Below are 242980 nucleotides of genomic sequence, written 5' to 3'. Positions count from 1 at the left end.
TGATAAAATCATTTACTGCCTAAGTAAATAAAGTGGAAAACGATTATCCTCTTCTTCAAATATTTCCAACCATTCTCAGGGTTTGTTTTTAAACGAAACTTCATCGGTCGAAGATATTTCGTTTGAAACACAATTATAAACTCTCATTTATTAAAGTAATAAAGATCGATAGAAACGTGCCTTGAATCCACTGTGGCAAACTTTAATCTACACAAACAAAGAAACATATCTACCTTACCTGTCGAAATCGATAAATTGTAAATATCATTTTATAAACTACGATGAAAAATTTGCCAAGTTTTAAAAATATTAGAAGTTTATAGTAGCGAATAAATCAAACACAGACAAATCTATTTTAAATTTCCTGTGAAATATTAAAAGAAAAACGGATCAGTGCTTTTGGTATCGCTGTGCCGTCAAGCTTGAAATTATAGTGACTATTTTACTGGAAGCCTAAGAAAAGCTAAAATCCACAAGCGCGAAACAAGAATGGGTGCGAAAGTATGAATAGTTTTGCAGAAATTATGTATATGAAGTGTAGCTAATGTTTTTAGTAACTAATTAAAAATAATCGTTATGGAAGTTCGCAAGTTTTTATTTAAATCTGAATATGATACAATACTTAAAGCGAAAGACTAGATAGACCAATAAATTAATGATAGTCAAAATTTAGACGATTAGAAAACGATTCTTACATAGTTTAATTTTTAATTCTTCTGTGTTATCAAGGAAGTAGATAAATTCAATAAATCAGGTTTGTCGAAAGAATTAAGGCTTGTTTGTATTTTTTTAGGCTGATTAGATTCTACAGGGTGCGGCAGCATAACTTCCTTTTTTCAAAACTCAATAAAAACTATTGTATGCATCGGAAAATATTTATTTGTTTTTTATAATGTAGGTACATGTCTAAAGTTTTTATTTACATTGTTTTGAAGATCAAATCTGTTAGGTGACGTCCCCCATTCTCCATACATTGCGTAAACCGATTTCTGGCGTTTGTCATGACTCTTGTTAGCATAGCAGGTGTTATGTTGGCAATTTCTTCTTGGATGTTGGTCTTCAAATCTTGTAGGGTTCTTGGACGGTTCACATAAACACGGGATTTCAAAAAACCCCATAGAAAAAAATCACAAGGGGACAGATCGGGAGAGCGTGCCAGCCATTCCAAATCGCCTCTAATTGAGATAAGGCGCTCTGGAAAGTGTTCCCTCAAAACAGCCACCGATGCTCTTGAAGTGTGTGCTGTTGTACCGTCTTGTTGGAACCAAGTGTCCCCCAAATCCAAATTTTCTAGCCGTGGGAAAAAAAAATTCTGTAGCATGTTTACATACCGGTCCGAATTCACTGTCACTGTAACCTCATTTTCCTCAAAAAACCAGGGACCAATAATTCCAGCTGAGGAAATTGCACACGACACTGTGACTTTGGGTGAATGCAAAGGCTTTTGATGCAATTCTCGAGGGTTGGTGTCAGCCCAGTAGCGCATGTTTTGTTTATTAACCGACCCATACAAATGAAAATGGGCTTCATCGCTAAAAAAAACAATAGCACCCTCGGGAACGACATCAAGAAAAAGCTCACGCGCGTTCGTCCGAGAATTGAAGTCACGTTCTGAAAGTTCCTGCACTATCGCCATCTTATAGGGATGAAAATGAAGATCATCACGAAGAATTCTTCTCACAGAACGATCGGATAGTCGAAGGGCAGATGCGTGTTTGCGCGCAGAACGCCGTGGCGATCGCAACATTGACGTTCTCACTGCTTCAATGTTCTCAGGTGATGTAACGGGCCGAGGGACTCCAGTTCTTCCTTTTGTCGCACTTGCAGTTTGTCTGAATGTAGTGACCCATGTAACAATTGATTTGCGGTCTGGGACGGGAGCCAACGGGGCTAAATTAAAGCGATTCCGAAATGCACGCTGTGTTGCAATAACCGAACATCCGCTTGAAAAGTAAACCTCAACGGCAAAGGCACGCTCCTCACTATTCCAACGCATGATGGCGACTGAACCGTGTCGGGACAAAACTTTACAGTATCCCCTCTTGAACGAGACCACTAGCACTCCGCTATGACATCAACTAACTGAGTGGCGCGCATTTTAAAAAAGGAAGTTATGCTGCCGCACCCTGTATATGAACGATTTTAAATCGGATAAAATTTGAATTTAGTTTATTATCTGGTGCAAGTGAGCTTGACTTTCTTCACGAAAAGGACTAAAAGTACCGATGGAGGGAACAAGTGGTTTTCGAAATATCGGTATTTGCAAAATAAATATATCTACACCAACGAAAAAGAAAAAACATGTTTTTTATTATTTCAACTAAAAAACATGGTTAAACTTTCAAAATATGAGTGTTTAATTGATGAGTAAAATATTGATGTACAGTCAAAATTGGCTTGATCGCATCCAGATTAGGTATTTGATAAAATAAAATGGCGAAACCGATCACGATGAGCCGACCCCACTTGTGAACGGGACAAAGGCTGAAGAAAAAGAAAGGTTATAATGACAAATCACTTATTACGACCAATCTTCCAAGTTCCAGCCAAGAACTATACAATTGTCTCGGAGGTCATATCGGATATAACGATATCGCTTATTACGAAATACCGACTTTAACGCAGCATCATTTGAATGAATTCCAAAAGAATACAGGATATAACGACTTATCAAATCGATCCCATTAAGCATTAAGATGAAGCTAGATTAAAAATTAATAACATCAAATCCAGTGCACATCCCGATATTGAGGAAGCGTTGCTCAGGAGGTGTAAAACCCGAGACATTGCCAAGAGAAAGCAAAACGTTTTTGCGTACGTCACGAAATCGTTTCCGGAAAATGCATTGCGGAACTTGCTAATGTTTCATCAATTACACTGGGAGACTGCGAATAATTTGGGTAAAGCTCGGAGAAAATTATTTAGATTACCAAATTTATAACATTGACTAGGCAGGGGCATTTGTCAAGATTAAACTTGACAAAACTCTCAAGTTTAGAGGAGGAAAGTATACCGGTGGGTAAATGAGCAGGTAAAGGATAACAGTTTGGGTTGGAGCAAGTATGACGGACGCAAAAAAGAACCAGATAGTTATTGGAAAATATAAGAATGTCCAATGCTTGAAAACAGTAGGTCACTTCCGGTACAATATGAGAGTAATTTAAGCACTTGGAAGATATCTATTCTTTCTGAAAAATATATTCGAAACTGGGATCGAACGCTAGAAAAAATAAGGGAAAAAAATAACTGTTAGTCGATTATTGTCCAGCACATCCTGCTATAAGTGGTTTGAAAGCCTTTCAACTGGAATTTTTGTCACCAAATATAATGACATCGTTAAAACCGAACTATAGGAATCGAAAAAATCAAAAATTGACTGACGGTTTCGTCCAGGGCAGAGGCAACTCATCAGACGCTGCCTCATCTCTGCCCTGGGAGCAGCGTGACCGAAAGTGTCAACAGGTGGAAAGACGCCCCCTTTTATCATCGCAAAAATACGTCCGGATAGCTGAGTGGTTAGAGGCTGTCGTACGGAAGGCCGCGGTTCAAATCTCGCTGGTGGCAGTGGGATTTGTATCGTGATTTCACGTCGGACACCAGTCGACTCAGCTGTGAGTGAGTACCTGAGTCAAATCAGGGTAATAATCTCGGTCGAGCGCAATGCTGACCACATTGCCTCTTAGTGTACCGTTACGGTCTTGAATGAAGTGCTCTAACACACTTCAAGGCCCTGATCCAACATGGATTGTTGCGCCAATTATTATTATTATTATTATTAAAAACACGACAAGGTTGCGAATTATATTGGACTTAAAACGCCAGTCGGCAAGCCGGACGCTTACGTTGACGGCGAAGTGCACACCTCTGAAATTTTGACCGACAAGGAAATCATAAATGAAGATGTTTAGAGTGACGATGGTAACAACTGGATCAACCGACAGCGAATCAACTGAGTAAATGTGTCAAATTTCTAAGTCACATACAAATGAAATTTTTATATATTTACGATCTTTTTCTAATTATTACGAAATTAAATGATTTGACTCTTAAATTTGGAAATGCCAGTTAAAACGACGTACTGGATATAACGACCAAAACTCCGGGTCCCTTCAGCGTCGCTATAGCCCGTTTTGACTGTATTTAATTAAAGTTTCGAAAAACTAACGGTGCCCCGTCTTAATGCCAAATATAAAGTTTTAATGTTTTGTTAATTCGAACCAAATATTTGTTCTCTTTGACAATCTGAAAAGATGTGTATGGAAGGCTGGAGCACACTGAAAAACAAAAGTTGGCTTTACCCATAGCACCCCATCTGAGACTTTTTCAGCTATTAATTTTTTTTCCTGTTACCTTAGGTACTAATCTATGTAAGAAATATGCCAATCATTATTTATTGCATCATATGTGACCGTGAAAAGAAACCCTATAATTAATGAAAAAACTTTATTTCTCCAATTAATGAACTTGCAGTCATAAGGGATGTTCTTTCGATTAGCGGGCCAAACCAATAACAATGGCATTTTGTGTAACGGTACTTTGTAACAACAAAAATCTAGAAACGTGCGCATTTTTTGGCGATTATGGGTTATAAGGTTATGAAATAACGGTACAAAATTTTTGAGGAAAAATCAAGTTTCCTTGCATGTAACTTCATAACGGCAAAGTTCTGTGAGCTCAAATTCAGCATGCATATGCAGCTTAAACTTACCTATCGTTTGACACCACTCTCGGAAGAATATAGTATTGCAGAAGGACTTAAAGGACATTTTTCCGATTTTTTACATTTACCGACATTCTTAAAAGTTTGTTAGTTCATTGCACTAAGGCAGGATTAACAAAATGTTTGCTATGATTCACAATTTTGTGGGTGTTAACGTTGAATGGTCTCGAGGCTGATCCTGCTGTTTTTATCTGGCCCCGCATATTGCGAGCTCAGGCTGCGGCTTACTAATTTAGCGTGTATGTTGAGGCGTGTCATGAGGTGTGAGTGGGGTCTAAGAAGGAGAGCTTCTAGATCCATTTATGTGGGGCTCTTCCTTGCGTGTTCTACGTATGGGTCCCCTATGTTGAATGACTTGGCGCTGACGTTGAAGGGCAGGCAGCTGCTCTACGCTTGTCAACGAGTGGCTTTGTCTGCGTGTCTTCCTGTATGTCGTACGGTCTCGACCGACGCCATGCAGGTATTGTTGGGTGTTCCTCCTCTTGATCTGGAGGTAGTCCGGCGTGCCACGGCCTACAGGATCAGGAGGGGCGTACCTTTGCTGCATACTGATTTAGTAGCTATTGATCAGGTGGAGGGATTAGGGCGGTCAAAAAGTTGTTAGACGAGAGTGTAACATCTAAGTGGCAGATGGGATGAATGTGGGAAAGGTCGGGTCACGTATAAGTACGTTAGGAATGTGTCTGCCAGAGGAAGTTCCGTCGTGGACTTTGGGCTTGAGATGGGCTTCCTCCTGACTGGGCTTGAATGAGTTTCTCTTCAAGCGCAACCTTGCCTCCAGTCAGGGCTGTGTTTTGTGTGGGGTTGACTCGGAGGACTGGTTACATGTTCTCTGTGTCAGCCACCAGTTTTGTGTGTTTGGTGTTAGTGTTGTCTTGTGATGTCCTTTGTGTTGTGTTGTACGGAGAGCGGTAGTTAGCTGGTTAAAGGTTCCGTTGCGGTTCTTCGCCTCGGGCTGATTCCAGTTAACCCGTTGGGGAGTTCCGTCCCCACGTACTCGAGAAGGGCGATCAGACCCGAGTCTGCAAGGAACTCATCTGAAGTGGCTCTGCTACGAAGCCTCACCGGAGGGTATCTGGTACCATGGGAACCTGAGAGCATATGCTCCAGGAGAAATCCTGGAGGATGTGCTCTCGGCCCGGTTATTTGCGGTTGGCCCCCTAGTGGGTGTTTCATGGTAGTTGTGGTTATGCCTATATCGCGGGCAGAGCTCCTCGGAGTTCAAGCGTGCAGTTGCGCTGTACAACTCGGGTGCCGTACCCCTTAGTTGCGGCAGAGGTGTTAGATAGGCCTCGCATCCCCTGGTATGAATGCTGAGCCTGCACTCAGTATAAACCAGGACCGCTGTGCTTGCATGGCGGGGCTCTGATTGTAGTCCCAAAATCAATCCGTGTCCGAAGAGGACCGTGAGATTAAGCCTTCACGGCAGGTACTCACGTTAAGCCCCCAGGACTTTCGTGGCCCCGCATATTAGTCAGGGTCAGTCTTATCTATTTCATCGGGATACCGAATTCTCTCATGGCCGTGTACACTTTTACTTTGGCTATGCTTTCATAGGTGGCTTTCGCCGATGAAAAGATGGTGGCACCTGATGTCTATATTCCAACAGTTTTTCCATTGCTTGCCGCACAAAGAAAATCTAATCTGTTGCTCATTTGCCTGGAGTGAAGCCTCTTTGGTATGGAGCAATAATGTTCTGAGCGTATGGGGCTATCTGGCCTAACAAGATAACGGAGAATATTTTATAGATGGTACTCAGCAACGTGATACCTCTATAATTGCTGCTGTGCATGATGCCTTCCTTTTTATATATGGGACAAATAATGCCTCATTGCCAGTCGTCAGGCATTGATTAGCTGTCCCACACCTTGAGTTGATGAATTTATTGGTGTGGTTGGTCCCCTCCATATTTAACCAATTCGGTTGTAATTCCATCGGCTCCTGGCGACTTATGGTTTTTAAGCCACTGGATTGCACGAACTGCTTCTTTTATGCTTGGAGGTGGCAGCATTTGTCCGTCGTCTTCAGTTGGCGAGACCCTCTAATTCGCCGATATTTTGGTTGTTGAGCAATTCATCAAAATACTCAACCCATCGCTCCAATATGCCCCATTCTGTCGGAAATCAGGTTTCCCTCTTTTTCTCGGAAGGATGAGCATCGAGGTGTGTAAGGCTTCATCCTGCTGACTTGTTGGTAAAACTTCCGCGCCTGTTGTGGTTGCACTCTGTACTTTTCGAGTTTACAGACCTGTTGGTTCTCCCAGGCTTCCTTTTTCTGCCTGTGAAGTACATTCATCGTCGAACCAACCGTTCCGGCTTTTCTTGCGGCTGGGGTCAAGTACGTTTGTGGCCGTATCAATGATAACGCTCTTCAGATGGTTGTGAAGATCATTTGTTGATGCTTCAGCTCCAGGACATCTATTAGCTGCTGTTGAGGAATTCCTCTACCAAATAGTTATTGCCTAACACCATCAAGTCCTCAATAGTACACTGTCCTCCGTATTTGAAATGATACAGTAACACGGTGGCTCGCAACCGCACATTTGATACACGATATGTTGATAAGAACTCAACAGGAAAAATTGAAAGAATATTGTTTTTCTGACAATCCATCGTCCTCGCTGGAGCGTAGATTGGCATTTATTTCGGCTTTTTTTCTACATATAAGGATATAATTATATAGTTAATATGAATTGAATTAGTTTTTGCTTTAACCACCCCAGGAAAGCGTCTGCCCTCTCATTTCCCCCCATTATGTGTCAAGCGGCAAGGGATGAACGTTTAGGTTGGGGTGGGCCGCCGCAGGGCCACCATTTGTGGACCACTTTCCGCGCAAACCAGGTACTTTCAACAACCATTCCGTATGATACTACTAACTGAATAATCCACAGTCACGTTACTATTGGTATTCTTATGTTTATTTTTCGAATTTCTTTATATCACCAAACTGGAATTTTTCCGACGAATAAAGAGCGCTAGACCCGTTTTTGATGTCTAAAATTTGGAAATGCAGTTATTTCAACACCAAGATCAAGTTAAGACTGCTCTGTATTAGTGTTCTTTCTGCGTTGCTATGTGGAAGTTCCATATGGAAAGTGAACCCAACTGTTACTTAAAAGCTCCAAGCCTTCGTCAACACTTGCCTGTGTTGCATCATCAGAGAATGCTGGCTTGACACTATCTCAAACGAACAACTTGGTTGGCGCACAGGTCTGGCACCAGTACACACGAGCGAAAGTGGATAGATCACAGGCCGAGGGCGGTCATTCCATTGCGGGCCACGCCATGCAGTGAAATTCACTCTTCCAAGATAGCCGACGAGTGGGTCTCCCTAAGTGTACTTGTCGCAGAACAGTAAAAAAAAAGAGGAGTGCGAACGTCTCGGAAGTCATGGGAGGCGGGGCTGAAGGGCATTTGAAGTAACCGCGAACCATGATGCGTAAGTGTGGAATGATGGAAGGAGTTCGTATTAAGTAATGGTTAGACATCCCTTCCTAGACACGAGCGGACGCTACACTCCTAGCAAGTTAAAGGAAATAATTTGAAAAAGCGTTTGTAAGAAAAGTAAACTTTATTCCTAAACATATCAGACAAACTAACTTAACTGTAGATTCTAACCCGCTAAAGGGTTGGCGTGTATTGTTACGCTGATTATTTTCTTGTCCACTAATGGTCTGTAGTTTTTCGGGTTGACTGGCAATTTTTCTAGCTCATCTAACACATCAAATCCGTCGATTACTCTACAAAATTATAAAATTAACTTGAAAGTTTCAGCTCTACTCCTCGAAATCAGTTTACCTTCCAAATATTGTATATTTCAAATCTAGATGTGGTTGGGCTGCGTAAGTGAAGAAAAACTGGCTACCATTCATATTTGGTCCGCTATTAGCCATTGAGACGATACCACGGTCAGAATGCTGCAAAATAGAAAGTTTTTGGTGCAAATGGAATACCATCAATAGAGTTATCAAATGATTCTTCGCCGTTGCTTACTTTCAGGCTTTCTTTGAACTCATCCTCGAACTTGCCGCCCCAAATCGATTCTCCGCCCTTGCCGGTGTTCGACGGGTCGCCGGTTTGCACAATGAATCCTTTAATGTTGCGGATGAACACGCAACCATTGTAATAATCGCTAGCGCATAATGCCAAAAAGTTTTCGCACGCCTTGGGGCAGTCTTCGCAGAAAAGTTCTATTTTGATATCACCGAAATCTGTGTGGAGCGTAACTGACTGGGAATATTGAATGAATGATTAGTAAACGGACAAGTGAATGAATGAAAAATAAATTTATCGTTGATGGCGTACCATTGCGCTAATAACAATCTAAAATCAAGAACGCATGTGAAATTATTTGTTAGCTCTATTCGACTATAACAAACAGACGGGAATCCACGAAAGTGTCAGGTTAAACACAGAATTGTTTACGTTTTCCTACTTCGCCTATTCACCACGGCTGATCATTTTTCACCACCAATGGTTATACTCATTTTCTTCTAAATAATTCCGGAAGATACCTTGATTTAAAATGATTGTTGTTTTATTTTGGGATTGGAGGGTTGTGAATTTGAATAACAGAAATTCTAGCGATATGATTTTTTTTCACAAATTCCAAAAAGTGATATTAGTACCAGAAACATTGCCATCTGGGTATGAACGTTTTCAATTGTTGTTGTCCCTCGAAATCGTAACTGTCAAAAGCATGGTGTCATGGATATTCTGAAGGCGACCAAGTACAAGTGCAGGTTTGTTTGTCGTTTAATTATGGAGTTTTCCTGCTTATGCCTTAATTTTCAGTGTCAGTTCTGTACTGAACAAAGATGTCAAGCAGTTCGGCAAGTCATTTATGTTCGATGGCGAGGAAGACACATCGTGGAGCAGCGACCAGGTAAACAAAACTGACACAAGTCGAGTCTCATTGCTGTGGGGCTTGGATGGAAACTCATAAAAGCATTTTATTTTATAGGGTCAGCCCCAGTGGATAACGATACAGTTTGAAGAGCCTCAAACTATTGAGCGGTTCCGATTCCAGTTCCAAGGAGGGTTTGCCGGGAACGAAGGAGGCGTCACGATACATGGTGCGGACGGTGCCTGTTTGTACGACAAAGCCTTCTATCCGGAGGACATCAATGCGGTCCAGATGTTCCCTTTGGATGGCAGAGTTGAGGGTGCGACGAAAGTGAAGTTCACATTCAAGTCCAGCACAGATTTCTTTGGACGAATAATAGTTTATAAGTTGGAGTTGAGCTGAATAAATGTTTGTCGTTGTCTAGACTGGTCTTTGCAATTCATTTTTCTGCTAGCAGGCTGGGCGGGTTTCTTTCTGGGCACAATCACTTTAATGTTCTCGCCTAAGTTGCTTTTCATATTCCGAAATACACCGGCGAGTTGGTCGTTTTACTATTAAAGCAATTTTATCTACTGTGATGCCTAGATGGCGCTACTTTCACCGGATATAGAATTCACGGCGAATATGCAACTTGCCCGACTGACAGCTGCCGTCTCTTCCTTTCGAAACGTGGGAAACGTCAACTTTGGTTGGTGATTTTCATTCCGCTGAAATTTTCTCACATTTTTCTTATTTCTAATAAACGTAAGTGAACAATTTTCGTGCGTAAAGTGCAAAGACTCTCTTTAGCAATGAATGCTGTATGAATTTTGCATTAATGGACACTTTGTTGTGTTTACAGATGCCGCGTGAAATCAAAGAGGTTAAGGACTTCTTGATCAAAGCCCGCAGGAAGGACGCCCGCGCCGTCAAGATCAAGAAGAACCCAAATAACACCAAGTTCAAGATCCGTTGCTCCCGATTCCTATACACATTGGTGGTGTTCGACAAGGAGAAGGCCGAGAAATTGAAGCAATCTCTGCCACCAGGTCTGCAAGTGAAAGAAGTCAAGTAGAAGGTTCCAATGGGGCGGGCGAACGACGTGTGACGCATGATGTCTGCGCTGTGCACGGGCGGATGTGTTTTCCATTATAACTTGTTTTCTATGGCTGCCAAGCATTTCTAAATAAATGTGAAAGCTGGAGAAAATGTGTTTTTGTGAATTGTATTGTTTGTGCGAATGGAGTTTGGCGTCCATGGCTTGAAATGCGGTTTTTGTTACGTGGATGATGTCAGGAAGCCAAAACTCATGGAATTCAAGATGAGCACGAAACTATGTCGCCTTTTGGTGCAGTTTTTACTCAATTATACGGGGAATGTTGACTAAGGCAGAATTTTGCATCCCAGGATAGCTTTGTTTTTGGGGCTTGGCTGAGCTAGAATTCAGATTGCTTGTATTGCGGCATCCAATGGGACGAAAAAGTCGCATCAATTCGTTCTGCGGTTAATCGCTCTTCAGTACTCGGTGGCTTTGTGGGTTATTTTTAAAGACAACTTGCTCGGTAACAAAAGTTGTGAAAGTTTAAATTTCTGAGAAGTTCCTCGCTTCCGACAGAAGGGATTCCATTGGCCGGCAATCAAAACCTAATCAGGTCCAACCCATGGCGATTAGCAATAGGTTTAGGTGCTTCTTCTGAAATTACGACAAAAGATGTGTCGATGTCAGCATCGAAAAAGACCATCGCTTGACGGTCGTATGCTCCCATACTAGCAGAGCGTCTGGCCCCAAATTCAATACGTCTCCATGATGCGGCTGTCGCTTAGTAGTGGGAGAATTTCATTGTGAAGCTACAAGCGACACAAATTTGGGAACAACCCATCCGAGAATATCGACGAGCATTGGGCAGTTATCAAAAGAATTTTAATTTTGGTGCGGGTGAAGTTTCCGGCCACCTCCTCAAAGGACGCCACAAAGCTTGACCGACTACGGAAATAAAGGTGGATTGATGGACGGTGGTGCCGCACACTGGAGACCTGGTACCGGTTCAAGAAGCGGTGTTTAGCCTACGACGCTAGAAAAATAATTTCGCCGTCGCATGGGTTAGGTAAGGTAGCTACGGCAACTAGTATGTATTTCGGAACATCATGGAGGGGCGAGCGGGAGGACTACAGACTCTTTGTCGGTGTTGTGAAGGAGAAATTCTTCATTCCTACGGGGATGGGGTTGAACCTTTGTGTGTGGCAATCAGACCGTAGAAGCCCATTGTACTTGACTTCTCCGTCTAAGGAAATATCCCAGATATGTATGCTACCAGCTGCAACTGAATCACATCACAACTAAAGATGTTATGTAGGATGCGTCCATAGGCAGGGAACATAGAAAATCTACTTTTTCTTCACCGTACCGTTTGTACCGTTCACAAGCGGGGTCGGCTCATCGTGATCGGTTTCGCCATTTTGTTTTATCAAAAGCCTCATCTGCATGCAATCGCGAGGCTTTCAAATCCCCAACTATCGCACCAAGCCACCGTTGTTTCGGGCAGCTTCAACTTCAATGTCTAGACCAATCTTGGCGTGTGGATTCTTGTTAGCGCGAATTACGTGACTATTTCACTGAAGACGCCTCTCTTTCAATTTTTCCACGATTGATGCAACCCCATATCGACCGCGGATATCCTTAGTTCGGATGTTATCAAAACGCGTCCCGTTACCAGTCCAACGCAACATCTTTGTCTCCATTACTGCAAGACGCCGTTTATTGTTTTTTTTGTAGTCAGCCAACACTCAAAACCTTATGGAGCGACAGGGTGGACGACATTGCGGGGCACATAGAAAATACTTCATGGATTCCACTTCTCACTAGGTCTCTCCCTTGGACACTCCTTACACTACTACATTAAAAGTGTCCAAACATGAATATGAGAGCTATGGATTTTAACTCTCTAAGTGGTAAGAAGTCACAGACTTTGAATCAAGTCGCGGATTTTGGAGGCCTTACTAGATACAAATCCTCCTATGGAGAAATCCGTAGAAGGCATCCTTTCCGACTCATTGTAAAGTTTGCATTTAGTGCCCAAAATGGGAGGACCGCAACTTGGAGAAACTGGAAATCCGACTACGGCCGGTATGTCCGCGGTACTAAAGCCCAAATCTACCCATAAACCGAAGAGGAAGGCTCGTTGAAAGCCAATAAGAAGGGAGGACTACAGGCTGAATCCTGCCTGTCAGAACCTTTCCCTTCATCCTTACCGGAAAGAGCGTAAAAAAAGCGAAGCTGGTGACGTGGACGCTACTGGTTTATCGCCGGTTTCTGGAAATTCATCCGAGCGATCCGAACACTGTGAACTTGGGAAGGCTCCAAGCCGGCGGCGGAAAAAGCCACCGTAAAGGAAGATGAAGCACCTTGGAAATGAGGACATTGGGGTGGCTGCACCACTGGGTACGGCAATGTCCAGAAAAATCGGACGCAAGGAAGCCGAATTTTCGGGGGAAGGAGGAGATAAACTGGTAACTCCGGTGAGACCAGACCAGACGTCCCTGTCAGCGATAATGCACGCAAGAAGCATAAGACCAATACATCTGTAGTGGGCAACGCTTTTTTTGCGCTCCGCATCAGGGAAATAACATACATACGCGCGTCCCGCGGGAATTAGGACCGGTTTTCCGGGAGGTGATCAAATCAACGAGAGATCTCAAAAAATCGGGTCCTTACCATAGGATACGAAGGCGGAAAGAAAGAGGACGTATGCGTAATCTGCTGCCTCATTTCTGATCGCTGTCATGGGAGTTTCCTCCAAGAATGGTAAAATTTCAAGGAGGCAATCTACCATCATCTGGGAATGTCTGGAAAAAAAATACTTGATTCTGGAACGAAGCCAATATTTAACAATTAAGGTTTCTCCATTTGGACTGCCTAAAAATAGCTGCAGAAGGTAATCCCGGCTTTGGGTTCTGGCAGTCGTCCTTAATTCACTATTGTGAACACTGAGTTGTGCAGGACAGAAAAAATCGGATGTTGGTTGCCTGGCCCTTGAAGGAAGGCAGGGTGAATAAAACCCGGCCATAGACTTCGAAACGCTTGCTGAACCAACACCAACAGCTGTATTACCAAACCCAATCTCCACGTCGTGACCGTTGGGAGCTCTTTCTTAACGAAAAGCCGCAGACCGAGAAGGATGAAGGCGAGTCTTCCGCGCCTAAAAACGGAACAAATTGTATCATCTGATCCTCCAGGTTGGGGGACGACCCTATACGGAAAATAACCTGTTACGAAACCACAAAAGGAGCCTCGAACTGGATTGACTATACAACGACGAACCCGATAACGACAATGGAATAAGGATTTGCGCATTTTCTCATGGAACGTGCACTCCCTGTACAGAGATGGAGCTGTCAAGTAGTTAGCCGATACACCAACTCAATATATGGCTGATGTAACAGCGTTGCAGGAGACGCGTTGGACAGGGATCGGTTTCCTGGAGAAGAGTCGTTATATCATATATTATAGCGGTCATCCAGTAAACAATGTGCTCGGAGTAGGTTTCTTAGTCAGCTAAAAAATGAAACTCGCTGTTATTGGCTTTGAAAACATAAGCGAACGGCTATGGACTTGCGAGGCAAGTTTAGAAATATAAGCCTCATTAACGTTCACGCCCCGACAGAGGAGACTGTAAAGTCGGAGAAGGATACCTTCTACGAGGCAGTAGAACGAACCCTCGAAGCCTGCCCCAGATATGATATCAAAATCATACTTGGGGGATTTTAACAGTTAAGTAGGGATTTAACAGTTAAGTAGGGAGCCCATATTCAGGGGGCTGTGCAGAGTCCTTAAAAGGAATGAGTCGGTCAAGTTGGACTCTCTTAGAAAATCTCATGGTGCTTTCACGAACTCTAGACTGAGATCAGTACAGACCCTCCTGGAAGTACAATATCCGCGGAAAACTAGGGAGAGAATTGGCGGTTTCTGCAATCCTTTCAATACGTAAGTGTAAGGTTGGCAAACTGAAGAGCGATTGAGGGGTAGGCACACCGTAATCTGCAGTGATAGATTGGCGGCATTGAGGGTGTTGTGTCGTCCTTTGATCACCGCGAAAATCGTTTAGCAATGCAGAAACTGTTTGAACTCTATCTCTAGATTCAATACGGTGGAACTACACTGCAATACGTTAAGGACTCCGGGATATTCTGTTAGATGGGGGTGTCGAGTACAATGGCCCACCATGGCCTGAGTACTCAGAAGCTATCGCTGCTCCCCACCAAGTTGAGCCGCCATCCATGTTAAGATTCCTTCGGAGGACAGGCTATGTAGGGTGCATGGGCGATAGAAAAATTCCCAGGCGTCTACTCAAGGGCAACGTGGAAAGAAAACGACCACCAATAAAACCTTGAAACAGATGGGTGGATTCAATGGACAGCACGAGTTACACGCTGCAGGGTTTCCGTAATTGGCGGGCGCGATTTCTAAACCGAGAAAAATGAAGACGAAGACTTCGGGATGCTAAGCATCGACATCGGACTCTAGTGCCACAGAAACACGGAATGCATTTGGAACATTCTATGAAGGAGGAGCATTCTGGCGAAGCAAAAAGCTAGTATCGAGATAACATATGACGGCGCATTGAGGTAAAATCGGGGTGTGCGGCAGCATTGTATTTGCCACCGATACTATTCCCTCTTCCTTCATGTTGCCTTGGTCGTAAATTTTTCCTCGAACGACTAGACCATGCTATGACATACGTTTGCTCTCTCACCGAGCCATAGACTTCCCGCTAAGGCAAAAATTGAAAGTCGAGATTAAAAACGAAATTCCATTTATTTCACCTTTCACTAAATCCATCATTATTTTTTTTCCTAAACTTGCTTTGGACAAATATCCTTGGTACATCAATCCCCTCCTTCGCGTTTATGGTCCTCCTATGGGCATATGAGTTAACCAACGTTTCGAATCCTTCTTCCAGAAAAATGTGTTCGATTTCCTCAGTAGAAAAGTAGTAACTCCTCGTCCCGTCCTGTCTCATGTAGAAGTTCTCTGCTATTTTGTGACCCGGTTTGAATCGGATTTGAGCCATGTCGTATAGTCCGTAGTCTCGAAACAGGACTACTCCTCCTGGCTTGAGCACTTTGTGAAGGTTTCCGATTACTTGTTTGAATTTTTCTGGATGAATGGCGGACAGAACGAAAATCATTGTGACAATGTCGACACTTCCGGCGGGGATATTTTGCAACAGGGACTCGCCATCGGTGATGTCGCATTGAAAAGCTTTCACTCGAGTTGGGTCATACAATTCATGGTTCCTGACGAACTCCACCGCCCGCGCGGAAAAGTCGCAGGCATAGTAAAAGTAGTTGTTTCGCTTCTCCTCGATTAGCGGGAAGATGAAATTGCCTACGCCACAGCCGACTTCCAACATGACTTTGGGTTCCTCTGAGGGATCCGACAGTAGCTCCTCGAATTCTCGCGTTGTCCATCGCCGATCCTTGAAGAATCGAGTCTCGTTCCGCTTGTAGAATAGATCCCAATGCTTCTGAGCTTGCAGTTCTAGTTGGCGCGCTTTAAACTCGGGAACCAAACGGCTGTTTTGTGCTTGTAGCTTTGCTTCTTCCTCCTCGGAGAGTTGCTTTCGGTTGCAAGCGGAGATTTCTGCGGAATCCTCACTTCCGTCAGTCGAGTCCATGCCGCTGTTGTTTACTTTTGCAAGAAGGGATGGTTCGAAGCAGATGTACTAGAAGATGTCAAAACTAATCAGCTGCTCTTGCTACTTCTACTTAATGTTAGATGTCTCTCGTGTTGGGGGAAGCACAATATAGAGAAAACGGGGAAAATCGTTCAGTTGCCCAAGAGGATTTCGGTAATTGCGGTTAAGGAACGGAATCACATTAGGGTGTTTTCAGAATCTATTTTTTTAAGGTTTTGTGTAAATACAACCTTATTAAAATCGGTTTACTGTCTGGCTGTCCGTCACACGCATTTTCGGAGACGGCTATAGCGATTGACACCAAATTTGGTACAAAGGTGGGAACTGTGAACGTTCACACATACAGTGAGTTACATCCTTTTATGTTCAATTTAAGGGGTGGTCCTCATACATGCAAAAGGCGGGTGTAAAATTTTTCTTCATCAAATATAGTCATGTGCGGTATCAAATTAAAACTCTCGGTTAGTACTTTTCGAAGCTGATCTTAGTTTTGAGATTTATTGGAAAGGTGGGGAGTGTAGGGGGCTGAAAGTGATCATTTCTTTAAGCGGGCCATTCTCAGAAACTACCAAACCCAAAAATCTGAAAAAAATCACGAGGCTGCCACTATATGGTGCCTGGGCTCCGAAATACCTTCCATACTGATATCTCTTCAAATAAAGTTAATAATAGTATATTACTATATTTTTTTGTAATTGGCTGGAAACCCCCCTTCAATTCATCCTAGCACCACGAAATTCTGCAATGATGTGGGCTTTGGTGGAACTCGCACTATTACTAACAAAGTTATAATACGTCAAAGTTGTTGCTTCTTTGAAAATTGAAGACTACGAATGTCAATACCACCCGAAAGTGGATACTCTTACATAATATATGGACACTAGATGACCCGGCAAACGTTGTTTTGCCATATAAATTATTTCTAGGTAATTTCTAGTGTAGACAAAAAATAACTAACTTATTGAAAGTGTGTAAGGATGTGGTATATGCGTGAAATAGGCATGGGGCGCTGTGAACGATGAGGCAATATAAAAATAACAACGCCAAACATTATTATTTTTAAGTTATTATAATTTGCCTTCCTTAAAATTATATATTAATTACGCCAGTAACACTAACAAACAATATCAATCAATCTCTTAATGCTATAGCGTGAACAATATTTTTTGTTAGTCCATCTTTAGCTAACACAAACAAACTGGATGGTTTACCCACTCAAGAGCATGCCTCGTATACCTGTCCGTGTGAAAAACATGGTGTGCTCAAATCTAAGCCACAAAAAGACATCGTTTGGCTTTGGGATTGCAGTCATTGCAAATGTCAATCTAATCGGAAACTGAATACGTTTGAATTGAATTGGCACATCTGTAGGTATAATAGGAATCCGTGGTATTAAATTGCTTCTTCTGCAAGCCACTCATGATTTATGTACTGTGTGTGTACATCGGGAAATATTTGTTCAATGAGAGTATCTTGCGAATCAACGATTGGGCAGAAATCGGTCGGTAATTTTACGCATCCAGTTTCATCTATAATAACTTTTCCATCACCGACATCTAAGAATTATTTTGAGAATGTTTGAGCGGATAGATCTTGAAGCATTTGAATGCGCATATTTACTTTCAGCTGCACTTTTTCAACATTACGCCACAATGGAGATGATTTTAAGCAAGCGTTGATCTCATTAGCGTATGTTGAACGTGGAATGACGGGAAGTGTTTGTACGTGTTGAGTACTTTTGAGGTTATGTAAATCACTTGATTAACTAATCGTGCAAAGTAAAGAAAGTAATAATTTTATTACACTTGATGCATAAACAATAATGATGGCCGAAAACTGCGTAGGGAGTGAGAGAAGTCTTATTGTATGAGAGAAACAGGAGACCCCCCCAGTAAAAATGATTAAATTACTAAAAAATAGGGGTTGGTGATAGAAGGGTAAAAATTTAGGGTTGTATGTATTTTTTAATGCCACATTATAGAAAAATAAAAATAAAAAATTTTGTCCAAAAATTAAAAGAAAAAAAATGTTACGGGTTGACAATCCTTATCACTTAGGGGAATGAAAAATAGATAGTAGCCGATTCTCAGACCAACTGAATATGCAGATAAAATTTCAAAAGAATCGGTCAAGCCGTTTCGGAGGAGTATGGTAACTAACATTGTGACATGAGAATTTTATCTATAAGATATTACGTGCTACGTACTAAGAAATACACAAAACCTTTCGTACCTGAAGCGTCCCGCTTCCGGTTTCCCGACTTGTTATTGCATAGATCAAGAATTAAGCTTTCCCAGAATAAGTTGCAAAAATTTAAGAGTGAAATTCTTGTTCCTTTAGAATATATGAGCGTAGAAGTGAGCGATTATTGGGTACAGGCTCAGGTTCGAGTGCCTCGGAGGTTATCTCGTATATCTATGTAAACAGCGCCATCAGTTCTTTCTAGAAGTGCATTGGTATTTGTTTTAAATGTACAGTAGAACCTTGATTATCCGAACTAATTGGGACCGATACTAGTTTGGATAATCGAAATGTAGGTTTTTTTGGGACAAGATCAACCAAAAACAATACTTTTTTACATTAAAACAGTACATTAAAATTTGACAAACATATTAACGTCGAAATATCAAACATATGAGACAAGTCAAATACTTTTTTAATATTATCTTTTTATAAAATTCATCATCAACGGCGCAACAACCGGTATCCGGTCTAGGCCTGCCTTAATAAGGAACTCCAGACATCCCTAAAAGCTGTCTGGCGTCCTGACCTACGCCATTGTTCCATCTTAGGCAGGGTCTGCCTCTTCTTCTTCTTCTACCATAGATATTGCCTCATCCATACGGATTAAGTGATCCGCCCACCGTAACCTATTGAGCCGGATTTTATCCACAACCGGACGGTCATGGTATCGCTCATAGATTTCGTCATTGTGTAGGCTACGGAATCGTCCATCCTCATGTGGGAGGCCAAAAATTCTTCGGAGGATTCTTCTCTCGAACGCGGCCAAGAGTTCGCAATTCCTCTTGCTAAGAACCCAAGTCTCCGGGGAATACATGAGGACTGGCAAGATCAATGTGTTGTACAGTAAGAGCTTTGACTCTATGGTGAGACGTTTCGAGCGGAACAGCTTCTTATAGATAGTACTCAGCAACGTGATACCTCTATAATTGCTGCACTGTGTGATATCTCCCTTCTTATGTATGAGACAGATAATACCTCGTTGCCAATCGTCAGGCATTGATTCGCTGTCCCATAGCTTGAGCACAAGTTGATGAACCACTTGGTGTAATTGGTTGCCTCCATATTTAACTAATTCGGCGGTAATTCTATCGGCTTCAGGCGACTTATGATTTTCAAGCCGATTAATTGCATGGACTGTTTCTCCTATACTTGGGGGTGGCAGTATTTGTCCGTCGTCTTCAGTTGGCGAGACCTCCAACTCGCCGATGTTCTGGTTGTTCAGTAACTCATCAAAGTATTCAACCCATCGCTCCAATATGCCCATTCTGTCGGAAATCAGATTTCCCTCTTTGTCTCGGGAGGATGAGCATCGTAGTGTATAAGGCTTCATCCTGCTGACTTGTTGGTAAAATTTCCGCACCTGGTGCGGTTGCTCCCTGTATTTTTCGAGTTCACAGACTTGTTGGTTCTCCCAGGCTTCCTTTTTCCGTCTGTGAAGTCGCTTCTCCGCTCGCCGGAGTTCGTGGTAAGTCTCTTCGCGTGCCCGCGTTCATTGAGAATGCAACATTACTCGGTATGCAGCATTCTTCCGTTCCGTTGCTAGCTTACATTGATCGTCAAACCAGCGGTCCCGACTTTTTTTGCGGCTGGGGCCAAGTATCTTTGTGGCCGTATCAATGATAACGTTCTTCAGGTGGTTGTGAAGATCATTTGTTGATGCTTCATCTCCAGGACCTATGTTGACTGCGATTATTGCGGCATCGATTTCCCTCTTATAGGTGTCGTGGAGGGCTATGTTGTGGATGGCTTCAGTATTCACTCTCCTGATTGTCAGAGGGGATTGTAGGTGGTGTCGTAATTCGAGCTCGGAGCACCATGCCAACGAGATAGTGGTCCGAGTCTTGTAATGCTGTTACATCAGCCCTATATTGGGACAGGGTATCGGCTAGCTGCTCAGCAGCACTTGGTCTGTACAGGGAGCGCACGTTCCATGAGAAAATGCGCGAATCGTTAATCCATTATCGTTGCCGGGTTCGTCGTTGTAAGATCCATCCTATCCGAGGCTCCTTTCGTGGCTTCGTAACATCTGGCTGGAACCCAACCCCCAACCTGGAGGACCAGTTGGTACATTTTGTCTCGTTTTTAAGCGCGGGAGACTCGCCTTCATCCTTCTTCGTCTGCAGTTTTTTATAAAGAAAGAACTCCCAGCGATCACCACGTGGAGGTGGAGATAGGGTTTGGTAGTAGAGCTGTTGGTGTTGGTTCAGCAGGCGTTTCCCAGGTTTTATGCTCCATCGTGGGACCTATACTACCCTTTGACCGTAATTTTTTATAAAATTGTCCATCTTTAATTAACAAACGGCTGGAATGTCTTTTCGAGCGGCTAAATCTCGCAGCCGTTTGAGAAGGAAGTTACGTTCTTGTTTCTCGAACCATTTGAGATCCGTCTGCGTTTTATTGATGAAATATGGTGTGCGTGGTTTAACCAAGGCATGGCATCGTCTTTATCGTAGTTCGTGAAACTTGGAATATTGCCGAATAAGTCAACGAATTTGTCGAGATCGTTTTTCTTTGAGTTTTTCTTCTTCAACACTTCCGGGTCTTCAGGAAGGGTCCACAATTTTCTCCAAGCATTTCGTAGATTGTTTTTAGTCAAAGAATCCCAAGCATCGGCATCATATAGCAGCAGTGCTTCCGTTTTAGTTTTTCGATGACTCCCTGGTCCATAGCTTGGATGGTAACTTCTAGCGGGAGATACATTACTTGATAGTCCAGATCGAGCGAATTGAGAGCTTCGGCGGATTATTTAAGAGAAGCAGCACTTTACCAGTTGTGTTATGATCCTGTCGCCACTTTTTTATGGTTTTTATAAAATCGCTTCTACACCATTCGACGAATCATTTTGCGATCCAAACACTCTTTTGCGCCTTATAGGTCACAGGTAAGTTAAGATGTTTTTGAAACATCGTAGTTTCTTGGATTTTCCGATAATAAGCAATGGCAATCTATGAGTTCTAGCGGCGTTAGCAAACGTCATAGCTGTCCTCCTTTCTTTGGACAACTTGGAACTCCGTATGGCGATTCGTGGCGAGATTTAAGTCTCTTCTTTGGCAGTGATTTCCAGTTAAGACCGAAGTAAGCCTTTCTTCTTCCAAAAATGACTGAAATGTCTTCTTGAATTATTCAGCTGCACTTGAATTCGCTGATAGTGTTTCACCTTGAATTTGTAGTCACGTATTCCATGTCGCAACTTGAATTTGTGAAGCTAACCAGCGCTCGCTTTGAAATTTTCTGATCCACCGGGTTTTTATTGAACTCGAGTTTCTATATACGCGATATAAGAAATAGGTGCATACCTACATACTATTATACATTAAAATTACGCGCGAAATCTCTGTAACAACGTTCGATCAAACAAAATACGCTCGATACCTACCTATGCATAGCGGCAGCAAGCGACAAATCCTTGTGGTTGTTCGGATAATCGAGCGTCCGGGAAAACTAAGTCAGCGGTCGGATAATCGAGTTCCGAATAATTGCGGTTCTACTGCACTTTGTTTGTAATTAAGAGTAATATCCGAAAACCTATTTTTCAAATAATTTTTTTTTCTAACGCGTTTTTTTTCAAAATGGCCTTTTCACACTTTGCGGGAATTTTAACTCAAAAACAATAAACCCATCATTAAGAAATTTCCTATAAAAAAAGCCTTTTTTTGCAACAACTGCAATACTTGCATTCTTAGAAAATAATTTGGTAATAAAATTGATAGACCAGTAACTTACCCCCTTCATCAGTACAAAGCTACAAAGTTAGTAATGTAAAATGATTTTTGGCTTCCAAATAGCAATTTGAGCCACTACAGGTCCCGCAATTTGGGAATTCTAGTTACGGTCTTCAGTGTCTCTAAAAAATTCTTAAAAGTAGTTCCAAGTATGGCTAATATAGGGGGTCAAGCAGTGCACTGCAGGATAGACTGATGCGGAATATAGCTCCCTGAGGCCAATTTATCTCTCTTTGAGGGTGAGCTGTTTCTCCTCTAGGGAGACGTGTGGCTTTTCAGGGGTCAAGCCTCTCGTCTACTAAGACAGTTAGTGAGTGGTGATAGCCACACTCTGTACGAGGTGACCCTACTATTAACAAAACGCTACCGATCTAGACTGGGGAGTCGAAAAAACACCTCCCATGCTCCAGGGTGTCATGCGAACTGCGCCCATTGGATAGTTTGCAGTCGGGGGTAACTGACTGTATTCGAACGGAGCCTCACTGATATTTGGTCGCCTCAGTGAGTAAGTTCCTTACCGTGCTATGGGGGGCTATGACACGGCGTACCCCTTAACCCCCATACTCGTGGGAATCAAATGAGTACCCGTATTCAAATAAACAAAAACTACAGCCAAGCAAGCGGGTCTCCGTACGGCACACAAATTGGTTAACCAGGCGGAGCCACATCTCCGACATACTGAGAGCTAGGTGATTACACCAAAGAAGAGAGAAGTTGGGACGTCAAACAGTGGATCCAAGGTCAACATAGTTATATTTCGAGGACAACAACTAACAAACACCACTGCTAAAAAAGCAGGGACATGCAAAAGAGGGCCTTAAGAAGGCTCAGGTTAGACCTAAGCCATCTATATCGTAGTCAAGAGAGTGGGGAGCAGCGAAGATTAGCCCGCATGAAGGGAATGCTCCCAAAAAATCCAAACCTGACCCCAAGAGGAGAGAAAACCCGGGTACGTCAGGGATGAAGACAGGAATCAAGAAGCCCGCCATTAGCTATGCTAGTGCGGTCAAGGGCATCCCACTGGCCATACTGCTAAAAATGTTTTCTGACAAATACTCACTCGTGAGGAACCGTTTTCGCCAGCAAGATGTGCAAGGGATGGGCTGCGAAACTTGTGTTGCAAGGGATGGACTGCGAATCTTGTGTTCACCGGGATACGCTTTCAACTAGGTCATATACGGGTGGACTGCGTGGTGGAAGACACTGCAGAGTGGCTTAGGATCATAGTTCTAAAATTGTTAGGCTTGGAAGGAGCAGAACTGTCAACATGTGCTGGGGATGATAAACCAGGAGCACACATGGTGATAGTTTTTCTCCTGAAAGTCGGAACAATAGAGACGGAAGGTCTCATGGACCTCCCAATCGCTCAGAATGGGGATCTCCATACGCGATTATGGAGAGCCTTCAGAACCAAGGTGGAGGGCAAAGGTAGATTCCTCACGATCGGGGTAGATGACCAATCCCTGCGAGCAATCAAACGTGGGAGTTGGTATATCAACTATCGATTTGGCAACATACCTATGCATGTGCACAGGGGAAAAGCCGAGGAAAGCTACCTCGGAGGAGATACCGGGTGAAAAGCATACCGAGGTCCCCGATGAACTCTGGGAAGCCATGGAGAGAGGCCATCAGTTTTTGGATATCGAAGGAACATTCGACAACATATTGCACACAGAGATACAAGACGGAGTGGGAAACACTCTAGCTTTCTGGATGGGCAAAATGCAAAAGAGTAGGCAAATAGAAGTATCGATAGATACTAGATAATACAAATTCTATTGTCATGAATACTACTTAAGGTTGCCCACAGGGCGGGATACCATAGACTTATGTGGAGAATGGTAGTGGGCGAACTCCTGGACGTGTTAATAAATACTGGAATGCAGGGCCAGGGTTGCGCGGACGACCTTGTTTTAATTTGTAGGGGCAACTATGAGGATACCATATATGATAGAATCCAAACTGGATTAAGAGTTAAGTATCTGATGCAGGAAGGCGGGGCAGTGTGTCAATCCAGCCAACACCACCATAGTACCACTCACTAGGAGACGTAAGCTTGACCACCTGAGAGCCACAAGGTTAAATGACATGGAGGTGAAACAAGAAACAGAGGTCAAATATTTGAGAATTACGCTAGACCAAAATTGCTTTGGAAGACACATGTCGGAACTACTTGTCGGAAAGCTACAAGAGCTTATGACTGCAGGTCTACAGCAACAAAACAAGTCGGGAAACCGGAAGCTCGACGCTTCAGGTACGAAAGGTTTTGTGTATTTCTTAGTACGTAGCACGTAATATATGCATATGTCCACTTTCGGGTGATATTGACATTGATAGTCTTCAATTTTCAAAGAAGCAACAACTTCGACGTATTATAAATTTGTTAGTAATAGTACGATTTCCATCAAACTTGGTATGATCATGCTCTACATTATAGCCTACATCACTGCATAATTTCGTGGCGCTAGGATGAATTTAAGGGGGGTTTGCAGCCAATTTCAAAAAATTATAGTAATATAGTATTATTAACTTTTTTTGAACAGGTATCGGTATGAAAGGTATTTCGGAGCCAAGGCACCATATAGTGGCAGCCTCCTGATTTTTTTTCAGATTTTTCGGTTTGGTAGTTTCTGAGAATGGCCCCCTTAAAGAAATGATCACTTTCAACCCCCCGCACTCCCCAAGTTTCCAAGAAATGTCAAACCTAAGACCGGCTTCAAAAAGTACTAATCGAGACCTTTAATTTGATACCCCACATGACTATATTTGATGAAAAAAAATTTTACACCCCCCTTTTGCATGTATGGGGACCCCCCCTTAAATTCAACGTAAAAGGATGTAACTCACTGTATGTGTGAGCGTTCACAGTTCCCACCTTCCTACCAAATTTGGTGTCAATCGCTATAACCGTCTCTGAGAAAAATGCGTGTGACGGACAGACAGACAGACAGACAGACAGACAGACGGACAGACAGACCTGTGGGGATATTTCCAGTGGCATGGAAGCGGCAGAAGTTGGTACTTCTGCCTAAACCAGGTAAACCTCTAGGTGAACCATCGTCATATCGACCCATATGTCTCCTGGACACGGTGGGGAAAATGCTAGAGCGGGTAATCTACAATAGATTACTCCCGGTTGTTGAGAGCCAAGGCGGCCTTTCGGATCGGCAGTATGGGTTCCGTAAAGCCAGATCAACCATTGATGCCATCAAATTGGTTACTGGCTTGGCCGAAGATGCAATTCACGGAAAGGGTAGTACCAGCAAATATTGCGTGATAGTAACCCTGGATGTGAAAAATCCATTCAATTCGGCCAATTGGAATCTAATACGGAAATCTTTAGCGAAGGTTGGTATTCCCGCCTATCTCGCTGCTATCGTCGATAGTTATTTAACTGAAAGGAGGCTCTGGTATGACACCGATGACGGACCCCAGGAGTACGTTGTTTCCGCGGGTGTCCCGCAGGGCTCCGTATTGGGCCCACTACTGTGGAACATCATGTACAACGATGTATTTAATCTTCCCCTTCCGGGGGAAGCCACAGTGGTGGGTTACGCTGACGACATAGCGCTGGTTGTTGTCGCAAAGCATCTCGAAGATGCTGAGTTATACTCAAGTGAGGCAATCGGTGCTGTTAAAAGTTGGCTAAAGAGCTCTGGTCTGACACTTGCGGAGGAAAAAACTGAAGCGGTCCTCATCACTAAGCGCCGGAAGAGAGATTACGCCTGTATTAGAATCGGGAATCATATCGTCACTTCCAAGCCGACCATCAAATACTTGGCAGTGGTGATAGACAGGAAGCTTAGCTATAAGCAACATGTGCGGTATGTTTGCGACAAATCATCCACTGCAAGTATGGCCCTGGCAAGGATGATGCCGAACATTGGAGGGCCACGGCATACCTCTAGGTTGCTTATAGCCAGGGTGGTGACCTCGATCATCCTCTATGCAACCCCAGTTTGGAGGGAGGCGTTGTGGATGTCAGCGAACGCTACCAAACTGAGTTCAGTCTATAGGAGGACAGCCCTGAGGGTATGCTCTGCCTTTAGGACTGTCTCAGATGATGCAGCATTCGTCATCTCTGGAATGATGCCGATTGACATCTTGGCAGATGAGATGGCGAACATATACAATGCAAAGCCAACCTCTTCTTCATCGCGGAAGAGGAAGACTGAAAGGGAGAGATCCATAAATAGATGGCAAGAGCGGTGGGAACGCTCGGGAAAGGGCCGGTGGACGCACAGGCTCATTCCTGCCATCAAGGAGTGGTTGGAGAGACGACACGGTGAGATTAATTATAATCTCACCCAGTTTCTCACGGGGCACGGAGGATATCTCCAATACCTTCACAGGTTTAAATTGGAGACCTCACCCGATTGTCCAAATTGCAATGGAGTCCCAGAGGACCCAGAGCATGTATTCTTCCACTGTCCGAGATTTGTGGAAGAAAGGAGAAATCTAGAGGAGACTCTAGGGGAGGTGCTGGTACCAGAAAATCTGGTGCCGAAAATGCTAGCACATCAAGAGAATTGGGATGCGGTAAACTCCATGATCGCATCTATCCAAAATAAACTGCGAAAAGCAGAGGAGAGGAGAAAAACGCGGTCACGTGCGCCGCGTATAGAAGAAAGGTGACAAAGCTAGAGTGAGCTGACTCCGCCCCGTGATGTAATACCTTATGGTGGTTCCGCGGGGCAGGGAGGGAGTCGGGGGTGGTTTTGGTGGGTAAAAGTCCTACACGCTGGTGTGTCCAGACCAGTGTCTTTTTGAAGGTTTCCACCTCCTCAACAAAAAAAAAAAAAAAAAAAAAGACAGACCTGTGCGGAGTTGCCAAATCTCCCATCAGGCGCGTCCCTTCGTGCGGATAAGGGAATGCTCGGCGGATGCGTAGGAATATGCACATATATGCATTTGGAGGTGTGCGTGTATGGGCATGCTTATGCGCAGGCCGGGTAGGTGGGAAGTAAACGCCCGCCCGTGGATAAAAATTGGCTATGGGAAGGATACCCAGAAATAAAACCAAACATGGAGGAACAGAAGGAGAATAAAGTTACGGTGCAGGGCTTCGGAAACCCAGTACCGGCGGCTTTTGGGAGTGGGCAAGCAGGCTCCCGGCCGTCGATATCCCTCGACTGCAGTGCCTCGGTGGTGGATTACTTGGCTACCGTTGCATCAAATACTACAAGTAGCCTGGAGAAAGAGGCATTTAAAAGGAGTACATCACTCCCGAGAACGCCTGTTCAAAACCCAAGAAAAGATGGGGCACAAACTGGTCAGGTATTAGCCCATAGCGGGGTAACTACACCTGGTCGAAATATGTCGCAGGACTTAATGGTTGATCCATTTAAGAGAAGCTCGACGATAGCGCGATCTCCTCCGAAATCAACCTTGATGAAGGAAGGAAATCTGGGAAGCATTCGGAAGGCTAATAAGTACGTAAGCGCCCAATGTGAAAACCAAGCGGAGGAGCTATGTCAGAGTCCGGAAGAATCATCGTTTGCCCTACTCGGAGGTAAAATAGTAGAGTTGTCTGAATTTATTAAGGACAAACACAACGTGCACCAGGCCATCAAAAACATGGTGCGTACCATTCGGGTACTATACAATGGTGCCAAGGAAGAAAAAAACGCCTCGAAGAAATCAAGCGTCACCCAGGCAACACAAGTGACACCCCCTCAACATCCAAAGGGCGGTAAACTTGAAAAAAGGAGTAGAGAGTGCGCGAACGATTCTTTCGGATGCTCACAGGACGCGAAAAGGCAAAAAGGCCTCTCACCGGCAAAAGGCAAGGGAAACAAAGTTACCAACATCGTGGAAACTGCGGCGCCGGCTCCAATTGACCCAAGAGAGGCAAAGCCTCAAAAAGGGACCAAGGAAGCATGGACAAGACGCAGAAAAGAAGATTACGGCCCGAATTAATCATCATCTCCAAAAAAGGGGATATGACTTACGCCGATATCCTTAGGAAGGTCAAATCCGATCCTGAGCTGATGGACCTTGGAGAAAACGTCAGCCGAATCAGACGCTCCCAGAAAGGAGACTTGATGCTGGAGCTGAAGAAGTCTCCGGGCAAAACGGTAGAAAATTTCCTCGGCAAGGTGGAGAAGTCCTTAGGAGAAGAAGCTCAAGTACGGGCCAGAAAGCAGGAGCTTGTCATCGAATGCAAGGACATTGACGAAATCACGACCAAGGAGGATATCCGTGACGCCCTAGAAAAGCAGTTCGGACCACTTGGCTTGCAAGATTCCGCAATCAGGGGACTGAGGAAGGCATACGGAGGCACGCAAACGGCAACTATAAGCTTACCAACTGAAGCAGCGTTTAAACTGCTGGCGACTGGGAAAGTAAAAATAGGTTGGGTCGTTTGCCGACTCAGGGAGCAGGTATCCCTTAAGCGCTGCTTTAGATGCCTGGAATTCGGCCACATAGCGGCGAAATGCACCGGTGACTGTGACAGGTCAAAATGTTGCAGAAAATGTGGGGGAGAAGGCCATATGTTCAGGGAATGCAAGGCTGAGCCTGAATGCATGCTCTGCAAGGAAAAAAAGGGCGTCGACTGTCGGCACGTTGCAGGCAGCAGCAGATGCCCAGTGTTTAGGCGAGCCTTGAATGCAGTAAAAAAATGAGGTTGATACAAATCAACCTCAACCACTGCGAGGCAGCGCAAGACCTTCTCTCGCAGACCATCTATGAGAAGGGAATCGAAGCTGCCATAATCAGCGAGCCCTATCGCAACAATAAGAGCGGTGCCTGGACTGCAGATGAAACTGGTAAGGCGGCAATATGGGCGTGTGGAAATCAGGCCATTCAAGAAGTGATGGAGTTTCCAGAAGTTGGATTCGTCAGGGCAAAAATAGCTGGTATCTATAGTTATAGTTGCTATGCTCCACCAAGCGCGACGATAACAGAATTCGAAGGAATGCTAGGTATGCTAGTCTCGGATGCAAGAAGTCGAAACCCCAAGATCATAGCTGGTGATTTCAACGCGTGGGCCGTGGATTGGGGCAGTCGCACTACGAACACCAGGGGCCGTATCCTGCTCGAGGCTTTCGCGGAGCTAGATTTGGTGCTTGCCAACACGGGAAACGTTTCCACTTTTCGTGGGACAGGGTCGGGCTCAATAGTCGATCTGACATATGTGAGTACCACATTGGCGAGGAGAATGACATGGTTTGTCAGTGAGCATTATACTCACAGCGACCACCAGGCGATTTTCCTCCAGATCGAATATGGGCCATGCGTCGATACGTGTTCCCGTGAGGCTGGAAACTGGGGCTGGTCCGTGAAGGGGCTTGAGGAGGATGCATTCATAGAGATGCTATTGGGAGGCCAAAGTCCCGGTGGTGCGGCTACGGAAAAGGTAGAGCAAATGATGGGACGCATAACAAGAGCATGCGACGCTGCTATGCCGAGGCGACGAGTTCTCGCAAAAAGGCGCTCAAACTATTGGTGGAATGAAGAGATCGCGGTGCTACGGAATGCATGTTTTCGTGCTAGAAGGATCTGCCAACGAGCTAGAGCAAGACCAGACTTCGACGAGAAACGGCTAGCATATGTGAACCTTCGAGGTAGGCTTAAGCAGGCTATACGGACCAGCAAGCGAGAATGCTTCAAGGAGCTTTGCACAGAGGCAGACCAAAGCCCCTGGGGAACAGCGTACAGGATAGTTATGAAGAAGATGAGAGGGCGAACACCACAATTGACCTGTCCGCATCTTCTGCTCGATATCGTGACGGCGCTCTTCCCCCCGGATAAAGGGGAGCGCAAACAACACAAGCGAGCACTCGACGTCTACACCATACCTGCGGTAATTGAGGAGGAACTTATGCAAATTTGCCGGAGAATTGGTGATAACAAAGCACCCGGTCTGGATGCTGTTCCCAATAGAGCCCTTAAACTCGCTGTTAAGACCAGACCCGACTGGTTTATCAGCGTGTTTGAGACATGCATGATAGAAGGAATTTTCCCCGATCGGTGGAAGAGGCAAAAACTAGTTTTGCTCCCGAAGCCGAATAAACACCCAGGACACCCTTCATCATACCGACCGATTTGCCTTATCGACACGGCAGGAAAGATGCTCGAAAGGGTCATCTACAACAGACTGCCACCCTATCATCGAATACAAGGATGGACTATCGGAGCGACAATTTGGATTTCGTCAAGCCCACTCAACCATCGACGCCGTATACGTTGTTTTGAAGCTGGCTCGAGACGCAATGTCGTCTAAAAAATGCTGTGCCGTAGTGACATTGGACATCAAAAATGCGTTCAATTCCGCAAGCTGGGAGTGGATAAAAAGTTCACTGGCTAACACGGGTGTCCCTAGTTACTTGACTAAGCTCCTCAACAGTTACCTTTCGGAGAGGACACTTTGGTACGACACGGATGAGGGATCCAAGCAGTACACCGTCATCGCAGGAGTACCACAGGGCTCAGTGTTGGGTCCTCTCCTGTGGAACGTCATGCACAATGGGGTCCTTGTCCTTCCCGTGCCAAAGGAGGCCACGATAATCGGTTTCGCAGATGATCTAGCTGTGGTTGTCGTCGCGAAAGATCCTGAAGACGTCGAAATGTACGCTAACGAAACCATTAGCGCCATAAAAGCGTGGCTGGAGATGGTTCAGCTTGACCTTGCGGAACAAAAGACGGAGGCGGTCTTGATTACCAATCGTAGGAAGAGAAATACGATTAATATTCGCGTTGGTGGTCACGTCATCACTTCGAAGCCGGTTATCAAATACCTGGGGGTGATGATTGACGCTAAGATCAATTTCAGGGGACATCTGGACTATGCCTGTGAGAAAGCGGCAAATATGATACCAGCGTATCATTAGCGCGGATGATGCCTAACATTGGAGGTCCAAGGTATAGTCGCAGATTACTTGTGGCCGGAGTGGTTCGCTCCACACTATTATACGCGGCACCAGTTTGGGAGGAAGCATTAGCGTGTGAGAGTAATCGTAGGAGAGTAAATATGATTTACCGCTTAGTGGCGCTAAGGGTGTGCAGCGCCTTCAGAACAATATCAGGCGAGGCAGCGTGTGTTATTGCGGGAATGATCCCGATAGACATTCTGGCAAATGAGACACGCTGCCTGTACGAGACAAGGAAAATGAATCCTCTTGAAAAGGATGTAGAACGCCGAAAGGCGGCAAGGCGAGAGTCGCTGGAAAAGTGGCAGAAACGGTGGGATGACTCGCAGAGGGGTCGCTGGACCCACACTTTGATTCCCCGTATTGAAGAGTGGATCCAGCGACGACACGGTGAGATTAACTACCATCTGACGCAATTCCTGTCAGGACATGGCGGTTACAGGAAGTACCTGCACCAATTCAGGCTGGATGATTCTCTCTTGTGTCCTGAATGTGGTTGCACACCTGAGGACCCGGAGCATGTTATGTTCCACTGTCCACGATTTCTCTCAGAAAGGAGGAGTCTGGAAGACTCCCTGAAAACCACTTTAAGCCCGCAGAACATCGTCGGGGAAATGTTGAAATCGGAGGAAAACTGGTGTGCGGTGAACACCGCCATCAAACGAATACAAGAGGAACTGGCAAGAGCGGAGCGCGCAAGGAGGACGCGAAGAACGGAAGGCGTGGTCGCGTAAAGCACAGTCCACCCCGCGAAGTAATGCTTTGCGGCAGTCCCGCGGGGAAGGAAAAAGGAGAAAGTGGGGGTGGTTTTAGTGGGTGAGAATCCCACACGCTGCTGCAACCTGGCGCGGCAGTGTCTTTCTAAGATTTCCACCTCCATCCATAAAAAAAAAAAAAAAGACGGACAGACAGACAGACAGACAGACGGTAAACCGATTTTAATAAGGTTTTGTGTTTCCACAAAACCTTAAAAATGGGATTGCAGCCCGAAGATACTACTTTGGACATACACTGCAATAGTATGGCCAATGATTACCTATAGGGCGGTAACTGGGCAGAAAGAACTGAACTCAGCACACAAGTCAAGGAGTTATACAAAATCCAAAGACTGGCTTTCGTGTGTATCATTGGGGCAATGAGGACATGCCCAAAGGCCCCTGGAGGTCCTTCTGGGATTAACCCTTCTCCATCTGCACATACAGATGTAGGCAAGGAGGGTAATCTTCAGAATGGGAGTATCAGTAAGGCGGGGAGCTGCCTATATCGAAGGAACATTGATATTGTTTCCAGGCGGTACCTGGAATTATTGATACCAAGGGATAACGTGACAACGAGGTTTCACTTCGATAAGAAGTTTGAAACAGGTTGTAGTAAGAAGGCAAACTGGGAGAGCGTGGCTGTTACATATCCCTTAAACCAACAACTGATTACTTGGCACACGGACGGATCCCTGATAGCAGAGGGAGCGGGTGCCGTGGTAATTGGTCCAAGGAAAACGTACTTGGAGTAAATGGGTAATCATACTAGCAAATTTCAGGCGGAAATATACGCCATAGACGGATGTGCTTCCTTTAATTTCCAAGGGAACTACAGGGAACAGAACATTGCTGTTCTGACTGACAGTGAAGCAGCAATCAAGGCACTTAGGTCCAACCAAGTGAACTTTTAACTGGTATGGGAATGCCTTGAGAGACTGAATACGCTCGACTCGTTCAACAAGGTCTGGATACCCTATGTTCCAGGCTATGTTGTTGCGCTGGAATGCAATGAGGCAGCGGACGAACTAACCAAGAAGGGAGAAGGGACGCCTTTACACGGGCCAGAATCCTTCTGTGGAATCGAAAACGGGTTCATGGCTATGCCATTAGAAAATGAAGAGGAGCGGTTGGGGGAACTATACTGGGCAGGCCAACTAGGAATGAAGCAGTCCAGGGTGCTTATTGGGGGATACGAACCTAAGCGCACAAAGGATTTCACGTCAAGGATGAGAGATTTTTTTTTTCATTTCTGCAGGTAAAGAAGCGCCTTCCTTACGGTTAGTATCGAATTACACCGTTTTTTAGTGAAGTAAACTACACATAGCATACTTTCGTTTCCTGATGAGGATCTCTTTATTTCTAATGGTAATTCCAAAAGTCCAAAGAACTAGGTGGAGAGTTAAATCCTCCATCCAGCGTATCAAGCCACCGTTGTTTCGGCCTGTCTTTTGGACGTTTACCACCGACTTGGATGTTCAGACCAATGTTGGAAGTGAATTCTCATTCTCGAATTGCGCGAGCATATCATTGAAGACGCCTCTCTTGCAATTTTTTCACGATCGGTGCATCGTCACAACGATCGCGGATATCCTTATTTCGGATGTGAACAAAACCTATCATCCCACTAGTCCAACGCAACATCTTCGTCTCCATTACCGTAAGACGTTGTTCATTGTCTTTTATAGTTGGCCAATACTCAGAACCATAGAGGGCGACAGGGCGGATGACGTAAATTTTAGATGTATAACTTAAAAAAACCTCTAATAAAGATGCATATCTTTTACACAGCCGAAACGTATGTAATTTAAATTTATTTACAAAACGTTATCAGAGAAGATTCATTGTGGGCAGTCATTGAACCTACAAGGTAAGAAAACCTTGCATTTCGTTAGTCAAATTTGCGGAGGTTCACCTTCGAACGGAACGTAAACAATCTTGGTTATTTCATCAGAGCTTCTGATACAGAGTTTTACGACTTTGACTTCCATTCATCGCGGATATTCCGTTTATCAAGTACTAAAAATATGGCAATGTAAGCGCGATTGCCGTTTTGGAGCGAATCAATGGCCGTTTTTGTTCCGATGTTTGACACGTTTTTCCATTCTATCTTGACCAGTGGCACTTTTTTTTGAGAATTGGCGCTTATCAATCGCACACTCATGTCGGTCAGTGCATTTTCAAAAATAAGGTTCAGTTGGTTCAAGTGGAAAAGTTCGAAGCTACGCACTGATGCGAATGTCCTCTGATAACACGAGGAAAGCAGATATGGAATGCAATAAATCTAACAGATATTATAAGCGCCCACATGCTGACTTTTCGTAGTTAAAATTTAATGGGCTCCTTTGTGTGTGTGTTTTCGACCCTTTTTCATCAGAATTTGGTAGGAGCAAATCAGTAGATTGGACTCCTTTTAGTACTGAATTGGAAGACACTAATGATAGTTGTGATTAATTAAGAATATCTGCAGGTATTAAACAGATACAAATATGGGGTAGGTCGTTTTCAGAGTTTCAAGACTCCAGACATCATTTACTTCCCATTCAATATCCATTAGTGGGTTCCATTCACTCGTTCGCATGGTGCATCTTCCGCGTCAACGCTGCTTTTATGAATCAAACGCTAATCAATAATTCTGCTGGCATCGATTCTGATAATGGTGTTTACGTGTGAAGTCGAGGTCCATCAAGTTCCGATCGGGGCTCTGGCGAATCGGGAGTGTGTAGTTAGTGAGCTTACTAACGACTGTTATTAGTAGAGTTTATGCGAACCACATAAAATATAGTCATGTATGCCCGATTTAGACTTCCGGCAACTTGAGAGAGGACGCGAACTGCAAAGTGCAGCCAGGCCAGCATTGAGTCAAGGTGATTGTCAGCAATGCGGTGATCGATCGACAACTGATTATCAACAACAATTGAATATTTACTAGTCAATTACGGAGCACAATAGTAAGCAATTGTGGCCGGGACGGGTTGCGTGCACTGGAACTGCTGAAATGGAAGCTGTCACGGCGGAACAGGTTTCGAGCGCAATTGAAGCGATATGCACGCGAGCACATTCCTATAGCCAAGATGAATCCATAAGATTGCGGATTTTCGATAGGTTACGAGCAAGTGCAATGGTCGGTCGAACAAGGCTGGCTGTTGGTAATGGATTAGAAAGATAACTGCTAGTAATTGGCGGTCTCAGATGTCCTTCGCAGGCATTAATACGATCAGTTTCAATGTCCAGCAAATTATTACTTTCGGACAAATTACCGCAAAATACATACACATTTGCTTGCTACCCATTTTAGTAGAGATCGATTAGCAAGCTTGAATTCAGCTCAATCAGATGCTCATACTAATCGCGAATTAAACTAGCCTTCCAGTTACAGGACATTGCTACAAAACCGACCACCTGTTACCTTTCCCTAAAATTCTAAAACTCATTTGTATCTTAAGAATTTGTCAATTTGTAAGTGACCGGTCAAAAAGGAATATTGATCTTGCACATAAACTTGCTCAGGTCACAGATTATTGGATGCAGGCCTAACGTTTTGCTTCTGGTTGAGGCGAGTGAAAATGAACTTTGTATGGAGGATTAGCGCGGGATCGGTGAATGGATAGACAGCTGATCAGCTGGACCGGCGATGGGAGGTAAATGTCATAAGCAGAGTTGGATAGTCGGCGAGAACAATTTCATGGGCTGGTATTAGAGAAGGAAATGGCAAGGATCAAGGCTTGAAGTGATTCTGCCCGGCTGCTCCTTGGTTTCCTGTTTAAGGGAATTGCATCAAGATTTTGAAGTGGAAGTTGCTCTTGATGGCTGGCTGTACAAAAACTTGAAGGAACGACCAGGCAAAAAGCAAGAAAGTGAAAGTGATCCTTTTTGTTATCGTAGACTGCACCACTTGATCCAGATTTTGCAAATTTGTGAAATAATTTCGTGGGGAGTTTCCAGCCAATGTAAATGACTCGGAACAAAAGTTTGAGTAGAGATTCTGGAAAAGTGCAGCAATGCATCCGAAAAGTGCTAAGTCAGGAAGAGCGTTTTTACCTTTCATAGGGATTTTTCATTTTGTGTCTGGAAGGGAGTCAGATGTTGTTGGTAGGAAAGTTGTGAACCCTCGCAGTTGAAGACAGATACGAATCCGATAAAAGAGTCTGAGGATGACAAGGCAGGGAAAGAACCTCATAGGCCGCGCCTCATCATATATCTGAGGCAAGGCGAACATCGATTGATGATGTGTGAAACAAAAACTTATTAAAATCAGTTTACTGTCTGTCTGCCACACCCATTTTTCTCGAAAACAGTTATAGTAATTGACACCAAATTTGGTGGAAAGGTGGGAACTGTGCACGCTCCTGCATACAGTGAGTTACATCAATCTACGTCGAATTTAAGGGGGGTCCCCATACATGCAAAGGGGAGGTGTAAATTTTTCTTTAACCATATTTAGTCATGCGGGTTATCAAATGAAAGGTATCGGTTAGTACTTTTCGAAGCTGGTCTTAGTTTTGACCGGGGGGGGGGGACTCGTTTATAAACTTGCCAACCGGAAAATCGGGGTACTGCGGAAGCCCTGAATACCTGAATGCCAATCAGATGAACCGCTTTCTACGGGATTCCCTAAACATTCCCTAAACATCCCGGACTTGCCAACTTTTCATAAAGAAAGAGCTTGAAGGACCAGTTCTCACTATAAATATAAGAAGATATCTATACAGAAATATTTCAAGCGGTGGTCAGCCATCGGCCAGACCTGTTGCTCGAGATATTTGACGCAGGTAGTGAGGCTCACGCTGATCAGCAAATGGAAAGGAGAGCTTGAGTTGCCGTATGCATATCGATCACTCTATACTCGTATGCTAAACACGGCCGAGAAAGTGGTGGAAAAACTCATCAGAAGTAGACTCGCTGAAACGATATATGCTGCTAGTGACTTTTCCCCAAGGCAGTTCGGTTTTAGAGCAGGAACATCCTCGGCGGATGCTGTTATCGACATCGTGGACACGGTTCATTAAGCTGAGTCACACAGCGGCCGATCTCGACGGGTGGGGCTCCTCGTAACGCTTGATGTCAAAAATGTCTTCAATTCCATAAAGTAGACAAATATGGTAGGCATACTAGAAAATTCATTTCTATGTGCAGAGATATCTCTCTCGGATATTGCAGGATTATCTGGGAGATCGCTCCTTGCTCTATGAGACACTAGAGGACCATTGGAGGATGGAGATCATGTCGGAGGTAGCACAGGGTCCATTCTAGGGCGGGATCTCTGGAGCGCTTGCTACGATAGTCTGTTAAGACTCGATGAGGTAAAGGTGTCGCACTTGGTTGGTTATGCAATGATTTTTCGGGTCTTGATGCCCGACGTCCCGTTGGACAGACATAAAGCAAATTTGGCGTATTAATGCGACGCAGCAGAAAAAGCTGCAGTTTGCGTTTTTGCCTTAACTCGGGTAATGATGAATGTTGGAAAACCTACATCTACCAGGGGACGTCTTCTGTTGTCTGTTCTGCTGTTCAGTGAGGAGGTATGGGGTATGTCCTTGTGCTCAAGTGCAGAAGCGAAGAGCTTTGGGGGTGGCGTCTGTATATCGTACAGTCTCAGAACTGGATGTGATGGTGATCGCGGAAATGATCCCAGTTGCTCTCCTTTTTAAGGAACGTATAGCCATTTCCAAGCGAAAGGGAGAAAACTCACGCGAGGTGGTTGTTCTTTAAGAACAGCAAAATGAGTCAAGAGGCAGATGGACTCTGATATTCATCGGCAATTTAGATCTGTGACTTAACGGAAGGCACGGGAAGATTGATTATTTTTTTACTCAATTTGTAACTAGGTATGCAAGTTTTCAGTGTTACCTACACAGGATTGGGAAGACATGATCCTCTGACTGTGTTTTCTGCGATGGATGGTGGTCGACGCCTTCACACCTCTTTGTCTTGTAGAAGGTGTCATCTGCAACTTTTTACAGAGAGAGGCTGGGGACCTCTGTGTCAATTCATTTCAAGCTAGCTCGCTTATGACGGGGAGTTGTTTAGTTGCGACCGAAGAATGAGGTTGATGATGGACATTCACGGTCAGTTTTTGTCCCTAACTTCTGTGATTGCTCTATACTCATGGTTAACATCAGTCAATCCGGATGGTCATTCAGGCCATCTCCTACTTAACTAGCCACTATACAAGATAGATTTTTAGGCACATACGTACATGTAAATAATATTGTTTACTTTTTCGATTTTCCCTTAGCGTTGGAATCTGATTGATTGGCGTTTTTTCACTGCCTGGACCATGATCTTGGCTTTGTTCCCATTGATTCTTAAACCAATATTTCTAGTGTTTAACTTTAGGTCCGAAAATTGTCCTTCTAGCATTATCGTCACCAACGGCGCTAGTAATGGTGTTCAGTTCGATATTACTAGCAGCTGGCTGGCATGCAGCACCGGTCCAATTATGTAGATTCCCTACTATTAGTAATAACTTTATAGTGAATGTCAAATTGTCTGAGGGTCGTTATTGGAGCCGGAACAGTTTTACAAAGTGGTGGTGATGCGATGATCTTGTCAGTCCTCATGTATTCCTCGGAAACTTGGGTTCTTAGCAAGAAAAATTGCGAACTCTTGGCCGCGTTCGAGACAAGAATCCTCCGAAGAATTTTTGGCCCCCTACATGAGGATGGACGATTCCGTAGCCTACAAAATGACGAAATCTATTTGCGATATCATGACCGTCCGGTTGTGGATAAAATCCGGTTTAATAGGTTACGGTGGGCGGGGCACTTAATCCGTATGGATGAGGATGATCCCACCCGGAAAGTCTATAAGGGCAATATCTATGGTAGAAAAAGAAGACGAGGTAGACCCTGCCTAAGATGGAGCGATGGCGTAGGTCCGGACGTCAGACAGCTTTTAGGGATATCAAATTGGTGGACCTCGGCGCAAAACCGGGATGTGTGGAGGTCCTTATTAAGGCAGGCCTAGACTGGGTACCGGTTGTTGCCCCATTGATGATGATGATGATGATGATGATGGCGGTGCGAGTCTTTACTGTCTGTTTTATATGTTCTGAGATTCAGCAAGGTTGAAAAAAGATCCACATTTGTTTGAGGATCTCTTCTATCATTGTGTATTCCGATTTTTCTTTTGCGGTTTCGTGACAGACATTTTTCGTGCATAAAGGATCAGTTAGCTCATTCTTTCCTAATTTTAGAAGCAGGAGGCCCGGTGGAGATAGGATTTGGTAGCAAAACTGCTGGTAGCTATTGGGGAATATCATCAGCGTTTTAGTCCCTTGAACGTCATGGTCCCTTTGTCTCTGATATTTCCGAGCTATTAAATGTACGTTGCTGGTGAAGCCTCCAATTTGAGAGGGAAGTTCTCGGTAATATAGTTCTAGATTTTCTTTGGCATGTTAGGAGTAAAATGGGGGTCATATTTTTTTATTACGCTCGCCGAGATTATTACCCTAATTTGACCCGTTCGCAACTGAGTCGATTGGTATCTGCTGTCAAGCCACGATACAAATCCCACTGCCACCGGCGAGATTTGAACCGCGAGCTTCTGTACTGTAGCCTAGATCTCTAGCCACTGAGTAAAGTAAGTTGGTAGTAGTTTTATCGACAACCGTCGTGCTGCATGGGAGAGCCTTTTCTCTTCTGCTGGTATCAGCACGTGCTTGACTGAATACGGTCTTTTCATTTATGTTCAACGAATTGAATGAAGTTGAGGGAGAAACCGAAAAAATACCAATATTGCATTTTTGGTGAGCTACTGTGCATTGCTCTCTCGCCGTATGATACTCTTGAGTAGTGTACGAGTCGGCTATGCGCAAGGTCATAGGGGAGGAATGCGAGCCAGTAAAAAGTTCTGTCCACCTGCAAAAACTACCTAACGAAAAAAGTTAGCTGCAAAGCAATCTAATTCAATTCGGACTCATAGAAATCTCTGACACCGAAGGAATCATTTGCTTTGTTCTCCTTTCTTTCGACAGCCTTGGCAATGCGCTGAATTTACCTATATTTCTCTAATACAGGGTGCGGCAGCATAATTTCCTTTTTTAAAATGCGCGCCACTCAGTTAGTTGGTGTCATAGCGGAGCGCTAGTGGTCTCGTTCAAGAGGGGATATTGCAAAGTTTTGTCCCGACACGGTTCAGTCGCCATCATGCGTTGGAATGGTGAGGAGCGTGCCTTTGCCGTTGAGGTTTACTTTTCAAGCGGATGTTCGGTTATTGCAACACAGCGTGCATTTCGGAATCGCTTTAATTTGGTCCCGTTAGTTCCCGTCCTAGACCAATTGTTACATGGGTCATTACATTCAGACAAACTGCAAGTGCGACAAATGGAAGAACTGGAGTCCCTCTGCCCGTTAGATCACCTGAGAACATTGAAGCAGTGAGAGCGTCAATGTTGCGATCGCCACGGCGCTCTGCGCGCAAACATGCATCTGCCCTTGGACTATCCGATCGTTCTGTGAGAAGAATTCTTCGTGATGATCTTCATTTTCATCCCTATAAGATGGCGATAGTGCAGGAACTTTCAGAACGTCACATCAATTCTCGGATGAACGCGGGTGAACTTCTTCTTGATGTCGTTCCCGAGGGTGCTATTGTTTTTTTTAGCGATGAAGCCCATTTTCATTTGTGTGGGTGAACCGTCCAAGAACCCTACAAGATTTGAAGACCAACATTCAAGAAGAAATTGCCACCTGCTATGCTAACAAGAGTCATGACAAACGCCAGAAATCGGTTTATGCAATGTATGAAGAATGAGAAGGAAGTTATGCTGCCGCACCCTGTACCTAAGCCTAGGAAAGGTGACTAGACAAATCCAAAGAACTTCTGGCAAATTAGCTTAATATAATTTTCGCTGAAACGTCTAGAGGGACTGATTGAGTGCCACATTCACGGGAAGGCGCTAAGTTCACACCCACTAAATGTAAACCAACAGGCTTGTCAGCGTGGAAAGTCCTCTGAGTCTGCTCTTTATTCTTTAGTTTCAAAGACAGAGGAGGCATGTCTGAAAGACGAGTACGCGAGGGGGAGGGGAGGGGGGTGTTCGTGGATATTGAAGGGGCGTTTGATTGTGGATCTACGCTAACGCAGCGATTTCTATGTGCTGAGGTGGGTGTTGATCGCTACCTAAGAATCGAAGCGATGAAAGGCTGCCCTCAAGGATTTGTGCTATCGCCATTTCTACGGAGTATGTTGATCGACTCAATACTGTAAGAACTGCGAAATCCGCCAATACGCGCTCGCGGAAACTAAATGGTCTTTGCCTTTCAGGGATGAGGAGCACAATCCTTCAACTCTCCGTAGAAGTGAAATATCTGGGAGTTATTCTAGACAAGAAACTTCTTTAGAACAAATTTGTAGAGATAAAGATGAAACGAGCTCTCACAGCTTATGGCCTATGTAGGTGGACCTTTGCCTCGACATGGGAACTTAGGTTTCAGGTAGTAATGTAATCATTTGGCTGATGTTCGCTTAAGCAACCGAAGTGTGGTGGGTTAAGGTGAAACCAAGGAGGTTTTACTGTAAACTTGCCACACTTGGTGTTCAGAGGTGGCGGTGAGGAAGACGGGGCGGCAACTCTGTCGGCCAAACCAAAACCAAGTGGCCGAGGAGAACCTCCATAGTGGTGGCACCGGGAGACATGGTACTCACTTTGGTTTGCCGGCCGTGATGCAGTCGGCGAATGCTCCAAAAGCCTAATCAGGGCGATCAGACCCAAGTCTGCACAGGGACTCATCTAAAGTGGTAATTGGCCACGAAACCTTACCAGGGGTATACTGGTATCATGGGAACCGAGATAGCTCCTGGACTCTCTTCTACTTCGGGTGAACTCCCGTTGTATGTGAGTACAGCTCGGTTATTTGCGGTTGTCCCCCTAGTGGGAGCTTCATGGTGGTTGTGGTTGTGGTTGTGCTCAAGCGAGAAGAGACCTTCGGGCCTCGGCGTGGGTTGCGTTTCAACATGGGTGCCGTACTTCTTAGTTCCGTAGAGATTTAGGTATGTCTTGCATCCACCAGTATAAATGCTAAGCCATGCACTTGGTATAGACTGGTACCATTGTTGCTTGTCTCAGCGGGGCTCTGATTGTGGTCACAAAATCAATCCGTGCCTTAAGAAGACCGTGGGATTAAGTTGCAAGACAGGTGCTCACGTTAAACCCTCAAGGACTTAACTGTAAACTTGTCACATTGCAAAGAACTGTGTGTCTGGGTATCATCGGTGAATGCATTTGCAACCCTTAGATTTGTTTATTCAGAGCGCTGCAATGAAAGCAGTTCATAAACTAATTCGATTCGATCTATGGGAAAACAACAGACGTAGGGGTACAGAGCATTGGAAGAGTTATTGGGGGAAAAAATCCAGTTCTCGCAATGTCTTCTGATTCCGGGATCCCCATACATCTGTTTGGTAGAAGATATGAAGTTATCTTGAAACGAAGAGAAGATTGGGACGAATCAGAAAAATTGTGTGTCAGGATATACTGACGTCTTTTACACCAATGGCTCAAAAACAGAACAGGGTTCTGAAGCAGAAGTCCACCTTTCGAATAAAACGAGAAGTGCGCTTTTCCCTTGGGACAATATACAACGGCCTTTCAGGCTGAAGTGTATGCGATCCTAAGTTGAAGGGCAGTCGTATCGCAATTTGTAGCGATAGTCAAGCTGCATTGGAGTGTAGAAATCGATTGAACTCTGTTTCTAGATTTAATACGGTGGAACTTTTCTGGGTACCTGGTAATTATGGTTTGGAGGGAAATGAAATCTCGGATGTTTTAGCAAAAAAGAGTTTAATTTTCCCCATATCCCCACCGGAACCAGCAATTGGAGAATCAGTAACATTTGGCTAATGCTTTTCCTGTCAGAACTAAACGGACATTCAGCAAAGCTTCATCTGTCGGAAAGCAGGAAGACTTGCAGAAGTATTGTGGGCATTCTGACTGGAACTAATTCACTAGCTGGGCAAATGTTCAGAATAGGAATTCTCCAAGATGATACGTGTCCATTCTGTAATGAGGGAGCGGCATTCACAGAGCATTTTCTATGTGAGTGCCCCGCCAATGGGCGCATCAGACATCAGATTTTTTGTGCTGATGTGCTACCACTGCAGGGGTACTAATGGAAATCCTGCGATACTTAAACGAATTCGAGATATTTCGTTAGACGGGGGAATTGAGTACAATAGCCACTAGAGTCTGAGTGCCTCTCCCACACCTCAAACGCACATACTTTAGTTTTGTGGACAACCGCCAGTTGGGTTGCTTGAGTGAGGGTTTTCTCTTCTGCTGGTATCAGCACGTGCTTGAATGAATAAGGTCTCTTATTTTATGGTCAGCGAATAAGGCTATTGTATTTGATCAGAAGGTCTATTATCCTTGTAAGAACGCCAGTGTTCCTCTGTGCTTTTGTACTGTTTATAATGAAGTTCAGGGAGAGTCCGAAACAATACCAATATTGCAATTTGGTGAACTGCTATGCATTGCTGTCTCGGTGTATGACACTTTTGGGGAGTGACAAGTAGGCTATGCTCAAGGTCATAGGGGAGGAATGCCAGCCGGGGATGAAAAACCTGCCCACCTGTAAAAACTAACTGCAAAGTAATCTAATTCTATTAAAGTCTCCGGGCACCGAGAAACCTCTCTTACCGAAAGAATCATTGCTTTCTTCTTCTTCCTGTCAGCATCTTTGGAATGCGCCGACTTTACCAACGTCTCTCTAATACATATATTCCTATTCATATGAACACAATTGAGTTCTACTTCCACTAAACGCCATGTCCAAGAAAACTCAATAATTTTTTGAAATTATCTTTATTTATATCTAACCTAGTTGCGCTTACTACAACTTTGTTTTCAGTAAATATGTAAACAAGATAACAATTTTACAGTAGAAAGTGTCTCCATTCCACTCTAATCTACGACATTACTTGATATCTAATTCCGTACTCTAATGTATATTGAATGTGATTGCTTACCATCAACATGTTTTCTACGATTTTACTCAATTCCATGGTCTTCGTCTTCCTCCTCTTGAAGTCGCAGGATGTCTGCTTTGTTCATAAAATAATAGCTTGGCTGTCGTCCTTTTAAGTCTTTTACTATTCGCTTGGCACCTTTTCTTATTAAAATTCGACTGATTTTCTCTACAGAATTTATTCCCATTGCATAGTGTAGTGCAGTCCGTTCGAGCTAGGAAAAAGGATATTTTTGTTAGGCTATGTATCCTGATCATGTGTCGACTTAAATACATTGTCACCAATTTTCAAAGAGTTCCGGCAAAGATCAGTGAGGTAGTCAACCAATGCTTCGTTTTCTTTAAGGACGGCAATGTGTAGGGCAGTTCGTCCTGTCAATTACGGAAAAAGTAAAATTTTAAATCAATTTGTGATAAAATGAATGAGTTTCAAAAAGGTTTTTTAAGGATCGACTACATTTATTTGTGTCTTACCATAATAATTTTTGGTCCGTATCAGCCTAGCAGGGTCTGATACTGAGACAAGTTCTTTCACTCGTTGCATGTTATTTAAACGAATCTGTTGATGGAATTCCTCTCTGGTTTCCTGCGGGATATTCCAAATGAAATCTAAACAGCTTTAGGAAAAGCGAGAGTGCATACCTCGAATTGTTGAACTGTCTCCAAGAAATCGGCCAAATTATCGTGACCGCGTGCTCGACTGAAATCTACTATGTTCGTACCATGGTCATCTGTGATATCTAAGATGTGGTCGTATCCTTCGGAAACCATGTTTTCAAAGGCACTTATGTCTCCTGGATAGAATGAAACTGTTTAGTGCTAGGGGGTGCGGTTCGGATATTAAAGTTAAGAGTCAAAATTCAGATGTTCTTTCTAGAATACTTTGACATTGAAAACTTCAAGTGATAGAATAGGACGGACGAGTAGATTACCATACATAATATAGTGGTTTTAAAGAAGTCTTTACTCTATAACGCTTTTTACAAGAAATAGGTGCAAAGTCTAAAGGTATAAATGATAGAAAGAGCTACCTCTCTTTTATAGTTACTTGGTTTCCATTCCTTTGTGGAGTATAGGGTATTCGCGCAGTCTCTTCCCCCTTTATTGTTCTTTTTCCCCGATTTTATTTTCAATAAAACTGTGCTTTAATTTTATTATCTTCATACTAAATGTGACAAGTTTACAGCAGCGCAACGCAAAGACGAACACAAACATCCCGAACTCATCATCATCATCAACGGCGCAACAACCGGTATCCGGTTTAGGCCTGCCTTAATAAGGAACTCCAGACATCGCGGTTTTGCGCCGAGGTCCACCAATTCGATATCCCTAAAAGCTTTCTGGCGTCCTGACCTACGCCATAGCTCCATCTTAGGCAGGGTCTGCCTCGTCTTCTTTTCCTACCATAGATATTGTCCTTATAGACTTTTCGGGTGGGATCATCCTCATCCATACGGATTAAGTGACCCGCCCACCGTAACCTATTCAGCCGGATTTTATCCACAACCGGACGGTCATGGTATCGCTCATAGATTTCGTCATTGTGCAGGCTACGGAATCGTCCATCCTCATGTAGGGGGCCAAAAATTCTTCAGAGGATTCTTCTCTCGAACGCGGCCAAGAGTTCGCAATTTTTTTTGCTAAGAACCCAAGTTTCCGAGGAATACATGAGAACTGGCAAGATCATAGTCTTGTACAGTAAGAGCTTTGACCCTATGGTGAGACGTTTCGAGGGGAACAGTCTTTGTAATCTGAAATAGGCTCTGTTGGCTGACAACAACCGTGCGCTGATTTCATCATCGTAGCTGTTATCGGTTGTGATTTTCGACCCTAGACAGGAGAAATTGTCAACGGTCTCAAAGTTGTATTCTCCTATCCTTATTCTTCTTTGTGTTTGACCAGTGCGGTTTGATGTTGTTGGTTGATTCGTCTTCGGTGCTGACGTTGCCACCATATATTTTGTCTCGCCTTCATTGATGTGCAGCCCAAGATCTCGCGCCAATATCCGCCTGCTCGGTCTGGATGAAGGCAGTTTGTACGTCTCGGGTGGTTCTTCCCATGATGTCGATATCGTCAGCATTGGCCAGTAGTTGGGTGAACTTGAAGAGGATCGTATCTCTTGCATTTACCTCAGCATCAGCATCATCCCGGACTAATGAGATCAAAATGCTGGTGCTCAGCCAACCAAACCATTGCACCGCCAAAATAGATGGAAATTGTCCTGAACAAGGTTGGCTAGTTCAGTGAGGAGGATGTTTGTTCTGAGATGTTGAAGTTTAATTATCAAATGATTTACCAATTTCTAACTTACTTTATGCTAAGTTTGAATTTTTGACTGTAACAGTAACCTATCTTTCACGGAACTCCTGGGCGTATTTACTAAAAAAGATGACTGAGATAGTTGCCGCTTGCGTCCAAATGCTTCGATAGTCGCGGCGGTCATCAGGGAACGTCTTCAACATGAGGTCATCATGGAATCTGGTCACCAAAAGTCGATGGGAGCAGACACACAGTTTCAGTACCGCCGGATCACTCTTTTTCATTCTCTTCCGTAAAGATCCAGGACGAATTCCAATAATCGCGTTTAGACTTCTCGGAAATGGATCCTTCGCATAGACCAGGCATTCCTAGGCTTTGTACATCCACAGCAACTCCGAGAATTCTATTTCAAACCAATGACCAAAAACAGCCATTTGTGTATTGTGCTGTAGTTGCGGCACGGTCAGAGGATTCGTGTTATTGGTTTTATTGACTGAAGAAACCTAGAATGGAAAATTCATCTCGAACATCCACGCGACTCATTAAGGAGAACATTGCTAGGATGATTCAAATCAACAATAGCGACACCAGCAAATGGATGAGGAATAAACGGATAGGGTTTGCCGGAGCTATGCAATCTCCAGTGAGGCATTTGTAGTTGAAAATCTGGACAACTTCAGGCAGAAACTTCCTGTAGTATGCAGTCGGTTGAGACGGTATGACAGAAGTTAGTTCGGACGTGTTCAGAATGCAACGTAGGCAAGGTACCACCGGAGCCTTTTCAGATCACTCAAGGAATTTCAACAGAGCGTCCAGACAGTCAAGATTTTGGTAACGTTAGCAAATCAGCGCATTCTAAGTGAATTACCGCCGAAAGCGCCCGTCATAGCAATATGCATAAATTTAGGGGAAGTCACCGAAGAGGAAGTTCGACGTGTTATAAACAGCTCGACTCGAACTAAAGGGGCCTGGTCTGGAGGGGGCGCATACTGCATGGTCAGTTGGCACATTGTATAAACTAGATCGTTAGTCGCACTAAGGAATTTTCATACTCCTTCACTGTGAGGATTACGTTATCCTTAAAAAGGACACGTTGCAGGACCCCACAGGCACAAGACCGATGACCTGCTTACTAACGTTTTATAAATTCATAATGTCCATTATTAGTGGAAGAGGAACAGGAGCAAACAGGGACAAGTACGGAGGGGAAAAGGTCGTTGATAAAAAATAAAGACAACAAAGGATCCAGAATAGATCCCTGCGGGACGCCAGAGGAGGGGAGGAAGGAGCCGGATCAATCGAGATTCCAAAAAGGTTTTGGAAAAGCTAAAAAGCTTACGTTCCTCCTCCGACTTTACCTTAATCTAGCCCTCCTTAATACTTTTAAACTCCCTTGTCAGAAACATCGTTGAATATTGCTGTAAAGTGTGGTCTCCCTTCCGCAACCGTGACTGCCGCGCTGTTCAACGTAAATTCACGCGGACCCTCCTTTTCAAAAAGAGCCTTACCCGTGTGGACTATCCGTCACGGTTCCGCACCGTGAATCTGCCTGCCCAGCAGTAACGTCACTCTTTCAGTGTGGTATCCTTTCCGCAACTGTGACTGCCGCACTGTACAGCGTAAATTCACGTGGACCCTCCTTTTCAAAAAGAGCCTTACCCGTGTGGACTATCTGTCACGGTTCCGCACCGTGAATCTGCCTGCCCAGCAGTAACGTCGCTCTTCCTTGATATGCGTACCTTTTCCAAACTGTGTAATTGCCTGATGGAAAGCTCTGCAAAATCTGATACTATTTTCCACATAGCCTCTCGTAGTACACGTAGAGAGGCCATTTCTTTCTTTCGCGGAGTTCGTCATTTACTTTTACTTCCCGATGTTGAGAATATGCTGGTTCTGCAATGTCCTACAGCTTTTACGTTTTTAACGTAAATTAAACCACTTAACTGGTCCTCCTTTTGAGGACAATATGTAACAAGGAATTTGCTTTCTGTGTATTGTCTTTGATTAAATAAATCAAGAAAATAAATCCTGCGGAATGACCAGGGATACCCAGCGGATCAAAATGTCACAAGAATCAGGAGAAAGCAGAAAGGCAGAATTTTCCTGGAGTGCTAGAACACAAGGGACCAAAGGACTTTGGTGTCAGGTAGGAAAGAAGGTCATAGCGGCATAAGTGAGACATGAAACTACTGTGCTGTACAGTTTGATGAAATGACCAAGAAGAAGGACATATGGAGGGAAATGGTATGGAAAGGCATGCATGGCATGATGCTTAACATCGGGGAAACTAAATCACTCAAGATGTCACTGGTAGTGCGGGTGTTACATTCATTTTTCTATGTGCAGCACCGCAGTACCATTTTGGATTAACAGTCTTAATAGAAAGGTGGAGGGGAACTATCGGCAGCATATCGTTTTCGTGCGCCAAGAGTTGTTAGGAGAGTTCGAATAGCTCAAATTAAACAAAATTCGAGGGTGAGAGGGCGATACTCATTGATATTTTGATTGAGGAGATGTGGTGGTTGGACGATGTACGGGGGACCGTAATATTGAACGATGCGTAATCAGGGTTGGTAAAAACTGCTGCTCTGATGATCGCGCAAAGGAAAGTGGCCACGCATTATCCCAAACAACCAGCTTTGGAATGATATGCAGCCATGGAGATATTCATCACCATTTGATATAGCTTTTGTTCGGTAATGGTGGATTGCCCCGGTATGAAGAACCGGAAAATGCTAGTGGGATGGAACAACAGAGCCTATTTCAGCTTACAAAGACTATTCCGCTCGAAACGTCTCACCATAGGGTCAAAGCTCTCTCCATGATCTTGCCAGTCCTCATGTATTCCTCGGAAACTTGGGTTCTTAGCAAGAAAAATTGCGAACTCTTGGCCGCTTTCGAGAGAAGAATCCTCCGAAGAATTTTTGGCCCCCTACATGAGGATGGACGATTCCGTAGCCTACACAATGACGAAATCTATGAGCGATACCATGAACGCCCGGTTGTGGATAAAAGCTGGCTCAATAGGTTACGGTGGGCAGGTCACTTAATCCGTATGGATGAGGATGATCCCTCCCGGAAAGTCTATAAGGGCAATATCAATGGTAGAAAAAGAAGACGAGGCAGACCCTGCCTAAGATGGAACGATGACGTAGGTCAGGACGCCAGTTATCTTTTAGGGATATCGAATTGGTGGACCTCGGCGCAAAACCGGGATGTCTGGAGTTCCTTATTAAGGCAGGCCTAGATCGGATACCGGTTGTCGCGCCGTTGATGATGACGATGATGGAACAACTTGAGTTACTCTTAAGGATACCATTACGAATGGAAGTGGTCATTTCACAAATGCTCGGATCCAAAGATGCATGAAATGCAATAAAGTATACCACATAAGCTGTATCCAGGAGGAACTTGGAAGGATAAAGCTCTCAGCGGCAGAAAGAATAATCCTTATCGTATCAGTAGGACAATGGGACCATCACCGATAATGTTTACCGATAATTTCGTGGGGTACAGTGGGTGAAGAGAGATCGTTTTATTGGGTTAAAGTCCTAAATTGTGATTTTCGTTCATGGCGTTTTGTTTTATACGAAACCTTAAAAACTAGGCTTTGGGGATTAAGGCACCCTGAATCCAGCTCAGTTTCTACAACAGTAAGGTTCTGATGTCGTCGATGGTATTCCTGCTATTGAGTCTTATTGAACCTTCATTACAAGAACATTCTAAAAAAATTCAAGGCTTACCTTTAGCTGCAAGGCTGAGGACATAGTGATCAATTTGTTTGGCATTTGCAGGTTGGTTCGCCTGAAGTGAGACGTCACGAGCTGTTCGGTATAATTCATCACGGTAAGTGATATTCACTTCAGATTCCTCAATAAGGGTGAGCAAAGCGTTGCGGCTGTGGGGTCGAGCGCATGCAAAGTGCAGCATGCTCTGACCATGCTCATCACGATCATCAGTAGTTGACGAGGCATCATCTAGCTCAGGACTTGATGTGGTCTCTTCCACTGGACCATTGCTTTGGTTATAGGTGTTCGGTGCAACTGAATTATTCGAGTATCCTGAAGTAGGTTGTCCTAGGAGCCCACTTACACTATGCGACGTTCCCTGGCGGGATTGTTGTACTGGTACCGGTTGGGCGTTGTTTTTGGCGAAATTATGGAGAAAGTTCGCCAAGTAGAGAATCGGTTCGGTTGGACGTTTCTCGGCAATTTCAGTGAGCCCTTTGATAAGTGGATCGCCGAGTGCTGCGGTGAGCTCGTATTGGAAGTTATATGCATTAGGGTCAGTTGATTCGCACTTACCTTCGGCTAAGTATCGTCCTTGTTCTGTTCGAAAAATTGGTATTTCTAGTTGATTCAAATTTGTGTTGGTCTTATCTGAAAAATGTTTGAAGAAAATTTGATATGGTTGGCATCAATAGTAATGAATGATTTCTTATATTTATGTTTCTGGGAGGAACAAAAGAAAAGAAAAAGGACGAATGTAAAATGCAGCTGTAATATTTTTATGACGCGATTATGCACTTTACAGATGCATCTTTTCGAAACTATCGATTTTGGCCCAAGCTTTCTGAAGCTAACTAGATTTTAGGAACTTCACATTAATGCCATTGGGTAAGGTGATCTATGTACGTCTGGTCATTTAACCCAACCATATGATATCAAATTCCCTTTGAGGGGTTAGTTCCCACAGCAAATGAATGCACGAGGGTTGCGAGTGGGCGATTGCCTCAGAGAACAGAGATTGAGATGCACATTCTAAATGAAACAACGCATGTTCCGAATGATTCCAATTGAAAATTTAATCTACAAAAATAATATCATGTAACAAAATATATGCATAAAGGGGATGGAATTACACCAATTATCGTCTGACTGAGCTCCACCGACATCAGGCCATGACAAAATCTCAGTTCGCAATTATTAATGATGGCTATAATCTGAAACGTGTGTTATTAGGTCATGTATTCATCGGTTTTAGTTTAGTGAAAAAACTGTGAACAGAATACTTTGGAAGTTAGGTTGATTTAGCAGGGTTAAACCTATAAAGTTGTTATCTGCTCTGAGATAGTGCGCAATATCAATTTTAAACGAGAAAGAATGGAAAATAGGCGGCTAATTCCGGTTGATGGTAAGTACAAATGTTGGTACGCAGTTGCTCGCTTAGCAATTTCGTTACGGATTCCCAGCTATATTGCATAATTGATTCTACGATTTATTGTGGACTGGCTTGTTATCATGGAATAGTAGACAATATTGACAGCTTCACCCGGAATATAGCGCAACATTCCTTACTTTATTTTATTGTTAGATCTTTCCCACTGATTCGTACTTTGTCTTCTGGAATTGTAAATAATCCAAACGCTCCTAAAAATTATTGGAATTATTGGGAGGTCAGTTAGGAGTTCATCAGTGTCCAAGGGTGGAGGTCAGACAAAATTTCTTCTTCTGAAGATTTGTCCTAATAGATCCTGTTTAGCCTCCAATGCCAGCTTAAAGATTTTTTCAAACTGACACTAAATCCTGGCAACTTGTTTTTTCTGCTCTTTCCTCTTGCTCTTGCTCAGCCACTGTATTAGACCGCTATCCGCATTTTGCTCCTTTTTGAGAGAGAACAAATTTATTCTAACAATATTTTTTAATTAATTAATATCTTGTGTGGCGATCATAGAAACTTCACATAAATGCTATGCTCCAAATATCTTTTATGTGATATTTCAAGTCCCTTTTGCCCATTACCACCTTTTTGCGGAAATCGTTTTCGACGTGTGTCTACAAGTGTTCTATTAGATTTAAATCCGGGCTCCGTCCTGAGTGAGCATGAGTCCTTTTGACATTATAGAGGACTCATTCCTGAACGACCCTGGTTGTGTGTTTTGGATCAATGTAGTGATCTAATATTACATTAGATGACAAGCCCAATATAGCAACCATAGCTGATATGTACTAGCTTGGTATATTAAAGTCATCTATTTTAGTGGCGTTTTTTTGGTTTATACCCAGTAATTCTGTTTCTTTAGACGCCATAGCACCCAACATCTTTATGGTGCAACCGCTGTGTTTAACTGTTGGCTTAATATTACAAACTTCTAAGGTAGTAACCACCTTTCTTCACACTAACTGCAGGCCATCCAAACCAACAATTTTGAGTTTAGACTCGTCATAACACATAACGGCCCTTCCGTTTTATTAACGGCCTCTTGAGTATATACCTCGTTTAAACTTAGTAAACCACTTCTCAACTGTTGATTTTTCTGGTGCGAAGTCCGGATAATGTTTATCAAGCCAAGCCTTGGCTTCAACAGTATTTTTTTTCGTCAAAAAGCAATGTTTTATTAACATACAAAATTTCTTTTTAGCCGTTTTACTTCAAACTCACAAAAGGTGCCTAACTCAAAATGCTCAATGACACTAATTAATAGTCTGACAGCTGTCAAATTTGTATACGTGTCATATGGATTTCACACTAGTACTGTCATCTGTGTGTTAAGACTACAAACCCAACTGTTAATCCTTCTGTATGAAGAAAATTATGAACGGTTTTAGGAAGATCTGTGATAATACTTTTGTGCCAGAATTCTTTGCAATAGATACTGTAGTTGTCTTGGAGTTGTTTCTCATGTTTCGCTAAATCTATGGTTTTGTTTGCTCCGACTAGATTTTCACAGTTCGATCACCATCTGTTTTGCAAGAAACGGAGCCACTTTCTTTAAAGATTTTTATTGCGTAATGAATAGTACACGTTGTCTCCATTACCAAAAGGCGCTGCTCATTGTTTTTTACAGTCGGCCAGTGCTTAGAACCATAGAAAGCGACAGGTAAATTTTAGATTTGAGACGTTCGTTTATACGTCGATCACAAAGAACACCAGTTGCGCTAATGCGTGAAGCAATTTCACAACACAGTTCTCTATTGGCTGATAGCATTGAACTGAGACGTTGAATGTCCCGTGTGACGGTGTCTATAACAAGAACAAAACAGAGTGGTGAGAAGGCGCTTTCTTGATCAAAACCAACCATAAAGGGTTATTGTTTTTTCTTTCATAACGTACGGTTTTCGACATATTAGACGTTAAAGTGTACTACAGTAACTGCCCAATTTTTGAATTGGTTGGCTGTAGTAAAGCTAAAGGAAACAAGGGTCCTGGTTTAAAAATAGTTAGAGAGTTGGACTTAAATTTAAAGAAAACATCAACGTGGCATTTGGGTGCGTATATTTCATCATTGAGGAGCGGTCTGCTGAAAAAGTACCTCATTTTGACAATTTGCGATACGACTCAAGCTGTTTTTGTAAAATTTGAAACAATCTTTTTGAAAGCACGTTGAGGAGTGCCATGGTTCACAGGCAAGAATATATTGGAAAGAAAGGATGCTTTTGTAAAGATACAATTTTTCTTGAGAAACATTGCATGTAATGGTTGTACTTGTAGTTACTTTAAGTTATAGAAAAGACTTAGTTTTATCTAAAGTAAAACCATTTTAAAAACGGTTTACTCTTTGGCTCTTTCTAACGGGCAATTAAAACCTATTGAGGTATTGGCCGGGCTTCCCACACTCTCTGAGAGACATGATCTCATGTTTTCTTTCCAACAACTCCTTGATCAGTGAAACGAAAAAGATTGTTTTTTTGTTTTTAATTTGTAGTTATCGATATTTCGGGAGCCAGTTGTTCCCTTCCTCAGTGCTTAACCCTGAAAAGTTGAAAGTTTCGAAAGAGGAGTTCCAGTTCATGATAATAAAGGTTACTGCCAACCTTCCAAAAGTCCCTGGGAAAGTCCCATACTCTTCGTGCCAAAGAAAGAAGGTTCCTGACGCCCGTGCGGAGATTACCGACGCCTCAACGCTGCTACCACTGCGGACATCGAGGATGTCACCATGAACCTTGTTGTCAAACGTGTGTTTTCCAAAATTGATTTCTTGAAGGCCTTCCATCAAATACCCGTCGCCGAAAGCGATATCCCCAAAACAGCGGTCACTACACCTTTCGGTCTCTTTCAGTTTACGGCGATGACTTTCGGTCTCCGTAACGTCGCGTAAACCTTTCAACGTTTTATGGCGAGGACTGGACTGCTGCTTTTGCTATATGGACGACTTATTGGTTGCATCAGAGTCGAACCAAGACCATATGGAGCACTTGCGCCTGATTTTCGACCATCTCAAGACGTTTGGCATCGTTATCAAGGTTTTCCAAATGCATTTTCCGTGTGAACGAGCTGGAGTATTTCGGGTATGTTATTAGCGAAAAGATTCCTCGCCACCTACATCTTTGGTAGATGCAATCTGAAAATTCAAGAAATCGGCCACCATCAGGGAGCTCCCACGATTCCTGGGGATCATTAACTTTTACCGACGTTTCGTCCGCAACGCCGTTACGCTGCAAGAATCGTTCAACAATTACTGCGTAAGGACCAAGAAGCGAGGCACGACCGCCATCGCCGATGATGCCTTCGAAGGATGCAGAAACGGCCTAGCCGACGACGTGCATTTCTAGACCAACGCCCTCTTGAGGCGCAGCCCTGGGGCAACAACAAAATAAACAGTAGGTTCCGTTAGCTTTTTATCAAAAGAAACTCTCCGCTCCGGAAATGAAATACAGCGCGTACGACCGCGACCTGTTTGCCATTACCACAGCGTCTGTCACTTCCGTCACTATCTAGAAGGTTCCGAGTTCTTTGTATTAATAGACCATAAGTCGCTGATATACGCGTTTGCTCCGTCAAATAACAAAGCTTCGCTCAGCTACATATCTTAGTTTACAACGGATTTTCGTTTTATTCCTGGCTCAAGCAACGAAGTAGCATCGTATCGACACTATCGCAATGCCTGCTTTCATCAGCGAAGATGAGCTGTCCCATGAGCAACCCCTGGTCACGAAGCTACCCTCCCGGAGAACCTACTTCGTGCCAACATCACATCCCTGGAACAGATACGCAAACGCTGCAGTTCAGACAAGGAGATTGTCTGCGATGTGTCTCTTGGATGTTTGCGCCCCTACGTCCCGGCATGGTTATTAATAAATAAATAAAATATTCGAAATGTGGACTGGAATGAAAAGGAACGTCCACCAAATGGTTTCCGGTAGCTGATGAGCGTTTTGAACCCGTCCATCTAAACATCGTAGGTCCCTTGACTGTTTCACAAGGTTTCAGATGTTGCTTGAATGTAATCGACCGATTCTCCTGGTGGTCTGAGGCGACTCCAATGGCTGACCACACTGCAGAATCCGTGGCAAAGGCCTTCTACAACAACTGGGTTGCTACCGAACGCCTCGTATGATTACAACGGAAAAGGGTACTGAATTCAAGTCGGTCTTGTTCAAGTCGCTAGCCAACTTCATCGGATACTCTAGGACCAGGACGTTGCCTTATCACCCCGCGTCAAACGAAATTATCGAACATTTGCATCGCATATTTAAGGCCGCAATTGTATGCCTCGAGCAAAACCCTGCTTGGCTGGACATAGTGCCCACAGTTCTATTGGGACTTCGTACTAGCTGCAAGGAGGGACGCTTTGTGCGCGGAGATGCTCTACGGAACTACCCTGTTGCTCCCAGGAGAATTCCTCGTTCCCAGCAATGCACAAACGGGCCCGACGAGTTCCTTACCAATCTGGCCAACGTTATGCGTGAAGTCCGCCCAGTACCGACAACTCAATGAAATCGACAGAGAACCTTCGTGAATAAAAAAGTACATTCACTCATATCTTTCTGCATGTGGATGCCGCGCGGAACCCTTTTTCGCCGCCCTACTCTGGACTACATCAAGCCATTTAGCGTCTGTCGGACATCCTTTATGAAGTCGACGTGAGCGGACACCGATGGAACGTGTCTATTGCGAGACTCAAGCCAGCGTTCGCGGAAGCGAAAGCCGACCTGCAACCGTCATTGGAGAATGTTTTCCAAGCAGTCCTTGGATGTCCACCTTACTTTACCTTGGGATGATCTACTCGAACTACGTCAACGAGTCGCGTGATACCATCGGCGCAGCGTATTGCCTATGCAAGCACGCGTGCTTCAGTAATGACGGCTAGGCAACATAGCCCTTTAAATTCCCCCCACGTCGGCACAAGGACGTATCCGTCAAGTAGGAAACACGTCTAGTTTAACAAGAACAGCAGTAATCGTTCACCGTGACACCCAATATTGAAATGTCACTCGGGAGGGAATACTGTGCTGACCGGACGTTGCCGCGCTCACCATCAAGGGCACGAGATCGTTGGCAGTGTTGCACGTAACGATCAGTGGAACTGAGGCAGCCATCCGGTTAACACCTAACCTACAATTCGTTAAACTTGTTAAATGCTTTTCCCTTAAATAAAACCGTTGTTGTTATTTTTCCAAGTGTTGAGTTTTCATCATTGGCGTATGTCATACCTAAGGACTCGAGAGCACAGTACTATAGCCTTTTCTACAAGTGAGTTAGCTTTCCTCACAATGGATCATTTCAATTCAAACATCAGCTCCTCTATATATGGATTTTTCGAACCTGTTTCCGCCTGGGTATTTCAAGTCGGGTACAGTTTTGATTTTTTTATTATTACGACTTTGATTCGTGCTTGCATTTAAGGTCCTTGCTTTCCATCTTCCATACTTTGACTCTCGGTTCTCGAAATGGTCAAAATTTTTTGTTCCTTTGAGGTATTCGTTCGGCCCCTAAAGAACCTATGGCAGTGCGGTTAGGCATTGGTGTTGCTGGTGGTATTTTTGGGGCAGGAGGTTTTGACTTTTACCTGAGACTTATTTCTACCTTCTGTGACCTATTGTAAAGGACGCCAATGGTTCCCACCATATACTTTACAGACATTGTGGTCTAAATTACGCGTATTCTTAATAAACTCGGGCAATTACTTCCTTGGGAAGAATGATTATTGGGGTTATTGGGGTTATGATCTCTACCAGTCTAGGTTGGATTATCCTTTTTTAACCTTTTTAATTTTTCCCGGAGTTCTCTTTTGACGTCCAAGGAACATAAGAGTCCATCCTTCCTTACAAAGTCGGAAGGCTCCTGGACGTAATCTTCTAGTGAAACCTAGGAGCTGCTGGTTCAAACGCACTTTCCCGCTAGCTAGGAGGACTGTGAATCAGAACCTTGCTTGGAGGGTTTGCGGCCATCCCTGCTGTGTGAGACTATCAGATCGGTAATTACCGAGGATAAGATCGGCTGGACTATAAACAGCTTCTCCGCATATAAATCTCCAGGAACAGGTGGCATAATGCCATTTATGCTACAGAAGCAGCAGGAAAGGGTTGAGCCATAGCTTGCTGCATCTCTTTAGGATACGTACCACAGTCCTGAAGACGCGCACGAGTGGTTTTCATACCGAAAGCCGGCAGGCTCGGTCATGAGTTCGCGAAGGACTTTCGACCAATCAGCCTGACCTGTTTCGTGCTGAAGATCCTAAAGCGCGGCGTGGACATCCACTTAAGGACGATTATGAAGACAACGCCTTTCTCTAAGTCCTAGCATGCCTACCTCAAAGGAAAATCCAAAGAAACCGCCCTCTACGAGGTAATTGGCACGGTTGAGCGGTCGTTGCAGTTCAAGCAGTATACCCTAGCTACCTTCTTGGATACAGAGGGAGCTTTCAACAACATTAGTAACAACGTCATCGAAGAAAACTTGACCAGTATTGGATTGGAGGGATATCTTACGCATTGGATTATATCCATGCTAAGTACCAGGATAAACCAGTCGCATCTGGGAGGCAACCACTTGAGAGGCACGCTCCAGGGTGGCGTCATCTCTCCGGTGCTCTAGTTAATAGTAATGAACGAAATTTTTCGAACCTTGGACAGTAGCGGGGTGAATGTGGTGGCGTTTGTCGACGACTTGGTGATATTAGTGTCAGGCATGTTTCCGTCCATTATGAGCGACATCATGGAAGGATCGTTGTGCCTATGGGCCGCAAGATGTGGACTTGGCATAAACCCAACCAAAACAGAACTGATGCTATTCAGCACTAGGACAAGGATATCTGAATGCCACCTAACACGGCTGAATGAACAAAGATTGGTTCTTTCCTCTAATGTAAAGTATTTGAGTGTAATCCTTGACCCAAAGCTAAATTGGAGATTGAACATACAACTGAGAGTTAAGAAGGCCTGTTCAGCCTTCTATGCCTGCAAGGGAACCTTTGCAAAGACATGGGGTCTCCGGTCGAGGATGGTTCTCTGGATGTACAACGTTGTAGTGCGTCCGATCCTAACGTACTGCTCTATTGTATGGAGGCAGACTTTCAGCAAAAAATACAATAGGATGAAGCTTAGTAGGATTCAAAAAACCGCGTGTGCAGGTGCTACTGGGGCTTTGCGGTGCTGCCCAGTAGATGCTCTCAATGTACTCTTGCATCTCCTCTCCTTAGACCTCCACATTAAATACGTTGCAGCGTCCAGTGCCATCAGATTACGTGAGTCCGGATGCTGGGGAGTGGAGTCCTATGGCCACAGTAACTTCCTAGATGAAGTACTTCGGGAAATTTGGGCATTTCCCACGGATTATGTCACACGCAAGTTGAACTTCACGAGAAACTTTGCTGTGGACTTTCCAACCAGGGCAAAATGGAAGACCGGCGGCGTGTTGCAAGTGATGACTCGGTATTCTTTACCGATGGATCAAAGATGGCCTGTGGAGTCGGCACGGTTGGCATGGTCGGCCCTTCGGTGAATACAGTCGGTGTTTTGCTGGCAGCTGTCAGGGGTGGATTCTACTTGCACTACCTAGCAGCTACGGGCCTTAGATGGCGAAGGCTTACGAGGGGTGCCAAGTCAAGGAGAATTTGGCCCGCTTGTAACATAGCCCGATCACGAGAGCTCCTGTGACAGACGCGTGCAAATGCATTCAAGATTACGGCGGTCTACATGGGGAACTGGCCCATAGGGGACCATGCCGCCAAGCTCGGTATACCCTACAATTCGCATTGCCGAAGCTGCGGAGAAGGAAGGGAAACCCTCATGCACTTTCTTTGTGATTCCCCAGCTCTAGCTAGAGTCAGGCTGCGGACACTGGGTAAACCATTCTTTGGGGACCTCCGTGAGATTTCTAGTTGAAGGGTGGGAGAGCTGCTTTCCTTCGTGAATGCTACGGACTGGCTCTGAAGATCCGAACCGGCTAAACTCTGCCTCTCTGCTCTCATAACAGCAGTCACGGTCTTAGGAGTTTGTGGCATCAAAACGGCGCACTATGGCGCTAATTGGGCTCCTTGGAACGCCCACCTATCTACCTACCCTTCTATCACACAGTTTTTTTCTTCAAAAAAGATCTTTGTAAGTTTTGTTAGATTGCCCCATAGAAGTGATTTGCTTCATTAGTGAAAATAAGGCGGGGAGGAGTCAATTCAACACATTTGGTGGGAACAACCTTTTAAAATTAATTCGAGACACTCTTCTGCGTTATATTCATAAAAATATTATTGCTGCGAAAAAAAAAAAGATTGTCTACTGGTACACATAGCAAACCAGGTATTAAATAGTAAATTAAAGTATTTTATTCTTAAACATTATTCGCATATGTTCTACGATATGTTGGAGTAGTATTCGTCTTGTTTCTGAGCGAAATTCAGTTTATTGGAAGTGCAAACAGATAAGATTTTCTAAAAAGCAAAATAAAATAAATTTTACGGATTTGCGTTAGATACACTTTTGTGGCTAAGTTGGAGAATACATACACATACAATTTTAAAGATACAAGACCACGCTTTTGATAGTATCATATATTTTCCAACTATGAAATAATAAGATACAAATTTATAATTAGTCGTTATAATTGAGGAGAGAGTGAAACTACTAACCCAATATTTGATGCAATGTCGTCGGGGGAGTAAAGTTGGTTTTGTGATGATTTTTATTTACACAGGTGACGCGATTTGGCTGACTTTATACAATAATATGTAGATGAGTACTAGATGTGTGTTAGAGAAGAAAGGAGCAATATTCCCTTACTGTGTTAATATATTTACAAAGTGAGTTTTGTGGCGAGAATTGAGTTCGATCCTGATTCCATCTTAGCTGTCTACGAGGCTGTTCTTCTTGCGCCTAAATATTTTCACAAGCATTGCTGCTATTTGCTTTGAGTTTGTCAAAGCCATGTCCTTTTCCAGTTGCAGGATATTGGTGACGGCCGTACAATAATCTTGAAACAGTCGCCACTCTGTCACGCCAAGACTTTGCATATTTACTACACGGACTATGCCATCTTTCTGATTCGGGATAATGTTCAAACCACGGACAACACATAGGTGCCGGAGATTATCAAGTTCCTTCACAAGATTCGGGAGATCCATAGTCAGGGAAATTTTAAGAGCAGTCCCTAGATAAGACGGCCTCGAGGAAAGATAGCCTAGCAAGTAGCTTTCTCGGAAATGTAATTTGCTTTCGAGATACATCATAGCTCGTCCAACTTTAGAGTATGCGTAGCCAACGTCTGCTGGTGCATCTGATGGGGTGCTGACAATTATCCGTAAGTGCTCTTGAACGTTGATCCAGGCAGCTAGGTCACCAGCACTGCTGAGGAAAACTCCTCGTCCATAGGGCCAGTATTGTCCATTTATGGCGAGAGACTCAGCCTCTTGTTTTGGGTCTGAAGTATCCAGAAGTGCAATAAGAAGTTTGGAAGTAGCAAGGACAGTTCGGATTTCCGAAGGATTCTCGAGGACTTCGTTCATGGTGTAGTAAGTACCGGGTTCTTCTTCACTGATGGCATCTGCAAAATCCGAACTTAGTATCTTTTCGAGGATTACACGTTCCGCTTGTTCGATTTGTCCGATATTCAAGTTCAGTGGTAGTTCAAAATCATCGAGGTTCCTGGAGCATTCAACGAACCCGTCCACTATATACTTTCGTGATTCGTCAACGCTGAGTCGTATACTACTATCAATCTTTCCGTCTATAACAGGAAAGTAAAATATTCCTGGATGTGGTTTGAAGTCTTGGCTTTGTGGCATGCAATGTATATCCTTTATAAGTGGCACGAGAAATTCTTGGAATACGACGTAGACATCAAAATCAGGAGCAACCACACCTGCATTTAGATCCTCGTCTATTCTCCTTTCTTTACTTGATTTTTTCATGGCCGGCCAGATTACATCGAATAAATTATGATCCAGTCTAGTTTGTCGATGTTTGATTTTATCAAAGATGCTGCGTTTCAGGAATCGTGCTAGATACGTGGTTACGGTTAAGCGAAGTGATGAAGCACTACTTGGCGTGGCTGATCCCAGTGGATCCGCCTGACGGTTTGGCTCGTGAAGAAGACGGAAGCAACGTTCAAGTGTTGACAGGACATCTGCATCATCCACAGGTCGTCGAGCACTGTGCAAGTCGTCCGGTACTAAAGTTTTTTTTTGAGGAACGCAGGATAATTTGCAGTAAGAACATGATAATAGAAAAAAGTGCGGATGTTGATTCAGATTGGAACTAAGAAATGTGCAAGTACATTATGATACAAAGTATATTGGAGAAGTTGATCTCTTCGAAGATTATCTGAAGTGAAGTTAGACTGGATTAGCTATTTTGAACTATTATAGATTTATGTGGTGTTTGTTTGTGTTTTTGAAGGTTCATTGTACATACGGGTGAACAGTTTGAAAATATCTAATCAAGGCAACTGTTTTTGAAAGATAGATTTGAACAATTATTTTCTTTTATTGTCACTATATACAATGTACATTTTTGTCTAGTGCATACAAATAAAATGGAAATAAACAAAACAAGAAGCCGTATTTTGTTGCAACAACAATCTAAATGTAGCTGCACCGAAGTATTCGTCAACACCTACTTATTCACTAATACGCTGATTGGCAACGAGACGAGACAAAAGTTTTTCGATTTTCAAACTTCCGTCATTTTAAAAAATTGATTGAGATTGGTCAATTCGTCCTTTGGGTTAAACTGACAATAGATGTGGCCTATCGGGTTCTCTCCCTGCTTCGGCATCCATAAGTCTAAGTACAGAGAAAATACCCGCCTTGAGAGTCAAGAGGAGATTTGGCTTTCAGTTTTTAAGGACACGTTGTAAGACAACATATTATTAAAGCCACTTCAACGCCTGTCTGTCTTCCTGTCTAACTGTATAGTTCTCCGTCGTATGAAAGATGCAATTCATTTGTTTGAAAGGTAGTGAAACTACCACAATCGAACCCAATGTATTATCCTATTTCTTTCAGACAAACCGAACATCCTTGATCGTGGTCGGAACTTGATCTCAGGGGCAATGAAAATCGTTTCTGATTTACAGCCGGGTCGAGAGCAGACGACATCTTATCCTTATGGCGCATAAAAAGGTCGGTATTCCCAATGGAAAAGAAGACGCCGCAGATCCTACCTCAGATGGAACGATGGCGTAGGCCACGACGGCAGATAGATTTTCAGGTTTTTTCTTTCTTAACCCTATCATATCCGATGAGGTTCTTCGTCTTGTGGATGCAATGACCAGTCACCGTAACATGCGGATGCAGACTTTTCCTCCAAACAGAAGGCAATTCATTTCGGCCATCAATACGCTCAATCGGAGTAAAGCCGGTCTCCCTGCTGAGTTATTTATCGATGCACCTGCAGTTACTGCAGTTCTGCTGCTTCTACTCGTACAGAAATCTTGGGAATCCGAAGCCTTTCTCGGAGAGTGAAAGAAGGGGATGATAGTTAAAAATGGCACCCGTTTTCAGTCTGACAATTGGAGTAGTATCAGTGTGCACCCTACCGTTGCAAATATAATAGCTAAAATGATCCTGGAAAGCATCAAAGAATTTCTCGAAAGCTTGATTGACAGAGAGCAGGATGGCTTCCGCTTGGGGTCCTACTGCATTGACCTCATCATTAACTTACGGATCATTTTCGAACAGTGCGCGCTGTTTAGATCTTCCCTGCACCTGCTCTTTGTCGATTATGAGAAAGCTCTTGATAGCGTGAACAAGGATTATATTTGGAGTGTTCTACGCAGCAAGGGTATTCCGGAGAAAGTTATATCAATTATCAGAGTGACATACTCGTATATGATGGTACAAGATATAACGTGCTGCATCGAGGTAAAAACTGGGTGGATTTTAAGGCCCAAAGCGAAATCTGCCAAGGTTGTATGCTGTGGCAACGAACTGGGTGTTGTCCGAAGGATTAACAGCACTACATCCGCTTTCGCTGCCTTGTCTAAAATCTGGCAATGTAGTTATCTCAACACCAAAGTTGAGTTGAGACTGTTGTAATGAACTAAAGGAGTAGAGATGGTGAAACGACCATCCTGAGTGGCAGAGGATGACCTAGAGGGAAAAGCTATCCGAAAAACCTAAAAAGTTGGCGAAATTGACCGCGAAGGTCTGCCCGCTAATACTGAGGCTCCATCGGAGCTCAGATTCGGGAATGTGGGGGGTCCTTTGAGTGCTACGATATCCTCAACATAGAAATTCACGCAAGCCTAACGAGTTAAACTAAAACGTGAGCTAAAACCTGAAAAATGAAAATAAAAAAAAATCAATACAAAAAAAGAAGGGTCGATCGTGCGCGTGGAGCGGTAATTCTCCGGACCCGAGTGCCGCGATCAAGGCGAGGGGGGGGGGGGATTCAAGGGGAGATCCACGACGGATCACAGTCTGGATCCTCGTTTCTTCTGCCTCAAATGTTTATTGATGCGCGGTCTCTGAGGTTCCCTCACTTTTTTGACTTCCTCAGGCCATTAATCTGGAGGATGCCCCTAAAATGTGGGAGCTTTGCGTGGCTAAGAAGGAGGAGAGACTTCATGATACTTCATGATGCAGAAGTAAATTTTCATGCAAAAAAGATAAATGGGTAAATAACAAAATAAAATCAATCCGTAAACTATCCAAGGAGAATTCAAGAAAAGCAATAAAATAATACGTAAATAAATATAATAAAAAAAATGCTAATAAAAAATGAAAAAATGATAAATGAAATGTATGAATAAATAAAAACAAAATAATAAATAAAAATAGATAAGAAAAATTAAAAAAAAAAACCTAATGGCGACCAATGGAGGCGCTCAAGCTTAGGTCTTCTCAGTTCTTGAGATACACTCGGTGTTCCATTTGTGTTTATAATCAGATTAACGGAATAAATAATTCTCCAACAGCCAAAAATGATCTTCCCTCCCATCAGCTGTCTCGCGATCAGCCGGTCCCGCTAAACCTGGTCTTGAAATTCTATAGTTCGTATTGCCAGCATCATACATTACAACGGTGACGGATGCGGCAGGTCATTCCCCTTTGTCACGATCAATTTTCCCAAATGCATTCAATAATGCGGTGATATTTAAGATAGTTGCACAATTGGAATGCATTATTTGATCAAATTAATCTCCAAAAGGGCGAATGAAATCCTGCTCCCGTCCCGAAGCGGCGGCCACTTCACTGTTCTGTGCTAGTGTCCTTCATATATATCAAATGGGAAGTCAACTCGACTCTTACTCAATAGTTCCAGGCTTTCCAGAACACCTGTTTGCTTCGTATCGTCATAGTACGCTGGCCTGATACATTCATATGCATCGTAATTGGAGGCAGTGGATGGGCCACATATTAAGGAGGTGCAAAAATAGCATTGCTGGCTACACTATGCAGTAGAATCCACTCTCTCAAGATGGTCGACGGGCTGTCGTAGGCGTTTCAAGGAATCGTGGGGGAACTGAAGTGCATTTTAGGTAAACGTGTTATATCTTAAGGGGAAAGTGGCAGCCATATAATCAGTATAATCATCATCAACGGCGCAACAACCAGTATCCGGTCTAGGCCTGCCTTAATAAGGAACTCCAGACATCCCGGTTTTGCGCCGAGGTCCACCAATTCGATATCCCTAAAAGCTGTCTGGCGTCCTGGCCCACGCCATCGCTCCAGCTTAGGCAGGGTCTGTCTCGTCTTCTTTTTTTTCAGTCATAAGTCAGTATAAGCTCTTCTAAAATTTTCTACAGAAGAGAGATGCGAACCTTCGAGAAGATGTTCAGCAGAAGAGGGGATGAACTATTACCATAGGGTTTATATTACCAAAGAAAAATTTTAAAAAAAGTGATTGACAGTTTCGTTCACGACAGAGGCAACTCATTAGACGCCGCTTTACCTTCGCCCTGGAAGCTTCTTTTGAACTAAATACCAAAAAAAATCAAATCAAATATAAAAAAAAATCAAAATCAAACCAGGACTGATGGTTTTGTGTGGGGTAGAGACCTAGTTTTGGTTTAAATATATAAGGCGGCTTTCACTTGGATATAATTCGCATTCATGTCATGTAGCCACTTTCGGTCACGCTGCTCCCAGGGCAGGGGCGAGGCAGCGACTGGTGACTTGCTTTTTGGCCTGTACGAAACCGTACGTCACGTTATACTACAGTATATACACGAATGGATACCACCTAGGCAGGGAGAAAATATTAAGGCTTAATTTTCGGTTGAAAGTGGTTTTCTTTCTTTTCGTGTTATGCGTAATTGCGCGCTTGATTTGATGCCCGGCTTATAGTTAGCTTCTTATTACATTCCATCGCACATATGAAAAGCAATGCTAGACCATGAAAATATGCGGAACGTATGTACTCAGGCGAGCATGTCAATCAGCCTACTAGGTGGTCTCGTATCTCCAAGAAGGGTATATTGTAGCCATACCTTCATTAGCTTAAAAAATCGAACCTTGGGTTCCGAGATATACCTAAAGTGTGTAGCTTTTTGATGTGTTAGAAGCCAAAAGGTCAAGGCCCTTGCCCACGTTTCCTCGCTACCAGTTTCAGTGGCATGCATGTGCCTGTCAGTGGAGATTTATGTATGTACTAAGAGAAGGAGGAGTGGGGGGGGGGGATTGAACAATCAATGTCGTCAATTTTCTTGAAGAGGGGGCATAGTGGTTGCCTGCGGGTCGGATAGTCGTTAAAACACCCCAAGCTTTCATGTTCATTACACACATCATTCAATAATTCTCCTTGAAAATTTTCTAATTGTTGAAATAAAGATCTTCCAGCTATATTTGTTATAATATACATACATTCATGCACTATCAATTCACTCAGTTCAAATTCTTATCAAAGATAGCTTCTATCTTAAGAGTTCCACAAAGCATAAGATATTGATGGCAATTGACATGAGGATGACTAGCAGAACGCACTGTGAAAAAATCACTAAACACTTGCTCAATCTATCACTGTAATGTAATGTAAAAGCGAAATTAAACAAATATTAATCAGTTCTGCTTGTGAGCAAACAAAAATCTTGAAAACACTTCAAAAACACAAACCTTAACAGAGTTTGAGTTGGGAACTATGCGTTGGTTATCGATTGATTTATACTTGAATATTTCTCATATTTTTTTTTGTACTCTTTATCGAGATCTCAGATATATTGCATATAAAATTTATTATTTTCACAATAACATAAAAGTGTGAATAACATCTCCAACATATCGCAAAACTAAAAACACTACCTTGATCGCTCAACATCTCGTCCTCCAAGTTCTCATCGGCTCCGAATGCTTTCAATAGCTTCTGATAACTGAAAACTTTCATCGATTCCTGCCTGTTGTCCTTGTAGTACTCAGCGCTCTCTCCCATCTGAAAGAATGGAATTAAATATTAATAATAAAATTACACTAACACGTCATGGTCATAACAGAGTGGGTCGCTGATGGTGTCCGCTTTCCCTCCTGCCATCACGCGATATGTTATTATTATTTTCAACTATTTTCTATGTCGCCTTAGATAGGATGTGTGTATTATTTATTGTCAATAACAAGGACTTGTAAGAATAACTAGGTAAGGAGAACAGGGAGCCACGTTCTTAACCTACTTTGTCCAGTGACTTCGGATTTGAGCCCAGATTGACTAGGAGATTGTAGAAATGTCCGTTGTCGTTGATGGTTGCCGCGTAATGAAGAGCAGTTCGTCCGTTGTCATCTACAGCACTCGTTGTTTCTGGGAATCTACCTCCTAAATATCGAATTATTCCTGAAAAATAATGATTGACATGATTAATAAAACATTGCTTTATAGGAAGTCAGATGAAAGGTTTTATGAAACCGGAACAAAACACATTATTCATTTTTTTGTGGCTAATATTCGGGTCCTTTTTACAAAAAAAATGCCCTTGGGGGTATGCCTAATTGAATGAGTTTCCTATTTATAATATTTTGTACGAATAACTTATACTTCTGGATGTCTATGAAAATGAGGAAAAGTCCATTCATCTTTGTGACCGAGTCTTTTAAATGGAGGTTTTTATGACAGGTTCGGAACATAATCAAATCAATGAAATCTATTGAACCTATAGTAAAAATCACTGTATTAACTTAGTCATGACATTTTGGTTCCACTTTTGCTTATAAAATTCCTTCCTTCAAAAAGTCACCAAATATATTCTGTTACTCTGTCTTTCGTTGTGACAGAGACTGCCTGGCGTATGGCAAGACAACTGGCGGAGGTGCCCTAATAGCTGTTAAGTCCCATCTCCGTGCCGAAATCATCTTTTTCTCCTTCTCCTCCTCCTACGATTCTGTTACCATACGTATTCTTCCGCCAAACGTATGTCCCTTTATCACATCGTGTGTATATTTTCCCTGCCTAAGCCCGCCTTCTCTGTACGAGGATTTCTTTGATAGATTATCAGAGGTCCTAATCGTTTTGTTTCCCTCATTTCCTTTCATCCTTTGTGGCGAATTTAATCTTCATATACTCTCCTGGCCCATTACTCCTGGCCTTCCCTCCCTCTCTAATAACTCGACCCAACCCTCCCTTCCTCTATCCACTTTCATGTACACCTGTGGCCAGTTTAACCTTTCTAGAAACCACTTAGATCGCACTCTTGACCTTGTCCTCTCTAATCTTTCTGTACGTTATCTTTCCCAATCACTTCATGCTCCGTCATACGTTGCCCCTGACGCCCATCATCCTGCTCTCGAGTTCGATGTTCAGATATCCCGACTCCACTCTCCTGTCGCTCGCAAGCCTACCAAGTTCAACTTTCGTAAGGCGAACTTCGAAGTTCTGAACTCAGCCCTGGCGTCGATCAACTGGGTCCCCCTCCTCTCTCCATTTAAGTGTGGCCAAGCACTCAACACTTTCCATTTTATCTGATCTTCTTACTTGTTACGTTCCCGCCTCTCCTAAGTGCTTACTCTCTTACCCCGTCTGGGTCACCACTGAAATTCACAAAAAACTACGTCAAAAACAGACTGCGAGAAAGAAGTTCCTGTCTTCTAGAAACGTTGCTGACTTAGCTTTTTTCAAATCCCTTTGTTCCTCGGTTAAATCCTTAATATGTAAGTCCAGAAACGAATATTTGTCCAGCGTGGAAGACCACTGAAGCGCGGAAACCTGAACCCTTTCTGGTCCTACATTCGCAACTCCCGCTGCCCTGCCCAGTTATCCCCTCCGTCCATTAAATTCTCTGGCTTCTCAGCTAACTCCCCCCAACTATCTTGTGATTTACTCTGCCGCTTCTTTTCGTCAGTCTATGTTCTCCCTCCCCTTCCGATAGTGGATGTAGCCTGCCCCGCATCGCCTACCATTCCCCTTCTTACCCCTATCCTTGTCGAATACCTCATTGGCAAACTTGATGCCAATGTCGGACCTGGCTACGATGGTCTTCCAAACCTCTTTTTGCTCAAAACTGGTAAGTCCATCTCCCTTCCCCTATCTCTTATTTTCAACAAAAGTCTCGAAAAGAATAATTTTTCCAGCTTGTGGAAAGAGGCTCTCATTATCCCCATTCACAAAAGTGGCGATCGTTCGCTTGCCGAGAATTACCGTCCCATTTCCCTCCTCTCCTCCTGTTCCAAAATCCTGAAAAGATATGTCAGCGACTGGTTGTCCGCCCACTTTGGCCAACACATAGTGAAAGAACAACACGGCTTCGTTAAACGTAGGTCCACTGCCTCCAACCTGCTTGACTTTACTAACTTTGTCGCCAAATGTCTAAATTCACGGCAAGAAGTGCATACCATTTACACTGACTTCGCGAAAGCCTTCGACACTGTAAATCACAAGATACTTCTATCCAAACTCTCGTCCCTAAACGTTCCCATACCACTTGTTTTATGGCTTGCCTCTTACCTTTCCAACCGATCCTGCCGCGTCTCTTTTGACAGCTGTACTTCCCGCTCCTTCTCCCCCTCTTATGGCGTCCCACAGGGGTCTATTCTGGTCCTTTGCTATTTTTATTTTTTATTAACGACCTTCCTCCCCTCCTTACTTGTCCCTGTTTGCTCTATGCAGACGACCTTAAGCTGTTTTCCGCTCTATCGTCGCCTATGGACTGTGCTTCCCATCAGTCTAACCTGGACACTCTGGTTCGTTGGTGCTCGATTAATGTTGATAGACCAGTAGCTTACTCCAAACTACAATTTTGTTTTATTATGTACATATATATTTCGGGAGCAACTTACTCCCTTCATCAGTACAAAGCAGGAGGTAGCTTTGATTGACTACGTCCTCTTTGAGAAAAGGGTGGTATCCTTTGTTTGACATGTAAAAACCTTCTTTGAATTGAGTGACAAGTTTGATGAAGAATATGAACACGCGATGGCAGAGAGGAAAGAGTGTATCTACTATATGTAGCAATGGATACCATTAATTAAGGTCTAAAAGGGTTGCACGGGTCAAAGCAACGGAACTGCAGCAGTGACGAAGTCTTATTCATTCAGCACCATGAATTCAATGAGGAAGGGAGGGGAGATGACCGTCGCCTCTACGAGGAGCCTAATTACTGCTGCGGTTTCAAAAACCCAAAATTCCTAACACAGGGACTGCTGCGGGAAGGACAATTGGAGCAGAATCTAGTCGACACAGGCCTTCAGAGCCAGACAATAGTGGAACCACGGATGAAACCCCCGATGACTTTACTGTAAAGTTTCAAATGGTAATAACTAAAGTAACGTTACAAACATCAAATCTAAATGGGTTGAATTTTCTTGAGATTTTTTTAACTCAGCAAAAACTTAGAAGCGAATCATTACACCAAACTTTGACAAAACAGAAGAACTATAAATGAATTGTAGTCGCAGAAAGCATCGAGCATCCACAAGATTCCCCCACACTTTCAAAAACGAGAGAAATATCTGTGTTGTCAACGTTTCAAAAAATGATTCAAAAAATTGTAACCTCTATAACATTCAGAACTAAACAATCTACTATGAACTGTGAACTCTGGGTACCAGGCGACCTCCAGTTTCAGCTAGCCTTGTCTCGGCAGAAAGGGGCTCTGTCAAGATCGACTTATTTTCCCCGGTAAAACAAAGGCCATGACAGCCAACTACGAAGGAGTTAAAAATCCTGAAAAAAAAACAACAGTGGCAGCCCTGAGCTCTTCGATGGAGAACCTGAGTATAGACTCAGATTCTTCACTTATTGAAGTGGGAACCAGCCCTAATGAGACCCAATCCTTAATGGGCCAGCAGGAGCAGCACTCCTGACCTCGGGCTTCAATTGGCGACACCTGGTGAAGCTAAAGCCTTACCAATGCGTAAGCATCTGTCTTCCGGCAGCAAACAACCTCCGGGGAAACAGCCTTCGGGGCAACACAATGTCTCCGGGTAAAACACTTCGGGCAAACCGTCTCCGGGCAAGCCCCCTCCGGGCAGATCGTCTTCAGGTTAACCGCCTTCGGGCAAAACACAACCCGTCAAGGGAAGGGAAAGCATCGTCTGTGGCGTCTGCGGCTAAGGGCAAACAAAAGTGGCAGCGGTCTTCTGTTGATCCCAATTCTTTGGCTCAAATGGCTGCAAAGAAGGCTCGGCCAGTCTTCATTTGCAGCCAAGACTATCGAAGCCGATGAATGGGTCTTATATGACGGCTCCAATCCATCCGGTTACAATATAGAGCAGTGCGAGTAGCTTTGGAGGAAACTCCTTCTAGCTGTAAGGACTGCATCTTCACAAGGGATTATATTATGGGTTGAGTCGGTAGGTGTATACCATAAAATGCTACGGATAAACTTTGCTGACGAAAGCACGAACGAGAGACCCAGACAGGATTGCTGCTTTTTCAACGAAGCGATGTGTAATGATGCTTGTTCCATGACAACCTGTAGTCCAGAATAACCTTATCACCTCTACCTGGATTCTATTAAGCCGCAAAGGAGGGAGAAGAGCCGATAGGCAAGATGTCGAAATTAATTTAACGCGGCTGTGAATTGGGTAAGTTGAACTATTGATACCAGGAACCGTATTTTTTCCGCAGAGTTAGACTTGGTATTTGGAAATACCGGTCAGTACCACATTGGTGAGGAGAATAGTTTGCTTCGTTAGTGAACACTATACTCATCGTGACCATTAGGCAAATTTCCTTCAGATCGAAAATGGACAATGCTTCGAGGTACGTTCGTGAGGAGCTGAAAATCATGGTTACACCATGAAAACCTTTGAAGGGAATGCGTTTACAGAAATGTTATTATGAGGTCATGGTGAGGCTACAGAAAAAATGGCACAGATAATGGGATGTATAATATATGTATGCGATGTTGCCATGCTCAGGCGGCATATCCGAAGAAATCGCGGAGTTGTGGCCAACATGCTTCTGTGGCGACCCTGACGGCTTCAACGAGGTTGCGGAGGCTATTAAGGCTTTATTTTGCAGCCCCACCAGAAGCCTATAATGACACAGGAAGGCTGATGTCCGCCAAAATGAATCGCTACAAAAACGTTAGGTGCAATCCAAGACGCTGCGGAAATGATGCACGGCCAGGTCTTGCGGCTCCCTGCTGATCCTGTACTGGATACCAGATCAGGGTTAACTAACCCTACCATGCTGCGTCTGCTCAGGGAGCCGGTTTTGAAACTGCGCCCAACTCCACCTTCCTGAGATACGAGGACGGAGGTTGACACCCCCGAAGACCTCGAGACATGCGCGTTGGTCATCACTACCGTGGATGCTTCTCGGAAGGTACTGCAAGCACCATATGAGAACCCTTTTAAAGTTCTGGAGCGCCGGGAACACTCTTACAAGCGCGATATTCAGGGCGGACCTAAAAGGGTCTCCTTGTCGAGACTGAAACTATGCCCCGAACCAGGGGACGCTCCAATAAAGCGTTCGGGAAGCATCAGGTTCGCCCGGTAATACCATTGGCCGAATCGCGTCCTGGGTTCCTTCGTTGAACACGCATGGTTTCAACTGGGTGCGAATCGATGTGGCCGCGGAGCGGAAACGCGACCAAGGCACTGCAAGATATGTCAACCACCTAGAGGAAGACGAGAATTCAGAGAGAAACAGGAAGTATACGCGAACCTTCGAGGTATGCTTAAGAAGGCTACACTCACCAGCAAGCGAGAGTGCTTTAAGGAACTTTGCGCGGAGGCAGACTTGGGGAATAGCGTAGAGCGTTATTATGAAGAAGATGAGGGGGTGAGCACCACAACTGATCCGCATCTCCTTCTCGATATACGACCGCGGATTTTTTCCGACATAAAGGGCAGCGCAAAAAGTCTAAACAAGCGTTGGACGTCTTGACCATGCCTGCGGTGACTGATGAGGAACTTGCAGAGAATTGATGATAATAAAATTCCCGCATTTAAGACCACACGCAACTGGTTTGTATATTTGAGGCATGCCCCGCTTGGTGGATGAGGCAACAACTTTTGCTATCGAAGCTCGATAAGTAAGTGGGACAGCCATCATCACACCGCCCGATTTGCCTTATAGACATGTTCCGAAAGATGCTCGGAAGGGTCGTCTACAATAGACTTCTCCCTACCATAGAATATAGGGATACCCTATTTTGGTTTTCGTCAAATTCGCTCAATGATCGACGCCGTAGACGTGGTTTTGAATCTGGTTCGGGACGCGATGTCCTTCAATAAAACGAGTGGTTCTAGTTACATCTGATGTACACTGTAGTTCTTGTCTTTCTCGTTTCAAAGGGGACCATGATAAGCCGTATTTGTCATTGCAAAATGATTTGAAAATGCAAAACCATCAGCACTATAAAAGTATGGCTGGAGATGGTTGAGCTGGTTCAGTATTTTAGTGGCCACATCATCATTTCAACGCCGAATATCAAACACTCGGGGGTGATCGTTGATGGGAAGATGAATTTGAAGGGACACCTGGAATATGCCTGTGATAAAGCGGGAAATACCTACGAATCTTTAGTACGAATGATACCCAACATTGGAGGTCCAAAATACAGTCACAGATTCTTTGCCGCGGGAGTGGTCCGGTCTACCCTATTAAATGCACCGGTCTGGGGGGAAGCATTAGGGTGTGAGGGCAATCGGAGGAGGGTCAACGTGATTTACAGATCAGTGCCCTTAAGGGTATGCAGATCAGTGCCCTTAAGGGTAATGGGACGATAGACATTATGGTAAGTGAGATACTTTGCCTTTACGAGAAAGGGATAGTGAATTCATCTGGAAAGGATACAGAATACCGAAGAGCAGCAAGGCTCGAGTACTTGTCAGTGCACGATGGTTATAGGAAGTATCTGTATTGATTCAGGTTGGATGATTCTCCTTTTGCCCTGAATGTCCACGATTTTGCTCAGAGGGGAGGGGCTTTCAAGATTCTCTGAAAATCAGCATAAACCCTCAGAACATAGTCGGGGAAATGCTGAAGTCAGGGGCGAACTGGTGCACAGGGTAGTCCGTAATTAAACAAAATTAGGTGAAAATTGGGAAAGCGAAATGCTCAAGGAGAGCGCGAAGAGCGGAAAGCTTGGTCGCTTAAGGCGCAGTCGTCGTCCGAAGGAAAAGTGGAAGGGGACTGTGGTTTTAGTCGGTGAAAATTCCATACACTGCTGCAACCTGATGTGGGAGTGTCCTCCAGCCATAAAAAAAACAGACAGAAAGATAGGGGATTGCACCCATGACTTCAGAATGGGGTACTACTACATCATCACATCAAAAACCAGTAATTAAATACCCTTGAGTCATGATAGATACTAGGATGAGCTTCAAGCAGCATTTGCAGCATGCTTGCTTTAAGGCGTCCAAAGTCTTTCTTTGATCGACACGAAAGCGTCAAAAGGGAGAAATCGTTGAACAGATGGCAACAACGATGAGAATGGGCGGAAAAGAGTAGATGGACCAGCGTCAAGGTGTGGATGCGGAGCAATTTGTCGCACAACATGGAGGATACAGTAATACCCTTGTAGGTTGAAACTAGACAATAATTCGGAGGAAAGTCTGATTGTGGAAATGCTCACGTTCCAGGAAGCCTGGAATGCAGTTAACCAAATTGTGTGGCGGAATCGAGGAAGAGGTAAGTGCCATGTCCACTACATGGCGAAATACATTGCGGTAGGGGGAGCATATCTGAACAGTTCTCCAGAAACAGCTACAACGAGAAAGTGTCCAGGAGTCAGACGTAAAAACGCAGGCAGAGAGCAATCATCACTATGTCCGCGGTATAAGCAAGCAAGGTACTCACAGACGGTGAGGTTCGCATCATATGAGTAGTTCAAATAAATACCAAACAAGTCGGGGGCTTCAGGTATGAAAGGTTTTGTTTGTTTCTTGTGTGAGTATATTTGAGTGTAGAACTATCCCATCTGTACGTAGCCCGTTAAGAATATGCATTTAGCGTATCAGATTTAGTACTTCGGGTTGCAAATTTACACGGTAAGGCAACTTTGAGCTACTGTAACTTTGTTACTAATAGTATGATTTTGATCAAACTTGGAGATATGCTTCATATTATGTTTTATACTACTACCAACTTTCATAACTCTGAGATAAACTTAAGTGGGGTTTTACTCAATTTTCCCAAAAATACGGTAATATACTATTATTAATTTAATTTGAAAAGATATCGATATGGAGAGTATTTTGAGGCCTGGGCACCGTATAGAGGCAGCTTCATGATTTTTTTCAGATTTTTCGGTTGGGTAGTTTCTGAAACTGGCTCCGTTAAAGAAATCATCACTTTCTACCCCTCCCACTCCCCGCCTTTTTAACAAATCTCAAAACTAAGGCTTCAAAAAGTAGTAATCGAGACCTTTCATTTGATACCTCACATGACTATATTTGGTGAAAAGAAATTGTACATCCCCCTTTTACATGTATGGGGACCCCTCTAAATCTCAACGTACGAGGATATTACTCACTGCATGGGGGTCCACAGTTCCCACATTCTCACCAAATTTCGTGTCAATCGGTATAGCCGTTTCTGAGAAAAGTGCCTGTGATACACAGACAGACAGACCTACCAAGGACACCAGTAACAAAACCGAAGAAGGATGAATTGAAAGCAGATCGTTGGACAACAAAAGCTGCAACAACATCGACCGTACATATTCAAGAGGAGCAGCAACAGGAGGTACTCCAGAACCAGGAAAAGGACCCATTCAGAAGAAGTTCGTCAACTTTGAGATCTCCGCCAATGCCAAACATCAAAAAAGATAAAACGGAGGGAAGGTCAATGAATGCCAAATGCGAAGGACTATTTAAAAGTAGTAATCTGGTTAGGAATCATCATGGAGGGCAGAGCCCTGAAGCAGAGGAATTACCCTTCACACAGCTTGGTGCAAAAATAGTGGAGCTGTCTGAGTTCATCAAGGAGCATCAAGCACAACGTCCCCCAAGCCATAAAAAATATGGTGAGAGCAATTAGAGTATTCTACAACAAATCGCAGCAGGAGGAACAAAATTCCAAGGGCAATTCGAAATCTGCTGCCTCAATGGTGTCACAAGCGACCCAAGTGACACCTAATCGTATTGCAATCGGCCTGCCACCAAACAAGAGAGTGCGGGAAGAAGATGTGGATTCTCTGGGAAGTCAGCAGGCGCCTAAGAGGAAAAAAGCCATATAAATAGTTCCGAAAAACGGAACTACAGGCACCGAAGAGAGAAAGCAGGTCCCCCAAGTGCGAGCTCCGGCAATCGACTCGACAAAATCCAAGGGGAATGAAAAAGGTGGTTTGACCAAGGTAGTTAGGAAAAAGGCGAAGAAAAAGGCAAAAGTGAGAATTCGCCCAGAAGCGATTGTAATCTCCAGCAATGGAAGTTTGTCTTACGCGGAGATATTGAAAAAGGTCAAAGCTGACCCCGACCTAAAAGATCTAGGCGGAAATGTCAGCAAGGTTCGAAGGACCCAAAAGGGTGACCTCATGTTTGAACTCAAAAAAACCAGCTTGGTGAAAACTGATGGCTTCCGAGCTCAGGTTAAGAACTCACTTGGGGAGAATGTCACAGTACGGACCCAAAAACATGAGGTCTATATTCAGTGCAAGGATCTCGATGAAGTGACATCCACAGGAGAAATTTGCACTGCCCTGATGGAGCAGTTCAAGTTGGAGGAACTTGCCGAAGAGTCAGCTACAGAATCGACCAAGGGCAAAAAGAGCACGCCTATAAGGAAGCCCGCAAAACCCTCAAGCTCGCCATCCAACGGAGCAAGAGGGAATGCTTTAAGGAGCTCTGTTTAGAAGCGGACGTAAACCCGTGGGGGAGCGCCTATAGAATCGTGATGGGGCGATTCAGAGGCAGATCATCCCGGCAGATCACGTGCCCTTCATTCTTGTTAAAAATTATCCAGGGGTTATTCCCTCAGCAAGAGGAGGGCATAGACAGCTTCCAGAGACCTCTGAACGACACGGCAATACCGCCAGTCACCAGTGACGAGCTGCTGGAGATCTGCACTAGGATAGGAGATAACAAAGCTCCGAGTCTGGATGGCGTGCCGAATAAGGCCCTTAAGCTTGCCGTGAAATCCAGACCGGGCATGTTCGCTGAGTTGTTCGAAGCGTGCATGTCCGAGGGGATATTTCCTGCATCATGGAAACGACAGAAGTTGGTGCTACTGCCTAAGGCTGGCAAACCTCCAGGTGAGCCAACCTCCTACAGACCTATTTGTCTTTTGGACACTGTGGGCAAAATGCTAGAGCGAGTAATCTATAATAGATTACTCCCGGTTGTTGAGAGCCAGGGTGGTCTCTCAGATCGGCAGTATGGGTTCCGTAAAGCCAGATCAACCATTGATGCCATCAAAATGGTTACTGGCTTGGCCGAAGATGCAATCCACGGAAGGGGCAGTACTAGCAAATATTGCATAGTAGTGACCCTGGATGTGAGAAATGCATTCAATTCGGCCAATTGGAACCTAATACGGGAATTTCTGGCGAAGATTGATATTCCCGCTTATCTTGCAGCTATTGTCAACAGCTATTTACAAGAACGGAGGCTTTGGTATGACACCGATGACGGACCCCAGGAGTACGTTTTCTCCGTGGGTGTCCCACAGGGCTCTGTACTGCGCCCACTGCTGTGGAACATCATGTACAACGATGTTCTTAATCTTCCCCTTCCGGAGGAAGCTACGGTGGTGGGCTACGCCGATGATATAGCGCTAGTTGTTGTCGCAAAGCATCTCGAAGATGCTGAGTTATACTCATGCGAAGCGATCAGTGCTGTTAAAGGTTGGCTAGAGGGTTCTGGTCTGACACTTGCGGAGGAGAGAACGGAAGCGGTTCTTATCACCAAGCGCCGAAAAAGAAATTTTGCCGTATTTAAGTTGGGAATCATAACAGCACTTGAAGCCATCCTAAATTTACCCCCCATCCACTTGGAGGTGAAACGGAAAGCAGCAAACGACGCATATAGGCTCGATACCATTGGGGCGTGGAAAGGCGGCCAATCCAACGGGCATGCGTCTATATGGAAATTCCTTGAAAAACATCCGGTAGCCCTGATGCCGACCGATCATATGGTTTCCAGATTCGTCTTTGAAAAGACATACACTGTCGTAATCACCGAAAGAGAAGAATGGTCGACAAGTGGCCATGAGTCTTTTCAGATTCCAGACCTAATAATCTTCACCGACGGGTCAGTCACGGAGGATGGATCGGGTGCAGGCGTGTTCTCGGAGAATCCGATTACAGAACTGGCCCGACCCCTCGGAAAAATGACGACCATATTCCAGGCGGAGATATATGCCATTTCATTGGCAGCAGAAGAATGTCTGCGACAAAAATGGAGGGGTTGCACCATTCGAATCTGTTCCGACAGTCGGGCGGAATTATCAGCACTAGATGGCAACAACATATCAAGCCAGTTGGTGTGGAGTTGTCGTCAGGTGCTGCTGAAACTTGGCCGACTGAACGAAACATTCCTAATGTGGGTGCCGGGGCACTCTAACATCGCCGGTAATGAGGGGGCTGATAGACTGGCTCGCCGAGGGTCTGGATCCACAATGGTGGGCCCAGAACCAGCTCTTGGAATCCGACCATCTACTGTCAAGTCTACTCTGAAAGGTGAAATTGCAAGGATTCACGCAACCGAGTGGAGAAATTTGGACTCTTGCCGGCAAGCGAAAATCCTTGTAAAGGAGCCTAGGGCCACTAGAGCGGCATTTTTGTTGTCCCTTAAGCAGTGGGACATGAAAACCCTAGTAGGGCTTTTGACGGGACACTGCCCCTTAAACTACCATATGGAAAAGATTGGGGTAGTGGTTTCGGCTGTGTGCAGCCAATGTGAGGAGGAGAAGGAAACTGCCCTGCACTTTTTATGCAGCTGCCCGGCATCCTCAGATCTCAGACGAAGACACCTTGGCAAGGTTTTCTTCAATGAAGAATCTTCACACTCTCTGCCTCTTGAGAATGTTCTCAGATTCGCTAAAGCCTGCGAACACCGTAGGCAGGAAGCCATTGAATAGGCAACTTACGGGGATAGTACAATGGGCCCAATAATGGCCTGAGTGCTCGGAGCTGCGGCTCCCCCCATTTAACTAAACTAACTAACTAAGCCTGCGATCGAATACTTGGGAGTGATGATAGATGGGAAGCTTAGCTATAAACCACACGTGCAGTATGTCTATGACAAAGCATCCACTGTGAGTGTGGCCCTGACAAGAATGATGCCGAACGTGGAAGGGCCACGGCATGCTTCCAAGTTGCTTATAGCTACGGTAGTGAGTTCGATCCTGCTCTATGCAGCTCCAGTTTGGGGAAAGGCATTGCAGGTTACATTTAACGGTAACAAACTGAGTGTCCGGATAGCTGAGTGGTTAGAGCGCAAGGCTGTCGTACGGAAGGTCGCGGTTCAAATCTCGCTGGTGGCAGTGGAATTTGTATCGTGATTTGACGTCGGATACCAGTCGACTCAGCTGTGAATGAGTACCTGAGTCAAATCAGGGTAATAATCTCGGGCGAGCGCAATGCTGACCACATTGCCTCCTAGTGTACCGTTACGGTCTTGAATGAAGTGCTCTAACACAATTCAAGGCCCTGATCCAACACGGATTGTTGCGCCAACGATTATTATTATTATTATTAAACTGAGTTCAGTCTACAGAAGAACAGCCCTGAGGGTATGCTCTGCCTTCAGGACTGTCTCAGATGATGCAGCATTCGTCATCTCTGGAATGATGCCGATTGACAGCTTGGCAGATGAGATGGGGAACATATATAATGCAAGGCCAATCTCTTCCTCATCGCGGACGAAGAAGACTGAAAGGGAGAGATCCATAAATAGATGGCAAGAGCGGTGGGAACGCTCGAGAAAGGGCCGGTGGACACAAAGGCTCATTGCTGCCATCAAGGAGTGATTGGAGAAACGGCACGGTGAGATTAATTATAATCTTACTCAGTTTCTCACGGGGCATGGAGGATATCGCCAGTACCTGTTCAGGTTTAAACTAGATTCTTCACCCGACTGTCCAAACTGCGATGAAGTCCCAGAGGACCCAGAGCATGTATTCTTCCACTGTTCAAGGTTTGTGGAAGAAAGGAAGAACCTAGACGAGACTCTGGGAGAGGTGCTCGTACCAGACAATCTGGTGTGAAGAATGCTAACATGTCAGAAAGACTGGGATGCGATCAACTCCATGGTGGTATCTGTCCAGAGCAAACTGCGAAAGGCGGAGGAGACCAGAAAAGCGCGGTTACGTACGCCGCGTAAAGACGAAAGGGGACCAAGCTAAAATGAGCTGACTCCGCCTCGTGATGTAATACCGTACGGTGGTTCCACGGGGCTTGGAGGGAGTGGGGGGTGGTTTTAGTGGGTAAGAATCCCACACGCTGGCGTTTCCAGGCCAGTGTCTTTTAAAGATTTCCAACTCCTCAAAAAAAAAAAAATGAAGTAGCAAATCATCTGCTGAAAGGTTGCAAAAGGAGCCCCCTATGGAAGTCGGGCAATCAAAAAAGAAATGAAGGATTTTATTCAAGGACTTCTCTCATTTAAACCTCATTCTAGCCTCGCCTAGCTTATTTGTCGGAAAGATAGACGCGACCGAATAAGCCGTCGGATGGCCCATTGTTCTCCAAATGTATATGCCTTTCACATACAACAGGCAGGGCTCTTGGCTGTACTGAATAATTGACAACAGTGGTAGCTTGTCAAATCAGCTGTTCAGGAAGACTTGGTTAGCCGTTGAAATAGTTAAAATGGTTATATAATGCAGGAAAAGGGACTTTAGATGAATTGAAGCCCTGCGCAATGGCGACCCTCGTTACCAAAAGTGCATTTAACTCAGTGAAGCGAGAACATATAATCGAAGCGTATATCGTAGCTTAAAAGTGAAACTATTCCCCAAGTATCCTTATGGAATACCTATGTACTTCCATCTTCGAAAACTGTACAACATACAATACACTTGGTATTTTTCGGTTGCAAATGCCTAATCGGTCAGTTATTGCAGATGAAGCTGCAGTGGTTAGTCATCCCCATGAATCATCAGCTAAAAGGAAGATGGTACCTATAAGGTAGTAAACGAAGCAAACATATACTAATTTATGCCCCTGTTTGGTGGGCATATCAGGAGCTCGCAACCATCTTTAAAATATCTCAGGGTAGCGATTCGTCTCAAAATTAAATTTCCAACCCCATTTGAAGGATGTTGGGCATAAAGCATCTGCGATTAGTTCAACAGTAGCAAAGGTGAAGTCAGACCCGGAATTGAAGGATTTGGGGGATAGTGTGAGCCGTATCAGGCGAACACAGAGAGGGGATCTGATGCTGGAGTTAAGTAGATCCGCCGACAAGTCGGCCGATAACTTCTGCGGGAAGGTGGAAAGTGTACTAGGAGAGGAAGCTGAGGTAAGAGCTCGGAAACAGGAGATAGTGGTTGAATGCAAGGACCTAGATGAGGTCACCTCAAGAGAGGACATCTGTGCTGCGCTAAAGCAACAGTTCAACCTTAGCGATATAGACCAGAGTGCCATAAAAAGGTTGAAGAAGGCATATGGTGGCACACAGACCGCTATTATTAGTTTGCCGGCGGAATCAGCACTAGCCAGCATGATAGGTCGAGGAGTTGCAGGAAGTGTGGGAAAGAGGGCCACCTCATTAAAGATTGCACCGGAGATCCACGGTGTATGCTATGTAGTGGGAAAGAGGGCGTGGACGACCGGCATGTTGCGGGAAGCAGCAGATGTCCGGTATATAGGAGGGAGCTGAACCGCACAGGCAAATGAGATTGATACAAATCAATCTCAATCACTGTGAGGCAGCTCAGGACCTGTTCTCGCAAACCATTGGAGAGTCGAATGTCGATGTCGCGGTTATTTGCGAGCCGTACAGAAACCACGGCGGTGCGACTTGGGCGGTGGATGCGTCACAGCTGCTACGCTCCTCCTAGTGCAACCCTAGCACAATATGAGGAGATGTTAGACAGTCTGGTGTTGGACGCTAGAGACCGCAGCCCTAAAATCATTGCGGGCAATTTCAACGCGTGAGCCCTGGAGTGGGAAAGCCGATCGACGAACACCAGAGGTCAAATTCTGTTGGAGTCATTTGCGGAGCTGGACATCGTGCTGGCCAACGTTGGATGCGTGCCCACCTTTCGAGGAAGAGGGTCGGGTTCGATCGTTGACCTGACATTTGTTAGCACTTCACTGGTGAGGCAGATGGCTTGGCAAGTGAGTGAGCACTACACCTACAGTAACTATCAGGCCATCTTCCTCCGCATTGGGAACCGGGGAACCAGTCAACGACGCCCTGGAGGTGGAAAGGCTAAGGCGGTTAGCTGGTCTATCGGAGCTTTCGACGAGGAAACATTCCTGGCCGCATTGGAGGGAGCCCATGATCCGGATGGAACAGCGGTGGAAAGGGTCACACAGCTGTCTCAGCGTGTAACCGAAGCATGCGACGCTACTATGCCACGACGACGTGTGCACCACGGCAAGAGGTCAAACTACTGGTGGAACACAGAGATCGCTGCCTTGAAATCTTCTTGTCTCCGAGCGAGGAGACTTTCCCACAGGACAAGGGGAAGACCGAGCATCAGGAGCGTGAGGAGGAATACAGGGATCTGCGAAGCAACCTTAAGAAGCAAGCGGGAATGCTACCAGAAGCTCTGCATGGAGGCTAATACGAATCCGTGGGGTACAGCCTACCAAGTTGTAATGAAGAAGATCCGCGGGCAAAAATCACCTCAAGTGACATGCCCACGGCTCTTGTTCCAAATAATTACAACTCTTTTCCCGCAGCAGGAGCAGGACGAAAGACAACCCCAACTGGCAGCTCAGTAGGACGTCTTCTCGATCCCTGATGTTACCGAAGAGGAACTTTGGGAAATCTGCAGACGTATTGGGGACAGCAAGGCTCCGGGATTGGACGGAATTCCGAACAGGGCTCTGAAGGTGGCGGTCAAGGCCAGACCAAGGTGGTTCGCAAGCACATTCGAATCGTGCGTGGCGGAAGGTGTGTTTCCCGCCCAGTGGAAGAGGCAGAAGCTGGTCTTGCTACCGAAGCCCCGAAAACCACCCGGCGTGCCCTCTTCGTATCGCCCTATTTGTCTCTTAGACGCCATGGGGAAGATGTTGGAGAAGGTGATATACAACAGGCTGCTCCCGTTCATCAAGCTTGCGGGTGATCTTTCGGAGCGGCAATATGGGTTTCGGCGAGCCCGTTCTACGGTCGATGCAGTAGCAAAGGTCGTGGAATTGGCTCGAAATGCAATGGTCATGGGGAAATGCTGTGCTCTGGTGACGCTGGACGTCAAAAATGCTTTTAACTCAGCCAACTGGGGCTGGATTAAGGGCGCTTTGGCCAAAATGGGTGTTCCTAGCTACTTGGCTCGGCTCATCGAGAGCTACTTTTCGGACAGACTTCTCTGGTACGAGACGGACAACCGGCCGAAGGAGTACATTGTGACAGCAGGTGTGCCTGCTGTGAGACGGAATTAACATCCTGTTCTACAGTTAACAACGATGAGTAGGATCGCATGGATAATACAGTTTAGTGGTTTAACTCACCTGCATGTCCAAATACTGTGGCCACATGTAATGGTGTCGCCCCGTCCGGTGAAATTTCATCTTTGGCTATAGCGAATTTCCGCCTGTCCAAAGCAGCCTGTAGGTCTCGTATATTTCCATTCCTAGCGGCCTGGTGAACTCTTCTTATTTTATTCTGTTTGGAACAGCAAACACATGAAACGATTAGTATTCTCCTTTATTATAAAACTTTGCACAAACCATATAAGACGGCACGTTGTCTAAAAACGCTTGAATTTCAGGCTGTGTCGAACGTGTTCCTAGCAGTTTCTTGCCTTCCCCATTCAGGACTAATGCCGCAAGTTGCTCCATGTCACCTGAATCAATAACGGATTGAATTCGGTCGCCCTGAAATGCATTGATTTAAAGAAAATGTGCTTCAACATATCCTGTGGAAAATATGAACTAATTATTAAATTTTGACGGTGATTTTTACTATTTATCTCATTATGATTATTTATCTTTGGAGTTTTATTAAAAGTAAGAAGGGGTAGACCCTTTCATTGTTAAAATACTTTGATTTATGCAAGAGGCTTATAAGGACTCGTTAAATTCAAACGAGAAATTATCACTAGTATTACTCTACAATGAATTGCTTTTACTTCATTTGCAAAATATCCTCCGCTTTGTGACTGAACCTGATTATCATCGGCTTCACCCTGCACAACCCCCTCATATTCGAGAGCAGGAGACACTGGTGTTGCACTTTTCTGTCCATTTGATTTGATGGCATTATGATTCTCATCAATGCTTCCATTGCTTCTGATGACTTCCTATAAGTAATTAACATTTTAGAATACATCATGGGCATGTTAGCAGGAGTAAGGTTTTCTGCTTCAACAGAAAGATGACAAAATGCAAAAAGGACACACAGTGGAAAACTTGATATCTTGCTTCGGACATGTGGTGTAAAACAGTAAAAATGCAAAATATGGACACGATTGCAAGAGTGAGTTATAATTGAATTATTTGATATTATTTTATATTGAATTATCTAAATCGAAATAAAAGTATTTTTTACACAAATAATTTTCAGGGTAGAATGTGAACTCATTTAATTGACATTATTCCGTAGAACAACCAAGATATGTCTGTGCGTATTCGAAAGGAAAAATGAAGGGAGTTAATGGTATATGGAAAATAATGTAACATTGATTTGGGGTTAGGATCTTGGCGAGAATCACCTACGGAAATGGGCAGTGCGTAGGTCATTTATCGTGATTTTGTTGATGTCAAAATTCGAAGTGGAAAAGAGTCAATGATAAATTAGAGAGATAACGCTGTGCAACTCAATCGACATGAATTATTTTTATCGTAAGTTAAATGAGCTAAGGGTTGAATTGAGTGACAAGCTATGAGCATAACAAATATCTGGAACTCCGATACCGAGCTAAATCCCGAGAAGTTCAGCATGGTGTACGCCGTGACAATAGAGAATTTGTTATTACTCTGGTCAAGGAAGCGTAAGGCGCCGCAGAACGCAATGATCTTAAAAGTGCATACTGCATCGCGAAAAAGCTTGCATATGCTCGCAATTCGTCAATTGTTCTGTGAAAAACGTCAACGGTCGGCTTCTCATGCACGCTTCACCACTGTTCTTAACCGTATCACATCCGAAGAGGTTTCTCCTCTTGTGGCTGAAATGACTAGTCACCATGACATGGGGTTACAGACTGTTTCTCTAAGCAGAATCGCGATCATTTTGGTCATCAATGCACACAACTGGAGTAAAGCCCCTGGGCTTGATGGTTTCCTCGCAGAGTTAATTGTCGATGCATTTGCAATTACTGCAGGTCTGTTACCTAAATTACCTAAATTTTCGCAATCCAAGACTTTTCCCAGAGAGTGGGAGGAAGGGATGATCGTTAAAATTCCAAAGAATGTCCCCGATTTTGAGTGTGACAATTAAAGGGGTATCTGCGTACTCCCTGCCGTCGGAAAGATAAGGGCTAAGATAATCTTGGAACGAATCTCGAAAGCTTGCTCGACCATCATTTTGGACCAGTGGAGAATTTCGAAGTCGAACATGGAGGGTTGCATCTTGTCACAGATATTATTCCGTCATGTTATCGTTGACGTTCTGTATTCTGCCTTGTCCGGAGGACGTGAAGGAATTCAATGGACGATGACATCTTTTCTCGAATACCTCGACTACGCTGATGACATTTGTTTGCTCTGTTATCAGGTCATGAATCTTGGCCAAATGGCTTTGGATATGGAAAGAGAAGCAGGTAGAGGTGGATTGAAGATAAACACCAAACAAAACCAAGGCTTTCAGACTGACGGGTTATCCCACTCTCCCTGTCTGCGTTAATAGGCGGAACATCGAAGGCGTTGATTAATTTGTATATCTAGGAAACGTGGTTTCTGCGGACGGTGGCCCCAAATTGAATGTTGCTGTGCATTAACAGCACTAAATCCGCTTTCGTGGTCCTGTTTACAATCTGGAAATTCAGTCACCATGGTCAAGTTGAGACTGTTCTGTGCTAGTGTTCTTCCTGTGTTACTACATGGTAGGTGAACTCCACTATTACTCAAAAGCTCCAAGGTTTCGTGAACACCTGTCTGCGTCATATAATCGGAGTACGCTGTCCTGGCACAATCTCAAACGAAGAACTTGGTCGACGCACAGGTCGGGCACTCATACAACCGACAACAGGTGGTGGCGGATGTAGTAGTTGATAGGTCGCACATTAAGGAAGGACAACCATTGCGTTGCTGGTTACTCCATGTAGTGGAATTAACTCTCCCAAGAAAGCCCACTATTGGGTCGCCCCAAGACTCTTAGCACAGAGCAGTAGAGGGGGAGTCTTTATGACGAAAATAGGGAGGGAATGGTTTTTCCGGGCCGGTAATTTCTTCTTGGTTTCTTGGGGTCCGCAATAGAGACATTGACAAATTTAGATTTTTTTGATAGTCCATTCTGAGGAGGATAGTAGGCTTTGAGAAAGTGCTGCTATATCTTTGCTTTGCAAAAATAAGGTGTAACAATAATTATGAAGAGTGTTAGGGATGGCTTACGAAGGGCATTGCAATATAATTGTGAACTAAGAAGGGTTCATGTGATCGGCGCAATTCTTGAAGCAGGTAGTAGGTGCTTGTAGAAAGGAATTAAGTGCTAAATTTGTGGCCTTTCGACAGAAGACTAGGTACTAAATTCGTTTACTGTTATTCAAATGACCCTTGGCAGCCGCTGATATTCCCCTCATATAAAGAAAAATATCATTCAGCAACTGACAAGGTTCCATATGAAAGCATCTCTTTCGCTGGGGGTTTAATAGGGGCTTTGCTTGCCAAACTTTAGGGTTCAGACATTTTAACTTCTCATTATTTCCCTATGTATTATTTTCTGGGTTTGGCATGACCGCTGTCATGGAGATATCCAATGTGTTGTAACCAGCCCTTTGCTCTGCATTCCACAGTAAAGTTGCTCTCGAGAAACTTGAAGACGAAGATGTTACGTTGGATGAGTGGCGAGACACGTCAGTATCACATCTGAAATGAGGACATCTACGGTCGATGTGGGATTGCACTCATTAATGGTATGGACCCTTGGTAGAGAAAAAACATACTTTAGAATAGATAACTCACTTATAAGGAGGCCCTGACTTGTGTGTTTATGGAGTTATAGTAGTTATAATTTACTTGACCTAAGAATAAACATATTGGAAATCCGAAACTCGGCGCTTCAGGTATGAACAGTTTTGTTTATTTTTTAGGTAAAAATATTTGGGTGCATGATGGTTCCATTTATATATAACCCGTAGTGTATACACTTCGAATCTACCCGATTTTCAATTCGATGTAGTAGTTATCTTTTAGGAAGTAGTAATTTGATCCAAAGGAGGCAAATTTGACCTACTATAACTTTATCAATAATGATAGGATTCCCACCAAACTTTCCAGAATGTTGCTTCATATTAAAACCTATATTACTAAAAAATTTCTCAGATCTCTCCTTTTGAAAAATGTCAAAACTAATACCTACTTCGGAAAGTACTAATTTAGACTTCTCATGTGATATACCTCATGGCTATATTCAGTGGGAAATTGGTATGCGTAAAAATTTACATTCCCCTTTTAGGTATCTGGGGAACTCCCTTAAGTTCAACGTGTAGCAATGTGATTCACCGCATAGCTAGAGGTTCACAGTTCCAACCTTTGGACCGAATTTCGTGTCAATAGGTATAATCGTGACTGAGAAAAGTGGGTGTGACAGACAGACAGACATGCAGTGAACCGCTTTTAATATTTTCCTTAAAAATCGCGCGTTGCTTCGTTAATTGTGGGAAATTTGTTTACTGAAAGTGAGATCCATGCCGATATTGTTCGAAAGAGTACCAAGCTTTATAGACTTCCATCTATAACAACGGTGACCGTCAACAATTTGTCGCGCGAGTCGAAAAGGCATACAGACCACCTCCGTAACTAGACAAACACTTTTGTTGCGAATAGCAAAGGTAGAACAAACTGGAATCGCTTTTCTTTCACTTTCGCAATGCACAAAGACACGTCCGGACCTCGATAAAGCACTTTAAGTTGCCATATATTGGGGGATTGGGAGAGGTAACATCCTTTTAAGATAAAAAAGGCGAAAAATTTGGGAAACACAGTACGGATGGTATCAGTAAACCATTAGGATTCCAGTGAATCACCAAGAGAAGCTTCGTCACCAAAAAAAGTAGAACTGGTTAAAATACTCGCGAGGTCTCGATTCTATTTCGACCACGCTTCAGATTCTGCCAAATTGATAGAATTTGACAATCAAAAGCCCCAAAAATGGATAAAAGCGAGCGAAGAAGAAGAAGAAACAGCACAAAAAGAAGGTTCGCCAAAAAATAATAATTAGGAGGTATATTCAACGCCGACATCCTTTAAAATCTAAAAATATAAATGGACCTAATTTGACTGTCTTGGGTGATGGTGTAAGCCACAGATATGTTGAACACAGAGAGGGGATTTGAACGCTAAATTGGTTATTGTAGGTAAGGTAAAGTAAGTTGGTTGATTGCAGTTCTGAGGACTTGTATCGCCAAAGTATTGTTTTAGACTCTTCGTTTCTGATCATTTACTGGCAAACTGCAACATAGAACATGACATGTCAAAACAATGCAAGAGGGCCACTTCATTAAGGATTGTTTCGGAGATCTATAACCAATTGATAAAAGTAAATGACATAAATTGGGAGGCAGTTAAGGACCTACTTCTATAGTTGTGAAGTGGCGCTAACATCGAGATTACAGTGGCATTATTTGAGTTTGGAATACTTTTGCTTTGCCTATTGGGATACTTTCGGCTTCACCGATGTGGTCCTAGTAAAAATCTCTACGGCGTTGAACATCGTATTAGCTAATGTTCGGTACTTACCCACCTTACGAGGTTCATGAGAGCGTTTGAGATGATTTCCTACTGGCGTAAAGGAAAGGGAAATATGTCTCATCGTGTAACTCAAGCAGGTGACGCTACAATGCAGCAAGTTGGCTATTAAGACCAGGTGCTATTGAATCATAACATTTTAACTATACATGGTGGAGGGATTGTTTTCTACCCATTATACTACGGTGACGAGATGTTCGAGAGAATGATATACAAAAGCCCGCTGTTCCCCTCATCGAACTGGCGGTGGTCTATTAGAGTTACAGTATAGGTTTAGGTGAGCCCATTTTACGGTCAATGATCGTGGCACCACTCAAGAGACGATGAGTATTGGCGAGTACCTCAGAGTGGTGTCATTAGGCGTTAGAAATGCTTTCAATGTGGCCGGTTGGCTTTAGATTAGCGACACTTTGGTTATACTGTGCCTCTGGATATTTAACTCGGTTAATTCCTCTTTACCCTTTGCCATTTTAATAGTGGGGTTGGCGTTCTGGTGCGGGTCGGATGACGGACAATAGAGGTTTCGCAAGGTATTAAGACATTTATTGTGGAGGATTATCTACCGTGGAATAGTGGGCTTTCTCGTGTTGGACAATTAGAGACACCTGGGATAATAATCGATGATAATTTTAGCTTCAAGGGACAAGATTAACCGCTTATCACAGGGTTGACGAAATCTACTCTTCAATACATGCCTTATACTGTACGATTTTGCCCGCTGTTCGACGGGGCAACCAGACCAATATACCAGCTAATTGAGTTGACAGTGTGCAGGGCTTTCAAATAGGTTGAAGTAGTTTACGCCATTGGAGGAATGATGTCTACTTAATTTGTAGCTAATGAGGCGCAATATCTCTAGTGACTGCGAATTAGCTAAAGGCCACTGGGTACAAAGTTAAGGTGGAAAAGGGTCGTCAGTCTCATGCAATTATAATATTTGATGTATTGGGAAACGGGTCGCGTAGGAACATGGGAGGACATGGGGATTCGCGCCGGGACTTGAGTTTGTTAGGGCGGTCGGAAAGGAAACTTCAATAAAAAGGGGGATGATAAGTAGGGGGAGGGCCCCAATATTTTCCACTCTGATCATGGTTTTTCTGCACAATATTCACCCGGGCATGAATTTTCTCTCCACGGCTCTGACAACAGGAAATATTTGCCTCACTTTAAATTGGAGGAGTTTTCTGACTCCCTTGAAACTGGACCACATTATATTCCATTATCCCACGTTTATGGAGGAGCAAACTAGGCTGAGCGTCACTTTGAAAGTAATTGTCTGACTCTACAGTTTTATCATGGATAGATTGAAATTAGAGGCGAATCGGAAGTTCTAGGAACTACACCGTTCTTGAAAGTGCTATGGGCGTGTGGCATGAATGTGCTCGCATAGATCAGATTCCACCTCACGAAGTAATACTTTATGGTTGCTTTGAGTTGGTAAAAGTTGTTGGGTTTTATCTGGGAGAATTGAGCAGTTTGCTGAAAAGAAACCCTCTATGTGTTAAAAAGTTATTCAGTTCGGTTGGTTTTCGGTTGTGACCGCCAACAAACTGAACTGAATGGAGCCGTATATGTGTGATTCGACCCTAAGCCAAATATCCACGGCTCCAGGCTCATACTTTATATTTTCCAGGACCACCTCAGTGTGGTGTATCAAGAGTTGTTAGAATTGAGCGGAGCAATAAGAAGTGATCGGTATCGAATGATAAACGTCCGCACTACACTTGGTCCAGCTTCCAAATATGGGTAAGCCCCTTTTCCTCTCCGGCTATATTTTTCAGACATTTCTATTTCTGATTATCAATTGTTCCGATTAGGTACACGGTTTGCTTATGGGAAAATAAAAAAATGAATCGATTGATGGATCATTTCAATAGAATTATTTTTGATATACCGCAATCGTGTGCCTCGTAGTGCACCGGATAATTGCGTCCCCCAATCGATCCAATCAAACAAAAGCCGGCTAGTTTTTTGACCAGGGGCTCTCCCGCCGATCAGGGGTTCTCCCGCTCTGTCCAAGCTTTGGCCTAAAGTCAGGTAATGTTTTGAACTGCATAGAAGAAGCATTTAATATCTGCTAACCGTTTTGGTCAGAGGTATGGCAGCATCTGATGAGTTGCCTCTGCCTTAGTACGAAACCGTAAAGTAGTCTTCGCTTATTTTGGAAACCCTCGTTACTTTTTAGAGGAATTCTATTTTTGCCCTGGACGTTATCGGATCTTCAGTCATCGTTTTTTATAAGTTTGGGTGATTACCTGTGGGAGTGGGAGAAGTTCCTGTACTCAGACTACTATAATAGTTAGTCTTTTGTAGTATTCTATCCGTTTTGGATAATCATAAACTTCGTGACTGAAAACAGGAGGGCAAGATGATCAAGCTAACCCCTGAGCAATTTCGGTCATTGTATTGCGAAGCCTCACCTTCCTGTTTAAAGTAACTGTGGTACTGTATGCTAGACCTCAAGGATACATTATTTGGGTGATACTGTCAAACTTAAAGGTGTTGGACACAAGAACTTCGATCAGTGAGTTTTTTAAGCAAATGGCTTTAATATAGAGTTGTTGCTTTTGCTGTTGTTCGGTTAACGTGTGTATTTCCTGCTGAAGGCGAATTCTGGTTTATCAGCATCTTCGTCACATTGACGAGTCCTGAGAGGAAAACTTTGCATAAGATGGCTTTAGCTTTGATAAGGGTTCGAGCGTTAGGTGGATCTTTATAACAGGAGATAAGAAATCAATGGCTACACTTCGAGAGAGCTCAAGGCGGAAATTTTGAAAATTTTTTAGGCTATTCTTATGAGAAAATTTGGGGGAAACGGCAAAAATAATTATCATTTTCATTCGGATTAATACTCTACAGAATGGAATAAATTCTCCCCTTCTTGTGCATTACTAACTGGAACAAATCATTTGAACTACATAAATTAAACACAATCTACTTCTCATCAGTGTGATAGGAGCTTTATATGACTGGTATACAGTTCAGTGAACTAAATTCTTAAGAAATGGCTAAAGGACTCATTCATATTGATCCAGGTTTCCTTGGTGATTACTTTTGGAGGTTAGATGTCAAATTGCTGTGGGATTGAATACGGGGTGCTCTGTGGATAGACAGGTTCCAAAACCTCACTTGCCTTTGGTTAAAGGTTCCCTTCTGTTGCTATTTTACCAATGACTCGTGGGGTTGTAAAACGGGAAGTGATTTGAGAGGCACGAGCATTGCGAATCTTCAAGCCAGAAAAAGTGTAGAGGTGATTGTATAATAGTTGGTTGCCGCGTTAATTTCAAACACAGCATAGACTATTGGTATGCTCTCTTAGTCTTCTCTGAAGTTTGGACGAGAAATCCCATCAAAGATACCTAGAATATCTGTTTAGTCACATCTGCATATTAGCTTTCTTTACTTGAAGTGCTTTCTTTCAAATCTCTTTCAGAGCAAAACTACCTAAAGAAATTTATTACGCTGGATTTGCTGACCTTAGTTAGGGCTTGCGGGGCCTGGCTGTAGTCGTCCATTTAGCGACGTTGTCTAGGGTTTATCAGGTTGGTTCTAGATAGTTTCCTTTAATAATTGCCCAACTGGCCAGATTATATTAGCATTAACAGGGTTGACGTTGTCTATGATTTGCTAGATTGAGGATATATTGTTTTTTTCCAGATATGGTCAGGATAGAAAATTCAATTCAAGTTTTCATAGTTATCAATTTTGACGGTCCCATGGGGGAGTTTATTAAGCATTCGTTTCTCGACTTTGTTGTTCTGGGGTCGTTTCTCGTGGGTCACGGATGTATTCGTTATTATGACTTACACAACATTACGCATGATGAGGAAGAAATTGAAATGAAGCCTCATTCAAAATGAAATATTAAAAAAAATCCTTTTTTCCTTTTTTCATATCTTGCATTAAAGTTGGTGTCACTTAGTTTCTGAGTTGCCTAGGCTCACGGTGAGCAACATTAAAAAGCTAACCAGGGGCTAGTTAGATATAAACTTGGCGAATGTAGCTAGGATCACTCTAGCTAATGTAGGTAAAAACAGCATCCTTAAAATCCTAAGCTCTTAAGTATGAATCCAATACTAATTTGAGTAGGATGGGTAAACGGTAACATAGTTCGCAGAGTAAAGGTATGGGTTGGTATCCACGATGGGGCATAGAGACTGGGAAAATTCAACAGTTTTGCTATCAAATCCGATCTCCATTTGCAAATAGTTATGCTGGGAGTTCTTTCTTTACGAAAAACTGTAGACGGAGAATGGAGGCGCGGTTTTGAAACATAGGCCTTGGTGACATTCACGTCCTTGCAGAAGAGACTGCAAACCCGGAAAAGGATCATTTGGGATATTCAGAAATGGATCAAGCGAACCCAAAGGCGAAGTAGATTTCGACCTAACCCAGTTGTTGAGCGTACACTGAGATTATCTAGCATATCTCTATTGATTTGGAAATGACGATTATTACCGAAAGTGCCCGAATATTGCAGAGGACACACTTCGATTCTTATCCCATCCATATTGGGGCGGGTCAAGCATTTTGATAAATTGCTGAAGAACTAGAATATCGGTGATTTGGAGGTCGGCTCAATTGAAGATAAAGGGCAAGGAAGGATGGAAAAAAGGATTGATGTGGTCCGTTCGGCTTAAGACATAAAATTCGGCACGGCCGGCGAAATTTCAACTCAGCTGGTTAAATGTGGAAGCAAACAGTTACACCAAGGGGCTCATCAACTTATTCTCAAGTTTTGAAACAGCGAATGAATATCTGATGACTGGCAACGGAGCATTATCTGCACCATGCAGAAAACAGGAGATATCAGATAATGTAGCTATTATAGAGGTATAACGTTCCTGATAGATAGTATCTTTAAGAAATTCCCTTTTATCTTTTTAGGTCGGATAGCCTCAAAAGCGCAGAACATAATTGACTACGAGATTTTTGGGGTTCCTTCTTAAGGCAGGTTGAGATCGGACACAAAAACTGTTTCCGCTCGAAACGTCTCACCATACGATCAAAGGTTTTACTGTACAAGACAATGATCTTGCCAGTCCTCATGTATTCTTTGGAAACTTGGGTTCTTAACAAGAAAAATTGTGAACTCTTGGCCACGTTCGAGAGAAGAATCCTCCGAAGAATTTTTGGCCCTCTACATGAGGATGGACGATTCCGTAGCTTACATAACGACGAAATCTATGAGCGATACCATGACCGTGGATAAAATCCGGCTCAATAGGTTACCGTGGGCGGGTCACTTAACCCGTATGGATGAGGATGATCCCACCCGGAAAGTCTATAAGAGCAATATCTATGGTAGAAAAAGAAGACGAGGCAGACCCTGCCTAAGATGGAGCGATGTCGTAGGTCAGGACGCGAGGCAGCTTTTAAGGATATCGAATTGGTGGACCTCGGCTCAAAACCGGGATGTCTGGAGTTCGTTATTAAGGCATGCCTAAACCGGATACCGGTTGTTACGCCGTTGATGATGATGATTCTTTTTTGTGGTTATTAATTTTGACAGTTCCATGGGGGGTTTCCTTAAGTATCGTTTATCAACGCCGTGTCGAATCCCGGGGGTCGCGGACGTATTCGTCATTATGACACAGACGTCATCAAGCATGATGATGAAGTGAAGCCTCATTGAAAATGAAATGTGAAGAAAATTCTATGACTTTGACATTTTCCATATCTCGCATTAAAGTTGGTGTCATTTAGTTTCTGAGTTGGCGGATCCATTTAACGCTTGCTTGAAGTTGTATACCTAGGCAAACGCTGATCAAAGCATTAACAAGCTAACCAGCAATTAGTTCGATATTTTTGAGTAGACCTAAGATATAAACTTGAAGCTGTAGCTAGGGCCAGTCTAGTTAACTCAGGGTTGGGAAAGGTACACTGGGCTTTAAACTTTGTTATGTTCTTATGGGGATATTAACAACACCCTTCAAATTCAAGCTTTTAGGCATGAATCTAATACTAATTTGAATAGGATGGGCAAACGGTAATATAGGTCCCAAGGTAAAAGTGTGGGTTGGTATCCACGACGGAGCATAGAGATTGGGAAACAACAACAGTTTTGCATATTTGTACATAGTTATCGCTGGCAGTTCTTTCTTTATGAAAAACTGCAGACAGATGATGAACGCGCATCTCACACGCCTAAAAACGGAACAAACAATTACAACTGGGCTGATAACCCTATGAAGCCAAGAAGGGAACCTCTGACAGGACTGACAACACAACCATGGATTCGCGGATTTTTTCATAGGAAGTGCACTTTCTATAACGAATAGTAACTGCTAAGCAGTTGCCTCGATTCGAGACTATGTCATTCAGTTGTAACAGATGCCCTGGGCAGGACCCAGTTTCTTTTAGAAGAGCAATTATATCGTATATAATATCGGCTATCCAGTAAGCTATGTCCTTAGAGTATGTTGTTTTCTTAGTCAAAAAATGAAATCTACTTTTAATAGCTCCGAAACCTTACGCGAAACATGAGCCTTGTTAACGTTCATCCCCTTACAGAGGAGACTGCAAAGCCGGAAAAGGATACCTTCCGCATGGCAGTAGAAAGAACGCTGGAAGTCATACTTGAAGATTTCAGCAACCAAATAGTGAGACCTAGTAGGTGAAGTATCGCAATTATCGGTAAGGCTGAAAACATATTTGGCCCTAATGGCAACAAGACGGAATAACTATTCTTGTTCAATAATAATTGTATAGTAAAGCAGCAACAGAACGGAAGGATTCTCTAACTATCCAGAATGCTGATCTGCTGTTCGCACAGCATAACACGGTAGTATTTATTACTAAACGACGAAAGTGCACGTCTGCGACCATCAAAGTTGGAACACAAACAATACATTCCAAGTCTGCGCTCAAGGCAGAGGTAAAACTTCAAATCACATGTGGAGTGTGCGCTACCAAGGCATATAATATCGAAGCACTAATAGTGGGGATGCTACCAAATATAAGTGGCCCAAGGCCGAGCCGTTGACTCCCTATTTCGAAAGTGGTCAGTTCGTTCTTACTATATGCAGCGTGAGTATGGGCAGATGCCTTGGAAAATGCAATAAGAAGAGAAAGATTGGGGCTGCGTATTGCATAAGTGCACTCCGAACATATTGTTCTTCCAGAACAATATCCGATAAATCAGCATGCGTGATCGGAGGAATGATGCCGATTGATATTCCGGCGAGAGAAGGACAACGAGTTTACTATCGAGCTTATCTTACCAGAGAATTTTCTGCCCGTCGGCGGCAGTTCGTACGAATTGGAACTATCGAGGAATGGTTGAAGGAGTGGGATGAGTTGGAAAAAGGCCGCTGGACCCACAGAATCATATGGGGTATGCCGAAATGAATCGTGCGACCTCATGACGAAGTAAGTTTCGACCTAACCCAGTTGTTGAGCGTACACGGAGCTTATCGAGCATATCTCTATCGATTTGGGCATGACGGTTCACCATATTACCGAAAATATGCGAATATTGCAAAGGACGAATCTCGATGCTTATCCCATCCATATTGGGGCGAGTCGAGTATTTTGATAGGTTGCTGAAGAACCGATTTGGAGGTCCTTTCATTTGAAAACAAGGGACAAACGCTGCCGACACCACAGATATTCTCTTCTATCTTTTTAGGCCGGATAGCCTCAAAAGCCCAAAAAATAATTGACCGGGGGGTGTTTTTGAGTTCCGTCTAAGATAGGCTGAGATCGGACACCGTTTATTGCGCTGTTGATGATGATGGTGATGAAAATTAATACTGCTAGTAAAGGGACAAGTGCTGCAAAATTGAGAACTTTTTGAACCCCTTTGCTCAAGCTTTCGAATCATTATTATATACGATTTCCTATCAACTTTAGCCCATAACCTTCAACTTAAAGTCCTACATTTCACTTTACTGTGAGTGACATCACCATAACTATTTATATGACATCGAGTTGAAAATTATCAAACGAATAAATGGTATAATAGCTAGTGTATTTATTTTTGACGCAAAAACCGATATTTCGGGAACTATTTGTCTTGCCTCATTCCTGGATGTCCAGTCAATATCGATATTTCTGGAACCCCTGAGAAAGGGGACAAGTGATTCCTGAGGTATCGGTTTTTGCAAGGAAAAGGGTGGCACTAATGAATTGAAATGATGTAGGTATTTAGCACTGTGGAAGAGGATAAGTGGTTCCCGAACTAACGGCAAATGCAATAAGGATATATGCTCCAGTGAACCACTGAGAAAGGGGACAAGTAACTCCTGAGGTATCTATTTTTGTAAGAAAATGAGTTGCACTAATGAATTGAAATTATGTAGGTACCTAGTACTCAGGAAGAAGATAAGTGGTTCCCGAACTTTCGCACATACAATAAGGATAGATACTCTAGTGAAAGGAAATGGCGGTGGTTGTTTTATTTATTTATTTAACCGCAGAAGCACCGTGAGTAGGGGTTTATGAGAAGCAGATGAACAAATCTAATAGATTGAACAAATATCCTGAAGCGATAATTCGGACTATAGGATTGGAAGCATCTACAGCTCAAATCGTTAGTCGCCTGTAGTACTTTATTTTGGTTTATACACGTCAAGCCCAAAAATTGATGTTCTTAGCTGACATTCAAAGTTAGGAGTCGGATTTTTTTTTAGGATTTGGTTTTCAGTACCTGTATCAAAAGGGGTAAAAAAATCGGAAGGAGACGGATACCATTAAAATAAGAATTAACACATAATTTTCTATGGTAAATAAAAGGAAAAATTATTGGTTAATTTACAATTTCAACACTTTATTAAACAATCAACATTCCTTTTAGAAAAGTTACTTTGAATTTTCCACATTTTCAACATATTTACGTTTCGGTATCTCTTCCTTTTGCACAACTTTCTAATGCTTTCTATATTCTATACGGGTGTGTGTGAAAACGATGTACAGTTAGAAGGAAAAATCACAAAATACAAAAAGCTGTTATTGATTTGTAATAGGAAAGATTGCACATGAAGGTATATAGTTACTACAAGTAGATTTTCATGATTAAATGTGTATGCAGCAAACGGACACAATTTATAAGGTTCCGTAGTGTACCTGATCGTCGTCGTCTTCGTCGTATTTCTGTCCATCATTATTTTCAATATCAGCGTTTTTGTGGCTGGGAGTCTTGACTCTTGGCGCTTCATTTTGATCAGTTTCTTGCTGCTTGTGAATCTCCTCGTTTTTGTCGATACCATTTGTTAGATTTCCGTTTGAAGTAGTTGATTTAGCCGATATGGGCTTAGTAGGGCTTCCCTCGTTTGAAGTGGTTGATTTAGCCGATATAGGCTTAGTAGGGCTTCCCTCGTTTGAAGTGGTTGATTTTGCTGATTCTGTTTTCCTGATATTTTCCTCGTTTAGAATGTTAGATTTTGTTGATTCAGTTTGGCTAACATTTTCCTCTTTTGATGTGTTTGACTTTGCTGATTCTGTTTTCCTTGTGTTTTTCTCGTTCTCGGAAGCAACCTTTACGTCGACGTCTTCATCAGGATTAGCTTCATCTGGATTTGTTGCGGTTTCCTGGTCTTCCACTTCAGATAGTTTATTTTCATTGTCGCTTCCTTCGGGGACTTTATCATCATCGGCTTTGGGGTTATCAGTTTCGTTGCCATTAGTTGCTTTAAGTTCGTCGTCCTTATTGTTATCGCCGCTTTCCCTAGTTTCTTCAGTATTATTTTCAGTCTTTTCATTTTCGTCAGTTACATTTCCATTGCAGCTAGGTCCTTTTTCAGGACTGCCTTCATCACATTTTTCTTGGGGTGTAGCTTCACGGCTTTCTTGACCGGCCACAGGCACCTTTTTAGGAGTCCCTTCCTTCTCTTCTTCTGCGGGCATAGTTTCATGGTTCTCTTCAGTGAATCCAGCTTGACAGTCCTCCTTTTCTTCCTTCTTACTATCAATCGCTTCCGATGTCACCTCTGGCGAGTCCTCGCTCGTTCCTGATGTTGACTTAGGAGGATCGTCCTCAGTATGGCTGGACGTAGTATCCTTTTGATCATTTGTGGTTTGGTTGTCGTTTGCACCTTGATCATCCTGATTTGCATTTAAATTGTCATCATCATTATTCTGAAAAGTAAACAATTGTCGACTAATTCTTTTCTAGTTCCACATTTATTTCGATATCGAGAGAACATCAACATTTCCTGAATAAAGTAGAAATTAATTAGAAGCTGTCATTTCGGTTCGCTCGACTCATTCCAAATTCAAATTCACTTCAAAAACGCTTTGTTTGCTGTCTGTGCAAGATATATAATGTTTACAATTTTTCATATCAAATATAGAGCAGAAATATAGAAATTGATAAAACTGGTGGAAGTAGTATCAAAAGCTCTAGCCGACAATAGCTTACTTTATTTAATCTTGATTGCAGCAAGGGTGCAGCTTGAGGTGAGGCTAAGAAAATTCACAACTCATGCAAGGTGCTTGGTTTGACACAAAGTGGTGCAATAGTAAAACTTTACCATTCTTTGCGTAAAGTTCTCTGGGTTACCTGGTCGTTGCCATTCACTTCAGGTTCATCATTAGCTTTCCTGTCCGTATCATCGTCGAAATTGTCGTCCTTTGGGATAGGAGATGGAGTGTTTCTTGGGGTTACCTCGGGGCTACCATTTGTATCATCGACGTCAAGATCTTCAGTATCTTCATGATTTGCTTCTTTTTCACTTAGTTGTTTTTCGTAGATCTTCTCATCTTCAATTGCGTCCATGACGGCCTGCTCTTCTATGGTAAGCTTACTATTTCTAAATGTATTGAAATATTATATAGTTTGGAATGATTCAAAAGTCATTGTTCGAAAGGTTACGATAGTAGTATTAGTTGTGTAGTTAGGAAACTTTTGAAACTATAGTGTCCTACTGTCTACGTATGTAAATGTGTATATCAATCAAATAGTGGACCCGGGGTCTAACCCTAGCAGGATAACAGCATCCCTCCGCTCTACATTCCATTTCTGGATATAGAGAAGATATTTGACCGTGTGCTCTCTATGGTTCTGAGTGTTGGCCGACCATAAAAGACAATGAACGGCGTCTTGCGGTAATGGAGACGAAGATGCTACGTTGGGCTAGTGGCGTCACACGTTTAGATCACATCCGAAATGAGGATATCCGCGATCGTTATGGGGTTGCACCGATCGTGGAAAAGTTGCGAGAGAGGCGTCTTCGATGGTATGGTCACGCAATTCGTGCAAACGAGAATTCACTTGCAAAGATTGGTCTGAACATCGAAGTCGATGGAAAACGACCAAAAGGCAGACCTAAGCAATGGTGGCTTGATACGCTGGACGGGGATTCGAAAGCCTCGAGATTGCACCCAGATCAGGCATTCGATAGAGCCAAATGGCGAAGCCGATCACGACGAGCCGACCCCGCTTGTGAACGGGACAAAGGCTGAAGAAAAAGAAGAAGTGCTACACAAGCTGATCTCGTATGCTTTGCGGCAAAACCTAGTACCAGGTGAAGTCATGCGCTGGGTTAAATTATTCTACTGTGATCCGAAGAGTACATTGGGGGCATTCTGATAATAAGTACTTGGCCTCACCTCACCAGTAAATGTCAGTAACAGTTTTGTAATGATAAGAGTGGTTATAGGAGGATCAGGTCGATCATCCTAAGTGGCCGACAACGATTTAGAGGGCAGAGCTATCCCAAAAATCTAAACAAATTGGCTAAGTTGACCATGAAGGTCCGCCCGCAAAGATTGAAGCTCGATCAAAGCGCTCAAAGGACCCCCCCCCCCCCCACATTCCCGAGCCTGGCTAGCACAGAGGCGTGCAAGAACGTGTCGATCGAGCACTTTGATGGAGCTTGAATCTTTGTGGGCGGACCTTCACGGTCAACATAGCCAATTTGTTTAGATTTTTGGGATAGCTCTGCCCTCTAGGTCATTGACGGCCACTTAGGATGATCGACCTGATCCTCCTATAACCACTTTTATCATTACAAATATAAAATGGGTCAAATCCGGGTAGGTCATAGTTAAGTTATCGGACCGCTTCAACACGGTAACTTTCGGAGTTACTGTGGAAGACGTTGTCGCAACGCCTGCGCAGTCACATGCGTCCAATGCAGGAACGCCCTGATGACTGGGGCTGGGCTCTGGAACTCGACAGTGCGGACATACGGGCTTACGAGTGTTCGGGCGCCCGCAATCGAAACAAAAGACTTTGGGATCCTCCCAACAGTCAGCAAACAAATGTCCAATTTGCCGACAATTCCAGCAAACCAAGTCCAAATCACGATCCTGAATCTCAGACTGATGATTACCTGAGATGTTCTTTATGTTAACACCCTCTTCAGATTCAGCAGAATAGCTGTGTAATTGGTGAGAGAGCCTGCTTGAGAGACACTCCTCTAAAATTTCGCTCTGCTGCACTAACTTACGCAGCTTGCGAACCGTACTAGCCGGAACATAGAGAAGTTGCCTCTGAACGTCGGGTCTCAACCCACGACGTAGAAACTCTACCAACTTGTCTTCCGTTAAGGAATTTTCTAGCCTATTGGCTAGCGAACGCACAGTTTTTTAGTAACTGTCGAAATCTTCGGATGGACCTTGCATGCGCTCCCTCATCAGTTCAAGGATATCCCAGTCATCTAGAGAATCCTTAAACTCCTGGCGAATAGCCTCACGAAAAGAGATCCACTCGATTCGTCCGATAGACTGGTGATAGTCCCAGTACCAATCTGCTGCTCTGTCTTTGAGAAGGGTGTGTACATAAGTACACAGCAAGCCGAAATCCCCCTGTAAGGTTGTGTTGGTTAAAGCCTCCACGCGGAAGAGGAATTGGTTGATGGGCAAAGTTTTCGATGTGCCATCAAAAACCAAGTTCCAGGATGCCAAAATTGAATAAACACGATCCGCTGATTTTGTATTAAGCGGTCGTGCCTGGTATCCATCGTCCTCGTCAGAGTCGTAAAAATTGTACATATAGTCGAGTCCGGATCTGTCGTCATGTCGGTGAAAGTTCTCGGATCCGGACCTGTTGTCAAGTCCGTAAAAATTCACGTTACGTCAATGATCAGGTGTGTAAAAATTGCCTTTATTATGTCCATTGTCACGTCTGTCCTCAAAATGTACTGCACGAGTGTTCGGGTCCGAGTCTCGAAGCGCAACAAATTGCTCTCGAATCAATCCTTCAACTCGTGAAGCGTCCGTCGCCCTAGCATCCCGCGCAGAAGGATCAACCCAACCCACAGGATCTCTCCTCGCCGCCTCATGCCACCGTCAGTCGTCACGGCGTGTTGGCAGGTCAAGCTCAGCAGAGCTCCATTGACCTGGAGGTAGCGTAGAAGGGAGACGATAAAGGTCGCGAGACCCGTGATCTCGTCGATGTGACATATCGTTAATAAAATTAAAAGAAAAAATAAAATAAAATTGGAAACGACCAAAAGGAAGTCCAAGAAAAAAAAGAAAAAGAAGCGAAATTATTATGTGCAAAATATAACGCTTAAGGCGAAAAGAAAAAAAAAAAAAACGAAGCAGAAAAAGAAGTTAAAAAGAAAGAAAAGTTAAAATAGTCGAATCAATCGAAAAGAAATAGAAAAGAAAAAAAACAAGGAAAAAGAAAGAAAATAATGAAAAAGAAGAAGGAAAAACGAATTGCGAGGATTCCTCTCTCTCTAAATTGTCAACTCCTGTAATTAACTCCCGCAAAACTCTCGGATGACCAAAAAGCCATCCCAACCCCATAAATTTTTTCCATCTGTGTGCAGAAAACTTCCACACACAGTGTTTTTTTCATGAAGAGACAACAAACGAGTTGCTCCCCGTCGCAGAATATTAAAAAAAAAAAAACAAGCAAAAAGGTATCGCGAGAATTCAATCTTCCTCGTCTGAAGTCAGAGAACAAAGTGAAGATGAATCATATTGAGGACGGAACGGCACAGCATATAGCCGACTACCTCCGTATTCCATCAAGGACTCATCTCACCCGTCACTTCATCCCTACGAAGAAGAAAGAATATTTAATTTTTTCAAATGCTGAAACGAAGAGATAGATGTTTCACATAAAGGTAGGGAAGGACACTCCTCAGAAGCTCGGACGGCAATACCTTTCAGCTTATAGCCGCAAAGGCCCGTAGATCCAGAGGCTTCTGGAAGGCAATCACCTACGAGACGTTAAGTCTCAAGACAAACACAACAAATGACTAGCTCTTATGGTATTCTACCAAGGATAGGACAGGAAACTCTACGTTACGAGGCGGAAAAGGAAATTGAGGCTTAGGAACACTTGTTTCCGGGGAAAAAGGCATGAAACCTAAAACTAGAAATCTGGAGCCTAGCCGGGAACAATGTTGAGAATCTATTGATTCTCTACCCGACACCACCAAACGAAGTTGTGAGCCGGAATAGGCTATCTTCCACTTAATTCAGAACACCTGCAAATAAGAAATTATGCCTGAATCTAGGAAATGTTGGGCCCCACGTTGGGCGCCATTTGTAATGATCGACCTGATCCTCCTATATCCACTCTTATCATTACAGTTTGTTGATCTTTCTTCAGATTTTTCGGATGGGTAGTTTCTGAGAAGGGGTCCGTGAAAGAAATGATCACTTTCGGCCCCCCGCACTCCCCATCTTTCCAATAGATGTCAAACCTAATACCGGCTTCGAAAAGTACTAACCGAAACCTGTCATTTGATACCCCACATGACTATAATTGGGGAAAAAAATGTACATCCCTTTTCACATATATGGGGACCCCCCTTAAATTCAACGTACAATGATGTATCTCGCTGTACGTGAGAGCGTTCACAGTTCCCACCTTTTCACCAAATTCGGTATCAATCGCTATAACCGTTTTAGAGAAAAGTGCGAGTGACAGACAGACGTGTCGTCCCATTTTTTTGCTGAACAATATGGGAAAGTTGCTGGAACGCATTATATGCAACAGGGTTCTCCCAATCGTAGACGAAGCAAGAGGCCTGTCCACACAACAATATAATTCTCGCGCTGGCCTATCAACAGTCATAAGGTGGCAGGGTGGTACCAAAAAATACTGTGCCATCAGTGAGGAATGCTTTCAACTCAGCGCAATGGAAGCATATAATAAGATCCTTAAATCAGCTGAATATTTCCTCGTATATTCAGCTAATCATCAGGAATTATTCCGTGGATAGAAAGCTCCTCTATGCCTAGGACGTAGACCCAGTTGAATATTTGATAACCGGCCGAGTGCCTCAAGGATCAGTGCTGGGACTACTGCTCTGGAAGGTGATGTATGACCATGTGCTGCTCATGAAACTCGCGTAACAAGCTACGCTTGTTTGCTATGCAGATAACATCGCAATTGGTGTTGTAGACAAACACCTGGAGGATGTTATCTCGGCATGTGAGACATCAGTTAGGCTGATCAAGGATTGGTTGATATTACGTAAATTAGACTTGGTGGAATACAAAACTGAGGCTGTTCTGGTCAGCAACAGTAAATTGGAAGAAATTCTACGGTTTCTTGTGGGACAACAAGTGATAGAGTGCTGGATCATCAATTGACCTTGAGGGAACATTTGAGCTATGCGGGCGAGAAAGCAACGAAAATGGTAGCTCCGTTAATTGGCATGATGCCCAATATTGGAGGACCGAAACCACCGAGGAGCTACATTGTACGCAGGTACAGTTTGATCAAAAGTCAGGCGTATAGGAGAAAATTGTCTTCAGTGTATCGTTTGAAGGCGTTAAAAGTTGCTAGCGTATTCCGAACACCTCAGACGAAGCCGTAGTCGCGGATGAGGAGGGGTGTTTTAGCTTTTGATGCTTTCCATCTCTGTAAAAACAAAAGAAGGACTGACAAACAGACGGACGGACAGACAGTAAAGTGATTTTTTTCGTTTTACACAAAACCTTGAAAATGGAGAAAGAGCAATATCGGTCGATGATTCGATTCTTCTTTTCGAAGGGAATGGAACTGTCCTATCTGCCGGTGGACATCGTTTTCTAGGATCCACAAGGTGTGATCTGCATCGACTACCTGGGGAAGGGCAAAACGGTCACTGGTGGGTTCGCCGAATTATTTGGCCCCATTTGGCGAAGAAAAAATGCCCTTCCACCATGACAACGCACTGACTTACACTTCCTCCGTCGCCACGGCCAAACTGCTCATGTTGAGCTACGAATTGCTACCTTATCCACCATATTTTACAGATTTGGCTCCCGGTGACTTTTTTTTTGTTTCGAAACTTAAAGAAGTCACTCGCCTGGCAGAAGTTTGAGTCAAATGAGGAGGTCACCGCCACCACGAAGGTTTAGTTAGTTATTTTAGGATAATAGGGGAGCCACACCTCAGAGCAGTTGTACTATCCCCGTAAATCTCCTATTCTCTTCCCGTCTACGATATTCGCAGACCTTAGGGAATCTGAGAACATTCCCCAGCGGCAGAGAGTATGCAGATTCTTCATGGAAGAAGACCTTACCAAGATGTCTTCGTCTGAGACCTGAGGAGGCCGACAACTGCATATGAAGTGCAGGGCTGTCTCGTTCTCCTCGTCACATTGGTTGCATATACCCGAAAGGACCATCCCGATTTACTAAGGTTTTCATATCCCACTTCCCGAGGGTGACGAAAATGCCGCTCTAGCGGACTCAGGTTCTTTTACAAAGATTTCCAACTGCCGGGAAAAGTTCAGATTTCTTCGCCCGGCTGAATTCTTTCAATTTCATCCTTCAGAGTAGAGTTGACAGTGAATGGTCGAATGTCAAAAACTGTTTCTGGTTCCATCATCGTGAGTTCAAACTCTTGGCGTGCCAGTCTGTCAGCCTCCTCATTACCAGCGATGTTTGAGTATCCTGGCACCGACATCAAGAATGTTTCGTTCAGTTGGCTAAGTTTCAGCAGCACCTGATGATAACTCCACACCAATTGGCTTGATATGTCGTTGGTGTTTAGTGCTGCCTGACTGCGTGAAAAGATTCGAATGGTGCGACTCCTCCATTTTTGCCGTAGTCATTTTTCTGCTCCCAATGAAATGGCTTTTAGTTCAGCGTCGGAGAGGATACCCAACGCCCTACACGTGGGTCTATGCAAATAATATTATCCTAGTATCTCACAAGCTGATCTTTAAAGCTGATCTTTAGTCACTTTTAATAATCACCTCATGGCACACGGTCTCAGACTGAATTTAAAAAAATAGAAGTTTTGACAACCGACCCCAAAAAACCGACATTATCATTGTCAGTATCCTGGATCAAATTGAACACGAGATGATATCGATATCGACAAGATATGTATTTTCAGGTTTAGATTTCATATAGAGGCATCTGATTTCTCCCGATTATCGAGTTGGATAATTTCTGAGAATGAGTCCCGTCTCACTTAACACCCCATACCTCTACTTTGCAACCAGTGTTAAATCTAAGACCTGTTTCGTGAAGTGCTAATCGAGGTCCTCCATTTGATACCTCAGACGACTTTATTTGGCCAAAAAGATCTGACACCTCTTCATCACTCATATCGGATCTTTCATCGAATTCCACTCAAAAATCAGGAGCAAAGAAAGGCTTCCCCAGGGGGTAATCTATCCTCAATTTCGAGAATTATGTGGCAGTGACCCACTGCTATGCGAATCACAAAATCTGTCAATATACGCCCGAGCTTATGCGGATGACATGAACCATGTCATGATTGATGTGTAGAAATATACAACGTTGCTTGACAGATGGTGCGTCAGGCATCAGCAAATCCAAATAAAACAAAGATGGTATTATTTACAAAAAGGAGCAAACTGAATTGTCTCTGCCATCCAAGGATGAGAGTGGAAAACCTCCAGTTTTTCAAAGAAGTGAGACACCTGGGAGTTACTTCAGAAACCGGTGCTATGAGCATAACATCCAGAACAACTTTAAATGTACGATCAAACAGCTGCAGGCCGCTTATAGGAGGTGATTCGCAAAAGTAAAAGGAATTGCTTAAAGCAGTTAGGCGACGGTACCGATATAAACTTTTGGGATGGGCCTTACAGGGTGGTAATGAGAAGGCTGCCAAGCTCACCCCAGGTGACCTATTCGCGCCTTTTGAAAGAAACTGCTGCCACTTTGCTTCTACACTACGAAAATAACGTAAGGCAAACGGTAGTCCAGGTCAACAAGTACGTGATATATCCAGTTACCGAGGAGGAATTGCACCTGTTTTGGATAGCACCCTTAACAGAGCGGTTGCAGCTGGCAGGGAAGGTTAAGCTCGACCTCTTCTTCAACACCTTTGAGGCGTGCCTAAAAGAAGGAATCTTCCCTGCTTAGTGGAAAAAGTAAAAGTTGGTCTTGTTTCCCAAACCCAATAAGCCACCTAGAGATCGAGCATATCATCCCATCTGCCTGCTGGTTACAATGGGGAAGAGAATGGAGAGAGAGCTATCTACAACAGACCCTTACCCATCATCGAAAGTGGCAATTCCCTGTCGCAGCGCTAGTATGGGTTTCGACGTGTCCACTCTGTGCGGTTGCGGTTGTGCCGTGTTGGCACTGGATATACTAAACGCATTCAGTTGGCTGACATAGGTGCTTCTGGATATTTGTAGAGTCTGGTCGGGGATCAACTCTCTGGTATGGGACGGATGAGGGTACCATGGAGTACATCTTAACAGTGAACAGGGCTTTGGAATAGGGTTTAACTTTCAAATTTGAATAATATATGTATAATGAAGGCCAGGCATATCGCAATTTGCCTTTGTATCTAGTTCTTTAAGTGCTTTCTGGTACTTTGATTTGATTCTTTGACATCTGTTTGGCAAAAGATATATAGGAAGTCCAAAGCAGAGAGGAAACTGGGATATGCTCCTTGCTTAAAAACAGAGGGGCGGGGGTCCAGTTTTCGGACAGAAAGGACAGCGAAGCCCATGGTGTTTTACGTAGGCACCTGTCGTGAGACTTAATCCTACGGTCCTCTTAAGGCACGGATTGATTTTGTGACCACAATCAGAGCCCGCTGAGACAAGCAACAACGGTACCAGTCAATACCAAGTGCATGGCTTAGCATTCATACTGGTGGATACAAGAATTACCTAAATCTCTACCGAACTATGGAGTACGGCACCCGTGTTGATACGCAACACCACGTCGAGGCCCGAAGGTCTCTTCTCGTTTGAGCATAACTACAACCACCATGAAATTCCCACTAGGGGGCCAACCGCAAATAACCGAGCTGGCCTCACATACAACAGGAGTTCACCCGAAGTGTGAGTCTAGGGGCTTTCTCGGTTCCCATGGTACCAGTATACCCCTGGTAAGGTTTCGTGACCAATTTGCCACTTCAGATGAGTCCCCGTGCAGACTCGGGTTTGATCGCCCTGATTAGGCCTTCGGAGCATTCACCTACTGAATTACGGCCAGCAAACCAAAATGATTACAGCGTCTCCCGGTGCCACCACTATGGAGGTTCTCCTCGGCCACTTGGTTTTGGTTTGGCCGATAGGGTTGCCGCCTCATCTTCTTCGCCGCCACCTCTTAGCACCTGACAGAAAGGACAGGTGAGACAAAATACAAGGTTTTCTTTTCAGGCTGACGCGATTGGCCAACTATTGAAGGGTGGGCACATCGCTATCTGTATGATAGCCAAGTAGTCCTGATTGTGTTGACCAATCGTTTCTTCATCTCAGGAATCTGGAACTCGTTTGAGCTCGATATCTAGATTCAATACGGTAGAAGCACTCTGGGTACCTGGTCACTGTGATGTGAAGGGAAGTGAAGTCGCTGATGTTTTAGTAAAAGAGCTCTTAGTTTTTCCCATTCCCGGATCGAAACCAACAATTGGAGTATCAGTAGCATTGGTCAATATTGCCATCAAAAACTGGGAACAACTTTCCTATAAGGGTAGGAGGCAGAGCATAAAAGTAGACACAAACAACTCTTCTGATTTCCGTAAAAAGAAAAGGAAATGTGTCATTCTGCACGGGACTGCTTATGATTTGCTAAATCGGAAGAAAAAGAAAGGATTTCTGTTACTTCTACCTATGAGTAATGTCGAAATTAGGATCACAAGATTAACCTTATTAGGGGATATTGATACAGGAAAGTGGGTATTTCCATTTTCCGATAGGCTCGCCTCCCTGAAGAAGGGGGCAATGATGGAGGGGAGTTTATCTCAGAGACGGTTTTTGTGGCTTAATTGTCAACGTGATTTAATTCCCACAGTTCTTATCACCAATAATGTTGTAGTGGATGACCTGAAAGGTTGCCGAAACAACAACCATCTCAGTCTCGCCTTCAAAATACGCTGGCTCCCAATGTTTTAGGTTTAAATCCAGGGATATTTTGGAAAAGGCAATGGTAATGCAAGAATCGAGTTGTTGAAAGATAGCCATTGCTAAATGACAATTCATGATACTTCATTTCGGGTATCATTTCAGGGAGCCTCATATTGTTGGTTATTGCAGGCGATACCACGCAATGGAATTCATTGTGCGAGAAGGACCCAGAACAGTTGAAGAAGGATGCGATCTCCACGGAAAGTATTGGGGGAAGTGCTGTGTAATTCAAAGGACCGTGACCGTTGGCGTGTAGATGCAGTAAATATGCCATGATGGAGGTTTATCGGAGATATATAATCGCATACCGGTTAACTCACTAAATGAAGCACCCGGGTTTGAAGTCCTTCAGGGAATTCATGGTTTGCCAAATATTGGCATAGTGGGTTGCCAAAGTACGGTAACAAACATTGGTCTTCGCTAGCTAATTACTACGTTTTGAATGATTGCCAAGTATTTTCATGAATTTTATTGATGACTATGATAGTATCACATAATAGATAAATACCATAGGTTGAGGGAAGGGTGGGAGGAGTCCCTAGATAAATTGAAAAATCGGTTATGCTGTTCCCAGGACAGGGGAGAGATAGTGTGTGGTGGGTTGCCTCTCCCTTAGGCGAAGTCTTCAGTCTTCCTTTTTAAAAAGCTTGGATACACAGCCCAAAAAGAGGAGCCTGTAGACCAAAAAAATGAGGCAGTCTCTTACGAGTTGGTTCTTGGGGGAACCGTTGGTTGTCTTTTTCTCAAATCCTATTATTTTAATCATAAAGTTAAAAGAATAATCACAGATTCGTCCCTTATGTGCTTGTCCTTTTGTGCTGGGTTGGGATGACAGGCGAGATGTGCAAAGCCATCTGGCAGGCCATCCCATCTCATGTCCAGTGTTTGTTTGAGTGTTGTTTTCGGGAGGGCTATTTCCCTGCATTCTGGAAGACTGCCAGGGTAGTTGTGCTCCTGAAGTCGCCAGAGAAGGATAAGAGTAATCCTCGGTCGTATAGGGCGATATCTCTTCTCCCGGCCCTTGGCAAGGTCCTGGAGAGGATTATGGTCCAGCGATTGGCGGTGAAATCATCCCATTTGGCGTCTGACAGGCAGTATGGCTTCCGTACTGGGAGGTCCACCGACGGCGCCTTAATGCATGTTAGGAACTTTGTTGTCCGTTGTCCTCGCAAATACGTCCTTGGAATATTTGTTGATTTCAAAGGCGCATTTGACTACCTAAGTTGGTCCTCTGTGTTGTCCAAAATTCGTGAGTGTGACTGCCGGGAATTGGCTCTGTGGAAGAGCTACTTCCACGGTAGAAAGGCATTCGTCCAAGGTGTCAATGAGCGTGTGTGGGTGAATGTTGAGCGCGGCTGCCCGCAGGGATCTATCGTAGGTCCATTTATATGGAATCTGATGATGGACGAACTGTTGGGTGAGCTTTCTTCCGTGGCTGAATGTGTTGCCTACGCAGATGATCTTCTCATTCTTGTTGAGGGGAGCACTCGCCGTGAACTCGAGCAGCAGGCTGCCGAATACATGCGCATCGTTAACGCGTGGTCCACTAAAGTCGGTGTCGCGATCTCAACGGAGAAGACCGTCGGGATGATGCTTAAAGGCATCCTACGTCGTCCGTCTTGCGTAAAGTTGATCGGAGGATCCTTAAAGATCCGGCAGAAAGTGACCTACTTGGGAGTCACGATCGCGGAACGCATGTCTTTGCGCGAGCTCAGGCTACGCTTAACTAAATTGGTGTGTATGATGAGACGAGTGTGAGTGGGGTCTAAGCAGGAGAGCTGCTAGATCCATTTATGTGACGCTCTTCCTTGCGTGTTCCACGTATGGGTCCCCTATGTTGTATGACTTGGCACTGACGGTGAAGGGCAGGCAGTTGCTCTACGCTTGTCAGCGAGTGGCTTTGTCAGCATGTTTTCCTGTATGTCGTACCGTCTCGACTGACGCCATGCAGGTCTTGTTGGGTGTTCCTCCTCTTGATCTGGAGGCAGTCCGGCGTGCCACGGCCTACAGGATCAGGAGGGGCGTACCTTTGCTGCAAACAGATTTAGTAGCTGGTGATCAGGTGGAGGGGTTAGGACCGCTCGCGGTCAAGAAGTTGTTAGACGAGAGTGTAACATCTAAGTGGCAGCTTAGATGGAACGAATGTGGGAAAGGTTGGGCCACGTATAAATACGTAAGGAATGTGTCTGCCAGAGGAAGTTCCGTTGTGGACTTCGGGCTTGAGATGGGCTTCCTCCTGACTGGGCATGGTAGCTTGAATGAGTTCCTCTTCAAGCGCAACCTTGCCTCCAGTCAGGGCTGTGTTTTGTGTGGGGCTGACTCGGAGGACTGGTTACATGTTCTCTGTGTCTGTCCAGCGTACAGTGACATCCGCAATCTAGACGACATGGGCGTTGGCGTATTGAACGGTATCTACGATGTTAGCCAGTGCCTTGCTAGCAGTGGGACGCTTAAACGCGCTAATGCATTCGCGAGTGCTGCATTCCGACGAAGGAGGGAGCTCCTCGACGCTGCTTCGCTTGCAGTTGATGGGCAAATGGCCTAGTGGCCGTGGTAGTCAGCCACCAGTTTTGTGTGTTTGGTGTTAGTGTTGTCTTGTCATGTCCTTTGTGTTGTGTTGTACGCAGAGCGGTAGTTAGCTGGTTAAAGGTTCTGTTGCGGTTCTCCGCCTCGGGCTGATTCCAGTTAATCCGTTGGGGAGTTCCATCCCTACGTACTCGAGGAGGGCGATCAGACCCGAGTCTGCAAGGAACTCATCTGAAGTGGGTCTGCCACGAAGCCTCACCGGAGGTTATCTGATACCATGGGAACCGGGATGGCCCTCTGAGAGCATATGCTCCAGGAGAAATCCTGGAGGACATGCTCTCGGCCCGGTTATTTGCGGTTGGCCCCCTAGTGGGAGTTTCATGGTGGTTGTGGTTATGCTTACATAGCGGGCAGAGCTCCTCGGAGCTCAAGCGTGGAGTTGCGCTGTACAACTCGGGTGCCGTAACCCTTAGTTGCGGCAGAGGTATTAGATAGGCCTCGCATCCACTGGTATGAATGCTGAGCCTGCACTCAGTATAAACCAGGACCGCTGTGCTTGCATGGCGGGGCTCTGATTGTAGTCCCAAAATCAATCCGCGTCCGAAGAGGACCGTGGGATTAAGCCTTCACGGCAGGTACTCACGTTAAACCCCCAGGCCTTTCGTGTCCTTTTGTGCCTCTATACTACTAAAGCAAGACTACTTTGCCCTATGGAAATTGTTAGTGGGTTTCTAGGCATTTATGTGTTTTTAAAGTGTTGTTTGAGTAACAAATGAAGGATAACTGCGAAAACTTGTATGTATAATACAATATGTACATGTCGAATCTACTGTCAGTCTTTAGATACTACTACCTCACTTTAAGTTTACTGAAATTACCCATTTTCAATGTCGTCTACTTCTGGGGTATCCTCAGTAGTGTTAACTTTCGATCGACTTGTGAGCAAATTGATGCTTGGTTCGTTTTCCTCTTCTTTGTTATTGTTGTCATTTTCCGTTGATAAATCTGTCTGGGAGCTCTACAACATTGTCGTGCTTCTTTTAAGAAGTGTTGTTTCAACTAGGAAAGTTATTACTTACAGTCAGTTTTCCCACCTCATCAACTAATGCCGACCAGTCTGGGTGGTTTTCTTGTGGGACACGTGGAGCTTCCGGAACAATTGTGAGTAATGAACGGTCTATATCATGAGGTTTATGTTTATAGTAGGCTGCATTTTTCATTCGCTTTGGAAAAAAGGAAGACCACGATAAATGTAATGGAATCGAAGAACCAATGGCATATCAATGGAAGCAAGAAGTGTTACATTTTTGTAGTCATTAATGACGTTTACAGGATTTAAATTGACAGTCAAATATGTTCAGTGTCATGGCAAAGGCTGGTAGATGCAGCCTTCGTTGAAGAATCTAGGAAGCCTTCCCTCCTTGGGCTTACTACATTTAGTTAATCAAATTGAATTTCTATAACGTTCTTACTTCCATTATATCTGTGCGGCCTTATCAATATCAAACTTACATAATCCAGAGCTTCTTCATCGGCCCCGGCCTGCACAAGTAAATTATAACATCTGGTATTATTCTTTGCGCTGGCGGCCCAATGTAATGGAGTTTTTCCGGTAGCATCAATATCAGTGGCACCTCCAGGCCAAACTTTGAGCAAATATTCAACAATTCTTGTGTGCGCTAGACCAGCGGCCTTATGCATCACTGTCAGTCCATTGGAGTCTTTTGTAGTTATCAAACTGGGCGGGACGGGTGGTTCCGTTTTCGATTTCAATACATCTAAATTATTATCTACAACAGCTTGGTGAACGTCCTTGATAGTATTCTGATTTCGAAAGGAATATTTAATGATTTTATGGTCTATAAGGATGTACACTTTTGAGCTTTTCAGTACTTTGAATAATTAATTTAATAATGTCATCTTACTGAAATTATTACTTAGAAAATGCCAATATTTTGAGGACAAATTGTTCTCTTCCTGAGTGAACAAGCTTACCTGCTTATTGCCCACCTTGCCCTTTAGTTACCTATATCCGAATTACTTAGGTATTGATATAGTCAACTGTCAGATTATGAGGCTTTCCCAAGGATCTAATTTTTGGAATTCATTAACCTCCTTATATGGTTGTCTTCCATCCCTTGGTGAGGTATATCGCGTCAACCACATCTACGTGTCATTGCTTGCGGTTACTGAAATGCGCTTCAGCTCCCCACATGACATCCTGATTCTCTTTTGTTCTGCGCCAAGTGTTGTTAGGACGACCCACTCGTCGGCCATCTTGGGAAAGCGAATTCCACAGCATGGCATAGCCCGCTACGGAATTGTCGCATCTCCTTAATGTGGGACCTATCCACTGCCACTTCCGTCCTCCTACATCGCATCCGAGTGCCAAGCCTATGTACCGGCCAAGTTGTTCTTAGGAGATAGTGTCAGGCCAGCGTACTCCGATGATGCAACGTAGACAGGTATTGACGAAAGCTTAGAGCTTTTGAGTAACTGTGGAGTTCTCTTTCCATGTGCTACTTCCATATAGCAACACAGAAAGAACACTGACACAGAACAATCATTAATTAGCATTTCATGATTTTATACAGGGGAGCGAAAGTGGATCTAGCGATGATAATGGGTTGGGCAACATCTAGTTCGGTGCCGCCTGGCGGGCTCCGCTTTGGACCTTAAAATCCTTTGAGATTTTACCTCGGTGCAGCACGTGACATTTTGCGCCATCCGGAATGACCTTTTACGTAGAGCACTCCGGAAACACTCCCTGTTCACGCTATCGGAAGCATTCTTGATATCGATGAGGAGCAGGTGCAGCGAAGATCTAAATTCCGCACACTGTTTCAAAATGATCCTTAGGGTGTTGATGTGGTCGATGCAGGAGGATCTGGAGTGGAATGCAGCCTGCTTTTGGACGATCAAGCTTTCGAGAAATTCTTTAATGGGTTCCAGTATTATTTTAGCCCAATCCCAATATTTCCGAATGAGCAGAAGCAGCAGATCTGCAGTAACTGCAGTTGCACCGATAAATAATTCTGCGAGGAGACTGTGAAGCCCAGCGGCTTTACTTCCTTTGAGTGCATTGATGGCGGAAATGATTTCTCTTCTGCTTGGAGGAACAGTCAGTATCCGTATGTCACGGTGACTGACCATTTCATCTACAAGAGAAGGAACCTCACCGAATGTAATACGATTAAGGACCCTGATGTAGTGTTCTTTCCACCTCTTCAGTTGTTTATCATCGTGGATGGGAGGTCGACCGCTAATGTTCTTCACAGGACCATCAAAAGATTTGTGACCACATGCAAGCTCTTTCGTGATGTGGTATACACTTTTGAAATCATTGCCATTTGCGGCATCTTCCGCTTCCCTGACCAGCGTAACAGCAAATTCTTTTTTGTACGGCGTACACTATGATAAACTTCACGGGATTTCGCTCGGCATCGGAATTCGAGCGCCATCACTCGCAGCGGTCAACTCCTTCCGTGCATTGATCCGCCTCCACGACACCGCAGTCAACCAGATTTTATAATACCCTTTCGAGACGTAGCCGACAACCTGTGCAGCGCCCGAGAAAAGAGTATTTCTGATGGCGGGCCAATGTTCATCGATATTCTGAGGAGGGTTACTAAGTAGATATGCCGTTGAATCAGCAAGATAGTTTTCGCAGTGTCGGTCGATGTTGGCCTTAGGGGGTCGCAGCTCACCAACCCTTGCGAGAAGTGGTGGACGCAACACTCAAGCGAATCAGATGGTGATCCCTTTCGAGGTCGATGTCAGTGCCTCTTTTGTTACGCGCATCCAATGGCGAGGCGGTGGAAGATGTAGAAATGTACGCAACTCCTATTAACTATTACCATTACGGTCGCCAAAATTCTGCTTCCCCATCACATGTTCGAGCAAAGTGTTGTCAGACCCAACCTTGGTATTCAGATCACCCATCGCGATCACAATGTTACCTTTAGGAAGCTTCCCCTAAACCGCGTTTAATTGCTCATAGAAAGAGCATCCTTCTCCACTACATAGGAAGTCTTCGTTGGTGCGTAGCATTGTACAATTGTGACTCCTTAACCAGAATCGAAATCTAGTCTGTGAGAAACCGGCTTCCGGGTCAAGAGAGCGTGCCTTGCGGTAGCCGTCGAAAGCAACCGGGCACAGCATTCGCGTTTGCTAACATTGGGCTTTCTAGAGTACAGAAGCACATTGCCGCAAGAAGGAGATGAGTACCTTCCAGGGTCTCACCATCTTACTTCGCTTAGGCCCAAAATGTCTAGTTTATATGAAGAAATTCCCACACATTCCAGAAACCAATCATAGTCCGTTTTCAATAGCCAAGTAGAGTTTCAAAATGTGCAGATTACTAGCACACAAATTTCTATCCCTCTCAGTCGCCTCTTACGACAAGCAGAGAAGGCGTGTTTTTTTAAGCCCCAACTCACAGGGTTACATGGTTACCCTTAAATTATACATAATGATTTTCTCTATAAGTAAACAAGTGTTTCTTTTATTGGTATGCTGGGGAACAGAACCTTTGGCCAAAGTTGAAAATATTTTCTTTCAGGTTTGAAGGGTACTAAGTCCGCATCCACTTGATGTCAGATGCGTGCCTTGGGAGCAGTGTGACCGAAGTACTTCGCTCTTAGGGCAGAGATAAGGCATTGTCTGTCGAGTTGCCTCTGCCCTGGTAAGAAACCGTAAAGCCGTCCTCGCTTACAATTTTTTGAAGTTCGGGGGCGAAGCACTAAACGAGAGTAGTCCGTGGACCAAAACAAGAGGGAGCAAGTCGCCCCCCATTTGGTCCGATCCGACATCACGTAGATGCGGACTTAGGACCCCTCAATCAGCAGTAAAATCAGTCATCGTGATAATGAATCGAAACAGAATATCGCAACCGATATTCAAAGTTGAGTTGAATCCAGACGTTCGTCAATTGGGACAAAGAGAAGTTCACCCAATACTATGTGCAGGAGAATGACAGTGGAAGAACTGCCAGAAATTTGGCCACCCCATACTGTACACTTTCTAGTGTGTACGTAATCTGCGGGGAATTCCATAAAATAGTTCTATTCATCAAAAATAAAACAGACGATACAGCCAGAAAATGCAGTAACTGTGGACAAAATCATACTGCCAATTATAGAGGGTGTGAAGGTTATAAAGCTCCGAAGTAAAACACGCCTTTAAAGGGTGGGAGCAACAGCAAATGAACTCTGTGGATAAACACAAACTCTGGCTAGTTCTGTTAACTTATCAGCCTTTTCGCCCTGGAGTGCGATTTGTTGATGAAGTGAAATACCAAGACCAAAGCGGGTCAGCGATTTTGATTAAATGCCAGCTCCAGCACTATCCACTGGAAGTAACTCAATCAAGCCACCTCGCTATCCCTGCAGAAGTGGTCAGAGCAACTTGTCACATTGCCCTCCGCGACATAAAATAACGCGAGAGGAGTTTATTCAGTTCTTTAATATTTTTGGGAGCAAATTCATTGGCGCTGCAAATTTCAACGCAAAGCGTATTCACTGGGGGTTCAAGGTTAGTTTCTCCTAAAGGTAAAAAGAGAGAGAGCTTCAGACCTAATTAACTTTGGGGTATCAAAACGAATCGCACGGTAATGTACAAAGGCGCAACCAATTTACAAGCTTTCGTCAGACCACTCTCCCGTAATTATTACTGTGCAAAATATGCCAAAGTACAATAAATCTCAACCAACCAACAATAGTGTTTCGCTGGACGTTTGATTAAGGAGTAAATCTGACATCGATGAAGTCCTTGATTGTTTCAACAAAATTTTACTGGAAGCCGCCTCTATAGCAAGACCAAATACTTCAAAGAGAGCCGCATTCAAAGAAGAAAATGTTAAACCTTTTGCGCAATAAAAGAAGCGCGAAGAGAATGGAATACATAGGTCTCCCCATGCAAGAAGCGGACTCAATGAAACCACAAACAGCTTAAATCGGTCCTTACGGAGAACCAGGACTCTTATATTCAAGGATTCCAGGGCGGGCTGTTTGCTTATGAATTCATTGACTATTCATTATGGAAAACTGCTAAAAAATCAATAGGCCGACTTCAGAGAGTGTCAACTAAGAATTACCGCAGGAAATTGGGCTAAAAGTAATGATGACAAAGTCAAAGCATTCGTAGCCCACTTGGAAGAAGTATTTCAACCAACCCATCTAGAAATGCCATTTGGATTTCGCAGTTGTCCAGTTAGCACCACGATAAGCGACCTGTAAACTTCCCTGGAAGATGATTATTAAAGAAAAAGTCAACCCTAGAAAGGCTCCAGGGTATGATTTAGATACTTCTCTTATGCTAACAAGGCAAACTGGGAGAGCATGGCTGCGAAATACGGCTTAAACCAGCAACTGGTTACTTGGTACACTGACGAATCCCTCACAGCAGAGGGAGCGGATGCCGGTGTCACTGGTCCAAGGAAAATGTACTTTGAGCCAATGGGCAGGTACACTAGCATATTCCAGGCGGAAATATACGCTATAGACAAATGTGCCTCCTTTAATCTGCAAAGGAATTACAGGGGGCAGAACATAGCTATTCTCACTGATAGCCAAGCAGCCATCAAGGCACTTAGGTCCAACCAGATGAACTCTGAACTGGTATGGGAATGCCTTCAGAGACTGAATACACTCGGCTCGTCCAACAAGGTCTGGATACTTTGGGTTCCAGGCCATGCTGGGTTGGAAGGCAATGAGGCAGCGGATGAACTAGCCAAGAAGGGAGCAGGGATGCCTTTACACGGGCCAGAACCCTTCTGTGGAATCGGAAACGGTTTCATGACTATGAATCTAAGAAACGAAGAGAAACGGTTGAGGGAACTATATTGGACGGGCCTACCAGGGATGGAGCAGTCCAGGGTGCTTATTGGAGGATATGAATCCATGCGTATAAAGGATTGCTTAAACCTCACCAAAAAGAACTTCCGAATCATAGTGGGAATTCTAACTGGTCATTGTCGGCTGAACTATCACCTAGGGAAGCTAGGGATATTTACGGACACCGCCTGCAGGTTTTGTGAGGAGGAGGACGAAACCTCTATACACGTCCTGGGACAGTGTCCGGTACTTGTGCAAAGTAGGTCGAGACATCTGGGAGAACACTTAATACAAGATTCAAAGCTGAAAGATCTGGAAATAGTGAACATACTAAAGTTCCTAACGGTTACAGGCCTGCTTGAGATACTATGATCAATAGGTACACTATAACTAGTAAAAGGGGCACAATAGTTCTTCAAGGACGCGGTGTGACTTTCCCTTAACAGAATAATAATAATATGCTGAAACAGTTGCCAGTAAAAAACCACAGACCAGTTCCGTAGAAGTCCAACTGTCGGGGGTTGATAAATTCGTCGAAGGCAATTTTGACAGCCTCTTCGCTCCTTAATTGTTTTTCCGCCCAAAAAATGAGCCAAAAGCTTAAAAAAGTGGTAGTCGGTTGGCGAAAGGTCCAGTAAATATGGTGAATGAGGCAGAGTCTTATACTGCAATTCGTTTAACTTTTGAACCGTTGTCCTGGATACATGGGGTCGTGCATTGTCGTGAAGGAGTAGCACACCATCTCTATTGACCAATCTCGGCCATTGAATACTCAACTTTTAGTGCATTCCCTCGAGTTGGGCACAGTATTTCTGTGCATTTATCGTTTCTCCAGATGCCAAAAATGAATAGTGGATAACTCCAGCTATAGACCACCAAACAGTCACCATTACCTTCTCCAGATGGAGGCTCGGTTTCTGCATATGTTTCGGTGGCTCATCAGCATCTGGCCATTGTCGTCGATTGTCGTATAACATCCAATTTTCATCACATGTCACTATTCTGTGCAAAAAGGGATCGCTCCTGTTGCGGGAGAGTAAAGAACTGCAAATTTTCATTCGAAGCGCCATGTTTTGCTCTGTAAGGGCATGCGGAACCCATTTGTCGAGCTTTTTCATCTTTCCAAGTTGGTGCAAGTGCCGGGAAACTGTTGAATAGTGTACGCCCAGTTTCTCTGCAATGTCTGCACAGATGGACGTGTGTCGGATTCGACTAGCAAACGCAGCTCGTCGTTGTCAGTCGATGGACCTGGATGTCCACGTGGCTCACTTTGAAGGTTTACGTCGCCTGACCGTGTGTATCAGCTCCAAATGCGCTGTTAATGCTCCTGGCCGCCTCCGCTGCTTTATGACCGAGTTTGAACTCATACAGAAAAGGGATACGTTTCTGGCTCTTTTCGGTCCTTTTTTCCTTTTCATTCACTGTTACCGCAACGATGGTCAAAACTAAAATGACTCCTTGATTAAATGTAGGAGCATTTATACTTCATTATCCGACACCAACAGCCCCAACTGGTGGTGGTTTGATTCAGCAAAATCGCAACTAACTTCACTTGATTGCCAGATCGGCCATTTCATATGCAACAACCTAATAGAATTCAATCATCGGCGTACAGCGTTCATTTCGTTTGAGGCTTAATATTGCCCGCGCAGTCGTTTTCCCTATCGAAATTGAATTGTTTCGTGGGTGAATGCATTCGAGACTACTGGAAATCACAAGTGTGCACTAGAGCACCGTCACTACCCCAGAAAACATTGAGAGAGTCCGGGCGACCATTAAACAGTCTCCTGGCGTTCAACGCGGAGTCTGTTAAACATTCTTCTTTAAGGAGTTCCATTCATCGAATATTTTAAGGACATCTTTATATGCGTCCTTTCAAAATGATAGTCGCCCATGAATTATTTCGTTTTATTTTCGGACGAGGCGTATTTCCATCTCGACGGATGTGTTAATAAAAAAAAAACATGCACTATTGAAGTGTAACAAACCCCAGAAGCCTCTACACTCCAGAAAGGTTGCAGTACGGTGTGCCCTTTCAAGAAATGTTATCATCGGGGCTTATTTTTCTGAAGAAGATAACCGAGCCTTTCCAGCCATTTTAGCTCGTTACATAACCATGACATGGGATTTTCTCTTGCCTGACTTGGATTAAGAAGACGAGGCAGACCCTGCCTAAGATGGAGCGATGGCGTAGGTCAGGACGCCAGACAACTTTTAGGGATATCGAATTAGTGGACCTCGGTGCAAAACCGGGATGTCTGGAGTTCCTTATTAAGGCAGACCTAGACCGGATACCGGTTGTTGATGATGATGATGACTTGGATGAATTTGAACTGGATAACATTTGCTTTCAACAGGATGGGGCTACAAGCCACACAGCAAGGATTATCAAGGATTTTTTGAGAGCAAGGTTCTCCGCACGTCTGATTTCTTTAGGAGGGAGATTTGAACTGGCCAGCGAGATGTTTTCTTGTGCGATACCTCAAATCCAAAGTTTACAACGATCGTCCTAGGATCCAGGAAGTCCAGAGTACATGGAAACTTAAAAAAAAAGCTGCTTCAGTGTGTACGAGGGGACGGAGCAAATTTGAGTGATATACTATTTGAAATTTGTTATAAAATAAGGGGAACATAGAAAATATAAAAAATGTTCAGTAGTTTGTGATTTATTAAATTTCGTAATCTATCTGTCTGTGGCGCACCAAACTGTATGGAAGAGTACTTTTTTGTCTAACTCGATTTTTGCTGGAGACGCTACGTGCTGATAAGTTTGAATACTTTTTGTCTGACACGCTACGAACTGGACACTCTTTGTGCCGGTTAAAATGAATAGAGCGTGCTGATAAGTATGAACTCTTTCGTCCAATGCGAATCCGATTAATCAAATACATTGAAAAAATATATGCAGTTATCAACTAGTACGAGGATCTACATATTTGTAGTTTAAGACTTTGGTGTAATCGGATCAAATAAGTCACTGTGAAGCAATTGGAGCGGTGGGTTTTCTTGGTGTTTGTATTGCTTCTGTGTCACTGCACTCCGTGCTCGGTTATGTTGACTTCAATTCCATTCCTTCGACCTGCCCTAGAAATTTCCAAGCGGTTCCGTGATTCAAGTGTCCTAGCCATTCGAGCCGAAGGTTAAGGTCTTTGTCAGTTAACCAAGCTTTAGTCAGGCTAAATTTTTTCCGTAAACTCAAGGAGTGTAAAACTGACGTTCCATCCATTGTTTAGCCATGTTTCCGTACGAACGCTTTCCTGTTTTTAAAAGTAATCTCGAATTTTCAGATTGGTGCCCTTGGATGCTTTTGGGTACAACTGCGCCATCGATCTGGATACCAGCAATTACATGAAGAATATAAAAACGCTCGAAAGAAACTACATGTGGCCATCATGAAAAGTAAAAGCGAACACTGTGTAAAGAAGCTGACATGAACCCCTGGGGTGGTGCCTATAAAACCGTAATATCGAAACTTAAAGGCAAACGCTCCCCACCGATCTCTTCCCCTACTCTGCTTGAGGAAATAGTAACGGGTCTTTTCCCACAGAATGTGAGTACCGCTAACCTTCCCACTGTCGAGATAGACACCGCGGAAATTCCCATGGTAAGCGAAAAGGAGGTCCTCGAAGCTACGGATAAAATTGTTGGAAATAAATCACCTGGCTTGGATAGCATCCCCAATAAAGCTCTGAAGGTAGCAGCCAAAATAGCTCCAAATATGTTTGCCGAGGCGTTCATCACATGCCATAAAGAGGGAGCATTTCCTACACAATGGAAGAAGCAGAAATTAATTCTAGTCCCCAAGCCAAACAAACCTTTGGGTGCAGCTTCGTCCTACAGGCCGATATGCCTTCTAAATAATACTGGCAAACTATTCGAACGAGTAATCTATAACAGATTAATTCGAATTGCCGAAAAGGATGGCGGTCTCTCCGAAAATCAGTTCGGTTTTCGAAAGGGGAGGTCCACAACGGATGCACTTGTCCTAGTAGCTAACACAGCTAAGACCGCACTTGACGAGGGCAAATGTTGTGCAGTGATTACACTTGATGTGAAGAATGCCTTCAATTTCGCTAGATGGAGTAAGATACTTGAGCCCTTAATTAACTTAGGCGTGGCGAAGTACCTGGTGCGTATCGTTGCCGACTTCCTAATCGATAGGATTCTGTGCTGCGAATCAGATGAAGGAATGAAATCCTACCAAACGACACGCGGAGTTCCATAAGGGTCTGTCCTAGGGCCACTCTTGTGGATTATTATGTATAACGGGGTCCTGACCCTAGACCTTCCTACTGGTGTGGCCTCCATTGGTTTCGTGGACGATATTGGTGTGACGGTTGTTGCACGCCTTCTCGAGGAAGTCGAGCTCTATGCAAATGAAGCAGTTTATGAAATTAAATCCTGGTTAGAGAATGCTGGTCTGCAGCTCGCAGTGCATAAGACGGAAGTGGTACTTATTATCAAGCGGAGAAAGTACACTTCAATGAAGATCAAAGTTGGAACGCAAACAATTTATTCCAAGCCTGCACTTAAGTACTTAGGTGTAATGATTGACCAGAGGTTGAATTTCAGATTGCATGTGGAGGGTGTAGCAACCAAGGCATATAACATCGGAGCGCTGGTTGCGAGAATGCTACCAAATATAGGTGGCCCAAGGCCGACCCGTCGACTCCTTATTTCAAGGGTGGTCAGTTCCATCCTACTGTATGCAGCCCTAGTATGGGCAGATGCACTGGAAAATATAATAAATAAGAAAAAGATTGGAGCTGCGTATCGCATAAGTGTACTCCGAACATGTTGCGCTTACAGAACAATTTTCAATGAAGAAATACAACGACTTTACGATCGAACGTACCTCACCGGAGAATTTCCTGCCCGTCGGCGACAGTTCGCACGAGCTGAAACTGTCGCGGAATGGCAAGAGAAGTGGGACGAGTCAGAAAAAGGCCGTTGGACTCACAAAAGCATATGGGATATCCGGAAATGGATCGAGCGACCTCACGGCAAAGTAGGTTTCGACCTAACTCAATTCTTGAGCGGACACGGAGGCTATGGAGCATATCTGTATCGATTTGGGCGTGATGAGTCGCCATATTGCCCACAGTGTGCAAACATTCCAGAGGACGCAGAACACGTCTTTTTTCACTGCCCCAGATTCGAAACCCAAAGGGCTACATTAGAACCTACAACCGGGGAGCACTTTACACCCGGAAAATATCATGGAGCTTATGGTGAAAGCCAAGGGGATATGGACCGAAGTTGAAAAAATGATTACAGCCATCGGAAAGAAGCTTAGGCAGGAGGAAGTCATCCGAAAGAATGAACGCGAGAGGAACACGAATGTTGACATGAGCGCAGAATAAATTCTGATCCAGTCCCGCGACGTAATACCAAATGGGAGTCCCGCGGGGAGAGTGGAAGGAGAAGGAGGTGGTTTTAGTGGGTAAGAGTCCCACATAACCGTGTGGTAGGAGCCTGCGGTAACTTTTGAAGCTTTCCATCTTCCATCGGGGGGAAAAAAAAGACAGACAGACAGACAGACAGACATTAAACCGATTTTAATAAGGTTTTGTTTTACAAAGATGAACCCTAAGACTTCATAGGTTTATTGTCACCCCCATTTTTTTTATATTATTACTTTTAGTTAACAATTAGGAAAGTAAATATATTCAGATATAAACCTGTGATTTAAATGCAAAATTAATATACGAAGGTCAAAAAATTAATTTTCTTTTTCAAAAGAAAAGAAAACCAATTTAAATTCAAAGTACTGAAAAGCTCATTTTCGATTTTTATCACTACTATACCTACCAAAACATAAGGCACCGTCTCCAGAAACTTCCTCACTCTTGGATTTGTGCTGGTTTCTGTACGTAATCGATTTCCCTGTCCAGCCCAGAGAACTCGTGTCAATTTACCCACGTCCTTGTCATGAATCCAAATTCTGATGCTTGAAGGCTTCACAACAAACGCTGCATTTTCAAATTCAAACGCTTAGAGGTTACTTCGGTGTGTAAATGTAGGAAGGATATAGGCATAGTAGGGAAACAAGTGGGGTGGGTTACATCTAACAATACGACCAACTACTTTTGTGTGTCTAAGAAATAGGCAATCGATTAGGTAATCGTCATTTTGTCTTTCGTGTCACGAAGGTAACTTCCAGGATGTGGGTGAAAGCAATTTAATTTCAATCAATTTTAATTTGGTTTCTATTATTGGTATGCATATTCCAAGGAGAATCGATTGGGATTACAAATGGATGGTGTAATTTTAAAAACCTATAAATTTGTCTATTTTTTTCTAGGTAGGAACGAAAGTACCCTCTTCAAGGAAGTGGTACGATTCTCGCTGAAAGTGGAACAAACTTTCGTTTGAAGTTATTCAATTCATATTTAATCACCCGTGCTACATTCATTTCAGAAATAAGGTGCACACTTTCTAAAAATGCTGGTGTTATTTTTACAGGTGATTTATATAGAAAAAGACTTGAACTTCTGAAATCTCACCTTCCTTGCTATCATCACGCCCACTAGTTTTTGATGAGTTGCTGTTACCGTTCATTGGTAAAACTGAAATAGAAAAATATTAAGGTTGAATGGATATTATGATAACTTTAGCCTTTTGAAAAGATTTAATTTGTGATCATGTACACAATTGACTGGCACACACTGAGTTTTTTGGGGTTGTTATGTTGAAATGGTCTACCGAAGGGGAGTATAGCTTAGCTGACGCTCTCTTACGGAGGACCAAATCCTCGAGTTATGCTTTGAAATTGAAATTGGTATTTAATTCACATCACTTAAATGAACTTTTTTTCAAAAACCTAAAGATGACTCCTTCAGTTATTTAATCCAAACATTTCCCAATCCAACTTTATTAAGGGGGTCACCCCGGGTGTCGGATTCGTGGAATCGAATTTTTTTTTTTTGACATGAATTATATCTAGATATTGTGTAAAATATATGGGTAAAGTGATTTTTTGATATTCAGAGTAATTTGGAAGTAATAGTGTTGAACACGTGATAAGTGATATGCCAGATTTATGTCGATCCTTGTAATAAAGCTTGTATTTGTCGGCCCGAATGATGTTCGAATGACTTTGCTAAAAGGACAAGAATTGAAGCCAAGGCTATACATGTGTTTCTTGAAGAAACCTAAGGTTTATGGATTAGGTATAGCAGATTTACAGCCAGTTAAGATTTTATGGTTAAAAGTCGAATTCTACTTTTTAAATGAGTTTTTCTCGAAACCGCATGTTGAAAATCGGCTGCCACCATAGCCTAAAATCTATCCAACGAAATTCTCTGAAATTTTCACGACTTATTCAGAACATATTTCTACGGTTCACAAACTAGGATAATTGCAATTGATTCAGTAGTTTTTTTTTTATTCATTAAAGAAACCGTGAAAAAACACCAAAATTCACAAAAAAAAGTTTAACACGCCACCAAAAATTTAGCTTTTAATATTTTTAAATAATCCTAGTTTGCGGACTGTAGTTAAGTTTCTACATTAAAATGCCTTTTACTTTTTTTAAGATGATCACAGCGCCTTCTAGCGTGGCAGCAGGAAAACACCTTTTTTTGGCGATGGGTGTATACATTGTTCTGTATTTCAATAACAAACTATGCGATCGGGCTACGAAAATTACTATGTGCGCTCAAGATATTAATTAATCTATGATGAAAAATTCGTATTTGTATCTTTATCCAGTTCTTCACAAAAAATTTCTAAAAAAAGCCAAAAAAAACGGTCTTCACACGGGATGACCCCCTTAAAACCGTCTCTTATCGAATGACACCATAGACAGCTCAGTTCGTCCATACACTGAAGCGATTCAGTCAGTATGTAACCAACTTGGGCAAAAACGTACTTTCAATAATGGGGAATATTACCTCCTTTCCGGACGAGAATATTTAAAAATAGATATTCTGCACATTACTCCTCCCTGAAGTACGACAAACAACATTTGCGGAAAACAACATTTTTATTTCCCTATTCTAAAGCTAAAAGCTAAATTAAACTAAACGTATGAACTACCTTAACAGTTTGACTTAATATAAGATATAAACTAACAACTAAGATATAAACATTAGAAAAGTACTCTAAGGAAAAATTGACAAATTATTTTGGAGCAAAAGTTGAAAAAAACTTCCACTCATAGAATTTTAGATAGGGGGGGAGGGGGGGGGGGGGACTTGGATGTGGGTTGGGATGGGGTGCATGCGGGAGAGGTTTGGGAAAAGGAAATATTACACGGCTTAGTGCCCTCGTGATTTGTGGGAGGTGCGATAGGCGGGAATTTATAGTGACCCCAAGGTAGGTGATTGGGATAGGGATTGGGGCGTTGTGAATTTTGAGGGATAGTGTTGATATGTCACTCCCTATTTTCCGCGTCATCCCTATTTTACCGCTGAATACGATAGTTTTGTATTTCTGTGGGTTTAGGAAGAGTTTTCAACGGGCGAAGTACTGGTAATGCTCGTCCAAATAGGAATTTAGGCGGGCTTCACCGGCCGGGATGTTGTTGGTGGAGGTATAAAGGATGAGGTCATCCGCGTATTGGAGGATTCGGGTTGGGTTTGGGTAGGTCTGCGGTGAACAGGGGAAAGAGGCTAGCGGAGAGGACTGATCCTTGATGGTTGCCAGCCGGACTTGGGTAAGGAGAGGAAAGGTACTGTTGGAGTTGAACTTGGAATTTCGGCCCGTCATGAAAGCGAAGAATTAACTTGCAGGGGTGCGGATGGAAATGGAGGACTTCGGAAAGCTTATAAACGAGTCCATGTTGCCATACGGAGTCGAAAACCATCCTTATGTCAAGGACACAGGCTATGGCCGGCGGTTTCCGGTTGAGGCCCCGGAGAACGTCCGTTTTGGGCACGGGGAGGGCATGTTCAATCGAGTATTTGAGTCGATTGGCGAAGTGAAATTTGGGGAGTGTGTGATAGGAGTCATAGTGCTCGCCAATGAGTGCGATTATGGTCCTCTCGAAGATCTTGACGGAGGATGATAAGATCGAGATAGGCCTGTAGTTATCGGAAGTTTTGGTTCTCTTTTGGGATGGAAGCTATCCAAGCACTCTTCGAATCTGTTGGGAAGTGGGCATTTGCTAGGCAGTGGTTGATGATAAAGGATATCATAGGAGCAATGCGAGGAGCGCATTCCTTAGGACGTCAAGTCCAATCGATTTTCTATTTTTGGAGGAGGCGATGGGCGCCATGGCGTTCCCAAAACGTGATCTAGGATGATCATGGTTACTGATGCCAGGGACTGTTTCGAAGAAGGGAAAGGTGATTGGGTTGGGAATAATATGATAGTTAAGCAACTGCTAATCAGGAAGTGGTCAAGGGAAAAATTGTAGTAGCCATTGTTGAAGGTTGGAAGAGCTAGGTTGAAATGGGCTAGGTGGATTATGGGATGGGTGGTTGTGAGGAAATAGTGGAGTTGTTCCCCGTCCTGGTTCGACCGTGCATCGAAACAGGACGAATGTCTGTCGTTGAGATCTCTATCGATAATTAAGAACCACTGCTTTCGGGAGGGCGGGGTTAAGAGGCGCAGAGGGACTTGACATCAATGAAGTCGTGTCTGCCGAGGGAGTGGTTGGGGCAGTAGACGGAGGTGACGAAAACCGAGGTTGATTGGGATTAAAAGGTAATGAGGGGGGCTTCAATTGATTTGAAGGTATCGGGAGGTGAGTGAATTCTCTGGAGATGAGGATGACCGTTCCACTGCAGGCGTTGGGGTCTTGAGGGTTGGTTTATGCTCGCTCACTCCCGAAAAGTTTGAAATTGCGAAAGGACGGTGTGTTCAATCTAGTTTCACATATGAGAACTATGTAGGGTTTGCGCTCGCCAGGAAATAACTCAAACTCGTGTCTGTGAGCTCGGCCGATGATGGAGTTGATGTTCGACTCGATTATTTCAATGTTCATTAATGGATGTCAAGATACCGATCATTGTGTTGTACATCTGCAGGAATTCTTGAGATTTCCTAGCGAACTCAACGAAGTCAGGATTGGAGATGGTAGTGGGGTGGGCTATACGAGTCGGTGTTTGGGGGGAGGTTCCGCTTCGTGCGGCATTTGCGAAGAACACAGGTGGACGAGTGTCCTATGCGCTGGCAATTTTTACATTGTAGTACCTGTTTATCTCTGATTTGTTCGAAGCGAAGCGGATTTTTAGACTTACCTCCTGTTTGTTCCTTGGTGTTGCACTGAAGGTGGTAGGGATTGATTTCCTCGTCTCCTCTGGTGATAATTGGAGGGCGCGGGAAATGTTTTGTTTGAAGTTTTTAAATATTTCAGGGTTCTCGACGAAAACAAGTGGAGGGATTTTTCGAGTTACCTCCTGTTTGTTTCTTGGCGTTGCACAGCTGGTGGTAGCGGTTGATTGCCTCGTCTCCTCGGGTGATGATTGCTTGTCCGCGTTGGTGGGGCTTAGTTTCTTGGCTTCGGTGTGGGTGGAGAAGGCTTCGGGCTGGGACCCCGTTGGGAGCGCAAGTGGAAACTTATCCACGCGCGTAGTCAAGTCTAGCTACTCTCTTTTCTTGTTGCTGGCATCGGGTTGGCATCGTGGCCTCTAGCGACACGATCACGAAAGTCAGCTCATTGATGCATTCATCTTGATGCCTGTTGTTTTCGAAGGCTTCCTCGAGTTTCCTCATTAGTCCCTTGTCTTCTTTTCGGAGGCCGACCGACTCGCAAATCGTGTCTACCGATGGCGTACTCCTTGCCATCCACTGACTGCGAGTCAGACTCGCAGTGACTGGATGGCTTCGTTTCAGACGCGGTATCGCCGCCGTGTCCGGGCTGTCAAGCTAAAGTTTAACGGTTGGGCTGTCTGACGCTTTTTTCGCTTCACCTTCGTAAAGCCGTCAGGCTGTAGAGCACTCATTCTGCTCTTATTTGCAAAAACAAATTACACTTCTCTATAAAAATGTCTTCCTTTGTTTCATCACTTTTAAAATACTCTTGCTTTTAAAAGAAATATTCGTACCAGAAATTCCACCAAACTGTCACTGACTAAAAAAAGTATTGAGCTGTGATAACATGTCCTACTGGCTGTGATGACACGGTCAAACTGATACTTAAATTGGCAAGAAAATTCTCACCCTATATACCACTCGTCTCAACAACTGCTTGACTAATATAGAACTAACTCCAAATACTACTAGGAAAATCAACCCTTGACTTGGCAAAAGTACCAGTCGCAATGATATTCTGCAAAAACTTCTCGCCCCAGAAACAGCAAAGGTTCTTCACAACTAGTTTCGCAAAAACCTACCGAAATTACCAGATCAATTATTACCTTTAAATCATTAACATCATACTTCCAAAAAACCAGCCAAATCTGACTATGCCAGTACTCGCTTCTCCCAACCGCTTGGCTCGATTTGACTATTCATTTTGTCAAGTCGCAGTGGTGGATTATGAATGACAAAATTCCGATCACTACCCTAAAGAAATACTCTGGATATGTTAGTCCTTTCCTGCCCTCTATTAATAGCCATTGTTTGTTGGACGACCTAGAAATGGGCACAAACCACACCCACGCCTAGAAAACAAATATCCTCTCCTTCTTGGTAGATATAGGCCTATTCCGGACCATTAAATCAATTATTGATAATGACTCTGATAGAAATAATTCCATTCCAAACTTTTATTTTGCCAACCGAAAAGGTCCTTCGGGTGAATACACTTTTTTATCCGATTTGAGTTTAAAGTTCAGCAACATTTATCCTCGCCATACGATAGTCCTGCTGGGATCCCACAAGACATCTTCCTCAGACGTTCGCCTTTAGTGCAAAGAGAGTGGGAGTGACTTTGGAAATGACTTATAAAACTAAGAACCTGTCCCTAAGCACCAAACCTCATTTTCAAAAACAATGTGGAATTCAATATGATATTAAGTGATATAAACTCTACTTTGGGGTGACTACAATCCATTATTCAATTTAAAAACCCACTCAGCAGTTAATTATGCTTTTGATTATTCGGATTCGAATTCATCTTCTGCTGATGATCACATTTGATAAACAAATTTACCCGCTCCATTTTGTAGGAGACCCCTCCCCTCTTAATTTCCACGTTGAATGATTTGACTCGCTCATGCGTTGACATTCACAGTTGCCACCTCCTCACGAAATTTGGTGTTATTCGTTACAACCATTTCTAAGAAAAGTACGTTTGGCAGACAGACAAATAGACAGTAAACCGATTTTAATAAGGTTTTGTTTTACACAAAATCTTAAAAAAGATGATGACACGAAGTGCTTTTCCAACCAAATCCCTATGATTCCGCATCATCTATGAGGATTGAAACTGATGAGGATAACTTCCTCCGTATGAACCAATTTCCGTCACTCCTCCTTTGCGGTTTCAAAATTGCGCACACTCAAAGTAAAGCCAGATTAGGTACAGTTACTCTCATCCTTGATTCAGTGAATTTTTACAAACAGTCAAAGTCAGTTATCAACTTTTCAGTCCAGCTGGAGAGACCACAAATTTTGGTGGTCTGCCGACCTGAAGCTGTTGTTGAAATCAAAACAAGCCGCATCCAGACTCAATAGTCGCCTTCGTTGTTTTCACATGAGCTATGAACAGATGGAGCCAAGGAACGAAACCCTAAAGACTGCATGTTGAATAACGCATGGTTTCAATTAATGAGCTTCCCTTTCGCAGTGGTAACAGTCAGAAAGAATGTTGGCATCCTAAAGAAAAATCCCCACACACTTAAGAATCAGTATAGCTCGCGTGATTCAACGGAGCTTTAGATAAGGGCAAGGCGCAGTCGGCAACAGTGACAGACAACACAATATACACCACATTCAACGAACTTTAGGAACCTTTAAATTTTTGGTTCCAGGTTAAACCTCCGAAAGGAACTACAAGCAAAGTAGTACTTTTGCTCGAATAGAAACCTAATTAATTCAAATATCTTTCAACTCATTTTATCTCAGAAATCCTTTTGCTAGACTGGTCAATGTCATGGTGAAAGGTTGACTTTGGTTTCTAGACAACTGTTTTCACCACTTCGGGTATCAACCACCTGCTACTCTTCATCCTTGCAGCTAAAAGGAAAAAATAGAGATCGTTTAGTATGCCAACGGTCTTCTTATCGTGGCATCCAGAGACTTAAGGGATAAGGCTGACCATACAATGGCAGGCCAATGCGTTTTCAGATAAGTGTGACAGACTGAAACTGCCGCTGAATCTAGGAAAGTCCAATACCATAACTTTCGTCAGGAAACGAACAAACTTTTTTCTACTAAATGTCAAAGTGTGAGAACATTGGGAAACAATCACTATTTTGGGTAGGTTAATAATATAATGGTTGACAACGAAAAACCATATAGAGTACTTTCCGTACAGGTTGGAAATGCGGCAAAAATATTGAATTTCGCGTCTGGGCACAGGTAGGGCCTGCACACAGAAGCAATTATTATGCCTTATTCTTGATGTTAGTGGCTTCGAAATACCTTGAAAAAAAAATTGAATCATTCCCTGCAGACCTCACCAGATTCATCTGTCTTCACCTCCAATTTACCTCCCCATGTGTCTTTCCATATTACTCTTTATGCAGATTGGCCTCGTAATCTACAAGGCCAACAACTCCTTTACCTTCTTCCTCATCACAGGTGACTGATGATCACATCAGCAATGGTCTAACTGCAATCTTTAGGAAATTTCTTCGTATCCTAGACAGAAAGTCGAAAAGCCATGGTGCGGACGTCATTGGATTCTACCATCTTTAATATCCAAATCATTGACATCCTCGAGGTACTGCAGCAGGAATGCGGGGTATGATCTAACCACATCCACAGGTACCAAAAGATCTCTCGGCAAAGGGCAGGCAACATCTAGTACTCTTAGTATCAAAAATATCTGAAAATATAATGTTGAAGTAGCCCTTCAAAAGTAAGATAATTTGAAGACGTCAGGAGTTGATAAAATTGAGAAGTTTGGGCTGAAGCGATTCAGCAGCAAATTAATTTAACCAAACAATTTCTTGTGCAAACGAATTTTCTCCATTTTTCGTCACGTTTACTAAAAGCGAAACACAACGGCTGCAAGGTTTTATAACCACTGTGCTTCCATGTTCCTTTTGGTTCATTCGACGTATACTTTGGATAGCACCTGAAGGAAGGAGGGATCAAGGTAATGGTTACTCCTTGGTTTCAAATTCATCAGGAGACCCACTCGTGGGCACAATTAAAACATCTGTTCCATCGGCCTGACATGTGATTGGAGGAAAAAGTGGATGAGGGTTTAATCACCCCCCCATACCTAGGGGAGTGAATATAAATAAAACAATTGTGGGTTTCGTCTCCCTTTAAAACTAAGCACTGATTAAGGCGACACGTCATCAGCATTAACAGCGCATCAACCGGTATTCGGTCTAGACCTGCCTTAAAAAGGAACTCCAGACTCCCTGGTTTTGCGCCGAGGTCCACCAATTGGGTATCCTTAAAAGTTGTCTGGCGGCCTGGCGTACGTCATCGCTCCATCTCAGGCAGGAGCTTTTCGGGCTGCATCATCCTCATCCATACGGATTAAGTGACCCGCCCATCGTAACCTATTGAGCCGAATTTTATCAATGACCAGACGGTTATGGTATCGCTTATAGATTTAGTCGTTATGTAGGCTACGGAATCGTCCATCCTCATGTAGGGGCCAAAAATCCCTCGGAGGATTCTTCTCTCGAACGCGGCCAAGAGTTCACAACTTTTATTGCTAAGAACCCAAATCTCCGAGGAATACATGAGGAGTGGCAAGATCATCGTCTCGTACAGTAAGAGCTTTGACCCTATGGTAAAACGTTTCGAGCGGAACAGTTGGTTGGTTGCCAACGATCGTGCGCGGATTTCATCGGCATAGCTGTTATCGGTTTTGATTTTCAACCCTAGATAGGAGAAACTATCAACGGCCTCAAAGTTGTAGTCTCCTAACTTTATCTTCCCGTTTGACCAGTGCGATTTGGTGTTGTTGGTTGGTTGGTTTTTGGTGCTGACGTTGCCACCATATATTCGTTTTGCTTTCATTGATGTGCAGCCCGAGATCTCGTGCCGCCCGCTTGATCTGGACGAAGGCAGTTTGTACGTTTCGGGTCGTTCTTCCTATGATATTGCCGATGTCGACATCGTCAGCATAGGCCAGTAGTTGAGTGGACTTAAAGAGGATCACCCCTCTCGCATTTACCTCAGCATCACGGATCACTTTCTCGAAGGCCAGGTTAAAGAGGACGCATGATAGGGCATCCCCTTGTCTTAGACCGCTGTTGATGTTGAATGGTCTCGGGAGTGATCCTGCTGCTTTTATCTGGCCTCGCACATTGGTCAGGGTCAGCCTAGTCAATCTTATCAATTTCGTGGGGATACCGAATTCTCTCATGGTATGTATGTACAGTTTTATCTTGGCTGTGCTATCATAGGCGGCTTTAAAGTCGATGAAAAGATCGTGCAATTGTTGTCCATATTCCAACAGTTTTTCCATCGCTTGCCGCAGAGAGAAAATCTGATATGTTGCTGATTTGCCTGGAGTGAAGCCTCTCTGGTATGGGCCAATGATGTTCTGGGTGTATGGGGCTATCCGGCCAAGCAAGATAGCGGAAAATATCTTATAGATGCTACTCAGCAATGTGATATTGTTGGACTGCGTGATATCTCCCCTTTTATGTATGAGACAGATAATGCCCCGTTGTCAATCGTCCCACACCTTGAGTATAAGTTGATGGGCCTCTTGGTGTAATTGGTCGCCTCCATATTTAACCAATTCGGCTGTAATTCTATCGGTTCCTGGCGACTTATGATTTTTAAGCCAATGAATTACACGGTTATTGTTGTTGAGCAGTTCATCAAAGTACTCAACCCGTCGGTCCAATATGCCCATCTTGTCGGAAATCAGATTTCTCTCTTTGTCTCAACAGGATAAGCATTGCTGACTTGTTGGTAAAACTTCCGCGCCTAGAGTGGTTGCTCTCAGTACTCTTCCAGTTCACAAACCTATTGGTTCTTCCAGGCTTTCTTTTTCCGTCTGTGAAGTCGTTTCTCCGCTCGATGGAGTTCGTGATAACTCCCTGTGCATGACCGCATTCTTTGAGAATGCTACATTACTCGGTATGCAGCATTCTTCCGTTTCGTTGCTAGCTTACATTCATGGGGCCAAGTATGTTTGTGGCCGTATCAATGATAATGCTCTTCAGGTGGTTGTGAAGAGCATTTGTTGATGCTTCATTTCCAGAATCTCTGTTGACTGCAGTTACTGAGGGCTGTGCTGTGGATGGCTTCAGTGTTAACATTCACCTGATTGTCAGAGTGGATTTTAGGTGGTGCAAAAATACCACCCAGTACTCCGAGCTAGAATAACAATTCGAGCTCGGAGTACTATGAAAAGGAGATGGTGATGTGAGTCTGTATTGGCCCTTTATATGTTCTGACATTTGTCAAGGCTGAGAAGGGGCGGCGTTCGATCAACACCTGGTCAAGTTGGTTGAAAGTGGTCCCGTCTGGAGAGGCCCACGTTTGTTTGTGGACCGCTTTCCGGCCAAACTAGGTACTTTCACCAACAAGCCAGAGAGTTATACAAACTCCAAACTGCGTGTGTATCAGTAGCGCAATGAGAACATGCCCGACGGTATCCCTGGAGGTCCCTCTGGGATTGACTTTTCTTCATTCGCACATACAGATGCAGGCAAGGAGGGCAATTTTCAGGGTGGGGGGGGGGGGGTATCAGTGAGTCGGGGAGCTAGGAGATCGACATTTTTTCTAAGCAGTACCTAGAATTATTGGTACCAAAGGACAACATGATAACAAGGTTTCACTCTTCACTTTGATAAGAAGTTTGAAACACGTTGGAGTAACGAGGCAAACTGGGAGAGCGTGGCTGTGGAATACGGCTTAAACCAGCAACTGATTACTTGGTACACGTATGGATTTTTCACAGCTGAGGGAACGGGTGTCGGGGGCATTGGTCCAAGGAAAATGTAGTTGGAGCCAATGAATAAGTACACTAGCTTATTCCAGGCGGAAATATACGTCATAGACAGATGTGTCTCCTTTAATCTCTAAAAGAACTACAGTGGGCAGAACATTGCTATTCTGACCAAGCAGGCATCAAGGCACTTAGGTCCAACGAGGTGAACTCTAAACTGGTATGGAAATGCCTTGAGAGACTGGATACGCTCGTTCCCGCTCGTTCAATAAGGTTTGTATTCTCTGTGTTCCAGGCCATGTTGGGTAGGAAGGCAATGGGGCAGTGGACGAATTAGCCAAGAAGGGAGCAGGGATGCCTTCACACGGATCAGGACCCTTCTGTGGAATCTGAATCGGGTTCATGGCTATGACATTAAAAAATTGGAAGGAATGGTTGAGGGAGTTACACCAATTTCATAGATTGGGTTTTGTTTGCATCATTGGTGTTATGAGGACATGACCAATGGCGTCCCATTAGCTCCTTCTGAGATTGACTTGCCTTACTGTTGCAGGCGAGTAGGGCAATTTTTAGTATGTCCCGAAGTATCATTGAGTTGGAAAGCTGCCTAAACCGAACGAAAACTTTCCGAATTACTGATATTGAGGGATAAAGTAAATAAAGTTTCATTTCGAAATTTAAGGTTCGATGGAGCAACAGAGAGGTCCGAGTGGAAGAACAGCGATCTACTGCTTTAATTAGCATCTGATTATCTGGTATTCTGACGGGTTCTTCACGCAGAGGGAGCGGTATGCGCAAGAGTTCATTGATCCAAGGAAAAACCACTTTACATTGCGATCCTAAATGATAGCCCAGCAGCTGTCAAAGCACTCAGGTGCAACCAGTGTAATTCTAGGCTGGTATGGGAATGCTTTAATAAGTTAAATACATTTTGCTCCGCAACAAGGTAGGATACTCTGAGTTGAGGGGGGCAGGGGGATGATATTGGGTTAGAAAGCAATCAGGCAGCTGATGAGTTGGTCAAGAAGGGAGCAGAAATGCCGTTCTATGGACCAGGACCTCTTTATGGAATCGGAAGGGGTTTATGGTCATGATATTAGGGAAAGATGAGGAATAGTTGCAGGAATTGTACTGGGCGAAGTTGCATGGAATCGAACAGTCCACAGTGTTCATAGAAAAATATGAATTGTTCATTATTATTATTATCCTTTCTTCAGTTGAACAGCTAACTTTGTAAAGAGTTCCGACAAGGTTTTAATCTGCGTTTGAGTTAAGGACAACATCGTTACCCTTAATTGCACTATTGTCCGCTCGATTGTTGAATTTTGAACTCATTCATGTGTAAAAGGTTTGACAAAAATAGTAGTTATGACCAATTCATGCCATCAAGGTATCTTCATGGTATTTGTGGAAGTTTATACAAGTCTATTTCGAGCTCGACCTATAAAAAGGTAAGAGGAAATTTAGATTCAATCAAGTTTGAGTTGACCAGAGTTCATTCAGAATAATCGAACAAAAGCGGGTGGTGGCACGTGTTCGGCATCCCTCAATCGCCTACACTATGCACGATTCAGTGAACTATTGCCTTCGAACTTTTCAACGGAAATTAACATGAGATGGTAACTAAAAATGCCGCCCTAACAACAATTGTTTGACTTAACTACCTCCTAATGACCATCATTCATCCCCATCCAAGCAATCTTTAACGTCATTCGTGGAGGAAAAATATTGAATCACATTATGCATGTCTATATGGGTATGTAAGAGAATGTATGCAGGACTTGTTGGATTGCAGGCGTTTTTCTATGGAAATTATGTATATATATATGTACTCATAAATTTCAAATAATACTGAAATATATATGTAAGCGGTCAATGGAGAAACTTTCTTTAGGGGTTTTTTTTTGAGCCACGAAACGTTCGAAAGTTTTTGAATTAATAATGTTGTGTGGGGGGAGGGGGGGGGGATAATCTAATAAATTTCCTTATAAACTGCATACATATATGCATATGTTTTTACGCTCATGTGGTCAACATCTACATATATGTGGCTTGGCCCGGGGTTCAAATTATGCGAAAAATTCGGGCTCGGGGTGAAAATTATATGAGGCTGGGTTAAAAATTATGCTGGGCCCTATATTATCCTTTTCTTTATTGAAATTTGTACTGCGGGTCCCTGATAAAAGTCTGGGCCCGGAGGGATCCCCCTTTCCACCCCCCCCCCCCCCCCCCCCTTCTCCGACCTGTGTGGGTATACTCGTACATAAAGAAATGCGGTATCAAATTTATCAAGATTCAACACAATGCACTCAATTTATATTTCTTTCTCAACCCGAGGCTGAAGCCGCATATGCCGGGAAATATTATATTTACAAAAATCACTCCAACTCACACCAAACTTTCATTTTTCATGCAGAAAGTTTTTTGTATGAAAACGAACACTTCTAACTCCTAGAAAGCATTTAACACTGAAGAGAACTCGCTTATTATGGAAAATTATATGAAGTAACGAAGCACCCCCGAGTTTGTCATGACTGAGGTGCATATAACGTAGAAGGTGTGATAAATAATAATTGCGAATTCATAAATAAACACGCAAGCAGAAGCGGTGCTAACTTTTTCTTTATGGAAGAATTCTGCTAATAGTAAAAATCAATAACGGTCTCAAGGTCCTTAGTCCTTGTTGTAAGCTCATAAATCACTAATTAGGATATGAACGCGGAGCAGGACATAGTCACACCGATAAATGGCTTTAGAAAACCGAAGATACACAACTAAACATAAATACTTACATTTGCAGCCTTATGCCGGTACAAGACTCCTTTTAAGCTTCTCTGCAGGATAACGAAATCTATAAAGTGTCCCAATCCAGAATAATTGAATACTGCTCCGAACTGAACGAGAACCAGATGCCGAATACTTTCGAAATTTTACTGACTACTTGTCACCGGGAAAAATGGAGATTCCCTAACCAGTTTCAATGGAATGGTCAATTAATGAATGTTTCAGTGAGTAAGCGGGAAGCATACGTTGGTAATTCTAGCGAATGGTTTGAGCCTTCGATTAAGCTAGTCCGAAGGAAGTATGATGGAAGCTATTAGTGACCTATGGGTATTGAAAGTAAATCGATTTTGTGAATGTACAGTTGACAAACCTTCCAGGTAGATAAACTGTGTGGACACTATGCCAACAATTGAAATATACAAATTAACTGCTATCCAAAGGACACGTCCGAGTTGTGGGGAAAGAAGCGAAGAACTGAATTTATGTATGCTTTCGTGGCACGCAATAGGGTCACCTAAATCGTGTGAGAACACCTACATGCTGCAACAACAGTCCATTAATAATATTTCTTTAATAAATTCGGAAAAAAGAAAAATGAGAATTGGAAAGCAGTAAAATGTTGGTCTGCGATGATGAGGCATTTAGATGGGTGGCCAAGGTGACGTGTCCTTGAGGTTATTTGCCTGTGTCACTAATGTTATTCATAGATTTCGATTTTACTGAGTCAAGTTGGAATTAATAATCTGTTGAACAACCTCTTTCTCGTTCAAATTGTGTGTTCAACAACGTGGTAAGGACTTCTGGTGAAATTATGAGAAACGTAAAAATAGGTTTACATCACCGTTTCTATGTTGATAGCATTTTGGAAATTTCCATATGCACTTGTCCTTTAGGGGCTGGATTAGGAAATCGAGTTTGCTGAGATGCGGCCCTTTTCTTGCTGGAATAGCGAGGCTAATTTTGAGGTAACACCTTATTATTCTATCAGCGGCCAAAGGATGGAAGGTAGACAGTCGCATGGGCTTGTGGCCCTCTTTTTGGCATGAGCTACAGATTGATCTCCTCCCACCAACTTCAATAACAGTAAGTGCAATGTTCGTGAGACTAGTCTCACTAAAAATGAAATAAAAAAATGACAATAATAAAGAACTGCGTCAATATTCCATGCATCCAAATGAGCAAATAGCGCAGGAGTCATATATTTTAAGTATGTCATTATCTAGTATGACAGTTTTATGATAATTGAAAATCATTTTCCATTGGAAGAACAACTTGGACTTGCTGTGATATCTCTAATAATGGGAAGTTTAATACGATACTCTTTGGCTTTAATGCTAATGGAGAAATTACTTGCCTGAAGGAATTTGATTTTGGAAATACGCAATAACGCTGTTGTTTGAGTAAATGCATGAATGCACTTGTAGTTGCCACCTTCTCCTGTTCTGTGCCATATAACTCTAGGACAACTCACTCGCTGGCCAAGTTGAGATAGTGAGTTTCATTGCATGCCCCTTTTCAATGTGTGACTTATTCACTGGTACTTTTGACTTCTCACCAACTCCTCCATTCTATTAATATAGCATGCTGGTCCTAAGCCCAGGTAAAGGAGAAAGGTTTGAGGCAACGTACTTTGTACTATCTTCAGTAAAACAAAAATGAAGTGTCGAAATCAGAGAAAGAGATAAATAAAGAATAGTTGGATTTCTTCCACTATGCTAAATCCTACCTGATCTCTCTTGGTGACAGATCCCACGACAGGCCGACCAAGAATATGCATCCAATGTCGTTAGAAATAACATGTTCAGATCGCGTAATAAGCCTCGGAAAAATGCCAGGGTATTCTCTTCAGCCGACGCGGCAGGGCGGGCTCCGGTTCTGTCGAGAAATGGGCAAACGTTCTCGATGCATAGACGGCGTCAGGACGTAAGTAAGTAAGTCGAACAAAACAAATACGTGCCTGCACGCTAAATGTTGGCATCCTAACTGGAAAGACCGAGGAACTGACAAGAGCCCTTCGGAAAAGGCGGATTGATATCTGCGCTTTACAAGAAAGCCGATGGTCTGGTGCCACAAGCCGCGATAAAGAACGCGTTAAAAATGGCTATAAACTTCTCTATTTTGGGCCCACACACTCAATACGCTGTTAGCATTGCCATCTCAGAGGGTTTCCGTGATGTCATTAAAGAAGTCGAACGATTTGATGATCGACTGATGAAGCTCACCATTATATCAGCTGATCGCACTATTCACTTCTTCACCGCATACGCACCACAGACAGGTCGACCTGATGCCGAGAAAGATGCCTTCTGGCAACTCCTCGATGAAAAGACTTGTCACGTGCCTGCTGACGACTATATTATTATTGCCGGCGACCTTAATGGTCATGTGGGTGAAAACGCAGACGGTAACAGGTGCCATGGGGGAAAGGGGTTCGGAGCGCGCAATGAGGGTGGCGAGCGTATAATCGATTTTGCGGACACCGATGACTTTGTACTTATGAATACATGGTTCATCAAACGATTGTCTAATCTTCCCACATTTTATAGTGGGAACAATAAAACGTAAATCGAGTATATTCTCATAAGATGTCAACATTTTACCACCACCACTGATTGCAAAGCCGTTCCTTATGAAACCATCGCACCTGAACATCGACCGTCGATTCGCAGGACATCAATCATCATCATCATCAACGGCACAACAACCGGTATCTGGTCTAGGCGTGCATTGATAAGGAATTTCGGACTTCTCGGTTTTGCGCCGAGGTTCACCAATTAGATATCCCTAAAAGCTTTCTGGCGTCCTGGCGTACACCATCGTTCCATCTCAGGCAGGGTCTGCCTCGTCTTCTTTTTCTACCATAGATATTGCCCTTATAGACTTTTCGGGCTTTTCCCCATCCATACGGATTAAGTGACCCTCCCTCCGCAACCTATTGAGACGGATTTTATCCACAACCTGATGTTCATGGTATCGCGCATAGATTTCATCATTATGTAGGCTACAGAATCGTTCAATTTCATGTCGGGGGCCAACAGTTTGCAATTTGCCTTGCTAAGAACTTAAGTCTTCGAGGCATAAATGAGGACTGGCAAGCTGTTTTCGGTTGTGATTTTCGACCCTAGATAGGAGAAATTATCAACGATTTCAAAGTTTACGCATTTACTGGATCACTTTTCCAGTGCCAGGTTAAAGAGGATGCATGATAGGGTATTCCCTTGTTTTAGGTCGTTGTTGATGTGGAATGGTCTCGAGAGTGATCCTTGTGCTTTTATCTGGTAAGCTGCTTTTATCTGGTCAGGGTCAACCTAGTTAGTCTCATAAATTTCGTCGGGATACCGTATTCTCTCATGGCCGTGTACAGTTTTACCCTGGCTATGCTGTCATAGGTGGTTTACTGCATAGAAAATAATAAAACGTTATCGTATCTGACATCTGAAAAAAAAAACGGTCTACATCCTACCAACGTTCTGAAGCAGAGAGTATAAACTAAAAAAAGAACTAGGTATTGTTCCTTATACTATAAATATTTTTATTTTCCTTCCGCATACAATTGTTTCGGAGACCACGTGCCTCCTTCATCAGTGCTAGTACTTAATTAGTAAGAGAACCGAGCCCTGACATGGAGGACCTCCATGCAGCTTCGAGCAAAAATAGTTGAGCTGCCCGAGTTCACCAAAGTGAAGCACAACCTATACTAAACTATTAAAAGCATGGTGAGAGCTATTAGGGAAGAGGAAAGAGCACCCAAGCAAAAGCTGGAACCGGCCGTTCAAACAGTGTCACAAATGGCCGAAGTGACAACTAACCGTAGTACCACCGACCTGCCACCAAATAAAAAATTGCGGGAAGGCGATGGTGACCTCTGGGGAACCAGCAGGCGCTTAAGGGGAAGAAGAGTGCGCTAGTAGTTCTGAAGAACGAAGCTAAAAGTAAAGAAAGGAGGAAGCTTGAGCTCAGAGGCAATTGTTATATCTATTTCAGTTTAAGGAACTGGGTGAAGAATCCATTGTGAGTCTGGCGGAAGCCTATGGCAGTACTCAAACGGCGACAGTGCGACTACCTGTGGAGGCAGCGCAGAAACTATTAGCGGCAGGAAAAGTTCGAATCGGATAGATTGTCTGCCGTATGAGAGAATAAATTTCATTAAAGAAGTGCTTTAAGTGCCTCATGGTTGGGTCGATCCGATCGATGCAGAAGGTTCGGGGATAAAGGCCATATTGTCAAGGAATGCAGTAAGGACTCAAATGCCTATTGTGTGAAGAAAATAAGGGACGGGATAACCGGCATAATGCCTGAAATAGTAAATGCCCCCAATTCTAGAAGACTTTGACTGCAATGAAAAAAAGAAGTTCATTCGAATAAACCTCAATCATTGCAGGAGGATAAGGAGGCAGCCACACGGTAGACAATTAACATACCGAACGCCGAGAGGAAGATCAGGCCGCAAAGGCGCTCGATGAAGAGACCTTCAATGATTTTTTAATGGTGGGACGACACTCTTTTCCTTGTGGCTACTACTAGTCGTCGAATTTCTTCTCGAATGCCAGCTTTTTCGTCTTCCGATTTGCACTTTATATAATGATGACATCATACATGCCATAGAGCGTGAAATGCTAAGCTTTGACCTTCTATAACTTTGTTAATAATATTCCTTTTCCGTCAAACTTGTATTATTATTTATAATGGTACCAAATTTTGTAGTTCTAAGGTAAGAGGAATTTTCGGGCAAATTTCTAAAATATGGTAATATGCTATTATTAACTTTATTTGAGCATGTATCGGAATGGGATGTATTTTGTGGCCTAGATTTTGTGTGTGTCTACAATTGTGAATTTTACAGATTTTTCTGTTACATAAGTTCTCAGAACGAGATCTGTTCTACTTTTCGGAGCACATATTTTTAGCCCTTACTCCCCTACGTTTCTTTCGATATCAAAAGTAAGATCAATTTCCAAAAGTACTAATCGGTCCTATTCATTTGATACCCCACATGGCCATATTCTGTGAAAAAATTACACCCCCTTTCTCATGGAGACACCCCCCCCCCCCTTGTTATATGTAAAGGTATTCCCAGAATACATATTCTCACCAAATTTCGTAACAACAGCTTTAGTCGTTTCAACACTGATCGGAAAAGGGGATCTGGTTCAATTGTAGGTCTGACTTTTGTTAGCCCTGCGTTGGCCCGGGATATTTCTAAAGCATGTGACGCGTCTACTAGAAGACCCAATTATTGGTGGAATAGTGAACTTGCCAGCCGATTTGCCATCCAGCCCGACGAACGGTTTTAAGAGTAATAGGTAAGATCGATCAAAGGCGAACAGAGCATTCCTATAGGGAAGCTCATAAGAACCACAAGCTCGCCATCCAGCGGAATAAGAGGGAACGTTTTACGAAGCTTTGTTTGGAAGCGGACATAAATCAGTGGGGTAGTGCCTATAAAATCGTGACAGAACGATTCAGAGGCCGTTCATCTCCGCAGATCACGTGCCCTGTGCTCTTGTTGAAAATAATCCACGGGTCCATCAAGAGGGGGGTACTAACACCTTCCAGCGCGCCGTGAGTGTGACGCTGATTCCACCAGTCACCAGGGACGAGCTGCTGAAAATCTGCAGGGGGCGGGGGGTCTGGACGCATACCGAATAAGGTTCTCAAACTTGCCGTCAAATGTAGACTAGATATGTTCGTGGAACTGCTCCAAATGTGCATGTCCGAGGGTATCTTTCCTGCACCATGGAAGCGGCAGAAGCTGGTGCTGCTGCCTAAGGCTGGCAAACCTCCAGGGGAACCGTCCTCCTATAGACCCAGTTGGTCTTCTAAATACGTAGATACAAACACATAATTATAAGCCAATAAAGGAAACTATCTTCGAAGTCAATTTTTTACTTAAATTTTTATATTTTATGGAAACTTTTGGACAAAGTTTTGGTCTATGGGTAATAGGTGCATTTACCGTAGTTTTTATTTGTATATCTTTGCACTTATTAAGGAACTAGTTATACAGTGGTCTAGTATATGTACTATCATCGTGCAAACCGATTGGCAACCTAGCATTTGTCTTTCTTTGCCAAATTTCGAAATCTGAAGATTACCTTGTGTTCAACCTACATTTTCAAAATGTTTGATTTAGCTAAAGAAAACAAAGAATCTGATTATGATTGGGATCTTTGACAGAAAGAAAACCTTCCACCATAAGGACTTTGTACTCTCCATGCCGACGAAAGAGATATCGAGGTAACTAGGATGATGCTGTAAACTTTGAACTTTACATAGAATTTCACCTTGGAGAAAACAAACACAAACTACCGTGCTTTATCATCATAAAAATAATGTATCTAAAATGCTATTGGGACTCTAAACTACAGATAGATTTTTCTTTTCACTTGCATAGTTAAATATTGAAAACTGTAATTACACACCAACGCATGAAACTTACCTTTGGGAGGTGACGAATGGTAATACAATCCGTGGAACTTTCTCCGTCGTTTCGGTGGCATTGCAATTTGTTGGAAAGCACAATAATTACTGCCGCACGTCAGTCAAAATTGTTCTGCACATAATAACACATTGAAAAGGAATTTCCATATTTACACTTGTTTACACTTTTTCCAGCCGGTCGGGCGAGCGTTATCCTTGGAGGTGACGTTTATTTACTCCCGGTGATTTCTCAACCAAATGCACAGGACAGGAAAATACCTAATTTTCGTTTATTGGATCAATTAAACTGCGTGCAAGGGCAGGGGGTTGGTGTCCAGTCCACCTATTGAAAGGCGGTCTGCAGTATTAGTCATAGTCCTGTCAATTTTCTACGTAGCTCAGGGTTTCTCGTGAAAATTTAATAATGATTGCATTGCATGACTGACCCAGTGGGCAACATCTTTGTGCTGCGAAGAAAAAATAAATAACTTCGGATACCTCCATATACCCAATTACCCTACATTTGTACATATGTATACACGAGTATGTAGGAATTGTAGGAAAAGGCTTCAATTCTCCGAAGGAACCTATAGAAGACTTGCCTATCATCGATTGTTGTTTCCTGAATTATCATTGAGGTGAATCTATCTACAAAGCCTGCCAGCTCCGGATAAAAAAATTGAAAAATATCGTTAATGGACGTTGGTATTGTGGTAATTACTAAGCCTGTAGAAAAGGACGTTCCTAGAAATGGGTGACTATGTATAGTGGGATGATGAGCAAGTTCTTTGCTTCTTGAGCTCATTCAGAATGGAGATATAAAAATGAAAATGAGCAAGAAAATATGAAGGAGAATGAACTCGTTGAACCCACACTTCCAACTGCCATGTCGAAAGTATCTACGTAATACCTTCTTTTGCCTGACGACAATAATTTCATTAAGAAATTGTATATTGTATCGTGTGTAGTCTTTATCTGAAACCGTTTCTTGTTCCAATCTATCATCTGAATTTTTAATTACAACCTTCTAGCGTTTACTAGCTTTTTCAAGACCTAGTTCAAGGCGCATTTTCTTAACATCTGTACATTTATACGTTGAACAGTTGCATTCAGCTGTGACTAATGAAATTCTTCTCAGGAATGCTTTTCATGCCACTTTATGGATTTAGTTCGAATAACTTTGCTATAAAGATCGCTTCATAAAGCTTGGTTCAAACTAGCAAACTAACATCGCTTAATAGTTCAAGGTATAAGATATGTTAAGGGCTAAGTTGTGCATGTGACGTGAGCTTGATTGATATTTGGGCAACTCGCACAGAAAATTCCCGTCAACGATCCGCATTTTATTGTCTATTTAATATTCAAACAATTGAGCTCCCCACCTGATGAACATGAATTAATTAATTATCATAATTCACATGCGATAATTAGTGTCGCTTTCTTCTGCGTTTTAAGATTGCCTAAAATAAAACCTTGGGTAGGTAGGTAGCTTGACCACGACTAGGTCACTGGAACTCAGGTCCGGGCACAGGAAAGCGTGCAAACTCTTCCTGGCAAGAACACATGCTCTAGGTCTATCCTGATCAGCGTCTTCTGTGCCGTGAATAAACTAAAATATTTGCTTTGAAGCTCTTTGATGGTTCGGTCGTTTCCGACCCAGGGCTCTTGTATTAATGCGATGTCGATGTCTTCCTCTAAGAGGAAGACAAGCAGATTAGCCGAGGCGCACTTCGAGTGCTGCAAATTTATTTGCGTTACCCTCAGCATGATCTGCTTGCCTGGGGGGTTCGTCAGTCTCCGTTGGACCGTCGATCGTCATCTCCTCCAACAGCTCGTTGGCGGCGTCGATTGGGTCTAGGTCGTCGTCCGGTTTTGCAGAGAGGAACACTTTTACCTTTGCATTCCTGACTCCGAACCACACTTTATAGTCGGCCTTTTTCAGTGCATCCAGGCACTCCTCGTTTATATGGAATAGTACAGGCTGGCTGTTTGTCTGAGGTTCCTCCTCCTTGATAACAACCCACTCGTCCATGGGAATCCCGGCCTTGTGAAGGCGCAGGAATTGGACGAGCTTGTCCTTATCCATGCAGATCTTCGGCAACCAGATGCGAGCGACCGGTCTCCTGGGAATCACGTCGTAAGGGATGATTTTGAGTTTAACGCCCTCCCAGGCGTCGCTGATCTTAGCGACACACGAACCGAGTAATTCCTTACAGAACTGGTCCATGCAAGCTATTACGTGGAACCTATGAACCACGTGAGATGAATCAAAGTGCGGTATGAGTCCCGGGTGGTTACATCCGGTGTCCAGGAGATGCTCATAGACCATGCCCGACAGCCTGGTCTCAACACTGGTCCACACCTCCAGCGCTAGTTTGCCGCTAGCAGAAGCGCCATCCGCTAGCACCACACGTAAGTGGCTCCTGGCCACGTCGCTGAAGGGCTTCGCAGTACGTGGCCCGTCGGCTGACGGTTGCTGTGCAACTTTCTTCGGATGTTGCTTAGCGTCTGCGCTCTTGCCCACTCTGCTCCGCTTCTTATCTTTCTCGACCTCGTCTTAAGATCGATTGCGTTTTAGAGCGATGGGCTTTGTCTTCTGCTCGTCAGCCAGGCGTTTGCTATTGTATCCATCAGCAATCGCCTGGTATTTAGCGAGGTCTTTTTCATCCCGCTCGTCGACAGTACCGGCCTCCTTATTCTTAGCAATCTTGCTGAGAATATGCATGGTCTTCTGGTACTGGCTCTTGAGCGGGACACCCGTGGACCTTCACTTCTTAGCCGGTTTCCGGCGGGCGACATTCTTGGCGGTTTTCGCTTTCGAAGGATCCCCGGACGCTGAGGGCTTTGGGTTAGGAGTACTATGTCTGGCAGTCCCTACACCCAGCTTGATGGCAGTAGTTTCCAGGTTGAAAGCCACTAGTCCGTCTGCCGCCTCGCTCCAGGAGGTCCCTGCGGTTGATTTCAGCACAACGGCGCTACTAAAGACTAAGCTCCCCATTGGCCATGCAACCCTCGGCGTATGCTGTTCCACCTTGGCTTGGGGTCTTATTAGCACCTTCTCCGGTGCAGGGAGGACGATTCCCGGGCTGTTGCTTCAGTCCGTCCCCTCGCCAGATCTACTTGCCCCTAACACATGACCAGCAGACAAGCAGATCCTCGTCAGTTGGATGAGCCTACTTCCAGCCCGGGCCTACACACTCTTGGCCCGCCCGAAGACGGTTTCCAGCGTGTGAGGACTTGTCGAATTATGCAACTTTAACCTGAAGCATAATCAGACCAGGTCGCCGGGAAAGGGTTGAGTTTACTGACTCGAAATTCGGTTAGGCTGTGTGGTTTAGAAAACCGTTTAGATGCATTGAAAAGGAGCTCCCTTGTTATTTCCGAACCAACTCGACTCACCTCTCCCAATTGGTAGCTGGCGGCAGGGACGACGACCTGGCATGGCATTGACTTATGATTTACCAAACGGTTCGGAACAGGTTGCACATGTGCTGACAGCTGTGGCGTTCTGTTAACCTGGTACACAGGAGTTACATCTCGTGGAAGCGGCTTTCAGGTTAACGTTGCTGCCATCGCGATAATAACCTTGGCAGGGTGCAAGTACGTTCAAAACTATGAAACCATTAAGATGGTTGTGCAGGCTCAGTTAAGGTGAACTCCTGACTAGCGCCTAATCCATGCTCTGAACACAAATTCCCATGAGGGTTAGTGTCAACCTACTCCCTGCTTGCATAGACAAGCACAGGGATCATTTAAGGCGACTGCATTTTCTAGCGGAGATAGTGGCTTGTAGCCTGGGCCCAAATTAAAATGACAAAATCAACAATAGCAACAACAAACATGACCGCATAATCGGCAATAACCGACATTTTTAGAAGGAGCTGCAATACACGGCGCTCACCGCTTCTGAGGGCGAAAAGGTGTATCTCACTAAGCATAGGATGAGATTACTGCTTTCTCCTCCTCCTGAGGATAATAAGTAATTGGAGTAATTTGGAGTTGCCCTTTAAATAAATAAATAAATCCCTTTGCAACAAGCGCAAAGTTACGAAGGTCCCAACGGTGAAGGCGACTGGAAGTGAAAAAGGGAGTGACACCATAGAGGTTAAGAGTCTTAGCGATAAAAAGGAGAGACGCTATTGAATTCAGAAAAGGGACCACGAGAAAAGATGGAAAACTCCGGGCTGCGTGGCACCTCTTTGTTGGAAAAAAAGGGGCATGAACTCTCCAAGCAGGCGGAAATGAAAATCATCTCACCAGGGAGGATGCACCTAATCCAAAAGACAACAGTACAGAAAGAAGGACTACTCAAGAAGTGCGGGGTGGTCCATCGTCCAGTGAAACATTTCCATGGAGAGATGGAAGAACTGCTGGACCTATTTCACACCAGCGAGACTCCTGAATAACAGTCGAAGAGGAGCAGAGGAAAAAGCACATAACTAGTGCAGCCTTTACTTGCACAAAGCGTAATGCTCTCAGCCCGCCAACGGTGGAACAAAAAATCGACAAAAGGAGGCGAGGGGAAAACACTGGAGATCTGTCGACGAGAGCGCAGCAGGAAGAAATACGCGAAGTGGCAACCAAGCGGACCAAGCAGCGTCGAAAACAGGAGAAAATTCAGTAAAAGCAACCTAAGTTGAATAACGACAGCAGTTGGTCCATTATAGCAAAGTCGAAATTGCCGATGAAGGCAACATCAGCGTCAAAGAGAAAGAGGAGGGGCAAACCACCTTCAGGTACCATTCTATTAAGCCGGACGAAAGGAGATCTTTTGTGGAGGTTCTTCTAGAAGTCCGCAAGAACGTTAAACCAAAAGACGCTGCAGTAGATATTAAATCTATCCGGTGGACTCGAACTGGCGATATACTTGTAGAGCTCGGGTAGAAGACCGAAATGAAGAGTACGTTCTGCGAGACAATCCAGAGCATTCTAAGCACGAAGACCGTGGTTCGAAGCTTAGAACTCATATGCACCCTTGAAATATGGGATCCATCACTAATATGGAAGAGATGAAGGAGGCGATAAAAAGGGATTACCCAGATGTGGGCAACCTTAAATTGGGATTTACGTCTGTCAACACCAGAGGATAAAATCTGGTCATTGTCACTGTCTCTGAGAAGACAGCGAGTCGACTTTTCCATTGCGGAAAAATAAAGATGGGGTGGATTATTTGCAGAATAAAGCGAAGGGCAGTTCCACCCCGCTGCTTTTAGCGCTGGGCATACGGACATATAGCGGGGGCTTGCAAGGGGGAGGACAGAAGCACTTTGTGCTATAAATAGGGCGAAGCCGGGCCCAAAGTGAAGACTTATGATTTGCAAGGACCGCGGTTAGAAAAAAGAAGGTGTGGCTCATGCTCTCGGTTATGGACATTGCCAGGTCCTCATGGAAGAGTTACAGAAAGCGAAAAGTCAAACACCATGATCCATATCCTGCAAGTAAACGTGCATAGGAGTGCAACTGCTCAGGACCTGATGGGCCAGAGGGCGCAAGAAAGAAGAGTTGACTTGTTGCTTCTCAGAGAACAGTACCGAGATAGCAGCTCATCATCATGATACGCCGATATATCTGGCACTGCTGCGATCTGGGTGAGAGAGACGGTTAACTTTCGAGTGCGGGTTCATGGTCGAGAGGATGCCTTCGTTTGTGTTCGTTGTGCAGAAGTGACGTTTTTCAGCGTTTACCTCGCACCGAACGAATCTATATAAGTTTTTCGGAATAAGCTCGCCGCCTTGGAAGATGAGATTAGAAATACAGGGGAGACTGTAGCGCCAGAGCCCTTGAATGGGGCATGCTTCAACCAGATTCACGAGGCACACAGATTTCGGAGATGGCTGCCAAGACAGGACTCATTGTCCTAAATACCGGTAGCACTCCGACATTCTGACGTCTTGGTTGCGAGGGCACTACCCCTGACGTAACTCCTGGTACGGAGTCTTTAGTGTCAGCGGCCCTGCGATAGAAGGAACTGGAAGATTTCTCGGCTAGTGATCATCAGCACATTTCCTTTGAAGTGACAAACGGCTCTTTGCAATGTTTTGCCGCCCGAAAAACACCTAACGGTTGGAACATCGGGAAGATCGACGTGGCCAAATTTGTCGATGCTCTCTCAAGAGGGAGAAACAAGACCCAGGCGCATACGGAAGAACTGCAACTGAATCGTTAGTTGATTCGATAATGAACCTTATTACCGCAGCTTGTAATACATCGGCTCCCAAGAGGAAATTGCATCCCGGGAAATTACTCGTGTACTGGTGGAGAAATTTCTTCAAACTTCGGAAGATTGTTCAACGCGCAAGAGGTCAAGACGAGGTGACGATTAGAACCGCAGAGTATAAGAGTGTGAAAAAGGAAGGCACGTTGCTGGGAGGATCTATTCAACGACGTGGTATGAGCTAGTTTCCAAAGAACTCGGTGTCTATCAGTCGCCCTGCTCTACGGAAGCAGCGCAAATAGAGGGAATTGCGCGGGCTCTTTTTCTTGTCCACTCCATACGAATTGACGCTGCCGATGAAGAAGTGAGTACTGCAGAATGTGTCCTCTTCACTGCAAAGGAACTAGAGGAGGCGGTCCCATTCATGAAGGACAGAAAAGCACCAGGACCAGAGAACGTGCCCAGCGAAGTGTTGAAACTCGCAAGCTAGACAGCGGGAGTTTTTCCTTCCCATTCGAAGGTTGCGAGACTTGTGTTGATAAACAAGGGCAAAGGGGACTCAGGGGCGCCATCAGCGTGCGGTCCACTTAGTATGTTAGACATAGCGGGGAAGCTGCTTGAGAAACTCATCAAGTCACGACTGGCTGATGCAATATGTGCTGCGGGAGACTACTCACTAACACAATATGGTTTGAGAGCGGGACAATTCCCAATTGATGCTATTGAGGAGGTGATCCAAGCAGTAAAACTGGCTGAGGTATACAGTCGTCACTGTCGGCGAGTGGTGCTCCCTGTGACCCTCGACGTAAGAAACGCCTTTAATTCGATGAGGTGGTGCCATGTGTTTGAGGCCCTGGAAAATTGTTTCCATACTCTAGGCTACTTATTGCCGATGTTGAGGGACTATTTACGGGACTATGCTCCACCCTAGGAAACCCGGGAAGCACAGCGTCGAATGAAGGTAACATCGGGGCGGCTCAGGGATCCATCCTTGGTCCGGACCTTTGGAACGCCTTATATGATAACCTTCCACGACTCGAGATGCCTGATGAATCGCAACTGGTTCGATACGTGGACGACAATGCGCAGTGGTTACCGCACGCACGGTTGTGCTATCTCAGCGCACACTGGGAATGGTGATGCGGCGAGTAAGCAGATGCATAGATGAGCATGGATTCTTCCTAGCTCTGGAGAAAACTGAAGTCGTTGTGCTGACCAAGGGGATGGTTTCACAGTCTTCCCTATTCAGGTTGGTGAAAGCATGGTTTTGTCGAAGCCGGCGGTAAAATACCTGATTTACACGAAGATGAGTTTCCTCGAGCAGATTCGCAACACCGTGGACAAGGTTGCGTCTAGAATGTTTGCGATTGAGGCTAATGTCCAACGTCGTATGTCCTTTATGCAGCAGGCGTCGCTTGCTCATGAGTGCGATTCAGTCCGTCTTCCTTTATGGTTCCAAAATATGGGCTGAATCTCTCAGTAAATAAATGTTCCGGGGGTGCCTAGGGCAAGTACAAATACGAGGGGCTCTACAAGTTGCGTCCGTTAATTGTACTGTCTTGGAGGCAGCTATAATGGTAATAGCGGGAGGTATTCTGATCGCTCTCTATGTTACCTAACCGAGGCTTATATACCTCAGAAAAGACGAGGAAATAAATAAACCGCGCATGGTAGCAATCTTGGAAAACAGAATCGAGAGGTAGAAGGATTGCGCATCTTATAAAAGACTTGCGGCCATGGTTCAATTGAAAGCACGGTAAGATTGACTATTACCTAACCCAGCTTCTGAGCAGACACGGGTATTTTCAATCTTATCAGGAAATCACGGTCTCTCGATTGTATTTATTGCAAGGACGTGATGGATGAAGCCTGCCATACTTTTTTCTTCTGCAGAAGGTGGGAGCATCATCACCTTTTGATGGAAGGGTGTCTTGGGTTCCCCGATACTATAGTTGAGACCATGCTGTCGAGCGAAGATACGTGGAGCCGAGTGACACGTTACACTCAAGGTATTTTTAAGGAGAAAAAGAGGGAGATGGATAGGAAAGATGCCAGGGTAGATGAAGGTTTCTGAATCCGCGGGGTTTTGCTCCTATTCTGAATAGGCCTGGTCTAAGGTAATGTGTCAAATGGTACTTTGCCTGAGGCACGAGTCCGGCACTTTGTGCGTAAATGCATTTCGCCACCCAACTTAGATTGACAAACGAAACAAGTAGTTCTTGAAATATGTATGTAAAAATAAAATAAACTTTACTAGCAACGGGGACTGAACTTTTGATTGAGTTTTTTTAGTTTTTCTTTGGAAGTATCGAAAGTACACATTAGCGCCGGAGCTAACCATTCAGAAGATTGCACAGCAGTGAGTCGAAACCTAAGGGATACTTTCTGGCAAATTCTTTTTGTTGGGGCGTCTAAGGATAACTGTCTAAACGATGTCGTTTGGGCTCTATGATCCATCCCAAACCATACGACGGGTGAAGCATTCTGCGTTCCTAACTATTCATATGCACAGGCAGAGATGTTCAGCCGATATTTGTTGCTCGAAAAGGAGTGGTGTTGACTGCATGAGGCGCATTGCCTTTGAATGTGTGGAGCTGCAATTCCATGATGAACGAGGTTCAAGATTTGGATTGGATCTTCGGGGTTGCGCGCACAGAAATCGTCAATAATCGGAATAAATGGATTGACTGTCCGAGTGAAGTGCTGGAATGTGTGGAAGTTCTAGAAAAGTTCCATTAGTCACTTTTTGCAACCTCTCTTTGCAGCTCAAAACTGAGATGCATCAAGAGCCATCCCCAAACCAAACGTTGTGGTAAATTAGGACCAGATTTGCCTTTGGTATTACTTATAACATAGCCCGATTACGAGAGCTCCTGTGCCAGACGCGTGCAAATGCATTCAAGATTACGGCGGTCTGCACGGGGCATTGGCCCATAGGGGACCATGCCGCTAGGCTCGGCTTACCCTACAACTCGCATTGCTGAAGCTGCGGAGAAGGAAGGGAAACCCTCATGCACTTTCTCTGCGATTGCCCAGCTCTGGCTCGAGTCAGGCTGCGGGCACTGGGTAAACTATTCTTTGGGGACCTCAGCGAGATTTCTAGCTGCAGGGTGGGAGAGCTGCTTTCCTTCGTAAATGCTACGGGCTGGCTCTGAAGATCCGAGCTGGCTGGACTCTGCTTCCCTGTTCCTATAACAACAGTCACGGTCTTAGGAGTTTGTGGCATCAAAACGGCGCAATAAAGTGCTAATTGGGCTCCTCGGAGCGTCACTGATACCTACCTACCCCCATTACTCAAAAACAACTTTCATAACCTCCCCTAGGAAAGGCTTATAGCAGCATTCATTCTCCTTAATTGGCAGGCGTTCAACATTTTCCCGGCTCGACAATTCCCAGTTCCATTCTACTCACATTTGCCATGAGTTTTAATTGCACCGCTTTCAATGAAACTGCAATTCCAGAACATTAAATCCTTTTAGCTGAAGGAATGCACGAAACTCATCAAACTGTGTTAAACTCCTGTTAAAAGATTCCCCACAATGTTGAAGTTCCTTTCCTTTGGAAAATGTCAAGTCGTATGAATATTTAAAGGATTGTTTGAAGGTCAAATCGTGCTTTACTCGAATCGAGGCATGTGTAAGGACTTTAAAATATTTAGAGCTTGGGAATTCAATTCCATAAAACATCTGCCATCGATGAATGCTTGGATGTGGTCGTAAATGTAATATCGATTCCTAAAAGGACATCAAACTGAAAATAATGACATGAGAACTGGAGACTAGTAATTTTTGAAATGCGATTTACATTTGGATATCTCCAGGGCATGAGTGGGGGGGGGGTTTTAAATCAATACTTGTTATAATGGTGATTACATTTTAATCGAAATCGAGTGAGCCTGCTATACAAGGTGTGAACCTACGAATCCTTACTAGAATTGTGGGGATGTCTGCCCATGTGTATGCTCCACTCAAGTGACCCTGATATTTTTTTGTAGAATCTAATTATAAAAAACATCACATGATATCAATTTACGTTTTTCAACGTCCGATTGACACTCGAAGACTAGTTTTGTCCGACAAAGACAAACTAGGTCGACTATTTAGGCAAAGAAAACTAACTATGTCGAAGGCTTCAAAAGAGGAAAGACAAGTTGAAACCGGCTTAATGACCTAGAGATGCTTTGGTATCTTAGCGAGTAAATGGGGTTAAACCAAGCTGGGGTTGGGATTAAGAAATCCGGTCCTGGGCTGGCATTCTATATTCACTACTTCACTCGTTATGCTAAATGCTAATGAGAGGTGAGAGGCGCCCTTCATCATCATCATCAACGGCGCAACAACCGGTATCCGGTCTAGGCCTGCCTTAATAAGGAACTCCAGATATCCCGGTTTTGCGCCGAGGTCCACCAATTCGATATCCCTAAAAGCTGTCTGGCGTCCTGACGTACGCCATCGCTCCATCTTAGGCAGGGTCTGCCTCGTCTTCTTTTTCTACCATAGATATTGCCCTTATAGACTTTCCAGGTGGGATCATCCTCATCCATACGGATTAAGTGACCCGCCCACCGTAACCTATTGAGCCGGATTTTATCCACAACCGGACAACCGGATCATAGATTTCGTCATTGTGTAGGCTACGGAATCGTCCAACCTCATGTAGGGGGCCAAAAATTCTTCGGAGGATTCTTCTCTCGAACGTGGCCAAGAGTTCGCAATTTTTCTTGCCAAGAACCCAAGTTTCCGAGGAATACATGAGGACTGGTAAGATCATAGTCTTGTACAGTAAGAGCTTTGACCCTATGGTGAGACGTTACGAGCGGAATAGTCTTTGTAAGCTGAAATAGGCTCTGTTGGCTGACAACAACCGTGTGCGGATTTCATCATCGTAGTTGTTATCGGTTGTGATTTTCGACCCTAGATTGAAGAAATTATCAACGGTCTCAAAGTTGTATTCTCCTATCCTTATTCTTCCCGTTTGACCAGTGCGGTTTGATGTTGTTGGCTAGTTGGTTTTCGATGGTGACGTTGCCACCATATACTTTATCTTGCCTTCATTGATATGCAGTCCAAGATCTCGCGCCGCCTGCTCGATCTGGATGAAGGCAGTTTGTACCTCTCGAGTGGTTCTTCCCAAGATGTCGATATCGTCAGCATAGGCCAGCAGTTGGACTTAAAGAGGATCGTACCTCATATATTTACCTCAGCATCCCGGATCACTTTCTCAAGGGCCAGGTTAAAGAGGACGCATGATAGGGCATCCCCTTGTAGTAGACCGTTGTTGATGTCGAATGGTCTTGAGAGTGATCCTGCTGCTTTTATCTGGCATGGACCAATGATGTTCTGGGCGTATGGGGCTATTCGGCCGAGCAAGATAGCGGAGAATATCTTATAGATGGTACTCAGAAATGTGATACCTCTACAATTGCTGCACTGTGTGATATCTCCTTTCTTATGTATGAGACAGATAATGCCTCGTTGCCAATCGTCAGGCATTGATTCGCTGTCTCATACCTTGAGCACAAGTTTATGAACCACTTGGTGTAACTGGTCGCCTCCATATTTAACCAATTCGGCTGTAATTCCATCGGCCCCAGGCGACCTATGATTTTTTAGCCAGCCAAAGAGTTGGATCGTTAGAAGACCGCTGCTGCTTTAGTTTGTGAGTTAGCCACAGATGCATCAGACGATCCTTTCTCTTAAACTTTGGGACAACCTGGGGGATGTGTTGTGCCCGAAGGCGGTTTGTCTGGAGGTGATGCTAACCCGTAGGTAAAACTTTTTCCCCAGCAGGTAGCGTTAAGGACTCATCGATAAGCTCAGGGTTGCGCCTTCGCTCATGGTTGGATCATCCTGATCGAAGTGCTGTTATTTTCTTTTGTATTTTTGCTTTTTAATTTTTTCGTAGTTTTTTATTTCACGGGGGCAGAGCCCTTTTGCCGAGACAAGGCTAGTTGAAACTGGAGGCCGCATGGTACCCAGAGTTCACCGCTTACTGCCACATCTTAACACCTGCGACCATTTAGCCCTTGGCACGGTAGTTATATCTTGGCTTGGGGTTTTAATTACCGCTTAGCTTCACGTGTCACCTCTGGTTTCCCGGAGGATCCTCTTTACTGACCTCCACGACAAGGTTGGTAATCGACGAGGAGGTTAATTTGGGTAATGAACCCACTTTCTTCATCGTGGTCAGGCAACAGGTCATCGACATCGCGGTGGCATCCCCTGACATTGCGGCTCTTGTCGAAGAGTGGAGAGTATCAAATGATATCACGCTCTCGGATCACAGGCGCATTCATTCCGCCTGAACCGGAAGAGTAGACTCTGCAATGCAAATTAGTCTCACTGCAATGAGTGAAATGGGAATTTGACTCTTTTCATAAATATAAATCTGCGGGCCCGGGTGGCATTATTAATGCTCTAGTAATAGAGGGAATGGGGACCTACACATTCAGAATAAATACGGTGCATACCTAGCACAAACTTATATTCCAACGAGCTGGGGTGATGTGGAGGTAGTATTTATTCCCACACCAGGGAAACCCCATTTACACACAAAAAGCTTCCGACCGATCCTGCAGGTTGTTCTGATGCTGTAGGACTGCGATAGGTAAGACTTAGTGACTTTCAACGCAACCGATTCTTTGGATGTGTACATCCTATGAAACCCATTTTGATGTATTCATGTATCGTCTGGTGGCAAAAACTGAACTTAACTAACAGCAGTGTGCCGCTAACGTGGATTCAGAGAGTCGATTGCCTAAGTATTACTGGAGCAATGAGTACTATGACTGCGGCACTTGAAGCTACCCTAAATCTATCCCCCATTCATTTGGAGGTGAAACGGAAAGAAGCCAACGACGCATATAGACTCGACGCCATTGGAGTGTGGAAAGGCACCAAACATACGGCCATGTGTCCATCTGCAAATTTCTGGACGAAAATCCCTCGTTCTCATGCCGGCCGATCTTATGACTTCCAGATTCATCTTCGAAAAGCCATACACTGTCGTAATACCCAAAAGAGAAGAATGGTCGATAAATGGTCGTGAGTCTTTTCAGATTCCAGACTTAATAATCTTCACCGATAAGTCAATCACGGAAGAAGGATCGGGCGCAGGGATGTTCTCGAGTAATCCAATTATGGAACTTACCTGACTCCTCGGACCATATTCCAGGCGGAGATACATGCCATTTCATTGTCAGGGAAAAATGTCTGCGACAAAAATGGAGGGTGCGCACTATACGAATCTGGTTTGGCAGTCAGGCAGTATTATCAGCACTAAACAGCAATAACATAGGCTGTTGGTGTGAAGTTTTCGTCAGGTGCTGCGGAAACTTGACCGACTGAATGAAAGGTTCTTGATGTGGGTGCCAGGGCACTCAGACATAAAATGTAACTGGTAATAAGGATGCTCACAGTCTGGATCCACAATGATGGAGCCAGAACCAGCTTTCTTTAGGAAAAAAGTTATTGTATCGATACTACTGCCTGGAATTTGAAATTGTCACATCAATTCCCTCGATATGCCTTCCTTCAACGGAATCTCGTCGAGGTGCCTACACTCCACAGTTACCTAGTAGTTGCATGCCCAAGCTAAAAAGAAAACCATTGGTTGCCAGCGACAATTAATCCCCTGTTGGAGGGCTGTTGCAATCGCGAAGTCAGATGTATCGCAGAAAACGGCCAAAGGTACCTCCGATTTTGGATGTGCAAGCAGAGTCGCCTGTTCCAGTGCAGTTTTTCAAGCTTCAAAAGCTGCGGTAGATTCGCTGGTCCAATTGGTTGATGAATTTCCTTTAATTTTGCCGTGAAGAATCTCGTTGAGTGGTGCCTGTATTCCTGCTCCACTGAGTATGAACCTTGTGTAAAAATTTAACATACCCAAGAATTCTAAGCTGCTTCATGTGGTCGCAATATGATTGGATCGCTTTGGCTTTGATTGGCACGGAACGTATCCCTCTCTTTTGAGACAAGGTATTTTAAGAAACTGACCTGGCCATGAGAAATCCCGTCGAACGCCGAGGTTAAGTGTGAGGTTAGCAATTTCGTATGTGACAACTGGTGTTCCGTTGGCAGCCGAAAGCTCGAACCAGCCCTTTCTACATAGTCTTTGGTATTTTGAGCGCGGATAAACGAATATATCAGCACCAGCGTCTATTAGGAACCATGTTCTCGTATTTTTGTCGAATATGATGAAGCCGCATGAAGACGATGAAACGGGGCCGTTTACCTTTAATGGCTCCCGATGTCACCTCCGCGACACCTATAAGAGGGAAATGGATGCCGTAATAACCGCAGTCAATAGAGGACCTGGAGATGAAGCATCAACTAATGATCTTCACAACCACCTGAAGAACGTTATCATGGATACGGCCACAAATATACTTGGCCCCAGCCGCAAAAGGAGTCGGAACGGCTGGTTTGACGATGAATGTAAGCTAGCAACGGAACGGAAGAATGCCGCATACCGAGTAATGTTGCATTCTCAAAGAACGCGGGCACGCGCAGAAACTTATTACGAACTCCGTCGAGCGGAGAAGCGACTTCACAGACGGAAAAAGGAAGCCTGGGAGAACCAACAAGTCTGTGAACTAGAAAAGTACAGGGAGCAACCGCACCAGGCGCGGAAGTTTTACCAACAAGTCAGCAGGATGAAGCCTTATACACCTCGATGCTCATCCTGCCGAGACAAAGAGGGAAATCTGATTTCCGACAGAATGGGGATATTAGAGCGATGGGTTGAGTACTTTGATGAGCTACTGAACAACCAGAACATCGGCGAGTTGGAGGTCCCGCCAACTGAAGACGACGGACAAATACTGCCACCACCAAGTTTAGGAGAAACAGTCCGTGCAATTCATCGGCTAAAAAATCATAAGTCGCCAGGAGCCGATGGAATTACAGCCGAATTGGTTAAATATGGAGGCGACCAGTTACACCAAGTGGTTCATCAACTTGTGCTCAAGGTATGGGACAGCGAATCAATGCCTGACGATTGGCAGCGAGGCATAATCTGTCTCATACATAAAAAGGGAGATATCACACAGTGCAGAAATTATAGAGGTATCACGTTGCTGAGTACCATCTATAAGATATTCTCCACTATCTTGCTAGGCCGGATAGCCCCATACGCCCAGAACATCATTGGCCCATACCAAAGAGGCTTCACTCCAGGCAAATCAGCAACAGATCAGATTTTCTCTCTGCGGCAGGCGATGGAAAAACTGTTGGAATATGGACAACAGTTGCACCATCTGTTCATCCACTTTAAAGCCGCCTATGATAGCATAGCCAGGGTAAAACTGTACACGGCCATGAGGGAATTCGGTATCCCGACGAAATTAATAAGACTGACTAGGCTGACCCTGACCAATGTGCGAGGCCAGATAAAAGCAGCAGGATCACTCTCAAGACCATTCGACATCAACAACGGTCTACGACAAGGGGATGTGCTATCATGCGTCCTCTTTAACCTGGCCCTCGAGAAGGTGATCCGTGATGCTGAAGTGAATGCAAGAGGTACGATCCTCTTCAAGTCCACCCAACTACTGGCCTATGCTGACGATATCGACATCATGGGAAGAACCACCCGAGACGTTCAAACTGCCTTCATCCAGATCGAGCAGGCGGCGCGAGATCTTGGGCTGCACATCAATGAAGGCAAGACAAAATACATGGTGGCAACGTCAGCACCGAAGACGAATCAACCAACAACATCAAACCGCACTGGTCAAACACAAACACGAACAAGAATAAGGATAGGGGAATACAACTTTGAGACCGTTGACAATTTCTCCTATCTAGGGTCGAAAATCACAACCGATAACAGCTACGATGATGAAATCCGCGCACGGTTGTTGTCAGCCAACAGAGCCTACTTCAGCTTACAAAGACTGTTCCGCTCGAAACGTCTCACCATAGGGTCAAAGCTCTTACTGTACAAGACTATGATCTTGCCAGTCCTCATGTATTCCTCGGAAACTTGGGTTCTTAGCAAGAAAAATTGCGAACTCTTGGCCGCGTTCGAGAGAAGAATCCTCCGAAGAATTTTTGGCCCCCTACATGAGGATGGACGATTCCGTAGCCTACACAATGACGAAATCTATGAGCGATACCATGACCGTCCGGTTGTGGATAAAATCCGGCTCAATAGGTTACGGTGGGCGGGTCACTTAATCCGTATGGATGAAGATGATCCCACCCGGAAAGTCTATAAGGGCAATATCTATGGTAGGAAAAGAAGACGAGGCAGACCCTGCCTAAGATGGAGCGATGGCGTGGGGCAGGACGCCAGACAGCTTTTAGGGATATCGAATTGGTGGACCTCGGCGCAAAACCGGGATGTCTGGAGTTCCTTATTAAGGCAGGCCTAGACCGGATACCGGTTGTTGCGCCGTTGATGATGATGATGATGATGTAATTTCCCAAGGTCTAGTTACACCGTTTCCCACATTTGGTGGCCTCGGCATTAAATCTTCTGTGATACCAGCATATACCTTGGAAATGACGACTTTTACATCCGGAAGAATTCGCCCATAAAGCTTGCCTGCGCGATTTAAAACCAAACCTCAAGGTTGTGGGGATTGAAGTCCTGAAAACTTAGCACCTAGTTTATCGCAGTCACAGTGATACTCTTTTCTGGAGGCGTATTGGATGTTTTCGTAGTTCTCGTTGTCACTGTTTTTACATTTACCTGGAACCCGGCGATTTTCCTTTTTTAAACTTGAGGTCACCACTTTGGGAATTGCCAGGTGAAGTTCATAACAAAAATTTAGTGAAAGCTGTGTTTATATATTTGATTGTTTGAGGCTAATTTTGACACCGAGTCCAATCTATCCAATAATGACCGCAATAATGCATTATGTTCGAAAAGCAGCTCGTGGCTCATCCCATTTCCTTAACCAACCTGAGATAGAGTCCAGTGTTGTTAGCTGCCGTCGAAAGACGTCATACTCTTCGTCAAATCTTCAGTCTCCTCATTATCAACTTAGCTAACTTAACTGATTTATCTAACACATCTATCTGTAAAACTAACCAGCAACTACAAAGGAGTAGTAACTAATTGACTACTGATAGTACCAGCTGATCTCACCTACTCCCATCTGGATTCTGCTTGGCTTCTCATTCCTCATGTGCTTCCTAAGGCGTAATTCCAGCCTATATTAAGTCAGGTCGTTATTACAGTCCTCTACAGGACGTACTTCTGCATAAGAAAAGTGAAAACATCGTAAAAATCAGCCCTTCAACACGGTTAACGCTACGAAAGTTCACTTTAAGAGAAAATAACTGCGTGCTACATGCCCACTTGGATATCTCCAATGTCAATTTTTACCACCATCGCAATATCCTTCTTAATTTGCCTAATTAGAACCCATTTATCGAATTAATTATTATCGTCTCCTGTTGCAATCCTCGATTCAATATTCGTAGAATAGATACTCGACCTTCCGCTCCTCAGTGCTTAGGTTATTTGCCTTCTTTCATTACAAGGAGTAATCTATTATGATTATGTATAATTATCATATTTCCATGTTTTGAATAAATAAATTATTTTCTGAAAGGACAATTGATGAAACAATGAATAAAACAAGTAATTTGATCAAAGACTCACTGATGTGAGCATTTTTTGTGCAATTTAGGTTTTTTGGAATGAGCCGGGATTCGAAATGTCTTGTGGCTGCACACCGGAGACATGAACCACGCACTGCATTGCCGGCAGTACGTCGCAATGAACGCACCCTCCCCCAAGGCACTGAAACACCAACCGACACGGCTGATGACCTAGCACCCGCTTTAATTATGTACTCATCGGTCTCGACAGAGAGACCATCGGGCTAGTCACACTCTTTTGCAAGATTGCTTCTACGCCCGACTGCAGGAAGAGCTCATACGCCGGCTATCAGTAAGTGAGGAGGCGAAGCTGGATCACTTGCCAAACGAGCTGACGCGGGGCGACCGTATTTTCAACCAGCTGCTTCGAGAATTGGGACAGCTGGGTGGGGATACGGTCGGTTGAGAGCTGTTTAAATCTAGTTGCAGAGACTTGCAGAGAGCCCCGCGCTATCTTGTCTTGCGCGGACTCGAGGTCGCTGTCGGTGCTATCCACCACGGCCGATAAAATCCACAAAGTGTAAGCGCGCCCCGTGGTCGTGAATGTATCTACAAACACGAAAACAGAAACCGACGACGTAAAGAAAACGGTGACTTCACTTGCACACGCGCGGTCGAGGTCTATTTTCCGAAATGGGCGTTCGGGTAGTCGCACCCTGGGGCCATCAGCGGGCCCGACAAATTGCTGGTACCATCGTAAATTTGGAAATCAAGCAGCTTACATAAATGTACCACTAGATGCAATTTCAACGCAAAAAACGAGGCTCGCTGGGTACCTTGGCATCACTACCCAAAGTGCAGTACCACGCCGCCTTACGATTTCCGACCCTCTGAGCAGACGTTGCATTCTGGTCGACACGGGTGCGAAGGTTTTCCTCAATTCCCGTTCAAACAAGCTAATACCGCAACACTTGCAACTGGTTGCCGCAAATTCCTCTTCCATCTGCATTTACAGCTACAAGCAGGTGGACGTGAGTCTCAGATTGCACCGAACGTTTTCGTGCCGATTCATTTTGGCGAATATTAGCACCCTCATTTTATGCGCAGACTTCTTGTGTCACTGTGAGTTGCTGGTGGACCTGCAAAATAGAGCCTTGATAGACCCCGCAACCTCCTTGAAGTTGTCAGGAAAAATGTCCCCGTATTCAAACGACACTCTTTCCATTGTTTTCGAGGACATTGCCGACCATAACATTCGCGCATTCATCCGAAAATTTCACAACAGCACTACTGAAAGTAGTTTCTCCCAGCCGGTTAAGCACTATGTCCAGTACCATATCAACACTACTAGCTCCCCGATTTTCTTAAAGATGTGTCTCCTATCACCAAGGAAGCTAGCTGTTGCAAAGAAATAGTTTGATGATCTTATAAAACCCTCCAATGGCTGTTGGTCATCTCCATATGGTCGCTAAGCCAATCGACGAAAGAAGGCCTTGCGGAGATTACAGGCGTCTGAACGCTCACACATTTCCCGACTGATATCCGAAACCGATGCGCATATTACTTGATAAACTGCCGTATTTTCCTGATCTTAGATCTGGTCAAGGCGTATCACCAAATCCTTATAGCTCACGAAGCCATACTGCAAACGGCAATTTACGCAACTTTCGGACTCTTCGAGTTCGTCAGAATGATATGACATATTCATCAACTCGAAACTTAAACTTCTATTTCGTCTACATGGATGATGTTTTGGCCGGCTCTTTTTCCGAACCTGAGCATTTAGGCTCGAGTGCATTTTTTATCGTCTCCTCCGGGCTCGTTTTAAATCTTCAAAATTACAAATACCTACCAACCAGGGTGAAATTTCTCGCCCACATAATCACCTCTGAAGAAATTCAATCAGACTCAGACAAGGTTCAAGTGATCAAACAGTTTCCCCTAATGACCACGATGAAGGACCTGCGCAGGTTTTGGGACATGTTAAACTTCTATCGTAGTTTCCTGCCCAAAGCCGCTCACCATCACGCGATTCCTTAAGCTTATTTGTCTCGGCCCAAAACAAAAAACTCGCGCGAGTTTGCGTGGTCTACTGAGGCCGTCCAGGGGTTTGAAACCGACAAACAACAGCTTGTTGATGCTACACGTCTGGCATTCCTTTGGCCGTATTCGTCGATGCCTCAGACACAGCGGTAGGCCCCGTTCATCACCAACGGGTAAAGCAAACCTGGCAACCCTTGAGCTTCTTTTCTAAGCAAATAAACCCAGCTCAACGCAAGTACATCGCCTACAATCTTGAGCTACTCACCGTGTACCTCTCCATTAAATACTTCCATTTCTCCTTTGAGGGCAGGTTGTTCTTCAAAGAGTTTCCCATCTTCGGCCCAAACTCTTACTTCTGGGCTAGACAGTGCATCGCGTGCCAGAAGTGGAAGATTATAAGATCAGCAAGCACGTAAAAAAGGAAGTAAGCGTATTCCCTCAGTCGATCAAACATTTTCATCCACCTTGACATCATTGACCCTTTGCGAGACGCACGGTTGTAAATATTGCCCCAAAATCATCGCTAGGTTTACGCGGTGGCCTGAAACAATAACTCTGACTGATATTACTCCCTAATCATTTGCTGAGGCCTTATGTCGAGAATGAATCCCGAACTTTGGTGTACCAGCTGTAATCATCGCCGGGAAATGCGATTTGAGTCTACCCTTTCCTCGGAGCTAGGTAAGCTCCTGGCTTTCAAACGACACAAGACCATTGCATGTCATCCGCAGTCCAATGGGATACTGAAACGTTAGCACCGGAGGTTGGAGGCCGCCTTAATAGCTCGCGACGATCCATCGTAGTCGTAGTCCGCGCCTCTCGTTCTTCTCGCCCTTCGCACAGCTCCTTCCTGCTAATCGATATTGTCAGGCGAGTTACTCAGTACATATAACTCCTAAATCTACTACTGATCGCAAAAAGATCGATCTGATTTCTCATACGGTATTGGTCAGTTGAAGCCCTACTGTCCTTATGGCAGGGTCTGTGCCACCAATGACGAGTTACAGTTACAGAAATTCATGTGCCTCCCCCATTACCGTTATGGTCGCCAGCAAAGTGTTGTCAAAACCCACCTTGGCGTTCAGATCCCCCATCACGATCACAATGTCATCTTTAGTAACCCTCCCCTAAACTACGTTTAATTGCTCAGACAAAAAATCAACCAATATTATTCGCAGTCATGTCGTGCTTGCTAATTAATATAAAGGAACAACCACCAACTTGCAACCCCTGACAGTCTCCCAGCTTCCAAGGCAGAGGTAAACTAGTATCTTATGATTTACCTCCGCTATGGACACAACCATTAGTCACTACTACTTCTCAATTTAGCTCTTTTGTAAATTCTTCCTGGAGGTAGTCGCTTTGGCGCTTTTTGGTGATACTAGCGGAGATTCATTCCTCGGCGGACTTTTTCGTTTGCTATTTTTCAAATTTCTTAGTTGCTGTGATACCTATCCGTCTTATTATTTTAGGAAGACTTCTCCGGGTATATAACTACACGGTGGCCAAATAGTGTCACTGATCATTGAAAAATAAACATAGACAACAGCCCTGTAGGAGCATTCTTCCTGGAAGCTGTCAAAAGTATTTTAAAATCAATAGAACGGATACCGCTATAGTCGACAAAGTAATGAAGTAACCTGCGTAAGAGTATTTCCCACAAAAACCAGTTTGCTTCTCACCGACCAAAATTTTCTAGATACTTCTCCTTGGGTTCGAAAAAAGCTCCAAACACAACAGGTTTGCCGAACTATTCCACCGTATTGAGGTCCTAACGCATTGTGCTGGTTTATCTGTTAAAATCAAATCGAATTCAATATCTCAAGCAACAATTTTTCCACGTCTCAAAAATGTAAGCTGAGTCAAAGTCGAAGTCCTTTTTCTTTTTCCAGGTCCTGTCAGTTGAAGTAGAAGTCCGTCCCTTCATGGCACTCTGCTCTCCACTCCGCCCCCAGATGAAACCAAGAGGTTTCAGCGACCGAATCTGGAATTGTGTTCCCCATCATTCCTTGAAGCGAACGCGCCGTTGTTTTGGGGTGCACACGGGCTTCAGCCTGGACAGGGAGACCGTTTTTTGGTGTCCACCGATCTCGAGCTGGAAGAAATGTTCTCCGCGCTCGAGAACGCGGTACGGGTGTTCATAAGGAGGCTGCAGCGACTTCCGGACGGCATCCGTCCTGACCAGGGCATGCCTCCACGCGTCCAGCTCCTTGGGCGCACAGACAGGTGCGGACGAGTGTTGGATGGGAGGAGTGACCTTGATGCGTCGGAGACTGTCTCTCAGCAGACGCACCAACTCCGATTCTCGTGTTCGGGCACTTCTCCAAAAGTTCAGCCAGATTACTACCGAGTGTAGTCTCTCCAAACCAGTGAAGCACAATGTGCAGCACCACATTAACACTACTGGTTCCCCGATCTTCTCGAAGGTGCGTCCTCTATCATCCCAGAAACTGGCTATTGCACGGAAAGAGTTAGAACAACTCGTTCAACAGGGTATCTGCAGGCCCTCAAACAGCTGTCGGTCTTCCACACTCCATATGGTCCCCCCTGGATTACAGAAGGCTAAATGCACAGACTGTTCCTGACCGATATCCAATTCCACTCATCCACGACTTTGCGCATCACCTCGCGAATTGCCGCATCTTTTCGACCTTACACTTAACCAAGGCTTATCATCGAATCCCTGTAGCTCCAGAAGACTACCAAAGACAGCAATATGCACACCCTTTGGACTCTTCAAGTTCACCCGGATGACTTTCGAATTGTGCAATGAGGCGCAAATCTTTCATAGGTTCATCCACTCGGTCCTGCGAAACCTCGACTTCTGTTTCGTTTATTTGGATGCTGTTTTGTTCGCTTCTTCCTCAGAGTCTGAGCACTTAGCCCATCTCGAGTGCATTTTTCAACGTCTCCTTGAGGCCGGGTTAATCCTAAACGTTGAGAAATGCAAGTTCCTTCAAACACAGGTGAGATTCCTCGGCTAATCCATTTGCCCTGAAGGAATACAGCCCAACTCAGACAGGGTGCAGCCAATTACAAGCTTCCCGCGTCCGAAAACTGTAAAGGATTTGCGGAGGTTCTTGGGCATACTAAACTTCTATCATCGTTTCCTGCCCAAGGCAGCCCAACACCAGTCCGTATTGAACGCGTACTTAGCTGGCTCCAAAACTAAGGACACACGAGAGATCGTGTGGTCTGAAGAGGCTGTCCGCGTGTTCAATAAATCCCGAAGCAACTAGCTGATGCTACACTCTTGGCATTTCCTTCGCAAGATGCACCTCTAGCCGTTTTTGTTGATGCCTTTGACACCGCAGTAGGTGCCGCTTTTCACCAAAAGGTGAATCACGTCTGGTAGCCGTTGAGCTTCTTTTCCAGGCAGTTGAACCCCGCTCAACGGAACTACAGTACCTACGATCATGAACTGCTCGCCGCGTACTTGAGCATCAAATACTTCTGCTTCTCCATTGAAGGCAGGCCGCTCACCGTGTTCATGGACCATAAGCCTTTCGCATTTGCTTTGAAACAAAATCCCGACAAAGCATCCCTTCGTCAGCTTCGACGTCTGAGCTTTATAAGCCAGTTTACGCCAGACATCTAGCACGTGTCCGGCAAGGATAACTTAGATGCTGACGCTTTGTCTCGTGTCTCCAAAGTTAACATCCCCGTCTCACTCAACTTCTCGGCTATTGCCAAGGCGCAGGAGGATGACGCAGTAATCCAACCCCAAATACAAATTTCGGGAATTGTCCACCTTCGGCTTGAACTTCTCTCTCTGCTGCGAAGACTCAGAAAAGGGACCTCGGCCATACATTCCGGCCACCTTTCGCAAGGAAGTGTTCCACGCGGTTCACGACTTAGCGCATCTAGGCATCAGGTCAACAAATCGGTTAGTCACCGATAAATACATCTGGCCCTCCATGAATAAGGACGTCAATTCCTGGGCCAAAATTGTAAAGTTCCCAGGCATGTAAGGAAAGAAGTGGGCTCATTCCCCCGCACCACCAAGCGGTTCCACACAGTACACCTCGACATAGTAGAACCTTTGCGAGACTTGCATGGTTAGAAGTATTGCCTCACAATCATCGACAGATTTACGCGGTGGCCTGAGGCAATACCTCTGAAAGACATTACGGCGCATTCATGTGCTGAAGCCCTCTGTCGAGAGTGGATACCTCGCTTTGGCGTCCCTGCAGTGATCATCACTGACCAGGGAATGCAATTTGAGTCCACCCTTTTCTCGGAGTTAGGCAAACTCCTGGGGTTTAAACGCCAGCAGACTGCTGGATACCACCCGCAATCCAATGGGATGCTAGAGCGGACACTGAAAGCCGCTATTATGGCACCCGACGATCCGTCCTGGACCCAATTCTTGCCTCTCCTCCTACTCGGCCTACGTACAACTCGCCGAAAGAAATTTGCTGCCAGCCCCGCGGAGCTGGTATATGGGGAGAACCCGAGACTCCCAAGTGATCCGGTCTTCGACAAGAGAACTTTTTCACGTCTTAAAAATGTAAGCTGAGTCGAAGTCGAAGTCCTTTTTCTTTTTCCAGTTCCTGTCAGTTGAAGCAGAAGTCCAGCCATTATGTTTTTATATCTCACATCACTGCCGTCCCTTCATGGCACTCTGCTCTTCACTCCTGTGGCGGGGTCTAAACTGAGTGGAGAGCGCCGGTGGCGTCATCTATAAATTATAAAATAAATTTCGAATGCCGTGAATCCTGCCGCGCCACAATGCCACGACCATCTTTCACATTCGCATGCTGGAAGGAGGTGCTGTTAGAGGTCACGCTGGTATTGTGATCGTCTATTAAGAAGTTCTATACACAATTCCTCTTTTACGTTAGCATCGGATGTCTTCGAGGGTGCGAAGAACTATTTTATTGAAACACTACTCAATCTAGCCATGCTATTAACATGGTATGCTGGTCCCAAGCCCAGGTAAAGGAGGAGGGTTTGAGGCAACGTACCCTGTACTATCCTCAGTAAAACAAAAATAAAATGCTGAGATCAGGGAAAGAGATAAATAGAGTATAGTTGGAGTTATTCTACTATGCTAAATCCTACCTGATCTCTCTTGGTGACAGGCCCCGCGACAGGTCGACCAAGAAAATGCATAGAATGTCGTTACAAACATGATGATCGGATTAAGTCACAGGCCTCGGAGAAATGCTAGGGCGTCCACCTCAGTCGACGCGGCAGGACGGGCTCCGGTCCTTTCGAGAAATGGGCAAGGGTTCTTGACGCATGGACGGCGTCAGGACGTAAGCAAGTTAGTCCGCACACAACGAACAAAACAAATACGTGTCTGCACGCTAAATGTTGGTACCCTAACTGGAAAGACCGAGGAACTCGCAAGAGCCCTTCGGAAAAGGTGCATTGACATCTGCGCTCTGCAAGAAACCCGATGGTCTGGTTCCAAAAGCTGCGACATTGAACGCGAACGCGGTAAAAATGGCTACAAACTTCTCTATTTTGGTAACCCATACACTCAATATGGTGTTGGCATTGCCATCTCAGAGGGTTTCCGTGATACCATTAAAGAAGTCGAACGATTTGATGATCGGCTGATGAAGCTCACCATTATATCAGCTGATCGCACTATTCACTTCTTCACCGCGTATGCACCACAAACAGGCCGACCTGATGCCGAGAAAGATGCCTTCTGGCAACTTCTCGATGAAAAGACTTGTCACGTGCCTGCTGACGATTACATAATCATTGCCGGCGACCTTAATGGTCATGTGGGTGAAAAGGCAGACGGTAACAGGTGCCATGGGGGAAAGGGGTTCGGAGCGCGCAACGAAGGTGGCGAGCGTATAATCGATTTTGCGGACACCCATGACCTTGTACTTATGAATACATGGTTCATCAAACGATTGTCTCATCTTCCCACATTTTATAGTGGGAACAATAAAACGCAAATCGACTATATTCTCATAAGACGTCAACATTTTACCACTGTCACTGATTGCAAAGTCGTTCCCTATGAGACCATCGCACCTCAACATCGGCCGTTGATTGCTGTCCTGCGAATTAAGCCACCGATAAAACGGCGTGAGGAACGCACTGGCCCGCCGCGCATTAAATGGTGGCGATTTGGTGAGAAGAACGAAGAAATGGTCTCACTCATACGATTGCCAACCATTACGAATGTGGAAGAATCATGGAACCAAATGAAAGACACGATCCACAAAGCGGCCTCTGCAACCCTCGGGGTCACCAAGCCGGGTAAGCGGTACATCAACCGAGATACTTGGCTTTGGAATGATGATGTTGAAATGAAGGTCCGTGAAAAGAAACGCCTCTACCACAAATTTCTCGACGATAAAACGCCTGCTAATTGGCAAATTTATAAGAATGCCAACCGGGAAGCAAAGAAAGCGGTCGCTGTCACCCGAGCGAACCATTTCAAAAATCTTTACGATAAACTGGACACTCGGGATGGCGAGAGAGATCTGTACCGACTTGCTAAAAGCCGTGATGAACGCACACAGGATATCGAACACTTCTGTTGTGTTAATGACAAGAACGGTACTTTGCTTACTGATCGTCGAGCCGCGACGGATAGATGGCGAGAATACTTCGAGCAGATTTCAACTGAAGAATTTGCTCATCCTCCACTTCCACAATCATTGCCGACATTTGGAGCAGTTCCACCAGTCAGCGCAACTGAAGTCGAGGAGGCAATAAAACAAATGAAATCGGGGAAAGCAACAGGACCTGACGACATCGCATCTGAGCTCTGGAAAGCGAAGAGCTGGGACCCAACACCGGGGCTGAGTGAATTCTTTAACCGGGTTATTCAGGAAGGAAGAACACCATCTGACTGGCAAGAAAGTACCACTGTTCCAATATGGAAAAAGAAAGGTAGTCCAGCAGAATGTTCAAATTATCGTCCGATCCGGTTACTTTCCCATACCATGAAGATTTTTGAACGCATTCTTGACAACCGTATTCGCGAAATCGTTGAAATAACCGTGAATCAAGCCGGATTTGTCAAGAACTGCGGAACTACTGACGCAATACACGCTGCGCGGTTACTCATGGAGAAACACCGTGAGAAGCATCGCCCTCTTTACATTGCCTTTCTGGATCTAGAGAAAGCGTTTGACCGTGTACCACACGAACTCATCTGGTATGCTTTACGACAACACTTCGTGCCAGAAGAACTCGTGCGCTGGGTTCAATTGCTCTACCACGATCCGAAAAGTAAAGTTCGAAGTATGGCGGGTGTATCAAAACCGCTTCGTGTCTCTGTTGGAGTTCATCAAGGAAGTGCCCTCTCACCACTCCTCTTTGTCCTTGTTATGGACACCGTCACACGGGATATCCAACGTCCAGCGCCCTACACACTGCTTTATGCAGATGATGTTTTCCTAGCATCTGATAGCAAAAATGATCTGGAGCAACTTGTTCAAAAATGGAATGATCGCCTCATGCAACACGGTCTCAGATTGAATTTAAACAAAACTGAATTTTTGACGACCGATCCTCATGAAACAGGCACAATCACTGTCAGCGGCAGTGATCTGCCCAGATCTGAGCGATTTAAATACCTCGGGTCAACGCTATCAGCCAATGGAGAGCTGCGTTATGAAATTGCTTCACGCATTAACGCAACCTGGATGAAGTGGCGTTCCACAACTGGTGTCCTTTGTGATCGACGTATCAACGAACGTCTCAAATCTAAAATTTACCGCAATGTTGTCCGTCCAGTCGCTCTCTATGGTTCTGAGTGTTGGCCGACCATAAAAGACAATGAACGGCGTCTCGCGGTAATGGAGACGAAGATGCTACGTTGGACTAGTGGCGTCACACGTTTAGATCACATCCGAAATGAGGATATCCGCGATCGTTATGGGGTTGCACCGATCGTGGAAAAGTTGCGAGAGAGGCGTCTTCGATGGTATGGTCACGCAATTCGTGCAAACGAGAATTCACTTGCAAAGATTGGTCTGAACATCGAAGTCGATGGTAAACGACCAAAAGGCAGACCTAAGCAACGGTGGCTTGATACGCTGGATGGGGATTTGAAAACCTCGAGATTGCACCCAGATCAGGCATTCGATAGAGCCAAATGGCGAAACCGATCACGACGAGCCGACCCCGCTTGTGAACGGGACAAAGGCTGAAGAAAAAGAAGACTACTCAATCTAGGTCGACAAATTGTTTTCCGGATCATAAGGGTGCCTCTCGCTACGATGATGAAATCCGCGCACGGTTGTTGTCAGCCAACAGAGCCTACTTCAGCTTACAAAGACTGTTCCGCTCGAAACGTCTCACCATAGGGTCAAAGCTCTTACTGTACAAGACTATGATCTTGCCAGTCCTCATGTATTCCTCGGAAACTTGGGTTCTTGGCAAGAAAAATTACGAACTCTTGGCCGCGTTCGAGAGAAGAATCCTCCGAAGAATTGTTGGCCCCCTACATGAGGATGGACGATTCCGAAGCCTACATAACGACGAAGTCTATGAGCGATACCATGACCGTCCGGTTGTGGATAAAATCCGGCTCAATAGGTTACGGTGGGCGGGTCACTTGATCCGTATGGATGAGGATGATCCCACCCGGAAAGTGAATAAGGGCAATATCTATGGTAGAAAACGAAGACGAGGCAGACCCTGCCTAAGATGGAGCGATGGCGTAGGCCAGGACGCCAGAAATTTTTTAGGGATATCGAATTGTTGGACCTCGGCGCAAAACCGGGATGTCTGGAGTTCCTTATAAAGGTAGGCCTAGACCGGATACCGGTTGTTGCACCGTTGATGATGATGATTTTTTTAAGTCAACTAGCTTCCTTCCTTAGAGACAGTACACAATTACCTCCCCTTTGAAGTGCGCAATCATTATAATTAGAGGAACTATAAAATGTGATAGGTGATGGACATTTGGCAACTAAATTTTTGTTCCGGTGTTTATCATCAGCGAAGGAATCAATATATTTAACGTATTTTATGTAAGTGTTCATATGTACATGAATGGGCCATTAAAACGCGACAATCTTGCATGACTTGGCTCATTTACGCTATTTCCTTCACACGTAAGGAGTATATGGCGAATATGTATAGCTCTAAGTGGGCGTCTGGGTCATTTCCACAAGCGACTTCATTGCAAAAACATTTCAGAGATTTTTCGCCGGACATTCAACTTACAAGGCAGACATGAATGCAATGCAACGACGCTAAGGGCCCTGAATTGCAATGTAAGAATATGCAAATTGGGATCAATCACCTTTCACCCATGCACCGTCGCAGGATCTGAAGTTCACCACCAAGTTCCAAGAAGTTTTAACACTTTATCACCATCGAATCATCACTATTAGTTTCTACTTAAGCAACCGCGAATTATTCGAAAATTTTGCCGAAAGCACAAAAACTTATGACGCTACCACATATATTGGTTATCGCGGCAGGAATCGCCCATATTGAAACGTGTTCAATATTTCACGTCTAACTACTCACAGGACTTCTCTCGAACTGTATTTGAAACGATACTCTGGTGCATAGAAGGACTCATTGTATCTATTTGCTGCCTAACAGATAGTAGATAGTAGGGTAGGGGGTGCAGGGTACAAAGCTAGAAGTACGGATGGCGTGTACAGTGCCACGCAGGCTTGGTTTTATTACAAGGATCTTTCTAGGATATTTTTCAATAAATACAATTAACTGGAGCACAATAAAAATTAATTTAGACTTAATACGAATGTGTGGAGTTGGAGTTTGGTGATTTTGGAGCTGTTTTTTTTTGGGGTGAATGTCAGGCTCCATTGGTTGGTGTGGTACCTACCTGTGTTTACTTCTTGTCTATTATTGTGTCATCAGCTCACTATATTTTACGTTTATTCTTGTTTGGTTAGAAGAATCCTCATGAACGATAGTTTGCAGCGTTTCCTACAGGTGTGAGAATACAATATTTTAGCGGAGGGGGTTGAAGTTTAAGTGGAGATTGGAAAAGCAACTACAGAGAGTCAAAAACGGGTTAATTTGTCTCTTTGGAGGAATTTTGTTTATTTACCATTTATTTATTATTATTTATTTACTCAGCCACTTACCTACTCCTACCTGGAAAACAATTCACTATGCAGACGTTCAACAATTTGATTCCTTCCAATTAGTGAGCCTTCCCGCACCACTCGCGATTCACTATCAATATTTTATCGAGAAAGTATCACAAGGATATTTCCATTATATTCCTATTTAATATTTTTCTTTCTGCACAACCATCGCTAAAGTGTTCACGCAAATGTTTTCAGTAAGTACTTTCACACCTGCACAGGTATTGTACGGTAGGTCGGTGGGGGCGGTGAGCAGGTCCGGGGCTGAAAAAAAGCGTAATAGGATTCGTGCTAGAGGTGGAGGAGTTTGGCTTTGTCTTTTTTCATCAACCTGTAATAAACAATTGAGTGTGTTGATAGAAAATGGGACTCTGAAACTAGCCAAGGTTGTGCCTTTTAAACAAATTAGGTAATATGTATGATCGGAGTGTCTTCACGTGCTCAGGTCGAATAAGGCTCAAATAAATTATTATTTTGGGAGTCAGATAGTGTATATGTATATATATGGGACCCGGGACATCTTATGAGGTATTTGGTGAACGTTGAGAAAAGGATAAGTCTACGATATGTTTGTGAGGCTGTGATCAGATGTATATCGCATTTGATTGTTATTAACTAAGTTTACCTTAAAACTTTGATGTTAATGAAAATTTGGATGAGCTATTTCTTTTTCTTTTTCTTTTTTTTTTGGGGGGGTAGGGTAGGTGAATGCACTCACGCACACAATGTTGGACTCCCGATATTCGGTACGTCGTCTTACTACCAACTAAACACCTCCCCATCGTCAGAGAGCTAGCGGGTGCCAGGCTACTTACACATTACTTTGGGCTAGTCCTCGAACTCTCCCGCCTTACGGAACCTTAAAATCAGGGAATTCCTTTCCCCAACGGGTGGGAAGAGGAGGAAGGGAACTGTCAGTTCAAGGAACTCCCTGCCATCCGGCTCCTCCACCGGTCGAGTTCTATCTTCTTAGCAACGAAAAGGGTCCGAACGTAATGGGCAATACGGTTCCACCTGTCAGCAGTCCTCAGCATCTCTTCGACAATGTTGTCTGGAGAGAGATCCCCTGTGTTTAAATAGAGCTGCTGACGAACCCCATCCCACCTTCCACAAGAAAAAAAGATGTGGTGGGCGTCGTCCATAACTCCATTGCGAAACATACAATCCGGAGAACGTGCCTTTCCAATCTTGTGCAGGTAAGACTGAAAACTTCCATGCTCACTTAAAAATTGGGTAAGGAAATAGTCAGTCTCACTAACTCCCGCAACTCCCGCTGCCCTGCCCAGTTATCCCTCCGTCCATTAAATTCTCTGGCTTGTCAGCTAACTCCCCCAAATTATCTTGTGATTTACTCTGCCGCTACTTTTCGTCAGTCTATGTTCCTCCCCCTTCCTCCGAATCCCTGCCGATACTAGATTCTTACCCCTCTCCTTGTCGAATACCTCATTGGCGAACTTGATGCCAATGTCGGACCTGGCTACGATGGTCTTCCAAACCTCTTTTTGCTCAAAACTGGTAAGTCCATCTCCCTTCCCCTATCTCTTATTTTCAACAAAAGTCTTGAAGAGAATCATTTTCCCAGCTTATGGAAAGAGGCTCTCATTATCCCCATTCACAAAAGTGGCGATCGTTCGCTTGCTGAGAATTACCGTCCCATTTCCCTCCTCTCCTCCTGTTCCAAAATTCTGGAAAGATATGTCAGCGACTGGTTGTCCGCCCACTTTAGCCAACACATAGTGAAAGAACAACACGGCTTCGTTAAACGTAGGTCCACTGCCTCCAACCTGCTTGACTTTACCAACTTTGTCGCCAAATGTCTAAATTCACGGCAAGAAGTGCATACCATTTACACTGACTTCGCGAAAGCCTTCGACACTGTAAATCACAAGATACTTCTATCCAAACTCTCGTCCCTAAACGTTCCCATACCACTTGTTTTATGGCTAGCCTCTCACCTTTCCAACTGATCCTGCCGCGTCTCTTTTGACGGCTGTACTTCCCGCTCCTTCTCCCTCTCTTCTGCTATTTTTATTTTTTATTAACGACCTTCCTTCCCTCCTTACTTGTCCCTGTTTGCTCTATGCAGACGACCTTAAGCTGTTTTCTGCTATATCGTCGCCTATGGACTGTGTTTCCCTTCAGAATAACCTGGATACTCTGGTGCGTTGGTGCTCGACTAATGGTTTAGCGCTAAACATCAGAAAGTGTCACTCTATGTGCTACTTCCTAAAATCCGCACCAACTTCTTTCTCCTACTCGCTTGACGGACATTCCTTATCCTGCTTAAATTCCCCTCAAGACCTCGGAGTCACTTTCGACAATAAGTTCCGCTTTGACACCCATTGCCTTGATGTCATCAATAGAACAGCAAAATTGTCAGGCTTTATTCTTCGCTCCTCCTCTGATTTTGACTCCATCCAACCCTCCTTAGCTCTCTTCAATTTCCTCGTAAGGAATATCGTCGAGTATTGCTCCGTGATCTGGTCACCCTCCCGTAGTTGTGATTGTCTTGCCCTTGAAAATGTGCAAAGTAAATTCACCCGTTCCTTCTTCTTTAAGAAAAGCTTCCCTCGTGTGGATTACCCCTCCTGCCTCCGCTTTCTAAACCTTCCCTTCCTACAACAGCGTAGATCCTATCTGGATCTATGCACATTCTTTAAACTTTCCTCGGGTCTGATGGACTGCTCCGTCGCTGACGAAATCACCTGCCGTCCTGCGTCTTATAACACACGTAACGCAGATATTTTCAATGTGCCCTTCGCGGAGCTCGAAGTCTATTTTCATTCCCCGATTCCCAGGCTTTGCCGAAATTATAATGCAAAACAGCTGGGTCCTTTTAACTTTCCTACTTTAAGTAGTTTTAAACGTAGGATAAGTTTTTTGCTTTCTCCTCCTCCTCCTGAGGACCATAATTAATTGGAATTCTCTCTGTTTGTTGTCCGTTAATTAAATAAATAAATAAATAAATAAAATACATGGTGGGCGGTATGAAGGCGGCAATTCGGATGGATCAGTGCAAGCCTCGCGACCTTCCAACGAGCAGGGAAAATGCCCTCTTTCAGGCAAGCGTTGAATGCGCCGAGCAGTAGGTCTGGCCGGTGTTGGAATACCAGTTTGTATACCTCTGCTGGAATATCATTGGGTCCTGGCGCCTTCTTGTTTTTCACAGAGAGGACTGCCTGTTCCAACTCTTTTATAGAGAAAAGTGGACAGTCCTCTGCGCTCTCCGCGGCGACGTCATCATCCCATACGGGGTGCGCAGGGAAGAGTGCCCTTACAATGTGGTCTATCTGCTCGGCCTTAAGTGAACAGGGTTTCCGCAGAGCCCCGATTTTTCGGGTTACCAGTTTGTAACCGAGTCCCCATGGATCCCCATTCAACTCGTCGACCAGATCTTGCCAGCAACGAGCTTTGCTCTTGTTTATTGCGCTGCGGAGTCTCCTTTTGGCTGATTTGTACTCCATCATTATGGTACATGCCTCCTCCCGGTCGCCTAGACGTTGTGTTAAGCGGCGGAGCCTGTGACACTCCTTCCGGAGCTCTGCGATTTCCACTGTCCACCAATACATGGAAGGTTTACCGCGCCTCGATGTCTTCCTGGGCATGGAGGCTCCGCAGACCATCGTTATCAAGTTCATAACTGAATTTACGACAGTGTCAGCTGCGGCGCCACAGCCCCCAGGAATGCCCTCCAGCGTGGCGTCACCTGTTCCCAGAGTTTCGACAAACTTCCCGGTGTTCATTTTCGCGACGTTCCGTGGACAGAAAAATCGTCGGAGTGGCGCACACTGAGAGTTTGTGTTCACCACTTTGAAAGCAATGTATTGGTGCTCACTTGCCGAGAAGTCTTCCAGAACTCGCCACCCATCCACGAGCGACGCCAGTGATTCCGATGCGAAGGTTACGTCTGGAATGCTTCCCTCGCAGCCCGGGCGCCGGAACGTTGGGGTAAATCCGGTGTTTAGAACTACCAGTCCTGTTCTCGCCGCCATTTCCAGAATTCGTTTCCTTCCGGAATCTGTGTGAGGCATGCCCCATTCAAGTGCTCTAGCATTGAAGTCACCCCCGACCAGGATCCGCCCATCCGTGCCTAAGATAGCGTCCTCCAAAGCATCAAGCCCCCGACGAAAGTCCGGCATCGTCTCATTAAAAAAGGTTATCCCTGAACACCGAATCCAGACAAAGCCGTCCCTCGGCCTTGAGCAATAACCCTAAGGAGAGTGCCGTCCCGAATCCAGATTGCAGCGGTACCTGATATGTCAGGGTGCCATGAAACTGAGTTCTTGTTTTGGTACTGCTCACTGATGAGTACTAAATTAGCTTTGGTCTCGACAGCGAACTGTGCTAGCAACTCGTGAGCGATTGCACTCCGGTGCATATTGATTTGCAGGATGCGAATCATGTTGACCGTGTCTTAGCTCTTTCCATGAACTATTTCTTAGGCTGCAAGATTCTGCACTTTGTTTTAGCCTGATTAACGCTGTGATGCGCCGGTTTGATGCCACAAACTCCTTAGACCGTGCTTCTGTTATGAGAGCAGGGAGGCAGAGTCTAGTCGACTCGGATCTTCAGAGATAGCCCGTAGCATTCACGAACGAAAGCAGCTCTCCCACCCTGCAGCTAGAAATTTCTCTGAGGTGCTCAAAGAATGGTTTACTCAGTGTACGTAGCTTGACTAGCTAATTAGAGCTGGGGAATCGCAGAGAAAGTGCATGAGTGTTTCCCTTCCTTCTCCGCAGCTTCAGCAATGCGAATTGTTGGGTATACCGAACCTGGCGGCATGGTCTCCTATAGGCCAGTGCCCCGTTCAGACCGCCGTAATCTTGAATTCAGTTGCACGTGTCTGGCACAGGACCTCTCGGGCGGTAAGCGGGCCAGCCCGCTCATTCCCCTCTATGTTCCTATGCCTGGGAACCCAGAGGAGTGTGAAAGGGTGAGGATGAAAATTGTAGTTTACTTTCCTCGTAACCGCCCTTCCATTCGTAGTCTGCTGACGTAAAATGTTTGTCTATATAACAATTACTCTTTAAATCTTAGTTTTGTTTAGGGCATTTGAATCCCCTACATTGAAATCAGCACGTTACCGTGGCATTGACATACGGTTTAAATCAGCAGCTAATTACCTGGTACACTGACCCCTTATGGCAAAGGGAGCAGGCACCGGCGCTATTGTTGCAAGGAGAAATTCCTTTGAACCATTAGGAAAGCATACCAGCATTCACGCGGAAATATACGCCATAGACAGATGTGCCTCCTTCAACCTCGATAGAATCTAAGGGGCGCAGAACATTGCTCCCGACTTGCTTGTATCTGTTGTACCTTAAATTCTTCGCAGTTGCTAATAATATTAAACTTCGAGTGTAAAGCGTATGAGGTTGACTATTGTCAATACAGGGCGTTCCATCAAACGATTTATTTAAATCGCTTTCTAAAAAATAGAGGGCAATAGAATGTTTAACTATGTGACACGGAGTTGTCATGCACTCGTCGCTCCTTACATCTTCTTCTTTTCCTTTAGCCATTGTGATCTGGATGTAATCGTGAGGCTTTTCAAACTCCATCTAGCGTATCAACCCACCATTGTTTCGGTAGGCCTTTTGGTCGCTTACCATCCACTTCGATGTTCAGACCAATCTTGGCAAGTGAATTCTCGTTAGCGCGAATTACGTGACCATGTCATCGAAGACGCCTCTCTCGCAGTTTTTCCACGATCTGTTCAACTCAATCGCAGATATCCTCATTTCGGATGTGATCAAAACGTGTCACGCTATTAGTCCAACGCAACATCTTCGTCTGCATTACCGCAAGACGACGTTCATTGTCTTTTATAGTCGGCCAACACTCAGAACCATAGAGAGGGACAGGATGGACGACATTGTCGTAAATTTTAGACTTCAGACGTTCGTTGATACGTCGATGACAAAGAACACCAGCTGTGGAATGCCACTTCATCCAGGTTGCGTTAATGCGTGAAGCAATTTAATTACACAGTTCTCGATTGGTTGATAGCATTGACCTGAGATATTTAAATCACTCAGTTCTGGGCAGGTCACTACCGCTAACAATACTGAACGATTTAAATATCTCCGGTCAATGCAATCAGCCAATGTAGAACTGTGTTATGCTCCTCAAATGGGGAAACACAAAACCTTTTATACCTGAAGCGTCAAGCTTCCGGTTTCCCGACTTCTTTGATTATAAGGGCGGCGCCGGTGTTGTTGTCGTCCTGGATGATACTATATCCGATGAAGTTCACGTTATGCCTGCTTTTAAGATGAGTCTCCGAAACGCAGTAAATGTCTGCTTTCAGCGAGTCAACCAACACCAGGGCAGTGACACGTTGGGCGTGCGATACAAGGGACGCGGAAAGTAACGATGTTTAACTCCATTGAGTAAGGATGAGTTTGATGGCGGTGAATTGCTGTTGCTCGTTTGTGGTGGCTGAAGCAAGAACTCCAACCAATTCACGGAACACAGCTGGTTGGTTTGGGAGAGACGGTATTGTTGGAAGTAAAAGTGCAGGAGCCACTCACGGTAGCGAGTTTTTCATGGCTTGGGCGTAAGAGACGCCTGGTTCGGCCAAACTTTGAGACAGTTGTGCTACTGCCTGTTTAGTCGGTTGTGTCTCGTTAGTTTTGCGGGCTTTGGCAGACTCTTTCTGGGTCAACATATTTTTGTATGCGTGCAACCGATTTTGCCGCTGTTGTGGCATTGCGGCACCTCTTTTGTGGGACGTGGGCAGTCGCCACGCGGGTGTTTTTTCGTGCATCTGACGAACCGGTGTATAATTGTACAATATGGAGCTACCTCCTCAAAATTCTGACAGTTAAAACCCTGTATTTGTTCCAACGGCCTGATATTTTCTAGTGTAACCTTCTGGTGCAGTATGTACTTCACCTTGAAAGCATCTTTGAGTACTTGAAAGGGCTCGAAGGTCGCTATGAATAGTCCCGGTTGTAACTTAAATGGGCGCGTAGGATTCTCCTTCTCGAGAACTTTATCCTGTTTGGTCAGGAAGTTGGCCACTGATCTAATCTTTAATTCTGGATGCTCTGCTTTGAGCTCCGCAAGGATTTCCGCAGCATCGGCTTCTCGATGAGGTCCTCGAATGATGAGGGATTGCGCTCTCAGGGATTGAGGGGTGCTGGTTGTGGCGCTGAAGTCTTGCTCTTTGATAAAAGCGAAGATTTTACCGTGAACTTCGATGAATTCAGCGAAAATGAGGGACTTATCCGCCTTCATATTTTTTAAGGTTGATTTTATCCCTTTTGACTTAAAGGACTTAAGAATTGGCAGACGTTTAGGAAGCATCCGGTAAATACCAGTATTTTGGTTTTTTGGGCTTCTGGGCGGGGGTTGAGTTCACAGTAGTCTGCGGAGTGCTTATAGGAATCTTCACATTTTTGGCACTAACCTTAATTTTTTTCGGCTTTCGCCTTGTCACGAAATTAAACTAATCCTCGTCTTCCGATGTTGTCGCTTCGTTGTTTCTGCTCAGCGAAAGCAGTTCCATATTCCACGATGTCGTTTATTTCGATCGGTTGTCCCATTTGCCCCGTTTGCTGTTGTAGCTGCTGCTGGTTTTCCCTTTTATGCTGCTTTTCCTTTTCGCTCTAAGTTCTGCTCGGGGTTCAGCAATCTCCTCCCTCAAGATGGTAATAATTTCAACCAAGTCTGTTCGAGTCTCGTCTCCGGGGCTCGGGACCCCTCTTCGTCAGAGGAGGCCCCGGTCTTCTCCTCTTGGCAGACATCTCCTTGGTTTTCTTCTGCTGTTGCTTCCTGAAATTTTGTTGTCCTGGGGATGTGATTTCCACCTGTGGAGAATAAAGAAAATATAAAAATATATGTTATCCGTCCGACTAACGTCGGTTGGTAAAATTAATCTTGAAAATTTTTTTTGATTTTCTTATCCGTCGCGGCAGACTCCCGACCGAAGTCGGTTCTAATGGCTCCAAAAACTGAAGGTCCTTCTTCTCATTGGTTGGTTCTGAAATTTCAGCTCTGCTCTTGACCGCCGTCCCGACGGAACGCTGTCCAAAAAAGAAACGCCTGTTTAGACCCGATTTTTATTAACTTCGAAGGCGGAGCTATTGCTAAAATGTACATGAAAGTGGCAATTAATGATAGGATGTGTTTATCCATATGAGCTTGTCGGTTGTATTCTTGGTACTTCTGCTCCTTTATATAATTTTGCCATTTGCCAGAACTTATTTTCTCTGAGTTTCGCAGCGGGGTGAGCCTTATATTTCAAAATTACTGGAAACTTCGTCGTGATCCGCAGGCGAAGAGTAGAACTATTGCCAAAGTTGAAGTATCCCATTCCTAGTATCAGATGTAATGGGGTGTGTCGTTTATGTCCTTAACTTTTGATAATGCGGCCCAATAGCCAATAGGGAACTCATCAACTTGACGACGCTCCTTATTAAACAAGTCGGAATACCGGAAGCTCGCGCTTCGGGTATAAAGGTTTTGTGTTCATCTTATGTAAGAGACGCACATTTCTCTGTCCGTATATAGCTGCAAATCCAACAGAATCCTTCATATTTTTCCAAACTACGAGACATACGTACATATTAGAGCCATAGATATCACGCTCACCCTAAACAAACAAACTGCCTATTACCTGCTGTACACATATATGCACGTATCTAAATTTATCGTACCCATATTTCCGATTTACGTCTTATATCTATCTGAATTAGGCACTAGCCGCAAAGTTCATTAGCACGCATATATTATATACCTACATATACACATGTCTGGTTGACAAATAACTAAAAAACTAAAACAAAATAATTGTCTGCGACCCAATTCATAAGACTTCATTTCGTTGTGGAATTGACGAATTGATATGTGATGATGACGTCATGCGGGTTGTAGAGTGCACGAAATTCACAAAAAATTGTAAAGTTTCACCCCCAATAACTTTGTTAATAATAGTAGGATTTTCTTCAAACTTGACCAAACTGTGCATTATATTCTTCGTTACACTCATGCCAAATTTTGTATTTCTGGGATGAACATAAGGGGGGGTGCCGGGTAAATTTCTAAAATGTGGAAATATACTATTATTAACTTTATTTGTGCAGATATCGGAACCGGATATATTTTGAGGCCTAGATTTCGTAGAGATGCACCACTGTGATTTTTTCCAGATTTTTCGGTTGGATAGGTTCTGAGAACGAGACCTGTTACACTTTTTGTGGGTCATATTTTCAACCCTTACTCCCCTATGTTTCATCTAATATCAAATATTGAACCAGATTCGAAAAGTACTAGTTGAGACCTTTCATTTGATACCCTACTTGGCTACATTCTGTGAAAAAAAAATTTGCACCCTCCATTCACATGTACGGAGAGCCCCCCTTAAACTTAACGTAAGATGGCGCCACTTACTGCATGTAAAGGGATCACCAGATTACATACTCTCACCAATTTTCGTGACAATCGGTTTAGCCGTTTCCGAATAAATCGGGTGTGACAGACAGACAGACAGACAGACAGACAGACAGACAGACAGACAGACAGACGGACAGACGGACAGACAGACACCGTCACCATTCTAATAAGGTTTTGTTTCACACAAAACCTTAAAAAAAGTCTTGCTGGTAGTTAAAAAACGGAGGGAAAGTAGGCGGAGGTAAGCGGGTGATCTTTTTATATTTCTATGGCAAAGGAATAAAACGTGGTGAGTATGGGAATCCTTTTGCGGCTTGCGATGGAAGTTAAAAGCTCAGATGACCAGACAGACCAATATTTTCTTAGAACTGGAAACTAGATAATATTCGCTATGTTATCCATTTTCTGGATTATTCTGGGAGGTCCCTTGTTCTGGGAAGCCAAGGAACCCTTGTCAAAACATTAGGAATCACGAGTAAAATTATGTCACATGTCATGAAGGCTAAGGCCACTTTTAGCAGATAGGCTGTTAGGAAGTGCAAGATTATACACTTTTCTCAAGGATCTCGGTTTGAAGTTTATTAAATTTAACAACCCCATCTTTTTTTAGCTCCTTCTTGTCATAATGAGAGTTATTCTGGGCGTTTTCATGAATCCATTTGACTTTCTAAGAAAAGCTAGTTCCTTCAATTTGGGGCTACGATCATGTAATGGAGTTTCCAGCTTCCGGTTTCAGGATGTGTGTGTGTGTGTTTGAAATGATGGAGAGGCAAAGCCTCTGAGCACTCAGACCTTAGTGGTCCATTGTACTTGATTCCCCCGTCTAACGGAATATCCCGGATTCGTTTATGTATCACAGGATTTCCGTTAGTGGATGTGATCCGTTGCAGTTGGAGCACATCAGCACCAAAAATCTGATGTCTGATGCATCCGTAAGCGGGGCATTCACATAGAAAATGTTCTGTGGAGTCCGCTTCCTCATTACAGGATGGACACGTATCATCTTGGATAATTCCTATTCTGAACATATGCTCAGCTAGTGAATTATGACCAGTCAGAATGCCCACAATATTTCTGCAAGTCTTCCCCTTGATTGATCCAATGCCACAGATTCTGTTAAATCGAACACATGGCTCTTGAACCAAAAATATATAAGGACAGTCCTGGAACTTTGCTTTGCCGTCAGTAGATATGAAGAAGCTTTGGCATGCTGTAGGTTGATTTGACTAACTTTTATGTTTGTAGTCATAAGTGCAGTCTAATATGAAAACCGCCGCTAACTGAAAAGTCTGCTGCGTTCAATGGGGATCTCACCGGGGCTACCAGATTTTCCTAATCTTCCACCGAAAGTTCCGATTTCTGGCATCCGATTTCTCTGGATATCGCCAGAGTTGGTAGTCCATGTCCTCATTCGCAAGAAACTTCGCCTTCTTTAGCAGTGCCTTCCGTTGTCGTTGGCTAGAAGCTCTCCCAGGTTCACGGAGTCCGGGCTGCATGGATCTATTTTCACATACTGACGTTAGACCAGTTGCGTTCACATTACCAGCTTTCCTTTCTTCCGTTTTTCCGGGTACAAGCGGAGGAGAATGTTCTGACAAGTAAGCCTGTAGTCCCTTCTCCTTTGCGGCTGAAGTTTCCTTCTGCCGAGCCTTCTTCCCTTGTATTTTGGAAGAGGTAACAGTGTCACCGATCGACCGGCCGTAGTTAGATTTCCAGTTGCTCTCATTAATGGAGTTGCTGTCTATCCTTTCTGGCTGACCGCGTCGTAGACACCGGGTGTAGGTTTTCCACTGAAGTGGAGAGCCTGCCTCCCACAGATTTCTCCATGGGGGGAACATGAATTAGATGAGGCCTCCAAAATCCGTGCCTCGGCCATGACTCAGAGTCGTGAGTGGATTCGAAGTCTGTGACTTCTTACCACTTGGAGAGTTACAATCCTTTGTTCCCATCTTCATGTGTTTTTGGACACTCTTAGTGTAGTAGTAAACTACTACGAGCGTGTGAAGTGGATGTGATTAGTGGAAGCGAAATCAAGTAAATCAATAACCAAATTGTGTAAGGTACGCGTCACATACTCTTGAATATCCAAAAATAACTGGTCTAATTTGGTATACACACTGAGTTTCTAATGAAAGAGGTAAACATTGCGATCTCCAAATTGATTTTATTGGACCACCTTAACATTGTTTCCTGTAAATAATCCAACTAATCTGACGCAAGGAATTCGAAAAAGCTTCATACCACCTTAGCATACAATGGTTTGATTTTAACCTATTAACTATCTTTTCTCGTCATGAATAATTCATCAGCTATTGTGGTCCACGCTAGAGTTCGAATCCCTCATAGTTTCCCGAGAGATACCCATTTGACCACGATGCCATGGCATATGATTTCAAGTGGATCTATTTATGACCGGGTTTTGTTCGGGGTTTTCGATGTATCTACCCGTATCTAACTTATATTTTACTGATACATAGATATAAGTTAAGCTTTTCGTGATGTCTTAATCTAACATTTGACGTCCAATTACTGCATGCTTGTGGTTGATCTGTGTGCACTTTGTGTGTTTGTAAACACGTTGAACATTTTGACTATCGTATCCAAATTATAACCTATAACCATTAATCTTGAAGTCTTTGTGGCTTCGGATACAGTTTGTCAAAGAAATATCTGAACATTGCTCTGTATAGGACAGGCAGTTTGAGTTCTGAAAGATTTTTCGAACGCGTTTCACCGTCAGATTTTTTTTGTACCTTTTCTGCTTGCTTATTCGATAGAGTATAATTTTGAGGATCATTGGATTATATCCTATGGTCTCATCCCATTGTTTATACCAGCTCTGTCAGTTTCTGTCATTCTACCAGTGATAGATCCCTTGTCGACTGTCGTCAAACCGCGTTAGGTATACCAGTTTCATAACGTGGTTCCTGAATGCGTATGGCGTATTGGCGACAGAGCCAAGATATCGATAGGTATCATCCCATCTATTAAACCTGTTACGTCGCCGGATGTCGTTCGGCAAGCGCAGCATATCTGAAGGACACTAATTCTACTATGGTTGCCCATACAGGTGTTGCATAAAATAACACGGAAGTAACTACCTTGGAAATGAGTGGCGGTTTTGTTTAGGGAGCCCTATATTCGGTAACATTCTAGCGATCAACGAGCTGATGTTAAACACCTTTGTAGCTGCAGATGTTCCTTAAACCTTTAACTGAAAATCACCCCGAGATTTCCGAGAGCATATATATATTCTTCCTGATTCGCAACAAAGCCACCTTTCTATCAAAAACTCGAGAACAACACGAATAAGATACAACGCGGTAACCAGCATGAAAAGCGCCTCAATGATTTCTTTTCAATTCGAGTTACAGGCCTTTTTTATGTCGAGGGTTACTATGCACAACATGGGTGGGATTTAGCCAGATGCCTCATCAAATCGACCGAAAAATCACTAATTTTGCTTTTCGAAATCCAAATTGCCTCCATAATAGACAGCCTTCCCTTTTCGCGACTGGAAGTAATCTGGTATTTAAGAGGCATATTGGCCTATACGACGACATACGACATCCAACGAGTGGCGTCATTTTGATGGAGGCTGTCCAGATACCCGAAGGAGGGGGAGGTGTAACTCTTTTCCATAGACTATGTGGCGCATCAAATGAAAGGGTTGGAATAATACTTTTAGAAACTGATTTTATTTCTGACACTGGGTGAAACATGGGGAGTAAGGGCTCAACATGTTGACTCTGCTAACTGTAACAAGTCTTGCTCTCAGAACCTAACCAACCGAAAAATCTGCAAAAAATCATAATGATCCATTTACGTGATTTTGATATTTGATCGATTGATTTTTTTTTTTGTTATTTATTATTATTTTTGAAATTTACCCAATTCAGCATCATTAGAAGCAAAAACGTAATGCACAATTTTGGAAAGTTTGATGGAAATCGAACTATAATTAGCGAAATTATGCAGATCAAAATTTTGTATTCGACGAGAATTTATCGCACTACAAGACGCGTATAAAGTCATTATCATATAAATATTGTTTCATATTGTTATAAATATTGTTTCATATTGTTAACAAGTTTATTTGTTATGCAATTCTGGTCGCGATTTATTGTGGTTGGATGAAGAAGGGAGCTCCTCGCTTTCTCTTCCATCCCTATCTACTGGCGATGTAAAATGATGAACGAGTTATATTCAACGTAAATCCGCCTATAGTTCGGATTACAGCTTGGCCGGAGCTGAACAATATTTTTAGGGGTTGAGGAGTTCTAAGTCCGCATCCACTTGATGTTTGACCGAACCAAATGGACTTGCTCTCTCTCTTTATGATCCACGACCTGCTCTTTTTGGCTTAACCTCCAAAGTTAAAAAATGAAAAGAGGGGCGAAGACGGCTAGGGTTTTGTTCCAGGGCAGCTTTCAAAGGAGAGTATCCGTTCTGAATGTGGTAATTGGAGAAGTATCTGCGTGTTCCTTGAAATTGACGACACCGAAGGTGTGCATCTGTCGATTATCGTCAGGCAAAACCTTTTTCCCGCGGTAAAGTCCCTTTCCATATGGTGTCGAAGTGGAAGTGCTCGAAATGGTCTGCTGGTGGAAAAGCCCCTCTGGGTGCGAAGATGTGCTTGTGGATCTTCGATCGTTGGCAAACTGTGCAAGGTGGTGACCATTTTCCCATGTAGTGATTCATACAATATTTGGCCAGAAGTAGCGTTGAGAAACAAGCTTTCGATTGGCTCAGATGCCGGGGTAGCTGAGCCCATGAAGGCTGTCGAAGATGCTTCTTCTGAAGTCGGCTGGCAGGTAAGACCGTGGTTTTGACGTTGTTTCCGTTCCGGGGTTGTCCATCCATTGGAATCGAAGGTTCGGATTAACCTGTAAGTTTCTCAAGGATGAGTTCTCTCCCTGTGCGCTAGCTAGTCTAGTTGCATTTCTAGGCAAACTTATTTCTTCCACTCTGGAGGATGCACTCTCCTATGCCTATGCCTGCCTAATTGTCTGTCCGTCTATCACACCCGATCTCCTTGAAAACAGCTGAAGCTATTGTCACGAAATTTGATAAGAACATGTGCCCTTGAGTCCTTTTACATCCAACGAGTGGCATCATTTCGCACTGGATTTTATGGAGGCTGCCCACATATCCAAAGGAGGGGAAGGTGTAACTTTTTTCCATAGACAATGTGGGGTATCAAATGAAAGGGTTGGAATAATACTTTTAGAAACTGATTTTATTTCTGACACTGGGTGAAACATAGCGGAGTAAGGGCTCAACATGTTGACTCTGCTAGATGTAACAAGTTTCGTTCTCGCTTTTAAATTTACCCAATTCAGCATAATTAGAAGCAAAAACGTAATGCACAATTTTTGAAAATTTGATGGAAATCAAACTATTATTAACAAAGTGGATGTGTATTCGACCCACAAACGTGAACGACGTTTGGGTAAAGATTTCAATAGGATGGTGTTTGCGAAAGTACACATGTCATAATTTTCATTATAAAAGTCTCGAATTCGTACGTAATTGGTAGCTCGGAAGTTGGGAAACTGAGACCTTTCCCAGAGATTTGAAGAAGAGGATGATCGCTTCAAAAGAAGAGTACCCGTTCTGAGTATGACAATTGAAGGAGTATCTGCGTGCTCCTTGTGGTGGCAAAGATATAGCTAAAATAATCCTGGAACGCATCCAAGAACATCTTCATCGAAAGAGACAAAGTTGTTTTCTGCTCCGGATCCAACTGCATCAGATAAATCCTTGCTTCACCTGCTCCTCATTGATTTCGATACCGTCAATATGGAGTATCTAACGTTCTCTGTGCAGGAAGGGCATTCTGGCGAAGCCAATAGCTTTTATTAGAATAGCATATGATGAGGATTCTGCACCGAGGTAAAATCTCTATGGAATTTGAGGTTTAAAGGTGAGTTCAATAGGGTTGTGCATCGTATTCTACCTATCTGTATTAATGGGCAGATCATCGAAGGCGTCAATCAATTTGTATATCTTGAAAGTCTGGTATCTGTCGTCGGTGGCACCGAACTGGATGTTACGCATTAACAGGGCTAGATCCGCTTTTGCTTCTTTGCCTACAATCTGGAAATACAGTTATCTCAACACTAAGATCAAGTTGAGACTGTTCCTTCTGTGTTGCTATATGGGGATGTAGGTCCGCCCGGAAATGTTGAAGCTCCATTGAAGTGTTCCGTCGACACGTGCGTTTACGCCTCCGTGCTAGCTAGGTGTGGGGAGGGGAGTCCTTCGAACATTTCGATTCCTCACGTGTCATTTTACAAAAATTCAGGTGTCTTTTCCGATACGTGGGTACGTACTGGATTCTGAAAAATAAACAAAACACGAGTATTCAAGCGAGCGTAACGAAATAAACCACACGCGCGTTACACGTGGTCTTGTCCATCGGTCGGTTGAGGCCGCAGCAGTAACAACAATAAGAAAGTTTCAGAGCCAAACGTCAAATTGAGGTCACCTGTTAACATTTCTGTTATTGACCATTTTTTACACTTATTCGTGTGCACTTCAGCTGCCCGGAACTCCAATGCTGACTAATTTAAGACAAATTTGATTTTTCTCGCAAGAAAGGAGTGTGTCCATTCCTTAATTGATACACCGATACTTCCCTTCAGTTAAACCAACGTATAAAACACTGTCATTACCTTTTTCAAATCTAACTCCACAAATCGTTGTCCTACCAGTATTATCCGTCTGAATATTATCCTCTTTTGCTAGTCCTCCCTCAGCAATTTAGAAAGCTTCCACTGAATTCTGCATCCATCAGCACGCCATTTTCCTCTCAACCTAAATTCTATCAATTTTACGACATTGTTCTAGGAAAAAAACACAAACAGGACTCCTTGGACCACTTCACTTTTTTCTTTCTAGTCTCCTGCACCAGACAACCTTATCTCCCCAGTTCAGATGTTTCGCTGTCAATCGATCAGCCGGTCTCGGTTCCGCTAATTTTCGATCAAGGTCCATGGTCTTCAACTTCAAAGTCCATTTCGGTTCAGCGTCAACAGCAACGTACATTGTTGTGTCGAAGTGTATAGCAGATCATTATCTGAGTGTAATTAGGCGGGATTTCTAGCCATTGAATTATTTGAAATAATAAAAACTTGCTTTTTCTATTCGCTGGTGTTAATTTATTGGTCATGCAAATAATGATATTTCGGGAACCATTTGTTTCTTTCATCAGTGCTGCACTGATCTAAATAAATACAATAAATTGAGGCTAGTGAATAGAAAAAACAAGTTTTTATTATTTCAAAGGTCATTATCCTCAAACATGATCAATCGCTGGCCTACATCCAATAATGTGGAATATGGGTAATTTGTGAGGGTCAACGAACGGTTGGTCCGGTCAATTTTGGCTTGCACCATTGGAAAATTATGAAAACATAGAATTTGCAATTGTTTCATTTGAATTGAACTATGACATTTAAGGGAAAGGGACCAGTTGTTGGATTGTTTAAAAGAAGCAAGAAAATTTAATTAGTTTAAATGAAATACCATCGCTAAGCCGTTAAGGCGTTGTGGACGAACGATGGAGGTTATGAGTGATTAATACAATCAATGAATTCCTAGTTAATTCGAATTCGAGGAGTGATTTAAAAGATAAAAGAAAAAGGAAAGAATCCGTTTTCAGAAAAAAAAAGAAATATGATAAAAGCGAAAGAAAGGCTTACTAAGTGGAACTCAAGGTTCCAAAAGAAGAATTTAAGGAGCTTCCATCCCTCGAATTCAGCTCCACGCTATAGTCCCCCGTTTCCAACCAAATACCCGGAAACCATCAGCTTCCTCTTCGTCACAAGAGACAAAAGCAAGAAGAGGCAGTTTCCAAAAGTTCGGATGTAACAGCCTTTCAGCCTTCTGCCGAAAAGGTCCGTATTCCTTCTGAGAAAAAGAGAGGTCTTTCAGAGCCTGAAAATACCATACAAAGCAAAGGTCTTGCCCTGCCCTAACCACTCTACAGGGCCTGGACGCATCTCCACCGACACTTGAGAGGCTTCCCTAGTGAGGTTTCCACCTTACCCTTTGAAACAAAACTCAACACACTCACCAAAATGTCTCAACTTTCGTGGTATACTATAGGGAAAGGATAGGAAAACTCTATTCTACAAGGTGGGATGAGAAAATGAGGCTTAGGAATTCTTGCTCCTGGGTCAGAATGCGTAAATCCCAGTGCTTAAAAGATGAAGTCAAATGGACGTGGACCCTAGCCGAAGATAATGCTCACCAAAGCGAAGTTCTGGCCGGAATAGGCTATCTTCCACTGGTTCAAGTATTCGAAACCTAAGAAATGTTGGGTCCCACGTTGGGCGCCATTTGTGATGCCTTATATGGATTGTGGATGGTCAGACGATCATCCGCAATCTATGTATAAAGGTGGAGCAAAATTATCGAATATTTTTCATTGTTCATTTTTATTGTAGCAATCACTTACTCCAATCTCAATGTAGATTTCTTTAGAAAGTCTCTGATATCTCCAACTATTCACAAATTCTCCCGTGTCCGAATACTTTTGTTACTCCGTGTACATATACTCTACTAGTCTTAAAGGAGATTTCAAGTAGAAGGCCGTCTATGAAATATTTTAGACTGGCTTTGGCTGGATCAGTAAATTGGTAATGTATTAAAAATCTTTTTTCAAGGTATTGGCATCAATAGATTAAGGAATTTATACTACAAAGACGAGGCTGAATTCTGCAGAACGTGGTTCAGTTTTTCTAGGAGTTTGTCCGCTGGAGGAGGTGGGTCTAGTTTCGCGAGTGGCATCAAAGCACCAGTAATGAAAGTGGGAGAAATTTCCACCTAGTAACAGTGTCATTCAATAGGAAGTGTAAAATTCCAAGTCGAGGTCCCTGATTTCGGTGAATACCAAAATGGTTTATACGAAGAATGTTTTCGTTATCGAGAGTAAATCAGCTCCGGACATAAAAGAACCGAGTGAAACCCGGAAACGTTTTATTGGTAAAAAATTCATCTATGCTCTTCCCTATTGTATAAGTTGTAAGGTTATTCGGTGTTGTCAGGGCTATAGATAGAAAATCGGGACCGAGTGGAGCTTTTGGGAAAAATTGGAACTTGGGGTGAAAATATTATCCTCATTCCAAACTCTAGAGAAAGGTCCCGTCGTGGAAGGAATCATCCTTTTGTCGGGCTTGCGTGTTGGTTAAAGTGTTGGAAGACGTTTGCTCCTAGAAAGAATCCAATAATAGCTCCCTTATCAGGTATATTTTTAATTTGAGAGTCTGTTTATAGATTCAGAAAAAAAGAAAGATAAATTCTTATCGGAAAATATAAATCTAAGCAATGGTACAGTATTAGTACGTCTGGGTACGTCTGGCTAATCTCAAATAGTATCAACCGGCGAATCATATGGTAACAAGAGTTAGTCAAGTTTCCCTCTTTATTTTAATCAGGACCCAAATTTTAAGGAATTGGTTCTTCATTCAAAGTGGGGACTGTTTTGCTTACACATACAATCATTGTGTTTTCGCTAGTATATTTGGTCATACCTTTGGTCATACTCTCTGCCTAGTAACGAGTTGTTTTTTTTATTGGCTTGAGAGACTGGTACTCATCGAGTATTTACCTGTAGACCTGTAGCTCATTGCAATGCAGATCACATACTGGCTTCTGGTATACATATTAAGTTTCTGGGAATACGCATTTTTAGGTTCATTTTTGAAATTCTTTATACTTTATAATAATTCCTGTTTCCTTTTGATTTTTACAAGCGGTTTCTTTGTTAAATGGTTTGAACCCTCAGTGGTTTCATGCATATTTTTGCAGATTAACCGAGACCTTTAATTTGATATCCCACATGACTATATTTGATGAAAAAAAAATTTACACTCCCCTTTTGCATGTATGGGGATCCCCCCCCCTTAAATTCAACGTAAAAGGATGTAACTCACTACATGCGTGAGCGTTCACAGTTCCCATCTTTCTACCAAATTTGGTGCCAATCGCTACAACCGCCTCCGAGAAAAATGCGTGTGACGGACAGACAGACAGACAGCAAACCGATTTTAATAAGTTTTTGTGTTTACACAAAACCCTAAAAATGGAAGCTATGTCTCAGTGGGTACTGATGCTTTGGCAAATGGTCCCCGCCCCGTCAATGGGATCCATGCTGCAATAAAGATAGTTCGTAGTAAATTGCTAAGCATGCAGACCGAGTGCAAATTTCGATGTGAGCAATAAATAAGTAAATTATGATTAGGTTCACATCTTAGATAAAATTACTTATTGCTTAATTGACCTTATCACATTAGTCATTATATTTTTATATTTAAGTCGGTATGCTTAGTGATTCTAATTTTAAAGAGAAACTGATCTATAGAAGCGGCTAGATGTGAAGGTAACACATGATTGACTGATAACATTAGCTTAATTTTTTTTTTCTTTGTTATTATTATGTATCTTTAATCATATGTACTTTAATAGATACATCTGTGTATCTATTACTTTAGATGATAATAAAAAAATGTTTATTGTGTACACCTCTTATACAATAGATTTTTTTGTAAACGTACATATGTATATTAACAATTCGAAGTCGAGTTGAGAGGGTCTTAGTTAGTTAGTTTAGTTAACTGGGGGGAGCCGCAGCTCCGAGCACTCAGGTTCATTGTTAGGCCCATTGTACTATCCCCGTAAGTTGCCTATTCAATGGCTTCCCGCCTACGGTGTTCGCAGGCTTTAGCGAATTTTAGAACATTCTCCAGAGGCAGAGAGTGTGCAGATTCTTCATTGAAGAAAACCTTGCCAAGGTGTCTTCGTCTGAGATCTGAGGATGCCGGGCAGCTGCATAAAAAGTGCAGGGCAGTCTCCTCCTCCTCCTCACATTGGCTGCACACAGCCGAAACCACTACCCCAATCTTTTCCATACGGCAGTTTAAGGGGCAGTGCCCTGTCAAAAGCCCAACTAGGGTTTTCATGTTCCACTTCTTAAGGGACAACAAAAATGCCGCTCTAGTGGCCCTAGGCTCTTTCAGAAGGATTTTCGCTTGCCGGCAAAAGTCCAAATTTCTCCACTCGGTTGCGTAAATCCTTGCAATTTCACCCTTCAGAGTAGACTTGACAGTAGATGGTCGGGTTCCAAGAGCTTGTGGATCCAGACCCTCGGCGAGTCAGTCTGTCAGCTTCCTCATTGCCGGCGATGTTAGAGTGCCCCGGCATCCACATCAGGGATGTTTCGTTCAGTGGCCCAAGTTTTAGCAGCACCTGGTGACAACTCCATACCAACTGGCTTGATATGTTGTTGCCATTTAGTGCTGATAATGCCGCCCGACTGTCGGAACAGATTCGAATGGTGCGGGTCGGGCCAGTTCTATGATCGGATTCTCTGAGAACACCCCTGCGCCCGATCCATCCTCCATGATTGACCCGTCGGTAAAGATTATTAGGTCTGTAATCTGAAAAGACTCATGGCCATTCATCTCTTTCGGTGATTACGACAGTGTATGTCTTTTCAAAGACAAATCTGGAAACCATATGATTGGTCGGCATCAGGGCTACCGGATGTTTTCCAAGGAATTTCCAGATAGACGCATGTCCGTTGGATTGGCCGCCTTTCCACGCCCCAATGGTATCGAGCCTATATGCGTCGTTGGCCGCTTTCCGTTTCACCTCCAAGTAAATGGGGGTAAATTTAGGATAGCTACTCATTGCTCCAGTAATACTTAGGCAACCAAGTCTCTGAATCTGCGTTAGCAGCTTCCTGTTGTTAGCAAAGTTCAGTCTTGGCCACCAGACGATACATGCATACATCAAAACGGGTTTTATTATGGATGTATACATCCAATGTATCCGTTTAGGTGAAAGCCCCCAGGTCTTACCTATCGCATTCCTACAGCACCAGAGCAATCTGCAGGATTTCTGATATTATTCCTGGATATGATGCTTCCACGTTAACTTGGAGTCGAAATGTAATCCTAAGTACTTGACTGTTTGTGCCACCTGGATTTCCGCCCCTGCTAAGGTGGGTAGCGTATAGCTGCCCCACCTGACGTTCCTAGTGAACATAACTAGTCCAGTCTTCTATTGCGGAGGCACCAGCTGTGTATTACATGAAGAGTTGCATTCAAGCGGTCACATACTGTATCCGCAAACTTGCCGGTAATTATTACGGGTAGGTCGTCCGCAAATGCTCGCGCGAAGACTTTTTTGTCCTCCAGGAGCCACAGCAGGGTATCCATTGCCAAGAGCCATAACAGTGGAGAGAGAACCCCTCCCTGCGGACAGCCCCTGAGACATCCTGCTTCAATAGACTTCTGGCTGACCGATATGTGGATTTTTCTCCACTCTAGCATGTGAAGGATCCAACTGATTAGCAGTGGTTCGATTCCATGCTATTTTGCCGCATCACAAATTGCCGCGAATGAGGCATAATTGAAGGCACCTTCGATGTCCATGAATGCGCCTAAGGCGTATTCTTTTTCGGACATCGCCTTTTCAATTTTTGCTGTAAGTTCATGGAGTGCTGTCTCCATGGATTTGCCTTTCTGGTAGGCGTGTTGTCTATGGTGAAGTGGCCATTTAGGAATGTGTGTATCCCTTATGAACCGATCTACCAGTCTTTCTAGTCGTTTTAGCAGAAAGGACGTTAGGCTGATCGGTCGAAAGCTTTTTGCGCCTGTGTAGGTGGGTTTTGCTGGTTTGGGAATGGATAGATCGAGTTAAATGCCCATTTCACTCGCTCCTGTGATACTACTTTGCATGCCAGATTCTAGTCTCTCGGTTGAGGGCTGTATGCACCTGTTGGCCCCGAGATTAGATTTTGGATGCTGCCTGGGAAGTGTACTTCAAGGAAATGATTTGCCGTTTCTTCATCGCTTTCTGTGTACTTCCCATTCTGTAAACGTAAATAACCCAGTTTCTGGCTACGTTCTTTGACCAGAATCTGCTTCAGCTTTGAGGTTGCCTCAAGAGAGTTAGTCTCTTCGCAAAAGCGTCTCCAAGATGATCGTTTAGCCGATCTTATGCTCTTCTTTAGAGCCTTCTGTGCCTCTTTATAGCGATTCCAGCTAGTGCTTGATTCACCCTTCAGAGCACGATTGAGAAGCATCCTTGTCGTTCTCCTCAGTTTTGTCAAATCCGAGTTCCACCATGGTGTTTTACCCTTCTTTGGCATCTTGAGTGGACAGCTTTCTTCGAAAGCTTCTCTCATGCTAGTTGTGATCATCTGGGTTGTCTTCTCAATTGCAGCAATGGATTTGATGCGCTTCCCAGGGATCGTGACTCGGGCGCTCAATTCTATTTGATACATCACCCAATCTGTCTACCTCGGATTCCGAAATTGAGTGGGTGGAGGTGGATCCATGCGTCTGTGTTCCGAGAGTGTGACATCGTTTGATACTCTCCACTCCCCGATCAGAGCCGCGATGTCAGGAGATGCCACCGTGATGTCGATGACCTCTCGCCTGACCACGTTGAAGAAAGTAGGTTCATTACCCACATTTAGGATCTGCAAATCGGTTCCTACTAGATACTCCATTAGTCTCGATCCTCTTGCATTGATGTTCGAACTTCCCCAGCATATGTGGTGAGCGTTGACATCACATCCTGCTATTACCCCCATGCCTCTACTTTTGGCATATTGGATAGCTCGGATAAATGTTCCACTGGGAAGGTCTTCTGCGCGTTGGGGAAATATGCAGAGCACCATAATATATTTTTTTATCTCCCTGTTGACTTTTTATGGTTAGCATAGTCGATGTGGTGTCGCCATCACATAGGTCGTTAATCAGGTTAGCTTGGAAGTCTTTGGAGACTACCATGCAGGTGCGGGGTCGATCGCTTCCATTGGCATACATGAGAGGGTCTTAATTCAGCACCTAGCGTATTAAACGATTGCTGTTCCTGTGGGCTTTTGGGTCGGTTCCCATCGACTTCGACGTTCTTTCCAATTTCAGTAAGCAAGTCCTCATTAGCACGAATTACATAGTCATATTACCGAAAATATTTCTACCGCAATTTTCCTACAATATAGGCAACCCTATATCCATTGCGGATGTCCTCATTTCGGATGTGACCATACAACTGATCCAACGCAACACCTTTATTCCTATTATTGTGAGGTAGTGAGGACGGACCATTTTAGATCTAATACATTCGGTAATGAGTCGATTTCAAGAAAATGCCACTTCATCCATTTAAGTTGCTTTTAGGCATTAAGGATTCAAAATAATTAAATCACTCAGTTCTAGGCGTATATGGTCTTTAGGATCTGCTTGTGAATTAGTGACTTGTTGCTGACCGTGAACTGGGAATTCCTCGCCAGCAGAGAGTATATGTATTTGTCTGTTAATTCCTTCTTCTTTTAGGATGTTTCTTTTCCAGCTGAGCTTAGCATCAAGTGTCATACCTCAATATGTATCCTCATTGGTCTATGAAACGACTTGCCCATTGAGGATCACTTTCGCTGGATTATTTTCTGTGCTGCTGTGGTGCTATCCATTGCAGCGGTAGAATAGCACCACCAAAAACTTGATGTCTGATAGGCGGGGCACTCACTGGAAAAAGTTCCGTGGATTCTGTTCCCTCATTACAGTATGGAGACGTGTCATTTCTGAATGTATACCCGGCTAGTGAATTATTGACACTCCTGAATGATTTTTGAAGTGATCAAAATGCTACTCAACGCTTTCAATGTAGCTTGACTATCGCTACAGATTGCTATGCGCCTGCCCTTCAACTGCTCGTCAATTATCCAGGTTGTTACGCTTATGATCGCATACACTTCACCCTGAAAGACGGTTGTGAATTGTCCCAAGGAAAAAGCCCACTTCTCGTTTTTGTTCGAGAGGTAGACTCTTGCTTCAGAACCATTTTCTGTTTTTGAGCCATCGGTGTAGAAGACATCAGTGAATCCTGTCACCCATTCTTTTGTTTCGTCCCAGTTTTCTCTTGGTTTCAAGATAACTTCATACCTTCTACCAAACAGATGTATGGCGATTCGAGAATCAGAAGGCATTGTGAAAACTGGATGCAGTTCTCCCAATAACTCTTTCAATCCTCTGTGCCCCCACGTCAATTGTTCGCCCATTGATCTAATCGAATGAGTACATGAGCTGCTCTTATTGCAGAATAAAGCATGTTTGTTCCGAGGAAGCTTTTTGTCTAGAATAACTCCCAGATATTTCACTTCTTCGGAGAGTTAAAGGTACAGCGCGTCTTTGGAAGACAACGACCAATAAGTTTCCTCCTTTTTGTAAATAATACCTTCTTGGTTTTATTTGGATTTATTGACAGTTCATACCTGAAAAATCAACGGCACATTGTGTATTTCTATACACTGTTCTGAAATCCCGACCAACAACTAGAATAGCATAGTCACATACGAGTAAGCTTGAGCGTGTATTGTTGCACATTAGTGAGTCGATCAATATACCCCACAGAAGTGGCGATAGCACACCTCCTTGGGGACAGCCCTTCGTCGCTTTCATTGTCAGGTATTGATCAACACCTACTTCACCACATAGTAATCTCCGAATAGCATAGCGTAAATCCACTTAATTAAAGCTTCATCACCACTATGCTCTCTGATGGCACGCACAGTCAAACGCCCCTTCAATGTCCACGAACACCCCCATTCAGAGTTGCGTCCTCTGTCTTTGAAACCAAAGAGTGAAGAGCAGGCTCACAGGAATTTCCATGTTGGAAGGCATATTGATTTTCATTTAGTGGGTGCGACCTTAGCACCTTCCCGGGAATGTGACGCTCAACTAGTCTGTCCAGACATTTCAGCGAAAATGACGCTAAGCTGATTTGCCTGAAGTTCTTTTGATTTGAATAGTAATTTTTCCCAGGCTTCGGTATGAAGACTATCTTAACCTTGAGCCTAGAGGTACGCACATATCCCAAACAAAGATTTCTTAGAAATCGCTCTAAGTGCCCCATACCCTTCTTTAGCATCGCTGGATAGACGCCATCCACGTCAGGTACTTTGAAGTGTTCAAAGAATAGTATAGCAGCTCTCGTCTTTTCATTGGTAGCAGCCGCTCTTGCAGTGTCGCAATTCTCCTTGCAACACCCTCGTGTTGAAAGGTTTGTAGAAATCGTCAATTCTCTTTCTCCTACTTTTGACACCTCCAGATAGATGTATGGACTCAACTCTGCAATTCGTGAAAGGACCATCCGGTTTTATAATAGAGTCCAACTTGGTTGACTCGTCTTTATTTAGGATTCTGCACAGCCTGGAACGGTGGTAGTGTCAATGAAAATGTTGCTATTTTGGTTTCACCACAGTAGTTTTGCATTAGACGCTCGGATGCATAACATTTCAGGACCTCAAAGAATTTTTCCCGGAGGTTCCCATATACAAATGACCTTGATGTAATAACTAATCGAACGCCTGGGCGACATCGAGAAATATGGGCATCCGTCGAAATTGCGGAATACTTTTCACGGAAATCGGTTTTTTTTTTTTTTTGGGGTAGGGTAGCTGAATGCATTTACGCACACAGTGTTGGACTCCCGATTCGGTACGTCGTCGGACTACCAACTAAACACCTCCCCATCGTCAGAGAGCTAGTCTGGAACCGTTTGTCACATTACTTCGGGCTAGTCCCCGAACTCACCCGCTTTGCGGAGCCTTCAAATCAGGGAATTCCTTTCACCAACGGGAGGGGAGAGGAGGAAGGGAACTGTCAGTTCAAGGACCCTCCGCCATCCGGCTCCTCCACCGGTCGAGTTCTATCTTCTTAGCAACGAAAAGGACCCGAACGTAATGGGCAACACGGTTCCACCTGTTAGCAGTCCTGAGCATCTCTTCGACAATGTTGTCTGGAGAAAGATCCCCTGTGTTTAAATAGAGCTGCTGACGAACCCCATCCCACCTTCCACAAGAAAAAAAAGTGTGGTGGGCGTCGTCCACAACTCCATTGCAAAACACACAATCCGGAGAACGCGCCTTTCCAATCTTGTGCAGGTAAGACTGAAAACCTCCATGCCCACTTGAAAATTGGGTAAGGAAATAGTCAGTCTCACCATGCTTCCGATTCAGCCACGCACCTAAGTTGCCGATGAGCCGCGCAGTCCATCTGCCTCTAGTTTCATTTTGCCACGAGAGCTGCCACTCGTCTAGAGTGTGTTGCCGTTCTTCGCGAGCAACCACCTCCCTTGGCTCATCTCCCTTGCGCTTGTATATGGCCTGACGCTCCCTAGCAAAAAGGGCAACGGGGATAACTCTCGCGATCACCATCACGGCCGTTTCAGAGGCAGTGCGGTACGCAGACGCCACCAGTAAGGCTCCCCGTCTCTGTACTTGCGCGAGGCGTTTACGATATACCTCCTTTTTAAGAGCGCCAGCCCATACCTCTGCGTCGTAAAGCAGGACAGACTGCGTTGAGCTAATCAGGAGACGTCGCCTACTAGACGTAGGACCCCCAATGTTTGCCATTACCCTACTTAACGCCAAAACTCCAGCCGCAGCCTTGTTCGTTGCCGCTTGGATTTGTTCAGAAAACCTCATCTTTGAGTCAAGAGTCAACCCGAGGTACTTGACCGCTGATTTTGACTCGATTATCGACTCGCCGAACGATATGGGACGCAGGGTCGGAATTCTCTTTTTAGTCAGGATGACTACTTCGGTTTTTTCCAGTGCAAGGTTGAAACCTTGAGTAGTCATCCATCCGCTTACCCGTCGCATCAATATGCCGAGTCTGCCTTGCGCCTGTTCGACAGTGCGTGCAGCAACAAGCGCTGCGACATCATCTGCGTAGCCGACCAGGCGCGACTCCTCTGGCATGTTCCAACTCTTTTATAGAGAAAAGTAGATAGTCCTCTGCGCTCTCCGCGCCGACGTCACCATCCCATACGGGGTGGGCAGGGAAGAGTGCCCTTACAATGCGGTTCATTTGCTCGGCCCTAAGTGAACAGGGTTTCCGCAAAGCCCCGATTTTTTGGGTTACCAGTTTGTAACCGAGTCCCCACGGATCCCCATTCACCTCGTCGACCAGATCTTGCCAGCAGCGAGCTTTGCTCTTGTTTATTGCGCTGCGGAGTTTCCTTTTGGGTGATTTATACTCCATCATTATGGTACATGCCTCCTCCCGGTCGCCTAGACGTTGTGTTAAGCGGCGGAGCCTGTGACACTCCTTCCGTCGCTCTCCGATTTCCACTGTCCACCAATACATGGAAGGTTTGCCGCGCCCCGATGTCTTCCTGGGCATGGAGGCTCCGCAGACCATCGTTATCAGGTTCATAACTGCATTTACGACAGTGTCAGCTGCGGCGCCACCGCCCCCAGGAGTACCCTCCATCGTGGCTCCACCCGTTCCCAGAGTTTCGACAAACTTCCTGGTGTTCACCTTCGCGACGTTCCATGTACATGTAGATCGCTGGGGTGGCGCACACCGAGAGTTTGTGTCCACCACTTCGAAAGCAATGTATTGGTGGTCACTTGCCGAGAAGTCTTCCAGAACTCGCCACCCGTCCACCAGCGACACCAGTGATTCCGACGCGAAGGTTACGTCTGGAATGCTTCCTTAGCAGTCCGGGCGCCCGAGCATTGGGGTAGATCCGGTGTTTAGAACTACCAGTCCTGTTCTCGCCGCCATTTCCAGAATTCGTTTCCCTCTGGAATCTGTGTGAGGCATGCCCCATTCAAGTGCCCTAGCATTGAAGTCACCCCCGACCAGGATCCGCCCATCCGTGCCTAAGATAGCGTCCTCCAAAACATCAAGCATCCGACGAAAGTCCGGCATCGTCTCATTCGGCGTAAGATAGACGCTAAAAAATGTTATCCCTGAACACCGAATCCAGACAAAGCCGTTCCCTCGGCCTTGGGCAAGAAACCCCAGGAGGGTGCCGTCTCGAACCCAGATGCCAGCGGTACCTGATATGTCTGGGTGCCATGAAACTGGGCCCTTGTTTCGGTACTGCTCACTGATGAGTACTAAATCAGCTTTGGTCTCCGCAGCGAACTGCGCTAGCAACTCGTGAGCGGTTGCACTCCGGTGCATATTGATTTGTAGGATGCGAATCATGTTGACCGTATCCTAGCTGTTTCCAGTTCTGCTCTGAAAACTGGGCACCACCCCGATTCCGCAGTGTGCGCAATGCTCACATCAGTCGCGCCACGGTCCCTGCACAGGACGCAGCTTTCCTTTTCATTGCAGGTGTTCGCTTTATGGCCTGCCTGACCGCATTTCCGGCATGTTGCCCTTCTGTCAGGTCCCCGACAGTTTGCAGATGTGTGCCCATAATCCAAACATCTGTAACATTTGGTTGGGGCGGCCCGAATTCGTATCCTACACACTATCCAACCAATTCTTATTTTCCCGCTGTTTAGAAGCTTCCTCGTGTATTGCTCGGCAACTTCCATCACAGCGAGTTTTGGGCCTCGGGAGTTCGCGGAGGTGATACCAATCCGGACATTGGTTACCTCCGGGCATTCGCGTTTGATGGCCTCTTCTACCTCGTTCTTTTCCGTGAGACAGTCAAGGTTTCGGATTTCCAAAGCACACCAAGGGTTCCTGGCTAGAAACCAAAGCTTTTTCTCCTAGAAGCCCCTTGACTGCTTCACAGAACGTGACTTTATTTATAGTCTTCGGGCCTAGTTCGACTAATACTCCACCACCCTTCGTTTTACGTATGGAAGACACTTCCGCTCCGTTGTCTTCGGGTTTGATTTTGTAACGGATTTCGCTGAGGACTTCCGCAAAAGTCTTGCCTTCCGCCGGCTTAATAAGCAAAGCTATCGGTCTAGTCCTCCTTCGTCTCCCCACCTTTTCTTTTGTTACTCCGTCCTTCGTGTCCGCCTAAGTTTTAGGCAAAGGTTTTTCTAATGGCGCGAATCGGATTGGTGAACTGATATAAGGTTTCGACCTAGAATGATTTGTTTAAGCTTCTTAAGGAGAAGCTCTTCAAATAACTTGACGATAGTAGGGCATATCGATATTGGTCGAGACGATTTCGGCCACCTTCCATTGCCGACAAACGTATTTTAATTTGAACGCTGCATTGATTATTTGTTACAACTTGATTAGGCCCTTTTCTGCCAATTCTTTCATAGACATGAGCTTTATTGTAAGTCACACCTCTGTTCATTTAGTTTAATATGCCATATTGGGAAATGGTCTGCTTTACAGACTGGGGTTATGTAGAGGCTTGTGTACCTAGAGGGTGAAAGGTATTTTCTAGATGCTTAAGCTAGCCGTCCACAATCAGGCAGGCCTGTTAGTCACGCCTTATTAGTCCACAGTCCATTCAATTGCCTGCCGGGTTGAAAACACCATCAATGGACCGATAAGCCGAACGTCAACATCAGTTCAACGCTGGCCGTGAGAATACCTTGAGCATTCATAAAAAAATGTTTACCAGCGATAAAGATGCACATGAAGTTCCCGTTTCCTGTCTGCTTTTGCAGCGACTGTAAATAGAGTGCTTCAATGGACCGGTTTGCCTTATCTCTTTTCCGGCCGGTTGGATGGTTGAATCGTTTTTTAATCGATCAATGGCCGCCTGAACCATCCAAACTAACAAGCCAGCCGTATTTCACTCGCGGAGTGTCTGGGAGCTTCAAACCTTTTCTTCTTTAGGTCTTCTACAGTGACTAGTTAGGTGCAATCCTCTAGCCATAACCCTGAGAGCTCTATTGGTTTTGTGTTCGTACGTGTACTTTTGGATTTTTCCCAAGTTCAGCCTTTTCGAAAAGGTCATATAGCCGTCTGCATTTTCAGGGCGTATTTTCCACATATTATTGTTTAGTGTAATCATTGAGTTCCCTTTTAACATGGCTTCCGATAGTCAAGAATTGACCTCTTTGGTTCTTATCGATTCCGTTGATATTAGTCGGTATGTAAGTTTCTGTGCCATGAAAGCTCCTCTAGAGAATCCGTAGGGCTGACAATCTGAGAAGGTGGATTTTCCAATACAACCGGCCTGCCACCTGGGCTATGTAGTTCATAGTTGTGGTTCCACTAGATATGGGTGGGTGGAATTTATATCTCTTGTTAGGTTCAGCGATTTCTGAATTAGAGTTTGCATTGAGGTATCACTCGCTTTTGTTCACGACACGACGGTTGTCTATTGGTTACACAGGGCTACCAGTGGGCGTCATGATTTAGGAGTAGATACGAATCGTTACTGGCCTTTGCCGAGTTAAAGGCAATCAGAAACTCTACCTTCTGTATTTGAACCCATTCATCCCCTGCCTGATAGTATTGATCTGAAATATTTAAAGTGCCCAATTTTAGACAGTGATAGAGCTCGTTTTATTGGAATCGGTCTTCAAAAAATGTCTTTAGTTAAGATTGGGTCAGGGTCAGTGCTGTATAAGGCAGTCATTCCGCTTTTAGACAAATTGCTGAGGATAAGCTGTGTTATGAGGTGCTAGGAAAACTGGCGATGCAAATTTACTATGAGTGTGACGTTTATATCGTTCATCCGTGTCCTTGGAATTGCTTATTAGACTTTCATGTTAAAAGAGTGCTTCCATATTGTGGAGCGCTGGCCAAAGAGTCACTTGTGAACGTAGATGTAGGTGTTATTCATCCTGGAGGCCGTAGTAGACTTATCGAGAGAATCCAGAGAGTATAATTGGATGATCCAGAAGTTCGACAGGAGAAGTCCAAAAGAAGCTGAAAACAGAGCTCATACTATTCCATGAGAACATATGCAATTCATAAAGTACCGGAGAGGAATTACTTGTCACGTCTGAATTGAAAGTACACACGCCTTATTTGGGACTGAGTTGAATTCATTTTGATCATTCCCAACTATCATAGTCATTACAACTCCCTTTTTTTCTGTTCAAGTTCAAGTGATTAAGAACTTTGCTTAACTTATAAGGCTTGGCTTTGCTTTGGTAGTTGATAAAAGTCAACAAGACTCTTTCGATTGGTTAAAAGATACCAAAGACATACCTTACAGTACAACTCCTGGTCCTTCGTTTCACCTTAAAACTGACTGCTGACTTCGTACCTTTTCCTGAGATCAGAGTCCTACGAATAATTTTCACTTTTTAAGGTTTTGTGTAAAACAAAACCTTATTAAAATCGATTCAATGTCTGTCTCTCTCTCTGTCGTCTGTCTGTCTGTCACACGCATTTTTCTCCAAAACGGCTAAACCGATCCGAACGAAATTTGGTGGATAGATGGGAACTATGAAATCCCACGCATACAGTGAGTGGCATCAATTTAGGTGGAGTTTAAAGGGGGGCTCCCCATACATGCAAAAGGAGGATTTAAAATTTTTTTTTTCACCGGATATAGTTGTGTAGGATATCAAATGAAAGGTCTCAATTTGTACTTTCCGAAACTGACATTAGTTTTGGCATAAATTGCAAAGTGCGTGAGTAAGGAGTCAAAATGTACGCACTTGAAGTGAAACAGGACTCATTTTCGGAAACTACCTAACCTAAAAATCCGAAAAAAATCGGGGTGATGCGCCTAGATGAAATCTAGGAGTCAAAATATGTCCCATTCCGATATCTGCTCAAATAAACTTACTAATAGTATATTACTACTTTTTAGAAATTTACTGAAAAACCCCCCTTAAATTCATCCTAGGACTTCCGAATTTTGTACCAGCATAGGGGACAATATTTTGTATATATGTGCTAAATTTCATGGAAATCAGGCAATTAACGCCAAAGTTACAGCAGTTCAAACTTATCAATTTCGTGCTAATTAACAGCATTCTAAGCCATACAAATAAGATGCTGACGTCATAATTAACGAGAATAATTGAAATTCGAGGGAAATATTAAAATTCCATTCAAGAAGAATCTAATTCTCCCTAGCCTATTTTTATATTTGATGTGAAGCGTATGAGGTTGACCATTATCAACACAGGGCTTTCTATCAAATGATTTATTTAAATCGCTTTCTAGAAAATAGAGGGCAATGGAATTTTTAGCTATATTACACGGAGCTGTCGTGCACTCGTCGCTCCTCACATCTTTTTCTTTTTCTTCAGCCTTCAGTTCACAAGCAGGCATCAAATGCCTGATCAGGATGTAATCTCGAGACCTTTAAATCCCCATCCAGCGTATCAAGCCACCATTGTTTTGGCCGGCTTTTTCGTTGCTTACCATTGCTTTCGATGTTCTGACCAATACTGGTTGTTGAATTCTCGTTAGCGTGAATTACGTGATCACACCAGCGAAAACGTCTCTCTTGCAGTTTTTCCACGATCGGTGCAAACCCATATCGATCGCGGATATTCTCATTTCAGACGTAATCAAAACGTGTCACGCCCCCAGTGCAATGCAACATCTTCGTCCCCATTACCGCAAGACGCCGTTCATTGTCCTTTATAGTCGGCCAACACTCAGAACTATAGAGAGCGGCAGACGAACGACATTGTAGTAAATTTTAGATTTGGGATGTGCTCTGATACGTCGATCACAAAGAACACCAGTTGGGGAATGCCACTTCATCCAGGATGCATTAATGCGTGAAACAATTTCATTACGCAGTTCTCCATTGGCTGATAGCATTGACTCGAGATATTTACATCGCTGAGTTCTGGCAATGGCACTAATCTGCCCTTCGGGATATTTAAATCGCTCAGTTCTGGCAATGGTGAACTGTTTATCCATGATGGGGATCTTATAACCTTCGAACTCCTACAATGAAAGGTCCCCCCAGAATCCGTAGGATCAAGCACCCGAGAAGTTGGATTTTCCAGTACAACTCGTCTGGGACCTGGAATATGTCATCTATAGATTTCGGTTTCTGTATTAAAGTCTTTGCTGAGACACCATTCACGCTCATCCGGGGTACCACTGGGAGATGTTGTTCGACTTGATGGAGACATAGACAAGGGTCGTTACTGGCTTTTTATTTGGAACCATTCACTCCTTGTTTGATAGTATTGATTTAAAGTACTTAAAGCGCTCAGTTTTAGACAGATCGTCAACATTGACAATGATAGTCGGAGTCTATTTTGTGTAAAGCACTCATTCCGCTTTTAGAGAAATTGGTGGGGATAAGCTTTATTATGAGGTGGTCCGTAAACTGGTGATGCCAATTTAGTACGAGTGTTAAGATTATATCTTGTAAACTATGAAGAAAAATCACATTTCCTTTCGAATTGCTTAACTTAATGCTGAAAAAGTGTTTTTACATTGTGGAGCGCCAGCCCTTGTGAACGTAGATGTAGTCAGTTGCAACCCAATCCAGGTGTTATTCATCCTGAAAACTGCAGCAGACATGTCGAGAGAATCCAGAGGGTACAATTGGATGATCCAGAAGTTTGACAGGTCGAAAAGAAACTGAAAGCAGAGCTCATACTATTGCATGAGAACATATGCACTTTATAGAGTACCGGAGAGGAATTATTTGTCACGTCTGGATTGAGAGTACACACGCCTTATTTGGGACTGAGTTGAATTCATTTTGATCATTCCCAACTCTCATATTCATTACACTTTGCATCTTTTTTTCTGTTCCAACCGCAAGTCAATAAGAACTTTGCTTAACTTATAAGGCTTGACTTGACTTTATAGTTGATAAAAGTCAACAAGAGTCGTTGGATAGGTTAAAAGACACCAAAGTCCCTCATTCCACCCAATTCTATTGAGGTTGACGACACGTGCCTGCATGTGAAGAGCAAAAAGGAAATAGCATATAAGCATAACAACTCTAATTATTCGAGTTGAATAATGAAGAAGGAATTAAAAGTGGACAAAGAAAAATGAGAAATAGAAAAGGACAATTAATTTGCTGATGAGGGCCCTAAAAGCTCTGAGCGAATTCATCTGTTTGGTATTGTGGACGATTTGTGCCCGAGAGTCGGTAACAATGTCTTCTTCATCTATTCCTGGTCCTTCACCTTAAAATGATGGCTGATTTCGTACCCTTTTTCCTGAGATGAGAACACCACAAAATTAATTTTCACTTTCTTCTATTTACTGCTGGTTTTTCAGTTTTGATCTCATGATCATAATTTTCATAAATACAAACGCGGGAAACAACAAACTGAGAACATTGAACAAAGATCGTTCAAAGGACTTGAATAAAAGATGTTAAGAAAAACGTCAATATTCTAAAACAAATCGGGAAACCGGAAGCTTGGCGCTTCAGGTATGAAAGGTTTTGTTTGTTTCTTGTGTGAGTAGATTTGAGTGTAGAACTATCCCATTTGTACGTAGCCCGTTAAGAATATGCATTCAGCATATCAGATTTAGTACTTCGGGATGTAAATTTACACGGTACGGAAACTTTGAGCTACTGCAACTTTTTTACTCACTTTGCACTTTGCACCCCTCCCACTCCCCGCCTTTTTAACAAATCTCAAAACTAAGACCGGCTTCGAAAAGTACTAATCGAGACCTTTCATTTGATATCCCACATGACAAATTTTTACACCTCCCTTGCCTGTGACAGACAGACAGACAGACAGACAAACAGACAGACAGACAGACGGTTAAAGCAGATGCCTCCTTGACGGATTTGAGTGCAAATGTCACGCGGATAAGACGAACACAGAAAGGCGACCTGTTGTTCGAACTTAAAAATAGTGACGACGGAGGCGAAGACCTACGGGAGAAAATTGAAGTATCTCAAGGTGAGGCTGCGGCGGTCAAAATGAGTAAAGATTCGGTGGTGATCGAATGCAAAGATTTGGATGAAGTCACCACAAAATCTGAGATCTGCGAGGCCTTGCAAACCCAATTGGGATTACAATCAGTGAGCGAGTCTAATGTGCTACGCCATAGAAAAGCGTACGGTGACACGCAGATAGCGTCGATAAGTCTTCCTATTGAAGCAGCAAAAAAAGCGATTGCAGTGGGCAAAGTACGTATTGGATGAGTGGTCTGTCGGTTACGGGAACAGAGTCCAGTGCATAAATGCTATAAGTGCTGGCAGGTTGGTCATATAGTGAAAGCTTGCACTAGCTTGCAAGACAGATCAAATCTGTGCCGCAAATGTGGAGAACAAGGCCATTTGGCAAAGGACTGCAAAGGAATGCCCAAGTGCGTATTCTGCGTGGAAGCAAAAAATAGTGACAGTGCCCACATTGCAGGAAGCAGTAAATGCCCAGTGTTCAGAAAGGCGTTCATAATCGGGCTGCGGAAGCCAAGCTATAGTAGATACGAAAAAACATCCAGAGGACGGGTTCACCCGTGCCAAGATTGGAGGGATATACATCTATAGCTGTTATGTAGCACCGAGCCTCACATTAGAGGAATTCACGTCATTGCTGGAGAAACTATCCTTGAATGCAAGTCGCTACAATCCCAAAGTAATAGCCGTCGACTTCAACGCATGGGCAGAAGAATGGGGTAGCAGAGAAACCAACCAACCAACCACCAGAGAGCAAGAGGACGAATATTGCTGGAGACATTCTCGCGCTTGAACGTGGTACTTGCCAACTCTGGGGGAGCCAACACATTCCGGAGGGGAGAATTGCAATCGGTGGTAGACCTCACCTTCGTCAACGATACTCTAATCAGAGACTTACGGTGGCGTGTCAGCGAGGAGTACACATACAGCGATCATCAGGCTATCATCTTTCAAACCTCGCAAAGGAATAATTTGAAGCCATTAAAACGAATAACGATGAGCTGGGTAACTAAGAAATTCAACGTAGAAATGTTCAAGGAGGTACTTCTGGAAGATACGTTGCTATCGGGAAGCGTACAAAACAAAGTTTCACAGGTCGTGGAAAAATTGCAGCGACGTAGCACTTTCCGAAGACGAACTCCTAATTTTTGGTGGAATTCCGAAATTGAGGAATGCCGGAAAAAGTGCCTCAAAGCTAGGAGACGTTCCCAGCGTAGAAGAAACCGACCTGAGTTCGAGGAGCTACACGTGCAATATAAAAATGCGAGGAAAAAATTGGAAGTAGCTATCGCAAAGAGCAAATCCGAACATTTCAAGCGGATCTGTACTGAAGCTGACTCTGACTCATGGGGTGGCGCACATAGGTCGGTGATGTCATCACTAAAAGGCGAGCGCTCCCTACCGGGTACTTGCCCCAAGTTGTTGCAGAATATAGTGAACACTCTATTCCCAGTGGATGTGAACGGTACAAGTCTGCCTGCAGAACATTTAAATCCCGACGAAGTTCCGATAGTGGTAAATGACGAGGTTCTAGACGCAGCAAAAATATTGACTGAAAAAAAGACTCCAGGACCGGATGGAATCTCTAACATTGCCCTAAAAGTAGCCACCAGGACAGCGCCAGGTATGTTTGCCCAAGTTTTCACGGCATGCCTTAGGGAAGGAGAATTCGCCGAGCATTGGAAGGTACAAAAGCTAATACTCATTCCGAAGGCAGGTAAACCATTGGGTGACCCCACCTCATATAGGCCGATGTGTCTGGTCAATACCATTGGCAAACTATTTGAACGAGTAATATATGACAGACTGCTCGCTGTTGCGGAAAAGGAAGGAGGCCTTTCCGACAAACAATTCGGATTTCCGTAAAAAATGCGTTCGATAGTGCAAAATGGAAAAAATCATCGAGGCACTCGACAAGATACAGGCCCCGAAGTACGTGGTGCGCATTGTGGTCGAGTTTCTCCTTGGGAGAAGACTTTACTGCGACTCGGACGATGGGCTAAACATATTCCCGACAACTTGCGGAGTGCCACAGGGTTCTGTCCTGGGTCCCTTGCTGTGGTTAGTTATGTACGATGGAGTGTTGACACTACGCCTACCGGACAACGTGACAACTATTGGCTTCGCCGATGATATCGGAATAACAGTGGTTGCAAAGCACCGAGATCAGATCGAGATCTACGCAAATGAAGCGATATGGGAGATCAATTCCTGGCTGAGAAATTCTGGCGTTTCACTTGCCGAACATAAAACAGAAGTAGTTCTCATTAGCAAGAGAAGAAAGAACGCAACTGTGAAAATCAAAGTTGGCGAAAAAACAATTTACTCCCAACCATCGCTCAAATACTTGGGAGTAATTATTGACAGAAGACTCAACTTCAAAAGACACATTGAGTACTCCGCAACTAAAGCGTTTTGCATCGCTGCAACGATCTCGAGGTTACTACCGAACATTGGTGCGCCAAGACAAAGTCGACGTCTTCTGCTCTCCAAGGTAGTCAGCTCCGTGCTACTCTAAGCAGCTCCAGTGTGGGCAACTGCTCGGAATAACAAAGTGAACTGCCGAAAATTGGGAATGGCGTATCGACTAAGTGCACTCCGGGTATGCAGTGCATATCGGGCAACATCAGGAGAAGCAGCATATGTACTAGCAGGGATGCTCCCCATAGATATCTTGGCGAAGGAAAGTCGGCGACTCTACGACAAAACGTATGCAGCTGGAGAGTCTACCGCATTTCGACGGCAGCTGGCATGGTGGGAATCTATCGAACGGTGGCAAAAGCGATGGGACGAGTCCCAAACTGGTCGTTGGACATACCGCATCATTTCGGATATTCGGAGATGGTTTGAACGAAACCATGGGGAATTAAGCTACGAGTTAACACAATTCTTAAGTGGACATGGAGGTTATCGTGCTTATTTACATCGATTTGGTCACGACGAATCACCATGCTGCCCAAGATGTTGTAACGTGGCTGAGAATGCGGAGCATGTCATATTTGATTGCCCCAGGTTCACCGCGCACCGAACAAGAATGGAAGCGGTCGCAGACAGGCGTTTAACACCCGAAAACATTGTGGAGTTTATGCTGGAGTCAACGGATGCCTGGAACCAGATTGTAAGGGAACTGCAAGCTATTCACCAACAGCTTAGGCAGGAAGAACTACGACGAAAACAGGGAAGGGAGAGAATCATAATGAGCCGCAGTTAAAAACTGATCCAGCCCCGCAACGCAATACTTGATAGGAGTTCCGTGGGGAGAGTGGAATGAGAAGGAAGGTTTTAGTGAGTAGAAGTCTCACATAACTGCGTGGTAGGAGCCAGCAGTAGGTTTTGAACCTTTCCACCTTCCAACGCCGAAAGAAAAAGACAGACAGACAGACAGACAGACAGACAGACGGACAGACGGACAGACGGACAGACGGACAGACGGACAGACAGACAGACAGACATTGAATCGATTTTAATAAGGTTTTGTTTTACAAACAAAACTTTAAAAAGATGAGTTTCTGCATTCTTAGCCACTGATTCATTTTTTAGGAGAACCCCGTTCCCCGCTTGACTCAAGAAATGTCGGTTTTTATCCTTTGAGTTAAAGAGAAGCATCATCGGTGCAGTTGCATCAATAACAACAATAATTTCAGGGGACTGTATACCTTCACCTGTTTCGTGGGAATACATAAACAAATAAATGTTTCGTAATTGCCTGAGCTGATCCGCTGGACAAAAATACATTTGACAGAATTTCAGCATAGGCAGATACACGACCGTGCAATATAATTTATAGGGGAAAGTGTTATTGACCATGATTTGATGTTTGAAAATACAAGTACGCATAAAGGGGGTCGAAATAGGAATAGGAATTTGGAAAGGAGATAACGAAGGTACGAAAAGTCGCTAGAAGCAAATGAATCTTTCATTGGCTCTGGGCAGAAGAAAGGCGAAAGGAAATGATTTATAAGCCGCGAAATCAAGGATACTGCAAAGCTTTTCTTATCTCGTGGACGAACGACTTCACACGACCTTTAAAACTATAAGAAGATACTCCAAAACTATCCTATTCCAGATGTCAATTGGTTTTCGATACGTGTAGGAGTATGTTCAGAAATGCCATTGCAATAATCAAAGTTCATGCTATTTATACACACATCGTAGCTCATTGAAAATTAATCGAACGTTGAATTGTTATTAGATACCTGATTACAGATCACAACGAGCAATGCTGGAGAGGAAATCGAATTTGATTTAGAGCGTTTCTAAGATTTCTAACTTACATAGGTAAGGGCCATATGGTTGGCCCTCAGAATCTAATAATTGCCATTAAATGGTACTTGACAAGTAGTTACAAGGGCGCCTGCCGAGACACTTGTATGAAAATGAACAACGCGATTCAGGAAATTTTTGTGCCGTTGAAACGTTGTGAAGATTGATTATTGTTAGTGCTTGCTGTGATGCTCGATCTCACCGGAATGATATCTGGAAATCAAAGTATTTATCTGTTTTTTTGAGTATCTAAATTATTTCAATTGAAAAGAGTCAAGAACAGAATAAAATTGATAATTCACAAGTCGAGGTTCGGTGGAAAATATATTGATATCTGTGGATAACGTGGGAAACAGACCCACAAAATTCATCAAACTGTGTTGATAACCGGAGAACAAACAATTGTTTTAAATCCTAAGAAAAGTTCAGCTAAAAGATTAATTAAATTTCGCTTTTGCAAAATTTGACAGCGAATAACCCAAATAGAGTCATTTTTTTGCCGCAAGTTCATGCTATCAATAACGATTTCCTTTCAATTAAATAGGCATTTAATTAAATTGAGTGTTTGCCGTAAAATTGATCACGCTTCGCTTTCTAGCTTCATCGTTTTAACCACTAAACGTGAGCGCTACCAACTCCACGTGAGCTCATCGCTAACAGCTAGCCTTGTTAGGCTAGTCTCTGTGGAGGTGCAATAAAAGATATAAATACTAAATTAATTGATGAAACCAACCCATCCAGTAAACAACCAAAACCTGTTCTTAGCCGCCTGATTATCAGAAATTGGGAATTATACACGCATTGCAGCGTCTTAATCTAGGTCTTACCCGTTTTCGCGGAATGCACCTGATATGCCTAAAAAATAATTTCATGAGTGAATTTTGATAAATCTTATCATGGGTCACGGGGGAATCAGCGTATTTGCACGGGGGACTTCAAAATTATCGCGAATGAATGGATTTCAAACTAAATTGTATCCAATCAGTGCAAAAATATTTATTTGGCGGATGAATGATCGATTTTTCCAAGGAGTCTAGGTGAACAGCGAATGTGCACTGAATTGCAAATTCACGTTCACTGGGAAATGCAACCATGCAATGAAACAAATTTGATTCGATTCGGTATTCGAATTGTTTTTCATGAAAATACTTCGATAAGTTTTGTGAGCACTTTCATTGTTGCATGAACAGAGGAATCTTCTAAGTAAATAGAGAAATTGGCAGGACTTTTGCCTAAAAGTCGCGTAGTGGTTTTCATATTTAATTGGGACAGCGTAATTTTCTTTATGAAAAGCGAGAAGAGCATGCATCTTTCGCGAATATTAGATGCATTGACAAAATGTTATACTAAAATCAAGAAAATTAAATACACAAGATTCAAAACCCAACGCGTTGTTTGTAATAATATGATGGGGAAAAATCATTGCACATGTTCGACTGTCTACGGAAAAGGGGGAAAAAATTCGCGCACTAGATCTGGTGTTAGTACTGTGTGTTCCGGTGTGAAATTGGGGAGTAGAGTAGTTGAATGTGTTTGCGCACAGAGTGCTGGACTCCCGGAAAAGTACGCCCTTGGACTACTAAGCGAACACCTTCCTGTCATCAGAAAACTAGCCTGGAATTGTTTGACCCATTACTTCGGGCTAGCCGTCCTGCTCTCCCGACTTTGGAAGCCTTCAAGTCAGGGAATCCCTTTCACCAACGGAAGGGGGGGAAGGAAGTCCAGGTTCAAGGAATCCCTTGCCATCCGGTTCCTCCGTTGGATTTTCTTCGCAATACGAAGAGCCCGAACATAATGCGAAACATGACTTCAGCTGTCAGCGCCCTTCAGCATCTCTCTGACAATGTTGTCTGGAGAGAGCTCCCCCGTGTCTGCATAAAGCTGCTGACAAAAGCTGTCCCATCTTTCGCAAGAGAAAAAGGTATGTTCAGCGCCTTCCCAATTTTGTGCAGGTAAGCTGTCCGGATGGCGCAAGTGGTTAGAGCGCTGGGCTGTCGTAGCAGAACGCGGCGGGTTAAACGTCACTGGTGGCAGGGAGATTTGTTATTGTGGCTGTATGTCGGATACTAGTCGACTCAGCTGTGAATGAATACCTGAGTGAAATCTGGGTAATAATCCCGGTCGAGCGCAATGCTGATCACATTGCCCCTAATGCTAGCACTAAGTTCCAAGCATTTAGGCTCGGACGATTCTACCTACTTAAAAACTAAAGAGGCGCTGGTTTTGGTGGCCGGTGGTAGGTCAGTGGGAGAATCCGTCGAGCACTCCCCGCAACATCGAGCACGTATGCAGAATAGTGTACTTCTGCATGGTTTGAACCAGACTGTGCGAAAGTCCCAGGACATCAAGGGAGGCCGTGAGGGATTTAGGTACAATACCTGTACCTGTCAATATTATGGGAACTACAACCACCCGCTCGAGACGCCAAATTTCTTTGATTTCCCGAGCCAATGGCTCATAGTTCACCTTCTTCTCCACGTATTTCCGTTCAATGTTGCTATTATGGGGGATAGCAACATCAATAATATACGCGGAGCGACGCGTCTTGTCAACTAACAGTACGTCAGGCTTGTTGTGTGCGGTATGGCGATCAGTCAGAACTTGCCGGTCCCAATACATGCTGTAAGCAGAACTATCAAGTACTGCTTGCGGCTCATATCGGTAAACCGGACATGTTCCCGTGATCAGCACATGCTTATATGCAAGGTTTTGATGGATAACCTTACATACAGCATTATGCCTGGTGATGTGTTGCAGCGGTGCCATAACAGTACAGCCAGAAATGAGATGGTCCAACGTCTCTAAAGCCGAACCACACATTCTGCACTGGTCGTTCGCCACCCGTTCTTTCATGATGAGCTTTTTATAAGCTCGGGTGGCGACCACGCCATCCTGAATGGTACACATGAACCCCTCCGTCTCAGCAAAGAGCTCCCCAGCACACAGTCATCTGTCGGACAGATGCAAATCGACAAATGGCTGCCAAAGACAATTCACGTGTTTACCGTGCATTGCCTTCGACTTCCATTCATCGATCCGCTCTTGGTCCGACTTGACCCCCCTCAGAGGGTTGAAAAATCGATCCTTCAAGTTAAGTGGAGTCAGTCCACAGTCTGCCTTACAGACAGCCGCCTGCTCTTTGCTGTAAAAATAAGCGCGCAGCGAGTCGACTTGGCGATGATGTTGTGCCGCCACGTCAACCACACCCCTACCTCCGATATCACGAGGCAGGTTCATCCGCTCCACGGCAGACTTTGGATGATGCATTTGGAATTTGGACATAGTTGTCCATATCCGCCGCTGGACGTTTTCCAGGTCGGTCTTCGTCCACGGCAATATTCCGAATGCCAGTGAAGGGATAGCGAATACATTCAACGCGCTCACTTTATTCTTCCCCGAGAGATGCGAATTCAGCACCAGCTTTACATGTTCCAGGAATTCGGACAGAAGAGCTCCCTTCAGATCACCAACTCGAGCATGGGTTCCTTGCAGAATTCCTAGGTACTTGTAGAAGTCTGTCTCGGTCATAGCTTCGATGTGGAGGTCACCAATGCTATGTCCGGCATGCGGCTCGCGATGACCTTTGCGGATGGCTTGGATTCGACACTTGTCTAATCCAAACTCCATCCGAATATCATGGCTGAACATTACTATTATGCGCAACAGACTTCTAAGATGGTTGTCAGTACCAGCATACAGCTTGATGTCATCTAGGTACATCAAGTGTGCCAGTTCGCATTTAGCACGTAGGCCATTCTTTATTGCAAAACCATGCCCTCTAGCATCATCCAGTAGCCATGAAAGGGGGTTCAGTGCCATACAAAACCAAAGGGGACTCAACGAATCCCCCTGGAAGATGCCCCTCCGTATACGGATGGGCTCTGAGGTATTAGCACCCTCAGATGTACGCACCTATAAGGTGGTATGCCACTCTTCCATGACTGTCGCCAAAAACTTTATTAGTTTCGGAGCAATGCGATACAGATATAGGATGTCGATTAGCCAGGTGTGCGGAACGCTATCAAAAGCCTTGCCATAATCGATATAGCAACTGAAGAGGTTTCTTTGGCCTCTAGTTGCTTGTCCTACAACTACCGAGTCGATAATGAGTTGCTCTTTGCAACTCCTTGACCCAACTCGGCAGCCCTTCTGCTCCTCGGACAGAATGTTGTTGGTCTCGAGGTGCGCATTGATCCTTCCACTAATAATGGACGTGATGAATTTGTAGAGGGTTGATAAGCAAGTGATCGGTCTTGTGTCTGCGGGGTCCTGCACCGTGTCCTTCTTAGGGATAAGGTAGTGAGGAAAGGTGGAAATTCCTCCGGCCGACTCATGACCTCATTTATACAGCGTGCCAACCGACTATGTACGCTGGTAAATTTCTTATACCAGAAATTCTGCACCCGATCCAGACCTGGGCCCCTCCAGTTCTTCGAGATGTTTATGGCTCGTCGAACTTCCTCTTCGGTAACATCCGCAAAATTCATGCAAGGTGTATTGGCATCGCGGGTGCCTTCGGCGGTAATCCACTCAGCATGCTGGGCAGGTAACCCCCAAAGTCCACCCCAATACTCTTCCGCTTCCGTCACCGAGAACTGTATTGTCTGGGCGCTCTGTTGGGATTCGTTGAGAGATCTGAAAAAGCTCCGCTGGTTCCTCGCGTATGTTGCATTCTGAACACGTCTGGAGTAACTTTCGCCATACCGTCGTAACCGACTGCATATGACAGAAAGTTTCTGTTTTAGTGTGTCCAGAATTTCAACTACGGGTGTCTCACAGGGGATGGCATAGTTCCGGTAAACCCTCTGCACTTTATTTCTCACCCGTCGGCTGGCATTGCCAGTGCTGATCTGAATCAGCCTAGCAATGTCCTGCCTTAGTGAGTCCCGCCGACGTTCCAGACGAATTTTCCATGGTGGATCTCTTTTGTCACCCAAACCATGCAATCTCATCATTGATTTGAGATAGAATTCCCGGAGTTGCTGGAGATGCATAGAGCCTGGGAATACCTGGTCTATGCAAAGGATCCATATCCGAGAACTCTATACACGCTCTTTGGAATTCGTCCTGAACCTCAGCGGAAACCTCAGCTGAACGGTGGAGAAGAGTGCTTCGGCGAGTACTGAACCTGTTACCTGCAATGCGGCGTGGTGTTGTTGATGCCGCCGCCTCTGCCCCCATCGACTCTCGGTCACCAGTTTCCCCGATGACTTCAAGTCGAACACGTTCCCTGATGGTGGCCGGGATTGTGTCGCTGCGAGTAATAAAGCGGTACTGGTCTGCGACTCGCTGCACAGTCACGTGCGCGAATTGCGGGAAACGCTCGACGAATCTCTGGTGCAACAAGGGGCGGTAAGATGTTGTACCCTCCCCCGCCGTTATTTCGTAGTAGGAGCGGATGATAAAGAGGTTCATTTCTTTAGTCCATTTCATCCGCTTGCTACGCGAACCTGGTGAAGTGGTCGCCACAGATTGTGGCGAAACAGCTGCAGCAGGCGGAGCTGCGCTCCTGGTCGTCGTGGCGCCTAGACGTCGAACCGCCCCACGACTAGCGGTTTCGACGCCGTGCTGTCCATTACGAGAGCCCGACCCAGTCATCAAGTCAGACGACTCCCGCCGGTTATCCGTACCGGACCTTAAATTTTTCCTTCTTCTCATTGTTGGTGGTGCATTTTATCGCTAGTTGCCAGGTGTTGAGATAGCTTCCTTAGTGAGTAATCTGCAAGACTGCAAAATTCCTGCCCTTTCCTCACCTACCCCCTGAGACGCTGTGGTGGCGTACAGCCATTCAGACTGAAGCTATCCATCCCTCCTCCTTTCACAACCGGGCTTGGGACCCGCTTATTAAGACTGAATGCTCGCTTAGCAGTTGGGTAAGGATGTAATCAATCTCACCGTGCATTCGGTGTTCGGTTTAAATTGTTAATGAGCCGCGCAGTCCATCTGCTTCTTGCGTCATTTTGCCAAGCAAGTTGCCACTCGGTAAGGGTGTGTAAACCCGGTAAGGGGGTGTAAGCCCTGTCCGCTGCTTTGATTTACTTGAAACTCATCCTCGAGTCAAGCATCAAACCAAGGTATTTAACCGCAGGTTTTGACTCAATAGTCAACTCGTCTATCGATGTAGGACGCAGGGTCGGGATTCCTTTTCTGGTCAAGATGACTACTTCAGTTTTTTCCAGCCCAAGATTGAAAACATAAGCAGTCCAACCATCCGCTTACTCGTTGCATCAATATGCCAAGTCTGTTTTGCGCTTGTTCAACAATGTAGCCGGCGACAAGTGCCGCAACGTTGTCTGCATAATCGACCAGGTGCGACTCTTCGGGCATACCGAGTTTCAGCACACTATCGCAGGAAGCGTTCCAGAGGTCCGGCCCTAGAATGGATTCCTGTGTTACTCCCGACGTGATTTCCATCCTCCCCTGGCGATCGCCATAACAGAATCCACTGTTGATTCCCCTGTTCTAAACCTGAACTATCTCGGAGATAAGTACCCGGAACCGTGGATCGCTTCTGCGAGTCTACTCCTGATGAGTTTCTCGAGCACTTTCCCGGCTGTGTCAACCATACACGTTAGCCAGTATGCAGATTGGAGCTCCGGGTCTCTTTTTCCCTTCCTGATCAGCGCGAGTGTGGCCACCTTCCAGCGACAAGGAAAAATGCCGTCCTTCAAGTAAGTGTTGAAAGCCCCAAGCAGCAGGTCTGGCCGTTGGCGAAACACCAGTTTGTAAACTTCCGCTGGGATGCCATCAGGGCCTGGCGCCTTCTGGTTTTCCATAGTGAGAACTGCTACTTGGAGTTCTCTCATTGTGAAAAGAGGCAATCCCTGACGCTTTCTGCGCTATTGACATCAACCATTACAGGATGTCTGAGGAATAATGCCCGTAAAATGCGGTCCATTTGGGCGGTACTTAGTTTGCAGGATTTTCAGGGTGATAAGCTTATAACCAAGGCCCCACGGGTTCTCATTCACCTCGTTGACCAGCTTCCGCCAGCCGCTACCTTTGGTTTTATTTATCGTGCTGCGGAGTCTTCATTTTGTTCATCTATACTTTGCCTTTATGGCGCGTGGCTCCTCGTTGGAGTGTAAACGTGCCAAACCGCGGAGCTTATGATACTCACTCCGTAGGTCGCCAATTTCTGCCACCACCAGTGCATAGATGGCTTGTCACGGCTGGGGCCTCTCCGGGCATGGATGCCTCACACGTTACATTCATGATGTTTCACAGTAGTGGGCCCAGTACAGATACCTGTGGGACACCCACGAAAACAACGTACTTCTTTGGTCCGTCATCGGTATCATATCAGAGCCTCCGTTCTTGTAAATAGGTGTTGACAAAAGCTGCGATTTTATGGGAATACCAATTTTCGCCTGAAATTCTCATATTAGGTGGCAATTGGCTGTATGGAATGCATTTCACACGTAATGGTCACCACCACGCAATATTTGCGGGTACTATCCTCTCCGGGAATTCCATCTTCAGCCAAGTCAGTAACCAATTTGTTGGCATCAATGGTTGATTAGGCTTTACGGAACCCATGCTGTCGATCTTGGCTCTCAACAGTCGTGAGTAATCGATCGTAGATTAGTCGCTTTAGCATATTCCTAATAGTGTCCAAAAGACGTAGTAGGTCTGTAGAACGATGACATACCTGGACCTTTACCAGCCTTAGGCGGTAGTACTAACTCCTTCCGCTTCCATGCCACAGGAAATATCCGCTCGGACATACACGTTTCGAGCAACTCAGCAAACATGTTCGGTCTGGATTTCGCGGAAAGTTTAAGGGCGCTATTCTGTATGCAATATGGACCCGGAGCTTTTTTGCCTCTTATTCTACCAAAGTACAGCAGTAGTTCCTTTTTGGTGACGGTATTGCCATTTCCTCCTGTTCCTGGGGGAATAACTCCAGTAATATTTTTAACAAGAGGTTAGGGTATGTGATCTGCGGAGATGAACGAATCACCCTATAATGGTTCTATAGGTGCTACTTCAGGGGTTCATGTTCGCTTCCTAACAGAACTCTTTAAGGTATTCCTTCTTTCTCTGTTGGATTGCGAGCTTGAGAGTTTTGCAGACTTCCTTATGTGCGTGTTTTTTTTCCTTGATCGATTCTATTTACTGCCTTTTGAGCCGCTCGTCCGGCTTGGTGGCGGGCTGATCGAAGGCTTGCTAGTTCACTGGTCTACTAATAGTTCGGTCATCAACGGGGGATCAGCACCTTCTAGGCATGGGGGCGTCATATGCTTTGGTGACGCATTGGGTCATATGGGCAGTTCTTTCCATAACAGCGCCTGCTTTACTAGGTTGGCCTAGCCACACTTCTATAAAGGTCAGTTCATCCAAAGCTTTTGCAGAGCAGTCTGACATCTCTCTCGATTTCGGGTATGATGGTTCTCTGCCTTGTGGTCCTACCCATAGCTCAAAGAAAATTGGCTGGTGATCGCTCTGGGTGTAGGACTCGCTGACGCATCAGAAGACACCACGCGTCAGTGCAGGGCTGACCAAGTTTAGGTCCAGACTCCCCATTCCGAAAATTGCCCTAGTACTCGATGTAGAAAGGTTATTATACTAGCTTGGGAGCTGACTAATCTAAGTCAAGCCTATCCTCATAGATTAAGAATTTGGACGTCTTCTTTTTATAAATTGTAATACTGATCTGGGCTTTTTTCCGTCAACTAACTGAGGTCTGCTCTGTTCTTCTGGATACATTGATCTTTTTGTTGCATTTTGATTTCCATTTCAGATTGCTCCTTCGGATTTCGACACGTCCAATGCCTCCTTTTATTTTTATGTCTCACTGTGGCATATACTATGCGCGTGAATATATCCGTGGCCATTGTAACAATGACTGACAACTCAGAAAACCCTGATTTCGAGGTAAAGAAATCTTCATATCTCAGTATTGGTTAACTTCTTTCAGTAAGCTACATATTCTCCGATTATTTATAGGAATTCGACTGGGATGGAGGAGTCAAATCGATCCTGCTTAGCAGCTTTATATGGGGTTATACAGTAACACAGATTCCAGCTGGACCACTAGCAAGGAAATTCGGCCCAAAAATGTGTTTGTTTGTGGGAATGCTAATCAGTGGATTATTGAATCTACTAACACCGATTGCTGCACGTGGAGGCTGGGAATTCGTGTGTGCTCTTCGCGCTATTGAAGGGTTCTTCCAGGGCGTGTTCTTCTCTTGCGTACATGCGTTGCTTGCGAAATGGGCACCACAAGAAGAACGTGCTAGGCTGGGAACATTCTGTTATGCAGGGTGTCAAATGGGTACCGTGATAATGATGGGGTTGAGTGGCGTTTTCACATCATCTGGCCTTGGATGGCCGGGAATATTTTACTTTTCTGGAGGAATTGGGATAATTTGGTGCGCAATTTGGTTGTGGCTTGGAGCGAACAGTCCTGCACAGTGTCACAGAATTTCGTCGGAGGAACGGGAAATGATTGAACATTCACTAGCTTTGAAAGAGATCAATGGAGTGCAACAAGAAGTATCTCCGCTCAAGACTGTCGTATTTTCGATCCCTTTCCTGGCCCTCATTCTAACCCACACAGCTTCGGTATTCGAGAACTGGATGCTCCTGACGGAGATACCGGCGTATTTGAAAGGAGTTATGGGAATGGATATGAAAACGAATGCTCTGTTTTCAGCACTTCCATATTTGGGCATGTTAATAATGTCCTTTGTCTTCGTACTTATCAATAACTTTATCGTGAGCAGGAATTATTTTTCTTTGGGAGCAAGACGGAAGACTTTCAATACAATTTCACAATGGCTCCCTGCAATCTTCCTCATAGCGTTGGGTTATATAACGCAGGATAACAGTGCTGCTGCGATGATAGCCCTGATCCTAACTGTCAGTTTGACAAGCGCAAAGTACCTGGGATTCATGGTCAACCATATCGATTTATCACCCACATATGCTGGAATCCTGATGGGATTGGCAAATTTTATTGCCCAAGTTGTGGCACTGCTTGGGCCCTTGATCGTCGGACAAATCGTCATTGATAATGTAAGTCCTTTTTTTATGTATTTTCGAGTTCTTCATGGAGTGTAATTTTTTTTAAAGAGTAGAGAAAAAGGAAGCTCTTTAATATAAAACATATTTTTCTTTCAGACTGATCTCGAACAATGGAGGATTATATTTTGGATTACAGCGGCTTTCCTCTTTGTTGGAAACCTGGCGTTTGTGGCATTCGGGAAAGTGCATCCCATTTAGAAATTGTGATATGTATGCCTTAAACTTAGATATAGCTTGTAAGATAATGTGCTAGTTATTATTTTATAATAAAAATATTTATAATTATAATTTAATCTGAAATTGATGGTCGTAGATGGTATTTTTTGGGAAACCAGTTTCCGATATGAGTCAGGCGGTTTCCGAAGTAAAGAGAAACTTCAAATGGTTGGGTGGGTTCTCCTTCTGAGTAATTTCAACCCGGATCAAGGGTTGAGTACCTGCATTTAGTAAGTCAAAGTATTCACTTCAATGAGATACTCATATTCAACGGTGTGCTAGGGTGCAATAAACTTTCGCATAGGTATTATGGATTCCCACCAAACTTTTCAGTATTGTGTTCTTTGTTGTGGTATACATTTGTTGTACCTTTAGAACAACCATAGGGGTTTGTAATGAATGCATGTGTAGTCAAAATGGTCATCCTGATTGGCTATGGTAAATGGTGAAGACAGAGCTACATAAAAAAATATAAATGGTGGCGAACGTTGAACGTGCAGGTCCTCCAACACTTAGATGCAGTTCCACCAAAGCATCTCGCTGAGAGGCGCTTCCGCACTGCTGTGCTAGCTACGCTTTGAAATGTAGGGGAGGGTTCTTTTGGATATTACAGCACCCTTCTTAATCATGTAGATAGCTTCACGTGTTTTATACATAAGACGTTCGAATCACGTGAAGATCTTAAAATATGAAAAAATGAAATTGCGAGAAGTTACGAGAAAACATGCGAAGCTAAGGGCTCATACGCACTTGCGGTTAACTGCCAAGATGGCTAAACGCGCGGCTAGACGCTTTTTGATTTTAATATGTAAACGCGCATACTTGCATGCTCTACACCGTGACAAAACCTCAAACGCAGCGATTGAATTGAGAGCTGGGGCCTGACCTGCGGTTAGTCGCCAACTTGACTTTAAGCACTAGGCGTTTGTAATGCGAGGGTAACCGCCAGTTCTAGTGTACAGGTGTACTTCCCAGGCATGAATTTCAACAAGGAGAAATTTATAGTTGGTAATATAGCGGTCATCCCCCTCAAAAAGTCATGGTACCTCAAAGTGGAGCTATTTTCATGTCAAAACGGTTGGCTTTAAGTTCGAACCCTAATCCCGCAAGGAAAAAAAGCACATGAAGAAAGAAGCGTGAAATCCCACTCTCAAGTTCCTTCGGAAAATCGCGATGTTTAGCCCCCCTTAAAAAGTCATGGAGAATAAACAAAAAATCGCGGCTCGTCTGCTGCTATTAAAGAGAGAAGACCTACGTAGATTCTATCTTCATTTTGTATCTCTTCTGTCTCGGGAGTCAATGAGGCGTGTCCTTTCGAGTTACACTACAGTGGCGCCATTTGTCAACCGTTGTAAATGAAGTTGCTATTAATTGTTCCTGGGATCCATAGGAAGGGAATAAAATCAATTCCCAATTTAGTTGATTTAGGTTCGAATATTAGTCATTCAGTGGCAACCGAAAGTTAAGGATCCATTCAATAATTAGCTGGGCGTTTCAGACATTAAAACTTTTGTCTCTTCTTATATGGAGGACTTAGAATAGACTTCTACGTAGTGCATAATTCAATTGTGAGCCTTTTTATAAGATCTAATTCTTTCTGAAAATACTGAATGGATAATGGTGCACTTTGAAAAGTAATTATTTCGTATATGGGCCTTTGGTACCTTTGGTATGTCAGCGATTCTCATTGATTCTGAGGTACTGCAATTGGAACTCCCAGGATGAAGTTATGGGAGTTTACCTGTTAAATAGTAATGTTTACTACATTAATATACTATTAATTAAAATGGTAATGCAATATTATTAATTTTAGTTGAGTAAATATCGAAATGGATGTATTTAGAGACCTACTTTTCGTATAAACGTAATTTTTGGATGTTTTGTAATTGGATTGAGTAATTAACGAAAGTGAGTCTTTGTTGTGTGAGGAATTTTTTATGCACATTTTTCCATTCGTACATAGCTGAAAATTCGAAATTTTCTTTGAGGTATCCAACTATGCCATTCATATCATCATCATTAACGGCGCAACAACCAATATCCGGTCTGCCTTAATAAGGAACTCCAGACATCCCGGTTTCCGGCCGAGGTCCACCAATTCGATATCCCTAAAAGCTGTCTGGCGCCCTGACCTACGCCATCGCTCCATCTTAGTCAGGGTCTGCCTCGTCTTCTTCTTCTATCATAGATATTGCCCTTATAGACTTTCCGGGTGGGATCATCCTCATCCATACGGATTAAGTGACCCACCCACCGTAACCTATTGAGCCGGATTTTATCTACAACTGGACGGTCATGGTATCACTCATAGATTTTGTCCTTATGTAGGCTACGGAATCGTCTATCCTCATGTAGGGATCGAATTGGATCAAGGCCTTGAAGTGTGTTAGAACATTTCATTCAAAACCGTAACGGTACACTATGGGGTTACAGTACCCTATAGGAGGCAAATCTCACTGCCGCAATAACCGGTCCTGGAGATGAAGTATCAATGAATGACTCCTCACAACCACCTGAAGAACGTTATCATTAATACGGCTATAAACATACTTGGCCTCAGCCGCACAAAATTCTGAACGGCTGATTCGACGATAAAGAAGTATTCTGCATATCGAGTAATGTTACATTCTCAAAGAATGCGAACACGTGCAGAGACCTACCAAGAATTCCGTCGAGTGGAGAAGCGATTTCACAGACGGAAGAAGGAAGTCTGGGAGAACCAAGAGGTCTGTGAACTGGAAAAGTACAGGGAGCAACCGCACCAGGCACGGAAGTGTTTCCTACAAGTCAGCAGGATGAAGCTTTATACACCCCCATGCTCATCCTGCCATTCAGCGATTGGTTGAGCATTTTAATGTACTGCTCAGCAATCAGAATATCGGCGAGTAGGAGGTTCCGCCAACTGAAGACGACGGACAAATAGTGCCATCACCATGTATAGAAGAAACAGTCGGTGAAATTCATCGGCTTAAAAATCATAAGTCGCCAAAAACCGATGGAATTACCATAGAATTGGATGTATATGGAGGCGACCAATTACAGCAAGCGGGTTATTAACTTATGCTCAAGGTATGGGACAGCGAATTAATGTCTGATGACTGACACCATGTCATTATTTGTCCCATGCATAAAAAGGTAGATATCACATAGTGCAGCCAAAATAGAGGTATCACGTTGCTGAGTACCATCGATAAGATATTCTCTGCTATCTTATATGAGGATGGACGATTCCGCAGCCTATATAAAGACGAAATCTGTTAGTGATACCATGACTGTCTGGGTGTGGATGAAATCCGGCTGAACAGGTTGTATGTCCGTATGAATGAGGATGATCCAGCCCGGAAAATCTATAAGTACAATATCAATGGTAGAAAAAAAAGTTAAGGCAGACCCTGCCTAAAATGGAGCGATGTCGTAGGTCAGGACGCCAGACAGCTTTTAGGAATATCGAATTGGTGGACCTCGGCGCAAAACCGGGATGCCTCGAGTTCCTTACTAAGGCAGGCCTAGACCGTTGTTGCGTCGTTAATGATGATGATGATACAGAAGCGAAATAAACGGTCAGGTGGAATGCTTCCCCTCAACTTTATCTGAGATTATGAGGCGCTTTAAGGCCTAAGCCTCTAGTCGAAGCTTTGAGGAACTTTAAGAGCGCGCTGTGGATTATAGCATCTACTCTGCAACGAGTAAAAGGCCAGTGTTTGGAGGTGATCCTAGTGTTCTTCCGGAGGACTTTGAGCAAACCCGTCTGTCGAACATTGAAAAATTCAAGCGTCAATAAGAAAAGAAGATACCACAATAAGAACTCCCTGTTCGATCAAAAGGTATCAACCAGGTGTCGTGAATACCCAATTACCTGCGAGCGTGTCAAAGTTCTGCAGAAGGAAGGGAGGAGAGTTACATCAACCGGAAAAGCTACACGCCTGAAACCATTAGCAGAAAAAATTACACCAGCAATGTGTCATCAATCCAATAATTAAGAATGCAGAATTGCATAATTGAATACCGCGCGAACTCTTTTTATGTTTTAAGCTCGATTTTGTAATTAGTCTTAAGTGAGCTCTCAACCTAAAAAAATGGAAATAAATTTTGTTTTTTTTAACTAATTCGTTGACAGTTTATTGACTTATATGCGTAAAAATCATTGCCATTTGCATTCCGCTGCGACTTTTTCTTACATTTAAAAAAAAATCTCAAAAAAGTGCTTTTCCTTAGGCCTTTGCAGTGGCATTACCCCTTAGATAATGTCAAGATAGGTGTATTTTGAAACATTTATGTTGATTTTTCAGATTTTCCGTTGCAGAAAAAAAAAATATCCTATTGATGTAAGGATATTCTATAAAGGAGCCATTTCTAGGCCAAAATATACCATATGTATACCATAAGCTCCTTGTTCACTTTCGGTGGGGTATGGTATTTCCTTTTTTTAAGGGTTTGTGTCTATCTGCCTGTCTGTCACACTCCATTAATGCTGCGTCCGTGTATCTAGGATCACAGAAGGGCAGAGGGTAGAGGGCAGAGAGCAGAGGTGAGGCAGCGTCTGAAGAGTTGCCTCTGCGCTGGACGAAACCGTCAGTCATCTTTTGGTTTTTTAATTTTGAATGCTTGAGTGCTATGCCTCAAACTAGGGATCCATGGACTATAAAACATGGTCCGGTCCACCATCATGTGGATGTGAACTTACGATCCCGCATATCCTAAACAACTACCCAGCTTTAGTCTAGCTTAGACTAAAACAACTGCTCCCAGGACAGAGGTGAGGCAGTGTATGAAGAGTTGCCTCTGTCCTGGACGAAACCGTCAGCCACTTTTTGGTTTTTTAACACAGAAATAAGCTAAGCACAAAGATGAGCATAAACACCCATGACGATCTGAAATTCAAATGTGGGGTAGCGAAATACAGAAACTGATATTCGCCCACCTCAAATTTGCACCGCCAAAAGCAATTGTTTGGAACATGAGACCATATGATGAGGTCAGTAATGCTAATTCCTCGGTGAACTATGTGAAGAATGCTAGAACGCTTTCAGTGTAACAAACTTTTTTATGTGAGCAGGATTTCCAGTAGTGTTGTTGGTATCCTCATTTGAATCCATTACCTTTCTTAACTCCATGAATTACCGCTGCTGAAAATTTCGCTATCAAAAGCGGTGTCATAAATGCACAGAAATATTCGATGAGGAAAAACCAGTTCGCTCCGAGCTCTCGAAGCGAACGGTCATCAAGAGCAGAAGCTGGTCAAGAATCCAGAAGGAAGTATACGTTCGGGACAGTGGTGCCGTTCACGTCCGAAAAAGGTAACTATTATAAGAACATTAAATTAAAAAATTTACGTTCCAGAGCTGCTGCACACAACAGCAAGTACGGGCTTGGGGACAGGATGCCCGCCAAGAAGTGTAAGATGATACACCCCGAGGAGATGTCAGCGGAAAAAGAAGGCAGCTCCCCAGAGGATATTGAAAGAGAAAGGATTAAAAGTAACCCTAAAAAATACGAGGGCCGATAGGACCCTCATTTTTGCTCAAAGCCTTGAGGATCATACAGCGATCTTCAATCTTATTAAGGAAAAGGGACTGAATGTCACGACCAGGCTTTAAGGACTCAGTCCTTAGTCATCCGTGGTCTTCATAGAGTGACAGACCCGACTGACATAATGCGCGAACTCAACGAAGAGTACCCGCACCTAAAGTTGAAAAGCGTGTTAAATCTAGTCACACGAGCCAACAAACTTGCTCACAGCCTGAACCCGGCGCTTCCGTTGAAGTCGCAATCGGGGCTGTTCATGGCCGAGCCAGAACAAGATCTAAATGAAGCATTTAAGGTGAAATATATCCTTCACCAGAAAATTTCGCTTGAGAAAGTCAAGCAGATTCAAGAAGCGCAGTGCTACAACTGCCAAAATTTCGGGCATATCGTCATCAATTGCTCCATCGTACACCGGTGCGTGAGGTGCACGAAAACCCATGTGCGAGGGGATTGCCCAAATCCCACCGCGGACAAACCAACTTGCTGCAATTGCGGCCAGTCCGGGCACCCCGCTAACTATCGCGGATGCTCGGCATACAAGGGCATGGTTGCCAGAAGGGAAGCTGGCAGGGTAAAAAAAAATGCCGAGACCATGAAAGCCAAACAGGCGGTGACTCAGATGTCACAAAGCTTGGCCAAACCGGGCGTTTCTTACGCTCAAGCAGCTAGGAATACTCTCCCTAGAGCTGTAGCCCCCAAACTCCTCTTACCCAAACAACTAGGAACACTATTCCTGGAACTACAGCCCCCCAAGTCCCTCAAGGCAACAAGTTCAAAAACTTGGTCGAAACTCTCGCTTCGGCCCAAACAAATGAACAGCGACAATTAGTCGCTATCCAACTTTTGATGAGTTTATGAAGTTAAAAATTGTCACTTTTAATTCCGCGTCCTTGGTCTCACACGCCCAACGTGCCACCGCACAAGAGTTGGTCGATTCCCTGAAAGCAGACTTCTTCTGTGTTTCAGAGACACATTTAAAAAGCAGGCACAACGTTAATTTTACCGGTTATAACATTATCCGGGACGACACCAACAGCGGTACCGACCTTTTAGTCAGAAAAGACTATGTATTTGAGGAAGTCTCCATCAAAAACCTGGAGACCTGTTCCGCGACAGCGGCCTTAGTTAAAACTAACGACAATAGACGCATCTTAATAGCTGCAGTCTACATAAAATGTAACTCTCCCTCTGAACAACTGGGCTAAGACTTACAAATCTTGAGCGATCTCCAGTCAAAATCTAACTCTGCTACATGCAGAAACACAAAGCTACTCAAAATGAGATAATGAGATTCAGTTCAATAAACTGCCGCACGAGACAATGAAATACCTGAAAGTCTGGCAAATCTAGCGCAGAAATCTCAAGCGAAACTTCCACAAAAATGGCAACAGAACTAACACGGAATATAAAGTGTTAATTCTCGGATTAACTGCCTTAGTACATTAATGCGTCAAATGGTGGAACAATTCCGTAGCAAGGAACTGACTCGCAAGCTAGCGGATGTGAAACCCGGATTTAATATATTTGAACATATAAATAGGCTGATAGGCGGCAGCAGATCCAAAAACTTCGCTCTTTCCAAGAACAATGAAAACATCGGCAGTGACGCTAGGAAAGCTCAAATACTCGCGAAGTCTTTCCTAAATCAACTAAACTCTCCTTCACATAGTAACAACCAGGCCGTCAGTTCGATTGCAGACACGACAATCAAAGACTTTCTTCATGAGCATTCACTCAAACTAACTACCTTCTCCACCTTTAACCCATTCTGCAAACCAAATGATCCAAAAACCTTTTTGAGCTTATCACAGCTCGCAGCCATCACTAAAAGCCTTAACGGCAAAAAATCAACCGGACCAGATGACATAGCAAATATTGTCATCAAAAATCTCCTTAGGACATCAATGAAGTTCCTTTTTGCAGTCTTCAACAACTGCATCAATAATGGCTACTTTCCCACTACTTGGAGAGTAGCAAAGATAATCGCCATTAAAAAAAAGGCGGCTCCCACGAACTACAAAACTTCAGGCCTGTCTCTCTCCTCTCCAACTTGGGCAAGCTCTTCGAAAAAGCATGGACAGTGGAATTAGTCCAACATTGCGATCGGAAAAACATTATTCCGAACCATCAATTCGGGTTCTGGAGAAAGCACGGGACCTAACACGCACTAAGCTACATTCACGATTCAGTGAGTAGCAGACTTAACGTCAATAACAAGCCCATAGTAGTGTTGTGCATTAGACCTTGAAAAGGCATTTGATTCCGTGTGGGTCAACAGACTCATCTTCAAATTAATCAGCCTTGATTTCCTTATCCCGGTGATCAGACTTATAATAAGTTTCTTCGAAGATAGGCATTTTTACGTCAGCGTGAGAAATGATTATTCCGATCTCCTACCGGTCACTTCTGGAGTACCGCAGGGATCCATTTCACGGCCTACACTCTACAACATTTTTACGGTCGACGCTCCAATCCCACAGAGCGGCACAGAACTATTACAGTTCGCTGATGACACGCTTATCTTCTCGTCGAGCCTCGACCCGGTAAGGCAGCTAATGCTATAGAGAAATACTTAACAGATCTCTGCAAGTACTACCAGACCTGGGGGATAAAAATCAACTAGGGCAAAACACAGGTTGTAACTCTTCGAAGAAAATCCAGATACTTGGGATCTAGATCTATCCACAGAAAAGCTAAACGCTTAAAGCTACGCATCGGGAACACCGTAGTAAACAGTTCACAACAAATGAAATACTTGGGAATGCTATTTTACGAACACCTACGATTCGACCCCCACGTTAATCTTGCTTTCAGCAGAGCACGCGGTACATTAAGTAAAATCTACTCTATTCTTCGTAAAAGAGTAGGACTTGGCACTAAATCTAAACTGACCCTATACAAAGTCCTCATAAGACCGATTCTTTGCTACGGAGCCCCGACATGAATCTCTCGCTCGACCAAAGCTATGAAGAAGTGCGAGTCCTTCGAGCGCAGAATTTTGAGACACTGCGTCGGCTTGTCGTACAATTGGAAAACCAAGAAGTGCGGCCGCAACGCCGAAGTGTACAGGCGAGCAAAAGTTAAACCTCTTCGAAAGTTCACTCTCAACCTGTTAGAAAGATTCTTCGAAAGAACAGAGAATCACTCCAATCCACTCATGAGGTAACTTTATCTGGAGGGCAACTCCACCCCATTGGCCACATTTTTAACGCCTTGCCAAATTGCGAGCTCTGCATTAAAACCCGCCATTGTCTCTCTCTTTGACACTCCTTGCCTGGTAGGGGTGCACAGAGGTTAAGCGCAAAATTGTGAACGCTGTAAAACATTAGATATAAGAATTAGATTTAAGTATTATTTATTAGATTAAATTAAGTTAGAATAAGTAAGTAAATAAGCCTTCTCGCGCTCTAGGTGCAGGCGCAGTTGTTTTTTTCAAATATATGTCCAGATTTTTTAATCATGAATTGTCAAGATCTATGTGTAACGCAAATACACTGTAAAAAGTAATGTCAGAGAAGGTCGGGTAGGCCAAACATTGTAATAGCCACGCGTTTTCTTTAAATATTTAATTAAGATACATAAGCTACATTTAGGCTAGAAATAAGAAACAAACGCTATGTATTCAATGTAAGTCACTGGTTTTTTGAATAAATGATTTTAAATGAAAATGAAATGATGAGGAAAGACGGAACGCTTCTTCTTTCTTGTTGCTCCTCGATAATGTGCAGCATTTACTGCGTTCATTTCAAGTACAGAAAACACGTTTATTAATCGAATTAAAGGTGATAGTACTCGCAAGTGTTTTGCATATACCCACGATCATGCAATTTTGTTTCGCGACCACGTGAACAAACGCTGGGGGAGTTCCCGAGCACTTATTCAGTAGTTTTCTGTAAATTGTACTCAACTCTTTGTGGAATGGACACCTTCTCGTATATATCTAGATACATATGTATATTTCATACATAAAGTTGATAATCAACGTAGGAAATTCGGCACAAAGGTTTGTCATGATGGTTTGTTAACAAAAAGTTGCCCGGTCTTTCCCGTGTGGGGTTTACATTATTTTTCCCTTGAATTCAACCTTAATAGTTTTCCTAAGAAATTGTTGGTTGAAATACAGAAATAGATCTCTTAATCTATAAACGAAAATAAAGTAAATGAACTCGATTAAAAGATGAAAATGGAATGGGGAACCCCACGAACGGTGAAAGGTTGAGCCTTATTTCGTGGTACCCAAGTTGGCTTTAAAGAGCGGTTTAACAGAATATATGCATACATATGTACCTCAGTTAAACATGATATGAAATGAAAACGTGGTCAACTATGCACATGCCTGCCAGACGAAATTAGTGAAGCTTGCATCTTTGCATCTTTAATTGTGGCGCAAATTTATTGGTTTCTTCAATTTGTGAAATAAAATATGATTTATTGGACAACACAATTGCTAGGGCTGACTTTATTACGATGACCATAACTTCTCTGGCTGTATTTTCTTCCAATTTCAAATAATGTAAAATTGAAGATTAAGTTCCGAATAGATGACATTTCAGTCTTAAAATAGCTCATTATTGCATGATCTGATGATAATATGCCTGAATCAGTCTGACCGGACAGAATTTCTCACTTCCAGTAGAAAGTGCAAACTGCCAGCCCTCCAAGTAAAGAAGCGCTTCCTGCGGAATGCTTGGAAATACATGACATTAATCGTTCATCTGACGATGTAAACCCCATATCCTTTAGTTTCCTGATGAGGACCTCTCTATAATTTTTGGATGTTTTACAGGCCAGTCCATCCAACACGCTTGGCGCTCTTTTGGGTTTGGGACATTTCATCATCATCATCAACAGCGCAAAAACCGGTATCCGGTCTAGGCCTGCCCAGACTCCAGAACTCCAGATATCCCGGTTTTCCGCTGAGGTCTACCAATTCGATATCCATAAAAGCTGCCTGGCGCCCTGGCCTACGCCATCGCCCCATCTTAGACACGGTCTGCCTCGTCCTCTTTTTCTACCATAGATATTGCCCTTATAGACTTTCCGGGTGGGATCATTCTCATCCATACGGATTAAGTGACCCGCCCACCGTAACCTATTGAGCCGGATTTTATCCACAACCGGACGGTCGTGGTATCGCTCATAGATTTCGTCATTGTGTAGACTACGGAATCGTCCATCCTCATGTAAAATTCTTCGAAGGATTCTTCTCTCGAACGCGGCCAAGAGTTCGCAATTTTTCTTGCTAAGAACCCAAGTTTCCGGGGAATACATGAGGACTGGCAAGATCATAGTCTTGTACAGTAAGAGCTTTGACCCTATGGTGAGACGCTTCATGCGGAACAGTTTTTGTAAGTTGAAATAGGCTCTGTTGGCTGCCAACATCCATGCACGGATTTCCTCATTGTAGCTGCTATCGGTTGCGATTTTCGACCCTAGATAGGAGAAATTATCAACGGTTTCAAAGTTGTATTCTCCTATCCTTATCCTTCCTTTGACCAGTGCGGTTTGATGTTGTTGGTTGGTTCGTTTTCGGTGCTAACGTTGCTACCACATATTTTGTCTTTCCTTCATTGATTGGGACGTTTGTAGCCGCTATAATTTCTCGGCATTCGTTGTGGGGGTGAAAATCTTAGGTAGACCCTTTACTAATGGTAGTACACAGTTGGGCATTCTTAATTATCTTGGATTCTCGATGATGGAGTGGCATCCCCTCAATACCTTTTTTATTCTTTTAATCGAATTCGGTGAAGGGTCTTTTCTTAATTAAAAATATTCTCCGGTCCAAAGTTTTTCCAACATTCTCGCGTCGTGACCTACCTTGTCCACTACCACTACTGCATTCTATTATATTTTCACGTACAGAAGCAGGGCCAGCGGTGATCCAAGAAGGAAGAGCTGATGTTTTGATAACCGGGGAAAAGACCGGTGCTGGACAGTTCCAAGGAGTGATGGTTTTCTTTTAGCTAGTAACCGGTACACGTTGGGACACACTGGAAGTACCCAAAGCCGCTAGCAGCTCACTGCTGGCGTCGATGGGGTGCTCTGCCAAGATGACCGGTGGGTCCTTGCCGAGTAGGGTGAATTGAACCGATATTGGTAGACCTAGTCGAACTAAGCGGGCGCTGAACTATCTGTGCTTTGCGGGGTCACCTAAGCATAGGTTAAGCTTTAGGGAACTAGAGTAGGGACTTTATCGCAGAGAGTGCACCTGACTATTGCCATCCATTCTCTCACATCGTGTGCAGTAGTAACACCATTTTCATGGAGAATAAAAGTAATAAAACTGTGGAGGTTATGAAGAAGGAGAACGACTTGGTTGCATTTGGGCGTAGCAAGAAAATTCTTCGGCTATTACAGCGTTCAGCGAAGAAAGCATCAAGGACTGAAACACCCGAGGAGACACCAAGTTGCGCACGGTCAAATACAGAGGAAGTCTCGCAAATCATGCTTCTTTCGGTGTGGGGGCGGTTAGCTCTTCCGTTCCGAAGGAGGGAAATGATTGTGATTACGTATGTAGATGGCTTTGGACATAAGCCGAAGTGGAGCGTAATTGGACGTTTTTTCAAGAGCTGAAGAGGAAAATCTTATCAGGAAATGTGCAGCAGCTGTCAAGCTCATGCGGTATGCAACCTTTCTCCAGAAAAACTTAAGTGAGCGCATTAAAAACAGGCTAATGTAGCTGGAGGAACTCCTAGGCGGAATTTCCTTCTACAGGCGTGGACAGTGACAGAAGATGCGTGAAAAACAAAAGTAATCGTGATTAGGTAATTAGGAGTAATTGATGGACTTCGTAGCAATTGTATTGAGGAAGGCAGTAAGTTCGCATATACTTCCAGCTGAAAATATTCCTTAATATACATATCTATTTCCAATCTCCATGATGATGCCGTCGTACATGTCATGTGCGATAAATTTCGCGTGAAATACACAACTTTGACCTCCTATTACTTCGTTAATAAGGGTTTGATTTTTGTCAAACTTTTCAAGATTATGCACTATATTATTACTTGTAACCTGGCTGCTTCTACGAGGTTTCCGGTAAATTTCTAAAATATGGTAATATATTATTATTAATTTTATTTAGGTCTAGATTTCGTACGGATGCACCATTGTGATTTTTTCAGATTGTTCGATTGGATAGGTTTTGAGAACGAGACCATTAACACTTTTTGCGGTATACATTTTGAGCCCCCACACCCTTATGTTTCACCCGGTATTAAAAATTTCATCAGTTTCATTAGGTACTAATAGAGCCCCATACTACCATATGATGTGAAAAGCAATTTACACTCCCTGTATGGGTAGTAGCCTCTTAAACTCGACAGAAAATGGCACCTCTGTATATATATGAAGGGATTCACAGACCACATATTCTCACCAAATTTCGTGACAATTGGTTTAACCATTTCAAAGTAAATCGGGTGTGACAGACAGACAGACAGATGGACGGACAGACATCGAATCGATTCTAATAAGGTTTTCTTTCACATAAAACCTTAAAACTGAAAAGAAAAAAAGCTACTGGCTTTTCTTTTTAAGACTTAACTACGAAAATTCGGGAAACCTGAACGATTATTAAAAACAACCGTACTTCCCGCTGAGATTACCACTAGCGTTTACGGAAGTTCTGCGTGAAATCCTTTGTAAGATCAAACCCGAAGAGAGCGAAATAGAAATGTCTTCCATACGGAAGACGAAGTTTAGGAGGGTCCTCGATGAATTAGGTATGAAGGGAACAAATGGTGTTCTGTGCGGCGGTCAAGGGATGCCTGGAGCCTGCATTCTCTCTTGACTTTGATTGTTTTACAGAAAAGACTGAAGTAAGCGACTCTACCACGCGTCCATGCCCAGAGGTATCTAATGCCCGGATAGGTATTACTTCTGCGAATTCTCAAGGTCAAAACTCGCTGTGTGCAAGTTCCTAAGGAAATTTCATAACAGGGAGGACATTAGAATTGGCTGGGTAGTATGTACCGATGTTTAAACTATGGACAGGATGGGACAGGATAGTGGGGAAGTGACCAGGTAGGCCATAAAGCGAAAACATTAAACAAAAGGGAAAGTTGGGTTGCCTGCAGGGATTGCCGTGCGTGTTGTGTAAGTATTGAGCATACTGCAGGCTCGGATTGAGTTCCGGTCCTTAGGACGTAATTGGAAAGTGCTAGAAAGCAGCTAATAGAGCCCTTCGCTGCAAAGGAAAACCATGATCTTTAGCATCAAGGAACCGCAACTGAAAAGGGACCCAGCTTCATGGTACTTCCACTTCTCGGGTATCGCTGCTACCTGGGTACGGGACCCCACTCAACTTCTGACTCATACTCAAGCCCGGAGTGATGACTTTGTCGGACTTTGGAGTTTCTCAGTGTCTGTGAGACGATGCAGAACTTTCAACGCAGACTTGATGCACTGGAGCATGTTCTTGGGTGCACGGAATCTAAATGGGATATGTATCACCAAGATATCAGATGGAAACGGATCTCCGGAATGATGGTGAGAACGCGGTTGGTAATCTAACGCTAATCTAAACGTACCCGGACCCAGGCTGCGAAAGAAGCCTCGGCATTACCTTCGCGTCGAAATCACTGATTTCGTTAAATTCTGGAAGACTTCTTGGCAAGCGTTCATGTATTGCGCAGTGGGTTATCGGTAAGGGGAACATCGGGAGATTCCTCGAAGCTTTTGTAACACGTAGAACAATGAAGTAGGGCCCTGGGGAGTGGCACCGCAACTTACACTGTCATAAACTTAGTTATGAACCTGGTAACGATAGTCTACGGGTTCTCATGTCGAGGGGGCACTCATCTGCGAAAAACTTTTTATATAGGTGGATCGCACAAATTGCCAAGCTACTGAAGGAGTGTCATAAACGTCCGATGCGAGACATGTGCCACTATAACAAAATACAGATTAGCCAAAAGGGGAGTCCACAGCGATGTTGACAGGATGGATGCATATGGATCCATGGAGATATCATCTGAAAAATCGTCGTCCTGCTACAAATCCGGTACGGATTAATGACAATAACATGGAGGGTGCCGTGGATTGTTCATTTTTCTCCACGAAAAAGCTGGAAGGGACGGTTCTCCCTAAGAAATACAACGGTTGAACTGGATTCACACTCGACTAGAAGATGAGTTATTTCGAGCAGATCAAAGCGGTAGCGAACAAGCCTGGTATAAGAGTTTCAGACGGCTAATGACGAACGTTGGAGATTCTACTTTAAATAAGAGAAGTTGCTGATGAGTGCAACGCAATCTGTTTTCTTCTACAGGCGGAGGAATGGGTTGCTCTGCTTGGCAAGTAGTTGTAAGGTGGTAGGTCTCGGAGCCGGCTGTCATGGTTATCGCCGAAGTGTTTCCCATTGTCTCGTAGCAAATTGACTGAACGGCTCATTCGCAATTTAGGTCTGTTCATGATGTGATTGATAATTGCCTTAACTAGCTCCTAAGGTGACACGGATGTTTTCAGTCTTAACAGCACAAGATTAGAGAGACACGATCCTCTGACTATGTGTTCTGAAATGGGGTTGTGGAAGACACGGTTACACCTTTTTTTGGCAGATGGAATGGCAACAGCTTATTTAGACAGACAAATGGAGCTGTTTTGCGCATTACTTTAGTGAAAATAGAGTGTGACCGTCAGTGAGATCGAATGGTAAGCGGCTTCTTTAACTAACAACTGCCTAGCTTCTCCACTTTGTGCTCAAACAATTTCATATACCCTACCCACAAAAAAGCAGCGATCAGGAGCGCAATAGACAGATTGATGCAAGCTACGATAGATAGATCCACATATACAGCTGTTATGATCCATCGAACGTCACGCCAGAATAATTAGAGGGAATGGAGCAGATGTTAGCTCCCAATTCAAGTCACAATAACGGTTCACGATTTTGGCCTGTGGGCTGATTAGGCCACCGGTGAAACCAACTCAATATGAGTTGAAGTATCGAGTTTACGCCTTTTTTTTGAAACGCCATCGTAAACAAACGCGTGAAGTTATCTTGTGACAAAGTGACAAAGCGCGTTTTAACAGTCAAGGTCATATCACAAGAACATCTCCAAATTGTCAAAATTTATTATAAAAATGACGACTCGGTTGCGAATTGTTTACGTGAATTGCGCGGAATTTACGGTCGACATAATCGTCCAGATAAGAAGACCATTGTTCGCGTGGTAGAAAAGTTTGAGTCTAAAGTTACTCTTTTGGATGTAAAGCTACCAAACAGAATACGAAAGATACGATCTGAAGAAAATATCGCGGCCAGTATTACCCAGGATGAGAATAAGTCCGTTACACGTCGATCTCAAGAGTTGGGGGCTCTGACAAATGACATGGTGGCTTGACCGACATCCTTTCAAGATCCTCCTCACTCAAAAATTGTTGCCGTCTGATCCACGAAAATGCCGTGAGTTCGCAAATTGTGCTCTGAACCAGCTGGCCGCGGAGGCAGAATTTCACAAGAAAATCATCTTTACAGACGAGGCTTACTTTTGGCTGAATGGATTCGTCAATAAACCAAATTGTCGTTTCTGGTGTGAGCCAAATTCTTATTAAATATTGGAAATGCCATTAGATCCAAAAAAATTGATTGTTTGGAGCGGAGTGATTGGACAACGATGCTGAAAACAACGTCGTCAACGGCCATTGCTACCACACCTTGCTGAGTGACTTTTTTTTTCGAGAAAATCGTTGGAATGGACTTACGCCACATGTGGTTTCAGCAAGACAACGCGACTTGCCAGACAGCCGTCGAAACAATCACATTACTGAAGCGGAAGTTCGGCAATAGGATTATTTCCAAAAGCGACCCCGTCATTTGGCCGCTACGTTCGCCGGATTTAGGACACCCAGAGTTCTTTCTTTGAGGATATATTAAATCCTTGGTCTATTTAAAAAAAAACCAGCAACACTTGACGAGCTTGGCGACAACATTGAACGCTGAATTGACGAAATAGGACCGAATGTTTGCTTGACAGTCATGTAAAATTGGGTTTCTCGAATTTGGTCCTGCCGGCGCAGGCAAGGCGGTGACCCCCTCAAGGGTCGTTAGCGATTTTTAAACGTGTCGCTTCCGATACGGGGTGTGACGTCCCCGAGGTGCCCGAGTAAGTAGTTCTGCCCCCTAGCTGGCAGCATACCTGCGTCCTAGGTAGTAGCCTCGAGAAAGCTTCTCGGTGAAGAGCCAACCGCGAATGATCGGTACACGTCGGAACATACTGGGAGTCTCCGGAGCCGTCTCTCTGTCGGCGTCGACGGGATGATGTGAGCGTAGCTCTGCCAAGGTGGTAGTTGCGACATGTATCAGGAGCCAGCCCCTACGGGTTCCTGGTCGGGAAGTGTGCATTGAATTGGTGTTAGTAGACCGCGTTGCCCCGAGCGAGCGCTGATCCGTCCGTGAATCCCGGGATCAGCGAAGCGTAGGTCAGGCCTCAGGGAACTGGGGTAGGGGCTGTGTCCCCGAGGGTATACCCGTTCTTGACTATTGCGGCCCGCTCCCTTGCACACGATGCGCTGGTACCTTTTTCATGGAGACTATTCAGAAAATTATAAAAAAAAACGACCAAACAACAGACAAGGAGGAAGAGCTGAGTACGTTTGGGCGGAGCACAAAAATGCGTCGTTCACCGCAACGATCAGTGAAAGAGGCAACGAGGGCTGATATACCCGATGAGATACCGGCGCGCCCAAATAAAGAGGAAGCCTCATCAAGTGGCGCGACTGACCGTGCGGAGATGGCAACTCGATTACCTTGAAGTGCCCCTGTTTTGGAAGTAAGCTCAGTGAGAAACGCTAGTCCTGAGCAAATGAATTTGGACACAAGTCGAGTGGAAATGCATTCGACCGTCCTCGCTAGAGCCGACGAGGAAAGGTTCATCAGAAAGTGCGCAGCAGTGGTGAAACGTATGCGGTCGGCAACGTTCCTTCAGAGGAACGTCAGCAAAGGCGTCAAAAACGGGCTGATGGAACTGGAGGAACTACTGGACCGCATTTCCTTTTATAGACGAACGTGGAGAGCAGCGGAAGACGATTGTAGAGCAGAAACAGTCGCACTCCCCGCTGAGAATGCTGCTTGCGTCAAACGGACCGCAGATAGCGCTCTGCAAAGTGAACAGGGGAAAAAGCGGAAAGAGGACGACGTGCCTGAAGGAGACTTTATCGAAGTAGTCTCCAAGGCCCAAAAAAAGAAGACGAAAAAGGATAAAAAGAAACAACGGACTCCGTCGCCAGAGACACGTCTGTCCAAAAACAAGGAGGCTGCCAACCCAAAGCCAGTAGCGGAAAAAACGAGAAAACGAAGAAGGACTAGACCGTCGGCTCTGCTCATTAAGCCGACGGAAGGCAAGACATTTGTCCTTAGTGAAATCCGCTATAGGATGAAACCCGATGAGAACGCAGCAGAGGTGTCTTCGATACGGAAAACGAGGAGTGGTGGAGTTCTCGTCGAACTGGGCCCAAAGACGACCAACAAGCGCACGTTCTGCGAGCGGTCAAGGGGCTATTGGGGGAGAAGGCTCTTGTTTCCAGCCTAGAACCCATGTGCTCTTTAGAAATACGAGACCTTGACTGCCTCACAGAAAAGGCCGAAGTAGAGGAGGCGCTAAAGCGTGAATGTCCAGAGGTGACCAATGCCCGAGTAGGTATTACCTCTGTAAATGCTCGAGGCCAAAAGCTCGGCGTTGTGGAAGTCCCCGAGCAATATCCGAGGAAACTCCTTAACAGCGGGAGAATCAAAACCGGATGGGTAGTATGCAGGGTACGAATGCGGATAGTCCCTACCAAGTGCTACATGTGTCTGGACTATGTGCACACATCAGCAGCTTACAAGGGTCCGGACAGGAGGACAGCATGCCAGAGATGCGGCCAAGCGAAGACTTGCAAGGAAAGCGAGAGTTGTGTTCTCTGCAGGAATCGTGGCGCGTCTGGCAAAAGCGTCGCACACACTGCGGGCTCGGGACGGATTTGTCGGGATCCGGTGTTTAGGGATAACGTTTTTTAGCGTTTACCTGACGCCGAATGAGTCGATCCCGGACTTTCAGCGCCGGCTTGATGCTCTGGAGGACGCCGTTTCGAGCACGGAGGGACCAATCCTGGTGGGCGGTGATTTTAATGCCAGGGCTCTTGAATGGGGCATGTCTCAATCAGACTCCAGAGGTAAACGGATTCTGGAAATGGCGGCGAGAACCGGGCTCGTAATTTTAAACACCGGATCCACGCCAACGTTTCGGCGCCCAGGTTGTGAAGGAAGCATTCCTGACATCACTTTTGCGTCGGAATCTCTGGCATCATCGGTGGACGGGTGGCGGGTCCTAGAAGACTTCTCGGCAAGTGATCATCAGTACATTGCGTTCGAAATGTTTGACACTACTTGCCGGCGAGCACCAACACGACGTTCCCCCTGCGTGTGGAACGTCGCGAGGGTGAACATCGGAATGTTCGTCGAAGCTCTTGGAGCAGGTAAGGCCGCGCTGGGGGGCACCCCGAGGGGTGGTAGTGTCGCAGCTGACACCGTCGTAAATTCAGTGATGAATCTGATAACGACGGCGTGTGAGGCTTCCATGCCCCGGAGAGGCCCCAGGCGCGACAAGCCTTCTATGTACTGGTGGATGGCAGAAATTGCCGACCTACGGAAGGAGTGTCATAAGCTCCGCCGTTTGGCACAACGTTTGTACGCCAACGAGGAGGCATGTGCCATAAAGGCACAATATCTTCATGTTTGTAACGACATTCTATGCATTTTATTGGTCGACCTGTCGCGGGGCCTGTCACCAAGAGAGATCAGGTAGGATTTAGCATAGTAGAATAACTCCAACTATACTCTATTTATCTCTTTCCCTGATCTCAGCATTTTATTTTTGTTTTACTGAGGGTAGTACAGGGTACGTTGCCTCAAACCCTCCTCCTTTACCTGGGCTTGGGACCA

At 44.2% G+C, this 242980-nt stretch overlaps 7 protein-coding genes across 17 annotated transcripts; 3 read left to right on the top strand and 4 right to left on the bottom strand.

The window, feature by feature from the left end:
* Positions 1–8299: 8299 nt before the first annotated feature.
* Positions 8300–9184, bottom strand: LOC119646506 (peptidyl-prolyl cis-trans isomerase-like 3). Its single transcript, XM_038046961.1, has 4 exons — positions 9025–9184; positions 8713–8949; positions 8518–8636; positions 8300–8459 (listed from the first exon to the last, which is right to left on the bottom strand). The coding sequence occupies exons 1-4, from the start codon at positions 9025–9027 to the stop codon at positions 8333–8335; spliced, it is 486 nt and encodes a 161-aa protein (XP_037902889.1). The 5' UTR covers positions 9028–9184; the 3' UTR covers positions 8300–8332.
* Positions 9185–9339: 155 nt separating this feature from the next.
* On the top strand, positions 9340–9988 carry LOC119646507 (nuclear receptor 2C2-associated protein). The gene is made up of 3 exons (XM_038046962.1): positions 9340–9461; positions 9514–9604; positions 9683–9988. The coding sequence occupies exons 1-3, from the start codon at positions 9427–9429 to the stop codon at positions 9965–9967; spliced, it is 411 nt and encodes a 136-aa protein (XP_037902890.1). The 5' UTR covers positions 9340–9426; the 3' UTR covers positions 9968–9988.
* Positions 9989–10153: 165 nt separating this feature from the next.
* On the top strand, positions 10154–10753 carry LOC119646508 (60S ribosomal protein L38). The gene is made up of 2 exons (XM_038046964.1): positions 10154–10309; positions 10407–10753. The coding sequence occupies exon 2, from the start codon at positions 10407–10409 to the stop codon at positions 10617–10619; it is 213 nt and encodes a 70-aa protein (XP_037902892.1). The 5' UTR covers positions 10154–10309; the 3' UTR covers positions 10620–10753.
* Positions 10754–15337: 4584 nt separating this feature from the next.
* Positions 15338–16244, bottom strand: LOC119656750 (tRNA N(3)-methylcytidine methyltransferase METTL6). Its single transcript, XM_038063313.1, has one exon. It carries the CDS (start codon positions 16216–16218, stop codon positions 15361–15363), a length of 858 nt encoding a protein of 285 aa, XP_037919241.1. The 5' UTR covers positions 16219–16244; the 3' UTR covers positions 15338–15360.
* Positions 16245–43623: 27379 nt separating this feature from the next.
* Positions 43624–60059, bottom strand: LOC119661608. The gene is made up of 8 exons (XM_038071024.1): positions 60016–60059; positions 59848–59930; positions 50366–50440; positions 49805–50308; positions 44445–44596; positions 44277–44388; positions 44077–44174; positions 43624–44017 (listed from the first exon to the last, which is right to left on the bottom strand). The coding sequence occupies exons 1-8, from the start codon at positions 60057–60059 to the stop codon at positions 43826–43828; spliced, it is 1260 nt and encodes a 419-aa protein (XP_037926952.1). The 3' UTR covers positions 43624–43825.
* Positions 59848–173881, bottom strand: LOC119651140. 11 transcript variants are annotated; one of them, XM_038054543.1, is made up of 15 exons: positions 173253–173507; positions 144294–144741; positions 124650–124712; positions 123955–124115; positions 112823–113134; positions 112390–112533; positions 112189–112328; positions 99043–99292; positions 97608–98618; positions 83768–83938; positions 83367–83513; positions 83148–83301; positions 66819–66976; positions 66457–66583; positions 59848–61385 (listed from the first exon to the last, which is right to left on the bottom strand). In XM_038054543.1, exons 2-15 carry the CDS (start codon positions 144352–144354, stop codon positions 60061–60063), a joined length of 4224 nt encoding a protein of 1407 aa, XP_037910471.1. In that variant the 5' UTR covers positions 144355–144741; positions 173253–173507; the 3' UTR covers positions 59848–60060. The 11 variants fall into 11 exon arrangements, with proteins under 11 accessions (XP_037910471.1, XP_037910520.1, XP_037910513.1 ...); XM_038054592.1 differs by having other exon boundaries at positions 83804–83938; XM_038054585.1 differs by having other exon boundaries at positions 97608–98585.
* An 18318-nt stretch (positions 173882–192199) lies between these two features.
* On the top strand, positions 192200–223602 carry LOC119646876 (putative inorganic phosphate cotransporter). Its single transcript, XM_038047502.1, has 4 exons — positions 192200–192465; positions 222029–222162; positions 222235–223305; positions 223411–223602. Exons 1-4 carry the CDS (start codon positions 192378–192380, stop codon positions 223510–223512), a joined length of 1395 nt encoding a protein of 464 aa, XP_037903430.1. The 5' UTR covers positions 192200–192377; the 3' UTR covers positions 223513–223602.
* Positions 223603–242980: the final 19378 nt, after the last annotated feature.

The sequence above is a fragment of the Hermetia illucens genome, chromosome 1 (genome assembly GCF_905115235.1).
Source record: "Hermetia illucens chromosome 1, iHerIll2.2.curated.20191125, whole genome shotgun sequence".
Lineage (NCBI taxonomy): Eukaryota > Metazoa > Arthropoda > Insecta > Diptera > Stratiomyidae > Hermetia > Hermetia illucens.
Note: the sequence above shows the minus strand (reverse complement) of the source record. Positions and strands in the feature narration are given on the sequence as shown.

Bases quoted from the DNA above. Each gene is read 5' to 3' on its own strand.
- LOC119661608 (XM_038071024.1), bottom strand. From the start codon at position 60,059: ATGGAATCAGGATCGAACTCAATTCTCGCCACAAAACTCACTTT. The intron at 44,597-49,804 runs GTAAGCCTTGAA...CATTCTATCCAG, and splicing joins CCTCAGCCTTGCAGCTAAAG to GAGACATAAGTGCCTTTGAA. The intron at 44,018-44,076 runs GTATTTAAGTCG...CCTTTTTCCTAG, and splicing joins CTTTGAAAATTGGTGACAAT to CTCGAACGGACTGCACTACA.
- LOC119646507 (XM_038046962.1), top strand. From the start codon at position 9,427: ATGGATATTCTGAAGGCGACCAAGTACAAGTGCAG. The intron at 9,462-9,513 runs GTTTGTTTGTCG...CTTAATTTTCAG, and splicing joins GCGACCAAGTACAAGTGCAG to TGTCAGTTCTGTACTGAACA. The intron at 9,605-9,682 runs GTAAACAAAACT...TTTATTTTATAG, and splicing joins CATCGTGGAGCAGCGACCAG to GGTCAGCCCCAGTGGATAAC.
- LOC119651140 (XM_038054543.1), bottom strand. From the start codon at position 144,354: ATGCCACCGAAACGACGGAGAAAGTTCCACGGATTGTATTACCATTCG. The intron at 113,135-123,954 runs GTAGGTATAGTA...TTTCGAAATCAG, and splicing joins AGACGGTGCCTTATGTTTTG to AATACTATCAAGGACGTTCA. The intron at 112,329-112,389 runs GTAAGTAATAAC...ACAATGTTGTAG, and splicing joins ATGAGGTGGGAAAACTGACT to AGCTCCCAGACAGATTTATC.
- LOC119656750 (XM_038063313.1), bottom strand. From the start codon at position 16,218: ATGGACTCGACTGACGGAAGTGAGGATTCCGCAGAAATCTCCGCTTGC.
- LOC119646876 (XM_038047502.1), top strand. From the start codon at position 192,378: ATGGTTTATACGAAGAATGTTTTCGTTATCGAGAGTAAATCAGCTCCG. The intron at 192,466-222,028 runs GTAAAAAATTCA...TTTCCATTTCAG, and splicing joins AACCCGGAAACGTTTTATTG to ATTGCTCCTTCGGATTTCGA. The intron at 223,306-223,410 runs GTAAGTCCTTTT...TTTTTCTTTCAG, and splicing joins GACAAATCGTCATTGATAAT to ACTGATCTCGAACAATGGAG.
- LOC119646508 (XM_038046964.1), top strand. From the start codon at position 10,407: ATGCCGCGTGAAATCAAAGAGGTTAAGGACTTCTTGATCAAAGCCCGC.
- LOC119646506 (XM_038046961.1), bottom strand. The intron at 8,637-8,712 runs GTAAGCAACGGC...TCTATTTTGCAG, and splicing joins AGTTCAAAGAAAGCCTGAAA to CATTCTGACCGTGGTATCGT. The intron at 8,460-8,517 runs GTAAACTGATTT...ATAATTTTGTAG, and splicing joins AAATATACAATATTTGGAAG to AGTAATCGACGGATTTGATG.